This window comes from Rhinatrema bivittatum, chromosome 4 (genome assembly GCF_901001135.1).
Source record: "Rhinatrema bivittatum chromosome 4, aRhiBiv1.1, whole genome shotgun sequence".
Classification (NCBI taxonomy): domain Eukaryota; kingdom Metazoa; phylum Chordata; class Amphibia; order Gymnophiona; family Rhinatrematidae; genus Rhinatrema; species Rhinatrema bivittatum.
The window spans coordinates 415098658-415387015 of NC_042618.1; the positions used below are offsets into that span (position 1 = coordinate 415098658).

The 288358-nt window shown below is 43.2% G+C and overlaps 1 protein-coding gene and 2 non-coding genes across 5 annotated transcripts; 2 read left to right on the top strand and 1 right to left on the bottom strand.

Moving 5' to 3' along the window:
* Window positions 1-41019: 41019 nt before the first annotated feature.
* Window positions 41020-41092, bottom strand: TRNAF-GAA. Its single transcript has one exon. It is a non-coding gene; the product is annotated as a tRNA-Phe (tRNA).
* A 424-nt stretch (window positions 41093-41516) lies between these two features.
* Window positions 41517-41590, top strand: TRNAN-GUU. Its single transcript has one exon. It is a non-coding gene; the product is annotated as a tRNA-Asn (tRNA).
* A 27466-nt stretch (window positions 41591-69056) lies between these two features.
* Window positions 69057-239851, top strand: NCKIPSD (NCK interacting protein with SH3 domain). 3 transcript variants are annotated; one of them, XM_029601283.1, is made up of 13 exons: window positions 69057-69365; window positions 148682-148794; window positions 156163-156358; window positions 158603-158690; window positions 160228-160826; window positions 188742-188912; window positions 191674-191760; window positions 200070-200208; window positions 217651-217731; window positions 224759-224887; window positions 235110-235202; window positions 236119-236291; window positions 236485-239851. In XM_029601283.1, exons 1-13 carry the CDS (start codon window positions 69195-69197, stop codon window positions 236686-236688), a joined length of 2244 nt encoding a protein of 747 aa, XP_029457143.1. In that variant the 5' UTR covers window positions 69057-69194; the 3' UTR covers window positions 236689-239851. The 3 variants fall into 3 exon arrangements, with proteins under 3 accessions (XP_029457143.1, XP_029457144.1, XP_029457145.1); XM_029601284.1 differs by lacking the exon at window positions 224759-224887; XM_029601285.1 differs by lacking the exons at window positions 235110-235202; window positions 236119-236291; window positions 236485-239851 and adding an exon at window positions 234411-234518.
* Window positions 239852-288358: the final 48507 nt, after the last annotated feature.

A 288358-nucleotide genomic window follows, 5' to 3' on the forward strand; every position in this document is an offset into this window, starting at 1 on the left:
GCCAGCAGAGCATCAGAAAGAAAGAAAAAAAAAAAAAAAAGCACCTGCAGAGAGAGTTGAAGCTGCTGTTCTTCCCAGGGCTGTCCCTTTCCCAGAGGATCAGTCCAGGCAGGTAGTCTATCTTGTCGACTTGTCACAGGTAAGATTTGAACTTGTCAGTTCTGTGTTTTAGTGTGGAGCAACATTAAAGCAATGGGGGAAAAAATTGGCCTTATCAGTGGTTCATTTTTTTAAAAATGTATTTTGTTTACTTTCTTTCTTCTTTATTTTTATTTAATGTTAATTACACAATTGGATAAGATGATAATTGATTTCTGTATTTGTTGCTGCTTCAATAAGTTCTTTCAACCATATTAGCAGGATATTTTGTAATCTTTATTAGTTTCATTATTAGATGCTATCTGATGTGTCTGCTGTTTTGAAATATTATATTGGTGTTTTGGGAAATTTGTAAACATTTGTTTGAGGTTTTAATTTTTGGTGAGGGATTCTGCCAGTGTATATTAGTTTCTGTGTCGGGGTCAATAGAATCTGGCTTGTTCTGTTTTCAATAGGAGGTTAGGAGGTGTATTGGTCTTCTAGGGCCTGTTGTAATATTTGCAATGTTGCTGTTTCCTGGGTAGAGTTATTGTTATTTGAGTACTGGAAATTAGTGTTGTTTTGATATTACAGATTTGTTTCTTGGAGTGAACTGTGTTCTTGGCAGACTGTGATAGCTTTTATTGGACTGTGTGAGTATTATCCAAGAATACTGTACGTAAACTAGCGAGACAATGCAGGACCCATCTTTAAATGTGAATGTCTCTGATCTGACATCTGAAGATGGGACCTATATAGTTTTAACATTTTTTGTACAATATTTTTAGGTACATGTGTAGTAATATCTGTTCACAGAATTATTAACAAGTTTTGCCCAGGGTGCCTTTTTACCTAAATCTGGCCCTGTGGAGGAAGCTGTTTGTGTTGTGTACTAAGGGTTTGAGAATCCCCTCTATAAGCTCAGAAAAAGTACATTATGTCTTATTTAGATTCTCCTTTTCTTAGCAAGATGCTGGGTTCATCAGCCTTCTTCCAACAACACCAAGAAAGGAGAATGAGGTTAAAGCTCATGATCATGCAAAGCACAGAAAAGACAAAGGAAAAGGTGAAAGTGAGGGCAAAGTCAGAGAACAACTGGGATTTATGGCTCTGCACCATGAATGAAATTGGGTGAGCTCATTAGTCCTTTATCTGTTTTCTTATTCTATGTTTCTGTGGTACCAATTGCCAATTTCGTGTTTTCTTAAGGAGATTTCTTCGCTCATTTGCTTTTCTCGCTGGGAGCCAGATGTGCTAAAGGGCCTCTCTCATTTTGGGCTAGATAATCAAACCTACTCATCATTTGGCAAACTCTGCAGGTAGTTCTTACGCCCAGGGTTTGTCACAATAATCAAAGCAAAATTATGCAGGTAGTTTTGCTTTGATTATTGCCCTCCTCAAAGGTACCTACATAAAGTTGTACCTGCTTTTTTTGGGCGTACTTTTCTAAGGCAAAACTACATATGTCATTACCTCTCCTGACCTAACCTCACCCCAGGAACACCTACAAAATTATGCAGGTAAAAGTGCACAGGTTATTGATTTGACTTGCATGCACATTTTTACTCACATAGAGAGTGGGCAATAATCAAACAGCCCGTTACTATTATTATTTGTTAAAATATAATATCCCACTTCTAAATCATGTTACCCAAGAGGCTGTACAATAAAATTGCACACCACCCTTTATCTCCCATTACCTCAGGCAGGCACTCACTTAAAGGTGAATTTTAATAGCCCAGCACGTGCATCAATAGGGGAATCGCGAATAAGTCGGGCTGGCACATGCCAAGCGGATTTTAAAAGTCGCCTAGCTATGTGCATAAATACCGCAGCCCGCACATCTCGAAAGTTTTCAAAAAGGGGTGGGATGTGGGCATGGTCTAGGTGGGGCATGGGCATTTTGGGACAGGGACCTGAGATGTGCACATAAATATTTTCGCGACCTGGTGCATGGAGAGGCCCCTTACCGTGTAACTTTTCTTCTGCTATGGATGCCATATAAGTCAAAATGTAAAGAAAACTAGGCAGATCTGTGAGGTTTTAGGGTTGGAGCTAACTGGGGGGAATGAAGGCTATCAAACTGGGGGGGGGGGAAGGGGGGTTTGGAAGACCTCTCTCTTAGCTGGGCGAAGTGGGGATGCATTGGTAAAACTGGAAATGGCGTTGGCGCGTGCCCTTTCTAAAATGCACCAATTTACGTGGTAGAAACGGGTTTTGCGTGCACACGCGCGCTTCCACTTAAAATTTGGAGAGCATATGTGCGCGCAGACAGGCTATTTTATAACATGCGCTCCTGTCCTACTACCCCGCCCAGCCCAGGCCCACATACTCTGCCATGCCTTCCCCTTAGGTTCATTATAAATATATATTCTTTAACCTACAGCATGAGGGGCCAAACAAACACTGCTTCAGAACCATTCACTATGTTCTCTACCATTTTCTCTGCACTGTGACACCAAGGCTGTTTGTGATCCAGTAGTTTATATACAATAATGTAGTACTTTATAAACAAAGGAGTTCATTCAGACTATTTATGTTCACACTTTGCTTTCATGTAGAGCGCTTTCACATTTTGAAAATGGCCTAATTAATCCACAGGATTAGTTGAATTAGCCTTTTAGGGCATGTAACCTTCTCTACCCCCTGCTATGTGGCGGAGACTTGCAGCCAGAAAATATTTGAATCTGCTCCAAAGAGCTTTGCAAGGACTTACATCATGATACACTGTAGTTTGAGAGGTTGGACTAAGAAGAGGTGCAATAAATACAACAATCATGTTAAAAAAGTTTGGAGATCTGCACTGATACATGTAGGCTGTGCAAATTTCTCCAATATTCATAAACAGCACAGCTGTCAAATGCACGAAACACAAGACAGATAGTAAATACTCTTTAAATAAAAGAGTGCAGAACAGCAAATTGTAATCCAGATGTTTTTACTTATTCACTGCACATTTTTTGTTATAGGCTAGTTTCACAGTTCAAATGAGGATACGAAATTGCCATGCATGTGCCTACAAGTATTGCTTAGGCTAGCCAGATGGGCTAGAAAAAGGAAGGGGTGAATGTGCTATCTCCAGTGTTGGAAATGGATGGGGACAGGGCTTAGCATTTGGTCCAGGAAAGGTTGGAGGATGGATCCTGGAATCTGTCATTGTTCCATTGCCTTCCGGCAGTGCTATTCCTTTAGGTTCCAAATGTAATGCCCCCTTGACCGCTTACCTCATGGGGCATTCCTGGGTCCAGGACTGACCTAGTGGGAGCCCCCCTAGAGCAGACTCCATCGGTCCTCGTTTCTTGGCACCTGGTGCCTCCACCCCAGGAAAAAAAATGGGACTGTGAACAAGGCTGGCAAAATGTACAAATATATACAGGTTTATTATTCTATATAAGTATATACATTTCTACATGACTATGTACATCACTATTAGGATGTCAAACAGCACACATCTACTTGTGGTTAATAGTCTCAGGCCACACATATATACACATATATACATATACATTTTCACAAGGTAGCAAGAACATTTAATATTTGGCAACTTACATGGCCACCACAGTATACCATCATAAAGAATAGAAGGGACCTCTTGTGTGCCTGCTTAATCAAGTATTATTATTAACCTCTCCCTTTTCCCCAAGTCTCATCAATGTGAAAAGATGCAACTAGGCTGGTGGGCAGTGTGGGCCTGGGGCTTCATTATATCTAAACCTGCTGCCATCTACTTGGTGCCACATCAGCTCCACTGAAAGGACAATACCAATGCTGAAGGTCCATGCCCTCCTGGGATCTGACTCTGCTTCACAGTCTGTTGCTGGGGTCCACACCCTCCTGGAGGACCTTATACTTCTGGAATGCTGCTGGGGTCCAATTCCTCCTGGAGGACCACTCCACCTCTGGATCTGCCACTGACCTTCAGTTCTTCTCCTTTGGTAGGAAAGTTGTCCCTGGCTTGGGTTTACAGCTCCACTCTTCTCATGGTCAGTCATTTGCTGTTATCCAGCCTGGATGGGTCACCTTCTCTTAGCGAAAAGCTAGACCCAGGCAGGACCATGGAAAGAAAATATGTGCACACCCTTCCGTCCTGCTTGGCCTTTTTTTTGTTGTCTAAGAACTGGGTACCCAAGTGTCTGACTCCCCTTGTTAGGGTGAGAATCTGTTTGCTTTTTAGGACTGTTTTTTCAGTAAATTTCTCTCATAAATCCCTTTCTCATTGAGAACTCTCCAGTGTAGGACTTTTCCAGTCATAGTTCTGTTAATTTGAAGTGATATTTAACTGCACGTTGCCAACAGTAGTCCAGGGGGCTGTAACATGCAAATCCTCTCCCAGAGTCTCTTACTCATCTATTCAATGGTCATTTAAGCACCTTCATAGTAAGGGGTCTGGCAACCTTTTCAGTCTCATTCTGGATTTTCCTGGTCTGGTGGCTCATGTTACATAGCTGCATTATCCTCTTTTTTCTCTGCTGCAGTTCACTTAAATGGTAGCATGCTCTTTAACCTCCATCTCCCTTGGGAAGTGGGTTTCACAAAGCATGGGCATTTTCTGTGAAAATGCATTTATCACACCTGAGGGTGAATTTTAATCCCTGTTCTATCAGGGCACTCTTCCTGTGTGACCTTCTGTAAGCCACTTGGTCTTCCTATATTTCATTTTACCCAATTGTAATAGAATCATCATAATAAGACTGGCAATATTAAGCATAATGTAGTATGTAACCAGCAGCCACAACAGCTTAGGCTCTGACCTTGTAAGACCTCAAAAGTTAGTATGGGGGTGACTCACAAGGACTTGGTAGAAATGTGCTGTCATTTTAAAATGACAATATATTTCTTCTTGTCTTATCTGAAACAACACAAAATAAACCTGATGAAATGTTTTATTTCTATTACATGCAAAAATGGTGTAGTGCATGTTAAAATTACATGAACAAAATGTAATAAATATAAAACAAAATGGAAAATGAAACAAAACAAAAATGTTTTCCATACACCACCCTTAGCATTTGGATGGGGCCCTCCTTGAATGCTGGGGAAGTTATTGATGGCTAAGAAAAGGGCATACTGCTCTCTCGGTCAACACTGTCCTAATGCCTCTGTATGGTGTTAGGGAGACACTAAGGGCCAGAAACACTAAATGGTTTTTCCCAGTCCTGTGCTATCAAGATAATAGCCTGACCAGTTGTCTAAAATGCATATTTATTTATTTGTTAGAAATCCAAAGTCTTATAATTGTGAAATAAAAACTGTGTCATATTTATTGTAATGACAAATGGTAAGGAGCACTGCTGATAAAGTGGCTTCTGTGTTTTTTTTTGGAAAACTCATGAGCTCAAAGAGAAGAAGGAATGTGAATAGCAGGAGCTTTCAGCCGTGGTTGGATACCTTGGGTGTTTGATCAACGTAGGGCAGCGAAAGGATTTCTTTTTATGTATGTATTCCTTGCCAGTCTCTGGCCATCACATAAAGTATGTGATAGCAGTCACTATGGAGGGAGCGGCACGAAGAACAAATAGACCTGTGCGTCACACAAGTCTAACAAATAGATAAAATAGCATTGGTACTCTGTAATCATTGTAATGCATTCCTAGATATTTTTTTTTTCAAGTTTCCTCTCTGAGGTCTGAGTCTGTATCACATAAAATATGCAAATTATAGGAGAAAGGGTGCCAAAAGGGATTAAACAGTCTCCCAATTCTCATTTCCTCAGTTAATATCACTTTTTTTAAATTGCAAAATTCTTTATTTGCCAGATAGTGATACATCACACCACGCCTTCCTGCAAAATTATAACCTCCTCTGTTAAAAAGAATAAAAGAAAATATTGACACTTCCAGCTGAACTGTGACTCATAACCTCACAGTTACTTTACTGTCCCCAAAGCCTATATAATGGGGTTTAACATTTACAGAATATTCTTGCTGTGTTCAAGAATGGTATTGGTTGGATAGCATGAACTGACTTTAGAATAGAAACTTAAAATAAACCTAGGCAAAAGTGAAAAAAGGTTTCAATAATTGATTTTGTTTTCTTAGTATTAAATATATGTTTAATACCTGTTGCACTCCTGTTTTCTAGTACCAGACTTTTTGCCAGTTTTCTCAGTAGGACTACAGGGCCTGTGTTCTGCTCCACAGCTGATGATGATGTCTACTTCTTTTGCTATTCTTCAAAATTAGCACCAATAATGCCTCCATCTGTCTCGTTCCTTCCCTGCAAGGGTACTGAGGGTGCAGCACAAGGACAAAATTTCTTTCTAATACACACAACACTCTGAACAGTCTGCAAAGTTCGACAGATATGATACCTGAAGGTCATCCAAGTACATGCGCAATATAAAAATAAACTAGAATATTCATTCATAGAACACAAACATTAAAAACATATTTAAGAGGTCACGTGATGCGGTGAGGCGGGCGAGACGCTTTTGCCTGCACTCCGTGGGTCCCCTCCCGATTTAAGCCTAACTTAGCCCTAAAAAGCGAAAATCCCGCGGATCTAAAACTTCTCTACGCTGTGCGACTCTTGCGGGCATAGGAGGGAGCAGGACGGAAGGAACTCAGTGCCCCAGAATGACCACGAAAGCGCCCCGAAAGGACAAGCTGAAGGCAGGAGGAGGGGACGACAAAGTGGCGGAGGCACAAAACACCGCGGAGGCGCCGACCCTAGATGAAAGAGGAATAGAAAAACTTACCGCAGCGGTCGTGGCGGCCCTGGACCACAAATTTGAGGGCCTTAATAGTAATCTTGCGGCTTTAAAAGAATCCATGGGAGACATCGGTCGCCGTATCGATATAGCAGAAGGCAGAATTGCCCTCGTGGAAGAAGACAATATGGCGCTCACGTCCAAAATCACCACTCTAGAAGCAGCGTGTAAGGCGACAGAGGAAAAACTAGAAGACCTCGAGAACAGGTCGAGAAGGAACAATTTAAAATTTATGGGCATCCCAGAGTCTGTTCTCGAGGGAGAGCTTAAAAAAACTTTGGAGGAGTGGTTGCCGGCGGTTTTACAGCTCCCGGATTTGATCGGCAGACTAACTATAGAGAGGGCTCACAGGCTGGGACCACGACGAGACACGGAGAAGAGGCCTCGCCTGATCATAGCAAGGTTCCTGGACTGGGGGCAGAGAGCATTGATACTGGCAGCATTTAGAAAGGTTCGAGCGCTGAAATTTCAGGAGCACTCCGTGGTTATCTTCCAGGACTATTCTGCAGCGGTAGCTGCGAAGAGGAAATTATTCTCTAAAACCTGTCAGGAGTTATTTAATCAAAATGTGCGTTTCGCGCTCCAATACCCGGCACTCTTAAAAATTTGGAAGGGAGGCAAGATCCTATCATTCGATTCTCCAAGCAAGGTGGAGGCATGGATGAAGGCAGCAGTGGGCGATAATACTTCAATGGGCACCTAAGAATTAGCCTGGATAGGACACGCAAATTGAGAAGTGAGGAAGTAGATGAGCATGAAGCTCACGGAGCTCCTGCAGATGAGTTTATTGATTGTGTCATTATGTGTTATGGCATTCTTCTTGCCTGAATCTATTATTTTTACCAATTTCCTTTCTGTAATATCAGTATATACCACATTACCACAATAATGTAATGCTCACATTGAGTCAGTTTTTTGTTCCAAGTTGTTACCTAAGTTGATCTTAGTTGTTTCTTAATATAATATATTACACTGTATTATAGTTCTTCTGTTCATTATATTATATTTGATATGTTCCATGTAAACCGCCTACCCGGCGATAGCTATATCTGTTAAATGTGAACCGGAGTGATATGTATTGTATACAGGAACTTCGGTATATAAAAACCAATAAATAAATAAATAAATAAATATATTAAGTAAGACCAGCGGGGCTGGGTGCCTACCCCTTACAGCGGCTGGTACATGTTCACAGGGCAAAATGCCTTGGAAGTTTACTTGGTTCCATTACGTTTAATTTCCAAATGTTTGCATGTGACCTGATTTAGATATAAAGGGGTCTTCAGTCGGAAAGCCGCTAGGCTGCTAAACCTCTTTACTCGGAATGTGAAGGTGTAATGCAGTCCAATTTCATACGATATGTATCAGCGGGGGGTGGACAACAGCCTGAAGCATGGCTTAGATTGCCAAAGAAATACATGGAAGGATAGAAAAAGGGTTTTCCATCGGGAGGGGGGGGGGGACACACGACCGCACGTACTACGGACCTCGACCCCAATATATGGGGAGGAATTGGAGATCAGGGGGTATTGCTCCCAAATTGGGGGAAGGAGGAGGGGTGGTACAGGAGGGGGGGGGGGAGACACTTGGGGGGAGAGGGGGGGAAGGGGGGGGGGAAGTTCGAGACCTGATGGGAACAGAGAAGACAAGGTTAGACCTATACAAAGAATCGCTGGACGGGACCCTGGGGTTCAGGCTGGGAAACTCCGGGGTATTCTCAAGATACTCAGATTTTAACAATGGAGAATAGATATACGGCTTAAATGACATCTCTCAGATGTGGTTCGTGGAATGTGGGAGGGATAGGTTCTCCCATCAAACGACAAAAGATACTTAGCGCTTTACTTAGGAAAAAAATTGGTATTGCTGGCCTGCAAGAAACCCATTTAACGGAAGAGGAGAGTAAAAAACTGAAACGTAGTTGGGTAGGGCAATGTCTATACGCGCCAGCGGTAAATAGGAAAGCAGGGGTGGCGTTGTTAATACACAAAAATATACAGATGGGTATTCTAAACCAAATCGTAGACGATGAAGGAAGGTACATCATAGTGGTTGGGAGCATCAGAGGCCAGGAATACACTTTCTGTAATATCTACGGTCCCAATTCCTACTCAAAATCATTTTTTCAGACATTGATCGCGCAGATTTTGTCAGTAGTCAAAGGCCGATTGATATTATTGGGAGACTTCAATTGTGTCAGTGATGTTGATATGGATACATCGGGCACTAGAGTACGGGGTGATGGAGGCAAGGGTAAAGGCATTGACTATGTCAGCCATGAGCTGAATCTGCTGGATATATGGTGTACTTTACACCCCTCAGAAAGGGACTATACCCATGTCTTTCCTAACTCCAACATTACTTTCCTAACTTTCCTAACTCCAACATTACTTAACCTCCTCCAATCAACATTCTTCGCTAGTAATAGCATTAATAGCCACCTCTTATAATGTTATTATATATATATATATATAATTATCTGATCTTCATTTTCCTTCTTACTCCTAGTTATTGATTCCCTGTTACATGTAACTGCTTTTCTGCACCATTGTTCAAATTGTAAAGTTTATTGCACCCCTGTTTCTTGTGAACCAGCATGATGGGACTACCGTCTTGAATGTTGGTATATAAAAAAACTTAAATAAATAAATAAATAAATAAATGTCTCCAGGGCTCACGCTACACTATCTAGAATCGATTATATCCTGGTAGCTGATGCCCTTTTTCCGCAGATCGTGAATGCCGAGATAGGCCCGATTGAAATTTCCGATCATGCCATCATTTGGGTTACTTTAACAACAGCTCAGGAAGATCCGGGCCCAAAATTTTGGAAATTCCCGGGCCATCTGACAAAGGATAAAAAATTCCAAGATTTCCTGAAAGAAAAATGGAAAGAATATGAACAGCATAATAGCCAACACAAGGTAGATCCGGTTTTGAACTGGGAAGCTGGTAAGGCTGTCATGCGCGGAGAAATCTTGGCCTACACGGTAGCCCAAACTAAACATATGCACAAACAGATCAAGTTATTGGAAGCTAGGCTTCAGAAGGCAAAGGCCCAATTGGCGGCCAATAATAACATCCACACGAGGGGGAATTATCAGGCCATCTTACACACCCTGAATGATTGGCTTCATAAGAAAGCGCAAAAATCCATGTTGTTTGGTGAACATAAGTTTTTTCGGTATGGAAATAAGGCGGGAGCACTTCTTGCTAGGATGACTAGGACTGCTAGAGGGAAAACACATATTGCACACTTAAAGGATATACATGGGAATCCCATTCAGAAAGGAGCTGCTGTTTGTGCAGCTTTTAGAGACTTCTATAACAAATTATATACAGAAGACCGGCAAGGTGGCAGTGAACATGAAGCTGACTTTTTTACAGACTTACCTATCCCTCGAATCTCCCGAGAGCAACTAGAGCAGTTGAATCAACCAATCACGCTACTAGAAATTATCGGGGTCATTAAAACAAGTAAAAGGAATAAGGCTCCGGGCCCGGACGGGTTTGGGGCGGAATATTATAAGAGCCTATTGTATCAAATTGCCCCAGATATACAAAACTTCTTTGGTGCTGCCCAGAAACGGAAAGCCTTCCCGGAAGGGTTCACCAGGGCTTTTATCACAGTTTTGGAGAAACCGGGCAAAAACTTGGCCTTGCCATCATCGTATAGGCCTATATCCCTCTTAAACTTTGAGGCTAAGTTATTTGCCAAAATAATGGCAGATAGAATGAGTCAAGTATTACCATCCGTAATTACCTCCACGCAAGTGGGGTTTGTAAAGGGGAGATCAGTCAGTTCCAATTTAACTAAACTAATCATAGCTATGGAAGAAACGACAGCCAATGCAACGCCGGCCTTGGTTGTCGGATTCGATTCGGAAAAGGCGTTCGATAGGGTATCGTGGGCATATTTATTTTCGGTATTGGAAAGGTATGGATTCGACGGGGAAATTGTACAGAACATAGCAATGCTCTATAATAGTCCCAAATCAGCCATTATAGCAAATGGGCATGTATCAGAGGACTTCCGATTATATCGGGGAACTCGACAGGGCTGCCCACTGTCGCCATTGCTATATATCCTGACTATAGATCCCCTTTTGCGCAAGATTGAATGGGACGAACAGATAAGGGGTTATAGAGGGAAGACCCAAGAATTTAAAGTGTCGGCATTTGCAGACGACGTCCTGGTCTTTCTGACATCTCCGCAGCAATCCCTGGAAAAGGTGCTAGTTCATCAAAAATTATTTGGCATGTTCGCAGGCCTCAAAATTAATGAAGAAAAATCTGAGGCTATGGACCTTGGACCTCATGTGCAAACACAATGGCGGGGAGAGTTCCCGTTACGATGGGTGGGGCAGACTATGAGATACTTAGGCATACAATTGACTAGAAAGGTAGAACAGCTGAAAAGGGCTAACATAGGACACCTACTGAAACAGACGGAACAGAGATTGGGTATATGGCGGACATTGCCATTGTCTATCATGGGGAAAATAAATCTTTTGCGGCTGATGGAATTGCCACGGTGGCTCTATGTATTACAGAATATCCCAATATGGTTAACCAAAAACATATTTAAATATATCAGTTTCACGTTCACAGTAATAAAATAATAGCAAGAACAATTATATGATATGACCAATAGAGGTCACAGTATTGAAATGAAAGACAATTGCTATCCATCTTTTGACCACTAGAGGTCACTGGTGCTTATTATGCCCAGGCTTGAGTTAAACAAAGGGACAGTCAAGATTGTGGGCCTCAGTTAGTGCAGCACATTAGCTTTTGTAATAGTTCTCAATTAAACAAGGAAATGCCTTCAGTAACTACAAATTGATGCTGCAGTTCAAAGATTTTTTTTTTTTTTATTCTAAGCACTGATACCAGGGGGTCAGAAACTCTCCTAGAATTTAAGCACAGGCTCAAGGGAATCAGATTTCTCATATTGTCTGAACTAACTGGTATGGCAGAGATTCCAACTCGCATGCTGCCAGTCTACAGGGCTCAATCACTACTTCTCTTCTTGGGACCTGGTTGGTCCTGAAATGGTTCAATATATTTATTTATTTATTTATTTATTTATTTATTTATTTATTTAGTACTTTTATATACCGACTTTCCAATAACAGAGTTACTGATCAATTCGGTTTACATTCTAAACAGAAACATTGACAAGTTAATGTCTTACAATGAACAGGTATCAGGAACTTGGATACATATATATGGGGTTAATAACATAACGTAAATGCTACGAAGCCAAATGTAGGCTAAAGAAATAGGTGATAGGTATAAGGTTGGGTATTTGATTTTTAGTCTGCCAAGGATTCATAGATGACCTGAGAGTTCTTTGTGGGGTAATAGAGAGTGCTAGAGATGATTTGAATAGTTCTCTAGGGGGTTACCAAAGAAGGGATCCTTGGCAGGGAAAGTTCCGCAGACTGATGATTATGAGAAATATATAAATATATGATAAACTGGCACTGTTTACTTGCCTCTCACTGACAGAGAGGTTTATAAATAGCTCCAAAATAGGATGTGCACATGCACAGGAAGTTGTAATTAAGTTTTTGCAATAATATCCGCAGGTAACCATGGCTGGCAGATATAGCTGAGTTATCTATTTTAGGGGTAGCAGTGAACTTTTATACGCACGAGTGTTACTTGGGAGTCCAGTTTGATTTGGAATTAAGTTTTATTTCTCAAATCAGGTCTGTGCTAACTAGCGGTTACTTTAAATTAAAACAGTTACGCCATTTGAGACCATTGCTAAAGCAATGCCTTCAGAACTATTGTGCAGGCGTTCATGTTACTGTTGATTACTGCAATGCTCTGTATTTGGGCTTGCCAGAAGCTCACATATAAGCATTGCAGTATCTTCAGAATTTGGCTGCCAGACTGATAACAAATATGCACAAATTTGAGCATATTACTCCGATTTTGGTAAACCTACACTGGTTATCAGTTGCTCAGAGGATAAAATTAAAGTTATCCTGCTAATTGTTAAGTCATTCCAGGAAATGCCCCGAATTATTTAACTAATTTATTTAAAAAGTATATTCCTGCTTGACCTCTTCTGTCTTCTTCGCAACATCTTTTGGAGTTGCCTAGTGTGAAGGAAGTTCATTTCCAGGACGTAAGGAATTGTGCTATTTCATTAATTGGTCCTAAGCTGTGTAATATCTCTTCCTGAAGAGATAAAAGCCATTACAGACCTTAAACTAGTTTGAAAAAAATTAAAAGCAATATTATTTCAGAAAGCATTTTAATTTGTTAGATTATTTTATTATTAGCTAATAATATTATTGTTATATGATGTTTTATGTTTTCTATGGGATTGTACTCCACTTAGCATATAATATTATAGGCAGAATATAAATATTGTAATAAATAAATAAACAAATAAATAAATAAAAGCAATATTATTTCAGAAAGCATTTTAATTTGTTAGATTATTTTATTATTAGCTAATAATATTATTGTTATATGATGTTTTATGTTTTCTATGGGATTGTACTCCACTTAGCATATAATATTATAGGCAGAATATAAATATTGTAATAAATAAATAAACAAATAAATAAAGAAGTAAATAATGTATTGGAGGGAAACCTTAGGCCAAGTCTAGTTTTGAAACATCTCTCCTAATGCATTCTGTTACCTATGTAGAGTTAATTTTGAATAGAAGAAGCAGGACCACAGTTATAAGTTCAAAACTATTCATGGCTAAAAGTCTCCCTCCAGAAACTGGCTCTCTTGAGCAACTCTGAAAGAGGATTTGGATTTGTTGTCAGAAATTCTCCTTATTTTAACTGACTGTTCTAGTCACTATTGTGCAGCGCCCCCTACTGTACGTAGAGAGTGGATGAATCTCTGTGAAAGCACTCCCTTGTTTTCTGTGTCAGGTCTGGCCTCTTCTGTACACCTTAACACTAGTGCTGAACTACGAAGACGTGATTAGCCCCATTAACCGGCTTTATTAACACATGCAAGACTTTCCTGTAACAGATAACAAAGCTTTCAATACATGTGTCGCCCCAAAAACAGGAAGAAAAAGGCACAGTCTTTGAAAGAACAAACATTATATTAGTGAAAAAAAATGCACTCAGCAAGAGAGGAGGAGAAGAAAGTTTTTCTTTAGCTGACGTATGAGCATTTAGAAGTGCAGAGGTTAACAGAGGCCCATGTGAAAAAAACATGGCATGTTCAAGCGTGTTTACAATGGGCCCCGCCTTATCCCGCCCACCGTGCCGTTCCTTGCCGTGACATTCCCTGAACCCACACAACTTCTTGTCCTCTGAATTTCTAGGAATTCCGTCTGTTTACTGCTGCTGAACCTTCCTTCACTTGCAGTTTAAAAGCCCCCTTTGTAATTGATTCCAGGGATCTGGGAATAACAGTATCTTGGCAGACAGTGCAAAGCAAGCAGCTCTCACTCCTCTCTTCAGAAAGGGTGAGATATAAAACAGTGTTCAGCACTCAGCTAACTTCTAGTCTATCGTGGTGCTAAGTGTCAACACTCAGAAAATGGCACATACCACTGCAACGTACCACTCTGTAAGCCAAGCCAGCTCCCATAATCAAAAACATTCATTATAAGGGGATCCTGCTCCTTCCCTCCTCTGATGTAGTGTATATCATTCAATGCAGAAAATGTAAAGAAACATGCTACATCGGTGAGACAGGCCAGAATCAATTCACACCAGAACAAGATCAAACACCACAGGGAAGTCAGACCCACAGCTCCGTGGGGAGCACTTTTTGGAATCAGACCACTGCATCAATGGTCTTATATTCAGGATAATCAGAGGAAAATTTAAAACAATCCAGGAAGTTAAAATGATCAGACATTTTGGAACTGATACAAAAGGATTCACTAAAGACCTAGGGTTACTATCGCACTATGAACCTTAAAATTATACTGCCTATCACCTTCTGATCACCCATCAAATTTACCCCTCCCTTCCCCTTCTCCCTATCATTGGAATGCCTTACACGATTCACTTATGGTAGCCTCAATACTCTCTATTTCCTGGTAATATCATCTTTTGCTCACTTGAATTCTGACTTGAAGAACAAAGCATTAGCTCCCGAAAGCTACTCAGGAAATGTATTGTTAGTCCAATATATATATATTTTTTTTTGTCTTTATTTATTGACTTTTATTTCTGTGCAATTGTCGACATTGTTAATGTTCTGAAGATGCATTTCTGCAAAAGGAAATAAAAAATCAAAGTTAAACCACCCACTTACCCTTCACAGAACTGCTGGCTAAATTTTCAGGAAAAAAAACCCCCATAAGGGCCAGGCAATGCAAATTCCAAGAAGCAATACTAGAAAGATTTAATTAATCTTAGAATCCAATGTTTCAGTCCTAACGAGAGACCTGGAGATGGTATCATTTCAGGATGGAAATGCTGGATTATGATTTCTTGACAATTTCTTGTGGTGGTTTATTGTAAATCGGAAGTGCTTGAATTTACGTTCTCTTTTACCACTTGCACACTTTCTTTGTTATTCTTGGTTTGACCTGAACATAAGAACTGCTATACTGGGGTCCATTAAATCAAGCATCCAATCCATCCAGGTCACAAGTACCTGGCAAGATCCCAAACAGTAAATAGATCCCATGCTGCTATCGCACAATGATAGGTAGTAGCTATTCCTTGGTTAATAACAGTTTACGAACTTCTCCTGGAACTTGTCCAAACCTTTTTTAAACCCAGCTACTCTGACTGCTGTAACCACGGCCTCCGGCAATAATTTCAGAGCTTAACTGTAGGTATACCTGTGATTTATTCTTCATTTCCTGATTCATTTTGTTTCACTATATTGTGACAAAAGATCATAAATAAAGAGTTAAAAAACCTGTGGGAATACCTTTGCGTCTGCTCATGGAGATGTGGGAACTGTTCAAATAAAAGTTCACAAATTAGTTTCATGAACCCACAAGAAGTTTGCAGGTTTGTCAAATCAGTTTGCCAAACTCGATGCAAAGGACTCCAAATCAATACCAGAATTAAAGCAGATTTGTCTGATGCGAAGGACCTACAGCAGGCAGAGTCAGATGCAGATTACTGCAATTCTGAAGCCAATCTGTATCGATTCTGATTGACTCTTCCCCAGGTCTGCTGGGGGATTTCAATGACTTTCCCAAGCATTCAAAAATTCCACTGAACTCCAGTTTTCTGCATAATCTGTAATTGTACATTTAAAGCAAAACATTCAAGCCAGGGAATAGCAATTTATATGTGGACATCGTCTGTCAAAAGATTTCCCTCCCTGAATGTGGTTCAGAGGATGTGTGTTGTTCAACAATGCATGTAATTCTAGCCCCATTTAGAGAAGGCATTCCTGTGAGCGTGGTTAGATTGTGGGATGGAAGTAACCCATGGAATTGACGGCAGAGTACACAAATGGTTCTCTTCATTCCTATCCAACAGGACATTCCAAGTCAAATTAGGAAATAATATATCTGACTACGTCCCCTTCAATACTGGTGTCCCCCAGGGATCAGCACTGTCTGCAACTCTATTCAACATATACATGCTCCTACTCTGTAAATTACTGACTAATCTAGGATTAACCTTCTTCTTATACGCTGACGACAGCCAGTTCTACATTCCATTTGATTCATCATTTGAAAACACTGCAGCAACACTCTCAAAACACATGAAGGCAATACAGCAAGAACTCTCTAATCTAAAACTAACCCTAAACACAACCCCCCCCCCCCCCGAAAGTCATCTGGTTAACGAGAAACCCCTCCATAGTTAATCCTCAGTCTACAAACCTTGGTAGTTTTAATATCATGCCATTGGATCAAGTCCGGGACTTAGGAATCCAGATAGACAAAAATGTTACTATGAATAGACACATAAATAAAATAATCACAGCAGGATGTGCAAAACTGCGCATCCTACATAGATTGAAACCATTACTAACTGCCGAACACTCCAGGAGAGAGGGGGTGCCAGCATGGCCATTTGGCTAGGGCCTACAATGTTCAAGGGGGCCTACTTTTCAGGCCGATTCAGTAAAGTCTGCGGGAGAGCGGGCGAATGCCCCTTCTCCCGGCGCGCGCACAGGCCACTCGCCTGGGCACGCAATTCATATTTAAATGAGGCCCGGAGGTAGAAACGGGCAAAAGGAGGCGCTAGGGATACTAGCGCATCCCTAGCGCCTCCTTTTGGCCCGGAGTGGGGGCTGTCAGCGGGTTTGACAGCCAACGCTCAATTTTGCCGGCGTTGGTTCTTGAGCCCGCTGACAGCCATGGGCTCGGAAACTGGATGCCGGCAAAATTGAGTGTCCGGTTATCGACCCAACAGCCGCCGGCCCATTTAAAATTTTTTTTTCTTTTTTTTTTTACTTTTTTTTACCCTTCGGGACCTTTAGGTCAGCGCTAATTTCTGAAAGCAAAATGTGCGGCTTGGCTGCACATTTTGTTCTCTGAATCGCGCGGGAATACCTAATAGGGCCCTCAACATGCATTTGCATGTTGAGGGCGCTATTAGGTTCGGCGGGTTGGACACGCGTTTTCCGCCCCTTACTGAATAAGGGGTAAGGGAAAACGCGCGTCCAATGGCAGCACACTGTACTGTATCGGCCCGTTTGTTGGGCAAAAATTTTTTAAAAAGCTAAATATATCTATTTCTAACATGTATAAATAAAAATTTCAATTGTAATTGAAGAATTTGCTAACAAAAAAGCTCGTAAAGCCTTCTTAAATAAATAAAAATTATTTGGGAAATTTAGAAAACGATTTCTCTTATTAAGTATCACATCAGAACCTTACATAGGGGCCTACTTTTCTTAGCTAGCACGGGCCTAATTCCTGCTCTCTCTGGCCCTGCTGCCGAAGATTTCTGTACAGTCCTACAATCTCAAATTTTCTCAAATATAGATTACTATAACTCCCTACGCAGCGGCAAGACTTGATTGGAACCAGGAAATTTGATCACATCACACCCTCGCTTATAGCACTGCACTGACTGCCAATACAATACTGAATCTATTTCAAAGTTTTAACCTTTAATATAATCTACAACAATAACCCAGGGTTAATTGGCGAGAGGCTTCAAACACATGCACCACAACAAACCCTCAGGTCCCAAAACAAAGGACTGTTAACTGTACCTACATTCCGGAGCACACACCTAAAGCAAATAAACGATCGAAGGTTCTCCATAGCAGGACCTAAACTATGGAACTCACTACCAGAGACAATTCAGCTGATCCCAGAAAAAAAAGACATTCAGATGTGAAGTAAAAACATGGCTGTTTAAAAAGGCTTATAACCTAACTTAAATGCTAACCAACTGAAGAAGCAATAATATCAACAACAAAAACAATACTAAGCAACGAGAAAACTAAGCAGTTTTTGACTACTCATTATGAACATGCAAATTCCTAAACAGATTCCCAACCCTACTAACCCCTGTATCCCGCCTTGGTTGAGCAGTAAAAGAACTGTGTGCTGCAAAGTATATATATCTTACCAAATATGTTTCATGTCAATGTTCATGTGATACTAAATTGTATAGTACCAATGTGTGTGTTATACCAACTTGTGTTACACCAACTTGTGTAATGACCCAAAGATGAATGTTACTTTTGTAAACCGTTGTGATCTTCACTTGGAACGACAGTATATATAAAACAACTAACTAACTAACTAACTAAATACATTTTCATCTGTACCTGGGTTCAGAGCTGGCGCATCCTATTAGGTGAACTAGGCCTGGGCCTAGGGTGCTGACCATTAGGAGGCACGAGCCATGTGAGACCGCGAGCGGTGGCAAAGAGGAGTGGAGATTCGGCGGGCCGTGAGCAGCGCCTAACCTGACTCACGGTCCAGAAAACCACACACTCGGCGGGCGCGATTGCGAATGCAGTAGGAGTCAGGGCTGAGACAGGGGGGGGGGAAGCAGGTGCAAGGCAGAAGGTATGCCTAGGGCACCTAATCCCCTTGTACTGGCCCTGCCCAGGATATTTTCCATGATAAAGCACCTGCACAAAGATCAGATGCAAATGTCCAAGTGAAAGTTCCTGCGTATTTGCCCAGTGAAAATTTTTGCTACATTTGCTATAAAGTTGTATGGTTGTCATCAGGGGCGACTCAAGAAAATCTGCTGCCTGAAGCAAGGGATGAGGTGCTGCTCCACTGCCCCTTTCCCCTAAAAAGGCACAGCACAGGTCAAATCATCAAGAGGGCCAAGAGTGGAGGGTCTCTTTGTAGTTTGGCCCTTTCGATGATTTGAAATGCTGCAGAAGGGGGAAAGCAGGGGTCAGAGTTCCCAGAAAAGTGGCAAATAGAATATCAGTGACAATATCACTAGGAAGCTGGCAACTCTGCCACATTCACAGGAACTCTAAGACCTGCCTCCCACCTTTTCCCCAGCATTTTCTCCTGGAGAAGAGGGATGTGGGTGAATGGTGGTGGTGGGGGGGGGGGGGGGGTCTGTGTATGGCGCACTCTTTCCGGGCCAGTCCAAGGGTATTAGGTGCCCTGCGTTATCCTTACAGTCTTCCATCCACCTCTCCTGGCCCTCACCACATACACACAATTAAAACTTATGCATATATAACAGATTTTACATGAAAAAGCATAGTCTTCTGAGGTAAAAATATCACAACAACATGCATATTATTTTTACATGCAATGCTGTGATGCAGACTGATTGATTCACTGAAGGATCATTACTACTTCTCAAGGAGTAATTGTGCTGAAGTTGGTCAATGGGATCAAGTCTGGAGGGAGCAGAACAGAATTTGTTTGTGATTGCTGCAATAATGGGTTGGTTAGTGCCAGGGATGTGTGAGATGGAGGAGATGGTGAGATGAAAGGGTGAACGAATAGCTTATAGCTTTTCAGTGATGAATTTGGTGAAGTCTTCAGCTGTGTGACCTCTGTGTTGGTAGAAGGAGTTTGGATTTTCGGTTTGAAGAGTTTCCATAGCAGGTCAAAAAGTTTACTTGGATAGTTGATATACAGTTTTAGTGGTTTGGAAATGAACTCTTTGTTTTTGGCTTGTCTGATGGCAGCTTTGTATTTTTAGGAGTGTTCTTTGTAGAGACAAAGGTAGATAGTTTTATGTTACTGCCATGCCCATCTGAGTTGTCAGAATTGTGGTTTTAGGCAGAGAAGACCTTCATGGAATTATGAAGAATTCCTAGGGGTTCTGTTAGGATTGGATTTGAGCAGTGGCGTGTGGTGACATTCAAGGTAGAAGATTCAGTAAATGTACAACACCATCTCCAGCTCATAAGAACATAAGAACATGCCATACTGGGTCAGACCAAGGGTCCATCAAGCTCAGCATCCTGTCTCCAACAGTGGCCAATCCAGGCCATAAGAACCTGGCAAGTTCCCCAAAACTGTCTATTCCATGCTACTGTTGCTAGTAAAAGCAGTGGCTATTTTCTAAGTCAACTTAATTAATAGCAGGTAATGGACTTCTTCTCCAAAAACGTATCCAATCCTTTTTTAAATCCAGCTACACTAACTGCACTAACCACATCTCCTGGCAACAAATTCCAGAGTTTAATTGTGCGCTGAGTGAAAAATAACTTTCTCCGATTCGTTATAAATGTGCCACATGCTAACTTCATGGAGTGCCCCCTAGTCCTTCTATTATCTGAAAGAGTAAATAACCGATTCACATTTACCTACTCTAGACCTCTCATGATTTTAACACTCTATCATATCCCCCCTCAGCCATCTCTTCTCCAAGCTGAACAGTCCTAACCTCTTTAGTCTTTCCTCATAGGGGAGCTGTTCCATCCCCTTTATCATTTTGGTCGCCCTTCTCTGTACCTTCTCTATCGCAACTATATATTTTTTGAGATGCGGCGACCAGAATTGTACACAGTATTCAAGGTGTGGTCTCACCATGGAGCAATACAGAAGCATTATGACATTTTCTGTTTTATTCACCATTCCCTTTCTAATAATTCCTAACATTCTGTTTGCTTTTTTGACTGCCGCAGCACACTGAACAGACGATTTCAATGTGTTATCAACTATGACGCCTTGATCTCTTTCTTGGGTGGTAGCTCCTAATATGGAACTTAACATTGTGTAACTAGCATGGGTTATTTTTCCCTATATGCATCACCTTGCACTTATCCACATTAAATTTCATCTGCCATTTGGATGCCCAATTTTCCAGTTTCACAAGGTCTTCCTGTAATTTATCACAATCCGCTTGTGATTTAACTACTGTGAATAATTTTGTATCATCTGCAAATCTGATTACCTCACTCATCATATTCCTTTCCATATCATTTATAAATATATCGAAAAGTACGGATCCCAATTCAGAACCCTGAGGCACTCCACTGCCCACTCGCTTCCATTGAGAAAGTTGTCCATTTAATCCTACTCTCTGTTTCCATGTAATCCATGAAAGGACATCGCCACCTATCCCATGACTTTTTACTTTTCCTAGAAGCCTCTCATGAGGAACTTTGTCAAACGCCTTCTGAAAATCCAAATCACTACATCTACTAGTTCACCTTTATTGACATGTTTATTAACTCCTTCAAAAATGTGAAGCAGATTTGTGAGGCAAGACTTGCCTTGGGTAAAGCCATGCTGACTTTGTTTCATTAAACTATGTCTTCCTATATGTTCTGTGATTTTGATATTTAGAACACTTTCCACTATTTTTCCTGGCACTGAAGTCAAGCTAACTGGTCTGTAGTTTCCTGGATCGCCCCTGGAGCCCTTTTTAAATATTGGGGTTACATTAGCCACTCTCTAGTCTTCAGGTACAATGGATGTTTTTAATGATAGGTTACAAATTTTTACTAATAGATCTGAAATTTCATTTTTGAGTTCCTTCGGTCCAGGTGATTTACTACTCTTCCGTTTTTCAATCAGGCCTACCACATCTTCTAGGTTCACCGTGATTTGGTTCAGTCCATCTGAATCATTACCCATGAAAACCTTCTCCGGAATGGGAATCTCCCCAACATCCTTTTCAGTAAACACCGAAGCAAAGAAATCGTTTAATCTTTCCACAATGGCCTTGTCTTCTCCAAGTGCCCCTTTAACCCTTCGATCATCTAACTGCCCAACTGACTCCCTCACAGGCTTTTTGCTTCGGATATATTTTAAAAAGTTTTTATTGTGAGTTTTTGCATCTATGGCCAACTTCTTTTCAAATTCTCTCTTAGCCTGTCTTATCAATGTCTTACATTTAACTTGCTTATGCATTATCCTATTTTGTTCTGTTGGATCCTTCCAATTTTTGAAGGAAGATCTTTTGGCTAAAATAGCTTCTTTTACTCACCTTTTAACAATGCCGGTAATCATTTTGCCTTCTGTTCACTTTTCTTAATGTGTGGAATACATCTGAACTGTGCTTCTAGGATGGTATTTTTTAACAATGTCCATGCCTCTTGCACACTTTTTATCTTTGTAGCTGCTCCCCAACCATCTGGCATCATCGCATTCCTTCACTTCCTCCCCCACACACTCTTGGCTGTGGCCAAGTCTAGGGAGAGCCACTGACCCAAAGTAGTACAGCTCCACATGGAATCTTACTTTTCCACATGGAACCAATGCAGCCAGAGCTGGTACAAGAGTATTAGGTTCCCTAATAAACCTTATGACCTTGCACACTCCCCTCTTCCCACCCCCACCCCCAGCCCTGACCTACCCACACAAAATTAAAAATTATGCATTTAGAATAACAGATTTTACATGCTAAAGGACATTTTTCTGAGGAAAAAATATCACAAGGTGTATATAACATTTACATGCATTGCTGTGATGTAGCGCGAGGGGCTGAGCAGGCTGACATATAGCAGAGGGAGGTCTCTTTCCTGTGGTCGTGGTAATGGGAGGGGATGGGAGGGGGTGCCTCAGAAAAGCAGTGGGAGCAGGCCCATTGAGTGAGGAGAAAGCTTTTCGGGAGGCTTCCGCTCAAGAGAAGTGCTGCCACAAGTCACGTGATTGGCTGTCCTAGCCCACTAGGGCATGCCCGAAGCCCCGACAGGCCAATCTGCCACTCAGCGCAGCTTTCAGTGGCATCCAGAGAAGATGGGAAAGTGGGACTGGACTAATGAGCTGAGCCACCACGGGACCAGCAGCACAACATACCAGAGCATTTTTTTCCCCTCAGGAACCGTAGCATAGCAGTCAGCAAAGGAAAAGAGGCATTGGGCCAACTTACCTATAATTGACATGGTCAGCTTAGGATCCCAAAACAGCAGAAAGCCAAAGAGGAGGAAAAGCTGAGAAACTCATGGTCGTGCATACTGCTCAGTCAGCACCAGAGTGCGGGGGCATACAGTGGAGCAGGAGCTGGGTGGAGACCATGTGACCAGCTTGTCCAGCCTCAGGTATGCAGCCTCAGGTTTGCAGGAACGCCTGATAGGCCAATCTGCCTTTGGCCTCCAAGACTGGCCCAGCCGCGATGAAATTCAAAACAAAATAAAATGTCGAGGGCAGAGGATTCCCTGAATCCCTTGAAGGCTCTGACTGCATGCCACTGGATTTGAAAGGGCTGGAGTCTAAGTTGCTGTAGAGAATTCATCATTCCACTGCTGAATTGCAACTTCTGGTGGGACTGAGGTGGTAGTTGTAGATATGTTGTTGAGATTGCTTAAGTTTTCACTTGAAACACAGGATAGGAACCTGGTGGGAGGTTTGGATGTAGGAGCATTGAGGATTTCATTTGGGAATGGCATTGTGGCCTGAACAAATTTATGGTCCAACGAAATAGTGAACACTGATATTGAGCTGGGGTCTATCTTGGTGTTGGCAGATTGGAAAATTAGGTTGAGAGTGTGACCATGCCTGTGTGTAGGGCCTCTGATTAGTTGGGTGAGGCCAAGGTCAACCATGTTGCACTGGAAGCTGATAGCATATCCTTTGACTTTCTGCATAATAGTTGAAATCTCCTAGTACCCAGTGGTTGTGAGCAGTAGTAGCGATGTCACAAAGGAATTCAGACAGTTTAAGGAAGGAGTCGGGGTGGCTATCAGGTGGGCGGTAGATGAGGACAATTTTAGGTCCTTCATTGCCTTGAAGCTTTGTTACTAGGCTGTCAGATTATCCTATCTTTTAGTATCCACTAACTCCAGGGCTACCTTCTGAACAGAAGAAGCTGTTGGCAGCTCTGTACATCCCAGCACACTGTAACAATTGGAAACAAAAACAAGGTACAAGCTGCTCAGGAGAATAGGAAAGCATATGATAATGCTAAAATAATAATAATAATATGTAGGTCAGTACAGTGAATGCATATAATAATACTATTAATGCTGTTTTAATATTAATATTATGCAGGTGAGTATACAAATGCTCTTTGTACCCAAGTTTGTTTATCCTGGTTCAATGTAAGGCATTCTCATGTCATGGTTATTGTTGGAATGTAAACCGAAATGATTGGTAACTTTGTTACTTGAATATCGGTATATAAAAGTGCTAAATAAATAAATAAATAAATAAGAACTGGCTGGCATGAATCAGACTTTTTCCTATGTGAGAAATATTCCACAGTCCTGAGAGCAATAACTGCATCCCCTGTGTGAAACAAGATTGCACCGGGGAGATCCAGTTCCTGAAAACAGCAGTTTCCTCACCAATCTGCCAGAAACAGGAGGAAAAAAAATCCTGCCAGAGGCACAGCAAGGAACACAAGCAAGCAATTCAGAGCACCTGTTAACCTCACTCTGTGAATTGTGCTTTTTTTTTGGCATCAGCTGACTGGAATAGGACCAAAAGGATTATGCAATGGCTGAGTTCAGTTGGAAGGGAACCTATTCGGCCAAAGAGGCCCCAGGTTTACTGCTTCGAAAGAAAAAAAAAAGTGGCAATGGGACACTGAGGTGTGCAGGACTTGCACAGAAGGGTTTTCTAACAAATTAGCAGCCTGAGGAAATACTGGAACAGGAACACATCACAGTGCATGCAACTCACACTCCTTTGCCACTTCCAGGCACACTTCCTCTGTCCAGGCCCCTGGCCTAGCGCCCTCTGTTCAACCCCCCTTGACGTTTCCCTGGGGCAGAAGACCTTTCCTGGAGTTTTTCTGCACTGCCCTGACAGACGCACATATGGGAAGAAAACGGCCACCACTGATTATCACAAATTATCACTTATAACAAACAGGGCTCTGTTCTAACTTCTGTGGTTTGTCTTTCAGAAGTTTCTGCTCAGAGCTCTTGGAACCGGCTTGGTTACAACATGCAAAGTGTATTCGTTCGCAAATCTGACACCAGTTTCTCATTGGATGGCTATGATGTGAATAAAGTTGCAGTTTAAAGGCAGAACTCTTTTTCATCAGCACATTTCAAGGTTATATTTGTTACAGGTCTGCAGGTAGAACTACATATGTCATTCAGACTGTAAGTGTGATGGGGTCTATGCCTGTCACTAAATATAATCCCCAGATTTTTCCAGCTATGGGTAGTGGAATTGAGTTTGCATTTTTGAATCTTCCCCTTGCCAGAACCCCAGCTTTTTGAGGGGATTTGCTTTGCAGAAGAATAAGATCTTTTGGAGCATGCGCAATAGTCAAAGGGTTAGGTGTGGCTGAAGAAGCCAGAAGGAAGGAGCTAGAAGGTCCCTCACAGGATATCAACAGAGAGCTATGAGCTGGGGATGATCCCTTGATCTCAGAGCAGAGAGGAGATAGAGAAGAGCTGGCTTTGAGATTCATCTAGAGTCTCAACTGAGGAGAAGTGTTAGATTTTGAAGATTTTTGAATTCTTGGTGTAGAGACACCTAGGTATCCACCAGATGGCAGCATTACAGGCATGCCATTCAATAATGCTCCTCCTCCAGAGATACAGGAAGGACTTGTTTACCCCTTCAACCCATCAAAAGGAGGTTGCAGTGCGCAGCCGGTGAAACCATTTTTGGTATTTTTTTCTATTTTGTGGGAAGGAAGGTGTTTTTGCTGCCCCATCTTTTTTGCCTAGTGAGAGAGCTATTTTTCAGAGAAGGAGTTTGAAGAAGAAGACCATCAGGAGATCTCCCAACCGAAGTTTCTCCCTGGGACATGGGACCCAGGCAGGTGAAGATTGGGAGTGCCCTTCTGGAGTCAATCAATCAATATCAGTGAATATTTTTTTGAACACTCATCCAGTGAGTCCTGCCTGTTTTGACCAGGTAATTGTCACAAAGAACAAGAGTAATACATGCACACACAAGGTTTCCCTTACCTGAGCCACGAAGGTTATCCTTCTCCCCTCATAGAAAGAATTCCCCCCGGGAGAAAAAGAATTGGGGGAAAAGCAGAAGAGCTAGTCCACAAAAAAACAAAAAAAAGTATTTTATATCCCTTTGGAAGCAGCACTATTCTCCAAAAAACTGGTACATAAAATGGCGCCCAATGAGGGGCTCGAGGGCAGTGGTGGAACTGTGAAAATGCATGTTACGGAAAAGAATTGTGATGTTGTCCAACTATGCTGCATTTTGGGAAAGGTTAAAGAAAACTCCCCCATAGGAATACATGGACTAAATATGGCCACCAGCTCTGGCTGGAGGGAGGCGTAGAGAGTGAAAATCCATGTGCCACTTACCCAGGGTTGGTGCTAGAGGTGGTGCCAGTGACATCAATGCAGGAGAAGTCTGATACCTGGGCTGACGACTGTGGGAGTTGGAGGAGGTGGACTGAAATCTCAAGGAATGACATGGCCTGCCGAAGAAGAAGAAGAAGAAAAAATAAAGTTGCCCTTCTTGGATGCTGATCCTTTTGCCAGCAGGGGACTTCAGGGGTTTCCTAATGAGCATGGAAAGGAGGCACCAAAAAAGAAGAACTGGTGCAGGTCGCTGCCTTAAGGGACTGGACTGCAGTCACCGAACCTGGAAGAACTACACAGAAGGAACGCAGTCAGCCCTTGAGGAGTCCTATCCTGCATCAAGGCAGCTGCAGGAGAGAAGGCCCCCCCCCCCCCCGTGCTGCACAGAATTGTGCTCGGCGTGAACAAGGCCCTCACTGACTGGAGAGAACTGCCTGCCCTCAATATTCCTGGGCTGCTTGTGCCGCTGCCTTCCGTCACCCCTGCCAGCTTGGAACGTGTTCCATTGCGGCGGGACAGAGGAGATCTGCTCACAGAGGAGAGGCAGCAAGAGCAAGTGGAGCCACTGAGCCGCGGATCACGCGGCTGAAGAAAATGACCTCTTCCGAGCTAGTTCCATCGCTGAAGCTGAATCGAGACCTGAAGGAGAGGAGGCTGTTGTGGTGGGGAGAACGCCCTGGTGGCAGAGGAGCGTGATGTCGGCCCTGGCGCTGCACTTACACCAGAGCTGCGTTGGAGCAGTGTCAACATCGACAGCTTTACTGCAGTGAGCCAAACTGAAGTTTCTTCTTGTATGGTTTTTTTTTTCATTGCAGACCCTGGGAGATTCCCATGTCGCTGCATTACGTATGATGAGACTCTGAGTGAAAGTATATTTCGAAAGAAAATATGGAAATACCAAAAAATAAAATAAAATAATGGCAAAGCTACAAAACCATATAAGCAAAGGTGTTCCTGGTTTAATTTTGAAATGCCAGTGTTTAACCATCCACTTTCCTTTAGTTTGGATGCCCTGCCATGGGATCCAGCCATCGCTCTTAGCTTATTTGTTTCCAGGTTCCTGCTGCCACCTGTGTTCTAGTCCTGTGTCCCACCATTACAGTCATTTTTCCTTCCACAGGCCATGTGAAAAGAGTTGGATGCAGAGGTTGTGGAAAAAGAATGTGGTTAAAGCGTTTGGAGCTGTTTCCCAGTACCTCCACAGGTTACAGTCTTTATTAATTAAGTGTACAGGTTTAATCGAAGGTCGTAAACTGTACATGGGAGAATATGTCAGTTGGGCAGAGAAACCCCCAGACTGGCCATGTTATTCCCATGTGCTGGTATAGTATTAAGGCTGTGGGTTCAAGCTAGAGATCCCATTTACAGTTCTGCCCCCCCCCCCCCCCCCGATGCCCAGATGTTTAAGATAATGAATTTTTTGTTTTAGGTATCCAGCCTTCCCCCCAGGAATGCACTGTAGAAGTTTAGAAATGTTCCATATATGATCCCTGCTGCTGGTATGGGTTGTGCCGTGGATGGGCCCGAGCCCTCCTTAATCCTTGGTGCTCCTGTATCCAGTAGTGGAAGAGGCTGTGAGTCCGATGTTTCCCCACCTCCTTTGAGGTGAAAGAGGCCAAGGCTGCCTGTCCATTTGACGTCTTCCCTCTGGAGACCTATAGCACTTTGAAGTTCATGTGGGATGGCTCCTACTATGCTAAAAAAAAAAGAGGAGGGTTGGTTCCTCTCCTAGGAGAACTAATAGGGAGGTTTGTGATTATATGTGCATGAAATATTATTTTGTGTACGTACTGTTAGTGCTTACCCTAGACCTATAGTCTGTGTTGGTCATAGACCCCTACTTGGAGTGAACACCCTTTGGTTAGTCCAGAGGTTGTTACCATCCACAAATGTTCTAGGTGTTTTTGTCTTACAACTGGAAAAAAAAAATATTGTTTGCTGGGAACGTGTCCCGTCCACATCAACACATTTGTTTTTTGCATGGAAGAGAGAGAGTGGAGAGACACCTAGGTCTCCACCAGACGGCCTTCGTCCCCCGCCCTGTTTAGACATCAGCATTACAGGCTATGCCATTCAATAGTGCTCCTCCTCCAGAGGCTTGCAGGAATAGGCAGTCTGTTAGGCACAAGGGGGTGGGGGGTGGGGGGGATTAGATCATGTGATTAGGAGGCAGCGTAGATTTGATTTCAAGAAGGAAGTCGTGTTTCAGTGTGCTCTCCAGAGTTAGGCCCTCAGCTACCGAAAGAAAGGAGAGTCACTGCCCTGCCAGTTCTTGTGATAGGCTGGAGGGAAAGAGAGGGAAACAGAGTGATTTTTGTGATTTTTCCTAAATTGAAAGTGAGGATTATGGCTGGTTTGACCTGCACCTTCTGGGAGGCTGTAACCCCCTCTCCAGAGGTACAGGAAGGACCTGTTTACCCCTTTGACCCAGCAAAAGGAGTTTGCAGTGCCCAGCAGGTGAAACCCCTTTTTGCTATTTTTGCGGGAAGGAAGGTGTTTTTGCTGCCCCCTTCTTCTTTGCCCAGTGAGAGAGCTATTTTTCAAAGAGGAGTTTGGAGAAGAAGACCATCAGGAGATCCCCAACCGGAGTTTCCACGCTGGGACGTGGACACAGGCAGGTGAAGATTGGGAGTGCCCTTCTGGAGTCAGGTACTGTTTGGGAAAAGGGGCATCCACCATGGTTAGGATACCCCAGCCCCCTTGGGACAGACATTCATTCCGCATCATGAGTAGATTACAAGTTCCAAGTTTCAGAAAAACGGGATGCTTCCACAGAGGGATCCATCATTTAAACTTGTACCACACTAAAGACAAGGAATCTGGATGTATTTGGATATTTCATTTGTTCACTTTAGTGATTTTCCTCCAATCAATATCAGTAAATATGTTTTTGAACACCCATCCAGCGAGTACTGCCCATTTTGTCCAGGTACCTGTCCCTAAGAGCAAGAGTAACATACACACACACAAGGTTTCACTTGCCTGGGCCACGAAGGTTATCGTTCACCCCCACAGAAAGAGTGCCTGCACTGCTATTGTTGTAGTCTACAACCAACGTTTGGGTTGTGTAGGGTGTGCAGCAGTGCCAGACGTCCTCAGAGCCTTTGTCTTGTCCGAGTCTTCAGATCCTTCATCTTGCCCTTGTCTTCAGAGCCTTCATCAGATCTCACCTTCCTCTGTCCTGATGCACAAGCCGTTTCCAAGTGGCGAGTCCAAAAGGGTGAGTCAGAGTGGGCGGAGGGCTACCTCAGAGATTAGCATTGCGTTGCTGAATCTCACTCCTGTCTGTGCAGGTTCAACGAGGTCTTCAAGTCATGTGCCAAATTCAAGAGTATTCCAGTCTCAGCTCAGCCCTGCTCAGATGCATTCAGCCGCCAGTGGCGTGAACCGCAGCCAGCCCCAGAGTTGTGCAGATCGCGCCGAGGCATAGAGGCTCACGATCGCATTCTGTGCTCTGTCCACAACAGATTGTGGGTCATGAGCTCAGTGAACGTGTCCTCAAGACAGGCCTTCCATGCTTGACTCTTGTTCCTTTCTGAATTAATTTTTTTTTTTTACAACTCGCAGGAGGCACCTGCATTTGTTCAAATTCCATAGCTGTTTCAAGTACTGCAGCCTTGTTTCCTCCCCTCCGAGCCGAAGAGAACAGGCTGGAGGGAATGGGCTTTGAGGAGGGGGTACTGTTGTGAATGCCACTGCAGGTCAGGCCCACACGTGGTTCACGCACCCCTAATGCCACCACTCCCTGCTCCTGGCGCTATCTTGCAGCACCACGGACATTCAGTGCCGCCTCTCCCTCCTGTGCGGCTTCTCCCTCTGGCTTGCCACCGCTGTCTCCATGCAGCCCTGGAGCATCGCCAACTTCCTGGATGCTGCCGACATACCACTCTTGCATGGTACCTCAGCCAAAGATTTAAAGGGACTATAGCAGGAAAAGCCCCGTGGCTCCTCCTGATGATGTTATCCTTCCAGGCCTACAAAAGGGGCCTTTCTTCAGTCGAGCATTGCCTTTGCAAGGAGTTGCTACACCCCTGGAGTTCCTGGAGTTCCAGTGGTTGGTGTTCCACCTTCAGGGAGCAGAAGGATGGAGGGCTGCCATCTCCAAAAAAAAAAACAGGGGTGGGTAAGAGTATGGGGCAGGGGTGTGGCCTGCTTATTGCAGCGGTTGCTACCCCTAATTGAGCTGGATGTTCACTTGGATGCAGATCCGGCGCTGCTCTCTACATTGGTGGTGGGGTGGAGGGGAATTAGGGCTGGAAGGTACTGGAAGCCAATAGTAACAGGTGGGAGAGAGAAAAAGGAAAAAAAAAAAAAAAAGGATAAAGTGCGTAGCTTGCTGGGCAGACTGGATGGGCCGTTTGGTCTTCTTCTGCCATCATTTCTATGTTTCTATATATGTTTCTGTTCCAGCTCTTCACTCCAGGAATCATTGGAGTTCCTGTTCTTGATCTTCTTTTCTTCAAGAACATAAGAAATTGCCATGCTGGGTCAGACCAAGGGTTCATCAAGCCCAGCATCCTGTTTCCAGGAGAGGCCAAACCAGGCCACAAGAACCTGGCAAGTACCCAAACACCAAGAAAATCCCATGCTACTGATGCAATTAATAGCAGTGGCTATTCCCTAAGTAAACTTGATTAATAGCAATTAATGGACTTCTCCTCCAAGAACTTATCCAAACCTTTTTTGAACCCAGCTATACTAACTGCACTAACCACATCCTCTGGCAACAAATTCCAGAGCTTAATTGTGCGTTGAGTGAAAAAGAATTTTCTCTGATTAGTCTTAAATGTGCTACTTGCTAACTTCATGGAATGTACACGCAATTGCGTATTTTTGTTCCTTGTACACCGACGTGATATCTTTGATGAGCGGCGGTATAGAAAAACCAATAAATAAATAAATAAATAAATGCCCCCTAGTCCTTCTATTATCCGAAAGTGTAAATAACCAATTCACATCTACTCAATCAAGAGGTATTCATGTTCTTTGTTTGAAGCTTCAGCATGTTCCATGTTCCTGGTCTCTCATCGGTTCCTGTCTTCAGCATCTTGTTCCTGAGTCCAAGTCTTCATCATATTCCTGAATCCAAGTTTCACATCTTGTTTCTGGTTCCAAGCCTTTGTCCTGTCCAGAGTATTCAGAGTCTTTGCTGCTGGATCAAGTCTTCGGAAGTCCACCCTTGGTTTTAAAGTCTGAGCCTGAATCTGAGTTCCTAAACTTGAGTCTGAGTTCCTGAGTCCATTCCCTGGTCTATGGAGTCTTGTTCCTGCTTTTGCCTTGAGCCTGAGCCTAGTGCCTGCACTGCTATTGTCGTGGTCTGTAAATAGCCTTCAGGTTGTGTAGGGCATGCAGTGGTGCCAGTCACCCTTAGAGCTTTCGTCTTGTCTGAGTCTTCATTGCCTCCATCTTGTCCTAGTCTTCAGAGCTTTCGTCTTGTCTGAGTCTTCAAAGCCTTTGTCTTGCCCTCGACTTCAGAGCCTTGGTCAGTCCTCATCTTCATCTGTCCTGATGCACAAGCCATTTGCTAGCAGCGAGTCCGAAAGGATTTTCGGAGTGGCCAGAGGACTACCCCAGAGACCAGCATTGCATTGCTGGGTCTCACTCCTGTGCATGCAGGTTCAGCGAGGCCTTCAAGTCGTGTGCCAAGTTCGAGAGTATTTCAGTCTCAGTCCAGCCCGTACATGGATTAATTTGCCCGCCAGCAGCATGGACCATGGTCAGCCCTGTGCTTGTGCAAGTTGTGCAGCAGGCCAGGGGCTCATAAGCACTTTCCATGCTCCATCTGCAACAGGATTGGGTTTTGATATCTTTTTAACCAAGCAACCAGACAAGCGAAGGTGGAGAGAGAATGAGAGACTTTTGCAAAGAGAATCAAGAATCTCAATGTTGGATTATTGGATTACAGTTTAAGGTTTTGGGAAGTCTGGAACCCATTATTTTGGATATTTTTGAAGTGGAGATATTTTTCCAACAGATTGGCTGATGCTGGTGTTACGGAGCGTGGATTCTTTGGCAAAGGGGAAGTTGGTACCACCTGTGGGGAGGAGCCCCACAGGTCTCCACCGTTGGCAGGCGAAGTTAATGGAAAGCCTGAGACCCTGTTGACGCTTCACCACTACCAGCCCACGTTTCCCTCAGGCTGAGCCCTTGGGTACCGGGGCCGGCTGGACCTTCGTGGGGCCCCAAGAGACAGAGTTCAGGTGCAGGTGTAGCTCTTAGCAGGCAAAGATGAGTTGAAGGCAGGAGCTGGCAAAGCAAGACTGATGGCACGGCTGGAGGTCAGGTAAAGCTGAGGTCTTGGCAGGCAGCGAATCTCGGAGGTCAGGTACAAGCAGAGGTCCAGCCAGTCAGAAGCAAGATTACAGGAACGGGACTATCAGGAACGCAAGCAGGAGCCGAGTAGCCAAGGTGAGAGCTTGCAGGAAGGTCTTGCCTTAAATAGTCCCGGGTCAAGAGGGAGAAGCCCTAGCACCTCCCATAGCGATTCCCTTAAATGATGTCAGAGGCCATGCGCACGTGCCTAGGAGCACAGGGCACCCCTGCGGGACCGGATGGGGCACCACCGCGTCTAGGCCAAGAAGGAACAGCAGCATCGGAGGCTTGGCGTAGGCCCTGCATGGAGGGAGCGCGCAGCCAACAGGGAACAGCAGCATCGGAGGCCCTGCATGGAAGAAGCGCATGGCCAGGGAGGAGCAGCTGCGCCAGAGGCCTGGCAGGAGCCTGGAGCGGAGAGCGCATGGCGACCGCGGCATGCGGAAGTCTCGTGACCGAGGCATGGCGACCGCAGTCACAAGACTTCCAGGGCTAGCAAGCGGCGGGCAGCCGCAGCGGTAGGTGGAGGGAGCAGGCTGCGGCCTACTGCGGCCGCATCCCATAATAACTGAAGCCACACTCTAGTTGTCCTGCCCCACTCGTGAGGATATATTGACTGAGAATGAAGCTACAAGAGATAGGAGAAAAGTGAAAGAATCTAGAATGGACAGGGAAGGTACTGATTTTCTCATTTTGATCTGTGGAGGTTTTTTTTTTATTTTATCATTCTTGACTTGGATACTTTTATTTAAGTTACAGTAAAACATTTATGTTGAACACCACTACTGGACTCCTTTTGAATTTTTTCTCCTGCCGCTTCCAGTGAAAAAGTTGAATGGATGGACACTGTGTTGAGTTTACTTTCTACCTGTTTTGTTTCCTTGCTCCTGTTCAGGACCCTGTTGCATCATATTAGGATTTGCTACCTAGAGTGTGAGCTGTGAGTAATCCAGGGAGTGACTGCACCCAGGTCCCTGGGAGATTTTCTTCCTTTCCATCCGGACTTGGATCTGGACCTGTGACACCCATGGTTAAGGATTAAGCACCAGGTAAAGAACCCACTACATAAGCAAAGGAAATGAATGCAGCTGAGACAGTGCTACTTTCTGAATGAATTCATACTGCTAGTTTTAATTCTATCAGCTTTTCTCTCTTGAAAAGTCTTGTTTATCCAGAGCAGGTTCAATTTCAGGCAAGGTTATTTCGGGGGAAGGGGAAATGAACATTTATCCTCGCTTTTGTTAAACATTAAGTTAGGTAAAAGTCAATAAGTCTTGTTTCCGGACGTGACTTTCTAGTTCTAATATACAAAGTCAGATAAAATCCCTGGACAACATTTGTGCTTCCTTTCCTGTCATTCCATATACTTTCAGTCATGTGATTGAATAACCACAGGAACAAGTGTATTTGAATTATGGATGCAGTCCAATTAGGATAATCACATTTGACAGAAGTAATTTATGTCAGTTCTTGTATATATTCCTGTCTATCTCCTCCATTTACTTTACAGTTGCAACCCCAGTTTCAGAGCTTGGTTTTTAAGAGAATTATTATTGATGTAATTGTAGCAATAGAGGTGTCTCTCCCTTTTGCAACTCCTCTTTTATTCCACTTTGCATACTGCTAACTGTAACAGGCCGATACAGTACAGTGCGCTCCGGCGCACTATTAACCCGCATTTGGATGCGCGTTTTTGACGCGCTAGCTTTACCCCTTATTCAGTAAGGGGTAATAGCGCGTCAAAAACGCACGACCAACCCCCCGAAACTAATAGCGCTCGCAAAATGCAAATGCATATTGATGGCCCTATTAGATATTCCCACGCAATTCACTAAGTAAAATGTGCAGCCAAGCCGCACATTTTACTTTCAGAAATTAGCGCCTACCCAAAGGTAGGCGTTAATTTCTGCCGGCACCGGGAAAGTGCACAGAAAAGCAGTAAAAACTGCATTTCTGTACATCCTGCGACTTAATATCATGGTAATATTAAGTCGGAGGTCCCAAAGTAAAAAATAATAAAAAAAAAAAAAAATTTAAATTGACTCGTGGGTTGAAAACCGAATGCTCAATTTTGTCAGCGTCCGGTTTCCGAGCCCATGGCTGTCACCGTGTCAGCGGGTTTGAGAACCGACGCTGGCAGAATTGAGCGTCGGCTGTCAAACTCGCTGACAGCCGCCGCTCCTGTCAAAAAAGAGGGCCCTCATTTTACCGCGGGCCCTCATTTAAATACTGAATCGCGCGCACAAGAGAGTGGCCTGTGCACGCGCCGGGAGAACGGGCGCTCGCCCGCTGTCCCACGACTTTTACTGAATCGGCCTGTTACTGCATGCCATATGGCCCATTGGATTGACGTTCTTTAATATTATAGTTAGCTGTTTATAAATTGTAAATGTGAACAGCATTGTATAAATCTGATGGAAATACACAGGTCTGTTATTAGGATTGAGGTCACTTTGTTGGGAACGCCTTTCTTCTTCCATAATCTTTAATCTGAATTCTCTAAAATCAGCTGCACTTGTACTAATTCAGCTGCTTTATGTGTCTGCTATCATGCGTCCAATATCTGAGTTTGTATTTTTCTAATCTCAGGGGATAAATCATGTAAGTATTTAATTGGCAGAAACAGCAAATTGTTAACGGTGCCTTTCTTTTCATATCTGCTATGATCAGAATACTAAATGTCCATATTGTTTGGCATTGTTGGTGTTTGTGTACAGGAAGATCCTCTAGAGGTTGTTGTTGAAAGCGCACCTTCTTAATTAAAGTGTTTTTTTCCATGATGCTATAATGAAATGTTTGATTTCTGACAAAGAGCACATTATAATCTGTGTTGCACTGCTGGGTTCATGTAAATAAGGCCCCTGATAATTCTCTGTGCAGATAAGAGCAGCCCACTTTCTGTATGACAAAGAGAATTCTGCCCATATTTGGTACAGCAGAGTGGAAATCACATTGACGTCAAAAAAATGTTCCATAAAACACAGCCAAAAGAATGAAGGTCTGCTACGGTCAAGCACTAACAATGGGCAGCTTGGTAAAGCTGACACAGTCGCCAAATAACTTGAATGAATGCAATTGTTATTTCTATCATTATCATTAATTTGTTCCCTACGTGGTACGTAAAAAAAAATATATTCAAGCAAAAAAAGTATATTTAAGCAAAAAAAAAAAAAAATCATGTAATGCTATTGTGTTCAAAACAGTTGCTTCTTTGCCTTTTGGCTAAGATCAAGGGTAAGATCTGAACTAAATGCTGATGGTTGTCTGTTCTTGGCCTTGTAGCTGACATTAAGAATCTGCATAATATTGGGAGGGCTAATTCCCTGCTACCCACCTCATTGGGGAAAGGACCCTGGCCAAACTGGAATAATTAAATCTCTTATATAAAAAAAAACAAAAACGTCAGAACAGTACCCAGGTTTGTAATAAATAGCTATGCAAAATTGCAGGAATAACCTTGAGATCCTCCCTTCTCTTGTTTCAGGTGATAGAGTTATAGCACTGGAAACCTGAGTCCAGCTGACACTTACCCCCTCAGCTTCTGTTTTACAGACTGGTGCAGCATATGTATGTCCTGAAGGTGACCTGGTTCAGGTGTCAACTTAGGACTGCATGTTAGTCTAGAGCACAGGCCTGTGTGTCCAATAAGGAAGAAGAGATTGGTTCCTTCCACCCTATCCTATACAGAAGAAATTAAAAAAAACTAACAATTTGTAGAATCATTTTGTGCAGAGTGATATCCATAAACAAAAGAACTGAGTAGTCAAGAATCCCAATATTGTTTGTAGAACATTTATTTGTGCGGTGAAATGGACTTTCATAACACCCATGAGGAGGAAGTTTTGCCTCTTTTACAGGTTTCAATTAAGGAATACTAGAAACTACTACGTGCAGCATTGGCCCCTGATGCAGAGTGTATCGAAACATAGTACTATGTCGGATTTCCATTGTCTGGTTTTCATCTTTACAGCTGAACACTTCTAAGGGAAGTAACTTTGCATGAATTGATACATATTAAAAATATTTTTATTTGCAACAAAAATGTTTTTTAAAAACATGGATTATTGATGGATGTGTGACTACTAACTTGGACCAATGACTAAATATGACCCGTTGTTAATGGTAAGGAAGTAAAAGGCAAATCTTCCTCCTCATAGGGGTTATAAAGGTACATTTCACTGTACAAATACTTTACAAAAATATTGGTGCATTCATTGTTTGACTCTTATCTTTTGGATGATTTACAGGGTGATGCCCATGCCTGCATGGATCTCAAAGAGTACTGCCTTCCATAACTCTCTAACTATAGCAATGATAAGGATGAGGGTGCACGCTGAAGACCTGGGATCTGTGTGAATCTTACCTTCGCCCATCAGAACACATTCAGACCGATGCAATGAGGTGCATCCAGCCTAGCGCACAGGTTTACTTGTGGTTGAGTGTGGGTTTCATGTGCGCAATAATAGCCCCGGATGTAGTAAGGAGATTAGCGTGTCTACAATGCATGTCCTAACAAATACCTACCAGAAAGTGCCCAACACATTTAAATTCCATGTAAATGAAGACATTAGCTATTACCACCTGATGCAGGAAAGCGTGCTCAAAGGCTGGGGGCCCAACGCATATTTTTTTACGTGGGAAAATTAACTCCAACTCTGGAGGTGGAGTAAAGTTTATTCGCAGTCAAGGTCTCATGAGTAACATAAAAAATTCGGTACTCTCTGTTCTATAAATGTGCCCCTTGTAGGATATGGTTGTTTAAAGAGATTAGCATAAGATTTAGTAATCTGGGGTTAGAACAAATACTAAAATATTATATGTAGGGAGGAGCTAAAGGACATCTTATAGGTGATTCCTTTCCTTTTGGTTATCAACAGGCATTGTAGATTTCCATAACTTCATGTAAACGATGCACTTTTGTTAGGAATGCCCAATTTAGATGTCCATGTTCATGCTGCAATAAACTTGTGAGTACAAGAGACTCTCATTTCTCCAGTAGCGCACCCTTTTTTATGCCGCTCCAATTTTATGCTCATTTGAATACTGCATCAGGCGCACAGAGGATGTGGTTGCGCAGGCATTAGGAAAACAGGCACTTATATTGGGTGCCCGATTTTTGTGTGCGTCTTATTTCATCGGCCTGTTTGCGTGGACTGTGCTTTGCTTTTGTGTATTGGCTTTTGTTATGGCTCTCATTTTGGTATTAACTGTATTCTCCATTTAAGAATAGTGACATGATGATTTGTACTGATTAAAGATGTAATAAAGATTAAATAAAAAAAATCTTTATGGATGACTTGGATACAATCTATTTTTGATCTAGAGTCATACCACTTGCAGTCACAACATTCTTCCTCCAATGGCTTGAAAAGGACTGGTAACTCAATGACCTAACACCAAACTTCCTATAGCATCTCATAAGAATTGCCATACTGGGTCAGACCAAGGGTTCATGAAGCTCAATATCCTGCTTCCAACAGTATTCCAAAAACACAGTATCCCTCTGTAGTTTCATACATTAATTTTCTCCTCCATCCTCTACATGGCCTCATCTCATGCCAACTTCCCTGTTTCTTCTCTCTTTTATATTTTTAATGTATTTTTCTGTTATTAATTCTAGCAATCAAGTTGACTTTCAAAGTATATGCACCTTGAAAGAGTGGGTGAGGGGACGGGGAGAGAGAGAGAGAGAGAGAGAGAAAGAGAGAACCTAGCTATAAGCTCCATCTAACCTTATCCATGGCTCTTTAGAAATCCAAATGTCGCTCCTGCCTTGCCAAGTCCTTATTCAAAATGGCACCGCTTCCATGCAACAAAATGGCCCCGGCCTCAGGGCTGACCTGTGCCATTTTAAATAGGGACTTGGTCAGGTAGAAGCAACAAAGGGTTGCTGTTGCCCAGTTTGGATTTCTAAAGAAATGGTTTTCCAGGAAGAAGGGTGGTGGTGGTGAAATGAAAGATGGAGCAGGCTTTCATTTTTACATTTTTTACAGTGCCTCTTCTTTTTCTCTTGGTTTGTTTTTTTTTCATTCATATAGAACAAAATGAACCAAAAGAAACTAGACATGATACAAAGGCATAAAAACAAAACAAAATGAAAGACAAACTGAAAGGATAAAAATGTAAGCGCTCACCCCTAATATGTAGCCATTTGCTACAGTACTGGAAGCAGCCTTTAAAGAATTAACCTGTCCTACCTCCCACCATGCCCCTCACCCACTCATCCCATTTCCTGCTTTTATTATTATTATTACTTGGATTTATTTTCCGCCTTTCTGAATATGAGATTTGCTCAACGCGGGTTACAGCAAGTTAGAGAACTTGCTTAAAAAGATGTTTGTAGCTTTACATTACAAAGTGTAAACAGTTTTGGGCAGATTGCTTTTGGGGCACAGATTCTGCTCCTCCGAGATTTGCCCAGGCCCCTATCTTCAATTTAATGCCGCTGCCTTTCAGAGTTTAAATCTTATTCCCGCTGCACCCCAAAAACCTACTCAGCTAATTTGTCTGTTTGTCTTCACTAGATTGTAAGCTCCATTGAGAAGGGACTGTATCTGTACAGACTACATGAATCTTGTAGAGCTGGGTAAATGATTAACATTAGTAGTAGTAGTAGTAGTAGTAGTAGTAGTAACAGCTACTTGTCTATCCCACACAGCCAGGAAAGACAACAGAAGGGCTAGAAGATGCAGAAAAAGGGGGGAGGAAGGAAAGAATGAGAGTGGAAGAGAGGTGACAGAGATATAAATAAAAATGATAAGAGAGTGAAGTGGAAGAGGGGAAAAAAAAGGAGGGATAGATACAAATTCCAGAAGGAGCTGTGAGCTTCACACAACTAAATGCTCTACTTAAGGCTGAACAGACAAAGAAAAAGAACATGGAATATTAATGAGCAAATAATCCAAGGCGAAAGACATAAAATGCTGACTAAACTGTATTACCTGAGCTGGTTGCTATGCAACAGTGATTGCTACGCAACGGCCATTATGGAAGGGTTAACCAAACATATTCACAGCAATGGCCTATGGTAACTCTAGGATGATTATATTAAATTTAATTGTAATTAATCCCAGCTGAATTTAACAGATTTAAAGGTTGACATCTGTATTTCAAACTGTCTTATATTACCATGCAACATTTGAAACAAAAGTTATGTTGTTTGGCCTGTACTAAAGGATTTTGTTGTGTTTAGAAAAACTGGCAGGTATTTTTTATTTTTATTAGTTTTTTTTTTTACAATATGGGCAGGACTGCACAGTTAAGTCAGAGCAAGAGGTAAAGGGAACTCCTTCCCTAAAACAGCTTACATCCAGGGCCATTTGATGCAAGCTGGACTTCTGCCTGGAGACCCAAGGTGGGGGTGGGGGGCTGAGGGGACTGCCAGAGGGCAGAGGCAAGAGGGTGAATCACACATAACTGAGGCCCCTTCTGAATTTGTCCCCTCTCCTTCCCTTTCCCAATATGAGCTGGTCAATAGTGGCCTAGCCTGCCTCAGGTGACCTGGGGGTAGGCCATAGCCTGGGGGTGCTGTGATCCCTGCTGATGGTCCTGCTTAAACCCAAATCTGTACAGGGCGTCTCCTAGAATGTACAGACTCTTCAGAGCACAGATTCTTATCCCCACAGCCGTTAGAAAACCAAGGGACATGTATCCATAGGATTTACTTAGGTTCAATTTTTATGCTAAATACCTCGGGAATTCTTTACTCCGCCTTCTCACATTGGGGAATTTCAGCATCTCTTATTGTTTCAGAGTCAGAAAGGATAATGAAAGGACCTGGAGCCAGAACTAATATAAAATACCTAGGGACCTTCATTTTCTGTTTTTATTTTATTTTTCTTGGGAATATTTCAATATTTATTATAACAAACAAAAATGGGAGAAAATCAGTGGAAAAAAAATGAATTGTATTTTTCCCACTGATTTTCTCCCATTTCTGTTTGTTATAATAAATACTGAGAAATTCCTGAGTAAAATACAATAAAAACTTAAAACAAAGGTCCCTAAAAATACCATAAAGCTGTCAGAAATATAAAATTACAACAGAAAAGTAACCAAAATAAGCCAAGGACAAGAAATCAATAAATAGTGGAAACATCAGAAAACTGAGAAATTGTCACTTATCAAGTACCATCTTTGGACAGATTAAATGATAAACAAAGCAACATCAAGATGCTAAAAATTAAAAAACCCTAAAGATTTCAATGTTTCTAATCCAGGTATTACCTTTGGTAAGAGGCTATTGAGAAAATCATAGCTATGCTATTGTTTAAAAGGTTCACTTGATTCCATGCCTTCATTTTTTATTTAACTCCAGTTTACACAAAATAGTGTTTTTAACTCTACAAGTTATATGAAGAAGAATAAAAAGGTTTTGCCGAAACCCGGGATCGAACCAGGGACCTTTAGATCTTCAGTCTAACGCTCTCCCAACTGAGCTATTTCGGCAGCTGTTGTCATGTATGTTCGTTCTTTCTCTTCTTTTGTTTCCGAATCCCCTTCCGTTCCCCCTCATACATTGACGTCAGAAATAGGTATTCAATTTAGGGACGGTCTTATCCAGCTGCTTCCTGCCCATTCTTTCAACACGCGGATTCCCAGGCGCCTTAAGGAAAAGCGAACCGCAAGGTGTCTCCTCTGCCTATTTACTTTAAGGCTTTACCTAATAGGATCCCAGTTACCTCCCTCGGTCCAGTTTTAATAAAACTCTCCGCATCAGGCCATGGTTTGTGGTTGCTACGGGTTTCATGGGGCGCCATTAGTATAATACGGAGCGGCGTCAGAAAACTGAAATGCAAACTTTATAACTAAATTTGTAATGTGACAGCTGGAAATGTGAAAGAGATGTCAAGAGAACAGCTACCACAGCTCAGTCTCTGTGGCGCAATCGGTTAGCGCGTTCGGCTGTTAACCGAAAGGTTGGTGGTTCGAGCCCACCCAGGGACGCGGGATCAATTTTTTCCATAGGCTCAGTTTCAGGATAGCATAAAAATACAGATGTCGAACTTTATTTTTGTTTTTATTATTTTTTGGAGAGGGGTGGGCAGGATGGTAGGAGAAGGAGGAGTCAAAATATAATACCATAACTCTACAAAAGAAGAAAAATGGTAGTTGATTGCTGCCATCCTCTAATGATGTATGGCTACAGAGTTTGAAATCATACCCTAATATCAAAAAGTACATCTCAGAAAGTATCAGGGAACATGCCGTTTAGAAAGCCATCTCCATCACAGGACACCTAGCTTTTCTGTACCCCTCCACACCTCAGTATCATGTGCAGGAAATTCAGTGCCTAGCTAGGCAAATATATATCACACAGATTCATTCTAAATATCCTGAAAATCATTGCTTACATCTAAGAGTGATCCATAGGGAAAGACATTTTTCCTATTGAGATCTGCCAGGTACTTGTGACCTGGACTGGCCACTGTCAGAGACAGGATGCTGAGCTTGATAGACCTTGGCCTGACCATCTTGTGCTCAAGTGAGGCTTTGGGACTATTTTAGGAAGAACTGTTTTAAATTATGGTAATTTTGGAAATTTTTATTCCAAACACAACTGGAAAACTGGAATTAGGGAATGGATTATTCTTTTTCTTCCTGCTAGACAAGTCCTTACTCATAGAACTTTTCCTCCCCTCAGTTGACAGAGGCAGAGACAACACCTCTTTTATGAACTTACTCTTGGCTATAAGGAAGGCATGGCCCTAGGTAATTGCCAGTAGTCTCTGTCTCTTGCAACTGTGAACATGTGAAGACTGGTCATCCAAAGTCCCAGAGACTAGATTCAGCCTGGCCTGATGGAGTCCTTTTTTGCTCCTGGGACAGTGTTTTGGGACTAATTTTCCCAGTGGAAGCTTTGCTCCCAAGTATTCCCTGGTTGAGTCCCCTGGGTGTGTTTCAGTAATCTTGGAGTTTCTGGATTAATTTTCCTAGGTGTACCAAAGAGTAGTTTTGTGTGTACTTGGTTCAGGAGCCTGAGCCCCCCCCCCCCCCTCTCTCTCTCTCTCTCTCTCTCCTCTCGCTGTCTCTCTACTCCACCCTCCACCCCACCCATGGCTACCTTATGTGAACAACAAAATTGAAAAAAAAAAAAAAGCAAGAGATGGAAGAAGAGGCTCACTCATTTTGCAGGCCTGCTGGATCAGCAGGTTCCAGGAAGTGTAGGTACTCTTGCAGGCAGAGAGAGAGAAATCCTGAGCAGGCCTGCAATATTTTTCCTTCCCAGGGGTCAGGGAGGGGCTGACATGTGCACCATAGGTAAAAAAATAATAATAATAAAGGGGAACTGTTACCTTCTCTCAGGCAGATAGGTGCTGGCTGCACTCCATGCACATTCCACAAGAGCACAAACATCGACATGGGCTTCTTCAGCCTCCCTGGAGGAAATCTGTAGGGTGGCCACTTGGTCACTTCTGCATTCCTTTGTGGGCATGTGTCATGCAGGCCAGGGCAGTAATCCTTAAGACAGCCCCAACATCTTCTCTCCCTGGCGAGGAACATCTTAGGACAGTGTTTTCCAACCCTCTTCGGAACACACCTATCCAGTCAGGGATTCAGAATTGCCACAATGAGTATGCATGAGATAGATTTGCATGCTATGTAGACCCAATGTATGCAGCTCTCTCTCATGGATATTCATTATGGATATCCTGAAAAACAGACTGGTTAGATGTGCCTCCAGGAGAGGGTTGGGAAACACTGGCTTAAATAACTCTCATGTGTAAGGTCTGGTCTAGCAGGAAGAATAAGAAGGTGAAATTATTCTTACCTAATAATTTTCTTTCCTTCTAGACCAGTCCAGGACCTGCCCAGGAACACAGCACTAGTAAACAACATCTCCTCAGCACGTTTCCTCTCTTGCTCTCACCTCTTCCTTCACCTAGAGCAGTGATGGCGAACTCCAGTCCTCGAGTGCCACAAACAGGCCAGGTTTTCAGGGTATCCACAATGAATATGCATGAGATAGATTTGCATACAATATGTATGCATATTGAAAACCTGAGTTTTCAATTGAGTGCCTGTTTGTGGCACTCGAGGACTGGAGTTTGCCATCACTGACCTAGAGTATGGTCTTGCAGACCCTGGACTAAATTAAAATATTGTTAGGGAAGTTTTTGTTTTTGTCACAGTGCTCTTGCAGAAGGCTACTGGCAATTGCCCAGGGCCACACCTCCCTTATGGCCCAGAGTGGGTCAGAAAAGAGGTGTGATCTCAGTCTCTATCGATTGAGAAGAGGAGAAATCCCATGTGTAAGGACTGGTCTAGCAAAACTCAAGGAAAGAAAATTATCAGGTAAGAATAATTTCACCTTATTTTTGAAGCAGTCAGATAGATTAGACCTTGACCCACTCTTGATTATAAACACAGCCTCAGCCAGCATACAGGAGAAACAACCTACTGTATGCAGCCAGCGCCTAAGAAAAATCCAGTGGTGCAGTTTACAAAACCATCCACAGGATGTCATTCCTGTTGCATAAAAATGTAAGGGGTGTCCTAAAACAAGCATTAGCCAAAGCCAACTGACTTCTCTAATATGCTACAGTGTCACTGTTAGAAACTGCTCATTATCTGTATCATTTATTTTAGAAATTCTGTATTTAAAAGAGGATGGTTCATTTATATCATATATTCATTCAATGAAGTAAGAAAGGTTTTATGTTTATAAATATGTGAGTGAACTGGTTAGTGGGTAAGAGAAGTGAAGTGGAGGAGGCAGAGACAAAAAAAAAAGGAGGGGGGTGATAAAATTGGAGTTGAGAGAGGGAAGAGAATAGGATAGAGCAGGTTTGAAACCTATACAGGAAGGAAAACTACAGGCAAGAAGGACCTGCCTTGTGAATTTAGTAACAGGACATAGTGTACTCCCATCTGCTCAGCTGGAACTTGAAATTATCTGACTTAATTTTTTTTAATCACTTCTATGGTTTGCCATTGTGCATAATGTTTGCTTATAATCTGACTCGCTTTCCGTATTTTGATCCTGCGTTTCTGAAAACTTAATTTTCCAGGATAATGCATTAGAATCAGTTATTGAGAGCAGTAATCTTTCATTTTAGGTATAACTAGGGATGCCAATTGGCTCCAGATTTTCAGGACAGGTTCACCCAGTCCTGGTTTTACCCCATTGCATGCTGGGACTTATTCTGATTTACCTATTGCATTCCTTAAGAAAATCAAGACTATAAGAACCTGCATGCACGAGAGAAAAACTAGGACTGGATCAACCTGTCCTGAAAATCTGGAGCCACTTGGCAACCCTAGGTATTAACAAATGACTATTTTATTGCTGAAGCTACAATATTGCAACAGGAAGGGAAGATAGGAAGACTAGGTGGGCACATTATATTCTCTTTTTCTGTAATCTGACTCAGTGTTCACACAGACCATTCAATGCTGACACACAAAGCCAATACCAAGTCTTGATTATGTCACTTATAAGCCCTTTCCCCACCTTTTAGTTCAATATTAAGCACAAACAAGCTGTGCTTAGCGTTATCTAGAGATTTAATTACCCAGAATTTTCCAATGTCTAACCTTTTTAAAGATAGGGACAGTGTATAGCCACTTAATATTCATAAAAGGCATCACTCAAGTTGATGTTAACGTATCAGCAAGCTAGTTGGTGTAAACCTCTTTCAAGGTCACCAGTCCTCTTGATCATTCACCTTATACCAAAAGACTTCATAATGTTTATGAATGCTGCTTCTTATGCCAACAAATTTAGTAAATAGCCCCTTAGGTAGTAAGCCATCTTTGGACAGGAAAATACCTATTGTACCTGAATGTAATTCACCTTGAGCTCTTCATGAAAAGGCATCAGATAAATTCAAAATATGAAATTAAAAAAACCCAATTCTACTATGTATCTTTTCCATGGAAGAACAACCCACAACTCTTCAAATCAAAACAGCCCCAACATCAGCTGATATTTCATTGGACACTGCATCATGGGAGCGGTTTTAAGTTCAGCTTATCTGTTCAGTAGTGCTCTCCAGTGGACTCCTTTCAGTTTCACGCCATCTACAAAATGGATCCTCCAGCAGAGCACATTGAAAGGTTCTTTTGCATGTTAAACACTATGAAGTCTTTTAGGTATAAAGGTACAAATAGAAGGTGAATGATTGGGAGGACTGGGTGACCTCAATGGAGGTTTATATTGATTGGCTTGCTGACACATTACACTGGGCAACAAATTTTCACAAAAGTCATGTTACGGAAATGAAATTAGTCAATTCTTATACATTTCCATGTGCTAAACATGAATGTGACTGTGAAAATGCAAAATTGGCTCTAGTTTTTTTGTAATATGCAATAATATAATTACATCTTGAATTGTATGCCAATAGTAGGAGACCTACGGTTAATACCATTTGAAAAATGAAGTCATAGACTACGTCTTAGATTCCTTTGCTTGTCTCTTGTACACCTGTTCGGGAGCATCTCTGCAGAGTGTCCAGCAGTAGTCAGCCAGCATGAATATTTCAAATGCTCACCCTTTCTGACTGGGCTTCATATAGTACACTGCTGACATCAGCTTACTCAGCAGCAGCATGGCAGTAGAACTGCATTGCATCAGAAAATGATGTAATAAACTCTGGATGATGTGTGCATGATGGTATTATGCAATATGATGCAATATTACATCATTCTAGGCTTATTTACAGTCCTACTGGATAAATTTACATGACTAAACATAGAAAGTGAACTATATTAAATATCTTCAAAACGAGAGCCAATAACAACTTTTCATGGTCATATTCATGTTCAGCACATCAAGATACTACAGAGTAGGACCTTTTTAGGTCAGTAACACTTTCATTGTTGCCCAGTGTTATCACTGTCCTTAGTTTTGGTGGTTTTTGTAAGTCATTCAGTCTTTTTGGTTCCTGGGTAATCTTTTCTAAGCCCATTAAGCATGCAATTAAACAGTACTGGCTGTCACCGTCTTCTGACAGTAGGCTCCATTTTAAAGTTTGTTGGGTGACAAGCGCTGGTAAGCTTGTGGGATTGGTGTGGATCAGGAGAAATGGTTAGCAGCAAGCACTGTGCAGGAAAGCATTAAAAAAACCCCCACATTATTAAAATTAAAGAAAATGACTAGCCAAAGGATAAAAATGTTCAAGATAATGCATAGTCTGTATTACAAGCTCATCTTGTGGCCTCTTCCACAAAAATTGCTATTGTAAAGGTTTCAGATGCATTACAAAAGTCCAATGTATGGAAGTATGTGCGCGGGTATTGTTTGAGGGGAGTCACACAGGAGTATTTTACCCAAATTACTTCATTCATTGAAAAGGTGCATTTCTCAATGATTTGTTTATGGGGCATGATTTTCTACCTAATTCTGTGGTATTTTATCCTATTTCATGCTAATCAAAAAAAAAAAAAAAAGTAATGCCTACTATAGTTGTAAGCCATACCAATCTGATTTATCTTAACTCAGAATCCTCCTGCTGTCTTGTTCATTCATTAACCATTGTAATGCTCAATACATTTTTTTTTTTTTAAATCGCAGTGAAATGGATTTAACGAAACCTAGAAACGTTATAGAAGAACATGCGCATTCTGTGTTTCTTTCGAAGGCCTTTCATCCTGTCCTAGCTTTTAATAGGATAAATGAAATGTCATTGTTCCAAAGAACTAATTTGTGACTGTCTCAATGAAAGTGATGTTATTTATGTTTACTGAGCCAAATGATGTGTAGAAGATAATTAGTTTTAAAATGAAGCTGCCGTGTTTATGACCAGGTGGAATGCGAGAATCTTGTCCCCAACAAAACTCTTCTTGAGAACAGGATAGACGTGAAAGTGATATTTTCATTGCTGGTCTTTATGTGTCATTTAAAAAGAATATATATATATATAGCAAGGTGGTTTCATTTTTCCTTCTTTAATGCCCTCCTGAGTTTTTCCAAGTGGCTCGGCCCTTATTTTTTTGTTGGGTTTCTTCTGAAGGTTGCTCCTGGAAACAGTGCACGTCTGGGATTTCTGCTGTGTGCTCTGGCACTGTGATTAGCAGGAAACATATTATCCCTTGAGGAGCAGCAGAAGCTGACTTTAAAAACAATTCTCAGAACAAGGAAACACCACTCCCAGTAAAAAAGCAAAGAAATCATTATGGTCAAAAAGTAAAAAGCATTTTTTTCACAACCTAGGACATCCCGGTTAGTTTTGCTGAGATTGTTTCTATGCTTGATGGCCCCTTTATGAACTTGCCAGGAAAGCAGCCACTTCCCAAGCAGAGACATGATTCCTAGTTTCTGAGTCTCGCTAACAACTCTGTTTGTTACAGAGCTTTGGCTGACATAGGTACATCTAAGAATGTTTTCAGACTTTCCTGCTCTGGCCGTTTCCTATACAAATACAGGCAAGTGGTATGTGTGGTTGATATACATGCCTGGAGCATACTGCATATGTCGTCAGCGGTGGTCCACTCCAGTCTTTAAGAGCCACAAAGTGCTCTGCTTTTCAGGATAACCACATATTTGCATATACTGGCATGCAGATGTATCTCATACATATTCCTTGTGGATGTCCTCCTGACAGCTAAACCTGCTTGTAGCACTTGAGGACAGAGTAGGCTATCCCTGTGCTATATACTAGGAACTGGGAATCAGGAATACTTCTACTCAGAAGCTAACTCTGGTCTTGACTTGCTGTGTAATTAAGGGTAATCAATTTTGCATTATTTGATCACTGTTTACTCAGCTAGAGGATAATAATTTTATATTGTTCTTCCCTACCTCCACCTCAGAGGCTTTGGAAAAGTTGTATTGTGTTTGTTTTGGACAGTTTTGCTGCTGTAATATTCTGTTTGGTCAAAACTGTTGTGGAAATTAAAATGATTATTATTATTATTGCTGCACGTTATTATTTTAATAGTGTTAGCCATTAAGCCTCATCCACTTTGAAAAGGGGTTGTGATGCTGGTTAGAAAATGATCACAAATTGTAAATGGTAAAAAAACAGATCTCTTTATTTACAACATTTCTGTTCTGCCTTTCACAAATATAAAACATATAACATCAACGATCAAGACATATAACATCATAGTTAGGCATCATTACTAAGGATTTTTGTTAATGCAATAAAATGGGATAAACCTTTTGGGGATGATGTACATTTTTGGGTCTCTACAGAGGGGTTTTACACAGCGACCAAGAAAGGACTGAATCAGTTGATCAGTTTGGTATATTTGGTCTTTTCTGCCCTTTAAGCAGGTAATACTTACCAGCGTAAACGTGTGGCACCCTCCTTGTGACAGAGACCTTCTTAACTACCATAAGTAATGGACTTTAGAGAATGCAAGCACCAATGTACTAATCACACTTCTCAGAGGGTCCCTCTTTGCCCATAGACTTTTGCTGATGCTTTATTAAACCGAATCTCTTAGCAGTCTTCTTGGCTTAGCCGTTTATGACTTTAGTTACATGTTTTTCACAATATATCTTCTCTTGCTTAACTGGCCAGTAAAGTCAAACTGTTTAGTAAAATCCTCTTGTGCTGCTGTAGGAAATATTACAATCTACTAGAGGAGCTAGCAGGATATAACAAGTGAAAGCAAGCAAGCACATGCAAAGCTCTCGAAAGATCCTGTCCAACATATAACTTGTTTCTGGAAAGAAAATAAGTGAATAATTAACCAATAAATCAGTTTTATTTTATATTTAGTACAGTTTTTTTTTTTTACAAGACAACCAAGCTAGCCTTTAAAGGTCATCTCATTAATAAAATGAGAGTCAGTGTGAAGGTGGTTAAATGCAAATAAGTTATTTTATTTAGACATTGATTAATCTGCATAACATTACAGTGCGGGGTAGTCATACATTGTTACAAACTCCAAGCATATCTTTCATTAATGAGTGTTCTGTAACATTTTTGTTACAGATGGAGTTCCAATAACCATAGTGGTTTAGGACAAAATGACCAATAAAATGCATGCTGTAGTATGTGAGAGACCATGCAGGTCCCTACTTCAGGTGGCAAGCATTGCCGGTGCCTACTCCATTCTGGATCTGACAATCAAGTAGCCTGGCTTTTGAACTTGTAATGCCATCTTCAGAAACAGTTCAATTGCTTCAGATATGAAGTGCTTAAATGATTACTACTAGAGAGGCTTTCATAGTCCTTTTGTCTGTGTGGCCAGTTATATGATGCTGATCATAAGTTTACAATCTGCACCCACTGGTAAGGCTGATCGGTTTTCATGTGGACGTGTGCCATTCCATTAGTTATTGAAAGGGTAAGACACTTAGGGGTACGTTTGTCTTATCAGTGTTATCCCCTCCCCCTCCGCCTTCCTTGCCCCTCTTCCCTCCACCCCACCCCCTTTTCCCATCCCCCCTGCTCCTCTTACACTTGTATTATAACTCCTGCAATATTGTAAGCTACCTTTCTGTTATCTGTTCATTACTGTTACCAGTTAACATTATTTTCAGATCCTTGTAAAACACTGTTGCTACTTTCATGTTACTTGGAAACCGATATGATTTTACCCTACGAATGTCGGTACAGAAACATCTCTAAATAAATAAAATAAAGATGGGAAAATTGTTAGTATAAAACTACAGCAATTTTTTTTTGCATGAGAGCAAAACGTACAAACGTTCCCCTTCCCTTTAGAATACATGACTGCATGTGTAAACCCAATACAAATAAAATCAGGTTTGACATTTATCTTACACTTTCATTATTGTCAAAAATGTCACATTATGCATAAGGACCAATCATTTTCAATGTTGTTATCAACTTGCCATCTGTCGAGGTAGCTACATGAGTGGGGAAACTAACAGAAACAATGCTGATGGATACAGTAGGTCAATAACTTGAAGCCAGTGGGTTATGGGATTGCAGGCGGCACGGTCTCAGAATGGAAAGCTCTTGCTAAGCAAACGTGATCAAATTTTTTGATGAGGTGACCACATGCAGCAGATTGGGGGAGCAGGGGGTGCGGGAGGAGGTTTTACAGTAGGGCCTTCGACACTATTCCAAAGTAAAGACTGGCGAGCAAGTTAGCCAGGCTGGGAGCGAGAGAAATACTTCTAAACTGGGTGAGGAGCTGGCTATGAAATAGACCTCAGAAAGCAGTGGGTCAATAAGAGTGGTCAATGCCACGGAAGAGATGATGACCAGCATCAGTACAAGGCCCAGCCCTCCTCGATGTCTTTGTAAGTGACAGTGTAAAAAGGTTAGAAAGGAAAGCGTGCCTGCTTGCAGATGATATGAACTATCTGCAACAAAACAGACATGCCAGAGGGATAGGAAAGATAACATCTTGCTTTAAAGAAGTCGAAAAAATGGTCAAGAGTTTGGTGACTGCGCTTTAAACCCAAAATGTAAAATTATTCATCTGAGGGTGCAGAAATCCAATTTGAAAACATAAATTAAGAAACTGAAATACTATGTAAGCCTGCTGTGAAGGAACAAGTGGGTTAAAAGAATTTGAAATACATTTAAATAAATAAATAAAGGTGTGCCTTGTGAATTCTGTGTCTCACTTCAGAATGTGGAAACTGCCCATGCCTCCTGTTTTAATATTTAAGAACCAGCCACTCTGCTCAATTGCTGCCCTTGTACAAGCTGTTGATTCAACATCAACGTGACCTTTGTAAGGATATTGAGAGAATGGAAGTATGTATGGCAAGGGGTGCAAGCCCTAAACAGAGAGCCTAAAGGAACCCTAATTGTATTCTCTGGATCCAGAAGACCATAAGAAGTTCCATGCAGAACTCATGGAGCCTACTTTCAGGGGCACGTGTGCATGTGTATAGTTCTTTATGTATTTAATTATTTCCAAGCTTTTTTATACCGCACATTAAGAAAAAACTGTTCAGAGAAGTTCAAATCATAATAAAATCATCATAATATCATAAAATAATGAAAACAATATGTAACCCCACCCCGGTGGGTGGGGCCATAAAATAATGTGTTTCTCTTTGGGGCTAGAACCTTTCTTCTTTCTCCCAGGGCCGGATCCTTTGTAAATGTGTGTGTTTGAGGGGGGGGGGGGGGGGGGTGATGGATATATCCTTCCAGGGCCCAATGTGACAGCAGTGACCCTTTTACATGTTCCTCTGTTGCTCTTAGTGTTCCCTTGGAGAAGATACTGATCTTTAAGGTGGGTGCAGTGAGTGTAAAGAAATACTCTGGAGTCACTGGTTTAGTGTCCAAAATTAAAGTCTTTACTGATAAACACTGATGATGAATGACACAACTCAAACTGCAGCACCATAGAAGTCTCTTCTTAATAACTTACAGTCTCTTCCCTCTACCTGCACACAGGACCGGTGCAAGGGTATTGGGCGCCCTAGACGACCCTTGCGCTGCCGCCCCCGCCCCCCCCAGTCGCGCCCCCCTACCTGTTTTGGTGCCGACTGTGTGCTTCTCAGGGCCGCGAGCAGCCCTGAGAAGCACACAGTCTCTATTTCTCTTTGCCGTGCGCGGGATAGGCCCCGCTTGCGGCACCACGTGGCTGCTCTTCGGCGCCCCCTATGGCTCGGCGCCCTAGGCGACTGCCGAAGTTCACCTAATGGACGCGCCAGCTCTGCCTGCACAGGATTCAGTTGTAGTGGGACAGGGAAACATCCAATCTCTTGGATTTATGAAAAGTGGAGCTCCCAGGTGGGCAGGGTCTCTTAGGATGGTGAAAACTCCTCCCAAACTGAAATAGCAGGTAAAAGTCTATGGTTTGGAGAGTGAATCTTCTCTTTCTCTCCCCAGGGAGGTGAAACACCAGATGGATGTCACCAGTGATCTTACTTTCCTTTACTCACAGTTAAGCAGATCTTCAGGATCTCTTTGATTCTTACACGGTCTCTTTAGTTCTTCTCCCTGGATCCCTGATGGGAAGGATTTCCTCGAAACAAGCAGTTCTTTTGCTTCAAAACAGGAAGGAAGGGGAGTCAAAACCTCCTCCTGGATCTTCCAACAAACAGTGTCTTTCCCCAAAACTGATATTAATTGTTGCGGAGGTGGACCCTTGGCCCAAGGTGGTGTTGGCGCCACCCGTGGGAGAAACCCTCACGGGTCTCCACCATCGGGAGGTGAAGCCACGTGGGAAGCGGAGGCCGACTGGAACTTCACCAATACCAACCCTCGTTCCCCGCAGGTTGAGCCCTTGGATACCGAGGCCGGCTGGACTTAGGCTGGCCTCCGCATGGTTGATCCTGGAGACGATGACCAGAGGCAGAGTGCAAGGTAGCAGCAGAGACAGAGGTTCCCAGAAGGAAGATATGAGATCTGACGTCGGGATCAGACAAGGGTCAAGGCAGGTGGCTAGTGACAAGGTCAGGTCCAAGCAGAGAGTCGAGGCAGGTGGCTGGAGACAATGTCAGGTCCAAGCAGAGAGTCGAGGCAGGTGGCTGGAGACAAGGTCAGGTCTGAGCAGAGGGTCAAAGCCAAGGAGGGTCAAAGCCAAGGAGGTCTGTCAGAAAGTAAGCAGGAGCTGGAGCTGGAATGGGTACTGGACGAGGAACTGGAACTGAAGCAGGAACTGGAACAGGAAATGGAACTGGAGCAGGTACAGGAACAGGAGTAGCAACGAAGCGCACGGATGGAAAGCATGGAGACCTGTTGCTAAGGCAAGCTCTAAACGTCTGAGCCTGCTTTATATAGGGAAGCTGGTTGACATCATCATCCAGGGCCGCGGGAGGCTTTCCTGCCGCGGCTCCTTTAAACTCCAGAGAGGCACACCCGCGCCTAAGGCTAGGGAAGAGGAAGTGGCGGCATCTCTCCGCGGCACACGTGGGGAGGCCTGGTCAGCCTTGGAGGGGGCCACAGCGGCACAGGAGGGCCCTGGGAACACAGAGGGAACACGGCCCGTATGCGGCTGCCTATCGCTGCGAAAGAGGTCGGGCCAGGTCCGGGGGCCCTTGTAGCAGGTCACCACCTCTAGGGCAGGTCTTCCCTATCCCTGGGTGTCCCAGACACAGGGTTCCCCAATCCCTGTGCCCAAGAAAGCCCAGATGTCTCACAAGGCTCCTACCATGAAAAATCTCAAAAGCTCCAAAACAACCCAGAGGGATATCCCAACAAGCTAGTGAGTAGACTGGAAGGAAAATCTCCCGACTCTGATCAGTATCCTCAGGATGAGTTAGCCTGCTTCCACTAACTGATCCTGAAAAATAACAAAAGGTATATGCTCCTTAGAGATGTGAATCGTGTGATCCAGAGGAAGGGTCCCGGTGTGATCTTTTACTCTCGGGCCTCCGGTACGTTGTAGAAATGGCGCTGGCGCTACCTTTGACCTGTCATATGACAGGGCAAAGGTAGCGCCGGCGCCATTTTGTTTTTTTGTCCCCCGACGTCAGGAGCGTAGGAGATCGCTCCCGGACCCCCGCTGGACCCCCAGGGACTTTTGGCCAGCTTGGGGGGGCCTCCTGACCCCCACAAGACTTGCCAAAAGTCCAGCGGGGGTCCGGGAACGACTTCCTGCACGCGTATGGCCGGCGCCATTTTGTACGGAAAAATGATTCGCGTGCAGGAAGTCGTTCCCGGACCCCCGCTGGACTTTTGGCAAGTCTTGTGGGGGTCAGGAGGCCCCCCCAAGCTGGCCAAAAGTCCCTGGGGGAATTGTTATTGTATCGCAGCTCTAACGATTTTTGACGATTTAAAATATATCGGACGATATTTTAAATCGTCAAAATACGATTCATGTCCCTAATGCTCCTATCCTCCTCCTAACTCTTAGCAAAGGGACTGCCACCCTAGCGCGGGCTATTTAATTTTCAACACTGCTGTATAGGAACATTTGGAGACTTCACGTCCTGTTCTAAAGAGGTGGGGATACCGTTGCAAATTAAGTACACACTTTGTTGACAGTTTATTGGATATTTTAGTATCATTGCTTGTTCTCTTTTTAGAGTTTAACTTCGAAACATTTGACTCCTGAAGAAGCAGCCGTATGGCTGCGAAACACGGCCGCTGTCGAGTCAGCTTCTAAGTCAGCTTTTGACATTTTGGAAATTTGGGCTACATATACCTGTACCGGCAAAAAGAAGGACACTGATGTTTTGAGCCGCTAGAGAATAGTGATTCAAGATCATTACCCTGTTTGAAACAAAAGGGAATTATAAAAGCAGAAAAATAGTAAAAAGAAAAAATATATAAAAAATAAGAGGTTCATGTGCTGTAATTTAATACCGGATGGTATGTGTCTTATATGCAGGCTGCAGATGATCGAAAAGACCGGACGGCTCAGTGAGGTTGTCCTGAGCACGTTGACTTTGGCTTGCTGATGCAGTCCTGTTTCTCAAAAAATATTTTTCTTTGGATGTTTCATGGCAAGATAAGATTTAGTTGAATAACACACTGTTTGGCAAACGGTAGACAATAATATATATGATAGTTGGCGATACCTTTTGTGTTAATATTGAGTTTTTAGATAGGTTCGCAGAAATTGCTCTTTGCGTTTTTGTTTGTGTCAAATAAATTGGTAAACCATATTAAACAAATGAATGAATATTTCAAAACAGCTGATGAATAGAACGTCCAATAAATAAAAACTCATTGAAAAATGTTTAAAATATTTCCCAAACAGCAATAAAATATTTCAAAACAGCAGACACATCAAACAACTAATAACAATTTTTAAAAAATCAACATTCTCCATACCTGTGAATTTTTTATTCTAGTCACCAAAAAATATAAATAAATGTGCAGACAAAAACTGAGCTGGAAACTGCAACAAGCCAGAAACTGTATACAAAAAACAAAAACATTACCATTACTCATAAAACATCAAACAATAAAACTAATAAATATACAATAGTAAAATCTTACTAAAATAATGAACAAATATTTCAAAAAGGATAACAAATAGAAGATCCAATAATTAAAGATTTGTTTTTATTTACTGTTTTGAAATATGTTTTTGGTGTTTGGAAGACATCAAATAACTTCCAATAATTAAAAATAAGGATAAAACAATTTTGTGCTCTCCATACCTGGTAATGTTTGATTTCCAGTCATCCTAAAATTGTTATATATTAGCAAGAGCAGTGAATGCACAAACTTTCTCCTCCCTCCCTCCCAACCACATACTCCCTGACAGAAGCAATGTCCTTCTAACACACACACACACACACACACACACACACGCAGAAGCATGCTTCCTCTCTCTCTCACAGCCTGAGCAGCTAGAAACATACTCCATCTTTCTCTTGCACAGACAGATGATCACATACACACACACACACACACACACACACACAAACACACACACACACACAGAAGCGCTCTCCCTCTCTCACCTACACACACACAGAAGTATCCTCCCCCTCTCACATACACACTACACACACAAGCACCCTCCCCTCTCACATACACTCCACACACACAGAAGCACCCCCCCTGCCTCACATACACATATAGAAGCACCCTCCCGATCTCAAATATATACATACACACACACACACTCCCCGGCCCCCAGCTGAAGCAATTCGTGTCTTCTGCCCCACAGACCTGGTTTCCAGCAGCTCCAGTCTTCAGCTTCACCAGCCGCCCTGTCGACCTGGTCTCCAGCAATGGCCAGCGGCTCAATCTTTGGCCCCACCGGCCTGATCTCTGGTGGCAGCCAGTGGCTCCAGTCTTCTGTGTTGGTTAAGTAAAAGGGGAGTGCAGGCCCCATGCAGCCCCTACACTGAAAATTAAAAGCAAAGAACTGAGTGAGAGAAGAGCTGATACGGGCTGATGTTGGACACAGTAGCTCCGCAGCTACCATCCCACTGGGGCATGCCTGAAGCCCTGACCGGCCAATCTGCCCCTACTTTTACTTTTTCCCTAAATGACAGGTAGTTGATCTCCAATCTAATTTCTGATGGTGCTGAGTTCCACAGCGTTGGGGCAAATGTATATGAGGATGAAAAAAAAGGCCCTGTCATCATCCCCTCAGAAACACACACTGAATATATATAGAGAGACACTAGGAGTTGCACCCATGCTCATTTTGCTCCAGTCCCACTAGTGGGCTCTCTGTTCTGGATTCTATATCTGTACCTAGGTGGAAAATGCAAGGAATGGAGCGACTGACTGATTATGTACTGACAGCCTATTTGGTGACCTAATAAAAGGAAGAGTGGGGAAACGGAGAATTCTTGACTCCATTCTTCTGGGTTTTTTTTTTCCCATGACTTGAGTGAGCATGGTCTTTAAGGCAAAACCCCAAAAAGAGACGTTTAGAATTGCATGGCAAAGTCAAAAGGCATGCTTTATGATTCCATGTGCTGGATGTGTGTGTCACTGAAGCTCCAGGTGTGTGGGTAAAGGAATGGAGTTAGCTGTGTATTTGTGTGGGGCTCAGTGGGAAAAGTGTGGTGTGGGTTCTGGGTCAGTAGGCTGCCAGGGGCTGGAGGAGGGTGTAAGGAGGTGGTATATGTGATGGTATAGGTAGGATGTGTTGCAATCAGAAGTCCATTAATGGCTATTAATCAAGTTTACTTAGGGAATAGCCACTGCTATTAATTGCATCAGTAGCATGGGATCTTCTTAGTGTTTGGGTAATTGCCAGGTTCTTGTGGCCTGGTTTTGGCCTCTGTTGGAAACAGGATGCTGGGCTTGATGGACCCTTGGTCTGACCCAGCATGGCAATTTCTTATGTTCTTATGTCCATGGTGGGCTGGTCCCGTGGACCGCTGCTCTCACCTCCATCCCAGCCTGACGCCGCTAACTGGCATAAGCGGCAGGGACGCCACTGACAGGTCTGGGTGCAGAGTATCCTCCTTTCTATATTTAAGGGGACCGCAGCAGGAAAACCCCATGGCCCCTCTTGATGACATCAGCGATGTTGCTCTATAAAAGGGCAATTTTCCAGCAGCAAGACACCTCGGCAATAGGTCTCCCTAAGTCCAACTATTGTGAGTTGCCTCTCCAGTGTCCTTTATCCTTGTCTTCAGTTCCATTGTTCTTTGTCCTTATCTTTAGTCCTGTGGTCTTAGTCCTTGTATCCAGCTTCCGTTATCCTTCTTTTTTTCAGTGTGCTTTGCTTCCTGTGCTGCTCCTTGCCCTCCTGCACTGCCTATTTGTTCCTACTTCCCTACGGACAGCTACCTGGTACTTGACCTTGGCCTGATTCCTGGACACTTTCAATTATTGCCTGCCACTGACCAATGTCTGATTCCTGGACCTTTCTGACCACTGCCTGTCTCTGACCATAGCCCACCACCGAATATGCCTCGCCTTCTCCTGTCTGACCCCGCTACATCGACAGGTATCTCCACAAGCAGAGGCCCCCACCTAAGACCTGCTGGCCCTGGCACCCAAAGGCTCAACCTGAAGGGAACATGGGCTGGTAAAGGCGAAGCTCCAGTTGGGTCTCTGCCTCGTCTGGATCCACCTGCCGACAGGGCTCCTCCCTGCAGGTAGCGTCAACTCCACTTCAGCCCAAGGGTCCATGCTCGCAACAGGATGTGTAAGTTGGTGAGAGTTGCTAGTTTTGGGGGGGGGGGCACTCTCACACTTGCACTGTCCACTTCATACCCCTCTCCTCTGTGCTCTCCAGTTTCTTCCCCTCTCCTCCCGTGTGTGTGTGTGTGTGTGTGTGTGTGGGGGGGGGGGGGTTGATTGTGTATGTAAGGTGGGGATAGTCTCTGGGGAGGGGATGGGAGAGTCTGGGGTATGTGTGTGGGCACTCTTTCATCCTTATAGTCTTTACGTTGTCCCATTGCCCTTCTCCCTCTCTGCTTCCCTCTTATTTGTATGTGGAGAGCTGCATTGGGAGGAGAGGGTGAAGGGCACACCTTACTCCTTGCACTCTCCTACTTCTCCCCCTCTCCAATGCTCTTCCCTCTCCCTCAACCCAGCTGTGTTCCCTCCCTCTCATTTCCCTCCTCTTACCCCACTCCCCTTCCCTATCATTGACCCTCTCTCCTTTTGCACTTTCCACCTCCTTCCCCTTTTCTCCCCCTTGTAACGGGATGGTGTAACGGTGGTGGTGTATATGGATGTGTTTGTGAGGGTTGGTGATGGTGGAATATGAGGATAGGGAGTGTGTAGTGCTGTGTGCAAGGGCAGCTCCAAAGTGGGGATAGGGGGTGCGGGAGCACCCCTGGCTAAGGAGCTTGCTCTTCTCAGCTGCTACTTAGATAATTAGCCTCAAGGCAGCGTATTAGCAGGTACTCCACCAAAGTATATTGCGCCTGCTGCTCTTAAGCTCCAAGCCAAATGCATTACTCTACACTTGTCTTGGATAAAACCATTTATTTCATTTCTGTTTTTTTATTTTTTTTTTGACCCAGCAGTTTCCTCCTGCTCCTCTTGGGCTTCCAGCTTGATCAGAACCAGGGCTGAGATTTGGCACCATAAGCCGTCATTTCCAACTACTTGCATTTTTTGTCCTCTGTTTTATAATCCTCTCTCTCCCCTCCCCCCAACATACTTAGCCTGACCACTGCAGTGATGGTCTTGGGCTGGGGGCTATGCACCAGGGCTCCTTCTGGAACACTGCAATCATGGGCCCTGAAGCTGGCCACTAGGTGTCACCCTTATGCAATGACCACAGCTGCCTCCATAGCATCCTCAGCCACAACCAACCCGATTAGCAGAAGGTCTGACTCAAGGATAAAACTGGGGAACTTCCTGAGCCGCTGGTCTAACCCCCTGTTTTTTCATTTTGTTAAGATTGTTCACTATGAAGACCTGATCACATAACCGGCAGCAAAACAGAATCTATTTAGGAGTTGTTAAAATCGATCAGGAGCTCTCACCCATCAATAATAAAGCACAAATGCAAAATAAATTAATGTATTGTCAATGTGTTCAGATCTATAGTCTCAAAAGCTTATTCAGATTTTTAAAAAATGGTTAAGGTAATCAGAATAAGTCAAAGCTCATATTACTGTGACAACAATAATCAAAGTTTCTGACACCCATGGGCATTTTCCACCAGCCTAGTACAGGGATTCTGAGTGAGGGCCACAACCAGCTCTGCTTTTCTGGATATCCACAATTAATATTCATCAGATTTCTTTGTATACAGATTATCTACGAACAGGGAGAATTTACATAGCTTGGTTACTCTGAAAACTGAACCCATTTGTAGCCCTCAAGTCCCACAGCTGAGAAACTCTGATCTAGTATATTTGGGAATGCATTATGGATGTTAAACATAAATGCATTCTAGGGTACTTTATTATTTTATTGTATTTAATGGCAAATTAAATTGTTTAACTTAAGAAAAAAGATGCAAGAGTTTTCCTGCAGCACCTGCATTCCTCTTCTAGTATTGCAAACCTGGAATTTTAGTCTGATTTTCAAACATTTCCTCTGGGATAACGCCTGTCACATCTCTTCCTCTGCAGAGTGAAATCCTTCAGGATGCCAGTCTATTTCTCTGTGCTTTCAACTGGCCTTGAATCTGAATGTCTTCATAAGATTTTCCAGTACTACAGGGTTCCCAAACAAGTCCTAGTGACCCCACAGTCAGTCAGGTTTGCAATGAATATGTATAAGATACATTTGCATATGCCATGTGTCCAATTTATGCAGATTTATCTCATGGATATTCATTATGGATATCCTGAAACTGGACAGGCTGGGCGTGGGGGAGGGGTCAGCAGGAGAGCTTTGGGAAGCCCTGCACTAAAGTCTGTTTCCTGAGAACATTTGACATTTTAGGCTTTGACATGAATCTTTAATATCTTTTTGCGTCCAGGAAATGAGTAAAGAAACCCCTCCCCCCCCATAAATCCAAAACTGTTTGTGCTTCTGTAAAATTCCACACTTTGCATCACATGCTGGAGCTTCCTCTTTCTGTTTTCCGTTTTAGTGCTTCTTGCAGTGAGTTAAACATTCAGATAACGTGCAGATACAGAAAAAACGGTGCTCATTGTTTGAGGTGTGTACAGTCTCATAATAGCTATGATTTCAGGACATACATGTCAGGCTGAATTATTCTACCTTAGTTTGGCATCGTTTTGTCATAGCTCCTGTGCAGTAACACTGAATGGGATGTGCTGCCTTACATCTCAATACAAGGTGGTGTGCTCAGATAGACTGCGCCCAAGATCGGGGATGGATTTGGTGCTTTACTATTTTTACTCAGTATTTGCCGTTTATGAACCATTTTTCTTAATAAAGTCTAGCAAAGGTTTAATCTAGTAATTGCCCTTTGGGCCATCCTGACTAGAAAATCAATCATTGTGACAAATCATGTCAGAAATGACCTGCAACTCCAATCCAATCCTTCATGAAAAATACATAAACTGTAATCAGATGTATTCCCAAATGCCAAAAAACAGTTTTGTTAGAAATTATTAGGGAACGAAAACCTTTAATTTTTCCAATAATGAGATTTTTGTTGGGAAACAGCCTCCCTGGCTTCCTTATAGTGAAAGAAGAGAATGAGGCTGGCCCTACAAATGGTGACCTCTGGGGCCTCATTCCTCTCCAGTCTTTGACCATCTTTTCTAGGTCCTCTCTGAACAGTAGTCCACCTTTAAAGGGTAGCTTCCCTAGCCTGGTCTTGGACACAGAGTCTGCCGCCCAGTTTTTCAGCCATAATAGCCATCTTGCCGGGACCTCTGTTGCTGCTAATTTAGCTCTTATGAGGTCATATATCGTATATGCCTCAAAGGATGCTGCCAAATCCACTAGGGTCGCGTCCGCCCTATCCTCCGTGGGTCCTGCATCTTCGGGACCCTGGATCTCTTGCTGAGACCAGATTAGAAGGGCCCTGGCCACAAACAGCTGACTGGAGGGCCGGGGATGAAAGCTCAAAACCTTTCTTGAGTCAGGTTTCCACTTTCCTGTCCTGAGAGTCTTTCAGAGCTGCCCCACCTTCTACTGCTATTGTCGTTTTCTTTGCTATTGCTGAGATCACTGCATCCACACTAGGCAGATCCTGAAGCCTATCCTATTAGGTAATAGGTACAGCCTCTGCATAGTTCTACGGCTTCTAAGCCTAGACTCCGGGATTTCCCACTCCGCTGTCAGCATGTCCTGGATTGCTGAATGGACGGGAAATGCCTTGCATGGCTTCTTTATCCCTGTCAAGATGGGATTTCCCTTCATTCTAACTTTGGGCATTTCTTCCTTCAAACTTAGGACCCGCGAGATCTTTGAAATTAGGGCTCCCAGCTCATCTGACCTAATTAAACACACAACCAAGTCCCTAGTCTCAGGTACCTCAGGTACCTCCTCACCTAAAATCTCTTCTTGGGAAGAACCTCCTCAAACCCCCCCAGGCCTCCACGTCAGGACTCCAAATCTCCCAGCCTGAGAGCGACTTGGGCTTTTCCCTCGGAGAAGCTGCCTTGCCCTGCTTTTCCTTCATCTGGAGATAGGCATGGTGCATAGCCAAAATGAAATCCGAGGAGAACTCAGACTCCTTCCCCCTCCAGGGCCTCTGGTCGCTCATGCTTCTTGGCTGAGGCTGGCCCACTCTCCGATGCTGTGTGTGGAGGAATACCTCAACCGCCCTGAAAATGGCTCCAGAAATGGCGGAAAGGACGTGCTCCCCAGCGTGTGCTGCTCAATTGGCCCAGCCCCACCTCCTTTCTCTACCAGAGCCTGCTTCTCGCCAGCGACACTAGGGACCTGCCGGGCCCCGCACCTGGCGCACTTCCTCCCCTTGTCCATACTTGGGGCAGGCTGTGATGCTTCAGGCCGGGCTGCTTCTCCACCTTTTTTTTTTTTACTCACAGTTTAGGCGATCTTGTGGGGAAACCAGGAGACCAAAACTGGTTGCCCTGTGGAGGGAAGAACAGACCTACGGAGGCTGTGGTCCTGCGAGGTTCCCCACTCTGGCCCTGGCTCCTAGGGAAAGCAACCTTAAGGAAGGCCGTTGCCCTAGAGCCACTCCTCACACTCTGGACTAGTGACAACTGTGTCCGTCTCCTCTGTTGGAGGCAGAGACTACTGACTTCCCCTCTGCTGGGACAGCCTTTATGGTAATGACATCAGAAGAGGAAGCTTTCGTGCTCTGTGCCCATCTGCTGGTGGGAGGGAGAATCCTACAGGTTACTGGTGTGGCAGGATGATGAGGAAGAGGTCCGTTTTTGTACTTGTGTCCCCATGTTCTTTATCATCTGGCTGAACAATGAAATCTTTTTTTCTAAACTGTCCTTCATAAATGTTCCCTGAATCCAGTTTCCCTACAGGATTGACATTTCTTTATACACATTTAAACGTTAGTATGCATTACTTTAATGGGAAGTAAGTGCTTTCACTGTTTCTAGAATTTCAAGGGTATTTGAATGGATATTTGTGCAATGCTTTTAAAACCCATTGAACTAGATGCTTTTATGAAGACAAAGAGCAACAAAGCCGGTCATTTTTCAGAACTAGCACATCTAGATGATAACAAATAAAACTGTAGCAGTTTTCTTGAAAGAATGTGACTGACTGCATACTTCAGAATACATTTGGAATAGGAAATGAGAAACAAGGATTTGCACATGATGACCTGGGGTGTTGAGGAGTCATCCAGTCATTACCCTAACCTGTCCCTTAAAGAAACCATCTACTCTAAGGATTTATAGGCCAATGTACTAAGGTGTGCTAGATTTTGTAAATGGGACTGTACAGGATTAAAGTGCTGTTAGCATGCATTAACTAGTTAATGTGCAATAAGTGCTTTTAGCATGCATAACTTTTTTGTTTTTGAGGAAACAGTGCTTTTATTGAAAGTAATTTATTGTTTGCAAGTTTAAGCATATAAATTCAAGCTAATGAGCTACAGCGATGCAAACTTATGCAAAGTAGCTCAATAGCCATGAATACAGAGATAAACTTTGAATAATAAATGCTTTGCAGAGGCAATTAAAAAAACCCCAACAACTACATCTCAGAGAAGTATAACCTATCATTAAGATCATCCATTGTACTTGAAGACTGGAGGATAGCTAATGTAACCCCAATATTTAAAAAGGGCTCCAGGGGCAATCCAGGAAACTATAGACCAGTTAGCCTGACTTTAGTGCCAGGAAAAATAGTGGAAAGTGTTCTAAATATCAAAATCACAGAACATATAGAAAGACATGGTTTAATGGAACAAAGTCAGCATGGCTTTACCCAAGGCAAGTCTTGCCTCACAAATCTGTTTCACTTTTTTTGAAGGAGTTTAATAAACATGTGGATAAAGGTGAACCGGTAGATGTAGTGAATTTGGATTTTCAGAAGGCATTTGACAAAGTTCCTCATGAGAGGCTTCTAGGAAAAGTAAAAAGTCATGGGATAGGTGGCGATGTCCTTTTGTGGATTGCAAACTGGCTAAAAGACAGGAAACAGAGAGTAGGATTAAATGGACAATTTTCTCAGTGGAAGGGAGTGGACAGTGGAGTGCCTCAGGGATCTGTATTGGGACCCTTACTTTTCAATATATTTATAAATGATCTGGAAAGAAATATGACGAGTGAGGTAATCAAATTTGCAGATGATACAAAATTGTTCAGAGTAGTTAAATCACAAGCAGATTGTGATAAATTGCAGGTAGACCTTCTGAGACTGGAAAATTGGGCATCGAAATGGCAGATGAAATTTAATGTAGATAAGTGCAAGGTGATGCATATAGGGAAAAATAACCCATGCTATAGTTACACAATGTTAGGTTCCATATTAGGTGCTACCACCCAAGAAAGAGATCTAGGTGTCATAGTGGATAACACATTGAAATCATCGGTTCAGTGTGCAGTGGCAGTCAAAAAAGCAAACAGAATGTTGGGAATTATTAGAAAGGGAATGGTGAATAAAACGGCAAATGTCATAATGCCGCTGTATTGCTCCATGGTGAGACCGCACCTTGAATACTCTGTACAATTCTGGTCACAACATTTCAAAAAACATATAGTTGCGATGGAGAAGGTACAGAGAAGGGTGACCAAAATGATAAGGGGAATGGAACAGCTCCCCTATGAGGAAAGACTAAAGAGTTTAGGACTTTTCAGCTTGGAGAAGGGATGGCTGAGGGGGATATGATAGAGGTGTTTAAAATCATGAGAGGTCTAGAATGGGTAGATGTGAATCGGTTATTTACTCTTTCAGATAATAGAAAGACTTGGGGGCACTCCATGAAGTTAGCATGTGGCACATTTAAAACTAATCGGAGAAAGTTATTTTTCACTCAACGCACAATTAAACTCTGGAATTTGTTGCCAGAGGATGTGGTTAGTACAATTAGTATAGCTGTGTTTAAAAAAAGATTGGATAATTTCTTGGAAGAGAAGTCCATTACCTGCTATTAATTAAGTTGACTTAGAAAATAGCCACTGCTATTACTAGCAACGGTAACGTGGGATAGACTTAGTTTTTGGGTACTTGCCAGGTACTTATTGACTGGATTGGCCACTGTTGGAAACAGGATGCTGGGCTTGATTGACCCCTGGTCTGACCCTGTATGGCATGTTCTTATGTTCTTAAGTTTTTGCTAAGAAGTCTGTAGAAAGATTACACACATAATTTGTCTTCTGGGTTTATTTTCACGAAATCTGGCTCATCTTAGTACACTTCTCTCTCACATAGCTGTGGTCAGACTTTCTGGAATCTTGTTGGTGATTTGTTATCCAGGACTGCAGTTTTAGCCTGAATATAATGAAGAATTCTATAAATGTCTGCAGTAGGCAGGCACCACACAGTAACATAATAAATGACAGCAGAAAAAGACTAAGTGGCCCATCCAGTCTGCCCAGTTATTCTGTCCACATTGCTAAGGATATATCCCAGTTACCAGCCACAGAGTCTGACCAACTACAAGATTTCTTCTTATCCAGGACAATCTTTCCTGTCTTCCTCCTGTCATGGCAATAGTCTCCCCATTTTGGGGAGAAAAAAATATATAAGATCCCCACTTAGTTCCTTATGGCACCTACCTTTCCCAGGCCTAAAAATGAAGCTCTGTAATAATCTAAATAGCCAGCAACAGAAGTGTGGCTGATACCAGGGCAGTTGCTGGACAAAATGGTGCACTGGGCAAAGACTGCTTTTGGCTTCACTCTTTCCCTTTTGGGTTTATATGCTTACAGACTCATGGACTGACTCATGGCACACCTCTCCCAGCAACCATCTTTCATGCCCACCCTTTGCCATTACCCAAACATCTGGCCTCTTAGATCCCCTGTGCAGCCTGCCAGATGGAGCTAGCTATGTGAGCACTTGCATTTCCATTAGGTCTTCTAGTTATTACAGAACTTGCAGCCTGCCAGATGAGCCCAGCCGCTGGTTTGATTCTCTCATTACAGGCTGATCTAAATAGTTACCACTACTAGTGAGTTTCCTAGGTCCTTTACATAGTGGACAATACTTTGAAATCTTTGGTGGTGGTCAAAAAGGCACACAAAATATTAGGAATTATTAGGAAAGTAATGGAGAATAAAACACCGAATGGCATAATGCTTCTGTATTGCTCCATGCTGCGGCCACACCTTGAGTACTGTGTGCAGTTCTGGTCAGCACATTGAAAACGATGCAGAGAAGAGCGACCAAATTGATAAGAAAGCTTGAACCGCTCCCCTAAGAGGAAAGGCTAAAGAGATTAGGGCTGTTCAGTATGCAGAGACAGCTGGGGATATGAGAGGTCTATAAAATCATGAATGGAACAGAACAGGTAAATGTGATCGGTTAGTTACTGTTTCAAAAAATACAAAGTTTAAGGGACATTCCATGAAGTAGTAAGCAGCATATTCAAAACAAATCAAAGAAAATTATTTTTCACTCAGTGTACAATTAAGCCCTGGAACTCATTGCCAGAGGATGTGGTTAAAGCAGTTCACGTAGCTGGGTTAAAAAAGGTTTGGATATGATCATGGAGAAGTCCACAAACTGTTATTAACCAAGTAGATTTACGGAATTGTCACTACTTATCATTGCGCAATAGCAGTATAGAATCTATTTACTGTTTGGGATCTTGCCCAGTATTTGTGACCTGGATTGGAAACAGGATATTGGGCTTGATGGACACTCAGTCTGACCCAGTGTGGTCCCTATGCCACAGAGAGGGGTATAGAAGCTGAAACTGTTAGCAGGAGTGGAGGTGAAGGAAAGTTTTCCTTTTGCAGGGAGGACTGTGTGCTAGAAATCTCTAACAAGCCGATACAGTACAGTACGCTCCAGTGGAGTGCCCTGTTAACCCACATTTGGACGCGCGTTTTTGACACACTAGCTTTACCCCTTATTCAGTAAGGGGTAATAGCGTGTCAAAAATGCGTGTTCCACCCCCCCCCCCCCGAAACTAACAATGCCCGCAACATACAAATGCATGTTGGTGGCCCTATTAGTTATTCCCGCGCAATACAGAAAGTAAAATGTGCAGCCAAGCCGCCCATTTTACTTTCAGAAATTAACGCCTGCCCAAAGGCTGGCGTTAATTTCTGCCGGCGCCGGGGAAGTGCACAGAAAAGCAGTGAAAACTGCTTTTCTGTGCACCCTCCGACTTAATATCATGGTGATATTAAGTCGGAGGCCCCAAAAGTAAAAAAAAAGTAAAAATTAAAAAAAAAAAAAAAAAATCGGCCCGCGGCCCAGAAGACGGACGCTCAGTTATGCTGGTGTCCATTTTCCGAACCCGTGGCTGTCAGCGGGTTTGAGAACCGACGCCGGCAAAATTGAGCGTTGGCTGTCAAACCTGCTGACAGCCGCCGCTCCTGTCAAAAAGGAGGTGCTAGAGATGCGCTAGTGTCCCTAGCACCTCCTTTTACTGCAGGCCCTAATTTGCATAGGCCACCCTCCTGAATCGCGTGCCCAGGAGAGTGGCCTGTGCGCGCGCCGGGAGAGCGGGCGCTCGCCAGCTCTCTCGCGTGTTTTTCTGAATCGGCCTGTAAGTAAACATCTACTGGAAGTGCACAGGTTGTGCATGGAAGCAGGAGGTCAATTGGAAGTAAAAGGGGAATCGTCCAGAGCCTGAGTCATCTTCTATGTCAAGGGGTGTTGCTCACCTTTCTGACAGACAAGAGGGGTACATCCCCTCAAGAACCTGATAATGAGGGGAGATAATAAAAAGCCCTGGCTCTCCTGAGTCAGAGGTTGTTTGAGATTCCACTGGAAGAAATTGATTGGAGCTGAAATCCTCGCAAGGAATCCCAGAAGGGAGAAGCCAGGAGTGAGGCTGGGGATTTTCCACTTAAATCTTTAGATGACTAAGAAAAAGGGTAAGAGACTGCTCAGAAGCTGCAGCCTGGTTACACCTGGATTTACTAGGGTAAGGTTTCTGCTGGATTAGGACCCTACAATGAGCCAGAGAGTACCTGCCTTGGGCTTGGGGAATCTTGAAGCCATTGCTGACGGGTTTTGCATGTAGCTGAACAGAAGTTCCAGTGAGTAACTATCTATCTGGTGGAGCATAGTTTTGCAACAGGGGACAAAGGAGAGAGAAGTAACAAAGTTACTGGAGACCTTGTGTTGCTACACCAAGAAACCATCTTCATACTGGGAGTTTGTGAAGAGAGGCCTAAAGCTTTCTTTCAACTGTGATTTCATTTAAGTTCTCCTTCTACCTGCATCTACTTGACTGTCACTATGTTTAACGCTGAAGACTCCTAATTAAACTATCTTTTCTTTGGAGCACAGTTAGAGACTGGAGAGTGTTTCATTTGGATGGTGTGTTCTTGGCCAGGCATTGGCCCTGCAGAAAAACCTGTCCCCAGCTCTCGGCCCTGGAGAACTGTTTCCCCCACCTCAGGGTTAACATCAAGCACCTTGAGACTGAGAAGGTGGCCCCCACAAAAGGGGGGGGGGGGGAGGGGGTATTACACCAATATGGCAATTCTTATGTTCTTATAGCCTGTCAGACAGACTGGCATATGTGAGCACCTGAATTTTTCCACTAGGAATTTTAGTTATTACAGACTTTTCAGTCTGCCAGGCAGACCCAGCTGCTAGTTGATTCTACCATCACAGCCTTCCAGACAATCCAGCCACATGGATATCTGTGATATTGTAGGACTTTCAACATTTCATATTAACCACTTTATTATACAGCACTATTTTTTTTAATCTGGTGAGTAGCATAGCAACATAGGAAATGATTGCACAAGACTAAAATCGTCCAGCCAGTCTGCCCATCAAGCTTTTAGGGTATTAACTACTGCTCTGTGTAGGTGCTTAAACATATGCTGGTAGGTCATGCTTTCTGCTCTCTCATCTTTTAGTTCTTGCAAGCTTATCCCTCCCATGTCCTCTTAAAATCCATTACTGTTTTAGCAGCCAGTACTAGCCCAGAAGAATGTTCCCCACAATTATACAGCAAAGTGCGCAAAAGTACTTTGGTAACGTTTGTATATGTTATTTAAAATAACTGAAACGTCCGCAAAGCACAGAATGAAGCCGGTGAAAGTGCTGGAGACATCCAGGGCATCGCACGTTCCGGATTAACCCATGCTAGGTCTTCCCCACAGCCGCCGCCAGAGGCCGCTCTCCGCTCAGGGTAGCTGCCGGGCTCGGAGCCGCCCTTCTTTTCGACGCACTGGCGTGGTGACGTAGGCCAGACATCATCGGCCGGCGTGGGGGTGCGAGGGATTTCTGCAGTGTTTACTTTGGGGTGGAACGCGAGATACTCCGCATACCCCTCCCGGGTTCCAGAGTGCAACTCGGTTTTTCCGCGTTCTAGGAGGGGTTGCGTCACCCCCATGTACCGCTCGCTGTACATCTTCCGCTCCCCGGAGCCCAACTCCCTGCAGTTCGGCGCCGGGGAGAGCTTCCTGATCCTGGAGCGCAGCAACCAGCATTGGTGGTTGGCGAGCCGCTGTAGCAGCGGGGAAACGGGTTATGTGCCGGCCTCCTATCTCGAGAGGATCCAGGTGAGAGCAGCCTCGCGCCCTCCCCCGGCACTGTATCCGGATGGATACTGCATTATCAATACTTACCGGTTCTAGTCTACTGCTAACGGAGCGTGTAGCTCTGCTGCGGTGCCCGGCGCAGCGGCAGCGAGAGGAAAGCGTACTTCTGCTGTACCAGCACTGCAGCCAGGAGCAATGGTTGAGTATGAAATACTGATCCAAGAGCAGCACGTGGAGTGCTCATGCTGCTGGACTAATACTGCCTGAGGGGCAGCAAGTGCACTTCGACTGTAACTTGGAGACGCAAATGTGTTGAATACTTCGGTACTGTAGAATCCTTAAAAATCATCTTGAGTAACTTGACAGGTGGACTGTATGTAGCGGGCAGGGCTCTAACCTGGTTCTTTGGGTTTGTTGCTGAGGCAGGAGCTGTAAATAGTCTGGTTTAGTCACTTAAATCCTCGAATTCCAGTAGTACTGTAGTCAGCATAAAATAAGCAAAGGCACTGGAAGAAGAAGAGCAACATTATAGATGGACAGCTATGCAGGGAAAATAAACCTGCTCTCTTATAACTTTATGTTGCATTGATACTGGCAGCTCCATTTTAGTAGCAAAAGATTTTTTTTTAACTTTCTGCTAACGTAGACGTAGTTGACCCTGTTCATTTATGCTTCTTGACATTCCAACTCTTCAGGAGTCCTATCTCACTGGTGTCCAATGCCTCTAACAAGTCCTAACAGTCAAAATCCTATTGCAGCCTGGAAGATTCTGCTTTCTTCTGGAGTCTGCTCTATTGTCTGATGTCATATATTGGACTTATGAGGAAGTGTTTCTGTATTCTCCTGGTGTAATTGAATGATTTATGCTGACCTTCACAAGTTAGGAGAGTGGAGCTGAACAATAAATGTTCTCATGGAGCTTTGCATATTTGTAATCTCTTTTGTATGGCTGCAGGCCTGTGCTAGAGTACCTTGTGACATGGGAGCATCCTGGTTCAAGCCCCTATTATTTCTGTTCATAGGATTTACTGATTATGGTTTGTGAGTGTCTTCAAGTGAATTACAGTAACAGTCATCTACTGTGTAGGTGACAGAGGGGACAGATTTGAATTGCCAGTGGACTAATCATAATTACATAGTAAAAGATGGCAGATAAAGATCTAAATGGTCTATCCAGTCTGCTCAGTAAGTTGTTTAGGTAATAACTGCTGCTCCATGTAGGTTGCCCCCTCCTCCTCCCCCCCCCCCTCCCACCTTTTGTTAAAGGTAGTAATTACCACTGTGTGGATTACCTGAATGCAATCTGTTAAGGGTAGTATTTGCCACTCTGTGCAGGTTACCCTCATGCAGAAATATGTGAAGTTAAAACTGGTCACTCCATTTTCATTTTCTAGTCCAGGGGTGAGCAAACTTTTTTGAGCTGCAGCCTCCCTTCTATTCATGCAGTCGATTGGGGCCTCCCAAGATGGGTTACTATATGTGCGCACACACGCATACAGTATTCACCAAGCAGCTACACTACCAACAAGTGACTCAAAGCCCTCATTTTGTTTCTCTTAAAGTTGCTGAAAGGAGTAAGCATTCATATAGCCACAGAGAGCTAGGTACCCTGTGCCCAGACAGACACAGAGAGAAACAAATACCTCACACCCAGCATGTGAAACAGATACCCAGACAGTCTCCCCATATCCAGAAACACACTCCATTGAGAGACAGAAACCCAACACCCAGACAGGCACAGACACACTAATATACCATACCTAGACAAAGAAACAAGAGAGGCATAGACACAACACATCCAGACAGACAAACACAGGCAGAAACACCACACAGAGAGCGAGACATAGGCAGACAGACCAGCTAACACACCAGACAAACAGAGAGAGACAAACTCTACACCTTATCCAGATACGTAGGTCACACACCACAATGGTACGGGCTGGGGGAAAAAAAAGTATAAAGCTTTTTTTATGAGCCGAGAAAAACTCCATCTTATCCTGCCCAACTTTTTTTCTTTGCCTTTTTACTATTTTCACGAATTTTTCCCTGTTTTTTTATTTTTTGTATTTTTCTTAGTTTGCTCAACTTTTTTTTATTTCCTCATCTTTTGATTTGCTCATTTAATATTTGCTTTTAATCTTCCTTCCGCTTCCTCATTCTCTTTGGCCCTCATTGCCCATTCCCTTCCCCCAACCTCACCACTTCTTTTCCTCGCAGCAGGCAACCGCTGTGATCTCTTCCTGGGTAGGGACCTGGCAGCAGTAGGTGCTCCTCCAATCTGAGGCCAGAGGGTGGTAGATCAGCCATAGAAGTAAGCAGCTCCTCTCCTTGGCCCACTGAAAGAAATGCATAGCTAAGCTGTGGCATTCTTACAATAATATCACTCTCTCTCTTGAGCTTGCAAGCTGCCGTGGCACAATGACTTGACAGCATAGCCATTTTTTTCTTCCCTGATTGGAAAGCCATTGTGCCCCACTTCAGGATTGTTCAAGCCTCCCTCCCCACCCCCAGCTTCCTCACTCCTGCTCTAGTCACTAGGGATCCTCTGTGATAAAGGAAACTAATATAGTTCTCCAAAGAGGTGACTATAATAATTGGAGCAGTAGTAACACTACTGCGGGTCAGATGTACTAAATATTTTTGCCATGGATACAAAATGGGAGGAACTATCTAGCACATCTGGCTCTGGGTTAGTGATAGTAAAAATGTGTTGCTTCAAGTGAATAAAAGTACTAATATTTTCTGTTTTGAAAAGGCTGCCAAGAGGCCGCGTGTCTCTCAGAGGAACTAAATAAAACCCTTTGTACCCCATTCTCCAGTGCATCATATGCTGTTCATGTCAATAAGAATGGGCCTCATATACCTCTTTTTAGAGATGCAGAATTACTCTCATGATAACAATATCTGGAATATGATGTATCTCATGATGACAATATCTGGAATAGTACGGCATGTATAGCATGGCATCGGGATAAACTAAGGGCACAAAGCTCAAAATGCTTGTCCACACTTTGCCTCATTTAAATATGCTCTGAAATACCTACATGCCCCTGCTCCATAAGAAACAGTGAAGGAAACTGCAAATTGAATTATGCATAGAGAACTTCAGATTTTCCATGAGAAAATGTAATCCTGTGCTTTAGGACAGTAGAAATCAAGATTCGTCATAGCGTTGAGCAACAAGAGAGACCCATTGCCATGTATCCAAGCAACATTAATTGCTTAAATGCAGTTTTGTCCCTAAAAAATGGAATGCTGACTGTTCTGTGGCAAAGGTCACCTTTCTGTTTCTCAGAAGAACCAGTGCTTGGGTTCCCTGACAGTTCACATAACAGCATTATGTAGAGCGGTTCTTCTCAGTCAGTGTGCCTTGGGAAAATTCTTCTTGTGCCTCGTTGCTTGCAGCCTCAGCCTTATTCTTCTCCCTGTGCTCATGCTGGATTCTATTGGACGGTGTCCCACTCTCTTGCTTGCTGCTTCAGCCCCTCCTTCCTGTCCCCATGGTAACCAACACTGCGGAAGACCAGAGTGGATGGGTGGGAGCAGGGAGACCACACAGCAGCAGTTAATGATAGGGAAGTGCCTCTGCTCCTTGTTCTAGTCCCTCCCGTCCTGTCCATTCCCCAGCTCTGACCTGCTTACTTGAGTAGAGGGCTCTTCTCTGCTGTGCTGTGTTTACTTGGAGCATCACTGCTCCAGGCTTTAGATGTCTTTGCTGCAAGGGCTTGGGACTCAGATGCTAGTAGAGTAGGGAGTCAGGTAGGGTTGCGGCCAGGTGAATGCTTGGGGAAGCAGTGCAAAGGATGGTGAATGTTAAGGGAGGTTAGGAGTGTGTGACTGCTTGGAAGAAGGCACAGCATGCTGACACAGTATTATACATTGCTGCTCCTGCTAGTGGTGAGGGAGAGGGGAGAAGAACAGGATTGAAAGGGCAAGCTGGGCCATAGTAGGGGAGGGGTAAGGTGGGATGGAGGTGAGAGAGAGAGGATCAGGTATCGGGAGGAATTGAGATGGGGGGGGGGGGGGGGGCCAGGAGAAGGGACAGAGACCAGGACTGAGAGAGAGGGAGAAAGGACCCTGGATAAGGGCCAGATTGCTAGAGAGGGAAAGGTTGGAGAGAGAGAGAGAGAGAGAGAGAAAGGTACTGGGAAGATAGAGATGGAGAAACAACTCAGGAATAGGGAGAGAAAAGGGATGAGAGAGAGACAGTACCCTGGGTTTGAAATTGGGGAATTTTGGGAGATAATGGAAGAGAACAGGAATGATGATTGGAGGTGAGAGAGAGAAGGAGAAACAGGAGAGCCTCAAGGGAAGAGAAAGTATTAAAATATCTACTCAAGGAAAGAAACAAGAAGGAAAAGGCACCAAAGAGAGCGAGAAACAAAAAAGAAACAGAGAGAAGACTTGGAGATGAGAAAAAGACACAATCAGCCAGAAAAGCAAGCCAGATACTTTAAAGGATGGAAACTTTTATTGCCCGGTAGAGAATATTAATAACTCACCAGTAGAAAATATACTGGGATACAAATCAAAGTCTCTGGCTTGGACATATTTCCCACATAGAGTTTACATGTTGGGAAGTCTTGAATTTTGTTTTGGCTAATTTTGATTTTCTGGCATGTAATTAATTCTCTGGTATGCAGAACGTATCCACCAGTATGTACTGGGCCCAAACATATTTTGTGTTGTTAAAACTTAAAGAATATGTTTTGAGAGTAGATTGCAACAATTTTCTATGGAGATAGTCCACCAGATTTCTATTTGTACTACAGGGAACAAGTGTCCAAGATTCACCCACCAGAGCTCTGGTAATCTTACCCTATCTCCTTCGTTCCTAATGGAAGGAGAGCAGTGCTTCTTATCTATGTGCACCTCCCATACCGGCCTCAATATGATGTTTGAATGTGGAGCCCTGTAATCTCACGGGATTGGCTGATTCTGCACATTCATATGTCAGATTGAAGGTGGCAGAATGAGACACACATAGGTAAAAAGTGTTATTCTCTTGTTGGGGAGGGAGGAACAAAAATTATGCAAAATTTGGTTTGCTGTGCCACGAGAATTGAGCAAAATTGAAAGTATGCCGTAAAGGTTGAGAAACCCTAATGTAGAGCAACACAAGAAGGATAGTGGCAGTGGGGAACAGAATCATTTGCCCCACACAGGGGCATCCAGACTATTCTGGAGATGGATGCCCTCTGAAACACAGGAGAGGAAAACCTGAGGATTGGCATCCTCTGCCTTCAGCCAAGGAAGGCATTCCCTCATATGAAGGATGTCTAACACTCTTTAGGCTGGAGGGACAGGAGGCCATCAGCATTGCCCTGGCAGTGAAAGTGGTTTTTAGGGGGCCAAAGGCCCATTCTGTAATAACGCTGGGTATAAGTATAATAATAGCACTCTTTAATGCAGTGGTTCTCAACCTTTTTTTGGCCGGGACACACCTGACAGATGGTTCTCACATGCGTGACACACTGAGCATGTGACCGTCACGGGGCTAAATGTAAACATGCACTCTGCATCCACAGGAATCCCCTCAACCCCCCGCAATGAGTGCAGAGCAGATCTAGGGCATTACCCTGTACAACTCGCCATACAAAAAAAGATATTCTGGTTCTGATGACATCTCAGTAAAAGCAAAACAAACTCCCTTTACTACCAGGCACAATAGCCCTTCTTATGAAAAGACAGTAATTTACCACTAATGCATATCCTATTGAGAAAACACAACAAATAAGATTGATACAAAAGCCTACATGCTAGTAAAATATCTCACCTCTGTCACACACCCAGAACTGACCTTCACCAAGTACAGAAAGACCACACATTATAAATATGGAGACAGAAACTGGAATGGAAAACCAAAAAAGCCACTCTGCATGCAGTGCAAACCTAGAGAAATGGAAAGAGAAATATAGCACCTAACATAGTCCCAGGATCTGCAATAATGCACACAAACTAACCCGCACAAAGATACACCTGTATTATGGAACACACTTAACCAGTAACAACCCTATCTAAGGAATACAACTATTAAACCAGGCCCTAAACACTAATACATTTCCTATTGGGAAAACAGAATAAGCCAAGCTGCTATAGCGCCCCACACAGAAATAATTGTAAAGCTTTACTAAAAATGTTACAAAACAGCTGCTGAACAGAATATCCAACAATTAAAAACTCATAAAAATTATTAAAACATGTCCAAATATCAATAAAATATTTCAAAACAGCAGACATCGCATAATACCCAATAATTAAAATGGCAATCAAGAAAAATAAATTTAAAAAGCCACCTTTTCTTACCCTCTCCAGCAACTCTCCTACTCCTTTCCCTTCCAGGCCAATAGCACTCACAGGAAGCAGCAAGGGCTGCTGAAGCTCTGTCCTCACAGTCCTCTTCCTTAGCACCCACAACCAGTCACTCACACACATAACTCCAATTAGACCCCACGAACAGTCTCGGTCTCTCTCACCTCCCTGACCAGTCTCTCTCTCAATCACACTCATGGTCTCTTATATACAAGCTCTCAATCACACACAAATGCTCTCACACCCACACCAGCTCTCACCCAGGCTTCCATTCACACCCACACACACCACCTCTCACCCAAGCACCCATTCACACCCACACACACCAGCTCTCACCCAGGCTCTCATTCACACACAGACACCCCAGCTCTCACCCAGGCACTCATTCACACACAGACACCCCAGCTCTCACCCAGGCACTCATTCACACACAGACACCCCAGCTCTCACCCAGGCACTCATTCACACACAGACACCCCAGCTCTCACCCAGGCACTCATTCACACACAGACACACCAGCTCTCACCCAGGCACCCATTCACACCAGTTCTCACCCAGGCTTCCATTCACACCAGCTCTCAACCAGGCACCCATTCACACACAGACACACCAGCTCTCACCCAGGCACCCATTCACACACGGACACACCAGCTCTCACCCAGGCACCCATTCACACCCACACACACCACCTCTCACCCAGGCACCCATTCACACCCACACACACCACCTCTCACCCAGGCACCCATTCACACCCACACACACCACCTCTCACCCAGGCACCCATTCACACCAGCTTTCAGCCAGGCACTCATTCACACACAGACGCACCGGCTCTCACCCAGGCACTCATTCACACACACAGTCGCACCCGCTCTCACCCAGGCACTCATCCACGCACAGACGCACCCGCTCTGACCCAGGCACTCATTCACACACACAGACGCACCCACTCTCACCCAGGCACTCATCCACGCACAGACGCACCCGCTCTCACCAAAAACTTCTTCTTCCTTCGCTGCAGGGATGGGCTCCAGTTCCGCCGCGGCTTTACTCCGGCGGGCCTTCTTTTTTCGCCACCGCGGGAATGGGCTCCCGTGGTGGCCTCGGTCGGGTTTCCTCTTCGCCGCCACAGGCTGTGGCGGCCTTGCTTTGTCGGGGTCAGGTCTCCTCTTCGCCGCCATGGGAATGGGCTCCCATGGCGGCTTTGCTTCGTCGGGGGTCGGGTTTCCTCTTCATTGCGCGATCTTGCTTCGTCAGAGTTCAAAATTCCTCCCTGCCTGCCTCACCGGCCAATCAAAGGCTTCCTCCCTTCTTCCTACTCCCACTGGTAGGGAGGAGGCTTCCGATTGGCCTGCACAGGGGCAGGCAGAATGAAGGAGGCTTCCCATTGTGTAATGGGGGTAGGAAGAACGAAGGCTTCCAATTGGCCCGCGTGTGCTGGAAAAAGGCAAAAGGAAAGTAGAACGGGGTAGTGGGACACCGGGAGACGCGACACACCTGGCGGTGTTTGGCGACACACCGGTTGAGAAGCGCTGCTTTAATGTATACAAATGTGTACATATGTAAGTATGCCATGACTACAAAATTCGATCTTTGCCTCGGAATTAGCCAGTCCCTGTGGAATCATGGGAGGCGGAGCCGAATTGGGGACTCAGCAACTGGCTGGTGTGTGTAGTTGTAACTTCCTTCCTACCCTTTCTTGCCAGTTCTCTTCTGCACTATTCAGCCAAGCAGTAGTAACGGAGAGCGGTAGTGCCTCTGTTTACATCTATCCTAGGCTGGTGACTATGTTGTCTTGAGTGATTTGTGTCCAGGAGGCAGAGGGGAAGGATGCAACCAGAGGCACTCCTAATGCCCTCCTCATAGTGCATGCTTAATCAGTGCGGGAAGGGGTATTGAGGTGTGGTTGAAAGAAGGGTTGAGGAGGGGCAGGAAAGGTATTGATTGAGGGGGTATATGTGTATGTGAGAGAGGAGTTGGAGGTGAGTGTGTATGTTTATAGACATAGACATAGACATTTGGAAAAGGGAGAGAAATAAGATGGGTGGGGATGCAAGGGGAGCAGGACGATATACTAGGGATGTGAATCGTTTTTTAACGATTAAAATTATCGTCCGATAATTTTAATATCGTCTTAAATCGTTATAGAACACGATACAATAGAAATTCTAATGATTTATCGTTAAAAATCGTTAAATCGTGTTAGTGCGCACTAACTGAAAATGATACAAATTGACACTTTCCAGGTCAGTAAAGGTCAGTTAGGAATGAATATGTGTTCCTATTGGCTGGCTGCCCTCTTATCTATTGATGTTAACCAGGTTCCCACTGAGGTGATAGTTGGGGGGATGGGAAATGAAAACTGTTGGTAGTTGACAAAAAAAGTAATGTGATCAGTCAATATGACTAGAACCTGTGCCCTATTCCTGATACCAGGGGTGTTGTGATCTTCCTGCACTCAGTGCCCTATCCCTGATACCAGTCTGAGACAGCTCCCTCCCTGCATTACTAGTGAGAGGCTGGCTTCACAGACGGGGGGGAGCTGCCTGACCCTCACTCCTGACTTCCCCCATGTCCCAGCTAGTGAATGGTGTGTGGGTGAGGGGGGGAGGATGGTGAAGTCTGAGACAGCTCCCTCCCTGCATTACTAGTGAGAGGCTGGCTTCACAGACAGGGGGGAGCTGCCTGACCCTCACTCCTGACTTCCCCCATGTCCCAGCTAGTGAATGGTGTGTGGGTGAGGTGGGGGGGGGAGGATGGTGAAGTCTGAGACAGCTCCCTCCCTGCATTACTAGTGAGAGGCTGGCTTCACAGACAGGGGGGAGCTGCCTGACCCTCACTCCTGACTTCCCCCATGTCCCAGCTAGTGAATGGTGTGTGGGTGAGGGGGGGGGGGGGGAGGATGGTGAAGGCTGAGAGAGCTCCCTCCCTGCATTACTAGTGAGAGGCTGGCTTCACAGACAGGGGGGAGCTGCCTGACCCTCACTCCTGACTTCCCCCATGTCCCAGCTAGTGAATGGTGTGTGGGTGAGGGGGGGGGGAGGATGGTGAAGTCTGAGACAGCTCCCTCCCTGCATTACTAGTGAGAGGCTGGCTTCACAGACAGGGGGGAGCTGCCTGACCCTCACTCCTCCGGGGTATTGTGATCTTCCTGCACACAGTGCCCTATCCCTGATACCAGGGGTGTTGTGATCTTCCTGCATGCAGTGCCCTATCCATACCAGGAGTGTTGTGATCTTCCTGCACGCAGTGCCCTATCCCTAATACCAGGGGTGTTGTGATCTTCCTGCACACAGTGCCCTATTCCTGATACCGGGAGTGTTGTGATCTTCCTGCATGCAGTGCCCTATCCCTGATACCGGGATGTGTGCAAGAAGATCCCAACACCCCCGGTATCAGGAATAGGGCACTGTGTGCAGGAAGATCACAACACTCCTGGTATTAATAGGGATAGGGCACTGTGTACATGAAGATCACAACACCCCTGGTGCCAGGGATAGGGCACTGTGTGCAGGAAGATCACAACACCCCTGGTGTCAGGGTTAGGGCACTGTGTGCAGGAAGATCACAACACTCCTGGTATTAATAGGGATAGGGCACTGTGTGCAGGAAGATCACAACACCCCTGGTGCCAGGGTTAGGGCACTGTGTGCAGGAAGATCACAACACTCCTGGTATTAATAGGGATAGGGCACTGTGTGCAGGAAGATCACAACACCCCTGGTGCCAGGGTTAGGGCACTGTGTGCAGGAAGATCACAACACTCCTGGTATTAATAGGGATAGGGCACTGTGTGCAGGACGATCACAACACCCCTGGTGCCAGGGTTAGGGCACTGTGTGCAGGAAGATCACAACACTCCTGGTATTAATAGGGATAGGGCACTGTGTGCAGGAAGATCACAACACCCCTGGTGCCAGGGTTAGGGCACTGTGTGCAGGAAGATCACAACACTCCTGGTATTAATAGGGATAGGGCACTGTGTGCAGGAAGATCACAACACTCCTGGTATTAATAGGGATAGGGCACTGTGTGCAGGAAGATCACAACACCCTGGTGCCAGGGTTAGGGCACTGTGTGCAGGAAGATCACAACACTCCTGGTATTAATAGGGATAGGGCAGTGTGTGCAGGAAGATCACAATACCCCTGGTATCAGGGTTAGGGCACAAGTTCTAGTCACATTGACTGATCACATTACTTGTTTTGTCAAGCTACCAACTGTTTCCATTTCCCATCCCCCATATACTGTCAGTGGGAAGCTTGGTAACATGAATAAATAAGAGGGCAGCCAATAGGAATACATATTCATTCCTAAACTGACCTTAACTGACCTGAAAAGTGTCAAATTGTATCATTTTCAGTTAGTGCGCACTAACTCCCAGTTAGTGCGCACTAATCGGAAAAAACGATTTTTAACGATTTTTTAACTAAAAAATCGTGCCTAACACAATTTTCTTGCCCTGCCACACGATTTCTATCGTTAAGACGATATGGAAAACGATTCACATCTCTACGATATACCTCTCCCCCCATCTCGATTCCCCCTCTTCCAAGAGCTCAGAATCCATCTCCTCTCTTTCTGTCTCCCAACCCTGATCTCTTCCCATCTCCAATCCTGAACATAAGGCTTGCCATACTGGGTCAAACCAAGGGTCCATCAAGCCCAATATCCTGTTTCCAACAGTGGCCAATCCAAGTCACAAGTACCTGGCATGTACCCAAACATTAAATAAATCTCAAGCCACTGTTGCTGCTGCCTCCTTATTCCCTCTCCTCCCACCTTCTCTTCTCCTCCTTGTTCTTCCCCCTCACCATTCTCATTCCCTGAGATCCTCTTGTCCTCTTCTCTCCCACCTTCATGGTGCTATCTGAGGTATTTCACCTATGCAACCCCCAAAAGAACAAAAGAAATTACACAGATATATAAAGTTGGAAAACTATTTGTATTAAGTAAAAAAAAAAAAAAAAAGTTATTTAACATGCAAATGTATGCAAATATGCCACAGAATTTTGAAAACTTTCTTACTGAATATTCTAACTATTGCTACAGTATTTACCCCTGAGCTGCCACAGGAAACTCTGTATGTGTGTGCATGTGCATTAGGCCTGGACAAATATAGTCCAGATCTAGTAGCCACCTCCAGAATTTAGGAAGAAGTTGGCTAACCTCTCCCCACCGCACAAACACTTCCTGGATGCACTCTAATCTAATATTATTCCTAAATCCTGCCCCCTTTAGTGCCAACCAGAGCAGTTTACAACATTTGAAAATGTATTTTCATAAATACAGATTACTCATCACCGCTGTATTTCCTCAATACACGCTATCATCTCTGTTCTTATTCTCTCCCTTTCCCCCCTGTTCCCTTATTCATCCACCCACCACTCCTCTGTTATATATCTGCCTCCATCTCCCCTATACCACCTCAATAGCATGGGGAGCTTCCCCCACAGGACCATTTCCTCCTCTGTCCCTCTCGTCTCTGGTTCCAGTTGTGGCAGTATTAGCAGCAGCAATCAGAGAGCAGAGGACTGTGAGCCAGTTTGCTTACGGACACCTAAAATGCATCTGTCTGCATTTCCTAATAACCAGTACAGGGGTGGGGATACTGGGGCCTGTGAGTATGCTGGCTCACAGCCCCCAGTACAGGGGTGGGGATACTGGGGCCTGTGAGTATGCTGGCTCACAGCCCCACACTCTTGACTGGTGCTGCTGCTGACACCACCACCACTGCTTATGTGGGTAGTTTGGGGTGGGGGGGGGGGGGGGAAGCAGTCAGGATGAGCTGGGGTGGAGGGAGGGAGAACCAGACCAAGTGGTCCAATCCATCCCTGTTGAGGACATCTGAGGGGTGGCAAATCCTGGGACCCATGTTGTAATTTTTAGGTGCTGTGGCAGCCTGACACCCAGGATTTGTCCAAATCTGGTTTGTGCATGTGCATATTTCTACAGATTTTATTCTCAATAATCAATAGCGAGGATTTCATAAAACTCGCAGATGTTGCCCAGAGATGTGTTGTGGAAACCCCTCTGCTTGCAAATAAGCAATAATAAAGAAACCTCAACCCTTCATCTAACCCGGCAGCTGTCACTGAATTAGTATTCATCAGTATCCCTTCTCAGGCCTCCTCAGCCACCAGTTTTGATTTTCCGGATAACCAAAATACAGAATTGCTTTAGTTTACTAACCAAATGTATAAATATACAAATATTCATATCAATAATCCTGAATGTTCATTTTGTGTGTAATATATAGATTATATAGATATATAAAATATATATATTCTTTTTTGTGTGCCAGTCCAAGTTCTTGTAAGTTTCTGATTCCAAACCAACATTTCTCAAAGCTTAACTAATAGAAAATCTCTATCTACTATACCCTGGTTTCTCATACATCCTCCCCATAGCACTCTTTTTAGTGTTTCATTTTCATGAAATATCTAGGCCGAAGAAAAGGAAAAAAAGACATTCTTATGAAGACTTTGAGGATTGCCTTATATCATGCATGATGCACTAAAATATTACCACTCCATGTTTAATAAATATCGACTTCTCTTGATGTAGGTATTCACCATGTTTAATATTTATCTTGAGGGATGAAAAATCTTGTTAAACCTTAGCATTTCTCCATGTGCCCTGGCGGATGAAAACCAGGTCACATGCCCAAGCACTTAGTTTATTATTGACTGTTTCTAGGGAAAGTGGTCAATAATGGTCTTTCTGCCATCATGTTTCTATGGGATATTTGCATACAAAAGCAGTGTGTGGAAATGTCTCTCATGTATATTCATTGTGGCTATCCTTAAAACTGCATCTGTTGTGCAGCAATTGAAGACCAGACTTGCCTGCTCCTGACCTAAAATAGAGAAGTTTTAAAATTTTTTTTGTACTGAAGTTACTTAAATAGGCTGTTCTGTTTACAGCAATTAACAATTCAGCTAGCGTGGATGGGAAGACTAGATAAAACCGTAATGGTCTTTCTCCCGTGTGCCGTGGATATCTGAAAACTAGAGCTGTTTGCAGTGTTCAAGACCTGGTGTTGACCATTCTTGATCTTATATCCTTTTGTTAGGATGTATGTTTTACAACAGTGTTTCCTTGGGAGCTTGCATCCAGTCGGGTTTTCAGGATTTCAACAATGGATATGCATGAGTGAGATTTGCATGCACTGTTTCCCTTACATACTGATATGCTTCGTACATATTCCTTGTGGATATCCAGACAGACTGGGGATTCCTGAGGACAGGTTTGAGAACCACTGCTCTACAGCTTGAGAAGATAATGACTCATTGAAGGTTATTAGGTTGTTTTTTAGCCAGATTATGTCCTTCCCATGTCCAATCCCCATGTTGCCTAGCCACTGAGGCTATTTGTTCTTTGATAGTAAAATTATGAAGGCACACAACTATATTGATTGCCAACTTTTGGGCCCAGCGATCTGTGAGCTTGATCAATGGTAATTGCGCGCTCCTTGCTCCTATCTATTCCTGATAGGGAAGCTGAAGCGGTGAATAGATTTTGAAACATTTTCTTGGCCACCGACTTATAGTTTGTGAACTCAGGTGACTCTGGTACATCTCTTATCCGCAGGTTATTCCGACATGACCTGTTTTCTAGGTCTTCTTATTTTTCTGCAAAATGCTCCTGCTCTGCTTGCATGGAGTATTGCTGGTCTGCCACTTTTCCAAGTGTGTCTTCCTGGCCTTCAAGCCTTATGTCCATGTTGTCAACGCGGGACCCTATCGCCGCTACATCTTCCTTGACCTCCGTTATGGAGGCCAGTAAGTCTGATTTGAGCTGTTTCATATCAGTTCTTATATTCATAAACCAAGTTCTTAATTCTTTTTGGGTTGGGATGTCCGAAAATCCTGTTGCCAGCTCGGCCTCAGCCACGTGATTACCCACTTCCATCGTGGCCTGTCCTTTGCTGTTTTCAGCTGGATCTGCGGCCAGTTTAGAGTACGAAAACTGCTTGAGATCAGCAGTTTTTCGTTTAGTGGTCATCAGTGAAGGTTCAAGCAGCGTTCTGAAGCTAATTAGGTTGATTTTAGATGCGGATGCTAAGGATTCACATTACCTAAAAGCGAGGTGGAACGGGAGCTCACAGTTTAGGCTTCCATTCAGCACGGTGACATCACATGCCCCCCTCCCCCCCTTAGTGCAGATTGTGCAACATTTTGGTAGTCTTTCTCTGGACTGCCTGTATCCTGTGTATATTGTTTCGGAGATGTGATCATTAGAAATGGACACACTATACTAGCTGAGGTCTCAGTGACGACTTATACAGAGACATTATCGCATCCCTTTTTCTACTACTTATGCCTGTTCTTAAGCAACCTAGCATCCTCTTGGCTGACAACCACCTTATCACACTTTTTTATTATGTTGAGATCATCAGACACCATCACATCAAGGTCTTGTTGGTGCATATCAGTCTTTCAGCCCCCATCACATACTGTTCTCCCATTGTGTATTGCTTGACCAAATGCATGACTGCACTCTTGCATCGATTCTTAACTGTCGAGCATACAAGCTTTCTTAGATCACTGCTCATTTTCCCCGCTCTACCCCCCCACCTCCGCTCTATCTCCTTCCCCTCTCCCTCCCTCCCAGCCCCCTTCAGCCTCTGCCATCATTTGTACATATGGTAATATATCTACCTAATATTGTTTATAAGTTCATATGTTTATTTAATTTTAATATGGATAACCTAAAAAAAAATCCAAATAGTTAAACAAAAGTTTATTCTGCTCGTTGACCTTCTATAAAACTGTACTTTCATGTGTTATCTAGCTATCCTGCTATCGTCGTTCAGTGTAATTTCCTTTCACAGTTACTTGTAAACGGACATGATGTGTCCTACGAATGCCGGTATATAAAAAGCTTTAAATAAATAAATAAATAAAAATTTTGTCTGCTCCCTTAGAGAGGTTCTAGCACCATGTTTTGAAGAGTAAATTTTTGTAGCTGATAGTTCTTAATGCTTGCTATAGCAACTAGTCAGGAAGCACATTTCACAAAGTTTTTTTTTATATTGAAAATTAAAGTGGATACAGCTTTGGCTGAGGGAAGGGACTTTTTTCATCTTGAAAGCTTTTAACTAAAAACCATCCTTAGTCTAAGGTCTATTTTCTATCTGAGTCTACTAACAAATTTTATGAAATAAGTTTTGCAGTGATTGACTTAGACTTTCTTTTAACCAATGTATTAGCAGGATTCTTTTACTAACTTGCTTTTCAGAATTTTAGACAAAGGAATATGTAGCATTTTATTCTTTAATAACCACTGTGGTTGGTTGCCAGTGTTCCGGTGCTTTACATTTTTTTAAAAAGTACTTATAATAAGCTTTTCAGAAAATTATTACTGGTAATAACTTTAATAGCAATTAACAGTGACAGTTACTGAATAGCAGTGTATATGTGATATTGCAGAGTGCAGAGTAATTGCTTAATAATCAGCATAACCTGAGCTAATAATACGAGTGATGCAGGTAGTAAGAATATCAGCAATCAGTGTAATCATATTAAATGGCACATTAAATTTAATACATATTTATTTTAATTTAAATATCATGCTCATGAAATATTAACACTGTTAATGGGGTTCTTCAGAAACTGCATCAATAAAAGTAAATATAACTGCATAAAGAGAATTAGGAGATTAATACGATCACTAAAGATTGAGAGACATACAATTAACGATGAGATGAATGAGCCCCTATAAACGGCTGACAAGAATTGAGGCTAGGAAGTAAAGGGAAATATCATTTATTGACAGCCTGAAGACAGATGCGGCAAATAACAGATGTAGCAAAACCGAGCCTGCATCAGACTATGAACTTCAGTAGTTCCCTGCTTTGGATGAAATAGAAAGCTGTCAATTCGGGGCAGGTTTCTATTGACGTCACGTGCTGCAAGAGTGACACTTGAGTGGTTTGTGAACGCTGCCAGAGTCTGGAGACTAAATTACAGTTTCGCTGTTCGATCTGGGAGGAATGGAGGGGGAGAGAGCGTGTCATTTATTGTGGGCTGATGTTTCATTTCGAGTTTAATAAAGACAGCGAAAAATATATTCATGACATGCGAGCAGATGGTCTCAGGCTTTGTGTGTGTATGAGGAGCTGGGATAAATATTGAACGGAGAACAATTGTGCTGCTGAGTAGATGGGAAATTACAGGTGCATGATTTGGACACATGGTAGTGTGGGCAAAAAAAAAGAGGGTTTAGTTAGCACACGTTTGGAACTTGGGAGCAGTGATACCAGTCAAAGTGCCAACCTTTTCTGTGAATGCCAGTAATTAAGGTTGACAGAGTCACAATTGGCATTTTAAATTTTGGGCCAATTCAGCTTTTTTTTTTTTTTTTTTGTATGGTGCCAAATAGATAAACTGCTATTCTGAGATGGATGAAAATAGGAAGATCTATCCCCGCAGAAGCTAAATATTTAGAAAAAGGAATATGTTTCATTGAGTTTTGTAGGTGGTCCCAGGTACCTTGAGGATGCTGGAAGCATGAACACAGTATAGTCATTCATTGTCAACACGGAAGATAACAAATCTTTGGTAATGTAATTAACTGCGTGTCTAACCGCCTATGTGTCTGTTTTATAGAGCTTGCCTAATAGCTCTCTGTTAGATTAAAGCTTTGTTTTTGCCTGTCTTGGAAGCAGTGCCTCTGTGCCGAAGACCTGAGTTTGATTCCCACGGCTTTCATTCGGGCTAAAAAGTACCCACCGATCTTAGCCTAAGCGGGCTGTTTAAAAACGACCCCCTCCATAATTAAAAAAAAAAATAAAATAAAAAATCTGAGATGCTGTCACAGCTACGTTGTGATGTCCCGGGCCCCTTATGCCAGCTGTTCTTGTTGCCGGTGGGCATCTGCGATAATCAAGTGGTCAGGTGGTGTCTCCACGTTAGGGCTCCCAGTTTCACAGCCCTGCATGCGCACACAATTACCAGCGATGTCCAGATGGAACCCTGCCGTGCCATTGAATTACTTTGCCATTCAGATTCATGCACGCTGGTGCCTTTGGGGTGGAAGGGTCTGGCTAATAGGTGTGGTGTGGGTGGGGGGGGGGGGGGGGGTGTCTGTCGGATGGCTTCCAAAAGGGAGGGAAGAGGTGGAACCATTTTGTTACCACCTAATTGCAGTATGGTAAAATCAGGCACAGGGAGACTAAAGGACTTGCCAGGGTCCACATGCAGGAGGGAGAGCGGGCTGTGAACTGTTTAAGCCTCAGGTACTTTATTGACTTACAGTCCATGGCTCTGATCACTAGCTATAAAAAGCATAGTTTAACTAGTTCTTAGGTATAAGTTTAAAAGAAATGTTTGGAAAAAAAATCTCCTGTGAGTGTTTAATGAACTCTTATATGTGTCCATGCCATCACTGTTGATTATTTGAGTTGTTTATTTTAACAATTTTCTTCTTTACTTTTGTCCTCATTCCCTCCGGTGATCTCAAATTCCAGTGTGTATAATATCCCTGCAAGGGACTGTGACAACAACCACTTAACTTGATGCTGCCAGAATGGTTTAACCCCAGGAGAGGGATGTTTGACCACACATAATAAGTTTTAACCTTGTAAAATAAATACTGAAAAAGAATATAGAGCATTCAGACTGTATTGTGACCGATACAGTCCTGCGTTTCCTGATATGTGGGAGCAGCTGTTTTGTGAAAGAGGGATGGGTGATGCAGTTGTTTTCTGTTCAGCTGAGTATCCAAAGGCAAACTCTTTTTTTTTTTAAATGATTTTTTTGGGGCCCAGAAATTTGGACACTCTCTTATTTGATGAAACTTTGATGTTTATCAGGCATAAAAAAAAAATTTCCTGTTGCTTGTGTTACCTCCCTAAGGGCCCTATTTACTAAGCCTTTTCCTATAGACATCAGGCCCTAAGTACCGAACAGAAATAGTTGAGGTAACTATATATGGAAGTATCACCAGGGTTTACGTGACCAACAGCTTCTGGTATGAGAACCTAATGAAACCTTCAGAAAAGTTTGAAAGCTTTTTATGATGAACGGGAAGGGGAGAAAGACTGAATCTTCATGCATATCCAGCGTAGCTCTCTGCTTTAATGGCAGGGGAGAAAGTCTGATGCTTCGCTTTCAATGCGTGTCCAGCATAGCTCTCTGCTTCAAACTCAGGGGAGAAAGACTGATACTTCACGCATATCCAGCGTAGCTCTCTGCTTCAACGGCAGGGGAGAAAGTCTGATGCTTCGCTTTCAATGTGTGTCCAGCGTGGCTCTCTGCTTCAGTGGCTGGGGGAGTGGGGGGGGTGTGGATCTATATACAGACAACAACCAACAAGGACTGAATTACATAGTCTGGATAAACAAATAAGCATGGGTGTAGCTTGGTTATTGTGGCGGTTACTACCCCTAACTAATTGGGCTAGATGTTTCGCTTGGATGCAGTTCCGACGCTGCTCTCTGTGTTAATGGTGGGGGTGGAGGGGAAGTGGAACCAAAAGGTTACTAAGAGCCAAGAGTAACAGATAAGTATGAGAGAAAAAAAAGTGCGAGGCTTGCTGGGCAGACTGGATGCCGTTTGGTTGTTTTCTGCTGTTTCTATTTTTCTATGAATAACTGTGTGTGCACATATAAAGTCTGTGTAGATACTGCACTATGGTGAGGCTCAATTCGATCCTGTTCTTGGTTGAAGGTGTTCTGTAGACCTGATATGAAACAGTGGGATTGGATCCATTGTAGGGGTTATTCATGTTAGATTTAAGATAGTGAGTGTGCTCCAGTTATAGATGTCATTGCAGTTATGCTGTGAAGTATCCCAGATTTGTACTTGTATGTTCTTAACTTATTTCACTTTTATGTGAGGACACTTATAATACAAAACAATCTTTATTTTTAGTGTCTGTATTTGACTCCTTTGAAACAGCCAACCAGTAAAACACAGCTTTTGTTCGGAGTCTGATGTAAAACTGTGGTGCATGGTATTAGGCTCACAGATTGGGGTTTTGTACATGATGATGATGATGTGTTCACATGTGTGTGTGATTTATTTTAATGTAATTTAAGAAAATATTTTGTATTTTTGTAAGAGTTTGTGAATTTGAGAGAGGTTTCTCTATTGTGTCTGACTCCCCCCTTTCAAAGAACAAGTGCTTATATGCATTGTGGTTTAGCATCTACAGGCTGCCCAGCATAAGTGAATTGTAAATCAAAATAAAAAAAATGGTGGCCAGATCTCACAGGGTCAGCGTGGACAGTTGACCTTTGTTCATTTTGCTTTTCAGCCCTTTGCTTTGTGAAACATCTGATTATCTCCTTGGTGGCTTGAAGAGTCAAATGCTAATTTCTCTTGTGAATAGAAAACTTAAAACCTCCCCTGTCAGCAGTTAATATCATAAGTGTGTTAAATTAATTTCTTGTATACTTAGTTCATGCCATTTCAATATAATTTAAGTAACAGTATTTTAGTTAATGATCCAATTAGCTAGATTTATTTTTTTTTTCTGCTGAGCAGCACAGTTTTAATGAGTGGCCAGAATTTTTAGTTTGATGCCTTTTGCATCTTCTGACTTACTTTTACTGTACTCTGCACATGCCTTTCCATGGAAGAGGAGGCAAGACCCTTCACTGAATGGGACCCTGATGCTTTCCTCTTGTATTGGTCTAAGTTTTTTTTTTGGTTTTTTTTTTTAATTTTAAAAATGAGCATTTCTGGAGAAGAATCCTTTCTTTGATATTTTAAACTTAATTGAAAGAGAGAATCAATTGGAAAGGAAATGGTTCTATTTAAAATCATCTTTGAAATCCTTTGACTCTCTTTTTTTTTTAGTACAGCTGCATTCACAAGCATCACCATACATTGGTATTGTTTTTGGTTTTAAAAAATGTTTCTTGTTGGCTCAATATATGGTATCGCATCCTACAAAGAATGCAGGATCAGTACTAGATTTCGTACTGCAATAATCACATGATTCTAGTCATATTCACATACACAAATGTATTACAATGTATACTGCACAGCATAAGAGCATAAGGCTTGCCATACTGGATCAGACCAAGGGTCCATCAAGCCCAGTATCCTGTTTCAAATAATGACCAAGCCAGGTCACAAGTACCTGGCAGGATCCCAAGGGGTGGATAGATTCCAAGCTGCTTATCCCAAGAATAAGCAGTGGATTTCTGCAACTCTTCCTTAATAATTAATAGAATTTTTTTCCTTCAACACCTTTTTTAAATGCTACTATACTAATAGCTTTCACCACATCCTCTGGCAACGAATTCCAGAGCTTAATTATACGTTGAGTAAAAAAAAAACACATTTTTCCTCTCGATAAGCAGGCTGAATTAGCCATGTTGTCTGGGACGTCCATTGGCAGCCCGAGGCAGAAACTCTCTCCATAGCTACAGAGCTATGCTGTGTATGGCCGTCCCTGCACAATTACCTGACTCGCTCAGTTTTTGTTCTTCCTGTGCAGCTCACGGATGTGGCTTCTCTCTCTTGCGCCTTTTCATCTTCCTTCTTCTTTTTCTCAATCCTACACGTCAGTGTAACCAAAAGAACTTTAAAGTGCTGCTCATGGCTCCCAAAGCACCAGGTTTTAAATTTTGCCAGTCTGGCAAAGTTATGTCCATCACTGATGGGCATGACGCTACTTGTGCCTGGGGCCGGACCATGACCAGACATCCTGTTGCGACTGCAGCAGGATGCCCTGAAGGGCCAGCGTCGGTGGGCTGAAAAAATTGCCAGGCTGAAGGAGAACGGATCATCAGGTTCATACGCCCCAATGCACCACTCCACGCAGTCATCCCCGGTGCTGAAGCTGAAGAGGCCTATCCTGGCCAAACTAGTGGCGTCGCTGGAGCCAGTTTCCAAAGGCCAGGGCCAGATGAGGACCCCCCCCGCCCCCCCACTTCCAGAAAGCCCAAAGGTAGGTAGGGGTCTGGGGACAAATCCCCCAAAGGAACAGACAGCGTCAAGAAAACTAAGAGCCGTCCCGAAGAAATCAATAGTTTCAAAGAAACTGAAGCATGACGCAGCTCGGCGCATGACAAGCAAAAGTGTTCCACGCACGACGCAACACTATGCATGACGTGACACTGAAGGAAGGTTTATCGACGCATGCGTTGAAAGGGAAAGTAAGAGCCACCTGGCGCAGGATCGCCATTCATCGACCCATTTGAAGCACAAACATAAAGTGAAAGAACAGCCTCAACTGCAGGAACCCCTGGTTAAAAGAAGATCTCACCCGGAGGATCAGATCCAGTCATGTAGCAAGAGGGGACCAGACTCTTCAATTCTTTTGGCGGTGCTACCATCTTTCAAGATCAGATGGTCCACCCATTCTGACAGGAGGGAATTGGCAGTTTGACCCCTGCAGATGAAGTACCATCCCTCCTTCCACTCCCAGATCGGGTGGTGCGACATCACAATCCACGTCCCAAATTTCGAACATTTTTCAAACCTTCTTTGCCACTATACTGTCTGCCCAGCTCAGTAGGCTATCCTCTACTGACTCAGAAGACAACTTGTCACATTTGCTTCCTTCTTCCCTCCTGAGGAAGGCCCAAGTCCAGCAGTTTCAGAACAGGACAGGGACATCCTGGACTCCCCACCAACATCTCCTCGCACATCCATGGGAATCCCATCAAATCCCCAGGAAGGAACCACTGGAACCCTCCTCACCTCCTTAGGACCTAACGTAGGCAAAGTTTATTGAGAAGGTGGGTTTCCTATTGAAAACTGGGACAAAAAAGCTGCCTAATCCATGAGCAGAAGTGCATGGAATTCTCCAGATCTTTGATGGGCTGTCAGAACAGAGTTCCCAACTCATGTGGTCTTGGAGGATCTATTGGGCAAATCCTGGGAATCTCCTTTCTCAGGACCTCCCATTTCGTGGAAGACAGACCTCAAGTTCAGAATGTGCATATCTTCCCACTGCAGGTTAGTACAGCTACCTCACATGTCAGTAGTGGTCAAGTCTGTCATGAAGAAGGCAAAGAAGACATGTCTATACTTATGCCACCAGGGAGAGATAATAAATACCTGGATGATATTGGTAAGAGGGTTTTCCAAGCTGCAATGCTGAACACCAGGATTCAGCAACATTCGTTTTATATCACCAAATACCTGTATGAATGCTTGCAAATTCTGAAACCCAGGGAGAGTTCAAACACCAACAGTCAGTTACAGTTACAGACCTTAGCAGACATGGAGGAAGGCTTATGCCACCACCTTCGTACAGTGCATGAGGGCTTTGATACATCAGCCAAGATGTCTGTAGCTTCTATGGCAGCCCACAGGATTGCTTGGCTTTGGGCGAGTACCATCCGCGAGGACATACATGAAAAGCTGGCTGATCTCCCTTGTGAGGGAGTTAATTTATTTGGAGCCAGATTACAGGAGATAGTGCCATAGCTAAAGGAGCAAAGTGTGGCTCTCTCTTCTTGCGTCCCTGATGGAACAATATTCCTCAAAGTGCTTCTACCCACCTTATAAGAAGTCTTACTACCAGAGACGTCCGTATAAGCCCTTCACTCCTTACAGGGTACTCTTCTCCCCCCCCCCCCCCCCAGACTCAGACAACAGCCGCAACAAACACAGCCCAGGGGATGTGCAAGAACCCAACACCTCCAAAAACAGCAGGGCAATAACCAGAAGCCTCAGCAGAATTTTTGAGGAAAACTCGGCCACAGCCTTTGTCAGCTGTAGGTGGCAGGGTATCCTCCTTTTACAAGACCTAGTCCTCCATCACAACGGACCATTGGGTTCTCAGTGTGGTTCAGAACGGTTACTGACTGAATTTGAGTGACCCCCCACAACTGCCCCATCACACTCTATCTTCTCAAAGCCGAAAGGGAGCATGCGCTTCAACAGGAGGTTCAATCTCATCTCAAGCCACGTGCGATCCAACCTTTACCTTGGCATCAACACAGTCAAGTATTTTATTCCCAATACTTCCTCATCCCAAAGGGGGGGGGGGCCTCCAATTCATCTTGGACAATTGGACCCTCAACAAGTTTATTCGGCAGGAGAAATTCAAAATGACATCTCTCAAAACCAATCTCTCATTCCTACAACCCAACGAATAGATATGTGCTCTTTGGATCTCAAGGATGCATGTGCCCATGTCCCCAAGTATCTGTCTTTGTGGCATTACCTTTGCTTTCACGTGAACAGGGAACACTATCAATACAAAGTGCCTCAGTTTGGCCTATTGTTAGCTCCCTGAGTGTTCAAAAAATGCCTAGCTATGGCTGTGGCCCACCTATGCAGGAAGGGGATCAAGATATTTCCCTACCTGGACGATTGGCTCCTAGTCTCCTCAAACTCCGAAACGCTCCGCTCACACTTAAGGCAGACCATAACCTGCTTAGAGAAATTGGGAAGGCGGCAGGGTATCCTCCACTAGGAGGAAAGCTTTGCAAAGCTTGGTGTTTATCACCACCCCAATAAACTGAATTACTTGAGTTGGGACTTGGTTGGATTTGTCATAGTTGATTATAGTAACATAGTAATGATGGCAGAAAAAGACCAAAATGGTCCATCTAGTCTGCCCAGCAAGCTTCCCAAGGTAGTAACTGCCGCTCAGTGCAGGTTACCCCCATTTTTCTCTTAAGGGTAGTAACTGCCGCTCTGTGCCGGTTAAGCTTTTTAAATTTATTCCCGTCCTTTAGCCTTTTAGGGATCCACAGTGTTTATCCCATGCCCCTTTGAAATCCTAAAACTGTGAAGGATTTCAAAGGGGCATGGGATGAACCTCTTGAATGGCCGTTGAACCAGGTAGTGGCAGACAGGCTATTCCACAAGTGGGGAACCCTCCGCATGGACTTTTTTGCAACAGAAGCCAACACAAAACTGCTGAGTTTTGTTCTCTACCCGAGCACACGCAGGGTTACCCAAGATGTATTCCTGATTCCCTGCACGGAGAGCCTGTTCTACCCATACTCACCAATATCCCTGATAGGGCGATTGATCCAGAAGTGCATCACAGACAAATCAGATCTCATCCTCGTTGCACCAGCTGGTCCAGGCTTCCGTGGTATGCTTACCTAGTACAACTATTGGTTCAAATATCAAAGGAAGAGGACACACTCCTTCATCTGCTACACTCCTCTCTGCAGCTAATGGCTTGGAGGTTGAAAGGAAAGCCTTAAGTCACCTCCTCCTCCCTGCTGACATTAAAGGTATCCTAATACTTGCTGGGAAATGGCACAGGTACTATAATTGGTGTACCACAGTATCAGTAGACCCACTTGTAAGTTCCCCAGAGCAAACACTTCAGTATCTACATATGTTATATTTCTCTGGCCTAGCGGTGTCTTCTATTAGAGTACATCTCAGTGCTATAGCAGCATATCATCACTCCATGCATGGGAAGTCAATCTTGGCGCCCCTATTGGTATCTTGTTTCATGAAAGGTGCTATTAGACTCCATCCCCCAGTTACCAAACTGTGATTCCCTGGGATATCAACGTTTGGTCTTGGAAAAACTCATGCATCCGCCATTCGAACCAATGCACTCTGCCACCATAAAATATCTGACATAGCAACCATGAACAAGAACTTCCATCACTTCAGTGAGGCAGGTGACTGAGCTTCAGGCTTTAGTTCATTACCCTCCTTATTTGCAGTTCTGCCATGACAAGGTCACCTTACGACCCACCTTTCCTTTCTCCCCAAGGCGATCTCAGCCTTTCACTTAAATCAATCACCTTCCCAACTTTCTTCCTGAAACCACATGTGACGGACAGAGAAAGGATCCTTCACACTTTAGACTGCAAGAGAGCCCTGGCTTATTACATACAGAAGACTCAGTCACCACAATGACTTTCTCAGCTCTTCATCTCATTCAACCTGAATGCACCAGGCTTACCAGTCGCTAAAAGGACTTTGGAGAACTGGTTATCCCAATGCATTCATTTCTGCTACTCAACTCGTCAGGGTCAACTTCCTGATGGTATAAAAGTGCATCTGCTCAGAGCCACAGTGACGTTTATTGCTCACCTTTTGAGAGGTACTAATTTTGGACATCTGCAAAGCAGCCATTTGGTCATCTCTCCATGCCTTCACAGCCCATTATTGCCTCCAGCAACAGGCTAGATCAGATGTAGCAATGGGGGAGGCAATATTATACCATGCTACTCACACACACAGAGTTGTCCACCAATTCAGGTGGTTCTCACACACGAAACCTCTTAATTCCTGACACAGAAAGGTGTCACCTTGAAGATTTAAACTAAAAGGTGTGCTTAAGGAACCATTAGTTGGGGACTCCCAGACAGCATGGCTAATTCATCCTATCTGTGGAAAACACCATTTACAGTAAGCAAACTTGCTTTTCTCTTATTAGTTTTAAATGTATTACCCAGTAACTTTATTGTCCCCTGGCTTTTGTACTTTTTTGAAAGAGTAAACAACTGATTTAACATTTACTCATTCCATTCCACTCATTTGTTAGACCTCTATTGTATCTCCCCTCAGCAGTCTCTTCTTCAAGCTGAAGAGTCTTAACTTCTTTAGCCTTTCATCATAGGGGAATTGTTCCATCCCCTTTATCATCTTGGTCACTCTTCTCTGTACCTCTTCTAATTCTGCTATATTATTCTTGAGATGTGGCGACCAGAACTGAACACAATACTCAAGATGAGGTCACACCTTGGAGGAATACAGAAGCATTATGATATTCTCTGTTTTATTCTCCATTCCTTTTCTAATAATCCCTTACTTTCTATTTGCTGCACACTGAGCAGAAGATTTCAACGTATTTTCAACGATGACATCTAGATCTTTTTCCTGAATGGTGACTCCTAATGTGGAGCCTTGCATTTTGTAGCTATAATTTGGGTTACTTTTCCCTGTGCATCACTCTGCATTTATCTACATTAAATTTCATTTGCAATTTGCATGTCAAGTCTCCCAGTTTTGCAAGGTTCTTTTGCAATTTCTCACAATTCTCTTGTGATTTGACAACTTTGAATAATTTTGTGTCATCTGCAAATTTGATCACCTCACTTGATGTTCCCATTTCCAGGTCATTTATAAATATATTAAAAAGTAGTGATCCCAGAACAGATCCCTGGGGTACTCCAGAAAATTTACCCTTTAGTCCTACTGTTTTCTGTCTTTTAACCAGTTGGCAATCCACAATAGGACACTGCCACCTACCCCATGACTTTCTAATTTCCTAAGAAGTCTTTCATGACGGACTTTGTCAAATGCTTTCTGGAAATCCAGATATATTATATCAACTGGTTCACCTTTATCCACATTTTTATTTATGCCCTCAAAAAAAAATGTCGCAAATTTTGTGAGGCAAGGCTTCCCTTAGCTAAATCCATCTTGGCTTTGTCCCATTAAACTATGCTTATCTTCATGTTCAGCAATTTTGTTCTTTGATAGTTTCTACCACTTTGCCTGGCCCAGATGTCAGACTTACTAGTCCATAATTTCCAGGTTCACTCCTTGATATCTTTTAAAAAATTGATGTTACGTTGGCAACCCTCCAGTCTTCAGATACCATAGATGATGATATTGATAAAATACAAATTTCCAATAGCAGGTCTGCAATTTCATTTCTTAGTTCTTTCACCTTGAGTATTTCTCCTTCTCCTTCCAGCTCATTCATAACTAGCTGGAATTCTGGCGCCATGAACTTTCATTCACAGTTGCATGAGGATTTTTCCTCTCTTTATCAGACCTTCCCTTCTTATTGTTCCTGGTCTGGTCATTGCAGCATCAATCCTGACACCATGGCTCTTTCTAAGACCCTGTATCGTGGGTTCTAAATCTTGCTTCCATTATTACCTTTAGCGATGACCTCCCAGCACACATTCTTGGGCTGTGAATGCTGCCTCTGCATCATCCGCAGCCCTGGACAACCCAGGATGTGGAAAACTCCATCCGGGGATCGAACCATGTCTCGTGCGAATGTCTCATGCGAATGTCTGTATTGGAATGATGTCTCGTGTATCGGAATGATGTCTCGATATCATCGGAATGATGTCTCGACATCATTGTCGAGACATCAATGTCGAGACATCAATTGATGTCTCGACATCAATTGATGTCGAGACATCAATGTCTCGGTATCGGAATGATGTCTCGACATCATCGGAATGATGTCGGTATCGGAATGATGTCTCGTGCGAATGTCGGTATAGAAAAATGTTAAATAAATAAATAAAAAATAAATAAACCATGGGGTCTATCCATCTTTTGATGTGTTCTTATGTTAATCCTGAAAAAGGTTTTATAAACCTCAAATATCTGGTACGGCTGTTACATATATGTACATGGGACTGGAAATAAGTTTTTTGAAAACCTAGATACAGGCAAAGGTTTTAAGAACCAGTGCAAAAAAAGTTTTTTGCCTCCATTTTCTATGCATTTTTTTTTTTTGTTGCTTTTTACTTTGAATTTCTTTGCTTTCATCTCTCCTTCCCACCCCACTTTTCTCTCTCTTCCATTCCTTCTCTACTTCAAGCTTCTCTCTCTACTTCCTTCCCTGCAGGTTTTCCTCTGTGACCTTGCAGCAACAGTTTTTCAGTCCAGCTGTCTACTAGCCCTGGCTTCAGCTGTAGTGATGGATCCTCACTGCTTAGACTCTTATCACAACAGTGGCTCCCTGACCCTGGTGGTAGCTTTCTGGTCCTGGCCCATCCCTGACAGTTGCTTCTCAGTGGCTGCTCTCTTGTACTGGACACCAAATTTTGGGCTCCGGAGTGACTGGTCCTCAGGAATTTTCCAGCTCTGTATATATATTTCATTAAATTGAAATCCATCATTGCTTTCAGGTTGATGCTATTGCAAGTCTAAAATGTCCAATACAAATTTAGTATGTTTCAGCAAAATGCATAATCCAGAAGTTATTACTCGTGAGCTGCTGGAATTGGATTTCGGTGGGTGTACGGTTTACATAACCGTGGAAATTGTTCTTTCAAAAGGATGAGTCTTTGTCACTAAACAGCAATGAGCAGATTTGGGTTTTTAGTCTGTGGAAATTGCATCATAATCCTCGAGTCTTGCTTTCATGGTGGTTTGGCGGCTTTATCCTTATAAAGTAGATGTGTGGGATCACCATTGAGATAAATCACTTTCATGCTTTTTGTTTCCACGTTGGAAGTGTTGTCCACTCCAGTGTTTGAGGAACACTGTAATAAACTATGACCTATGTGACTGAAGGACCATTGCCTGTTGGTGGCTCATTCATGGCATGGGTTATCACTATGCTTACCACTCTGTGCTAAGTATTACCTCTTGGGGTGATCAGAAAGGCATGGGAGGGTTGGGAGAATCACCCATTCTTAATCACTGCTTAAAAAGGTTGTACGGTCTCCCATGATTCTTCCCTCTCTCCTATCTCTCAAATCTTTTCTATCCTGTTCTTGAAGGGGAGTTCTTAAATCAGCAGCATTGCCAGTGTATCTAACTCCTGAGAAGTAGTGAATGACTGACTGATGTTTTTGCTTGGTTAATTTGTTTGTTTTTTTTAATCACATATCTTTCATCCTACCATCTGCTTGGAACTCTCATATAGGAGCCGATATCACTAGCTACAGGGCACATCTGTTCTGTTCCAGCAGAATTTATAACATTTAATATTTATGTACATAGGACCTCATTCAGATTGTGCCTGTTCAAGGTAAATAAGAAAATTCACAGTAACTAGTAACACTCAGGTTCTGAGTTGGATTTTTAGTGAATTGCTTCAGATATTGAATTTTTGTTACTGCATATTGGTCAAGACTCTTAGCTAATAATGGAAGAACTCATTTGAATAATGTAGAAAAAATGTTTTGTAATTTTTATCACGTGAAATTGCAAACATTTTATTTCCAGACTTCTGCACTTTTGTGATTTTTGCCTTTTGAGGAATTATTCAGATCTTTTTTTCTTCAAACAATAATCATTCTAATAGTGTTGAGAAATTGATATTTTGCATTGATCACGAAATACAATATGTTTGTTTGTTCCCCAGTTTTTCATCGATAAGCAGGACTGAATTAGACATGGTCTATTGGTGATATCATTAAACGGCAGTGGATGGAACTGTCTCTACAAGCTAGTAGAGCTTTGAGCTCTATTGAGCATGTGTGGTAGTTGCTTCTAGAATCTCCTCAGTCTGTTTTTGTCTGTGCTACCTCACTGATGCCTGAACAATCTCTGTGATTGGCTTCTCATTTACAAACAAAAGGATATTGTTAATCCTTCTCTCATCGCTACCTGTAGCGAGCCCCAAACAGTACTTTGCAGTGCTACAAAAAAAAAAAAAAATGAAGATGTTGAGAAAATTGACCAGCATATTCAAAGCCTGCCCTTGCGGATGCCTCATGTCTAAGAAGGACGGCCATGATCTTTGCTATCAATGCTTAGGTCCCAATCATGATCACCGTGTTTCCGTATGTTGCCTCGTTTCCAGAGGACGAGAGCAATGAAGATGACTTGCTTGTGCCTTTCAAAGGGCAGGTCTTGGTTGCAGAGTTCCTTTCCTCCTCCTCCTAAAGCATCGACTCGGGATCAGGATCCTTGGGTATGGAGACACATAGTGTGTAAATTTGTAAGAAGTAAAGTCTGCAGCAACCTTGGTTGTTGGGATGCCAAAAAAGTAACGGCTAAAGTAAAACATAGAGATCCCTAGAAACATTCAATGCAAGTGGAGTCTGTGCTGTCTTAAAAAAAAAAAAAAAAAGCATTCAATGCATTACCAAGAAAAAAACTGATAAAACATCAGTCACTGAAACACATCGACAAACCTGCTCCAAAAAAACATACACTGCCTGACACATCCAGGAAGTATCAACTAATGGCTAAAAGCATGATGCATTGAAGCACCACTTGATGTGGTCCCATGCACCCGATGACACTTGCATGGACACACCCGGCGCATGGGACCTCTATGATGCTTTGCATATATCACCGACACAATCTGCGTTGAACCCTTTGATGCACAATTCATCAATGCATCTGAAAAATCCTGCACCAGTGCGGACTATGCACCCTTCCTCCATGAACCAGACACATGATTTATCTCCCTATCTTTAGATGACGCACCAGCCATACCAGGCCCATTGGCCCACCCATCATTGAAAGTCATCACAGAATCTTTCATCTCCATGCATGCCCATTTGCTGCTGATGATAATCATGCCTCTCCTGCTTCTGTCTATGCTAGTTCTTTTGCATAAGAACATAAGAAAATGCCATACTGGGTCAGACCAAGGGTCCATCAAGGCCAGCATCCTGTTTCCAACAGTGGCCAATCCAGGCCATAAGAACCTGGCAAGTACCCAAAAACTAAGTCTATTCCATGTTACCATTGCTAATGGCAGTGGCTATTCTCTAAGTGAACTTAATAGCAGGTAATGGACTTCTCCTCCAAGAACTTATCCAATCCTTTTTTAAACACAGCTATACTAACTGCACTAACCACATCGTCTGGCAACAAATTCCAGAGTTTAATTGTGCGCTGAGTAAAAAAGAACTTTCTCCGATTAGTTTTAAATGTGCCCCATGCTAACTTCATGGAGTGCCCCCTAGTCTTTCTACTATCCGAAAGAGTAAATAACAGATTCACATCTACCCGTTCTAGACCTCTCATGATTTTAAACACCTCTATCATATCCCCCCTCAGTCGTCTCTTCTCCAAGCTGAAAAGTCCTAACCTCTTTAGTCTTTCCTCATAGGGGAGTTGTTCCATACCCCTTATTATTTTGGTAGCCATTCTCTGTACCTTCTCCATCGCAATTATATCTTTTTTGAGATGCGGCGACCAGAATTGTACACAGTATTCAAGGTGCGGTCTCACCATGGAGCGATACAGAGGCATTATGACATTTTCCGTTTTATTCACCATTCCCTTTCTAATAATTCCCAACATTCTGTTTGCTTTTTTGACTGCCGCAGCACACTGAACCGACGATTTCAATGTGTTATCCATTATGACACCTAGATCTCTTTCTTGGGTTGTAGTACCTAATATGGAACCCAACATTGTGTAAATATAGCATGGGTTATTTTTCCCTATATGCATCACCTTGCACTTATCTACATTAAATTTCATCTGCCATTTGGATGCCCAATTTTCCAGTCTCACAAGGTCTTCTTGCAATTTATCACAATCTGCTTGTGATTTAACTACTCTGAACAATTTTGTGTCATCTGCAAATTTGATTCTCACTTGTCTTATTTCTTTCCAGATCATTTATAAATATATTGAAAAGTAAGGGTCCCAATACAGATCCCTGAGGCACTCCACTGTCCACTCCCTTCCACTGAGAAAATTGTCCATTTAATCCTACTCTCTGTTTCCTGTCTTTTAGCCAGTTTGCAATCCATGAACGGACATCGCCACCTATCCCATGACTTTTTACTTTTCCTAGAAGCCTCTCATGAGGAACTTTGTCAAACGCCTTCTGAAAATCCAAGTACACTATATCTACTGGTTCACCTTTATCCACATATTTATTAACTACTTCAAAAAAGTGAAGCAGATTTGTGAGGCAAGAATTGCCCTAGGTAAAGCCATGCTGACTTTGTTCCATTAAACCATGTCTTTCTATATGTTCTGTGATTTTGATGTTTAGAACACTTTCCACTATTTTTCCTGGCACTAAAGTCAGGCTAACCGGTCTGTAGTTTCCCTGATCACCCCTTGAGCCCTTTTTTAAATATTGGTCATCTAACGGTCCAACTGACTCCCTCACAGGCTTTCTGCTTCGGATATATTTAAAAAAGTTTTTACTGTGAGTTTTTGCCTCTACAGCCAACTTCTTTTCAAATTCTCTCTTAGCCTGTCTTATCAATGTCTTACATTTAACTTGCCCAATGTTTATGCTTTTATCCTATTTTCTTCTGTTGGATCCTTCTTCCAATTTTGAATGAAGATCTTTTGGCTAAAATAGCTTCTTTCACCTCCCCTTTTAACCATGCCAGTAATTGTTTTGCCTTCTTTCCACCTTTCTTAATGTGTGGAATACATCTGGACTGTGCTTCTAGAATGGTATTTTTTAACAATGACCACGCCTCTTGGACATTTTTTACTTTTGTAGCTGCTCCTTTCAGTTTTTTTCTAACAATTTTTCTTATTTTATCAAAGTTTCCCTTTTGAAAGTTTAGCACGAGAGCCTTGGATTTGCACACTGTTCCTCTTCCAGTCATTAAATCAAATTTGCTCATATTATGATCACTATTGCCAAGCAGCCCCACCACCGTTGCCTCTCTCACCAAGTCCTGTGGTCCACTGAGAATTAGATCTAAAATTGCTCCTTCTCTCGTCTGTTCCTGAACCAATTGCTCCATAAAGCTATCATTTATTCCATCCAGGAATGTTATCTCTCTAGCGTGTCCCGATGATACATTTACCCAGTCAATATTGGGGTAATTGAAGTCTGGTAACATCAAGAGTCAATAATTATCCACTGTGATCCATATTAACAGCAACAAAAGTGGAACAAAATATATTTAGAGATGATGGCTAAAGAAGGCGCCAGCAAGCCTGACGTCGTGTGTATTCTTACAGAGACACCAACCGGTCTTTTCAATCATTCGCCTTCTTTTAAATTTATTTACTTTCAAAATAATTTTTGTTCAAGAATTTTTTCTTTTTCTTAAAATGTCCTCCGTCAGTCATAGACTCTTTAAAACAGAAATGCTTAACTTCAATACGGCCCTTAACGGCCCGTGTTTCACCCGAAAGCTTCCTCAGGGGCGTATGAACACTGTATAGACAAGAGTCTGCATCCTATAATAGTAATAAAGCAACAATTACATCCTTTATCTTCAAGAAGGTTAGAAAAACTTGTACTTATCTGAAAATTAAGCCAGGTACCAATTCATCCGGACCGTATTGAAGTTAAGCATTTCTGTTTTAAAGAGTCTATGACTGACGGAGGACATTTTAAGAAAAAGAAAAAATTCTTGAACAAAAATTATTTTGAAAGTAAATAAATTTAAAAGAAGGCGAATGATTGAAAAGACCGGTTGGTGTCTCTGTAAGAATACACACAACGTCAGGCTTGCTGACGCCTTCTTTAGCCATCATCTCTAAATATATTTTGTTCCACTTTTGTTGCTGGTAATTGAAGTCTCCCATTATTACCGCACTACCAATTTGGTTAGCTTCCCTAATTTGTCTTAGCATTTCACTGTCCGTCTCACCATCTTGACCAGGTGGACGGTAGTATACCCCTATTACTATAGTCTTCCCCGACACACAAGGGATTTCTACCCATAAAGATTCAATTTTGCATTTAGTCTCATGCAGGATGTTTATCCTGTTGGACTCTATGCCATCCCGGACATAAAGCGCCACACCACCTCCTAGGTGCTCCTCTGTCATTGCGATATAATTTGTACCCCGGTATAGCACTGTCCCATTGGTTATCCTCCTTCCACCATGTCTCTGAGATGCCAATTAAGCGGACAGGCTCAGCAGAATATTCAGCCTGCATACATGGTCATTACATCAGGACGTATCCAACTATCTCTTCCAAACATGGGAATGGCCCCGGATCAATCTAGTTGCAACAGAGCACAATAAAAAAATTAAACCAATTCTGCTCCGTCCAACCAACCCCTCTGAGAGGCCCAAGATGCATTTCTGATACCTTGGAACACAGACCTTGTTTTCACTTTTCCTCCAATACTACTTATATCTCGAACAACCCAGAAGCTACCGAGAGAGCATGCCACGATGATTCTCATAGCACCAGTGAGGCCGAGACAACCTTGTTCAACTATCCCTGAAACTGCCAATTTCTATGGGAGATGAACCCTCTCTGCTGTCCTAAGTTCTACCTTCCCTTCACCTGACAGCATTGAGGTTGAATACACAATCTTGAAGCAAAGGTCCCATCCAACAGGCCCTCCTGTCATCTAGAAAACCACCTCTGAGATACAGTTACTCCTTCAAATGGAAATGCTACTTCTCTTGTTGCCATTCTCATCACTTAGACCTGTTCAGTGGTGATTCTAAACTTTTATTTGTCCTATCTGTATACCCTAGCTCAATCTGGTCTTGCCTGGCATCAATCTGAGTACATCTCAGCACTGTCTCTCCTTACCATGCATCGGACAATGACAAATCAATCTCTCTGCATCCTCTCATATCTAGATTCATGAAGGGTTTTTTATTTATTTAAAAATGTTTTTATACCGCCTTTACAAACAAAGTTTAATCAAAACGGTGTACAAAAAGATATAAATCAAAATAAAATAAAAATCTCTTAAAATTACAAAAAGAGCCTAAAAAATAATTAATACAAGAAAATAAAATCCATAATTATTAAAATACATGTTGCAGTATAACATCAACTACAAAGTGCCATATGACTAGTGCATGAAAACAGCATAATAAAAAATGTTGAATTATTGTTTGACAGGTGTAATTTTGAATGCAATTTGAAAGAGATATGTTTTTAAAGATTTTTTGAAATGGCTTAAGTTGGGTATAGATCTTAATGAATCTGGTAATGCATTCCAGAGGGTTGGGCCTGCTACCGAAAAAGCCCTTTTTCTTGTAATATCTAGATGGGCCTGTCGAGGTGATGGTACAGCTAGGAAATTTTTGGTCAAAGATCTTAGGTGTCTAATAGGTTTATAAATTCGAAGAAGAGAACACAATCTGGTGAAGGTAGGGTTATGAATAAGAGTGTATAATAGGAAGGATTTTGTACTGTATTCTATATTTGATAGGTAACCAATGAAATGACTGAAGTACTGGGGTGATGTGATTTCTGATTGAGGAGCCTGATAAAATGCGTGCGGCTGCATTTTGAACTAGTTGAAATGGGTGAAGTGAATTATCTGGAAGACCTATATATAGAGAATTACAGTAGTCAAGCCCGGAAAAAATAAGAGATTGAAGAATAGTACGAAAGTCATGGAAAAATAGTAGAGGTCGAAGACGCTTCAAGAGTTGTAATTTATAAAAGGAGTTTCTTGTTACCAATGAAATATGTTGTTTCAGGGATAAGTCAGTGTTAATAGTTATGCCTAAGTTTTTTGCCGATTTAGAAATAGGAATAGAAGTGCCATTAAACAGAAAATGTGAAGGGGGACCTATAGAAGATTCTGTGATAGAAGTGAGATGAACAATTTCCGTTTTTGCTGGGTTTAATTTCAGCCGGTTATGAGAGAGCCAAGTATTGATCGTTGTTAAATATAGAGATACTAAAGATAAAGTATGTGCCCAAGAGGTGTTATAAGATACCATAAACTGCAGGTCATCAGCATAAATTTTAAACTGTAGGTTTAAAGAAGCAAGTATACGGCAAAGCGGTAGCAAATAGATGTTAAAAAGAATAGGAGATAAAGAAGAACCCTGAGGAACACCTGAAGCAATAGTGTAAGAGTCGGAAGAATGATTCTCTGTTAACTTGTTGAATATGGTCAGAAAGAAATGAAGCAAACCACTGTAGAACAGAACCTGAAATGCCTATGGATTTAAGTATGGAAATAAGTATCAAAGGCCGCGGAAATATCTAAAAAGACAATGATATAGTCTGTGTAAGAATTGAAGGCTTGAAATATAGTATCGAAAGAGGTTAAGAGAGTTTCTGTGGAATGTCCTTTATGGAACCTGTGTTGATTTGTATGTAGGATATCATATTCAGTAAGATAATCAGAGGGTTGAAATAGAACTGCTGATTCAATAAGTTTTTTGCTAGGGATGTTAAAGTAGCAATAGGTCTAAGATTACTGGGATCAGATGGATCCTTTGATTTATTCTTTAAGATGGATAGAATAGAGGTTTTTTAAGGCAGTGTGGAGGAAAATGACCGGTTTCTAAGGATTGATTAACTAGTAAGCTAAGGAAATTGCTGGCATGAAGACCTAAAGCTTTAAAAAAGGCTCCGGAGCATGGATTGTCAGGTGAATTAGAAGGGTTTTGTTTTCTTATAATAGTTTGTATAGCATTTTCAGAAACTGGAGTAAATTCAGACCAGGTGTAATTAGATTTGATATTATTGTAAGAAGGTAAAAGTGGCTTTGCCAGCTTCATATGCATCCTCCCATGAAGAAGCTTCCATTTCATTGGGACAACAATATAGTCCTAACAACTTGCACAACCTCCCTTTGAACCACTGGATTCGGCTCCTATGAAATAACTCTCATGGAAAGTTCTGTTCTTGGTAGCCATTATCTCCACTCGAAAGGTGAGTGAACTGCAAGCCCTAGTTCACTACTTCTCTTACTTGCAATTTTTTCCATGATAAAGTAGTACCTAGAACTTGCACAAAGTTCCTGCTGATGGTTGCATCTGCATTCCATTAAACCACTCCAGCATGCTCCTTACTTTTTATCCAAAGCCTCATGCACATGAGTAAGAAAAGATGCTTCACACATTAACAGTAAGAGCATTGACGTATTACAAATGCTGTACTCATCCTCTCAGGAAAGCGTCCCAGCTCTTCATCTCATAAAATCCCAACGAGCTGGGGGTCTGTGTAGCAAAGGGAGCTATTTTCAACTGGATTACAAGCTGCATTCAGCATTGCTGTTCAGCCACTGGACTGGATCTTTCTAACTAGTCAAGACTCCCAGGTTTGAGTAGCTGTCTTTTCCACTGTACACCTCAGACATTCCAGTTGAGGACATATGTAGATAGGCTGCTACCTGCTCATCGATGTATAGCTTCACCTCAAATTACTCTCTGCAGTACCTAGCCTTGGCAAACAGTGCAATGGAGAAAACAATACTATACCATTTCATTTGCAAACAGTCTGCTATCCATGCTGGAGTATGGGTTGCTTAACATAACTGCTCTGCTGCAACCCTCAGCATGGGACTCTCCAAATGTCTAATTCAGCCCTGCTTATTGACGGGAAAGATCATTTTCTTACTGTAAATGGTGTTTTCTATAGATAGCAGGATGAATTAGACATGAGATGCCTGCCTTCCTCCCTGAACAGCAGACTATCCTACTCTATTAGCATGGCTACAAACCGAGGAGATTCTAGAAGCAATGACTGCGTGGGAACTCCCGCACATGCTCAGTAGAGCTCAAAGCTCTATTAGCTTGGAGAGATGGTTCCAGTGGTGCCTGACATCACCCACAGATCATGTCTTATTCATCCTGCTATCTACAGAAAACACAGTTTATTGTAAGCAAACTTGCTCTTCCCTTCACCGCTGAAGAGCATGTCAGACCTTTCAGCTTACACCCCAGAGGTTGGTTTTACTGTAAAGGCAAATATGCCTTGTAACCCTATGTAATGTTAGACACAATCCAGATGGAATGGCAAATTCAGATTGGCTGAAAAAATGTCAACTTGCACATACTACTTTTAAGAATACTTTTGCATATATTCATCCATAAAACAGCTTTTATGTTATTTTTATCTTTTTATTTTTCTGTGCTTCAGATTGAGAGAGAATGTTTGAAACACATTTAATAACATCTTTTCTTGGATCCTGGTGATGGAGGATTTTAATAATGTTTTATGCCCAACCAAGATTGTGCATAAAGTGAATGTGAGCGTACCTAAAAGAATCACTTCCATAGATAATGGTAATTAAGTATACAGGGCCTGTAAAATGGCAATAAGAGGTCAAGGGGGTTTGCTATCGAAGGAGCTTCTCCCAGTGTGTGAACATAGCAACACTCTCTTCTGAAAATATGGTCCAATCTGTTTATTTTTAATGTAAATGCCTGTGCTCTTATGGTTGTACATGAGAGATTGTTCTCATTAAAATCTTTCCCCATGCTTGTAGTACTTCCTCCTGTCATTTATTTTGCAGCTGTTCAAATTTGGAGTAGGGGATTTGCAGCAGACTTTGCATGTATGTAACCAGCTAGAAAATTCATTTATCCTTCCACATTCTTCATCCATATACCTGTCATTCTTGACTCTTATGATTATACTGTATTCCTCTACACCATAAGAACCTTTTGCATGCATCCTTATGGCTCTGTCATTGGGAAACAGAGTAAGTAGTTCAAGTGCTGTTAAGAATGCGAAAGCCTCTTATGGTTTATTTAGTTATAATTTGAATAGATTATGGTGGATGATTGATTGTTCCATCTGCCTCTGGTGCTCAAAACTTTCCTAATAGCTTTTATAAAGCAACAGTCCTTGAGAGTCACCCCCACTGAACACATTGAGCGTCATTCTAGTCAAAGGTTTTACGTAGCAATTAAAGCTGATATTAATAGAGCTGGACCAGTTATGGATCTCTGATCCAGCCTTCTAGGTTGAAGTGGGTTTATGAAACAGATTCTAATCTGCCAAGCAGGTTGCTTAATTACAGTAATATCTGGGTTATCCAAATGTTCTTCTTTCCAAAAATAAATGCACTCATCTGGAAAAGGTGATATTCAACACACCCAGATTATAATCATTGAACTCCTCTAGTTTGTATAATTATTTAACAAAGTGGGTTTTTTTTCTGCATTTAAAATATCACAGTTCACAGCACGTCCATGCAGTGAAAAAAGGTTGTTCCTTTATACTCATCAAACAAAATAATCTTGTGTACTTCTCCAAGATAACATGCAGTTGCAGTGCAGAGGAATGCCTATGTCCTGGAGGCAACAGTAGCAAAGTTAATTCTTGGAAATGACCTTCCTCCAGACAATCGGGCCGATACAGTAAAAATCGCGGGAGAGCCGGCACTCAGAGGCGAGCGCCTGCTCTCCCGACGCACGCTCAGGCCACTCTCCTGGGCGCGTGATCGAGTATTTAAATGAGGGCCCGCGGTAAAAGGAGGTCTTAGGGTCACTAGCGCATCCCTAGTGCCTCCTTTTTGACAGAAGCGGTGGCTGTCAGCGGGTTTGACAGCCGATGCTCAATTTTACTGGAGTCGGTTCTCGAACCCACTGACAGCCACGGGTTCGGAAAACGGACACCGGCTAAATTGAGTGTACATCTTCCAACCCGTGGGCAGATTTTACTTTTTTTTTTTTTTTTTTAAATTTTGGGGCCTCCAACTTAATATCACTATGATATTAAGTCGGAGTATGTACGGAAAAGCAGTTTTTCTGCTTTTATATACACTTTCCTTGTGCTGGCCGAAATTAACTTCTGCCTTTGGGCAGGCATTACTTTCTGTATCGCGTGGGAATAACTAATAGGCCCATCAACATGCATTTGCATGTTGCGGGTGCTGTTAGTTTCGGGGGGGGGGGGGGGAGGTCTAAGGGGTAAAAATAGCGCGTCAAAAATGCACGGCCAAACCTGGGGCTAAAGGTGCGCTCAGCCGAGCGCACCAGACTGAATTGGCCCGAATCATGGTAAGCAAGATCAAATCTTGACCACAGCACGTGCGTGTGTCGAGCAGGCCCTGCATCAGGAGTACATTTTGAAAACTAATAGGCCCGACTCTTGATGCCGCTCAGCGATTATAACCTGTGCTTGGTGAGTATTGCCTTTATCTTCAGGCAGTGTGTGCCTATAGATTGGTTCTCCAAGTTCTTGTTTTACATTGCTGTCTATGATTGAGGGGGTTTCTTGCTTCTGCAGATCTCATATGCAGAGTCTGGGTTTATTATATCGATAGCCCCCTATACAAACCTCGAAACTGGAGCAGTGGCAAAAAGCTGCTGTTTGAAAGTGAGGATGATTCGGCAGTTAAAATAATTACTTGATCATAAAAATGTAGTTACTCTTTTTTTTTTTTTAATGCACTAATGACTTTGAAATTGGGTTATTGTAATGACCGCTATGTGGGCATTCCACAAAAATCCTTGAGTTGCAATTAGTACAAAATTTTGTAGGCTTCTTAGCGGACATAGTCCTTATGATCATGTTACCCCTTCATTATGTAAGGTATAATAGCTTTCTGCTCACTTTCATCGTCCATTTAAAATGCTTTGCCTAGTATTCAAACTCTTACATAGTATGGGCTCCCTTTATGTAGGGAAGCTATTGAAGAACTGTGCTCCTTCAAGAGTCTTACACTCTGCAAATGATGACATTATCAGGTCCTTTGTTGGAGAATTTTACTTGCTCAGAACGAGAAGGTAAGGTTTTCATAAGCAGTGCCCGTACTTTGGAACTCTCTCCCGAAAGAAATCAGACTACTAGATATTGGATCTTTTGGCAGGCAGTCAAAACTTTTTTTTTAATTTTTTTAATGAGAACATTTGATTGTAGAGGTCTGTTTATGGTTTAATTTACCAGTATGGCTTTGTATTTTAAGTTACTGATTTTGTTTTGTCTTGGATTGGTTATTTTTGTCTTTGTGCAGAGTTTCTATGTGAATTTTTGTTTGTTAGATGATTATTGCTTCTATGTGTATGGAGAATGGGCTGAGTGATTTGCCATAATGTGTTTGTTTTTAATTAGGTGTTTTTATTATGATTTTTTAATGACTTGTATTATGTGGATTTTGTTTTTTGACTGTATTTAATGCTTTGTGTCTATTTAAAAGAATTTGTACTTTCTTTCGCTAATTTAGATAGGGCAAACAATATAAATAAATGAGTGTCATCGTTTTGTGCTTTTTGGAAACAGCAGATCATTTGGGTAATCTTGATATTTTTCCTGGGGGGTTGGTGATACCCTTATGAGTTGACTTTTTGTTTTTTTGCTTAATTAGAATGCTAGTGGGTTTTTTTTTTTTTTTTTTCAAGTGATTTGTACAAAATCTCTTTGTCTAGGGTGCCCTGATTAAGACTACCAAATAAATAAATGCAGATGTAAATAAGTTAGAGCTCGATATTCAAGACTTTGGCACCTAGACTTTTGAAAGAAAAAATGTGCAGCCTCTTATTCCCTGAAAGAAGGTGGTTTTAAATCCCAAGGCTAGCAATGCTGCATTGGTGGCACTGAATGGTAGGCGCTTTGGCTGGTGGGGGAGATGGTATGTTGAATTTAACGCTGCATCAGTGGCACCTGCTCTCTCTCTTCCATCAGTGGCCAGAGGGGGAATTTGTCCTTTAGACATTGCCTCTGTGGTGCCACAAGGTGGATACTTTGGCTGCAGGCAATGGGGATGGGACTTGAAAGGCTGCATGAGTGGCCTGTGCTTCAGCCTGCACTTGAATCCAGTTGTGGTAGGGAACCTTGAAATGTTGCATTAGTGGCCCGTGCTTTGGTCTGTTGTGGATTCCAGCTGTGGTGGGGGACTTTGAAACACTATACCGGCAGCTCTGCAGCTACTCTTTTGATATCCTAAAATTGGGGTGAAAACTGGTTTAAACTGATAATGGGGGACACTAGTTATTTTGCACATATTGGTCACTGCTTTGGATGGTTCCTGGTGCTATAAAAATAAATAAATGAAATGATTGTCTGTATGCTGTCTGTCTGCTGGAAGAATGTTTTCAGTAGGTTTCCAGCCCAGTGTTTCTCAGGATGTGAATCTGAGCCTGAGATTCTGTCGCTGGCCACACAGACTTTCAGCAAAAATCATTTAAACTTGTAAAACTTGATCACTAAGTTTTTTAAAGCATTTTGTCATTTTTTTTTCTGTTAGATATTATGATGCTTTGAGCTCTCAAGCTAAACTAATATGATTACTTATTCCCCTGTAGTAATGTCACTGGCATCTCTCTGTCTTATCACTTGCGGATTCTGTGCACCTCCATTATGTCAAACACCATTCTCAGTTAGTGGGAAGATAAGAGGCAAGATGGACCTTTAGTAAGTGGGTGGAACAGGAAGCTTTTCACATTGAGATCACAGATGTTAGCTGGAAATCAGCTTGCCTGAGCTGAAAGTAAGAAGCTTGAGGTTCACGTTGCATGAGGTGGCAGAATAAAGGACCATTCAGAATTTGGAGGTGCCATCCATCATACAGAATCAAGTGTTTTGCACCATCCACTTTCCAAGTGGGAACCTTAGCAGTGTATTTGTGTGGTTTTATTTTTGTTTGTTTGTTTTTATAATTGTTTATTGAATTTTCAATTTTACAGCATAAAAGAAAAAAGAAGTAACAAAGTATGCAGTCTTGGAAAATTCACATTATAAAATTTAACAAACATTTAGCTACATACTTAGGCCCAGTAATCAGGGGGAGATATTGTACTTTAGAGAGAGAGAGGAGTCAATTCAAATTTACAGGTCTTAATTATTTAAGTTGCTAAAGAAGGACTTTCACTTAAGGTGGCGTTATCAAGTAAAAAAGTCTCATGATGCAGAGGGTCAGTAAAAAAAAACAAAAAAACAAAAACATTTCTTTGCCTGAAAAGTAATAAAACATTTGCAAGGAAACTTCAAGAAGAAAGTACCACCAATAGACACAATCTTGCTTTTCAGGGATAGAAAATATCTCCTACGAGCCTGTGTGGATCTGGAGACATCAGGAAATAAAAACATTTTCAGACCACAAAATAGAACAGGTGTTGCATATAGGGAAAAATAACCCTTGCTGTAGTTACACGATGTTAGGTTCCATATTAGGAGCTACCACCCAGGAAAAAGATCTAGGCATCATAGTGGATAATACATTAAAATAGTCAGCTCAGTGTGCTGCAGCAGTCAAAAAAGCAAATAGAATGTTAAGAATTATTAGGAAGGGAATGGTTAATAGAACGGAAAATGTCATAATGCCTCTGTATCGCTCCATGGTGAGACCGCACCTTGAATACTGTGTACAATTCTGGTCGCCGCATCTCAAAAAAGATATAATTGCGATGGAGAAGGTACAGAGAAGGGCAACCAAAATGATAAAGGGGATGGAACAGCTCCCCTATGAGGAAAGGCTGAAGAGGTTAGGGCTGTTCAGCTTGGAGAAGAGACGGCTGAGGGGGGATATGATAGAGGTCTTTAAGATCATGAGAGGTCTTGAACAAGTAGATGTGAATCTGTTATTTGCACTTTCGAATAATAGAAGGACTAGGGGGCATTCCATGAAGTTAGCAAGTAACACATTTAAGACTAATCGAAGAAAATTCTTTTTCACTCAACGCATAATAAAGCTCTGGAATTTGTTGCCAGAGGATATGATTAGTGCAGTTAGTGTAGCTGGGTTCAAAAAAGGTTTGGATACGTTCTTGGAGAAGTCCATTAATGGCTATTAATCAATTTTACTTAGGGAATAGCCATTGCTATTAATTGCATCAGTAGCATGGGATCTTCTTAGTGTTTGGGTAATTGCCAGGTTCTTGTGGCCTGGTTTTGGCCTCTGTTGGAAACAGGATGCTGGGCTTGATGGACCCTTGGTCTGACCCAGCATGGCAATTTCTTATGTTCTTATGTTAATTTTTCAAATATAATTTCTTTACCCTGATCTAAACAAAAGGATACAAAAAGTCTAGCCCTTTTGTTTTTTATATCAATTGACTCCTCCAAAAAAGTAGATATCCCTGGACTAGATGTTACCTCCTCATGTTCTTTCTGCAAATTCTCACTATCATTAATCTGCCTAGAAAAATACAAAATTTTAGCGAGAGCTGGAATATTATCATTATGATATTTCTTTAAGACATTTCTTAAACATTTCAAAAGCAGATAACTGTGTGTGGTTCAGTTATTGCAGAATGCTGAAAATATGCATATTAAAGATAGCTTAGTACTATGTAGTGAGATTGAAAATATTGAAAACTTAGCAGTGTTTTAACAAATACCATTATTCTCAAGATCTGCGTTTTATACAGGGTTGCTATTCAATAGGTCACTGGGGTCTTTGTTGAACTTTTATTCTTACTGTATAAAGTCTTCAACCTTTGAAAAGTTTTTATTATTAGCATGTGAGAGAGAGGAGGAGCCAGCTAAACTTTTATATTTGCTAAAAAAAAACCAAAACAAAACGGGGGAAAAAAAAAGTGACTAAGTTCAGATCTCAAATGGGAGTGATAAGCATAGAGATTCTGAAAATACTTCATCTTTAAACCTAGGGATTTGCTAGAGCTCTTCAGAATCAAGAACATTAGAACTGGGAATTATTTTATTCATCTTGCACCAAGAAAAAAAAAGTCTCTGAAGCTTAAGTAATTAAGAGGTTTATTGCTGCCCTAGAATAACCTTATTGATTCACAAAACAAATCCTTTGCTTTGAAAGAATTGTTGTTTAGAAATCTTCCTCCTTTGTGTTCTTTAATTGTTGCAGTGAAATGTAACTGTGGTTATGAAGAGTGCTGAGCTAGAGAGTTGAGAGTTTGGCATAGGTCTGCGAGAAATAGGACATTCTCTGAACCCGGAGCGGTTTCTTCTTAAGTGTTCCTTGGTGTAGCTGGGGTTTCTTTGATCAGTGCTCCTGTGATGTATTTTTTCTTACCTCCTGACTGATATGTTTAGTTCCTCGTTGTCCTGTCAGACCAGTTCAGACAAGTGGGATTTGCCCCCTTTACTAGCAGATGGAAGTAGAGACCAACTCCTCGCACTGGCCTATATAATCTGGTATAGCAGTAGAAGTAGTCAGTAGTTCCTTACCTCCAGCAGATGGTAGGAGCTGGTCTGGTCAGCAGCAGAATAGGAAAGAAAGGCTCCTGAGGTAACAGCATGGTGGAAGTTGGTTTCCTCAGTGACATCCAGGACCAAGTTAGGGGATATCTGGATGATCTTCCTTCCCCTAAAGGGAACAGGGTCTCTGTGGAGCCAGGTAACCCCCAGGCAGAGAGAACTGCAGGAAAGAAGGCCTTTGTTGCACTCAAATAAAAAAAAAATGTAAAAAGACAGTGGCAGTATTGGGTTTTTCCTGGCCTGTGGTGGTGACTTGGTCCTTGCAGCTGTTTCTCCCATGAAACCCCTGCCAAGGAGGCAGGTGTGGAAAGGGGCAGGAAGCGTGTCTAACGTGGAGCGTGGAGGCAGCCTAGTCTCAGTTTCCTATTATAGGGCCTGCGGTGGCTCAGAGCCCCATGGGGGAGAGAGCAGAAGAGGGGAGAAGGGGCATGCCGGGAATCAGGTGCAGTGTTCCTAGTTGACACATTGTATGATCTTATCAGAACATTAGCCAAGCAGATGGTTACTACAGTTATGGCCTGACAACAGTTGTGGCTAAGGAATTGATTAGCATATTCAACCTGGCAGGCTCAATTGAGTAAACTTCCTGCTATTTGGGGAAGGACCTGGAAGAGCTGGTAGAAGATTTAGTAACCGTTGGCTGAAGAAGACTAAATGTTCCACCCATTCTGCCCAGGAAGTTGCAAGTGGTGGCAACTGCTGCTCCATGCAGGACCCCCCCAAAGCCTTCTGTCAAGGGCAGCAACTGCCGCTTCATGCAGCCCTTCCCCCCCAAGCCTTCTGTCAAGGGCAGCAACTGCCGCTTCATGCAGCCCTTCCCCCCCCCCCCCAAGCCTTCTGTCAAGGGCAGCAACTGCCACTCTATGCAGGACCCCCCACCCCCCCAAGCCTTATGTTAAGTGTAGTAACTGTTGCTCTGTGCAGATTTGCACGAGCTTTATGCCAAGGGTAGTAATATTTACAATCGAAACCCATTTTTAAAAGGTTCTAAAAAAAAAATAAATTAAAAAATATTTTTCCAAACTGATACATCAAATAACACCCAACAATTAAAAGTAATAGGGATCAGATATTCCCTGCTTGCCATACCTGGGATCTTTTGATTTCCGGTCACTTGAGATTATCATGGGTGTGGGGGGTGGGTGCTGCACAAACTTTATTTATTTTTTTTTTTTCTCTCTCTCAAACACAACTTGCTCCCTCTCATGCATTCACATTCTGGCTTTCTCTCCTGCACACAGGCTGTCATGCATTCACATTCTGGCTCACACCCTCTCCCTCTGACACATACATGCGCACAGGCACAATCTCTCACGTGCACTTTCACGTATACAGGCTCTCACACACACACACACATGTGTATAGAGGTGCTCTCACTCATGCCCGTTAAACATGCACACATGCACAGAGGCGTGCTCACACACATCCGCACTTCCTCTCTCTCTCTCTCTCTTTCTCACACTCATGCGCGTTCTCTCCAACATATCCCTTCACTTACATTATTACAAACATACACACGTGCTTACTTTCTCACACACTCTCAGGGCCCTCCCTTTCTTTGTGTGCTGCTGGCTGGAGTTTGCTGCAGTGGTGTTGGGGCTCTTTGTGCCATGATAAGATGGGATTTGCCACAGCCCTGCTGGGTCTCTCTTCGGGCCACTGGGCCTCTTTGGGCTGCAGCGGGATGGTGCTCCCATGGCCCTGCCAGGCCTCTTTTTGGAATCTGCAGGCATTTCAGTAATGACATGTCTAAGGCAAGGTGAGGCGACTGTTGCAGGAGTGTTTTGGGGATGCACTTTTTGCCACCCACAAAGTTTTGCCTCTTGAAGTGGCCACCTAACCTTACCTAATGATAGAACTGTCCCGATTCCTCAGAAGTGTGACTTTTATTGGTTCAGCCCCAAATTCTTTGCATGGCGAACGCATCAAATTATTAGTGATTTCTGAGTGATTTCTGTGGTCTTTTAATTCTTCTGTTACTGCTATGTATATGACCTGTAACATTACTTTTAACATCTTTGTGTGTATGTCTGATACAAGGATGGCACTGAATTTCAGGGTCTGTATTTTCTGTTCTACAGCATTAAGTGGTGGTCTTAGTTGCATTTTCTGAGACTAAACGAGTATTTCTTCATTGTCACATACTGTGTGTGTGTGTGTGTGTGTGTGTGTGTAAAGAAAGTCATTAAAATAGCATTGGATACAATTCCAGACTGTAATTTTAAATTAAATCTGTCCTCTTTCCATGTTCCAGCAAAATAACCATTCCCTCGCATGCTGGTTATCTACATTCTCCCTAAAATACACAAATCACTTAGTCATTCTGCCTGTGCATCAGTATCAGGGATAGGGTCCCTTCTGGAACCCTTATCCCAGTTTGTTGAGAGATTTATTTTTATTTTTATTTTGAACTTTTATATACTGACATTCATGTGCAAAAATTACATACGGTAAATCGTTTAGTGAAACGTAAATAGCATAAAGAATGCATTACATAGAACAAGGGATACAGTATTTCTGAGACCTTTAGTTCCACAAGCGCAATCCTATGTTTGGGACTCGGGGCATTTCATCCAATTACTGTAATTTATCAATTAATCCTCCCACATACTCACCTGCTATTAGTTACGTTAGACCTCGAGTCCCTGTATTCAAATATCTCTGTCTGAAGCCATCTTTTTTAATTAATACTGTTCTTTCTGAATGTACTGATGTTCCACAATCGTTGATACCATTTTTGGTAGCTTTCACCCGTATTGCTCTTACTAAAAACTTTATTTTCAATTACATAATTTTCCAACAGATCAAAGGCACCGCGGTGGGGGTCCAATATGGCCCCCAATATCGCATGCCTACATGTAACTGACTTTGAGAACAAATTTCTATATCCATCCCCATCAAAGTTTGGTTAAGATTGATTGATTGATTTATTTATTTATTTATTTATTTATTTAGAGTTTTTATATACTGACATTCTTGAAAAAAATATCAAATCATATCTGTTTCCATTGAAACAGAACAATCGCGGTTATGGTGTTACATTAAAACAAATCGTCAAATAACAGGTATAAATAGAACGGCAAATATAAATAACAAATATAAATGACAATATAAAACAAATATAAGTAATAAGTATAATAGAACAGCAAATGGAGCTAGTAGGTCGCAAGTCGACAAATAACGAAGATAAATAGAATCGCAAAATAGTGGTGATAGGCGTTGATGGGCGTTGTATGATATAGGGCGTGAAGAGGGTATCACTATGAACCTGAGAATTAGATAGGGCGTGAGCGGGGGCCCTAAATGATAGCGGGTGGCGGTGAGGAGAGAGGGAAAGGAGGAGCAGGCTGTAGAACAAGGGAGGGAAGAGGAGGAAGAGGGAAGGAGCGGGTGGCATTAAGTCAAGCTAAGGGGAACATGCTGAAGAAGGTAGGGGACAATCATGGGTCTCCCTAATGTTCTGTTATGACCTTTGACCAGTGTCCAAATGTTCTTGAGACTCCGGAAAAGCTTGTCTGAAGAGCCATCTTTTAAGATGTTTCTTGAATGTTTGGTGACATGGTTCTTGTCGAAGCTCCGGAGGCAGCGAATTCCAAATGGGTGGGCCCTGCTGTGGAAATTGCGCATTTTCTCAAAGTGGTTTTGAACGGTGGTGCGTATAGTAATCATTTATAGGCGTTTCTGATTGTTCTGTCGGATGTGTGTGGGCGGAGTGGAGAGCTTAGTTTGAGCTGTGCGATGCTGTGAATGTCCTTGTGAATCATCGTCAGGACTTTGAAGGTGATCCTGGATTTTATGGGAAGCCAATGAAGGCCGTGTAGGATGGGTGTGATGTGAGCTCTTTTATTTGAGTTGGTGAGTATCCTAGCCGCAGCATTTTGGACCATCTGTAGGGGTTTGGTAGTTATTGCAGGGAGGCCTAGGAGAAGAGAATTGCAGTAGTCTAACTTTGTAAGGATGATAGACTGAACTACTAATCGGAAGTCGCTGAAATGCAGGAGAGGTTTCAGATTTTTGAGAACTTGAAGTTTAAAGAAACATTCTTTCGTTATATATCAATGACACTTTTTTTTTTTAGTGTGGGATAGTATTGAGATTCAATTATATTTGTTCTCAGGCTGGTTAAATTCATGTAATCCAAGCCTGCACTTCTCTGCATCCATTGATCCAGCTAAGATTGCTTTTTTGGACATTACAGTACACCTGGTGGATTACAAATTTGTTACTTCAATACACAGGAAACAAACTGATACAAACACATTATCTTATACAAATTATCACCCACGTCATTTGTGCCATAATATTCCGGTTGAACAATTTTTTTCATTTATGCCGCTTAATCACAACGTGAAGAATACATTAGCTAAGCCCAAACCATGACCTTTGTTTGTTTTTTTTTTGGGGGGGGGGGGGGGGGGGTTGGTTTTTTTTTTTTTTTTTTTTTTTGCACCATGGCTATCCCGCTAAAGTAATTAAATGTGCTTAAGTGGGTGCTCTGTTAAACGAGGCCTCCTTTTTTACTTAACCCCCTCCTGTTGATGATGATGCAATAACATGCATCCTTCCTTGCTCATCAGCGAGCTGACATATTTGCTTGGTAATCCGACAGCATTGGTCTTGTTTATAGCCTCATCCAATATTTCAGAAGCACCTCAGTTTCTCATTCAAATGTTCATACAATTTATATGACAAACTAGTCTCTTCAGAATTCAAAAAGAAGGTCTCTGATACTATTCCCATACCTTTTTGGTCATTCCCCATGCGGTTACTGCAAAGCCTATTCATTTTCTTGAACAATCACCTCATTTACATATCCCACTCTTCGCAAACCTTTTTATCTGAGGTTACTTCTCATTGTTCTGCCAAAGGAGTTATTTACGTAATCCAATGCCCATGTACTCTTTTTATATGTAGGGAAAACCACCTGCTGTGTGCATACTCCTATCTACAAACATTTGCTCTTGCCTTTGCTTTAATCGGGAGAATGCACCCCTGGTTAAACCCTGGCAGGAAGCCCAACATGCGATTGAAGATCTCAGGTTCTTTATAATTGAAGTGGGTCATCTTTCCTCCTGTGGTGGTCATTTTTCACGTTTAACACAGCACGAACAAAGGGGGATTCACACTTTGAACACTGCTGGATCTAAGCCTTAGCATTGACAGGTCTGTGTACTTTTTTTTTTTTTTATTCTATACATTACTGTGCACTTCTGCTTCTTTTGATGGCATTTATTTGACAGGACCATATTACGTCATAATACATATGCCATCCCCTGGGTAGTTCTGACTTGACAGAGCTGATGATATGTGATTGCATTTTGGTGCCATTTTTCTCAATGTAAGTCTATTTAAACTTGTCCTTTTGCCCGTTTTCCTTTGATATATCATCTGTTTAAAACCAGCTATGTGCATTTGGTGAGTTTCACTGACTTTTGGGAATTTGTACCTCTGAGAGATGGACACTATTTTAAATGTTTTTCATCTAGGATTTATTCTGATAAATATATTTTCATTTTTAGAATGTAAAGAAATTTAGAAACCTGGGTGAATTTTATCAACTGTCTCATACGTCTCCACCCATTAAAGAATTTTGGAAAAGACTTTTCGGGCATCTCTTCCTTTGTTTTTCCTCATTGCTAAATGTTATCCTCATGTATGGTTTTTCTGCCTTGATGTTGCCCTTTATAAAAATACAATAGGCTAGTTGTTTTGATTTAGATGTGTGGTCCCCTACGACGCAGTTTCCTACGAAACACAGCGGACCATGAAATCTTCATTAAGATTTGAATATCTGATGGTGCATCTGAGTGGTGCTGCAAACATTGATGACTAATAAAGACAAAAAATTGGACGACAAGAGAATTTCTGGCCCTACTCTTACTCTTCCTTACCAGAAAAATGAGGCCCATGGAGTTTTGATATAAAAGGAAGAGGAGGCTCCCTGGATAGCAGGCGCTTACAAGGCAGCTGGTCCTGCTAACATCTTAGCTATTTCTCAGCTTTGGGAGAGGTAACAAAGTGCTTCTTTTCTTATCAAGTCAGTCTTCTGAGTCCTCTCACTTTGCAGGCCTAGGAGTCCTTTTTGCCTCCTGTCCACTTATTTCAGTATCGATTTTCTTGTATGTCTTCTTTTGCTAACATAGCAATGATATTTTGTTTTACAACGTGTGCTGAGTTTTTTTTTTATTACACCGAGAATGAGGATCTAGGCTTTACATTCAGAGGAATAACTTTTTTTTTTTTTTTCATTTTCTTTCCCTTGGGACTGGATATTTTTACAGTGGCAATAAGCTGCATTGAACTGTGAAGGCCAAGGGAATATCTGTTTAAGACATTTGGCAGCACGGGGAAGCATTATTTTTTAAGGAGATGTAAGCGCAGCACTGTTTCATCTTTAGTCTTTCAGCTCTTGATAATATCACTTATGGGAAACAGGACCATAGGAATGACTAATGTACTATATCCCCAGAGCATGCTCTTCCAGTATTTTAGAGGCCGGTTGGAAGTTGTCGTTTTCTGCTGCATTTATTGGAAAACAACAAAACGGACGTAGTGCCAGAAGAGTATGAAGGGAGGGTATCCTTGCCTGCTGATTAAGAGGAACATTTCCTTGAGTGGTTGAGAGAGAAGAAGCTCTTTCCACCCCACTGGCACTTTACTTTGCAATTGTATACGCATTATGTATGCCCATGTGATCGCTTATCTTGGATTCTTGCAGTAGTCCTCTTCTGAAATAGTAATGGAGCTGCTGCTACATACCAAGACATAATTTCAAAGCTATGCTGCCCAAAATGGGTTTACTAACGCAACATGATTAAAAACAGGCCCTCCAAACCAGGCTAAACCACTACTGATGCACTAGACACATGCACACCTATGAGGACAGTGCTGCTCCCAGTCAGAACGCTTTGTCTCTGACTTCTTTGTCCTCAAATACATTTTTCAAAAAATTCAGGAAAGGAAGATGTGGGGTTCTAAGTATCTGTTAAAACTGATAACCCTGAATTTTTTCATTGGGGTGTTTTATTGAAGTTTATCTTAACTAATAAACGCTATCCTACCCCATAGATCTTGTCTATAGAAACTGGGGCCAGGCCAAGGCTTGATTGCTGCTGCTGCGCATGGGCTGTTGACTGAGCCAGGACACTTGTGCTCTCAGGCCCAATGTCCTGTATAGAAGCCAGGAGGAGGGAGGGCAGGGACGCAGCAGGGCCTGGGAGCGGAAGACACATTGGCTCAGTCTGCAGCCAGAATGCCTTCAGAATGTGTTGCTATCGCAGTAATTGGTCCTCTAACTGATCCCGTCTTCTATAAACCAGGCATGGTGGGTTTTGGGGGCTGTGCTGGAGGAGAGAAGAATGTGAGGATTGCAATTGGAGGGGTAGGGGGGAAGATTGTAGGGGCTGTGCTTGGGGGAGAGGGGAAAGAGTGTGGGAAGCATGCAGGGACTGTGGAGTGGCGTGCTTGCCTTTGGGGCTGTGGTGGCTATGTTAGGGTTATGTTGGGAGGGCAGAGAGTGCTGAGTGTTCTGGTACACTGAGACTTCTGTTAATGTGTCTCAAAATATATTATTTTGAAAAACTGAAAAGGCAATGTTAGAGTGACACGAAAACACTGAAAAGCACAGATTTGAAGCATCCTCCTAATTAATGAAAAAAAAACAAAACACTGGCATTTTCACCTAAAATCAGAAGCCCTAATTTTATTCATCTATTATATCAGGAGTCCCTAAACTTTTTAAGGGAAAGGTCATATAAGAAATTTCAGTTTGTCAAGAAGGTCTGGGGAGGGGGTGAAGTTTGGAGTTTTATGACTGCGGTGGAGGGGAGGGTGTGGTCCACTTCAGTGGAGGGAGGAATGTCTAGCCTTATGGGTAATTTAGAATTCTGGGAAAGGGAAGAATCGGGGTTCCTGGGGTGAGGCAAATAAGCCAGTAATATTTCTGTCTTTCTCGGAAGTTGGCAACCCTGACACACCCCTAAGAACTCTGCTCCCTGACTTCCCCCTTGTGTATGCATGTGGCACATTCCCTTTCCCTCACCCCTTTCATTCTCTCCCTTTCCTCTTGCCCTCATCCCCTCTCTTCACTCACTTTCCTTTCATTACTTCTTTCTCATCCCCTCGCTTCACTCGCCCCTTCATTCACTTTTTTCCTTCTCACTCACCTCTTTCCTTTCAGCCTAATCCCCTCACCCTTCGCTCACTCATGCCACTTTTCTCTCAACCTACTCTGCCTTCTTTCCCTCCCTTCCCACCCCATCATTCACTCCATTCCCTCTAATTCCACTCTCCTTTCACCCTACTCTCTTCTCTCATTTCCTCTCTCTTCTCATTTACTCCACTCTCCTCTCGCTCTATTTCCCTCATTCCCTCTCCTTTCTCTTCCCTTATTTATCCTTCTTATTCACTCCCTTTTCTCTGTCACCAGACTCTCCTCTCTCCTCTCTCACCTCTCCCATTTCCTCTTTTCTCTTCCTAACTCACCTACCTAACATTGGTAGGACCTGGCCTCTCCACTAGCAGTGTCCTCTGTTGTGGTGGATCTGGTTATCTCTTGTCCCATTGTCAGGTTCTGATCTCCCCTCCAACAGCATTATCCAGTGTAGTCATCTGGGCGGCTTTTGTCCCATTGGTGGGACCAGGTTTTTCTGCCAGCAGCAGCTTCCAGAGTGGGGTCTGGGAATCTTTTGTCCCACTGACGAGGCCAGGTCTCTCCATCAGTGGCTTAGAAACGATGGCAGAAGAAGACCAATCGGCCCATCCAGTCTGCCCAGCAAGCTTCACACTTCTTTCCTTTCATACTTATCTGTTTCTCTTGGCTCCTTAGCAACCCTTGGTTCTATTACCCTTTCACCCCCACCATTAATGTAGAGAGCAGTGATGGAGCTGCATCCAAGTGAAATATCAAGCTTGATTAGTTAGGGGTAGTAACCGCCGCAACAAGCAAGCTGCACACATACTTATTTATTTACCAAGACTATGTTATTCAGCCCTTATTGGTTGTTTTTCTTCTTTCCTGCCGTTGAAGCAGAGAGTTATGCTGGATATGCGTGAAGTATTAGTTTTACTTTTCCCCTGCCATTGAAGCAGAGAGCTATGCTGGATATGCATTGAAAGTGAAGTATGCATTGAAAGCCACATTAACTATCAACAAATATTGAATAAGCCTAATAATTGGTAATACCTATAGCCTATGAACTCTCCGTTAATTTTACATACTCTTACCCACCCATGTTTTTTTTTTTGTTTGTTTGTTTTTTTTTGTTTTTTTTAATTTGGAGATGGCAGCTCTCCATCCTTCCGCTCCGTGAAGGTGGAACACCAACCACTGGCATCCCGCTCCGTGAATGCCTCTGTGGCTACTGCCACTCCGTGCAGTGTTTTGCTGCCTCCTCTTTATACACGTCCTCTAGACCTGATGGATCCACAATGTTTATCCCACGCCCCTTTGAAGTCCTTCAAAGGGGCGTGGGATAAACATTGTGGATCCATCTTCTAGCATGGGATAAACATTGTGGATCCATCTTCTAGCATGGGGGCGAAGGGTGGGGTTCCGGGCAGTTCTTATCCTGATGGGGCTTGGTCTCCCTGCCAGCGGCGTCTGGGTGGTTTGTGGCCTGTTGGCGTGGCTGGGAACCCCTACCAGCCTTTTGAAATATCCTGTTGCCGCAAGTTTAAAAAAAAAAAAATTTCCTCTGTGGGCCACATCTGGCCGCCTGAAGGAAACGCATGGGGGGGCCAGGTAAATGAACTCTGTGGGCCACAGTTTAGGACCTCTGTATTAGATCATATCAGAGGGTCTCAACCTATCTTCGGACACACTTGGTCAGTCAGATTGTCAGGATATCCACAATGAATATACATGAGATAGATTTGTATGCACTACCTCCATTGTATGCATATCAATCTTAGGAATGTTCATTATGGATATCCTGGAAATCTGACTGGCTAGGTCTGTCCCAAGGACAGGGCTGAGAACCACTGGATTACATTTAAAAAAACAAAACAAAAAAAAAAAGCTGACCATGGCACGTATCAGCTTGTTATCTGCGTAATTTTACTGCTGGCCCTGATGAGCAAGTTTGGAGATTTCAAATTTTAGGATGTCTAGCACAGCTTGAGGGTTCATTCAGTGTCAGGCGGGGTCCTTGCAGAATTAAGAGCCAGAGGGGTCTTGAAGACCTCTATATGAACTGGACAAACTGGTGGACTACTGTGAAACATTTTTTCCCTCATGTAAGCATGTTTTAAAATCTGCCTGCATACAAGCGTAAAAGCTGCTATAGCCCTAGCTGAAATACGTGCGGGAGGGGTACTTTAAATGGTATGTGCGTACTTGCGAGTACATTTTAAAATTGCAGCGCCCCTCCTCTCGCGTGCCAATATGAGTGTTTTATGGGCACATGCGCATTCCTTTTAAAATTACCCTGATATTGAACGATTACCCAGCTAAGATATGTGCTCATTTTTTTACAGCACTTTTAAGGATTAAAGATAACCTTGTTGAATTGGCATCGTGGAACTCCAGGTGTATTCAAATGTTATAGGAATGTTGAATTCCTTTGTGCACAAAACATTATAAAATGGCATTTATGCAGAAGAGATTTTGGTGTGGGTGCTGAAAATTAGAAACCTTGCAGTGCAGTCTTGAATAGGCTTTTTTCATTGATACTTTTGCTGGAAAGATGATTGACTCCCTTTAATTCTTTTTGGTGCAATGCAGGCGACCTTGGATCATGGAGTGTGCTAGACTGGGATTCCTTCAAAATAACATTGCCACCATCAGTGCTCCCTGTAAGCCTCGAGTTCACCAGAAATGTGGTATCACCTAGGTCTAAAACCTTTAAAGAGACTGGCAAAGAAAATGGAGGAAAAAGGAAACTGATCAGAATAAACACCAGTGTAAATTAGCTATTGGTCATTTTAAATTAGAAATCAAAAAGGCAAACATGAGAATATTATTAAACAATTAGGATAGGCAGATAATAGTTCTAAACTGCTTTTAAAATGGTAGCTCAGCTGTCGGGATTAGAAAATGATGTTCCTACTGACTCTGGCCTGGATTTATCAAAATGCACTAAATATCTCATGCAATAGAAAAAGGGGCATGTTTTATGGTAATAGGCAGTTTATCGCATTTGTGCTAATACCTATGCGAAGAGCTAAGTTACCGGAAATTGCGATAACTTTTTCGCACATTGAGATAAGTGCCAGAATTGTGGTATTTCTTACATACAACCACTGGGGACCATGTTTACTATCAGAGCCACTGAGGGGAGAGAGAGAGAGAGAGACTAACTAGCCATAATGCCCTCACCCTAGATAGGTATTTATATCTGTATGGGTGGCCCACCTAGTAACTCAAGGTGAGGTTTAGGTATTAGTGTAGGGGGTTAGAGGCCACTTTGACATTCAAAGTGAGACGTACAAACAGAACAGTGCTCTCTTGTGAAGATCTGATGACCTTCGGAGTAAGGAAACTCACTCAAAGATGAGATTTGTGCAGTGTTCTCTCAACCTAGTTTGATGGACTCTCTACCTGGGTAACATCAAGCTAGGTTGAGAGAACACTGCACAAATCTCATCTTTGAGTGAGTTTCCTTACTCCGAAGGTCATCAGATCTTCACAAGAGAGCACTGTTCTGTTTGTACGTCTCACTTTGAATGTCAAAGTGGCCCTTAACTCCCTACACTAATACCTAAACCTCACCTCGAGTTACTAGGTGGGCCTCCCATGGAGATATAAATACCTATCTAGGGTGAGGGCATTTATGGCTAGTCTCTCTCCCTCTCAAATGGGCCCTGATAGCTAGGCTGGCTCTCCAGGAGCTTCAAAACAACTAAAACTGGCATGGGAAAAAACATCACAACATGCAATAAAGCCTTAACACAAGCTATCGCACAGCTTAACGCTACTGAAAAAGGTGTAGCTAAAATTGGGGTTAAAGCCGTGAATAGGGCTTCACAAAACAGTAAACCCAGCCCACTCCCGCCCCTAACTCCTCCTCCTTTTCAGATTTGCATCACACCATACGTTATGGTGCTAACGCATGCAAAAACGCCTTATAGCATTTTGATAAATGACCCTATCTGTCACTGACATTGGAAGACTTAGCAAATTATTTTAAAGGAAAAGTTGATATTGTTCAGGCTGAGTTTTCTATCTACAGTACAAATACTGGTATTAGCAATAATATCAAGGATAGTGACTGTTCCTCAGGAGTGGAGGAAGCGCTCTTTGAGTTTCCTTCACTGGACATTGATGGAATTGCTAAAATTGCTGAAAATTGGGTATTGACAAAATTCTTTATTTAATGAATGACTCTTCTAAATTGGACCGATTGCCAACTCTGTTAGTAAAAAAAAAAACAACCCCAAAAAAACCTGAACTATTATCTGAGTGGCTGACAATTATAGTTAACTCCAGTTGAAAAGATGGCATGGTTCCAGGATCTCTGTATCTGCCTGATTTTTTAAAGGACTGTCTAGACCCTGTGAATCTTAGGTATTAGCATCCATTGCCATTCATTATGACATTAATTGAGAAAGTAGTGGTTCAAGAAAATTGGGATTCAGAAAAGATCACAGTGTGGAGACCAATGAAGTCGGAATGAATGTGGAGAAAGGGAAGAACGCTGTTGTGGCGTCTATTAACATGAGTTCAGCTTTTGATACAGTAGATCAAGTTACTGTTGCTCCTATTAAGAGCATGGAATTTCTGGAACAGTTTTCAGGTGGTTCTTGCCTCATTGATTCTCTCCCAAGCTGGTTGGGGTGAGGACGTCTCTTGAGTTAAAACAAAGGACTTATGGAGTTCCCCCAAGGATCTGACTTGTCCCTTTCCTGCTTTTTAAAATTTTTATTTTTAGCTCTGTTAGCAACTCTGATTCAGTCATGGTTTTAGTTTTTGTGTCTAAGCTGATGACATTCAAGTTCTTGCATCCTTTTCTGACCTGGCAACTATCTTGAAATGTAATTTATCTTGATGAGTGGATACGTGGCTGTTCAATCAAAAGCTAAAAGTGAATCTCCAAAAGCATGAGGCCATTTGGTTTACCAGACATACAACTAGTGATCAGTTAGCTCCTAGGATGAAAGATGCTGGCATTCTGCTGGTAGGCACTGCTAAAATTCTAGGTATGAATTTAGACTTTTGCCTATGTCTAATCAGATTTCTAATTTAAATAAATCCATTTTCTGTGCTCTGCATATGATTCGCCGAAATCTTTTTGAGAGAAATTGGAACTTACAGCTATTACCTACACCTTGATTATTGTAATGTCTTGTATATGGGAATAACTGAGATCTTATTTAAGAGGATACAGATGCTGCAAAATATTGTATGTAGTTAGAGTAAGTTTTGGTGTGTCTGAATTTGACACTATCACATGTATTTGAGGAACTTCACTGGCTACCATTTTTCGAGATAGGTTTGTCTCACCTATAGATCCTTGTATAGAGAGATACCTGCCTGAGTCCCTTACAAACCAATTAGAACATTAAGAACATAAGAAATTACCATGCTGGGTCAGACCAAGGGTCCATCAAGCCCAACATCCTGTTTCCAAAAGAGGCCAAACCAGGCCACAAGAACCTGGCAATTACCCAAACACTAAAGATCCCATGCTACTGATGCAATTAATAGCAGTGGCTATTCCCTAAGTAAACTTGATTAATAGCAGTTAATGGACTTCTCCTCCAAGAACTTATCCAAACCTTTTTTGAACCCAGCTACACTAACTGCACTAACCACATCCTCTGGCAACAAATTCCAGAGCTTAATTGTGTGTTGAGTGAAAAATAATTTTCTCCGATTAGTCTTAAATGTGCTACTTGCTAACTTCATGGAATGCCCCTAGTTCCTTCTATTATTTAAAAGTGTAAATAATCGATTCACATCTACTTGTTCAAGACCTCTCATGATCTTAAAGACCTTTATCATATCTCTTCTCCAAGCTGAACAGCCCTAACCTCTTCAGTCTTTCCTCATAGGGGAGCTGTTCCATTCCCTTTATCATTTTGGTTGCCCTTCTCTGTACCTTTTCCATCGCAACTATATCTTTTTTGAGATGCAGCGACCAAAACTGTACAAAATATTCAAGGTGCGGTCTCACCATGGAGCGATAGAGGCATTATGACATTTTCCGTTCTATTAACATTCCATTCCTATTAATTCCTAATATTCTGTTTGCTTTTTTGACTGCTGCAGCACACTGAGCTGACTATTTTAAAATATTATCCACTATGATGCCTAGATCATTTTCCAGGGTGGTAGCTCCTAATATGGAACCTAACATCGTGTAACTACAGCAAGGGTTATTTTTCCCTATATGCAACACCTTGCACTTGTCCACATTAAATTTCATCTGCCATTTGGATGCCCAATCTTCCAGTCTTGCAAGGTCCTATTCTCTGTTTCCTATCTTTTAGCCAGTTTGTAATCCACAAAAGGACATCGCCTCCTATCCCAGGACTTTTTAGTTTTCTTAGAAGCCTCTCATGAGGGACTTTGTCAAACGCCTTCTGAAAATCCAAATACACTACATCTACTGGTTCACCTTTATCCACATGTTTATTAACCCCTTCAAAAAAATGAAGCAGATTTGTTAGGCAAGACTTCCCTTGGGTAAATCCATGTTGACTGTGTTCCATTAAACCATGTCTTTCTATATGCTCTATGATTTTGATCTTGAAAATAGTTTCTACTATTTTTCCCGGCAGTGAAGTCAGGCTCACTGGTCTATAGTTACTCGGATCACCCCTGGAGCCCTTTTTAAATATTAGGGTTACATTGGCCACCCTCCAGCCTTCAGGAACAATAGATGATTTTAATGATAGTTTACAGATTTTAACTAATAGATCAGAAATTTCATTTTTTAGTTCCTTCATTACCCTAAGGATGCATACCATCCGGTCCAGGTGATTTGCTACTCTATAGTTTGTCAATCTGGCCTACTACATCTTCCAGGTTCACAGTGTTTTGGTTCAGTTCGTCTGACTCATCACCCCTGAAAACCATCTCCGGAACTGGTATCTCCCCAACATCCTCATTAGTAAACACGGAAGCAAAGAATTCATTTATTCTTTCTGCAATGGCCTTATCTTCCCTAAGGGCCCCTTTAACCTTTCAGTCATCTAATGGTCCAACTGATTTCCTCACAGGTTTCTTGCTTTGGATATATTTTAAAAAGTTTTATTATGAGCTTTTGCCTCTATAGCCAACTTCATTTCAAATTCTCTCTTCGCCTGTCTTATCAATGTTTTACACTTAACTTGGCAATGCTTATGTTTTATCCTATTTTCTTCAGATGGATCCTTCTTCCAATTTTTGAAGGATGTTTTTTTTGCTAAAATAGCCTCTTTCACCTCACCTTTTAGCCATGACGGTAATCGTTTTGCCTTCCTTCCACCTTTTTTTATTGCATAGAATACATATGGACTGCGCCTCTAGGATTGTATTTTTAAACAATGTCCATGCCTGTTCAACACTTTTAACCTTTACAGCTGCACCTTTTTAGTTTTTTTCTAACTATTTTCCTCATTTTATCAGTTTCCCTTTTGAAAGTTTAGTGTTAGAGCTGTAGATTTACTTATTGTCTCCCTTCCAGTTATTATATGATCTTTATCCTGTTGGACTCTATACCCTCCAGGACATAAAGTGCCACACCCCCACCAAGTTGATCCTCCCTATCATTGTGATATAATTTGTTCCCTGATATAGCACTATCCCATTGGTTATCCTCCTTCCACCAAGTCTCGATGATGCCAGTTATGTCAATCTCATCATTTTCTGCTATACACTCTTAACTCTCCCATCTTACTTCTTAGACTTCTGGCATTGGCATACAGACATTTCAAAGTGTGTTTTTTGTTTGTATTAACAACCTGCTTTTCAGTTGTTAGGGATAATTTGGAAATCATTAGCTTTGGTGATTTTTTACATATAGGCAAATGGACTATGTTTGCTTTTATTGGAACCTCTCTGTTGGGATGCCCTAACTCCTGTTTCATTAATATCCTTCAAGAATACATTTCTCAGAACCATGCCTCTGAATGACTTTTGGCTTTCCCCTTGTTCTAGTTTAAAAGTTGCTCCATCTCCTTTTTGAAAGTTAGTGCCAACAGCTTGGTTCCACTCTGGTTAAGGTGGAGCCCATCCTTTTGGAAAAGTCTCCCCCTTCCCCAAATATTTCCCCAGTTCCTTACAAAACTGAATCCCTCTTCCCTGCATCATCGTCTCATCCACGCATTGAAACTCTGGAGCTCTGCCTGCCTCTGGGGACCTGCACGAGGAACAGGAAGCATTTCAGAGAATGCCACCCTGGAGGTTCTGGATTTCAGCTCTTAAGCTATCCTTGCCTAGTGAAGGAAGATTACAAAATATGAGGCTGACTTCCTTTCAGTATCTGGTCCCATTTCTGTGGACTGCTCTCTGCTTAGTAGTTCTCCATTCGAAAACCTATCTCAGACTTAGAAAATTGATGAAGGCCTGGTTATTTTCCCAGGGATTTAATGATTAGGGCATATTAGTATTTTCAGAAATGCGAAGCTGTATTTTGTTTCATTTTTTTCTTCTGTTTAATTTATTTTTACTTTTATTTTATTCTATTTTTTTATATTGTTGCACTGCATTTTATCTATATTTATTTCACCTTGTATTTATTTTTGTTCTTACGGTGTTTTTTTTTATTTTATTGTACTCTGTTTTGATTTCTGCAAAATTGGTTTATTAAATAAAATTCCCATTATCACACAAGGTCATGAAACAAATGTGCACAGGAAAACATAGCACGCACAAGAAGAGGAAAATAGAATGGCATTTATAAGAACACTGCGCACAAATTTATACATTACATTGTACATGAGAACTGTTTTTTGCACACGCAGCCCACAGAAAACTAGAGGAAACATGGGCCACCATCTTCCTTTTTGTTTTCTAATCCTGATATGATTTATTTCCATTTAACTGCTTGAAACCCCCCCCCCCCCCCCCGAAAAACATAATACAGTATATCCTTGCTATGACAATAACATGAAAGCATTCCATGCAATACTGCTCTGTCAGATCTGTTACTGTCATGTGGTATGTCAGTACTTTGAGATTTATCTTTATTGGTGTGATTTCATAAAGAAGTGGATCTTACAAATTCTACTTAATCACAGTAATTTGTTTCTGGTAAGATGTGGATTGCTAATTCTATTGCTAGTGTAATGACCTTGAGACTGGTTCCTTTGTATGCTGTTTGGCGGAATGGCTTTGCTGTAGAAAGAAGGAAGGAGACTGCAGGTTGTGAGCCCCACTTTTTAGTGCAGCAGTAGACTCTGCATGCTGGAGGCTTTAGAAACTCTTTCCACTAGCCCTGAGTGGAAAGTGGCGTATTCAGAGCAAATGGGGTTTCTCTTCTACACAATGGTTGAATTAGCACAGTTCAACTCTTTTGTGAGAAATTTACTATGGGGTCAGTATTCCAAAGGTTTACCCCACTAATTTCCAAAATTAATTGGTAAGTCTCTGACCTTGAAACTTTTCTCCTGCTGACTGGCAAGATTTGTCTATATCAATAGACAAATCTATTGATAGTCTTGAAATGTTAAATTTCTCTAGCATGTGTATACTTGAGTTATTCATTTTAATATTAGAGGATCATTTTCAAATCCATTTCCTAGACTAAAACCGTACTTTACCCTCTGAAATAGGCTATATTATTGCTATGCATGTGTGTGGATGAACCTGTGCATATAGGACCTGTATGCATATATGTTTCTCCTAGGACAAGCAAGATGGTAGTCCTCACACATGGATGAAGTCATCAGATGGAGCCCGGTATGGAAAACTGAGCATGCCCAGCATTCCACTATCCATGTGTCCACGCGGGGTCCCTCTTCAGTCTCTCTTTTTCCACGAAGCTAGTGCCTCATGATTGTGGAGCTTGTGCTTTTTTTGTGGAAAACTTTTGTTTCCGTCCCATATCCCATTGGGTCCCTCTGTGCTTCAGGATACATTTTGAGCGTTGCGGTAAGTGCTTTGTTGTTCACAGTCGATTACCAAAGGTGCCGTTCTCTGGTGGCCGCCGGGTATTGACCGCGTGCTGTGCTCTTTTTCCCATGATATCTGGTTTCCGCCATTGCCCCAGTGCCCCCGGACTGTGTCCATCACAGACTCCCATGAGGTCTGCATTTTGTGCCTGGGGGCTTCAGATGATGTCTGGGGTTGCGATTTTTGCGCCCAAATGACTCCCAAGGGCCGTTGTGTGCACCTGGACAAAATGGACAAATTGTTCGGTCCCAAAATGTCTGAGCCCTCTACTTCAGTGTCAGGGGCATAGATGCCCAAGGGGTGGGAGGTCTTAGCGACCCCAGCTCCTTTGACATCCCCCTCGCTGTTGGGTCCTGGGTAGAACTGGGCGCGGGGGTTTGTCAGTTTCTTCTCGTTCCAGGTCCAGCTCCTCCTCATCTACCTTGGCGCCGGGGAAAGACTGGGCCGAGCATCAAGGAGAAGTCAAGAAAACATCGCCATCGATCACCATCAACACATGGCTCCAAAGTCGGGAAGGCACTGGCACTGACAGAGTTGTTCCGAAACAGCCCCAGGCTGAGGAAGCATCGCCTTCCATCGAACCCAAGGGACCGAGGTGATTTCCCCCCCCCCCCCCCCCCCCCCCCCATCAGTTGCGGTGGTGGGCACTGATCCCACTCAGGCCTCCGGGGGAGATTTGGTTTCTCCGTCTTCTCCTCCTTAAGCTGTCCTATTCTCATCAGCATTCGAGGAGGAGTTGGACCTCCGTGTGCGGCTGGTAGTAGACTTGGTCCCTGCAGAGTATCGAGCCCCCAGTGCCGCCACCGGAGCCTGCTCCATCAGTGCTTGCACCTTTACTGGAGTGGTAGGATTTGCTATTCTGTGTTTTGCTGACGCAGCCTTTCCTGATGCCCCGGGCACCTTCGCTGCCACAAGGGGCCTTGGTGCGACCTTCATCGGAGACTATCCCAGAGATTGATTCCTCCGATGAGGGAGGGCCATCGAGATCGGTGGCACTGCCCTCACACCCAACACCCTGATTGGCGGTTCCCCTTCCAGATTCGTCATACTCTGTGCCTTTAGGACCACTGGCGCCCCCCCCCCCCTGGTGATCCCGGGACCCGCGGCACCGCTGGGGCCAGAGTACCCTTCGGTTCCAGCGGAGCCCATGCCTCTGCCCTTGGTGCTCCTGAGGCCTTTAGGGTCTCGGCACAAGAGCTTGTTGGGGGCTCCACCAAGAGACATATACCCCTGGTGTCCCCAGACACACACAGAGTAAGATACCCCCTATGATCCTTGGGAGGATGAGGCATCCCCGTCCTCTACGGAGACTCAGAGGATTTGCCCTCCAAACTCTCCCCTCCAGAGGAGAGGTGTTAGTCTCCATTGGAAGACTTAACTTTTTCTGGGTTCGTGAGGGCCATGACGGAATCTGTGCCTTTTCAGCTCTTGATTCATCAAGATTCCAGGCATAAGATGCTAGAGGTCCTCCAATTTGTGGATGCCCCAATGGAGGTCTTCACAGTATCAGTATATGACATCTTCAAAGATCTGTTTGTCCGGTTTTGGGAGCATCCCATTTCCATTCCTCCAGTAAACCGAAAAACGGATGTGGTCTACTTGGAGCAACCCACCATGGGATTTGAATACAGGCAGCTTCCGCACCAGTCACTAGTGGTGGAATCCGCCTTAAAGAAGGCAAAATGGTTGTGGACCCATGCTTTGGCTCCTCTAGGTCATGATCACAGGGCCCTGGATGCTTTAGGAAGGAAGGTCTTCCAAAGGTCCATGCTGGTGGTCTGGATCGTGTGTTATCAGCTCTATAGGAGCCAATACTCCAGGAACCTCTGGAAACAAGTTCAGGATTTGGTGGATCGCCTCCCTCAACAATTCCAGGAGGACTTCCTGAAAGTTATCGAACAAGGATTGGAAAGTGACAAGCATGAGGTCAGGTTGGCTTACAATGTATTTGAAATGGTGACAGGGGTAGCGGCAACAGGCATAACAGCTCGATGCATGGCCTGACTTCGGGCTTCCAACCTCTGGCCAGACGTGCAAGAGCGCATTGCAGACCTCCCCTGTAAGGGGGAATATCTCTTTGGAGACGAGATCAAGTTGGTGGTAGCACAGCTTACAGATTACCATGAAATCCTTTAACATCTGTCTGCCACATCCTCGGACCCGAAGTCCGCAGGCAAAAGGCCATCACAACAACGCTCGAGGCACCCCTTTATCACCCAAGGAAGTATATTCCTCCGGCTAGTAGGATGAGGCCTCAACGTACGCAAGCTAGACCACAGATGAGGCAACTGAGCACCCCTCAACCATCACCAGCCCTGCAGTAGATTATTGCTACCGGGTTTTGACTGGCTGCGAGGGAGCTTGAGCCAGCAATCCATATCTGTGACAAACGGCACCCCCACCCCCCCCAATGGGAGGCTGTCTGCAAAACTTTGCAGACCGTTGGCTCTGTCACCTCGGACCAATGGATCATATCCATTGTTTGGGGGTACAGGTTAAACATCCTATGAGTTGTCCCCCCCCCCCCCCCCCCCGGAATCCCCCTCCATGCACCTCTTGGAGATTTTCGACGAACAGCAGGTACTTCCAGTAGAGCGCTCTGCCCAATTAATGGCCTGAGTGGTCGAGCCTGTCCCGCCAGATCAGCGAAACAGCGGGTTTTTACTCGAGGGATTTCCTGATTCCCAAGAAAACAGGGGGCCTTCGTGCTATCTTAGACCTGAGGGCATTGAACAGGTTTCTCGTAAGAGGTTCAAAATAGTTTCATTGGGCGCTCTAAATCTCTTTTCTGAGGAGCAGGGACTGACTTTGTTCTTTCAACCTAAAATACACATACACTCTTATCTCTCGCAGTCATCAAAAGCACCTCCGTTTCATGGTGGGAGAGGAGCACTTTCAATATCGGATGCAACCTGTTGGTCTTGTATCCATGCCATGCGTTTTCATGAAGTGCCTGGCGGTAATGGGAATGTATCTCAGGATGCAATGAGTGCAGGTCTTCCCCCTACCTGGACGATTGGCTCGTCAAGAGTGACACCAGGCCTTATTGTCCCTCCAATCTGCCATCCAAATCCTGGAGTCCTTGAAGTTTCTGATCAACTACCTGAAGTCCCAGCTGGTTCCTTTGCTATGCCTTTTCATTGGGGCCAGGTTTGACACTGCCCAGGGCAAGGCTTATTTGCCCCAGTACCGAGAGCAGGCCGTGGTGTCCCTGTTGCGGGTGATCTCTCGGAGCCACCAAGCCTCTGCGCATAAGTTCCTGCTTCTCTTGGGGCACATTGTGTCGACAGTTCGTGTTACACCATTTGCTCGGCTCCACATGCGTACAACACAGTGGACTTTGTGCTCCCAGTGGTGTCTGGCCATCCAGGACCTTCAGGCATGCGTCCTAGTTACCGCACCACTTCGAGAATCCTTGTCGTGGTGAGAGACACTGTCCAACCTAGAAGTGGGCATTCCTTTCCAGGTTTCTCCCCCTCAGGTCACTGTCACTATGGATGCTTCCCATCTGGGTTGGGGAGCCCATTTCAGAGATCTCAATACCCAGGGTCAATGGTCCACACTGGAGCTGCGTTTCCAGATCAATTTCCAGGAGCTTCGGGCAATTTGATTATGCTTGGGGGGCATTCTGGGAGCACCTGGTCAACAAAGTAGTCCTGGTTCAAACCGATAACCAAGTGGCTGTGTGGTATCTGAACAAATAGGGAGCACAGGCTTGTTCTTCCTCTGCCAGGAGGCGGTGTAGATCTGGTCCTGGGTGCTCTAGCAGGGTATCCTCCTTCGAGCCATATACCTGCCAGTGACTGAGAATGGACAGCGGATGCTCTGAGTCATTTGTTCTGCCCTCACAAATGGTCCCTAAAACAGGAGGTTGCAGATCAGATCTTCTGCCTTAGGGGAACCCCGGACATAGACCTGTTCACATCCCCGTGCAACAAAAAAGTGCTCCATTTCTGCTCCCTGTTCAGGATGGATGGTGGGCTGGCCTCAGATGCTTTCACTCACCATTGGGGCACCGTCCTATATGCGACCCACCACTTCCACCACTTCAGAAGAGTATCGATGGCTCTGATGGCTTGGATATTGACCAGATGACCCTGCAGCACTTGGGCCTCTCAGAAAAGGTGTTTCAGGTTCTAGTAGAATCCAGAAAGCCTCCTACTAGGAAATCTTACAATGTCAAGTGGAAGAGGTTCTTGGGCTGGTGTGAGGACACGGGTTGGATCCGTTCTCCTGCCCCAGCTCGAAACTTTTGGACTAGCTGATACACCTCTCCAAGGCTGGCTTGAAGACCATCTTTGTGAGGGTCCACCTCAGTGCTGTCTGGGCTTATCACTAGAAAGTGAATGGCTTACCCATCTCTAAACTGCCTCTTGTGGGCCGCTTCATGCGGGGACTGCTCCAGCCCAAGCCACCGATCCATCCTCCGGTGGTCTCCTGGAACCTCAATGTGGTTTTAGTCCACCTTATGAAGACCTCATTTGAGCTCTTGCAATCTTGTGACCTAAAATACCTGTTCTGAAAGGTCCTTTTTCTGTTTGCAGTCACCTCAGTATGCAGGGTCAGCGAGCTGCAAGCTTTGGTGTTGTACCACCTTATACAAAGTTCTTTCATAACAAGGTGGTGCTGTGTGCACATCCTAAGTTCCTACCGAAGGTGTTGATGGAGTTCCAGCTCAATCAGTCTATCATCTTGCCCACCTTCTTTTTAAAGCTGCATTCTCACAAGAGTGAGCAGGCCCTGCACACGCTAGATTGTAAAAGGGCCCTGGCCTTCTACCTGGAGCATACAGCGGCCTACAGGCAGTCTACACAGCTCTTTCTATCTTTTGACAGAAACAGGTTGGGTATTGCAGTGTCCAACTGATTAGTGGATTGTATTATCTTTCTGCTACGCACAGGCCGGACTGCAGTCTGAGGGTCACGTCACAGCTCATTCTGTGTGAGCCATGGCAGCTTCAGTGGCCTACTTGCGTGTGGTGCTTGTGGATGAGATCTGCAGGGCTGCGACTTGGAGTTCCCTCCACATCTTCGCCTTTCATTATTGTCTGGACAAAGATGGCCGATGTGACAGCAGTTTTGGTCAGTAGGTCCTCCGTAACCTTTTTCAGCAGTAAAACCAACTCTTCCTGTCTCGGACCCTTTAGTTGGGGTTCAGGCTGTCTCCCTTTGTGGCCAACAGCACTAGGGTTGTTGTGCCCATTGGCACTTGGTTTGGATGCCTGTCGGTCTTGCTTGTTTGGGAGCAGCTTGTAGCTATGTATTCATCCATGGGTAAGGACTACAATCCTGTTTGTCCTAGGGAAAAGCAGAGTTGTTTACATGTAACAGGTGTTCTCCTAGGACTGCAGGATGTTAGTCCTCATGAAACCCACCTGCCTTCCCGCGGAGTTGGTTTTTCTTTGGTTTTGTTCATTTCTTAATTTGCGAAGACCCTGCATGGATGTTTGGATAGTGACATGCTGGGCATGCTCAGTGTGCTGGTCAAAGTTTCTAGAAACTTTGACATACGTTTTCCATACCAGGCTGCATCTGATGTCACCCATGTGTGAGGACTAACGCCCTGCTGTCCTAGGAGAACACCTGTTACAGGTAAGCAACTCTGCTTTACCTGCAAAGAGAAGAGGTATTCTGAGGATGGGGTTAGTGTGGGGTTTGCACTTATGTGCACACTTTCTGCATATATTTTCCCCTGGAAAATACTGAGGTCCATATTCAAGGGGTTTGTTTGGGTAACTCTCTTAAAACAATGCTGGATGCCACAAGAGCGGTACGACTACCGCTGCAGCCAGTCTTGGAAGTTTGGGAATGGGTGGCTGCAAGAAGTGGTCTGCAGCTAGTTTAGGACTGGGGGAGTGGGTGCCTCTGGCGATGGCTGTGAATTTATTTTTATTTTGGGAGGGTGGGGCTGGGGATCAGGTGCTACACTCAGACTGTGCTTTTGTTTAAGTATTTTGGGGCCTGTATTCTGAATATAGACTACTAAGTTTAAAACTATCTGGGTATGTACTGTAGGACAGGTAAATTGACCAGGATGATTTTGCTACTTGCTGACTTACTGAATATGGGCTTGCTTGTGCACAAATTAGCAAGTGTAAATGTGGAATAATTTCCAAAGGGAAAGTACATGCATACTTTGAAAATTGTGAAGTTTGTGGGTAAAAATCCTGACTGTAACATCTGTATGGGCAATTTCAGTTACCCCTTTCTTCGAGAACTCTCCATTCTTATTCCCTTAGCCTTCTCTCCATCATACTTTACAAATGTTTTAAAGAGTGGGTGCTAAGATGCTGGAGTGGATTACAAACTGTTTGACTGACAGGAGAGAGCGTGAAGTGGTAAATGGCACCTACTCTGAAGAGAGAACAGAGTTAAGTGGAGTGCCACAAGGATTGATTTTGGGACTGGTTCTGTTCAATATCCTTGTAAGCAAAATTGCGGCATAGATAGAAGGTAAAGTTTGTCTATTTGCGGATGATACTAAGATCTGCAACAGAGTGGACACATCTGAAGGAGAAAAGAGAATGAAAAGTGATTTAAGAAAGCTTGAACAGTGGTTGAAGATTTGGCAGCTGGGATTCAATGCCAAGAAGTGCAGAGTCATGCATCTGGAGTGTGGTAATTCAAATGAGCTGTATGTGATTGGGGGGGGGGGGGTGTAAAAGACTAATCTGTCAAGAGCAGGAGAGGGGGTGATAGTGTCTGGTGATCTGAAGGCAATGAAGCAATGAGACAAAGTGATAGCTAAAGCCAAAAGGATACTGGGCTGCATAGAGAGAGGAATAACCAGCAAGAAAACGGTGATAATGCTTTTGTACAGGTCCTTGGTGAAGCCTCACCTGGAATACTGTGTTCAGTTCTGGAGACCGTTATCTCAAAAAGGATAGAGACAGGATGAAGGTGGTCCAGAGAAGGACCACCAAATGGTCTGGGGTCTATAGCTGAAGACTTTTGAGGAGAGGCTGAAGGATCTAAATATGTATACTCTGGAAGAGGGGAGGAGCAGAGGAGATATGATACAGATCTTCAGATACCTGAAAGGTTTTAATGATGCACGAACTTCGAACCTTTTCCGTTGGAAAGGAAACTGTAGAAATAGGGGTTATGAAATGAAACTGCAGGGGAGGACAACGCTGAATCAACATCAAGAAATATTTCTTCATGGAGAATGTAGTGGATGCTTAGAATGCCCTTCTAGAAGAGGAGGTGAGCGTGAAAACAGTCAAAGAATTCAAAGGGGCATAGGATAAACACTGCTGATCTTTAAAGACTAGAGGCCGAAATGAAGAAAAGGGTGCATGGTGGTAACCTGCATGAAGAGGCAGTTATAACCATAAGCAGCTTGCTGGGCAGACTGGATGGACCATTTGGTCTTCATCTGCCATCATTTCTGTGTTATGTTACTATGTTAATGGTCTTGACAAAATGTGCTGATTGCCAGGGAACCGTACAGACTAAAGAGGGAAGATGTATACCATTTTTTGATCCATTTTTTCACTGTTGAAAATATTGCAGTACTTCCACTGATAAATCTGGAGCAGTGTTTGCACTGGAGCAAGTGACGGATAAATCTGCCTCTTAGTGTTCCAGAATGTAGAACTTTGTTGGTTAACTTAGTGCTTACTTACCTACCTGTAGTGCCTTGATCAGTGGAGGAACAGGATATACATTTGCAAGAAGTGCTAATAAAGTGAAGCTGGAAATGTATTAAACTACTAAGCACAAATCCTCATGATTCCAAAATATTAATTAATTTTAAAGATTTAAATCTGCTCCTTACTTTTATGATGTCAGTGACGTAATAGACTCTTCCTGACCCAGTTAAGATTCAGCAAGTGTTTGATGTGCATTAGTGCGACTCCAGCAGGTTGGCGTTTCACCAAGAAGCCCAAGCCCCCTGTGTGTGAGTGCAGCAGACCTTTTCAGATGATATTCAGCTTGGTGGCATTTCAAAGAGCAGTCAGAGCGGCTTTCCATCCATCACAAAATTTTACTGTGGGTATGATGGAGGCAGAAAAGGTACCAGAATTCAAGAAAGCAAGCAATAAGCAAAGAGGGTCTCTGGAGGTGAGGGGGAGAACAGGAATTGGGTGAGGTCTGTGCATTTCACTGGTCTAATGATCCTTGTCCGCTGTCTTATTCTATTTGCAGTATTGCAAATGCCCCAGCCTTTGCTCCCTCAAGGGCAGAAGCAAGGGGAGAAATGATCAAACAAAGGGCAGAGAAAGGAAGCATGACTTAATGATATTGCAGGCCAGAGGGTAGCTGGGCTGGTACCAGCAGGTTGCAACACCGCAGAAAATAAATAGGTTGATGCCGGCAGATTCCAGGTAACCGGGTACTCTCCAGCAAGGCCCCTGGGACTTAGGTGGCCAGATGTTTGTAGTTACTGCTTAGTTCTTAGTTCTGCTTATGGTTATAAGTCTACTGCTTAGACTTAGGTGGCCAGATGGTTATAGTTACTGCTTAGTTCGATGTAAACTGAGTTGATTTGATTTGTATCAAGAAAGTCGGTATATAAAAGCCTTTAATAAATAAATAAATAATAAATAAATGTTTGGGCAACAGCCTCACTAGTTTTGGTAGCTATATTTATATTATTACAAAGCTTAATGGTATTATATGGGGGGAATGAGGGAAGGTGTACTGTATATGGGATCTTGTATGTATACTGTATATGGGATCTTGTATGCTCATCTATACAGGAAGATAGAGAACCAGTGAGGAAGAAATTTAAAACTCACATGGAAAAGGAGCAGTATCCTACAAGCAGTCAATTTCTCTGTCTGGCAGCTCTGATGTATACTTGCAGTGCGGACAGGAATAACTGGATAGACTAGATGGGCAGTTGATCTTTATCTGCTGTCATGTACTATGTTAGTGTGACTGGGGCAGCTTCCCTCCCTGCTCTCACATGGTACGCCTGCATTATTTTTAACAAGCCAAGTTAATTTTAAAATGGCACCAAACATGTATCAGGGTCTGTCTGTTTTTATTTATTTTTTTAAGCTACCAGCTGTTGTCTAAAAATATGGTGGCAAAGATTTTCAGTGGAGTAATGAAAGGGAAGATAGGTTTTATTAATATTTCATAAGCAATCCTGTTAGCATGAAATGTCTCATCAATCAAATTTATTATTATTACTGTTTGAGAAAAGCACTAGCATTTATCACTTGTGATTCCTTAGTATAAATATTATGGCCCATTCCAGTGGGAGGGGAATTGCCTTCTTTCTATAGGTGCTCTGGCTATAGTGATTGTTGAAGTTAAAATTGGTATGTTTTGAAGTATCTAACTATTTCTGTGCCTGTGAAGGCTGGGATGTTCTGATGCACAGGATGAAAGAGAGGCCAATGCAATACCAACATGCTAAAAACGTGTGTCCAAACTGGAAGCACTTCTCCTGGGTCTCGATGCCATAGGCAAATGAGCCGCCCCTCCACAGCCACAGGTTAGGAAAATGGATGCTTGTTTAACTGAGTGTCCATTTTCCTAACCTGACTGCTGATAAGACATTTATTTATTCTTTACGTTACTCCTTTCTTTCGGTTCCTCCGACTTAATATTGCCATGATGTTAAGCTGGAGGAACTACAGAAAAGCGGTATTTTCTGCTTTTCTGTTAAGTTTTGAGGAGCTCCAAAATGTAACGCCAGTTCTGGGGCTGGTGTTTAATTTTTGAGGGTAAAAATATGTGCGTCGGGCGCACATTTATTTTTTGCATAGGGGGTAATAGCTAATAGCAGCATCAACATAGCAGTTACATGTGATGAGCGCTATTAGCTATGCACTGGTTTGGACGCGCCATTTGGACACGCTTAATCCCCTTATTGCATAAGGAATTATGGGCACGCGTCCAACCGCGGGTTAACCTGTGCACTAGCCTGAGCGCACACTATTGCATTGGCCTGACTGTGTTCAGATAAGACTGCAGGATGTTGTGCTCTCTCCAGAGTTCAGCTGAGTTTTTCTTGAGAACAAGCTTGTATCAATAAGGACTTCAGGAACATGCCACTAATTTTAGGCAGCTGAACTAGTTTGTCTGTGTAAATGGTGTTTCGAGATCCTCAAATATTTTTTTTTTTGTAATGACATTTGCAGAAGAAATTTTAAAATGGAAGGAGGAGTGCCTTGCCAATGGACGTACTTGCAGGACTACCACAAGCTACAGATTCAGAGGACAGTGTTTTACCCGGGCGACTTAAGTATTTGCCTGCATAAATTCTGCAGTTGAAATTACACCCCACCTTTTGTGGCATGGGTGCTGTTAGCTGTGCCTTAAGGGACAGGACTGGCGGGGGAGAGAGGAGGGCAGGGCTAATGAGCAACATGCGGGGGATTTTGTTTTGACTCCCAGAGCGCACGTCATGTTGACAGTTTTACATCTGCCATAAAGCAAAGTCCTGTACCTATGGCACTGGCCGGTCCCCTGAATATTCTAAGGGAAGCCCCCTCGGGGATTTTATCTTTTGAAAATTTGCTTCCGGGACCTGCACGCAATGTGAATATTAAAAATAAATACAATTCTCCCCCCATCCCCATATGTTTAGGAAGAAGTCCATTTTTTTTTTTTTGGGTCAAACTTGTCATTTCACAGAACAGTGTGTGGGTTTGTTGGAGTTCGCTTTCTTTGCAGCAAAGTCCCACGGTTTAAGGGTATGATCAAAACTTGAAACTAATTCATTGTTTTCATCCTTCCTTGGTCAATTCATCTTCAAGTCCTTCCCATTTTTTCCATACTTGTATTTGATTTGTTGTGATCAATTTTGGTTGCACCATTTCTATACATCTGGTAAGGGGGGAGGGGGGGGGATGATATCATGAATCTGTTACCTTACTACCTACCTATTGAGGGTCCCCATTTAGTGGGCTCTGGCAAAGTTGAGTATTTCTGAGCTTTTTTAGCCATTTTGTTTTTTTGTAAGGAGGCTGCTAAACTTTTTTTCTATGATAAAGAAGTAAAGCAGAGCAAAATCATGATAGCAAGAAAAATGTGAGTCTTTGCAAGGGTTTTCTCCTGTTTTATACCTATAGGCAAACATCTTTGATAAATTAGGTCCAAAATATTTGTATTACTCAGCCTGCAGCTGGAGCTTGTGTTTAAAAAAAAAATTACCATCAAAAAGGTTGAGGTTGCATGTTCCGTGTTTTGCTGCGAAAGGTGCGATGTGGCAATACAAATATGAAATTGATCCTTAGACCTGCTTCAGTGATGCTGAAGTTTTAGCCATTGATTTTTCTGTAATGAGGTTCCAGGATATCCAGGACCCAGGGGGAGTTTTGACACATTCATTGGTTCTGTTCAAGTGCACAAACGATAGCAGAATGGCAATCAGAATTTTCCAACACTAATTTACAGGATCAGCACTAGTTAAATGTGCTGCTTTGCATGACTGTATTCTGAGATGGTTTTGTATTTATTGACTGAGGAGAGGAAAGACATAAGAACATAAGAAATTGCCATGCTGGGTCAGACCAAGAGTCCATCAAGCCCAGCATCCTATTTCCAACAGAGGCCAAACCAGGCCACAAGAACCTGGCAATTATCCAAACCTAAGAAGATCCCATGCTACTGATGCAATTAATAGCAGTGGCTATTCCCTAAGTAAACTTGATTAATAGCTGTTAATGGACTTCTCCTCCAAGAACTTATCCAAACCTTTTTTTAACCCAGCTACACTAACTGCACTAACCACATCCTCTGGCAACAAATTCCAGAGCTTTATTGTGCATTGAGTGAAAAAGAATTTTCTCAGATTAGTCTTAAATGTGCTACTTGCTAACTTCATGGAGTGCCTCCTAGTCCTTCTATTATTTGAAAGTGTAAATAACCGATTCACATCTACTTGTTCAAGGCCTCTCATGATCTTAAAGACCTCTATCATATCCCCCCTCAGCTGTCTCTTCTCCAAGCTGAACAGCCCTAACCTCTTCAGCCTTTCCTCATAGGGGAGCTGTTCCATCCCCTTTATCATTTTGGTTGCCCTTTTCTGTACCTTCTCCATCGCAACTATATCTTTTTTGAGATGCAGTAACCAGAATTGTACACAGAATTCAAGGTGTGGGCTCACCATGGAGCGATTATAGAGGCATTATGACATTTTCCGTTTTATTAATCATTCCCTTCCTAATAATTCCTAACATTGTTTGCTTTTTTGACTGCTGCAGCACACTGAGCCAATGATTTTAAAGTATTATCCACTATGATGCCTAGATCTTTTTCCTGGGTGGTAGCTCCTAATATGGAACCTAACATCGTGTAACTACAGCAAGGGTTTTTTTCCCTATATGCAACACCTTGCACTTGTCCACATTAAATTTCATCTGCCATTTGGATGCCCAATCTTCCAGTCTTGCAAGGTCCTCCTGTAATATATCACAATCTGCTTGTGATTTAACTACTCTGAATAATTTTGTATCATCCGCAAATTTGATAACCTCACTTATCGTATTCCTTTCCAGATTATTTATAAATATATTGAAAAGCACCGGTCCAAGTACAGATCCCTGAGGCATTCCACTGTTTACCCTTTTCCACTGAGAAAATTGATCATTTAGTCCTACTCTCTGTTTCCTGTCTTTTAACCAGTTTGTAATCCACGAAAGGACATCACCTCCTATCCCATGACTTTTTAGTTTTCTTAGAAGCCTCTCATGAGGGACTTTGTCAAACACTTTCTGAAAATCCAAATACACTACATCTACTGGTTCACCTTTATCCACATGTTTATTAACCCCTTCAAAAAAATGAAGCAGATTTGTTAGGCAAGACTTCCCTTGGGTAAATCCATGTTGACTGTGTTCCATTAAATCATGTCTTTCTATACGCTCTACGATTTAGTTTTTTTTTTTTTTTTTTTTGTAATTTAACTTTTTATTTGGAAAGCAGTAGATATACAAGCCATAAAAGTTTCATACAGCTGCGTCCCAAAAGAGACTGTCTCGTAATTCAAACTTTTCTCTGTAAACCCCCCCTAGTCCTTCCCACCCCCTCCCCCCCCATAAAGATTCATGGTATTAATAACAAACACCATAACTGGTACAGTTGCTATAGCAATGTAAGAATAACAAACAAAAATAGTAAAGTCTCAATGACTGGGACCCTCTGTAGAATAAAGAATTGAGAAGAATTCAACTGATGAGTAGACACATTCTTGGTATACATGTGTAGTGGTAAGAGCAGACCCGCGCTCATGATCCCGGGGTTAAGATCCGTGAACCAGAAGCCACTCGTCAAAAGGTTCCCATATTTTCCCATACCTTAATAAAGCATCTCTGCGATATGCAGATATTTTTTCCATAGCTTGATGCTCTACGATTTTGATCTTGAGAATAGTTTCCACTATTTTTCCCGGCACTGAAGTTAGGCTCACTGGTTTATAGTTACCCGGATCGCCCCTGGAGCCTTTTTTAAATATTGGGGTTACATTGGCCACCTTCCAGTCTTCAGGTACAGTGGATGATTTTAATGATAGGTTACAAATTTTAACTAATAGATCAGAAATTTCATTTTTGAGTTCCTTCAGTACCCTAGGATGCATACCATCCGGTCCAGGTGATTTGCTACTCTTTAGTTTGTCAATTTGGCCTACTACATCTTCCAGGTTCACAGTGATTTTGTTCAGTTCGTCTGACTCATCACCCCTGAAAACCATCTCTGGAACTGGTATTTCCCCAACATCCTCATTAGTAAACACGGAAGCAAAGAATTAATTTAGTCTTTCTGCAATAGCCTTATCTTATCTAAGAGCCCCTTTAACCCCTCGGTTATCTAATGATCCAACCGACTTCCTCACAGGTTTCTTGCTTCGTATATATTTAAAGTTTTATTATGAGTTTTTGCCTCTATGGCCAACTTCATTTCAAATTCTCTTCGCCTTTCTTATCAATGTTTTACACTTAACTTGACAGTGCTTATGTTTTATCCTATTTTCTTCAGATGGATCCTTCTTCCAATTTTTGAAGAATTGTTTTTGCTAAAATAGCCTATTTCACCTCCCCTTTTAACCATGACTGTAATCGTTTTGCCTTCCTTCCACCTTTCTTAATGTGTGGAATACATATGGACTGCGCCTCTAGGATTGTATTTTTAAACAGTGTCCATGCCTCTTGAACACTTTTAACCTTTGTGGCTGCACCTTTCAGTTTTTTTCTAACTATTTCCCTCATTTTATCAAAGTTTTCCCTTTTCAAAGTTTAGTGTTGGAGCTGCAGATTTACTTATTTCCAGTTATTAGTTTAAATTTGGTCATGTTACTTCTCCCATCTTACTTCCCATCTTACATCTTGCTGCCATTCTCTCTACAGTTCTAACACTTTTTTGAAATTGCTCAGGATCACAGCTTACTTTGATATTCTTATTGGGACCAAAGTAATGACCTTTTACGCTGTTCGGCTGTTCTGTGCAGTCTATGGAAGAGAGGGGCCATCAACCTTGCTATACTCAAGTTGCAAAGGTTGCTCATTTTCCTGATCTTTTGCCTCTCTTCTGACAGCTTTAATTTGAAGGCCTGGTTCTTTAAAATGTCACTAATATGTGGAAAATATTTGACCGTATTCCTTGGTCTGGTGATATGAGAGGCTATTGAAGTTGGGTGCTACCTACATTTCTTTTTGTTTCTTTGGCTGACAGGTTTCCCCCTGCCTTCTATGGGCTTCTAGCTCAAGCAAAACTAGGGCTTGTATCTAGTGCCATGAGCAATCACTTGCAACTACTTGATAACTTTTCCTGTATTTTCTATCCACTTTCAGTCAGTCACTGCAGCAATAATCTTCTGCTGGGGGCCATGAACCAGCCCTGCAGTCACTGGACTTAAGTCCAGTCTCCTGGTGTTGCTGTTGTGCAATGACTGGGACTCTCTCTCTTCATGTTCTGTAAGTGCTACCTTTGCAGCATCCCTAGCTGATCTGAGGATTGGAAGACCTGAACTGAGTCTTCTGCATGGTGGCATTCATTACTGCCCTATTCCTCCAGCAGCAGGGACAGTGTGAAGGTGCACACTCCTGGTGGTCCACGTGACTGCTGCTCTTCACACTGTCTTCTAGTATAGCCGGGAAACACATGCTTTGTGAAGGAGAAGCAATTACCGTGGGGGTAGGCGGCAAACTCACTTTATTGCTAACTTGCAAATATTTTGAGTCCTGTGGGCCAAGAGGGAGAGAGGAATATTTATTTGGAGGTCTGAGATGAGGGGAATTCCCAAATGGGAGAGGAACACGGTGAAGGAGATGGAGGAGGGTGTTGGAGATGAGCAGAAGGTTGGACTTGGAGATGGAGAGAGAAGAGACATGGATAGGAGAGAAAAAACTGAATAGATGGAGAGGAAAATAACATGAAAGAGCAGAAGATGTTTGGATTGGAAGTTTGAAAGTTGAAAAAGAGACTGGAGGTATTGAAAGGAAAGGCCAAAGAAGTTAGGGCTGTTCAGTTTGGAGGAGAAGACGACTGAGGAGGGATATGATAGAGGTCTAGAAAATCATGAAAGGACTTAGAACAGGTTAATGTAACTAGGTTGCTAGCAAATAACTCATTTAAAACAAATTGAAGAAAATTCTTTTTTACTCAGTGCATAGTTAAGCTCTGTAATTCATTGCCAGAGGATGTGGTTACAGCAGTTAGTGTGGTTACAGCAGTTAGTGTATGAGGAAAGACTAAAGAGGTTAGGACTTTTCAGCTTGGAGAAGAGACGACTGAGGGGGGATATGATAGAGGTGTTTAAAATCATGAGAGGTCTAGAACGGGTAGATGTGAATCGGTTATTTACTCTTTCGGATAGTAGAAAGACTAGGGGACACTCCATGAAGTTAGCATGGGGCACATTTAAAACTAATCGGAGAAAGTTCTTTTTTACTCAACGCACAATTAAACTCTGGAATTTGTTGCCAGAGAATGTGGTTCGTGCAGTTAGTATAGCTGTGTTTAAAAAAGGATTGGATAAGTTCTTGGAGGAGAAGTCCATTACCTGCTATTAAGTTCACTTAGAGAATAGCCACTGCCATTAGCAATGGTTACATGGAATAGACTTAGTTTTTGGGTACTTGCCAGGTTCTTATGGCCTGGATTGGCCACTGTTGGAAACAGGATGCTGGGCTTGATGGACCCTTGGTCTGACCCAGTATGGCATTTTCTTATGTTCTTATGGGTTTAGAAAAGGTATGGATAAGTTCCATAAATCCATAACCTGAAGGAATAGTAGCCTGAGATCTATTTAATGTTTGGGTACTTGCCAGGTTCTTGTGACTTGGATTGGCCACTGTTGAAAACGGGATACTGGGCTTGATGGGCCCTTGGACTGACCCAGGATGGCATGACTTATGTTCTTATGAGGAAGAATGCCCCAACCCTTGCCCACCATTATCTGATTACCTATAGAATGCTGAACTGGGATTCTAATGAGGCACAAAACATTACCAGTTTCATCAGATGGGGTCTGGTTCACAAAAGGTTGAGTAATGCTGAACTAGGCAGTTTGGAACATTATAAATATTATTGCTCCTGCTAATAAATGAATCTTATTAAATGATTCAGATTTTGTACAATGTTTTCTAAAATTTCCCTTCAATTGAGTGCCCATAAGTAATATATTGAGTAACTTCAGAGAACAGCAGAAAGTTACTGGAACTGAGGGAAGGGAAAGAGGTGTATAATGTTGTGTTTATATTCTGTAGGTACAAGAACAAGATGTTGTCCTCCAATCAATTGACAGAGCCATTGAGGCCATTCACAATGCAGCCATGAAAAACGAAGGCAAATACAACCTGGAGCAGAGAGATGTCCTGCAGTAAGTAGAGCAGATAGACATCCAAGTAACACAGGAAGGTATAGAGAAGACAGTGATTGGTTTACCCCAAGTTTCAATCTGAGTGCAAGAGTCATAGAGAGCTGCATTTTGTAATACTGAACCTATAATGTAGTATTTGGGTCATATCTGCTCAAGCACGTGACTAAACTTGGTTTCTAGCATTTAGACCTCAGTAACTAGAACCTGAGGTTCTAGTTTAAGGTTGACGGCCAAAATGCTTCCAAGAAGGCGCTGGGGCAACCTTCATGAAGGAACATGATTAAAACCTGAAATTCAATAAGCATGGGTAGGCTGGATGCTTTGAACAATGGTTTTGCTTGTTGGTTGCTGTTTGCATTATTGGAAAACTTAATAATAAGGGATGTAAACAAGGGCAGATTGTAAGAAAATATCAGCCCAGGGGATTTTTTCAAAATAGGCCCAAGGATTATATGCCCAACTCCCGTGTGCACTGTCTGTGCAGCACATGTTTCAACAGCTCCCAAAAGTGTAGAAAGCTGATCCTTGAGAGTACCATGTGACCTGCAGCCAAAATATCGAAAAACCCAAATTCCACATTTTTCCTAACTAAGAAGATCCCTAGACCATGAATGATCAAGCTGAACTGCAGTCCCCCTTCCATCCAGTCAACTTGCTGGTCCTGAGCCCACCACAAGTCTGATTAACACATTAAGTGACAGCAGAAAAAGACCCAAGTAGTCCATCCAGTCTGCCCAGCAAGTTTTTTATTTCGTTTAGGATAATAACTGCTGCTCTGCTTTTCTTCATTTCCATCCTTTAGCTGCTATGGATCCTCTGTGTTTATCCCGCACCCTTTTGAACTTCATCACCTCTTCCAGGAAGACATTCCATACCTCCACCACCCTTGGAGAAATATTTCCTAACACTGTTCCTATCCCCTCAAAGTTTCATATCGTGACTCTAGTTCTACAGATTTCTTTCCATTGGAAAAGATTTTATTCTTGTGCATCATTAATGCCTTTCAGGAATTTAAAAGTCTGCATCGATTCTCCCCTATCTCTCCAGTCCTCCCGGGAATACATAAGTTTTTTACTCCTTGTTAAATGTAACTTTACCTTATTCATTTCTCTTGTTAATTACTTTTATTTATTGCTTCAGTTATACCCTTGTTTTATGTAAACCGATCCGATATGGTTTTTTACTATGAAGGTCGGTATAAAAAAGTGTTAAATAAATAAATAAAATATCCAGGTCCTTCAGTCTCACTTCATATGAATTTTGATGCAGATCCCTCACTATTTTGGTTGCCTTTCTCTGGGCTGCTTCCATCCTGTCTCTGTCTCTTTTGAGATATGGTCTCTCTCATATATAGATACTGGATTCCTGACCTGTTAAAGTCTTTTGCCAACCAATCAGCTCTTGAAAAGTTGCCAAGTGATGAGGCAATCACACTGCCAACGAGAGGCGCCGACACACATTCTGCTGTTGTGCTGCTGCTCATGTGCTCATTCAGGAGGTAATTTTCAGTGGAGTTAACATGTAAACGTAACATACTATCATCAATTTTAAAAGCCCATTTACACACTACAGTACACTTATGCATCTCAGACCTATTGGCAATTCAATGACATATATTTTAGCAATTTTCAAAAGCCCACTTACATGTGTAAAGCGCATTTACATGTGTAAAACCCAGTTTAAGTGTGTAAATACTTTTGAAAATTAGCCCCCCCCAGTGAGTGCCCCCTGCATCATTATTTAAAGTTCTTGCTGCCAGCCCTTTTCTCAGCATGCTGCAACCCCCTCCCTTTCCCATCCCTTCTCAGCAGCCCCACTCTTCAGGAGACTCATTGGCTCCACAGCTACCTGCCCTTCTCAGAGCTCAGTCTAGCCACCTCAGACAGAAGCCTCACTAACAGTGCACAGGCATTTCCTCCTGGCTCTCCCCCCCCCCCCCCCCCCTTTTCTGGACTGTAGCTTGCCGCCACCTGTTACTCCAGCCCCTTCCCGTTGACTGTGTGCTGCACATTCTTTTATAGTTATGGTTTTTCAGGTTCTGCTCTGCCTACTTACTCCAGGGTAGGGAGGACCAGAAGTCATTCATGCTGCTGGATTTCTCATGGATTATAAAAAAGAAACTTTAGCCATAGCCCAAACTGCACATATCACTGCTGCAGTCAAGACCGGGGACAGCCACTGACACAAAGCTCAAGATGGATTCCTGCTTTCCCATATGGAACCAGTGCATTCAGGGCCAGTCCATGGGTATTTGGAACCTAGGTAAACCTTAGTCTGGCACCCTCTACCCTCCCCACTCACAGTTAAAAAAATTATGCATTTATAATTGAATGTACATGAAAAAGGGCATTCAAAGTAGTCTTCTAAACTAAAGCATTATTTATTTACATGCACTGCTGGGGTGCCAAACATAAAACCCTACAAAAGACATTTGGCACCCATATGGTGTTAGGCTTGAACTTGGCCCTTGGAAAGTTTTGCGTAAACTGAATTACATTATAGTAAACCTCCCATACCAAAATAGAACTACCAGCCAGCACTCAAAGAGTAATAATCCCACCTATGAAAAGGTAACATTATGAATATTACACCAGGCCCTAAAACACAGATATACCTCCTATTAGGAAAACAAAAGAATTTAGGATGCTACTGATCCCCACACTAGCAGAATCCCTCACCTCAGTTATACATGCAGAACACAGAAAGACCCTCACCAAATATAGAATAAAGAAACCATAAAGTATAAATAGAAATATGCAGATAAAACCAAACTGGAAACCGCAACAAGCGAGTGTCTATATGCAGTACAACAATAGAAAAACAGAAACATCATGTTTCATAAAATAAATCATAAAGCATCAATCATAATAGAAGAAAACATGCTAATAAAAAGAATACATATTTCAAAACAGTTAATGAATAAAATATCAAATAATTACAATTGTATATAAAATGTTTAAAAATAATTTCCCAAACATCAATAAAATATTTCAAAACCATTAAAACTAATAAAGATAAAAGGTACCATACTCTTACATAAAAATAAATAAATACAATATGTCAGAACTTTTGATTCCAAAAACCCTGAGATGGTTGTACCTGAGGGATGTGCACTGACTTTCTCCTCTTGCTTTCATACACACCCAACATGTATACACTCTCACACACTTCCATGTTCATTCACACAGAACACTCACACAGTCGCACGCAATCACGGACACACACAAGCTCACTGACACACACAAACGCTGTCTCACTTTTTCAGATACTCACATACACTTTCTCATATGCTGACAAATACTCAATCTCTCACACATTTTTTTTTTTTTAATGTACCGACATTCGATCTGAGATATCACATCGGTTTACATTCAGGTACTGTAGGTATTTCCCTATCTCCAGAGGGCTTACAATCTAAGTTTTGTACCTGAGGCAATGGAGGGTAAAGTGACTTGCCCAAGGTCACAAGGAGCAACAGCGGGACTTGAACCCTGGTCTCCTGGTTCGTAGCCCACTGCTCTAATCACTAGGCTATTCCTCCTCCCTCTTTTGTCACTCGCAGAGTCACACATGAGTACTCACATATAGTTGCACACACTCTGACCGGATCACTCACATACACACATTCTACCCAAAAAATGCAGGAGCAGTAGCAGCAGCCAATTATTTTTTAAAATATTTTTTACTCACATTGGTGGTTAGGGGGATGCAGGCAAAGCCCCGTGCTAACAGGGTCCCGGTGAGCTGGCTGCCTGTGGCTGCGGAAGGAGGCATCCTTTGCCTTAGGAAGGGGAAGGCTGTAAGCCTCGATACCGTTTTGTATTTTTGCCGCAGCCCAAGGACTGGGGGACCCGCAGCAGAGGAGCCTAAGGCATGCAACATGGACCCGGGGGTGAGACAGCAGTGGGAGGCCTACCACCCGCCTCCCGAAGGGGGAGAAAACAGCCGTAAGATGAGGTGGCTTCACTGTTTCCTGCCTCCGAGGTGAACGGGGGGAGGGGCAGGTGGGTCCGAGAAAGCAGCAGGAAAAAGAACGCGAAGGCACCACCACCACACGTCAATGATGGAAAGCCTCAGAAGGGTCTTTCAGCATGAGAGAAGTGCGGCCGAGGCCCGGGGTTGGTCACAGTGGCCCCACAGGCATGGGGCCGCCGCGACCATCACTAAATTTGTGATTTGCCGGACCGGCCCACCGGGCATGCCCGAAGCCCTGATAGGCCAATCCGCCCCTGGATGTAAACGGGGATGTAGGCGATGGATTTAGTGTTGGTCTTATCTTCCTCTATGATTCTTACAGTGTCTGAAATGGTACCAGAGAAAGTGGTAGAGGCCAGTACTTTGATAAATTCTGAGCACACTTGGAATGGATATAGTGGGTGGTGATGAGAAAATTGTTGAGAAGTCAGGGAATGACAAGATGGTGGGGAAAGCTGATATTGGGTTGTTTGAGAATTTATATACTTTCTACCTCTTGTGGGCAGACTGTGTTTATTTATTTAACACTTTTCTATACCGACCTTCATGGTTGACGACCATATCAGATCGGTTTACATCGAATAGGGGAACTGTAACAAAAAATCGTTTGAACAGGAAGAGCAAAGTTACATTCAACAAGGATAGTAAACTTGGAAGCGTGGACCGCTGGAAAATAAGGCCTAGGGAGGCAATAAATAAAGAGTATAAACATTACAATAGATGAATCAGAAGTAGTTAATTAAGTCCTTAAAGGTAATCCATAATCCATAGATAACAGCACATCCAGATGTAGTGCATTTTTTAAAAGGGGTGAAGGCTATCCATCTGCCCTTCAGATCCATTCTGCCTCAGTGTGACCTTAACCTTGTCTTTAGAGCACTAGTTGAGGCATCCTTCAGGCAAGCCTCCATTACGGATTTGACATTAAAAATGTCTTGTCTGGTAGCAATTTGCTCTGTCCCACAAATTGTGGAGTTGCAGGCCCTTTCATTCAGAGAACCATATATGCTGATTTCTGCAGTTCAGTCACCTTTCAGCAGTTCCCTCATTCCTACGGAAGGTAGTGGTAAAGATGAAAGACAGCATCTCCTGGACAGGCATCATGCTATCTTAACATAGTAACATAGTAATGACTGCAGAAAAAGACCAAAATGGTCCATCCAGAGTAACTGCCGCTCTATGCAGGTTACCCCCACGTTTCTGTTAAGGGTAGTAACTGCTGCTCTGAGCAGGTTACCCATGTTTCTGTTAGGGTAGTAACTGCCACACCGTGCCGGTTACCACAAGCTTTTTTTATTCATTCCCATCCTCTAGCCTTTAGGGGATCCACAGTGTTTATCCCATGCCCCTTTGAAATCCTTCACAGTTTTAGTCTTCACCACTTCCTCCGGAAGGGCATTCCAGGTATCCACCACCTCTCAGTGAAGAAATATTTCCTGACATTAGTTCTAAGCCTTCCTCCCTGGAGTTTCAAATTGTGACCCCTAGTTCTACTAAATTGTTTCCAATAGAAAAGGTTTGTTGATGACCATGGATCATTAAAACCTTTTAAGTATCTGAAGGTCTGTATCATATCGCCCCTGCTCCTCCTCTCCTCCAGGGTATACATATTCAGGTTCTTCAAACTCTCCTCATAAGTCATTTGATGGAGACCACCCACCATTTTGTTTGCATTTCTCTGGACTGCCTCCATCCTGCCTGTCTCATTTGAGATATGGTCTCCAGAACTGTTCAAGGGGATTATCACTTCCCTTTTCTTACTAGATATTCCTCTCTCTATGCAGCCTAGCATTCTTCTGACTTTAGCTATCGCAGTGTCACATTGCTTTGTTTACTTCAGGTCGTTAGACACTATCACTCCAAGGTCTCTCTCCTGCTCCGTGCACATAAGCCCTTCATCATCACAGTTTTCAGATTACCATACCCCAGATGCATGACTCTGCACTTATTGACATTGAATCCCAGTTGACATATCTTTGATCACTCTTCCAGCTTCCTTAAATCCCTTATCATTCTCTCATTCCGGCGTGTCCACTCTGCAGATCTTAGTATCATCTGCAAATAGACAAACTTTACCTTCTATCCCTTCTGCAATGTTGCTCATAAAGATGTTGAACAGAACCGGTCCCAACACCAATCCCTGTGGCACTCCACTTAACACCATTCTCTCTTCAGAGTAGGTTCCACTTACCATCACCTGTTGTCTTCTATCTGTCAACCAGTTTGTAATCCACGCTAAGGTGATGAACCCTTTCAGGAAATCTGATGGGCTTTCATGAAAGGGGAAAGCAGCTTTCAAGGCCACATTAGTGAGATGGACTAAAGAATCAATCATCTCAGCCTGTATCTTATGGAAGACAAGTACCTGGGGTGCTCTGTGCTCACTCTACAAGGGTGCAGTTGGCAGCCTGGATTGAAGCATTATTGGTCTTCCCAGGTGAGATATGCAGGACCACTACCTGGTCAACCCTACACTCCTTTTCCAAGCACTACAGGCTGGATGTACAGGAGGAGGAGGATACAATCTTTGGATTGGGGGTCCTTAAAATAGCACTATCTTCCTCCCACCCATCCTAGGGGAAGCTTTTCTATCCCCCAAGTGTAATGAACTGGTCTGGAGGCGGAAAAAGAAAGTAAAATTATTCTTACCTGATAATTTGACTACTCCAGGGCCCACCTGGAAATAAAGGGGCTATAAGCAGAAATGCTTGAGGTAATTTGGTTTGCCCTCTCTTCCTCTCTTCTCTCTTCCTTTTTCACTCTCCCTCCAAAGGGGAGGAACCTCAGGGGACAGCAAAAAAACAAAACATAAAACTAAAGATTTTCTACATGGAGAAAAGAGGTAAGAAGGTATTCTTGTCTGGTTGCTTTGACAGTAGGCTACTAGCAAGGGCCTGTGGCCACTCCCCCTTAATGAAATCAAGGGGACATGTCTTCTGTCTCCGACCGCAGAGGAGCAGGGAAAATCCCAAGTGTAATGGACTGGTCTAGCAGGACTCAAGGAAAGAAAATTAGGAAGTAAGAATAATTTTACCTTAAACATATGCTGAAAATTTCCTCCATGTACAAAGACTTTTCTTCCTTGCTGCTCTCAGAGTACAGCAGAGGAATAATTTCTGAAGGAAAGTGGTTCAAAGTACTTTCTCAATAGAAACCTCCTTCAGTTAACCAGCCAGAAGGAGTAAAAACAAAAGCTGAAAACTTTTAGGTGGCAAGTTCATTTTAGTCAAAATTGGTTTATCTTGGATTTGGTTGACTGCTAAGCAAATAGTTTTAATCTTTCTTGGATTTAGTGCTTGTAGGACTTTGAGTACAGTTAAATTTAAAGTTATAGCACTGTTGTAGAACTCTTATAGAAACATCATTTAATGCATGTGCTGTTTGGTCTGTCAGGAAATTAATCCACCACCGGAAGGAGACATTATCTCGGAAAGGCCATTCTCCAACCAGTCAGAGGATGACTCTGTCTTCCAGTGACCATCATGTAGATACAGCACGGCAACCCAATGGTATGTGCCGAACTGGGTATGAACGACATCATAGCCTACCAAATACAGACTTTCAAGAGGAAGAGGAAAGCTGCTATCAGGTTTGTTCTACCCCTGTGTCTAGTTTTTCATTTACCTGTTGCATAGTTACTTGCTTAATATTACTATGCATGTATGTTTAACCCAGCAGTTAATGTGTGTTTGTGATTTGGTAGATGAGTCACTTTTTCTTCCCATACCTTTTTATGCTCCTCTATCTCCCCAGTACCCTTCTTCCCATGATAGGCACATGGACTTGGAGGTTTCCTACATAGAACAAGAATGGCAGAAGCCTTCCATTCTGATCAGGAGTTTCTTTGGTCCCAGCCTGCACATGCCTTCTCATGGTGATCATTTCTGCCCTGTACGTAGATTTCCCAGGCTTTGTCAAGCAGCAGACCTGTAGTTGAGAAACATGGCCAAGACCAGACACGTTTCTTGTGTATTTTTAATGGAAGATGACAAATTAAGCTCTTTGGTGAAGGTTAAGATAGTTTTGTACAAGCTGTTGAGTTGGGATTTATTCTCTACTTGTGCACGACTGTGAAACTGCAGCAACAGTGAATTATTTTTTCTGTATTCATATAGCACCTTAAACCAGGTGCTTTACAACAAATGGACCACTGCCCCAAGGAGCTTAGTCTTTAATGATTACCTGTGGTAACAGGAGACAATAACATGCCCAAGGTCATGACAGGTTCCAGCAGGATTTGAACTAGACCATTATTCTTAATGACTAGGTCACTCCTCTCTGGAGACAGGCCAGGGGAAGGAAGAAGTAGGTTTTTCACTTTGTGATAGGCATGGAATACATACTTGCTTCCTCCACTGTCCCATCCAGTAACAGCTTTTGTTCATTGATGACTTAAAGCTGAAAACAGATACATGTGGAGCTACAATATGCCTATGAGCAATACAGCGATTCTTGAAGGAAAAACATTCTTCCCGATGAGTCCTTATCGTTCTAATTCTTTGCTTCTGTTCATTTTCTGTGTGTTAGCTGACGGGGAATCATTTATTGTCAGAAGTCTTCACAGTCTGAATGCTTAAACCCCAAGTCTCCCAAATGCAACTTTTAATGAGGTTGCAATTATGGCATGTACAGACAGTTTGATTTTATTACATTTGAGAACAGGAATTCTGATTTCTAACATTATTTTGCATCTTTGAAGGGATGAAATAACTCGCATGTGAAAATTTGCTTCAGACTTATTTTAATTTTCCAACTTGAGGCAATTAGATGGAAATAGTCTCTGCAAAAATAAATGTTACAATGCAGATTTCTTATAAACTGGATAAATCTAGAAGTATTTTATGACTAATATTGCTGTTTTCTTCTATATGTTGACATACTTGTATTACACTAGTAGAAAATCTAAATGCAGAAGCTTGTTGAAAGGAGTTTTTTGCTTTTGGATTATTAGTATTTGAGCTCAAATCAATGCTGCACAGGCTAAAATAATAGCATGAAAATAAGAGTGCAAAGTTTAAAAGAAATGGAAAAAAGAAACAGAGGAGAAAACTAGCAGAATAAGATAATTTTAAGAGTTAATGGCTGGGTGGAATACAGCATTGTTAGGAAGAACTGAGAGGCAAGGGAATTGGGGAGGGAGAGCTGAAGGCTGAGAGCAAAAGTAGAAAGCTGGAGATTCATTGGATCAAAGAGGACTTGGTTATGATAAAAACTTGGCAAGGAAAAGGATTTTTTTTTCTTTTTAAAGAAAATCATACTGAACGAGTTTGTGATAGGATGACCGAAGTGAAGGAACCATGGCCAAGGTAGGGATTAGAAAATAATTGGGCAAGAGAGTGAATGTGATGGTGCTTAGTCATTCCTGCCCCTGGCTCTCCCAGCAGGAGTCACCATATTAATTATTGTTAAAGTGCTGACGGCCTCCAATGTGTGTGCTGGGGGAGCCCTTGAGTTTTCATAGCCATGCCAGTTTGTCATCCAGCAAAGATAGTTGTATCTGTTGTAACAAAATTCCCAAATGACTGCCTAAACACCTCAGAGCTACCAAGAGTTTTAATATCAAAGATCTTGTTAAATGCATGGAAATGAGATAGGAAGAAACAAAATGTAAGTGCTTGAAGGTATATCATGAGTTGCAGTACATTGTGGGTGGATTTTACTGTGAGGCAGAAAGATTTCTCAGAGATTTTACTGTGTATTCTCTAAGGTAATCTGCTCTAAATCTCCATGAGGAATCCCATAGGGCATGATCAAGAAATTTAGTCTCGTACAGCAACATGAATTCTGCATATACTGTGTCAAATCCAAATGCTGTTAAAACATTGCTTTCTAGATTCCTCCACAGCCTAGACGTGCTGCTCCCATTGTACCTCCACCACCAGAGAAGCGAAGGACTGCACAAATGATGGTATCTGCTAGAAGTAAGAGAAAAAGTGGTGTTTACCTAATGAAAAAAAAGTGGTTTGGGGAGGGGTGGTGCGTGAAAAGCTGATCTTATCATGGAAATTAAACTTGAACATTTGATTTAAATTTGTGATGAATCCATCATTCATTGGAAGTGCAGTCGTCTCAGGAGAGGAGCACTATAGCATGTATGTTTGGTAGAAAAGCATGCATGGGGTAAGAGACGTCTGAAATATGATTAAAAATGATTTTTGGACAATGGTCCAAGCGTTTGTACTGCAATTGTAGATTACTGTAATTCTTTACTTGTTGGATTGCCAGTGGCTTCTCTTAGAGCGATTCAAGTTTTGCAGAATTTGGCAACTCACCTGACTCTTGGCAGGCAGTGGTGGGAGCATATATCTCCGTGACTGTGTGAATTACATTGGCTCCCAATAAAATATATCTATTTCAAAATTTTATTTATGGTGGTTTAAGGTTATGAAGTTAGATGGTCCATCCTATTTATCAAATTTGTTAAAGCATTATGTGCCCACCCGCTCTTTGTGTTCGGGTGATAAGAATTTATTGGCAATTCCAATAGTAAAGGCAGCAAGATTGAATGAGACATGAACGAGTACTTTTTTTGTGATGGGGCCAAAGCTTTGGAATTCCTTACCTGACAGTTTACGTGCTGTTAATGAGATTAGCACTTATAGGAAGCAATTAAAGGCCTACGTGTATAAGTAGGCTTTTAATTTATAGATAATTTTACAGTTAGTTGGCAATGCGAAGACATCATTATTGATTTTTTGTTTTATTGTTTGTGTATTTTATGATTGTTTTTTGCTTTTGAATGATGTAATCCGCCTGGCACAAATATTTCGCTATAAGTGTTTTGGTTTTTTTTTTTAAAATAAATAAGATGAAAGTGAGCTTGGATTTGGAATTAGCACACCAGTTCCTAAAAGGCCACAGAATGAGTTTACCCTTTCCTTCACAGGAAAGCATCTTCGGTCTTCTCTTTGCGCATGTTAGATTTGCTGATGGACATAGGGAGGTTCCAGATAATATCTGTGTTAAGAATTTTTGGTATATACAATTAGAAAATAGTATTGGGGATCTTGAAAAGAATCACTTGATTGGGCTTTTAGTGAAAGTTTTTAATATGTGAAGTGTGCAGCCTGAAAAATGTAGGCATAGGCATGAAATGGGAGAAAAAGTTAGACCTAAAGAGAGGGTATATGTATATACATAGTGTGTGTATATCTACAGAAGCGCACGCACAATTTAAAAAAAAAAAAAAAAGCCTTAACTCATCATACTGCAATTTAACTTTTCACAGTCTTCTGAAGGTGATTCCTCTCTTCCTGTGAAGATTATTGCAATGCTATGCTAATGATAGGGAACTTACCGTTCTGCTGTGACATGAGCAGCCATAAAGTGAAGTTAAACAGATTTTCTAGTTTACACAATAAGCTGCTTAGTGGACTCGGCTGAGTCACTTTTTTGCATTTCTGTTTTTCTTGTTGACATTGCTGCCAAAGCATTTTTTTTTTTAAATGTTTTTTTCAGATTGCGTGGAAATCAACCCCAGGCCAGTTTCAAATGTCTCCTCTGTGAGCTCAGTTTCCTTGGATACGTTATACACTGGCTCCACTGATTCCTGTCGCCCAACGGCAGCATCTAGCCCCAGCAACACCCCTCCTCCCGTCCCCAGCAGGAATGTGAACACGACTGTATTGCGAGCCCTGGACGGAAGCATCTCAGCCCATGGGACTTTGACACCTTGTGCAATCAAATCCTCCCAGACAAACAGGGCTGCCCCTGTTTTCCCACAGACTCAAAACTTTAACTATAATGAGAGAAATAACCCACAGACCAAGAGGACAGCTCCAGCGCCCCCTGCTAGCCTGGAAGTCTTTACTACGGTCAGCCGTGATGGGAAAAAGAAGGCAGCTTTGGCATTTTCAGCAGAGGAATCCAGTCGCCCAGCAGTGACTATACCAGGAACCATGGGTGCTGAGCTAATTGAGTTAGTCCGCAAGAACACAAACCTCAGCTACGATCTGTCCCGTGTGGCAATAGGCGTGGTGATCGGTCACATTCAGAACACTGTCCCAGCAATCGCTGCAGTCATGGAACAGATTCTGGTTTCCTTGGTGGAAAACAAGGTAAAGACATTCTTGTTCAAAAAAAAAAAACACAGCTGGGCAGCAGCAGCGCTCAGTGGGAAGCGTTCCCTTCTGCTTCAATGTGATATTGTAGTATTGTTATCGATGGTTATGATGTTACCAGTTAAATTTCAGGTGAACAGAATTAAGCATGTAGTATATCTGCGCCAGGTTATCAGAACTTGTTTCAAAGCATCTGTGTGCTAATACTTTGGCTTTCTCCTAAGGCATTGTTACTCAAGCCAGTCCTGGTCTACCCATAGCCCAGGGCTTCCCAAACCTGTCCGGGGGCCCCCCCCTCGCCAGTCTGATTTTCAGGATATCCACAATGGGCTTTGGGGTCCCCAGGACAGGTTTGGGAAGCCCTGCCCCTCGCCAGTCCGGTTTTCAGGATATGCATGAGATCCATTGTATGCAAACATCTCTCATGCATATTCATGGTTGGTGTCCTGAAAAGCAGACTGGCTAGGGGTGGGGGGGGGGGGTACCTCAGGACCTGCTTGAGAAACAGCATCTTAAGGTATGATTCAGTTCCCTGATAGGATTTATCAGTTTGGAGAGCCATAAACCAGTAAGTTGTATTATAGCAGGGGACAGTCAATAACAAGAATGAAACCCAACAAACTTCTGGGGTTTATTAAAATGCCTTTTACTGCTGTTCAGCACCGCAGTCTGTCAGCTCCTATCGTTGACTGCTGTCCACATTGAAATAAATAGCACATTTCCAGGTTTTGATGTACATTAATACAGCAGCTGTCAGTTCCATCAAAGCTGCTTTTTAATTGAATCATCATGCGAGGGGACTCCTGGGGTAGGCTGCTGTCATTTAAAGAGGGAGATGATTACTTGTTCCTAGATATTAAGAAACACATAAGACACTACTGTTTACATTGTTTTCAAGAAGATGTGATTAAGCTCCAGGGTTTTGTGCTATTTCAGTTATTTTAAGACGTGCACTGAGGAATGGGAAGTGTGTTTTTGGTGGGCAGAAAAGGGAACTAGTGTCATGGTATTACCCTCGTTGTGGAACAGTGAGATGCTGTACTGCTTCGGACCTTTAAGATATCATTCCATAATTTTACAAATGAAACGGCAGTAGTTGGATCTGTCTTAGAAACATGAGAATTGTGGAGAAATTAAGAATAATCTTCCTCCTTGTATTTCAGTACGTTACTTGAAATATGAAAGGTGTTTGTTTTTTTTTACCTAGCCAGTTAGTGAAAACTTCAGAGTCTCACTCGCAAGGAAATACAGTCGCCTTGCAAATAAGCGACTAGTACACAGTAAGGCAGTGAAACGTTTTCCATGTATAACCATATTTTTATTTTAGGGTGAATCTCTGAATGGAGGCAAGGATGAGCACTCCCCTTTTTGTTTTATGGTTGCAAGCTGCAGTAAATACCATAAAATGTACAAACACAGTAAGAATGTACATAAAACTTACTACATACATCTTTTGATATTACCCTTGAAGCAAATTATTAAACCCAGTGACCTCTGCATTTACAGGAATATTTTTCTGTCAAACCTTTAGTGCTTGCTGATTGTTTTTTTGTTGAATTCCATAACTGTAGTTGTAGAGAGAGCAAATGGCACTGCCCTGTTTATAGCCTTTCAGTGCTACAGTCCTGAATTGATTTAGCTGTTTGACCTCAGCAGAGCTGAAAAGTTTTACTGACTAAGGCAACCCTTGAGACCTGCTTCCATAATTCTTTTTCATTTTCTGTTATCATGAGATGCTATCTATGGACAACCCCTAATGGCCTGTGGGATCATCCCAAACTGCCTAGCCAAGCATTTTAGTAAATAACTTCTTTATTTTCCTTTTAACGTCTGTTTCTTCGCAGACTACAGCATAGTTCATAACATAGTTCCCTGCACATGTGGCCAAGGGACACTTCAGATATGTAGAGCAAGCGTTTAAACTCAGGCTGGCATAACCTCTATGCATCAACCAGACAGTCCTTTGCTGTCCCTTGTCATACGGCTGATCCTTAGCAGCAAGCTGTCCAGTCGCCTTACTGAGCTATTCCCCACCTGGAGTGGCAGTTCTCAGCCTACTGTAGTCTCATTTGCCTGGCTTCTGCTGCTCTGGTTGCCCTCTGCCTCCCTGGCATACTAACTCTCCTTGATAGTCTTTTGGCTAAGACTTCCTGGGACTACAAATTCAAGCTACTTCCACCTTGTTCTTCCTCTTGGGACTATAACTCCTACAGTTTCAGATGCACATTGGTTTTCTTAGTGATAAACATGGCTCTTTTTATTTTGGTTGTGTAACATTCTTAACCAAAGAACTATTAGCAGACCTGAATCTCAAGCAGAGATCATAAGTTTGCTTGCAGAAAATGAGTCAGCAAATTTGAAAGACAGTGAAGGCCAGTAATTGTAAAAGCAAAGCAAAATAGATACTCGTACAAAATAGCTTTAAACTATGGCAGTATAGAGGGACATGTGCTGAGAAGCTGAGGAGGAGTCCAACGTTAAGGAGCTAGATGAGAAAAGGAGTAAGAAGTAAGCAGGCTCAAAGAAGGGAAGTGCAAAGTTGGAAAACAGGTATTAGGAAGGAAGGACCCAGAAACAATAGATGATTAGGGTTTGTAGGTATAGTGGGCACAAAAGTAGAAGTAGGGGATTGTGAGAGAATACAAATTGAATTAGAAGCCGGGGAAGGTGCTGTGAAAGAGAAGTAGTATAGCAAAGTTAGGATGAGCAAGAAAGGATCGGAAGAAATTATAGCAGAAGGAGACAGAAATAGGGAAGATCAGTCAGGAGCAAGTTAACAATAATGAAGATTAGGTAGGATAAGAGATTTGAACGAGAATTTTGTAGCATGGAAGGTGGGTAAAGGATGGATACAGGAGTGGTAAGGAGCTGAAAATGACAGGCGTTGTCTTTATGAGAAGTGTGAATTGAAAAAGAGAGAGTGGTCGTCAGAAATGATTCTGAATGCTAGAAGAGCGTGGGGTGGTGGGTGTGTCATAAGCAACAGAAGGGGAAATAAAGATATTTTGTTCCTGTCCAAGTTCAGCTTCCAGTGACAGCGAGGCATGCAATCGGAAATAGTGGTGAGATGGGCAGAAATTTTAGAGCGGTTGGTTGAGGTGAGGAAGGGGAGAAGAGAGAGTGCTTGGTGGAAAAGCTAAAGGGCAGAATCATGGAGCCCAGGGAATGGAGGTAGAAGGCGGAAGAAAACTGGGCCAGTACACAGAAGGTTGCATGACCCTGACGGAGACAGGCTGGGAAGGGAGGAGCTCATGTGATGTGCAGGTGTTTGCAGGGCTGGATTACTCTTGGATTGCTTTGCTGTCTTGATATTAGGTCGAGAGGTTGGTGTGAGAGTGTTTCTCTTGGTCCTTGGTCCTTTCATGCATGGGAAAAGACAAAAGTGGGAGTTTGACCCGAGTTTTTAGATCAAAGAACTGAAGTGGACACTACTGCTGCCGACCATCCTTACCGTATTTTCTGAACATTGCCTCATCGATTTAAAGATGTATGTGTTCTGTAAGTCAATGCAAAATGAAATGTAATGCTAGATCCTGAGCTAAACATGGGTGGATCAATTTTCAGAAGGTTTAGCTCCTAATTTAGGAAGACAGGGACCTAATTTGATCCCTTTAAAAACTGACTATGGCTGAGCACCTACATTGAAGCTCATAATTTCAATAGGCACCTAAATTTAGGTGCCTAAAAAGTGGTTGATTACAGGGGTAGAGAGAAAGTTAATTGCTTGGCACTGATTTTCAGCACTAGGTACCTAGACAAATTGCAGGCCTACATTTAACATAGTAAATGACGGCAGATAAAGATCAAACTGATCCACCCAGGATGCCCAGCAAGTTGTTTAAAGGTTGTAACTGCTGCTCTGTGCAGGTTACTTCTATGCAGAATTGTTAAATCCAAACGTTACCACAGTTTACCAGGTTTTTTTTTTTCATGTCCATCCTTTAGCCAAGGGGTGCTAACCTGCATCTCGCGAGCCACATGTGACTTGTTTTCAACCGAAACTGTGGCTCCTGGCTCCAGGGTGAGGTCCTCCTCCATTCTGACTGATCTATGTGCAGGAGTCTTGTCTGCCTCCTGAGGCGATCCTCTCCCTTCACTGCATCCAGCTTGCAAACTTAAAACAACTTCCGTCGCTGAGCTAACTGCTGTGAGGGGGGAAGGATTGCCGTGTGCACGGACAGCGTCCCTCTGCTCACAAGCCAGTTGTGGTAACTGGCCCGATCAGAGCAGCACCCAAGAGAAATATGTATAATCAGAGCAACATCCGAGAGAGACCTGCCCTTACCTACCTTCCCTGCCTGCAAAGAAATCCCAGTCAGTGTGCCAAGTACCGAGGAGCATTGTGTGGACGGGTTTCCTATCTTCATGCTCTCCCCCCCTCCCCCCCATCAAGTCCCCTTACCAAAGCATTTCAGAGCTTCAGCCAAACCTGAAGTGCTGGCCCAAACTCCCCCATCCCAGAGCAGCATAATAAGTCGGGGAAACACTTAGGCTGCCACCTCCCCTCACGTGGGCTTTGTCGATATGAGAGACAGCAAGCAGACCTCCAGCAGCTGCCTCACCCACTGCTCAGCATCTGCCACTGCTGTGTCCTCTGTCTCTTGGGCCCCCCCTCACGTTTGGCCACAGCAAAAAAAGCACATGTGAGTGCACGGGACTCCATGAGTATGTGTGACAGTGTTTGAGTCTATGGGCGTGTCGGTGTGTGTCCATGGACATGTGTGTGACAGTATGAGAGTCCATGAGCAACTGTATGTGTGTGCAAGAGTCTTTGAGCATGTGTATGTGTGCAAGAAATTCTATGAGTATGCGCATGCAAATGAAACGGCAAACGTGGTCAGAGAGAGCATATATTTCAGTGAGCATATGGGTGAGTCAGAGAATGAATATGTAAGCGATTCAATGAGCATTTGTATGTGTGAGTGAACATGCGAGAATGAACTGGTGTGTATATATGAGAGAAGAGAGAGATTGTGCATGTGCCCCTCCCTCCACCAATACATGACAATCTCAGCCAGTGATTCTTGGCATAACTAGAAATCAAAATTTCCCCAGTGTGGAAAGCAGGGGTATTTTAATCCTTATTATTTTTACTTACTGGGTGTTTGATATGTCTGCTGTTTTGAAATATTTTATTAAAGTTTGGGAAATTTAAAAAAAATTATGTACTTTTCATTATTGGATGATCTATTCATTTTTTTAAAATATGTATTCATTTGTATAGTTTTATGATTATGAATGTCTTATATTGCATGATTTTGTTTTATGAGGAATGGTCATGTTTCTGTTTATCATTGCTGTGTTGCATAACAGAGTCTGGCTCATGGCAGTTTTTGTCTACATGTTTCTATATATACCTGTGGTCTCTATATTCTGAATTTGGTGGGGGGTCCTGTCTGTGTTCTGCTAATGCAGGGTTGGCCATCCAGTGTTTCATGGGTTACATGCACAGGCTGTGGCACCAGTGAATCTCTTAGAGAGTGTTATTGCTCAGAAGAAGTGGGACTGGAAAAGAGAGGGGGCTGCTGCAGACTGTGGAAGGGCTAGCAGCAAGAAAGAACTTTATATAATATGGCAGTACTGGGGCAGCAGGTACTCCCTGAGTGAATACATGAGCAGCAGCAGCACAACAACAGAAGTGTCTGCGTTCATCTTTATTTGAGAAAGTATGCCTTTGTTTCTCAGAGAGAGTGTGAGTGTGGGTCTTCATGTGTGGGGAGAGAGAGAGTGAGTGTGTGTTTTGTGTCTGGGAGGAGAGAGTGAGTATAAGTATGTCTTTTATTTGGTCTGGGTAGCAAGAGTGTGTGTGGTTTTGTCTGGGGAGGAGAGAGAGAATGTCTTTTTTTTTTTGTCTTGGGGAAAGAGAAATGTGAGTGTCTCTGTGTCTGGGAGACTGAGTGTGTCTTTGTGGAGAGAGAATATATGTGGTTTTGTGTCTCAGAGGAGAAGAATGTGTGTGTGTGTGTGTCTGGGAGAAGACTATGCGTGTGTGTGTGGGGGGGGGGAGAGCGTGCGCATGTGTGTGTGGGGGGGGGGGGGAAGAGGGTGTGTGTGAGAGAGAGTTGCCTTTTTTTCTTTTCTTTTGGGTAGGAGAGCAGGGATTCCATCCTCCCTCTCATGATAGGCATGGCAACTTTCTGCCTCTGTGACTTCTGGTTTTGTGCCTCTTGATGTGTGAAAGGTTGGCCACCCCTGCACTAGGTATCCTTCTGCATCTATCCCAGGCTCTTTTGAATTCTGTCACCATGTCTTCCATGAGGGCATTCACCTGCTTCATGAAGAAGTATTTCCTGTCTATGTTCCTGAGGTCTACCCCCTTAGTTTTATATTCTGACTCCTAGTTCTATAGATTCTTTTCCATCAGAAAAAAGTTTGATTATTGTACATCATTAATACCTTTCAGGTATTTGAATCTGTTTTTTAGGTCCCTAAATTTGAATTAATTTTCAACTGAAAATTTAGGTCCTAAATTCAGCTGAAGATCTCCTCCAGAAATTTAGGAGCCTAAAATTTTAAGCACCTAATTTAGGTACTGAGCATTTTTGGAAAACTAGCCCCATGACTCTAAGAATTGTAAGACATTTTTGCCCGGTTGTACAGAATACATAAGAATATAAAGTATGCCATATTGGGTCAGACCAAGGGTCCATTAAGCCCAGTATCCTGTTTCCAATTCTGGCCAATCCAAGTCACAAGTACCTGGCAAGTACCCAATCATTAAATAGATCCCATGCTACTAATGCTGGCAACAAGAAGTGACTATTTCCTGTTGATTAATAGTATATAGACCTCTCCTCCAGAAACTTATCTAAACTTTTTTTTTTAAACCCAGCTACAATAACTGCCTTAATCATATCCTCTGGCAATGAATTTTAGAGCTTAATTGTGCATTGAGTAAAAAAAAAAAAAAAAAAGAATTTTCTCTGATTTAATGCACTACTTGATAAATTCATGGAGTGTCCCCTAGTCTTTGCATTATCTGAAAGTGTAAATAACCGTTTCACATTTACCTGTTCAAGTCCTTTCATGATTGGTAGACCCCTCTCATATCATCCCCTCAGCCATCTCTTCTCCAAGCTGGAGCCCTAACCTTTTTAGTCTTTCCTCATGGGGGAGCAGTTCCATGCAATTTATCATTTTGGTTGCCCTTCTCTGTACTTTCTCCAGTGCAACTATATCTTTTTTTGAGATGCAGTGACCAGAATTGTACACAGTATTCAAGGTGCGATCTGCACTGCGCTTCTAAGATGGGTTTTTTTAATAATGTAATGTCCACCCCTTTTGTAAACTCTTAACCTTTGTAGCTACACCTTTCAGTATTTTTCTTATTTTATCAAAGTTTCCTTTTTGAAGTTTAGTGCTAAAGCAGAGTATTTACTTATTGTCCCCCTTTAGTCATTAATTCAAATTTGATCATGTTATGATCACTACTGCCAAGTGGCCCCACTACCATTTAAATCTTTCACCAAATCCTGCATACCACTAAGAATTAGATCTAAAATTGGTTCCTGAACCAATTGCTCCATAAAGCAGTCATTTATTCCAATCAGGAATTTTATGTCTCTAGCATGTCCCGATGGTACATTTACCCAGTCAATATTGGGATAAATAAAATCTCCCAATATTACTGACCTACCAATTTGGTTAGCTTCCCTAATTTCTTTTTGCATTTCATTGTCCATTTCATCATTTTGGCCAGGTGGATGGTAGTATATGCCTTTCACTATACTCTTCCCCAACATACAAGGAATTTCTGTCCATAAAGATTCGATTGTGCATTTAGTCGAATGCAGGATCTTTATCCTGTTGGACTCTATGCCACCCCGGACATAAAGCGTCACCCCGCCACCAAGATGCTTCTCTCTGTCATTGTGATATAATTTTTACCCTGGTATATCACTATCCCATTGGTTATCCTCCTTCCACCACGTCTCTGAGATGCCAATTTTGCCTTATCTCATCGTTTACTGCTATAAACTCTTAACTCTCCCATCTTACTTCTTAGACTTTTGGCATTGGCATACAGACATTTCAAAGTCTGTTTTGTGTTTGTATTGACAACCTGCTTTTCATTAGACAGGGAAAATTTGGAATTTTTTTTAGCACAGATGATTCTTTACTTATAGGCACCATGACTATTTGTACTTTTATTGGAACCTCTCTGGGATGCCTAACTCTCCTGATTGATTAATAGCCTTCAAAGTTACCTCCCTCTGAACCATGCACTCCTGAGCAACTGTCAGCTTTCCCCTTGTTCTAGTTTAAAAGCTGCTCTATCTCCTTTTTAAAGGTTAGTGGCAGTAACCTGGTTCCTCCTGGTTAAGTTGGAGCCTGTCCCTTTGGAAAAGACTCCGTCTTCCCCAAAAGATTCCCTAGTTCCTTACAAAACTGAATCCCTCTTCCTTGACTGTCTCATCCATGCTCAGCTTACCACTTTTTCCGTGAAATGAGTGTCAGAGAGACATATTTAGTTTTCTCTTAGCCTGAAAATGCAGGTATTGATTTTATTTTATTCTGTACAATTTAAAAAAAAAGACAAAACTGAACCATAAAAGTGCCACATGTAGCTTCTGAGCTTCAGGCTAAGTACCAGTAACACATTATACAGCAGGATCTTAATTTATCTGACTGCTGCTTGTAAATCACTCAGTTGGTAGTCGCAAGCATGGAGGGAAATACAATCCAACAGTCACTTTCTAAGCTCAGTAAATTCAATTTTACTGTTCTTTTCTTTTAAATACTATACAGCTTTGTAGAGAAGTGCTCTGGGCCAGCCCAGTTGCAACTGCTGTGCCTCTGCCATGTGTAAGGTCCCCGGTTTGATCCCGGATTGGGTCTACTACTGCCCGGCTCAGCTGGCATTGGGATTGCTGTGGAAATTGCATTCACAGCTCCCAGGAGAAGAGAGGAGGACTCGTGATCATTGCTTAAAGAGACACCTGATGGCTAGATTCTGTGTCCATGACTGCAGAGTTCTGGAAAGATGCCTGTGCATGGTCCCCAGTCCAGAACTGACCTTGTAGTGATCCGAATAGATATGTGGGGGAAAGAGAGGGGATATAAAATAGGGAACATTCTCTGGGTGCTTGGGAATGAAGGCTCAAGGCAATCAGGTTCCAGGTGAGCTTGAAAGTACAGAGAGCAAGAGGAGTGTGCGCCCACCTTTTTAAAAAAAAAAAAAAAAAAAAAAAAAAGTAATCTTTGTACTTGTGGCAGAATTTACTCTCTTTTCTGTTTTATGACTGGAACCTTGCAACCTTCTTCTCACATTCTGCTGAGAGCCGGACTGCCAGGAGAGGCAGCTGAATACCCGATGGGAGAACCAAGTACGGTGGGATTAACGTTGTAGCACAGAATTTTCCATAAAAGAAATAAGTAGTTTTATTCTAGATTGTTATGTAGTTGACTTATATTTGCTATGGGGTTGACCATAAAACAGCATAAGAAACGAGTTACAAAATAGCCTGATGCCGTCTGGAGACTAAGACTGTTCTTTTTTCAAAACAGAGACATTTAGACACCACTGTTACCCCTTCCCCATAGTTTCTCTGTGATTTTTCTCCTTGTAGGTGATAGAGATTTATGAACTGCGAGCTGGATGTGATTTATTAAGGTACTTGTATAGCTGGAGGCCTGTTTACCACAGGCCGCGAGTGATGCTCCTTCTCTATTAATTTAAAAAAAATCTATGTTCCAAACTGGGTATTGCAGTCTTGGAGCATTAATTTCCTACTAGTGTCTTAGGCAGTGGGGTCTGCCATTTCTGCTTTATGGATGGCACTTAGCTTGAATAAAACATCACCACTTCTTTTTGGGTGAAGTTTGGGGATCTATGATTTCAGAGCTATATAATGTATTGGAGACATTTCATAGGGGTAGTAATTAAACTCTGTTTCTAAGCAAATAGTGTGCTTTCTGATTAATCGGTGTGTGCTCTTGTCATTGTCGGTCAGTAGAGTAGGTCCTCAGGCGCTTGGTCATAGAGCAGCATGTTTGAGAAAGTCATGCAGTGCAAGACTGGACCACTTGTGCTTCTTTCTAGCTCTTTCCAACATGCCAGAAAAGCGCTCATGGTGGCGTTCAAGCCATTTGTCAAAAGGGGACGATAACGTTCATGAAAAGCGGACTGATGAGAAGTTTGCCCAATAGGAAATCACCAGAGCTTGATTAGTGGTGGTTGGAAAACATACTGGGTCCTGATATTCAAAGCCCGTTCGGCACTATTTAGCTGCATAAGTTGTGGGCGGATGGGGGTGGAGCGAGTTAGCCATACAACTTATGCAGCTAACTACCGATATTCGGACTTAGCCACATAAGTTATACGGCTGAGCTTGATGTGTCACAGAGCAGGACTGAATTTAACCGGTTAGTCTTATCTGGCTAAGCGCTCGGTTATACATGTGCTGCTGAATGTACATTATAACTTAGCCATATAAATTCTAACTGCCTTAAGTTACTTAACTAGCCAGTTTTGAATACTGGCCCTACTGAGCTTTACCAAAAGCAAATTACTGATTCCTTCCTTTCTGCCTGACAAGTGCTACGGTGAAATCCGGGCATATGGATACCATTCACTACCTTGTTTGTTTAAAAACAAGCGAAATCTGAGACATTTAAATTAATATAGGGCTTGCATTCTGCATTTCCAAGGTAGTCTACTCATTCAAGGCGGATTACAAATAAAAGCATTGTACTAGATAAGACCCAATACCTAACCTTATCCCTGACAAATTAAATTAAACAGCTCAGGTTTGTTGTATTGGTCTACGACTCAAATATTTGATGAGAGATCTAGAAGGCCAAGTGTGGGGAGAGACGATGGGGAGGGAAGGTAACAGTATTTAAAAAAAACAGGTAACTTTTTTTTTTCCTCCTTCTTTCCTGGTAACATCCCCCGCATATTCGCACAATAAAAACTGATTGGGACTTCCTCTCTCTTGCCTGCCAAAGATGGTTTTGTACGCTGAGTGGATTAGCCTGGTGAATTATCTCTAGTAGAAACGTGCATAATTATAATTTGTCCAATGTGGGAGAGAACTTTTGCTCACAAATGAGCGTGTATGTTCAAAAGGCTTCTCTGGAGGATTATGCTCAATAAATTAAATTAAGTATCTCTCCTTGCACGGTGATAATCTGGACTGGGGGTCTCCCGGGAGGCATTGCTAAGGACCAGCTCTTTTCTAGCATTAGCTGCTGATTAGTGTGGCGTTCTTCTCGTTTGCTCTAACATAAATGCAGGACTCTGCAGAGCTCGGCGCTTCGTTCGCTTGTAAGGGATTTGGGGGCGCGCGTCAGTCGCTGCAGATGTTGGGCATTATCCGGGAGAACAGCTGCTGAGAGGGTATTTGCAGCCGCATGGCAGGGATAACCCTGACATAGTAAGATAGCAGATGACTGCAGATAAGGACAAATTGGCCCGACTAGTCTGCCCAGTTTTTTTTTTCTGTGTGATTCTCTCTTCAATCCATTATGTTCCAGTATTCTATTTAGAGGATAGCTTCTTAAAAAAGGACATAATGGGTTAACTGACATATAAGCTCCCTCCATTCCTGTGTCTTTTAACCAATTTCTCAATCCTGTTCCTGCTGCAGCCCTCTGTCTCTGTCCCAGGAATCTTTAAAATCCATTAATGGTGCTGGCCTCCTATGCCGTTCATGGCATTGTCGTAGTCTTTTTTTTTTGGTTCTTACAAGTCTCATACCGAGAGAACCTGTAGCACTAAGAGAGGAAAATAGAAGGAAGAAAGAAGAGCAGAAGGAGGAAGCAGGATGAACAGCTTTCTAGAAACTGAGCCAGATTTCGCCATCAGGTTCAGCAGTATGTGTTGGCATGCAGGGGGGCACTGCAGGGAAAGATCCATGCGTATACATTGACGACTGATTTGGTTAAAGAAAACCCACCAACTTGGAGTCTCACCTAAGTGCAAAGAGACTTTCATAGGACAGAGCTTTAAACTCACATAATAAAGTGAAAGCAGCTCTTAATCATAGGTCTCAGTATTTCTAATATCCACTAATGTGCTCTTTTTTTTTAAAATGTTTCTTCATAGTTCAGCCACTGCACGATTCCATCTACATATAGATACATTTCTCTTATGAAATCAACAGGATAATGCAGCGAGTGCGATTCCCTTACCGTGTTTTTTATAAGGTTCTAGGGACACCTCAGTCACACTTGAGCTACATTTGTAGGGGAATCTGTTTAGTTTAGAGCCAGTTAGCATTCCCTGTTATTTACAGTGCAGGCCACACCTCTGCCCTAGTTGTTTCAGATAAAATTATAGGGTATTTTGAATAACTCTTCCCTTTTTGTCCTGCAGACTAGTCCACACCTGCGGGATTCCCCTGTGTACCTGCAGGTGGAGGTAGAGAACTCTTAAATTTTTTTTTTTTTACGTTATTGCCGCTATATATTCTGGGATAGCCGGGTTCTCTGGCTAGGTGGTAGTAGCCTAGGATAGTCGAGCACTAAAAATAAATAAATAAAAAATAGAGAGAGGGAGAAGTAGGGACAGAACTGCAGGATAGAGACTCTGAGAAGGCCCCCACTCCTCTCAGATTCATAACCTGGGTAAGTCCCTGGAGGGAAGGAGGGAAGAGAATCCATGGTCTGTATAGGGCATTTCCGGGAGGGGAAGTTGCACTCTCATAGGGAGCGGATGGCGTTTTTCGTTGTCCGAGTACAGCTTGACTTTTCTCCCCTTCCGATGGCTCGGGGCATAGCCGAGAGAGGCTGGAAATGCACCCAGTGTGGTGCAATGAGACAGAGCTCCATTGTGGGCTCTTTCTGCCCCCGCTGCGGTGGATTTCAGTCTCTGGGAAGTAAGCAGCAAAAGGGAGGAGAGGAGGGGAGGGGCAAGTCGCAGACCGATGCATCGCCGACCCCGGCTCAGAGGGAACCACGGGAGCAAGCAGACGGGGCAGAGGGCCCAACATGGGGGGATACGAAAGGCGTTCAGACCCAAGTTCAGGGGAGATTCCGGTAATGAGGAAGAAATGAGGTGCAAAGCAGGAATCTGAATTTTCCTCCCAATTTATAATGTTGATGCACCAGGCCTATGAAAAAAAATGAAGGCCAAAGGGAAGACTCTAGAGGGAACCTCTGGGTTCACTTCCCCTAAAGAATTGCAGCATTCTTCAGGTTCAAAGAAACCAAGGCCAGAGGAAGCCCCCCTGCCCTGAGGGCTCTGAAAGTGATTCAGGAGATTTTGACCTCCCGTCTGATTCTCCTATGGAGGGGGAGGGGAGAGATATAGCAGTAAGGCTATTCAGGAATGAGGAGTTTAGCCTCTTGATAGTCAAAGTAATGCAGGCATTAAACTTACAGGAGACAGGCAAAGCCAAGAAGGAAGAAAAGGAATTGCAAGGGGATCCAATCCTCGGAGGTATCAGGAAAATGGCAAAAAGTTTCCCCTCTACCTGGCCATAAAATAAGATTTAGGGAGAATGGGTGGCACCAGACTCTGCTTTGAAATCTAAATTCCTAATGACCACACTATACCCCCTACAGCAGAGGGAGGTGAAAATTTGGTTTAAGGTTCCAAAGGTAGATGTCTCAGTAGCTGCAGTGTCAAAAAAAAAAAAAGTCAGCTAACCCAGTGGAAGCGGGTGCAGCTTTGAGAGATGCTCAAGATGAGAAGGTAGCAGCCCTCCTGAGGAAAACATTTGAAACAGCAAGTCTGCCCTTACAGGCAGCAGTGTGTGGGGAGCTACGTAGCTAGAGCACTAGTCAAATGGCCGCAACAGCTCCAGGATGAATTACTAGGCATGGATGAAAGCCCAGGAGAGGACATGGCCAGAATAGAGTCTGGGTCAGCTTTTCTGGCATATACATTTTATGACTTAAGTAGATCCTCTGCCAAACAAATGGCGTCAGTGGTAGTGGCAAGGAGATTCCTGTGGCTCAGGGATTGGGCGGCAGATGCGCCCTCAAAGTCCAGGCTGAGGGTCCTGCCCTTTAAAGCTGTTTGGAGAGGGTCTAGACACTTTAATGAAGGGCCTTGTGGACACACAGCCTCAGAGACTTATAGAGGATAGGGCCAGGGGACCATCGATGTTTAGGCTGAAGACCAAGGAGTTTAGATGGTCCTGCCAGGTCACGGGGCCAGCCAGTCAAGGATTTAAAACTCAACAGAGGCAGCTGTTTCAAGGTTGGGTCAGAGAGAAAACCCCCAGAGCTCCAGGGGGATTTAAGGGGGTGAAGTGTTGGTCAAAGGACCCACTCTGGGTTTCCTCCAGTGGGAGGTCACCTAACACTGTTTTTCAAGGAGTGGGTCTGAATTACCAGGGACAGGTGATCCGTCTGGGGTAAACCCTGGAGTTACCTGTCCCCCAGTATCAGAATTTTTTCTAATGTCTCCTTGCAGGTCAAAAGACAAAAGCAAGGCAATCAGAGAAACCTTACGCAAGCAAATATCACTAAAGGCAATAGGGTTGGTTCCAGGCCCAGAAAGGGGGACAGGTTGCTACTCCCTACATTTAGTAGTTCCCAAAAAAAAGTAGGGACATTCCATCCAGTATTAGATTTGAAGAGGGTGAACAAGGTCCTCAAAGTGGTACCAAGGGCATTAGCCAAAGCACCCTTTGACCCACTCAGAGGAGCAACATTAAAAGACCTGACACTGAAGGCAGTTTTTCTAGTGGCTATATGTTCACATCCACAGGGACAGAATAGTCATTCGTCTCGTCCTTACCTAAGGAGTATCAGAGTTTTACTCAAACCAAGAGATTGTATTACCAGCTCTGTCAGAGGCGACAGGGGGAAAGGCAGGGGGAAAACCTCACTTGCTAGATGTCCGAAGGGTGCTGCTCCATTATGTAAGGGTCACTAATAAATTCAGGAAGATGGACAGGATATTTGTCCTGCTGGAGGGCCAGAGAAAGGGCCCGGCAGCATCTAAACCCTCAACTGCATGCTGGATTAAGGAAGCGATAGCAGCAGCATTTAGTGGGCAAGGAAAGCAGGCCCCAGGGGCTTTGTGCGTGCATTCAGTGCGGGCACAAACAGCCTCATGGGCAGAGAGCAGGCAGCAATGCTTCAGAGTATTTGCAGAGCAGCAACATGGTTCACCTGGGGGACATTCACAAAGCATTATAGGCTGGACCTGCAGGTAGAGCGGGAACTGAGTTTTAGTAAATAGGTATTGGGAGGCACAGGGAGTCAGATCCCGCCTAAACTTGGTACTGCTCGGGCACATCCTGCAGGTGTGGACTAGTCTGTAGGATGAAAAGGGAAGGTGAAATTTGTACTTACCAGATAATTTCCTTTCCTTTAGTCCTAGCAGACTACTCCAAGTCCCCCCTCTGCCTCCAAGGGAAAAAAAGGGGGGTTGGTACTAACAAAAGGGCAGATCATCAGCCTGATGGGCTAGGGCAAGAGTCTTCTGGAGAATCACCCGGCTATCCCAAAATATATAGCGGCAATAGTGTAAATAAATATAAAAGAGTTCTCTGCCTCCATCTACCAGTACACAGGGGAAATCCGCAGGTGTGGACTATTCTGCTAGGACTAAAGAAAAGGAAATTATCTGGTAAGTACAAATTTCACTGTAATGCTGCCCGAGGCGGCTCAAGGCAATTTGCTTCCTGAGGCAAGGGATGAGATGTTGCGCTTCCCCCTCCTTCAAATCATCAAGAGGTGCAAGGAGGGTCTCTGGCCCTTTTGGTGATTTCAAATGTTATGGAAGGGGGAAAGCAGGGGTCAGAGTTCCCAGAGGAGTGGCAGATAGTGTCAGTGTTAATGTGTCTAGGAAGCTGGCAACCTTGCCACACTCCCAGGGACCTCAAGACCTGCCTCCCACCTTTTCCCCCAACATTTTCCCCTGGAGAAGTGGGAGATGGGTGAATGGTGGGGGGCACACCATTTCTGGGCCAGTGCAAGGGCATTAGGCACCCTAGATGAGCTTTGCAGCTTTGCAGCTTGCGCCCATGCCCCCCTGCCCTCCTCATACACAATTAAAAATTCTGCATTTATAATAATCAATTTTACATGAAAAAGGACATCGAGAGTACAGTCTTCTGAGGTAAAAAAAAAAAAAACCAAACCCAAAAAGATGAGGCGGCCACCTAAAGTGGCCGCCTCATCCTTCCTCATTATAGAACCACCCCTGAATGCTGCAAATGCATGGACACACCTTTATGTATCATTTTCAAGGGGGGAACTAGCTGGATTCCCCCCTCGGAAAATTGCCTGTAAGTTGTGCGTGTTAAAAGCTCTTGTACCTGCTGCTTGTGCAGGTGAATGATTGGGGATAAATAGTGCACATAAATTTGAAAATCCAAATGTATGCCTCCCATCCCACCCTGGGAATCCCTCTTTTAACCTGCATAAGAGAATGCACTGCAAAAGCCATCATTGATGTAAGCCATTCTGTTGGGACGGTTTTCCCCTAGGGCAATCTACCCAGGTAAATTAGCCCCTAAGAGGGGAAACTTTATAACAGTCGGCATAGTGGTGAGGTCTGTGCGAAAATAGTGAGTATTTTCAGAGTGAGCTTACATGCAAAAGTTCACTTTTCAAATCCTCTGGCAATTGGCCGAGTACACACACACACAAATTACGTCGTACAAAATTATGCCTACGGTGTAACTTGCTCACAGACTTGTTAAAACCCAAAAGCACGAGAGTGAGTCACAACACTGCCCCTGCGCCCTCACTTCACCTCAGCACACACAAAGGTAAATGTGAAACCAGGCTATGTGTGTACTTTTTATGTGCACTAGTTCCGGATCAATGTTAGAATAGTCGTTTTTATGCACGTAAACACCTTTAAACATCCCCCCTCAATTTCTAGCTGCCCTCTTGTGAAATGACATTGCCTGGCATTCTCTTTTCAAGTGCTAAGAGAGGATATGCTCACTGGAAGGATAGACACTTCTTGAACAAGTATCAGATTCCCTGATGACTGTATAAGTCTTTCCTTCTGAGATCGGAGAAATCCCAACTGGCACAAGAATACGCAGGAAAGCAGGAATGACGCCTGCTTGTGGCCACATTTTTTATGTTTCTGCAAGTAGGGGTTATCCGTTACTACAACGAGGGAGGAGAATGGTGGGACTTTTTTCAGTACAGTCTTTTGTAATTTAAAAAAAAAAAAAAAAAAAGATTAAAACAATTAGACATTTAAATGATTTCAGAACTGTTCTTCAGGCTTTACATTTTTTCAAAAATTGATTATTGTAATAGTGTACTTTTAGGCCTTCTAGCTTCTACGATCAGACCCCTTCAACTACAGAGCGCAACTGCCAGAGTCCTGATCAATACTCGGGAAAAACGATCATATAACACCTATTCTGAAGGATCTGTACTGGCTCCCAATATCACATAGGATTCTCTTCAAAAGTCTTAACATTAATCCATAAAACACTATATAATGAAAATGTGGAATGGCTCCCTCCATTTTCAGACTCCCCAAAGAATTATGCGCTCAGCCAGCAGTGGTACCTTACCAATTCCGTCCCCAAAACTAGCACACCTCTCCTCTGTGAGATAACGAGCCCTATCACTAGCAGGCCCTCACATATGGAACTCTCTACCTCAAGAATTAAGACTAGAGCCTAACACTCATATTTTTAAGAAAAATGTAAAGACCTGGCTGTTCCAGCAAGCCTATACATAATTGCTACCAGCACTCTGCTCAATTTTTTGTATAAAAATTTTAAGCTGTAAAGCAGAGCCTATTTTTATAGAGACTACAGTTTTATCTGTCTTCTTTTAGTCTCACTTTTAGAACTTTTATTGTATATTTTAATTGATTGTTTTGATACCTTTGTAACTTTGTTATAACTGTTTTTATATATCATACTGTAAACCAATGTGATGTTTCGAACGAGTGTCGGTATATAAAAGCAAACAAATAAATAAGAACGGGCTGCCCTCATTGGAAAGTGAAATTCTACAATAAGTGATAAACATTTTTCATTAAAGACTGGAAGAGCTTGCCATGCCTACAGCCCTTCTGTTGTTATTTACCTTGTTGCACTGCTTGTTTCATCTTCTCCGGGCTCAAGGTGTATAAATAAAGAAAAAGCCAATTTTGAGAATTGGTTAGATTGTCACCTTTGTTCTCCACCGCTGACCTCCAGTGTTGTCTTGATTAAGAAGCCATTGTAATGCTCAGAAGACCTGGGAAAGCCTTGTGGCCAGCTCTCTGCTCTGAGACACTAGAGCATCTTTCTTTTTGATGCTGGTGGATACAAATGTGAAGCATAGTGCTGTGCATTTTCCATTTACTCAGCGTGACAAAGATGGTGTAATTAGCAGCTGCAAATTACCAAAATTTGTAGCTGTGCTACAATTATCTAGTTAAAAGGTCTTAATTATTGCACACCTCAGTTCTTACTAAAGCAACAGATGACAGAGTGCATCTGTAATTACAGTATGAGCATTTTGACTGGAAGATCGGGTTGCATATGTATTTTGTATTTGGTGTGATACTGTACTTTAATTTGAAAGGTTTCTGTCAAAACTGTAAACCAGGCCCCTTTTACTCAAGTATATTTGGTTCACACATGTGAAGAGGTGCTTAGAGGATCTTAGACACTTATATAGCGAATCTAAACTGGTGAAACCAAATATACAAAGTAATGGACTAATTCATCTTCTCAGATGGTTGAGATAGAACTAATTATATTGTGATAATCTCAGCCATTTTAGAGGATGTTATAGCCATATGTTAGGCTGCTTGGAAACAAGGTTAAGCACAGAATAAGTATAAAATTCTTGACTTATTATAATCTTTTTACTTGGTTCTATGTTAGTTGCATATTGTGACTTTGCCCAATTCTGCTTTTCCAGTAATCTGGTTGGGTGATTTTCCCACCAAATAAATTCCTATTCCATGACCCTGATGCATCCACATTCTGTAAAAGGCTTGAATTGGGCCCAGCAAGTTTTCTAGCAGAACCCAAATACTATTGTAACCCTTTCTCAGCCATAAAAGAAGTCCTCATAAGTGGCTAGCTGCTCTGCCTTTTCCCCAGCTCTTCTGTCCCCAAGGGGTGGGTCCTTTCTGTGGGGGTAAAGGCTAACCTTTTTGGCCCTGGCATTAGTGCGCTCCCATGTGTGTGTGTTACCTTAACTCTTCGGTGCAGGTACCCGAACAGACCAAATGTGACTCACAGGCTGGGTGTTCAAATATTTTACTGGGAATTGTAATAATGCAATCAAGGTGCGTTTAGAAAAATTAGTCTATGTGCATCCAGGTTTGGTAGAAACTTTAGAGTACAAGATATTTACAGTTCTCACAGGACATGCAGGATGGTAGTCCTCACTTATGGGTGACATCACAGGTTGGAGCCCAATCACGGAACGCTTTTGTCAAAGTTTCTAGAACTTTGACTGGCGCCTACTGGGCATGCCAAGCATGGCACTAAACCTGCAGCCAGCAGGGGTCCCCCTTCAGTCTTCTTTTTACCGCGCAGCAGTAGCCTCGCGGTTAAGGAGCTCCACAGAGATTCCTGACAGGAATTTTCCTCACGGAATTACTAAAAACTTTCATACCCCACAGGATCCCTCCTTTGAATTTTTGACTCCATGGTACTCCGGTAAGTTTTTACCCATTTTCGGTCGATTCCCGTCGAACTAAGCCCTCGCGGCCTACTGGCCATGGTGTCGGGGTTCCGTCGGTGCCCAGACTGTACTCGCACCATGTCCATAACAGACCCACATAAAGTCTGTATAATGTGTCTCGGGTGCGAGCATGATGTCCTGACTTGCACCAAATGTGCCTTAATGACACCAAAGGGTCACAAGGCCAGAATGGAGAAAATGGTACTTCTCTTCCGTTCTCAAATTCCGACGCCGTCTATTGCATCGACGTCTGAACTGGCACCGTCCGCTTCGTGCCAGTATCAGCCACCGGCTGGTGACCTTCCGGCGTCTATGACTTCTCGGCCTTCGACTACCTCTACTCCCCCTCAGGACCAAGGGGATTGTAGAGAAAAACATCGGTATCGATGAAGGAAAATCATCGACCTCGCCATCGTCCGAGCCGCCATTGAAGAAACCCTGTCCAGAAAAGGCACAGACCCTTTCTGCGATGGGTTACCGAGGCAACCCTCATCCGGACGGGTATCGGGAGCTGCAACTCCGCCTTTAACGGTGTTCCCTCCGGCTATGCCTCTGCTGCCTCCTTCCCTTCCGGAGCGGGGGCTGCTTGCTCCAGGCCTCCATGAAGAACTGGACCGGATGTTTCAGGAAGCCATCGATAAGGCGATGCACAGACTCCAAGGTCCCCTGGCGCTGAAATTGGTGCCGGTCGCGGAACCGACCAGCGATCCCATTCCAGCAGCATTGGCACCGCTACTCTCGAAGATGGAAGCGCTCATAGCTGCTTTTCCACCAATGGATCCTGGGTCACCGATGGCTCAGGTGCCTTCCCCGCTTACCCTGTCATCGGGAGGGGAAACACCGTTCCTCATTCCTCCATCGGGAGTCCTTCTGATGCCTCAACCATCGATACCGATGCGCCCATCGGTGCTACCGATCCATCCATCGATGCCCTCGATACCTTCATCGGTGCCTCCAGTACTTCCCCCTTGATGCCTTCAGATCCTAGACCAGGACCTTCAGGAATACCATCGTCCCATCCTTCTCAGGTTCCTACAGGGACAGGTGCTGATCCCTGTGACACCTGGACTGACTATTCATCTCAAGACACCAATGATTTACCATCGCCACCTTCTCCTACTGAAAGTAGGAAGCGTTCTCCTCCAGCGGACCGCCTCCTACCAGCTGTATATGACACAGTACAACAGGGTCTTATTCAAGCAGATACAGGACTTTGCAGACTCCCTGCCGCAGCAATTCCAGGAACAGCTTCAAACCCTGATACATGAGGGTTTCGAGGCAGGGAAGCATGAAATAAGATCCTCTTATGATATTTTTGACACCGCTTCCAGGGTATCTGCAGCTGCTATTTCAGCAAGAAGATGGGCCTGGCTTAAGTCTTCGGACTTGCACCCTGAAGTACAAGACAGATTATCTGATCTGTCCTGCATAGGAGACTATCTGTTTGGCAAACGGATTCAGCAGACTGTGGCGGAACTCAAGGACCATCATGAGACCCTTTGCCAGCTCTCTCTGATGCCCTCTGAGTATTCCTTCAAACTGCCTTTCAGGAAGGATACTAAAAAGTCATTCTTCCGTCCAAAGAAGTCCTATCCACCATAGTCTAGAACTAGTTCCATGAGACTTTTCCAAAAGGCCCAGTCTCGTCAAACGTGGAAACAAAAGCCGCAGGCAGCTCCTCAGCCGGGCCCTGCTTCCGGCTTTTGACTCCTGCATAGAGAGCAGCAGCCAGTTTCCACTACCTCAGATACCAGTGGGAGGTCGATTGTGCCATTTCAACAAGTGGCACACGATCACCTCAGACCAGTGGGCCTTGCCATAATCTCGCAAGATTATCACCTGAACTTTCTCTCCATCCCACTGGACTCCCCACCTCTACTGACATGGAGAACATCTGACCACTCACTTCTCCTGGAGCAGAAGGTCTCCCTCCTCCTTCAGTCCAGAGCAATAGAGCCAGTGCCCCACTCCTAACAAGGCCTAGGATTCTATTCCCGGTACTTTCTAATCCCCAAAAAATCAGGTGGTGTTCATCCAATTCTGGACCTACGCACCCTCAACCAGTACCTCCACCGAGAAAAGTTCAAGATGGTGACCTTGGGTTCCCTCCTTCCTCTTCTGCAAAAAGGAGACTGGCTCTGCTCTCTCGATCTCCAAGACGCGTACACACACATTGTGATAACTCCATCTCATCGCAGGTTCCTGATATTTCTGGTAGGCCCCAAGCACTATCAGTACCGAGTGCTACCATTCAGCCTGGCATCTGCATGACAAGTCTTCGCTTGGTGCCTCGTTGTAGTAACAGCCTTCCTCAGGACTCAAGGTATTCACGTCTACCCCTATCTAGACGATTGGTTGATCAGGGCTCCCACTGAGCAAGCTGCTCTGTTGTCCCTACGTCTTACTTTACACACTCTGATTGTGCTAGGATTTCTCGTCAACTACGCAAAATCTTGCTTAGTCAGATCTCAAACTTTATCATTCATAGGGGCAGACTTGGACACCTTGCAGGCAAAGGCATTTCTGCCTCGACAGTGAGCTCTTGCTCTCATCTCTCTTGCACAACAGCTACAGTCTCAGCACCGCACGACTGCACGCCACTTCCTCATCCTGCTAGGACACATGGCGTCCTCAGTATAGATTACCCCAATGGCCCGCTTGGCCATGAGAGTCATGCAGTGGACTCTGTCACAATGGACTCAGTCCGTCCAATCTCTTATCGACCACTGTCCACATCACTGACTCACTTCGGTCTCTAGCCTGGTGACAAAATCAGATCAATCTCCTCCAAGGCCTGCCCTTCCAGGCTTCAGACCCTCAAATAATTCTCACCACAGATTCTTCCAACCTCGGCTGGGGAGCCCATGTCGCCGATTTGCGGACACAAGGAACTTGGTCTCCAGAGGAAGCCAAACACCAAATCAATTTCCTGGAGCTGCGAGCAATCAGATATGCTCTCAGGGTATTTCAGGATCGCCTTTCCAACCAGGTCATCCTCATTCAGATGGACAACCAGATGGCTATGTGGTACATCAACAAACAGGGAGGGACGGGCTCCTACCTACTGTGTCAGGAGGCTGTGCAGCTATGGGCGGAGGCCCTCTCCCATTTAATGTACCTCAGTGCCACCTGCTTGCTGGGAGTGGACAATGTGTTGGCGGTCAAGCTGAGTCGCGGCTTTCAACCGCACAAGTGGTCCCTCAACCCCCACTATAGCGGACTCAATATTCCAACGTTGGGGTTACCCCCACATAGACCTCTTTGCGTCACCTCAGAACCGCAAAGTAGAGAACCTTTGCTCTCTCACTCGCAGCCAACACTCTCAGGCAAGAGATGCGTTCTCCCTCTCATGGGCAACCTGTCTCCTATATGCATTCCCTCCACTTCCACTTCTCTCGAAGACTCTTGTGAAGTTACGTCAGGACAAGGGACCCATGATCCTGATAGCACCTCACTGGCCTCGCCAAGTGTGGTTTCCTATACTTCAGGACCTCTCCATTTGCAGGCACATTCCTTTGGGAAAGGACCCGCTTCTGATCACTCAGAATGATGGGTGCCTACGCCATCCCAATCTTCAGGCCTTGTCTCTGATGGCCTGGATGTTGAAAGGTTAATTCTTCAGCCACTTAACCTTTCGGAGCCAGTTTCCCGTGTCCTGATTGCTTCACGGAAGCCTTCCATGAGAAAATCTTATCTTTACAAATGGAACCGGTTTAAATCATGGCGTCCTTCTCAATCCCCTGATCCCTTTACCTGTTCCACCATGAAGTTTCTAGACTACCTCTGGCACTTGTTAGAATCAGGTCTAAAAACCTCCTCCATCAGAATGCATGTCAGTGCGATAGCCGCCTTCCATAGAGGTGTCAGGGATGTTCCTATTTTAGTACAACCCCTTGTAACACGTTTTCTGAAGGGCTTGCTTCACCTCAAGCCTCCTCTGCGCCCTCCGGCCCCTTCTTGGGACCTCAATCTGGTTTTGGGTCGGCTCATGAAATCACCATTCGAGCCTCTCCAATCCTGTGATCTTCGCTATCTCACATGGAAAGTGATATTTCTTTTGGCAATAACATCTGCTCGCAGAGTTAGTGAGTTACAAGCCCTAGTTACCTATCCGCCTTACACTAAATTTCTGCAGGACCGGGCAGTATTCTGCACTCACCCTAAGTTCTTACCTAAGGTAGTATCGGACTTTCACATTAATCAATCCATTATACTGCCTTCCTTCTTTCCCAGGCCCCACTCCAATCCAGGTGAACAAGCTCTGCATACCCTTGACTGTAAAAGGGCTCTAGCGTTCTATCTAGACCGTACAGCTACCCACAGGAAAAGCACTCAATTGTTTGTCTCTTTCCATTCCATCAAATTGGGGCAGCCTGTGGGTAAGCAGACTCTCTCCTCCTGGTTAACGGACTGCATATCTTTTTGCTATCTGCAAGCAGGCATTCCACTTCAAGATCATGTTAAAGCACACTCTGCGAGGGCCATGGCGACTTCAGTAGCACACCTATGCTCGGTGCCGCTTCCTGACATTTGCAGGGCTGCTACCTGGAGTTCTCGCCATACCTTTACAGCCCATTATTGCTTAGACAAAGCCGGAAGGCAAGATTCCATCTTTGGCCAATCTGTCTTGCGCAACCTTTTTGCAACTTGATGTACTAACACCCTTCCACCTGCCCATTAAGGTTCAGGATGCCCTCTACCAAATTTCACCCCAGTCCTAGTGCCTCTTGCACATCTGGGTACATTTGGTGCATTTCTCGGACATCCTCAGCTTGGTACTCATCCATATGTGAGGACTATCATCCTGCTTGTCCTGTGAGAAAGCAAATGTTGCTTACCTGTAACAGGTGTTCTCACAGGACAGCAGGATGTTAGTCCTCATGAAACCCGCCCGCCGCACCACGGTTTTGGGTTCGTAACATTTTCTTATTTCATTTTTTGGCACTTCCTGTAGCTTTAAACAAGACTGAAGGGGGCTGCAGGTTTAGTGCCATGCTGGGCATGCCCAGTAGGTGCCAGTCAAAGTTCTAGAAACTTTGACAAAAGTGTTCCATGATTGGGCTCCATCCTGTGATGTCACTCATATGTGAGGACTAACATCCTGCTGTCCTGTGAGAACATCTGCTACAGGTAAGCAACATTTGCTTTCTCCTGTGTAAGTGTTCCTCATCGGGGGTGTTGGGATATTGACTCCCTCCATTTTGGAAGAGTGAGAACCCCAACGAGGCTGGGGCGTTCTAGCTGTGTGTAGGGTCCCTGATACCCATAGTACCTGAACTCCAGCCTGTCTGTGGTCCTCCATCCCAGGGTGGGGACTCCGATTGGGGGTCTCCAGATGTCCTTTTTTTCCTTCTTCCCGATTTGCTTCTCATAGAACCTTTCTGGGGGAAAGATCTACTCTGGAAGCATATCTTGGCTGCCAGTCCTGGGCAAGGAAGGGGGGCAGAGAAAACACTTCCTTCCCAATAGATGGTGTAAGTTTAATCAACCAAAACCAGGTTTCACTGGTCAAATTATTTCTCATTTATATTATAACCGCTTATGCAGAAACACACTTTTATTGTTTGTAGGACCCACAACTCAATGAGTTTGTCTATCAAACTCATAATACAGGTTAATGGTCCATTTGCTTTATTTGAGTTTGAATGATAGACAAACCCATTGAGTTGTGGGTCCTACAAACAATATACGTGTGTTTCTGCATAAGTGGTTATAATATAAATGAAAAATAATTTGACCAGTGAAACCTGCTTTTGTTTGAGTGTGTCACACTTGTGAGGGTTTCTGGAATACGTTGGGTATCTGGGCATTTGTTGTGATTGATATCGTAAGTTTAATCTAACCAAGACTCTTGTGGTGGTCTCTGCAATCCCCTCTTAGCCAGTTGAGAAAGGGAAGCAGATCTCTACTGCATTCCTGAGAGGGGATTTCTGCCTCCCAGAAAATGTAGGTCTGAACCGTCCCCAAAAAAATGTTATTAGATAAAACCATTCTCTGATCCTCCTTCCCTCCAGCCTTTAGTAGAAAGCACTGGCAGGGCTGTGACTCTCCTTTGCTGTGCTAGGTTGGGGCCTAACGCTGAAAGCACGCTGAAATCAAAAGACGCTGCCCCCTCTAACTTGGGCTAACCCCCCTTTGAGGATTAGAAGGTCATCTTTCACAGGCTACCTCTGGGGGAGATCCTGTGCAGGAATGCTGTCTCCACCTAAGGCAGGGGTCGGGAACCTTTTTGGCTAAGAGAGCCATGAACGCCATATATTTTAAAATGCAATTCCGTGAGAGCCATACTAACTACAACCCCCTACTCTCCTCACGCCCCCAAGACCTGCCAAATTAATTTACTACAACTCCCCATCCTCCTAACCCCCCCTCCCCAAGACCTGCCAAAAGTCCTGGTGATCCAGCGGATGTCCAGGGCTCGCAAACAAATCTTTAATAAAAAAGTAAAAATCTAACAAAAACCCCCACCCTCCTGACACTCCCCAAGACCTCCAAAATTAATTTACTACAACCCCCCATCCTCCTGACGCCCCCCAAGACCTCCAAAATTAATTTACTACAACCCCCCCCCCCCCAAGACCTGCCAAAAGTCCCTGGTGGTCCAGCAGGGGTCCGGGAGCGATCTCCTGGACTTGGGCTGTCGGCTGCCAGTAGTCAAAATGGCGCCGACGGCCCTTTGCCCTCACTATGTCACTGTGGTCGACCAATGGCTGTGGTAGCCCCTGTGACATAGTAAGGGCAAGGGCCGTCAACGCCATTTTGATTACTGGCAGCCGACGGCCCTTTGCCCTTACTATGTTATGTCACAGGGGCTACCGCCACCATTGGTCGACCCCAGTGACATAGTGAGGGCAAAGGGCCATCGGTGCCATTTTGACTACTGGCAGCCGACAGCCCAAGTCCAGGAGATCGCTCCTGGACCTCTCCTGGACCCCCGCTGGACCACCAGGGACGTTTGGCAGGTCTTGGGGGGGTGGGGGGGGTCAGGAGGGTGGGGGTTGTAGTAAATTAATTTTTATTAAAGATTTGTCTGCGAGCCAGATGCAGCCAATCAAGAGCCATATCTGGCTCCTGAGCCATAGGTTCCTGACCCCTGACCTAAGGGCTAGATGTTGGGGCCAATTAGTGAAGACCAAGGGGTGTCTACACTATGCAGCTGGGATATATCCTTGGCCTAAAGCACAGGGTTTACTCTGTTGTTACTGGCCTCCTTAACCTTCATAAGCACAAACATTAGCCATCTTCCTCTCCCTCTTATAAATTCTTTTCCATCAAAGAAAGATCATTGCAGCTTTGAAGCCTGCAGCCAGAATTTTCAGACTGAATGCATTTCAATGAATTGTAGGAGCTCAGAACCTGCAGATTCCAAATGATTCAAAATTCTGTAGGGACTTTTGCAAAATCTTGCAAAAATAAAAAAATATATATATATATAAAAAGAAATTGCCATTGGTTCATGTGCACAGTTTTGAAATGGATGACTTGTTTGCCTCAAAGGAAACAAATTGTGCAAGAGAAAATTGTACCAGAAAAATATGTGCAAAAAGATTTTGCACATATTTTGCATAGGGCTTAATCTTTGTCTGATGCATAATTCCTAAATAATAAATCTGTTATTCTACAAACACTTGCTACATATCAAGGTGCATAGAAAGAATGTTTTAAAAAAGTACTCATTACTTTCCTGTCATGATTTCATGTGCTACGAACATCCATCAATGCCTCTGTTCACAGTATACTTTCTGCAGTCAACTGGATTGTAGATTTCCCATTGTTCGATGCAGCCAGCTATTTTTGGAGCACACAGATAAAACTAAGCACTCTAGGGTTGGCCTACTGGTGTAGTAGCATGTCTGTGCTCTGCCTTGTGAAGGGATCTTGGTTGGATTCTCGGCTCAGATCAAGTGCACCCCTGCCAACCAGGGCTAGGCAGCTCCCAGAGTGGAGAAGGCCCCTGCCATTTGCAGTGGCGACCCTAACTGGTTGGATTTAGGGTTCTGGGAGGAGTCCTGGTTTATGTTCCCCGGCCAAGGGCTGTTCCTATGATAACTGGACCTCAAGTAAGATAGGAGGAGATATAAAATATGGGAGAATAAAATCCCTGGGTAGTTGTGACTTAACTCATGATAGCAGGTCTCGGCCCTGGTTCCAACTGAGCTGGGAGTGCTTGTTTTTTTTTTTTGTACCCCATCCATTTCATTGTGGAGTGATTGTAAATATTTCCTCTTAGGGACAGTGATTTTCAGTTTCTGCCCGTATGAAAGAGAGAGAGAGAAAGATGAGTAGTTTTTTTTTTTGTTTTGTTTTTTTTTTTTTGCCCTAAAGCTTTTTATTCTGTAACAGGATTTGACTTCAGGCCTGCCGTCTGGTCAGATATGTCACGATGAGCTGCGCCTGGAAGTGATCTTTGCAGATTTGACAAGGCACAAAGATGATGCCCAGCAGCGCAGCTGGGCACTATACGAAGACGAGAATGTGATTTCCTGCTATCTGGAGGAGCTGCTTCTCATTCTGGTAGGCTTGCTTCAATTCTTTTCTTACTTGTGTGTTTTCATTTCATGCATTTTTCTTTTCCTGCTTCTACCAGGTTTGGTTCTGCAGTGCAAAGTCTGCTTGATGCAGCCTTCCTTCCACGTAGGTGAGGTAAAAGCGGGTCATTAGTACAGTGTATAAAATCATGTGGCTGTAAGACTGCAGAAGTGTTGTAAATTAGAAGCTGTCTGGGAGGCCACTTAGTTCATGATCATGGATGTGAAACCTGGATGTTCAAGGGACACCGCCCTGGGACCTTGCAGAATAAATCTTCAGTTTTTCTTAATAATGCTTAGGCTTGAATGAAGTACCAAAGCTTTCTTCCTCCCCACAAATTTTGAAAAAAACATTGTAAGTGATTTGAAAAACATTGTTGACTGCCTCAGCCTTTCATGTGCCCTCGGGCTCATGCACACAGCAAGACCACCAGGTGATCACCGCTGATCACTCACTGATCTCCTAGGGAGTTGGCTTGGAGATATTCTGGCCTCTCTAGTAGGTAGATTTGCAAGTGCAGCATTTGGGATGCAGTCAGAAACCAGACAATGTTATAGAGCATTTCTCCCTTTTTAAAGTATTTTTGGCAAGCATAGTTCTAGAAGACATATTTCAGCATAATGTATCACAGCAATAAATCATCACACAAGCCAATATCCTACCGTTACCAGCACTTCCATGAAAAGTCAAGAGATGGAAACGAGCCAGGTATTTTTTTTTTATGTTGCATAAAATCTGATTACTCTGAGATCTCTTCCTTGTTTTCCTATCTCGGGGGGATAATTCATAGATCTATCTTGATGTAGGGAGCCTGTTTGCAAGTGATGAAAAGAGGTCACAAAAGCCAAAGTTTCATTTATCACCATTAATCATGACATGAATATTACATTGAAAACTCAGACTTCTTGATAAGCAAAACCAAATTCTTGAACTGAGCCAACTGTTCTAGCAAAACCATATCATGATTTATGTTTTCATTATACCTTTCCAGTTTCTTTCCTTCATTTGTGACTTCCAGTCTTTTCTCAGCTTTGTGCCACAACCTTGGTCATTATACAAACCAAGTATGGTTTTAGTCTTCCTGATTCCATAGAATGGTATGAAGCTCCTTTAGAGAGTAATTTCTGGTGCTTCTCTTCGGGTCACCAATAGATGTTAGTTTACTTTTTAAATTTGTTACCCCCACAATCCGCCATAAATAAACTGCACAGACGTACAGCAACACCACCAGGTGCTATTAATTAAGTTGACTTAGAAAATAGCCACTGCTATTTCTAGCAACGGTAACATGGAATAGACTTCGTTTTTGGGTACTTGGCAGGTTCTTGTGGCCTGGTTTGGCCTCTGTTGGAAACAGGATGCTGGACTTGATGGACCCTTGGTCTGACCTAGTATGGCATGTTCTTATGTTCTTAAAGACTTTTGCCACAGACAGATTCCTTGTAGTTTCGTCCCATCCTTATGCTATTCCAATTAGCTGTACAATTGCACTGTCCTCCTTTTCTTTTTATTTCCTGCTTCTGGCTTTAGACCCCCCAAAGGCCTGGGTAAACATTGCTTTCACCCTTTTTTGAATGTTTTAACGTGTGTTGTCATGAGTGGTGCTGGTACTTCCTCTGCAGCATGCCTAGGTCTAGGTCCAGTTGGCCAGAGAAGGAGAATGGGTGGTTGAGAATCAAAGCTAAGTCTCCTGCTTGGCAGCACAGGCCATTAATCACAGAAGTACTGAAACGGCACAGCTTTTTTTTTTTTTTAATCGTTTTCTGTAGCTGTATATTTTGACTAGGGCCTGAGAAAGTGCCTATTCCGGTTCTTTGGTGAACAGAACATGCCTCTCTATTGTTGGCTTTCCATTTTCTAATTCAGGCTCTTGGTAATTGCTGTGTACTTCTGGTACTTCAGTTATAGGGTTATGAGATCAAAGGTTTTAGCAGTGACACATGGGAAAGTTCCATGAACTTGGAAAACTTCATTCACAAGAGAGAACATTATAAATTATTTAAAAAAAAATAGATTGTAAGCTGTGCCAGTAAAAAGTACTCCTGGACTTGTCTAGTAGCACAGTTACTAGGAATTGAAAACCTTCCTTGAGTCTGGCCGGGGCTCTGTCAGTGCTGCTCTGTACCACATGGAAGGTCCCTGCCTCGATCATGAGTTGGATCTTCCACACCCTGAGTCAGCCAGGGCTGGAGATGCTGTGGCGGCAGTGTTTATAGCCGTTAGTGGGGAGGATGTCGTGTTCTTTGTAAAGAGTGACACCTGGTGGTTGGATTTAGAGCCCGCGATTCTGGGTTCCAGAAGAAGCCTTGGTGCATGGCTCCCTGCCTCAGGACCATTCTTGCATTGAGCAGACTAGGAAGAGTGGGAGGATGAGTTTGTTTTAAAACAGGGGAAAAAAATCCCCCAGTAGTGAATGAAAGCTTAAGGTGCCAGATCCCAGCACTGGTTCTAGTTGAGCTGGAATTGAAAGCAGAAAGGAAGACCTGCTTGGCAAACCCGCTCCCCACCCAAGAAAACTTTCCTTGGTTATTTTGGTGTAGCCCCAAACTTAGGCCTAAAGTTTGCACATGGTACGAAGCACTGAGAGCAATTGAAATAAATGAGAAGATGGGATAAACATTCATCCTGTTAGAGTAGCGCGTACACCATAGCGCTTCATGGACTTGCTTGCTGATTGCCTTTGGCGAGTGGACAGATCCTTCTCAGTGATGTTATACAATCTGCCATCTTGTGCTTTTTATTTCAGACAGATGCAGATCCAGAAGTTTGCAAGAAAATGTGTAAGAAGAACGAGTTTGAATCGGTCCATTCTCTTGTGGCGTATTATCAGATGGTGCGAGGTTGTATGTTCTTTGTCAGGGTTCGGGCTTTTGTACAATATGTGAATTTGTGGACTTGGAAGAAAATGGAGGCTGCATGTGGCAAAAATGGCTCCTTTCTCTAGTCACAATCTTTCATATTAGGTTGCATCAAGAACTTAGAATAGTATATGGGTACGTCAGACAGTCTGAGTATGCAATCTGCAAGAGCCGTATGTAGTCAAAATGATCTTAAAGCAGCAGTTCAGCATAGCTGACTCACTGGTGATTAAATGGTCTCCCGTGCTCTGACTCACTATAGCACCTTATGAAGGAGCCTAAACAAATGGTAGCAGCAGGGACAGACCAGCGTTACAGGCACATGTTTAGTTTGAATAGAAAGGCAGTGTATTAATAAAATAATCAAAGCACTTTTCAATAAATGCTCTGCTACATGCTACTCTGTAATTCCAAAGGAAAAAATCATTTTTTTGAAACAGTTTTTTTTTTCCTATATAAAACAGTGCAGTGTACTCATGAGTCATTAGTGTTGACGTGCTCTCACCTTGAAATTTCGCCTTGTAATGATGCCTCTTCCATGCAGTGTTTAAATGTGACACAGTAACGCATTCTTTTTCTTCCTGCTAAATCAGTCCTTATGTATGGGATTTCTTTCTTTTCAGCTGATGGAGACAGAGGACACACCTTTTTTATGACTTCACTCTGGGCTATAAGAGAGATGTGGTCTGAATTAGTTGCCAGTAGTCTCTGTCTTCGGCAACTACGGACACATGAGGACTGGTTGAGCCCCTTTGCTCCTGAGGTAACAGTCTCTTGAGACTGATTTCCCTACTGGTAGTATAGCTCTCAGGATTTCCTGGTTGTTTCTCCTGACTGAGATCCTAGAAGGTTTTATGGGTCTGTTTACGCCTTAGGGAAGGGATTCCCTAGTCCTGTAGGGCACTTGAGGGGGAGGCCTTTTTTTTTTTTTTTTGAGTAAGGGGTCTTAAAGCCTCTCTATCCCTATTTCTCTTTATGCCTCCCTTCTATTAGTGCTTCTCCTTCAAAGTCTCTATTTTTCTGCTTGTTTCTTTTAATAGTTTAAAAAAAACAACAATGCCGACAGCAGGAGAAAAAGAGAGTGGGTACTCACAGCGTTCCCCACAGAGTAAGTACTGCCTGAGCTATTCACAGATTCCTGGGCTGTTTGAATGGCATTTTAGTGCCATGCAATCCCACCTCTACCCTTCCCCACCAATAGCAGCTGCAGTAGCGCAAGAATAGCAGCACTGCGGCAGTAGAACCCCTAACACTGTCTCAGGAAAGTGGCCTATTAAAGTAATTTGTGGGCACTCCCACTTGATACTACATAAATGAGTAGGAGGTGTAAGAACTGCTGGGCCAAGCAGGTCCCTAACAGCATGGGTTCTTTTTCCCTGTTTGTGATGGTAGACCAAACCCAAGCTCCCAAGAGGAGTTAAAATTCCACCACCTTCAACTAGGGAGAAGCAATCAAGCCTCAACTCTAGGACTGAGCTGGCCCAGCCTATCCTAGGGGAAGAAAGTTCCCTATCACCAGGAGAGGGGGCTGTGGCCTTGCTCTCAGTTCTCCCCTTAGAAGCAGCAGCAGCAGGAGGCAGTTCAGCTTTTAAGCCTCCCATTAGGAGTCACCTCGTCCCTTAGGTTTCACAGTCAGGGTTGGCAGCGAATCTTTTCCCGGAGTTCATGATACTACTCCACCAGGTATTCTGTGCCATGCAGAAGCCAGGAAGATGGCTGTTGTCTGATTCTTCTGGAAGTAACCATCTTCAAAAGAGGGTGAGGGTTTAAACGAGTAAGGGAGGGTCTCGAAACCCACCCTCTCTCGCTCACTAACTCGAAGGTCAGGGAAGGAGTCTGAGCATGATATCCCTGAAGGAAAATTCTCCTTGGATGAAGAAGCATCAACTATAGTTCGGCCAATCTGGAAAGAGGAGTTTTCAGCCCTCATGTCTAGAGTGTTATCTGTCCTGAGAATAGTAGACCGCATCGTGCAAGGGATAAGAGCACCTCCAAAGGAATTCCTATTACATATCACCTTAGGGTGCATCATATTGACAAAATGGGAAAGCTCACAAGGGGGGCTTAAAGAGGAAGGACTATGAGTAAGTTGCCCCCTACCTCCAGAGGAAAGAAGCAATATCTTCAGAATATCCCAAGTGGGTGCCCTGGTAGAAACAGTGACATGCAAAACAATTCCTGTAGAGGGAAGAATGGCCTGCAAGGATCCTCAGGCCAGTGAGATAGTCCACCTTGAAGCAGACCTTTTCTACAAATTCCATGACTCTGCAGGTCTCCATTTGTGGAGGGCACACAGCCTGAGCTGCATTTCAGTGGATCCAGCAGCAACCAGAGAGCATGGAAACACTCACTTAGCGTCAGCCATAGCATTTCTAGCAGATTCGGTGTGTGACTTGATTAAAATGTTTTCAAGGACACTGTCCTCTAGAGTAGGAGCCAGGAGGTTCCTATGGCTATGCTTTTGGATGGTGGATCCAGCATCTAAATCACGCCATTGCAAATTGCTCTTTAAAGGTAATCTCCTCTTGGAGAGGAAGTGGGAAAATTTGAGAGAGATCTTGGCGATCCAAAACCCCAAAGACTTTCTGAAGATAGACCTCATCTGGGGACACAAGGGCTCAGACTCTAGTGCCCCTGGGATTGGCATTGATACAAGCCAGTGAATTGTTCCCCTTTAGGCAAGGTGCAGAGCAAGAATCGGCCCTTTTGGGAGGCTGGGAGAGTGAAGACAGAATCTCCCTGCAGCATCAAGTGGTGCTTGCTCAACCCAATGAGGGACAGCATGTCCTTTGGACAATAATACCAGCAGGTGGTCACCTGCTGCAGTGCTATACAGCGTAGACACAGATTACAACAGACCAGTGAGTCCTAGAAACCTTTTGAAAGAGATATGCCCAGAGTATATGAAGCTGGTCCCAAAGGCCTTTATGATTCCCCCATGCACTTTGTGTTTCAAAAGAGAAGCAATAAATGGAACGTTGTTAAAACTGCAGTACCTTCAGGCAATAGTGCCAGTGTTACCACAGGAAAGGATAAGGCACCGAGAAAGGACAGGTCTTTCCATCCAGTATTGGATCCAAAAAGGGATCAACAAATGCCTTCATGTTCCTCACTTCTGAATGGAGAAACTACGATCTGTTATGATTTCAGTAAGAGAAGGAGAGTACTTGGCCTCCTTGGATCTAGCAGAAGCATATTTTCATATTACCATTCAGGTTTCCCTCTGAAGGCATACTAAGGTTCTATGTGTTGGGAAAATATTTTTGGTTGTAGGGTGTTGCCTTTGTGACAAGCGATAACCTCCAGGAGCCTTACCAAGGTCTTGGTGGTATTGGCAACAGCACTGTGCAAACAAGGTATAATGGTGCACCTTTATTTGGACAATTGGCTCATAGGAGCCAAATTTCCCTGCGTATGCTGCTGAGCCTCAGAAGCCGTGGTCCACCTCTTGTAGAAGTGAGGCTGAGTAATATATCATGCAAAATGCAACCTATGCAAGGCCCTGGAATTTTTAGGGGCCTTGTTCAAGATAGGAAAAGGGCTAAGTACTCTTTCACCCAACAGAGTCTCGGCATTGATCATGCAGGTGCTAGCCTTCCGTGCTGAGAAATCACCCAGAGTTGGGAAATACCTGTAACTGTAGGGGCTCATGGCGGTGTTGCTGAATCTGGCCCCTTGGTCCAGAGTGTACATGCACCCATTGCAGCAATCTCTACTGTCTTGCTGGTCTCCCACCTCCCGGGATTACCAACTTTGGCTCCAGGTACCCTAGCAAGAAGGAGCCTGGAATACCGGCTACGGCCCTCCAGCCTTAGAAAGGGATATCCATAGAATCTCCCAGCTCGACCATAGGTTTTGTTTTTCCTTTTTTAAATTTATATTCCACTTTTTGCGACTGGTCAACTACTTGAAAGTGGATTACCTTCACATACCAAGGTATTTCTCTATCCACAGAGGGTTTATAATCTTACTACAGATGCCAGCCTATGGAAAACTGAGAGCATATTGCCAGGGCCAGCTATCCCAGGGCATATGTAAACAGGCAAGGAGGCACCCATGGCCTCACATTTGCATAGGAAATGGCCCAGTTATTTGAATTGGTGGAGGAGAACCACCTCCTCCTCTCAGGATCCTACAGAAATGAGAGAGAAAATTTTGGGCTGGTTTCTCAGTAGGCACAGACTGGACCCAGGAGAATAGGAGTTGAACCTAGAAGCCTTCCAGAAAATAATGGATCGGTAGGGTTGCTGAGGCACAGACCTAATGGTGACTCAGGCAAACACCAAGACCCACATATTCTTCAGCTGACTGGAGGCAGACTCTAGCAGATTAGAGGCACTCCATTGTTCATGGCCAAGACTCCGCATGCTATACATTTCCCACTGAGGTCTCTTATTTTAGGCAGGGTAGTAGGTAGGATAGAGCACCATTCTTTTATGTTCATCCTGGTAGCTCTGGAGACCTTGGTACGCAGATCTAATAAGGGTATCAAGTGGAACCCCGCTATACTTGCACCTGCTATGAAAGGGCATTCCCAATGGAAAGCCTGACTCTATTCTCCCTTACGGTCTGGTCTTTGAAAGGGCATGCCTGCACGGGAGACAATACTCCTTGGCGCAGTAATCTCCACCATGCTGAAAGCACACAAGACTTCTACTTCCTTAGCATACATCAGGATCTGGTGAGTGTTTGAAGGGTTCTGCTAGGAAGGCAGACATTTAGCAAATATTGGATTTTCTGCAGACAGCCCTGGACAAATGGTTAGCCTTCAACTCCCTGAAGGTGGGTAGCAGCTATATCATGCCTTAAGTGCTGAATTAAAGGCAGTGCTTCTGGATATAATATTTCTAAAAATGGATGAAATGTATTCATCCACTCTTTAAACCAATAATCCTGCAATTGGACCTTATTGAAGTCATAAGGGCCTTAGTTAAATCTCCCTTTCAGCCAGTAAAGTGATGCATATAGGGAAAAATAACCCTTGCTGTAGTTACACAATGTTAGGTTCTATCTTAGGAGTTACCACCCAGAAAAGAGATCTAGGTGTCGGTGGATAATTCATTGAAATAGTCTGCCCAGTGTGCTGTGGTGATCAAAAAAGCAAACAATATTAGAAATTAAGAAGGGCATGGAAAATAAAACAGAAAATGGCATAATGCCTCTGTATCACTCGATGGTGAGACCGCACCTTGAATATTGTGTGCAGTTCTGGTCACCGCATCTCAAAAAGGATATTGCTGCACTGGAGAAAGTGAAGGGTGACCAAAATGATAAGGGGCATGGAACGGCTGGCCTATGAGGAAAGGCTAAAGAAGTTAGGGCTGTTCAGTTTGGAGAAGAGACGACTGAGGGGGTGGAGGGGGGGGGGGGAATATGATAGTCTACAAAACCATGAAAGGACTTGAAATAAGTTAATGTAAACTGGTTATTTACTCTCAGATAATAGAAGGACCAGGGGGCACTCCATGAAGTTAGCGAGTAGCTCATTTAAAACAAAGCAAAGAGAATTCTTTTTCGGTCAGCACATAGTTAAGCTCTGAAATTCATTGCCAAAGGCTGTGGTTACAGCAGTTCGTGTAACTGAGTTTAAAAAAGGTTTGAATAAGTTCCTAGAGGATAAATCCATAAACTGCTATGACTGTAATTAATAAGCAATAGTAGCTTGAGATCTATCTAATGTTTGGGTACTTGTGACTTGGATTGGCCACCTTTGGAAACAGGATGCTGGACTTGATGGACCCTTGGTCTGACCCAGTATGGCATATCTTATATTCTTCATCCACAAGGATCTGTCTCTGAAGATCACCTTTATAATAGCTATCTGCTCTGCTAGACAAATCTTTGTACTACCGCACTTTTATGTAGGAACCCTTATTTGGTGTTTTTATTGGATTCTGTCGTCTTTCATCTAGGGTCATCTTAGAAAGCAAGGTAGTATCCACTTTTCAAGTGAACCAGTTTGTTTAATTTCCAGTTTAGTAGCAATGAGCGACAGGGGAAAGATAAGAGCCTGCATCTACAGATGGTTGTCACATACATCTGAGATACCTAAAGGAGATGAACACCTTTAGGAAAACAGACAAGCTGTTTGTATTGTTGGAGACTCCTGAAAAGGGGAGGCAGCCTCCAAAGCCACCTTAGCTAGAGGGATCAAGGAAGCAATAAGCTCGACTTATTTGTAGTCAGGCAAGCAGGTGCCAGTGGCGTTCCTGACCCATAAAAAAGGGCACAAGCATCATCTTGGGCGAAGACATTTTCAGCCTCCCTGCAAGAAATCTGTAAGATGGCCACTTGATCATCCTTGCATCCCTTTGCAAAGTAGGATAGACTGGACACGCAGGCCAAGGCAGACTCTGCTATTGGTGTGGGAATCCTTGAGTCAGCCCTATCTTCCCCCCTTCCCGGTAAGGAGCAGCTTAGGTAACTCCCATATGTAAGAACTGATCTAACAGGAAGGAAAATAATGTGAAATTTATTTTTATCTGATGATGATCTTTCCTTGAAACCTGCTAGATCAGTCCAGAACTCACCTAGGAAAACAGGTCAGTGGGGAACAATATCAATATCTAAGACATGTCCTAATTATTCCTCCTTCAGTCTTTTATGACTCAGAATGGTTCTGTGGACCCTATTATTTGTTATAATATTGATTGGAATGTTGTATTATTAGGGATTTTTGTCTGGTGACAGTGCTTTGGCAGAAGGCTGTTAATTGCCTTGGACCATGCCTCCCTTATAGCCCAGAGTAATGTCATAAAACCAGTGTGTCCTCTGTCCCTGTCAGCTGTGGAGGAAGAAATCCCATATGTAAGGACTGGTCTAGCAGGAATCAAGGAAAGAAAATTATCAGGTAAGAATATATTTTACATTTGTCGCTGTGAATGAATGTCATGGTCTTCACAGAGGTGTCTGTAGAGCACCCATGGTGTTCTTTTATCCTTGCACAACTTTATCAGTTTACCCTTTATTCCAAGTCCATGTGCCTGATGAACATTTAATTTGAAATATAGCCTGCTCAGTGAGATGCCAATTGCCAGATTTTACAAAGATCATGTGTTCTGTGTGTCTTATGTGCAGTGTTTATTACCTTTGTAGCAGAATTTAAGAATAGGTTATGATTTGTGTTTTAGTGATGCTAGGGACAAGAAGTATAAATTCTACTTTCACCTAAAGAACAAGGCTTTTCAGGAATATGACAGGCTTCAAATTCTCTACTTTGTAGAACAAAGCTGTTATCATGAAATAGCTTTAATTAGAAAATTAGGCTCTGTGTAAAAAAAAAAAGCTGTATTGTTTAAGAAGCGAATCAGTGTTGAAAAGGAAAAATGGGGACTTTGCCATTTAGTGCCTAAAACAAATGGCCTGCCCTTTTTCTAAGAATGTATGATCATAAATCTCCTGTAAGTTGACTTTTTGCTATTTTAGATTTAATTATATAGTACCTTTTTCTTTATAACTGTACCAGTTTACAGCATATTAGAAACTTTGCCCATCAAGACAAAATACCAGTAACTCTACTGGTCATTGTAATATTGTTTGCATATATATTAACCATCTTATTAAATACTTTTATGTAATCACAAATATCAGGTACTATCTCTTCACAAATGAAAATGTTGCACTGCATTTCAGCAGTGTGTTCTTAAGGGTGGATAATAACTATAATAGGAATGCTATATATATGCCTAAGGCACAAATGTATCTAATGGATTAGCCTCCAGGAAAAATATCTGTTCTAAATTAAGCTATAGTATGAATCTAGAAACCAAATGACCTTGACATGCCGTTACAAATTTATCACAACACATGTCAACTCTGGTATCATAAGTGGCAAAATAATTTGTGTCCTTACCAAATTGGTACAAGGGAAATTGTTTTTTTAGGCAAATACTGGTGTTAAAGCAGAGAAACATGTTTCACAGTAAGCAAAACTGTGGAATATTTGGAAAGGATTGCTCTGATGTGCAAAATTGACTGCACATTATTGGTGTCAACTCGTGGCCTGGGGTAACCCCTGTACCTGAGGTATAAGATTTAAAATGCTCAGAACTGCTGTATGTGTTCTTGGGCATCAGTCATACTCCAGGTGACCAGCAGTTTTTTTTTTTGTTTGTTTTTTTTACTTTGCAGAGCTGGTCACATGCATTGCCTGTTATTACTCTCAGGCTGTAAGGGCTCAACATAAAAAAAGCACCTTAGCGTTTCACATTTGTGAGTTTTGTTGTTGGCTGAACGTTTCATCTCTAGCAGACGTCCCTAATCTGATGGGTTTGCTTGTTGGTAGGAGCACAGGGTGCCCTTACGCCTGCTTCTGCTCAAGTGCTTTGGCGCAATGTGCAATCTGGATGCTGCCATCATCTCCGCATTGGTTAACTCTGTCCTTCCCATGGAGCTGGCACGAGACATGCAGACGCACACACAAGGTGAGATATGCATTGATGCACTATTAATGGTTCAGAATTACTGATCATGAGAGCAACTGAATCCCTTGTTCAGATTTGTTCCTTATGTTTTGATTTAATATCTAAAAAAGATCAACATTGCAGTGTCAGAGATTGTATATATTTTTTAATGCTTCTGGGTAATACCGCATTGCTCTTGAACAGAGGGGGACAGTCATGTCACATTTGTGGTGCTTTTGTAATATGGATGAACATGTACCGGAAGACTAAGTTGAATTCACCACACTCATGACACTAGGGACTTGAGCTGGATTTTAACCCAGGTATCTGCATGCAAAATACAAACCATGTCATCACTCAGCTCCCTGCCATTTTGATTTTCTGAATATGTGACTTGGTGCAGTTTCCTCTGATAGCAGCAGTGTGTGCTCCTGTGCGAAAGATCTAATGTCATTCAGGGAGTTGGGCTTTGCTTGAAATTCATTTATGCTAGTGGTCTGGGGAAATTACACTGGAAAAGTTATATTTTCCAGTTGGCCTCCCATGGTGCCTCTTATTCCTTTCCATTTGTGTTTTCTGCATAATAGCCCTAATGGTTTGGCATGTGCCGAAAGGAAAAGAGAATCTTAGTGTAATAATATTTCTTAGATCCCTAGCATGTAAGATGCAGGCGCTGTGCATGCTTTTTGTGTAGGCAGCAGACGTCTGTATAAACCATTAAAATAAAATCAACTGCTATGCAGTTTAGTACTGTATATACGTGCAGCACCATTGAGAAATACATGAATCTTGCTTAGACATCTTACCTCTAAGAAAAAGTCAAAAGGAAAACTGCCTAGTTTGGGCCACCAGTGATGCAGAGCTATGTGGGAGCAGCTCACGAATGGAAAATTAGAGGGGGCACATGGAAGGGAAGTAGTGACATGGCCTGTAGATTTCAATACTGCACCTTATTGGTCTCAAAAGCTCATGCACTACAGTATCTTATGTTGGTTCCAGTGGAGAGTAGCTGGACCTATCGTTGTGTATACTTAATATGGCGGCTCCTAAGGTAACTTGTTGCAGGGCTTGGCTATCCTTGCACTGAGATTCAAGTTTAAGGTCTGAGCCCTGAACTTAGGCTGGTCCTTCTTTGTCTAATATGGAGCTGGTGGGGGGAGGGGGGGTTAATGCCCTGCCACTTGGGATATGATGATGATATGCCGATTGCCAGTGCAGCAAGATGAAACCTCTTAAAAGTTAAAACAAAAGATGGGAAAGTTTGCAGAGCTTTATTTTAGTAATAAACCAATAATAGATGCCTGGTGACTGCCAAGTTATGTTTTATGTTACCGATGCCGCAGTAAGAGAAATCCATGATATGTCGTATTATTACTTTTTTTTTCTCAGAATGACTTAGATTTGGATGAAGGTCCAGGAAATGGATGCCCTGGTTTGACCAGAGACATACCTCCAGGGTATAAATAAACATTTTTAAGTAGAAAGGAGTCTCTGGAATAACATGAGGGAATATTTCTTCACAGAAAGAGTGGTAGATGCAAGGAGCAGCCTCCCAGGAGAGGAGGTAATGGAGGGGAAAAGCACTGGAATTGGAGAAGGTATGGAACGAATAAAGCACAGCGGGACCCCTTGGTTAGGGGAAGGCAAAGACAAAATTAATTATGAAGCAGGATTTTGCAGTACTGAAGCAGTTTTAGTTTGTTTTTGTATTTATATTTTATTAAACATTTTTATAGAAACAAAATATGACCAAAGCCAGCAAACAGACAATCATGATGCAGAGTAAGAATAAAGAAAGAAAAGAAACACAATTCAAAAATAAAGAAAAAAAAGTAGTAATTACCTAAAACAGTAAGAACCCAAAAAAGTTAATCCCCAAAACAGCAATCACAAAAACAAACCAATCTCCACCTTCTCCATTCAAAACCCAAGACCACAAAAAAGACTGACACAAAAATCTGCCCCAAATGCAGCAAAAAAGAAAAAAAAAACAAAAAAACAAACAAGACAAATACAAAATAACTCTGAATACCAGGAAAACAGTTAACCCCTGAAGTGGATCCGGTCCCCCTAAAGCAACCAAATCCAAAAAGGATTTCCAAATTTTGGAGACGATAGACGGGGTAAGAATTTCTGCCTGATGCGTCAGCAGTGCCATAAATTTTGGAACCACAGGGAAATAAAAAGTTTGGAAGGGGAATTCTAATGCAAAGCAAGGAGGCAGTGTGCCGCCACTAACATAGGGCGCTTGGCAGCGTCCTGGAAGCACAGCCGCAGAATCCAGGGGGAGTTGTACCTTGGTAATCTTAAAAATACAAGACATCATTTCTGACCAAAATATTGTAATAGGGCATACCCACCATACGTGGAAGAAGGAATCCTTACCCCCACACTTTCTCCAGCAAAGAGGACCATTTTTAAACCCATTTTATGCAGTTTCACGAGGGTATAATGCCAATGAAAAGCAATTTTATACCAGGCTCTTGAATAAAGGCGCTAATAGAGTTCCTTTTATGTAACCAAAGAAATGTATATTTTGTTTGTGGCTTACATTTTAAAGGACATTAGACAAGAAATACAAAAGACTTTGCATCAAAACATTCGTAACATATTAGGTGAATAGATACATCTTTCACAAAATAATGTGAACATATTTAAGGAAATGTGCAACAATTACAAGATCTAAAAATCACCAGTTTCTCTCCCAGTACCCACTTGTTTCTTTCTGCGTTCATGATTATAAAATCCCACCCCTTTGAATTGGGAGCTATATACCCAATCCCACTTAGAGCAGGAAGGAAAAAACGGCAAACTAGACAGGCCTTGTAACCTTTAAAATGTGTTGTCACATTCTGTGTTTCTGTAACTCAGAATCCTTGAGAATTTCAATTCTGTACCACTTTTTAAATATTATGTGGTGCACGGTTTCTGAAAACAATACAGCCCTTTGCTTGACCCAAGGACCTGTGGAACATGCCCGAAGCTTTGGAGGCAGGAGTGAAATCTCTCTGTATAACAGAAGTGCTTGGGCAACGCACTGAAATCCTCAACTCAGTGTGCAACGATGGTAGGGGGGAAAAAAAAAGGCAAATATAATGTTCAGCATGATCTGAAAAGGAATGGAGAATAAAACTAAAATAAATATATTGCCTCTATCGAGCCATGGTGTGACCGCACCTTGACTATTGTGCATGGTTCTGGTTGCCCCATCTCAAAATAAAAACAGAGGAGGTGTAGGTGGGAAGATGCAGAGGTGGGCGACAAAAAAATGTTCATACAATCGTGAGTAGGGTGGAACAGGTAAATAACTGTCCTTTATTTGCTCTTTCAAATATTTCCTTGCCCTACTCTTCCAGCTCACAGAGTGTTATATAGCGTCAGGTCTTCCTAATACAGAAAAAATGGTTACAATAGGCAATTAATACTAAAAACAAGGGGACACTCCAGCAGATTTAAAATTCATTGTAGAAAGTACTTCTTCACTCAGTACACAATGAAGCTGTGAAATCTGTTGCCAGAGGGATGATGTGGTCAGGACCACTAGCATAGCAGGGTTTAAGAGAGGTTAAGACAAGTTCTGGAGGAAAAGTCCATAAACGGTTATTAGCCAGGCAGACTACTGCTATCCCCGGGAGTGGGTATCAGATCCACTTTTTGGTACTTGTGACCCTTTGCTAGCCACTGTTAGAGATGGGCCTTTGGGCTTGATGGACTTAGAATGGTCCATCTTATGTTCCTATATAAACAGAAACGGAGGAGGAAAAAAAACCTGTTAAACAGAAACCTTGTGCACACCGTAAAAGGTCTTCGAGCCCTAGACCGATGGCCTCATTCAGTTGTCAGTCCTGAGAAATTGTGCATCTTTCATAACGTATTACCCTTTTCTTGCTTGTATTGGTTTATGCTTATTAATAATCCTCTGCTTACCCAGAGGTAATCACTGTTCTGCTCTGCCAGACAAGTAAACCTTTTCTTGGCGTAAAAAATGCTAAGATAATAGTATTAAAAAGCCAAACACAAATTTGTAGAGCAGGAATTAGTCCCTCCTGTGATGAAATGCAGCGCATTTGCTTGCTGTATAGGAAAGATGGGTGCCGGAAGCTAAATGAGCTCTCCTCATCCTAGTACCAATCATAATTGGAATGCAAGATGCAGTAATAGGTGAGGGAAAATTAAGGGCAGAACTCCTGCTTCGTATGTGCAGCCGGGGGTCAAGAGGGAGCCCGTGTGTATAATGTACGCTTGTTTTGATTTGCAACGTGGCAGCAAGTTCAGAGCTCTGACCATAAGAAGATGAGGTGACTTGAGTAGGGTGCGGATGGATGCAATTTATTTACCTTCATGCATATGCTGTTTGTAAAAAAAAAAAAACAAAAACAAATAAAAAAAACCCAAAAAAAACCCCAGCTGCTTCAGCAGAGAATCTCCATCTCTGCCTGTTCATGTGCGGGGATGCAAGAAGGGGTACTTCCATGGGTGGGGGGAGCAGCATATTACCCTTTTGAGTCCATTTGTGAGCATGCAAGCCCAAAAGGAGGGATGCTGAAGCAGCCCTTGCCCGGGGCACTGTTTTTTGTCCAGCAACTGGCCTGCTTGCAGGGATGGTTTTAGCCAGGTTTCGCTTCCTGCTGTTCTCGCTCATGGGTGCATAGGTCTGTGCTGGACAGAAAAGATCTTGGCAGAATCTAAACAATTTTTGCTCTTCATTGGACTGCCAGGTTTACAAGGGAGAAGCTTAACTCTTCTTTCTTGAAGGTCACAGACTATCTCCCAGTTTAGCACAAAGTGGAGACTGCAGGGGAAAAAGCAGAACTGAAAATCTTAAGAGGAGATCGAGGTGGGTTAGATAGTAAGAAATAATGTCATTAGGAAGGGAGCCCTGGTGTGTTTGTAAGAAGAAAAGCAATCCAAAGCTCAGGAGCTAGATTTCATGATCATTTCATGCCTTTCTCTGCAATGTCTATTTTATTAAAACAACAAATAAAGTGACAGAATTCATTTCCCATGTCATAAAAAAAAAACTCCAAACTCACCACTGAAAATTTTGATTCATAGCAGTCAGAGGTGTGAGAAATGCTTGGTGACTTGGTTAGGATTTGCTAGTCTTATTTGTAAATAGCAAGTCTTAGATTAGATGTGTTTTCCTTACTTTATTTTGCATAATTATTTCTACTTAAGCTGTTGACACTTTCTCTGCTCAACCTGACTCAATTATTTTTCTCATGGACCTTGCATGTGTTTTCTTTATTAAAAAATCTTTTTTTATTATTTTTTTTAAATTATTGTGTCTGACTTTTGGCTTTGCTAAATGAATAATTATTTAAATAGTAATAGAACATGCCTGATGCTCTGCTTGGGCAGGTTTGCAGCAGTCGCCTTTATAGCCACAGCAGCACAGCCCTGATAACTGACAGGCCTTTTGATACAATACTTTTATTATAATTAACAGCCCTCGAGCACTGAATCCCAATAACAGCACTCCTATTTCTGTGAGCCCTTCGGCAATAATCCAGAATTCAAGATGGTGGTCAAGGTCACTGCCAGGGTGAAAATATGAGCACTTTCATAAAATGCTTCAGACTGCAGAATAAATGACACACAAACTCAGTGTTGTAGGATTATGGCACAGTTCACAGCTCCTTAAAGAGAGAGATTAGCTACTGAAATATTGTGCATTGAGCAATCATAATGCTTTGGGTTTCTAAAAACCTTTTGCTTTGATTAATTGATTTCAGTTGTTTTCTCTGAATTTTCAAATCTCTGTAAAATATATTGATCCTTTGCGGCTTGTGTGTGTAATGCCTCTTGCATTGTCCTGTTGAGGTGCGGTCCATATTTAAGTGGAAGATGGCTGCCCTCTATTTCTTTCCCTGCTGATGCACTAATGACCGCCTCCTCCCTGCAGCGTGATCCTTTGTTCTCTCCCTCTCTGTCCTTGCTGCCTTATAAGATGGTTGGAAAAACTTATTATGGATAATGTAGACCATGAAAAAGGGGGAAAGGACTGGCCTAGTGGTTAGAACGGTGGACTGTAAACCAGGGTTCAAATTTTGCATCTCGTACTGACATTTCTTGTGAGCTTGGGCAAGTCACTTTTATCTCCAATTACTTCAGGAGACCACTCAGATTGTAAACCACTTGGGACAGGGAGTTACTGGACCTGAGAAAATGTAAAATGCCTCGTGCTAAAATTGGAAAGATGGTCTAGATTGAAATATAAAATGTAATATACACTGGCAGAGGCACATGGTTTGTTATCAGTTGCTGTTTTTATATTCAGCATGGCTTCTTTTGCCATGCTTCGTTTTATAGGTATATAGTACACCACTGTATTTGTAGCATACATTGTGATTGCAAGCCACTGAATGGTTGAAGGTAATGTGCTTCTTGTGTCTCTGCCCATTCAAGGTGTGGGGTTTTAAAATCCCCACCCTTGCAGCTGGTGCTATAATGCACTGTGTGGTAAAGCATTCAGGATGTCTGCGTGAGGTTACTCTGACCTCCAGCTAATATTTGCGAGGTTTTCAGGTGAAAATTCCACTTTTACACATGTGGTTGCTGTACAAAAAAGACAGGAAGCTCAGGCTATGTTTTATTTGTAGCTTTTGCCATCTAATTACTTTGGGATAGATGTTCTGTGCTGCGTGGACCCTTTTCTCTGTGCAAAGTGTGGAAAACATTGAAACTTGAATTTAATGAGTTTTGTTGTCTCCTCAGTTCTAATATGGATGCTGGGTTATGAAACAAGTTTTTGTAAAATTATCATGATTAGCTTTTCTGCAGCTCCACAGACTAATATTAGGATGGGTTCCTCTTTCATTTCCCATGTGATGTTTAGGTAAGTTAGATTCAAAGGAGAACTGTAATTTTTTTTAATTGAAATTACAGAAGAAGATGTGGCAGGCACTACAGAGATCTTGCCAATGGGATTTTCGTGGGTTGCTGAGCAGCTTCCTGCAGGGGCAGAGAAAGGCTGGACCCTCTGGAAGTCCCTAAAGCACATCTGTATTTAAGGCATTAGGTCAAGAGCCAATTTGACAAAGTGGAGCTACTCTAGCAGACTTGAGATTTGGGATTGTAGTTAGAGGCAGATCATGCAACACACCTTTTACTCTGCTCATTCCTTGAGGATAGCCCTCCTGTACGCTGCAGGAACTTGTTGAGGCCGACTCATGAGCACTGAAATGTACTCGGATGACTTTAATGACTGGACTTTAATGATGCTTGTGAAACTTGTATTTTAAAATACAGCTGTAGCACCAAACCCAGAGTCTCACGCTTGTCCTGAAAAGATATGTAATAGTATTAATGCCAGACAGTGAAGTCCTAAAACACAGTGCAGAACATTCAGGAGCTATGTGCTACTTTTATTCTGTTAATAATAAACTATAACAATGTTACTGAGGCAGAGGTTCCAAAATGACCCCAAGTAATAGCAAGATTGTGGGTCTTTCTAGCAAGTAAAATCACTCCATTGAGGTTTTATCTTTCTGTTCCCCCTTGAAGGCTGAAACATGTCAACTCTCCATCTGGAGCAGAAAGATTTAAGAACATGATCAACAAACTATTCATATTGGCTGTCCTCATCGGCCTTGATTTTTAATCATAGTGTTTCATCTCTTACCTCTCTAGTAAATGGGAGCAATTTGGTGAGTCTCCTTGTAAAATCTGTGAACCTCTGAATTGAGGGTAATGTAGTACATTTTATGATCTAGAAATGTTTCTGCTAGGGGACCTGTGGGATGAAGCTTCTAGGGCAGTCTCTTGACTTTTCCTGGTTGCAGTGAACTCCAAGTTTGTACAAGTTCAGTTATTAATCAGAGCTGAAAAATGTTCTTTCTTTCCCAGTATCTTGCACATTATTGTGTAGATTGGAATGTCTGTCATGTATCTTCCACCAGCGACAATGTGTAAAAAATTAATGGCACCAGCAAACAATAGACAATTTTTCTCTCAGCCTGAAGATTACCTGAGTCGGTTGATGAGAAACTATTTCAATTTGCTCAGTGTGGTTTTAAAAGTTATCTGAAAACTATGTGCACATATATTGGACACATGGTATCAAACACGGGTTCAGTTAGCACAAGTTTGAAACTTGTAAGCAGTAGTATCAATTGTCAAGGCTTCACCCCTATCTGATATGATAAAGTATTCCACTAGTTGTATGCATGCTGTATGTTACTGCTATGCAAATCACCCCATGTCTTGTTTAGAGTGGAGCAATTCATAAATTAAATGATAAAATAAAAACATATGTGTTCTACATGTTACATAAGCACTTAGTAGGATTGAAAAGTATCTTTTTTTTTTCAACTTAAATTTTAATAAAATTTTCCAACAAGTCAATAAAGTTGCCCTACAGCAATAATAGGCAACAATGTAGCATCAACAATACGGAGTACCCCTTCCCATTTCTTTTAGGTTCCACCCTCCCTCACCCCCTGCTCCAGCCCAACCCCAACTTCTGCAGAAATAGATGAGATATTGCCTTCTAGCAAACAAATATTACTTTATATACTGTAGTATTTATTCAAGAATTGCACAACAGTGTCCCATAGCTGCTTCATTTTTTTCGGATTTTCTCGTAACCTTTTCCGTCAAAACCTCCATTTCCTCATTGCCCCAGTTATCACATACATTCCTGAAGTCTTACACTTCCAGTTTCCCAAAATAACTTTTCTCCCCACCAAACATACATTTTTTTTTTTTTAATAAGGCTTTTAGTATTTCCACCCTGGACCATATCAGGAATAAAAATAAAAAGGTCAACAGGAATTCATTCCTTTGTAAATACTTTCTATTGACTTCTGCACTTCACCTGAAAACTCTAACGTATACAAAGTGTGTAAGATTACCATCCTCCCTGCATTCCTGCCAGTAATGCACTGAATGACCTGCATTTCTAGTGAGAGTCAAATAAGCCCTTGAAGGATCTGATACTGCTGTTCAACAATATTTGCTGACATAGAACATTTTCAGCTCCACCTAAAATTTCCTCCCAGTCCTTCTCATCCTCCCAATGCTTTCCCACCTCCCTTTCCCAAACTTTTATAATGGGGAGACAGAGTACCTCCCGATCTCCTAAAAGCTTTGTACATATGACTTACAATTGTTACTACTGCTTGCAAGTTCAGATCTTCCCCAAATACTGTTACCTCCAGCAAAGTAAATGGCTTCAAAATTCTCCCTTTATTATCCTTCGCCAGAGCAAATGCTCTCAACTGAAAAAATCCAAACAGGTAGTCTGGGAGACCACATTTTTCTTTAAACTCTTCTCAAGATCAAAAAATTCCATTCCTAAAAAGTGGGGTAGAGTCTGAAGAAAAGATCCCCATGTGTCAAACTTCAGTTTCTCAGGCCACAAAGCTGATAACTTTGTACATGTCAAGGAGTATACCCCGTTACTCTCTTGTCGCTCCAACTTTTACAATAGTGCCACTATTTCTCTGAAGCCACCATCACCTCAAAATGATTTCCTTTTGTCTGTCTTAACCCAAGCCAATTCTAATTGATTTCCTACTCTAATTCCCCCTTCAAACCACCCAATGCTGATGGGTTAAAGAACAGTACCCTTGTGCCAAATAACTAAAAAGCACTGCCAAATACAATAAGCCTGAAAATTCGGTAATTCTAACCCCCCCCCCCCCCCCCCTCCGAGGCCTAATCCTTTGAAATATTGTAAATCCAATGCGTGCTCTATTATGTTTCCATAGAAAACCCCAAACAATTTTATTCAGATTTAAAAGACAAGGGAGGCAAGGATATAGATAACATGGAGAACAGGTAAGGGAGATAAGGAATCCAATTCATTCTCACTGCTTTGGCTCTACCCAACCAAGAAATATATAGGCCTTTCCATCTCCTCGCATCTTTTTAAAACTTGGGCAAAATAGCCCCATAATTTAAACGATACAGATCTCCCATCTTAGGGGAGAGAAAATCCCCTTAATATCTAATCCAATACTGGGACAATCAATCCTATTTCTCAGATATTTGCTGCTTGCCTCATTTAAACCTAACACATCAGATTTACCTAAATTGACTTTATAACCTGACAAATTCCCAAAATCCTGAAGCTTCTGTAAAATTACTGGTAGGGACTTTTCCCTTTCTGAAATATACAACAAAGCATCAACATATAAAGCAATTTTTTGCTCCCACCCTCTTAGGTTGTTACCTCTAATCTGCAAATCCCCTCTGTGAATGGCTAATAGCTCAAATCCAATGCAAATAGCAGAGGAGAAAGACACCCTGGCACGTTCCCCTCTGCAATACAAAAGATCCTGATTCTACCCAATTGATTCTAACCACCGTCCTCTTGACATTTATATATTGCCTTAATCCATTCTCTCATATGTACTTCTAAACTCACCTTTTCCAACACAGCATGCAAGAAATTCCATTCCACTCTAAGAACGCCTTCTCTAAATCCAACGAGGTTAGGACTGCATCTGTTAATCTACCTTCCATCTCATGGATCACCTCCATATAATGATACATATCTCTAGAATGTCATCCAGAAATAAATCTAACCTGATCTGTATGTATCAGTTTGAGCAATATACCATCCAACCTTCTTGCCAGCACCTTTGCCAGAATCTTGAAATCAGTGTTTAACCAAAAATTGTCAATAAAAGGTATACTCATCTCTAGCCTTCCCTTTTTTCTAAATAATAGTAATAGGAATTTTGTACATAGTATCTGGTAGAATGTGACCAACACTCCTTGAAAAACCTTGACTAAAACTGGAGTCAACTGCTCAGCAAACACCTTATAGAAATCTATAATGAACCTATCCAAACCACAGGTCTTTCCAGGTTTCAAGTTCTTAATTACTTAGATAACGTCCAACTCACAGCAGTATCTAACCAGTCGTGATGTCTTTCCTTTAGTTTTGGGAGTTGTGCCATCTCCAGAAATTTGGCTATTTACTCCTCAACCACCTATGAACGGTTCCCCTATGAGGAAAGGCTAAAAAGGTTAGGGTTGTTCAGCTTGGAGAAGAGCTGGCTGAGGGGATATGATAGAGGTCTACAAAATCATGAAAGGACTTGAACACGTAAATATAAATTGGTTATTTACTCTCTCAGATAATAGAAGGACTAGGGGGCACTCCATGAATTTAGCAGTTAGCTCATTTAAGACTAATCGGAGAAAATTTTCACTCAGCGCATAGTTAAACTCTGGAATTCATTGCCAGAGGATGTGGTTTCGGCAGTTAGTGCAGCTGGATTTAAAAGAGGTTTGGATAAGTTCCTAGAGGATAAGTCCATAAACTACTATTAATCAATAAGGAATAGTAGCTTGGAATCTATTTAATGTTTGGGTGCTTGCCAGGTTCTTATGGCCTGGATTGGCCACTGTTGGTAACGGGATACTGGGCTTGATGGACCCTTGGTCTTCCCCAGTATAGCATATCTTACGTTCTTTTGTACCCTATGTTGTATAAAGACAAATATAATACCTCCCTAAAACATTCAGCTATTTCTTTAGGGGTGGAAGCACTTTCAATGTCCAACTTAAATTCTTTAATACTTCTCCTCAACTATCATGCCAAAATGCCTTCTAGTCTACTCCCTTTCTCAAAGAACACTTTTCTACCAAATTTCATGAGTTTATTTGGTCTTTCCTGCAACAATACATTCAATTGGCTCCTAGCCCTATACAATTTTTTGAAGCAGTCATCCTTCTCTCTTAAGTATCCTGTAATTTTTTTTATTTCATTTGCTAGCTCTCTAATTCTGGCTTCCTCTGTCCATTTTTATATGAGGCAACGGAAATAATATGATCTCCCCCCCTTAATGTAGCCTTTCCTACCTCCCATAACATGCTAATGTTTACATCCTTACTGTCATAAATTCCAAATACTCCTTCCATTTCTAAATAACCCTTGCTGCACCACCGGATCCTTCAAAAGTGACTCAGCCAAACCCATTTATGAATCCTATGGGATTCAGACCCCCACGTCAGTGTGAAGAACACTGAAGCATGATCTAAGATGTATATTGAGTCTTTCACACTTAGAAACCCTCCAAAGATTTCCTTCCCCAATCTACCACATATCCATCCTTGAATAGGATTTATGGGAAGGAGAAAAAAAAAGGTAAATTATTTACCAAATGAATTAAGCTCCAACATCCTCCCTCTCTCATACTCGGTTAACCCCTTTTTTCCTCACATGTTGAGGATCAGAGCTCACCTATTTCTGCCAATATCCAAAACAATATTGAAATCCCACTCCCCTCCCTCGACTTGTAACAACCTTCCCCCCTCAACATAAGTCATTCTGAAATTTGAGCCATACAAATTTAACAACTTAACCTCTCCCCCCATTCAAGAGGCCCAGAAAAAAAAAATCTCCCCTCTGCATCTGTCTACTTATAATACACAAATTGGACATTTTTCCCCCAAACGTAATGGCAGTGTCTCTGAATTTGCCCCTCTTCTCTGAGGAAAAAGAACTTTCTTCAACACACGTGGGCTTTTAATTTATCATAGTATATGGATGATAAATGGGTCTCTTGTAGAAAGTAAACATCCGGCTTCATTTTTTTTTTTTGTAAAAATTGTAGAACCTTTTTTAACTTTGGTGATTTAACCCCTTAACATTCCACAAACAAAGCTGTACAATTAACCCAAAATGCAATATATCTTAGCCCCCAATTATCAAAAAACAGCCCCCTTCCCTCCCCACTAACTAATCCATTAAATCGCTATGCCTTAGGTCTCCCCCACAAAATGTTCCACCCCTTAAATCCCCTCCTATACCCCCTCCTCTTCTTTCAGTCAAAAATCTAATATCCCTCTGCCCCCCCCCCCCTCCCAAACCTCAGTACAGTAATCCATCTCAGGAGGTTGGCAGACTCTTGCCCCCGGGGATCCTTCCCCTCCTAACAACATAGGAGATAAATCAAGAAACCCAAATCCCTCTGTAATTAAAATGAAAACAGATGAGAAAAAATTAATTTCTTCCTCTTCCCCTCCCCCTCCCCCATCCACCACGACAGATAAGGAAATAAGGACGAAAATGGAGAAGACAGAAAAAAAATTGGGGGAAAAAAGTGAGCCCTATGCTGCCTCCAGCAGCATAGGGCTCACTTTTTTGAGTGGACTCCAGCAGAGTCCACTCAAAACTGACTGATGTGAAGAAACTGCAGCACCATCTCTGAGCAGGATGTATGCACTACTGTCTGTCATCTGATCCCAGCCTATGGCCACTGTTGCGTCGCCTCGATCAAGGACTCCAGATGTTGTCGGTTCTGCCTCCCTTCAGTGCTGCCCCTGCATCTGACCCAGCACCACCATAAAGGAGTGTCCATTCCTTCAAATCATTCAAAGCTGAATGTCTCCTTCCAATCTCCCCTCCACCCACTCCACTGTTGCACCGTCTCTTCCGCCTGTTGGGGCCAGTGGTGCTCTTATCAGAATCCAGCAAAGAGGCTTGTCCCCGCTGCTTTTTTTTTTTTTTTTGAGCTGCCATCTAGTAGACTTAATTTTTAAAAACAAACATATTTTTTTCTGGTGTGTCAAAACTTTTCCAGACTGCATTGGAAAAGATAATTATTCTAGCTGGATATAGTAAACAAAATTTCAGTCCTCTCCATAAGCCGATCACTTCTTTTGAGTCTCATAGCTGTAATCCGGGAAAAATGTTGTGTGATGTCCTTTGCACTCCAGTGCTTCTGTCTTCCTTGCCTTCCTTAACGCCTGCTCCTTTGCTCTGAATCTATGAAATTTAACCAAAAAAGGATGAAATATATTACTGTTGTTTCTCTTTTGGCCCAGTGTACAGTGTCCCCTGTCAGTTGTTTGCGGCGGGACAGCTTCTCCTGGGGTGAAGATCTGTGCTAACAAAAAAAAAAAAAAGCATTACTATCTCTCCCCTTCATTTTCTCCAGGATCCCCCCACCCGCACATTGGACCGACGAGATCTGTTCTCTAAATCTGTCATTTTATCCTGCAGCATTGCAACAGGTTTTCTAAGCATCCCGATTACGTTTGCTGCGATGAATTCCCAGTCCTCCAGGTCAGGCACGCACCACCCCAGTTCTTCAACTCTGAGGGACATACCTTCTGTTTTCATATTTAGCTTTTTGACTGCTGTCTTACCTTCTTCTAGGTCTTTAGTAAACGCAGCTTATAGGTCTTTCAGTTGCGATAATTTCAGCGCCACATTATCTCATCCCTCCATCTCAATAGGCCACTCTCCAATCTTTCCTTCGCACCAAAGCAGCTAAGTCTCTCTCTCACCAGCCTCCTGGGAATAGGCAGTGATTTGTCGCTCCACAGTACTGCAGGTTCTTCTGGTGGTCATGACCTAACTCATATATACAGGGCTTGCAAAGCATAATATCATTCTTTTACACTAAAGAGGAAATCCGTGGAGATGGGCAAAACTCTGTGCGTCTGTCACCATCCACGTTCAGCATTGCATCCCCTCCCCCCGCCCCCAAAAAGTATTCTCTTTAATGTCAGTGATACACATTTTGTAAAGGAGATATCATCATTTCTCTCTGTTATTAGCAAATGCCAATATTATTATCTTTTACTTTGGACGGGCTTCCTGAGATAAGTTGGTCTCATAATGTTCAGTGCATCACGTAATGTTATGTTAAATGCATGAAAGTAAATTTTTTTTTTTTTTTTTTAGCATTTTACCCCATCACAAGGATGTTAACATGCAAAACACATTTACCACAGTACCCATTATTTTAAGTGGGCATATTCACTAATAACCCACATTGAGGCATAATGCATCTTTGTGAAGGGGGTGCCAGAGAGCAGTGGCAGTAATTGACTTGATTTGTATTGGTGAAAACGGACACTAAGGCTTGGCTTTTACCTAGTAATGCATTGATGATATAGTAATGGTTGACCAGGGTCTGCGTACTTGCCGAGACAAAATAGTAGACGGGTATATTGAAACATAGAAACATAGAAATGACGGCAGAAGAAGACCAAATGGCCCATCAAGTCTGCCCAGCAAGCTACGCACTTTATCCATTTTTTTCCCCTTTTTCTCTCTCCCACCTGTTACTATTGGCTTCCAGTATCCTCCAGCCCTAATTCCCCTCCACCCAATTTAGAGAGCAGCTTTGAATCTGCATCCAAGTGACATCCAGCTCAATTGGGGGTAGCACGTGAGCCAAACTCTTCCGCATAGAAAGCTTTTTCTAAAGGAAAAGCTCACTCTATCTTTTCTGCCTGGTCATAAAGCTTAGAGAGAGCTTTGCTTATTTTCGGATACCTGGGAAGGAGGAGGAAAAGGTTTTGAGGTCAGAATCAGTCACCAAATAGGTTTCATCTGTGAATCCAGTTTACCCTGGCTCCAGAGAGAAGGAATGATATAGTTCATAGTAATTGTGGGCTCTCTTACCAGTCTGATGGGGACTGATGGAGTTAATCACGTGCCTGAATGAGGTCATCGGAAACATCACTGATGAGATTGGGAAAAAAAAAGAGGCTCATCAAGTCTCACCTTTTGCTTACCTGATGCCATCTCTGTGGTAATCCAAATACAAAAACCCTCTGCATCTGTAACCAGTGATGTAGCCCGGTGGAAAGAGAAAAATGCTTCCCGATTCCAACTCTTTCCCCAAAGTCATTGCATCCATCATTCTTTTTTCCTCCCAAACACTTGTGCACTTATAATTTGACATTTTTTGTTGCAGTCATGCAGGGTAATAAAATCCTCCTCAAGTCATGGTTTGTTCCAGAGGAAACCAGCACCAGCGTGTGAACAGTGTTTCAGCATACAATAAACACTTGTGTCCCTTTTAATTTGGTTTAGGGGCAGATTTACTAATCTGCAATGAAATTCCATCCATTAGCGCACGTTAACACACATTATTGAGCAGATTTTAATACGGCTTTCATTAATCTCAACGGTCATCAGCATGCATCGACACGCTTTAGTATGTAGGCTCCTTAATAGCCCGTGTTTTTACTTCAAGGTCTTCTTTCCTGTTTGTTTTTCTTGTCTGAAATTCTATATTTTTAAAGTAGACTTTTCAGCTTAGCTAACTGAAAACTCAGCTGAAATTGCCTCTCTTGCCCTTGAATAAGGTGCCACAATATATCATGTTAAATGATGGGACGTGTGTAAGTCTGAGAGTAAAAGCTATTCTTAATCCATTAAATTGTCATAAAGTATAAAGAAAACCATCCATGAAGCGATGTTAACCTTTTGAAGTTGAAGCAAAGTTGTTGTGTTTTTTTTGTTTTTTTTTTTTCACTTTGTCAGGTAGATAAATGTTTTCTCTTGGATCAGTAATTACATGACCAACTAAGGATACCATAAGTCGTTTCTGAGAGGAGAATTTAAATATTTCTCCATTTTGTTTGTGTCAAAATTTTGTCAAGGAGCAAGAATTAAGGAACAGAAAACTCTTGTAACTGCTGTTGAGCCTGATTTGAAAGCCAGGAATATGGATGCAAATAATTTTATTTTTGCTTCCTAAGCAATATGTACCATTAGCAACACACAAGGCAGATTTTGAGCGGAGGTATTCAGATGCATCATTAGAACACACTCCTGTCACTTTGGTCCCTGTGACCTTGCATCCTCTCTGGCCCAGTGAGATAGAACGCTTTTACAGGAAATGAGAATTTTCTAATATAATAACATAGTAATGACAGTAGAAAAGAACTAAATGGTCCATCCAGTCTGCCCAGCAAGATTCTTATGGTAGTGTCTGCTGCGCGATGCAGGTTTCATCCCCAAGCCTTATGATCACCCATAAAAAAAAAAAAAGTACTGCTATCAACTTTTTTTCTGGATGATGAGCCTTCATGAAAATGTAGACAGTGCTGACGTGTTTTGCTTATGGACTTGGCCTTAGAAGCAGTCCTGTGCTTTTTCACTTATGCCTGCGTTTCAGTAACCCAGACTGTAAAACTTGGGGCCCATATTGGTTGTCATCTGAATCCAATTCCTCTTCCACTCATCCCCCTCCACCGCCGTGAAGCGGAGAGTAGTGTTGTAGTTGTATCAAAAGCATCAAGGCTTATTGGTTAAGGGTAGTAATCTTTTGCCTTCTGTTAAGAGTAGTAATTGCTGCTTTTTCCAAAATTGTTGCATGTAACATCTCTTTTTCCCTGTACTCATGAGGGTATATGATTTTTCTGAATCTTTAAGGTCTTACTGAAAGGATAATTTGGGTGCTGTATTTCATTTGGGCCAACACTATAACTCTAAAAGACTTGTCCATTGCAACGCCACCAGTCTGGAGTAGGCAGATTCATGCTTTTTATATCATATTGTAAGAAATGTGTTTCCATAAAAATAGAACAGACACCGTCTTCATTTTAAGTATAGCCAAATGTTCTAAGTGCCCTATGTTCTCCCTTTTTTAAGCAAAGGGCAAAATGTTTAGTAAGAAATGAAGAGTTTAAGTTGAATTTATGGCTCTGTTAGTATTCACTTTGTTCAGTCCTCATGATGGTAAGCGATTTATCTTACAGAGCATCAGAAGATGTGTTACTCTGCGTTGGTGCTGGCCATGGTATTCTCAATGGGAGAGCCACTTCCCTATCACCATTATGGTAAGGACCGAATTCTCTTTGTTCATTTTTTTTTTCTTTTGTAGTAGCTTCTGATTTTCAGGTTTAATACTTGGCTAAGGAAATCTGCTTGTAATAGATTGAGCCTACTTTTTATATCACAACGGCTGTAAAAGATTGTGTGGGTGGATGCTTGACCAGGTTTGCTAATCTAAAGGATGAGCACTTGGTCTTTCAAGGGCACTTAAATTTAATACAGAGGTCTGAGGGAAACAGGATCTGCCAGTAAACGCAGAAAATGGTTCTACTTCTCATAAACGTTCATCTCTGTAGATGAGTGAGAACCACAGAAAGCTTCTCTTTCTGCAGTCTGCGTTTGGCAAGTGTCTGTGATCGTTTTTTGATTGCTTTTCTCTGAAATCAAGTTGTGATTTATGGATAAGGTTCATTTTAAACTGTAAACAAGAAAACCCTCTGGGAAGGATAGTAAGTGTTTTCTCCACCTTTAATGCATTTTCATTTCTTCTGTTTTTTGGGGGTTTTTTATGCTTACTGCCAGAAAATAAAGTTTTATATAGGTTTCAACAGTTATTTCACGTAGATTTTCTTTGGTTACGTATTATGTACAAAAGAATGTTTCTCCAAGGCAAACAGGATGGCAGTCCTCACACATGGGTGACATCATCCAATGGAGTCCGGCACGGAAAGCATGTCAATTTCTAGACCTTTGAGCCTCTCTGAGCATGCTCACACATGCAATACCCCACACGTCCACGTGGGGTCCCCTCAATCTCTTCTTTTCCGTGGAGCTTCATGTCTCGCGGTTAGTGAATCTTTCTATTTTTTTTGCGGCTTCTCACATGGTAGGCCAGCCTCAGATGCCTTTGCCTGCCATTGGGGTGCAGGTCTCCTGTATGCGTATCCTTCAACTCCAGTGGTGGCAAAGCCTTTGAAGCTTTGCGAAGGCAAAGGGACCATGATTCTTAAAGCCCTTCGTTGGCCTTGACAGGTTTGGTTTCCACTCCTGTTAAGCACCAAGCCATTTTTTAATGACACTTATCCAGGGATACAAGAACCCTTTGATTTTGTAGAAAGTATACTTTTTATTGAGCAATATAAGTATTCTTGGGAGATGCTGGATGCCATTTCTCTAACAAACTGACCATCAGCATCTCGTTGTATACATGAACGGATCCTTCTTTTATAGGTAAAATACAATACAGTACTAGGTTAGACATTAGGGAGAAGGAATAGCCTAGTGGTTAGAGCAGTGGGCTACAAACCAGGAGACCAGGGTTTGAGTCCTGCTGTCACTCCTTTTGACCTTTACCCTCCATTGCCTCAGGTACAAACTTAGATTATAAGCCCTCTGGGGATAGGAAAATACCTCCAGTACCTGAATGTAAACCGATGTGATATGTCAAATCGAATGTCGGTATATAAAAATAAATAAAATTCTGAAAGTGCGTGACCACCCAGAGAATCATTTAGACAGTCCTTTATTCTGTTATAATCTTGTTGGTCAGGGCAACTATCACATCGTAGGCTGTGCTTACAGATGCCCCTGTTAATGGTGCCCCTATAGTGACAGTCTAGCCTGAAGTTCCAACCGTTGCTTTCTGCTTTTGTGACCCTATAATTAGGCATCACAAAGTGTCACCAGCTTCATCTGCTGTCCAGATGTCCTTGGAATTCCTCCAGGTCAGGCTCAGTAAGGCATTTAAAGTTCACACAGCCAGGAAGGCTATGTTAGTCTCAAGCTCAGGCACACATATCACTCCTCTGGGAGATGTCTGTCCGGAAACCAGTCAGTATGGGGACTTCCCCAGATCTCATCACCCATGATCGAAGGAGTTTGCACCATCCCAACCTTCAGGCCCTGTTGCTCGCAGCCTGGCTGTGAGAGGCTGATCCTGCAACCGCTCTATCTCTCAGAAGGTGTCTTGTGTCCTTGTAACTTCTAGAGAGCCTTCCACTAGAAAGTCCTATGGACTGAAGTGGAGGAGGTTTTCCATGTGGTATGAACAAAAGGCCCTAGATCCTTTCTCCTGCTCACCACAAAAACTGCTAGACTACTTTTATACCTTTTGGAAGCTGGTCTAAAGACCAACTCTGTTAGAGTTCATTTGAGTGCAATTGGTGCATATTGTCATGATGTAGAGAGTAAGTCAATCTCTGTACAGCCTATGGTTGTACGTTTTACACAAGGTTTGCTTCCATTGAAGCCTCCCCTAAGGCCTCCCGCTGTGTCTTAGGACCTCAGCATGGTGATAGCTCAGCTGATGAAAGTGCCTTTTGAGCTATTGTACTCTTGTGACCTGAAGTACCTGACCTGGAAAGCCATATTTTTAGTGGCAGTCACTTCATGCAGGGTCAGTGAGCTCCAGGTCTTAATGACTTATCCACCTTATACTAAGTTTTTCCATGATAAGTTGGTCTTGTGTACACACCCTAAGTTCATGCATAAGGGTAGTGTCTGACTTCCATTTTTTCCTAGACCCCATTCACACCAAGGCAAACAAGCTTTGCACAGTTTGGACTGCAAGAGAGCTTTGGCCTTCTATCTGGAGCAGATAGAAGCCCATAGACAATCAACCCAGCTTTTTGTTTTTTGATCAGAGCAAGTTGAGGATCGCCATTGCCAAGCAGACGCTTTCCAATTGGCTAGCAACTGCATCTCCTTCTGTTATGACCAAGTGGGATTGCATCTTGGGGACCATGTTAAGGCTTATTCTGTTTGAGCCATGGCAGCATCGGTGGCTCACTTGCGAGCAGTGCCTGTGGAGATCTGCAGAGCTGCGATTATGGAGTTCCGTCTACTCATTCACATCCATCCACTCATTCAGCAGGTGTGGCCAATCTGTCCTTCGGAAACTGTTTGAGGTGTAGAACCCAACTCTTTTCCTCTTAGGGCTTGTTCTTTCTCTTCAGGCTTCTCCCTTCTTATTACCAACAAAACTTATTGTGGTGGTGTGCCTGTTGGCACCTATTTTGTTGGTCCCCTTTTTTGTTTGGGGGGCCACCTGTAGCTAAGGATTCACCCTTGTGTGAGGACTTCCATCCTACTTTTCCTCTGAGAAATCAAAGTTGCTTTTCTGTAACAGGAGTTGTCCGAAGACAGCAGGATGTCAGTCTTCACGAAACCTGCCCGCCTCCCCATGAAGTCAGGTTTCCACTTCCTGGCTAGAAGTAGTAATATATTATTATTTTTATTGAATTCTATGTTATAAGCCTGAGGGGACCACCACATGAACACATAGTATATTGCATGCATGAGCATGCTCAGTGAGGCTCAGTCAAAGTTCTAGAAACTGACATAAGTTTTCGTGCCGGGCTCCTTCAGACGATGTCACCCATGTGTGAGGACTGCCATCCTGCTGTCCTCTGAGAACACCTGTTACAGGTAAGCAACACTGCTGAATCAAATTCATCACCTGTATGCAGAGAAATAGGTTATCATTTGGGTGTCCTGAGTAGCACACAACAAAGATATCCCTATCAGTGTAATAAAAAAAAAAGAAAGAAATACACAGCATAGTGTCACACAATGTGAACTCAAAATGATAACCTGTAGTATCTGAACGTTATAACGGATACCTTTTCCCAAATATTTGTGGCCTGTTTTTTTTCCCCCAATTCCAAGGCATTTTGGTTCAGAGACCTTTCGTCATTAATCTTTTTAGAGGATATAGATGGCAGATCATAGAATTGATCAGAAAGGGCGTAAATAGAGCAAACATTGTGGGGATTTGGGTGGATTGGATTTTTTTTTGTTGTTTCCATGGACAGTAGTGAAGCTGTGATGGACACAGAAGCTCAGGAGTGATGAGGCAGGAAGGGAGAAACATTTCTAGTACCAAGGAAAAGTATACATGTGCAGTGCTTTTTTTCTAGAAAGAAAAGTGTATGTAGTCAGAAGCAGGGCCATTCTTGGGGTGAAGAGGCAGGGCAACAGAGGCAGGGTGAAGAGGCAGGGCAACAGGCTTAGTTTGCTGCCCCTCTCCCCAAGGTAGCCATGTTCCCTGCAGCTGGCTGCAAGGCTCAATCCATCCTCCCTTCCACAGGTAGCAGGCATAGGAGAGCAGCGCTTTTAACTGCTGGTGCCTCCTCTGCCACTCTCATAGCATGGAAAAAGCATCACTGGGGGAAAGAAGTTGGTGCTTTTCTCCATTTTTTTGAATCAGAAAACCTTGTTAAGACACAATTTGTACATGTGCTGCCAAAATTCATAAAGTGGTTAAAAGGAGAAAAAGGTAGACAAAATACATGGCAGTGCTTATAACAGTCACTAAAATTAAGAACATATCCAGTATGGCAGTTCTTGAGACTAAGGGTCTATCAAGCCCAGTATCCTGTTTCCAGCAGTGCTCAATCTGGGTCACAAGCACCTGGAAGGATCCCAGATAGTAGATAGATTCCATGCTGCTTATCCCAAGTCTACCTGGCTAATAACAGTTTATGGACTTTTCCTCAAAGAACTTGTACAAATTTTTTTTTTAAACCCAGCTACACTTAACCGCTTTTACCATATCCTTACAGCATTGAGATCCAGATCTTAATTGTGCATTGATAGAAAAAAAAATTTCCAATTTGTTTTAAATGTGCTATTAACTAACTTTATGGAGTATCCGAGAATCTGTGAATTTTTTGAAAGAGTAAACAACTGATTTGCATTTACTCTTTCTACTCCACTCCTGATTTTATAGATCTGTCACATCCCCTGTCATCCATTCATCTCTTCTCCAAGCTGAACAGTTCTAATCTCTTTAGCCTTTTCTCATAGGGAAGCCATTTTAATTGCTCCTTTTCTATATCTTTTCCAGTTCAGCAATATCTTTTTTTTTTTTTTTTTTTGAGATGTGGTGACCAGTACTCCAGGTGCAGTCTCACCATAGAGAAATAGAGGCATTATGACATCTGTTTTATTCTCCATTTTTTTCCTAATAATTCCTAACACAGGCCGATACAGTAAAGTGCGGCCGCGGTTACCCTGTTTCTAACCCGCTTTGTACCCACAATTTGGCCGTGTAAGTCTAACCCGCGATTCACTATGCGTTTTTACCAATCCTTACCGCTTCTTTAAATCGACACGTATCCCTTTCCGCCCGCGGCATGTATATATGTAAATGATCAGATTAGCTATTCCCTCCCATACAGTAACGTGCGCCCCGATTATCGCCTTTTTAACCAACTGTTTTGCCGTGCCTTTAACCCGCTAATTTACTGCCTACCCTGACCCTGGCGTTAGAGGGATGTGACAGCAATAGACAGGCTCCGGTCAAATAAGTGGGTGGGTTGGAGCAAGCGAGTAACATGGTGTGGCCTGGTTCTCCTACGCTCGGGCCTGGTTCTCCTACGCTCGGGCATCGGGGATTGCCAGTCCTCTCTCCCCCCTCCCGAAGCAAGGCACAGGGCGAAAATAGACTCGACATGTTATTAAAGCAAATAGAAATTGTAACAAAAATTAAACTTACTGCATGCTTCCAGCAGCCCCAGTCCTCTCTCCCCTCCTCCCAAGGCGCCCACTGTGGCTCCCCTGCCTCCCGGGGGCAGCTGGCGGCGAACGCGGCTTCCAGCAGCCCCGCCGGCAAAGGTGCATGAACGCACGTCCAATTTGGGCGCTCAAGCAGCGAAGGTGCATGAGCGCACGCCGTGACCTCGGACGTCCATCCGGGCACTCAGGTCACGGCGTGCGCTCATGCGCCTTCGCTGCCTTGAGCGCCCAAATTGGATGTGCGTTCATGCACTTTCGCCGGCGGGGCTGCTGGAAGACGCTTTCGCCGCCGGCTGCCCCCGGGAGGCAGGGGAGCCACAGTGGGCGCCTCGGGAGGAGGGGAGAGAGGACTGGGGCTGCTGGAAGCATGCAGTAAGTTTAATTTTTGTTACAATTTCTATTTGCTTTAATAACATGTCGAGTCTATTTTCGCCCTGTGCCTTGCTTCGGGAGGGGGGGGGGGGGGGGAGAGGACTGGCAATCTCCGATGCCCGAGCGTAGGAGAACCATCCACTTCCTGGTACCTGTCATTTCAAATGTCATTTGAAATGACAGGTACCAGCACACCCAGGATACTGTATAGGTGCTGTATAGCGCTCTATACAGTAAAATGGATTGAGCTTCATGGACGCTTCATGGCCGTGCTTTGGACGCGGCTTGCATTTGCGTCTAATTTAAATACTGTATTGAGCGGTATGTGATCCGAACTGTGTGTGCGGCAAACGAGGGTGCGCCCAGCACTGCCGCACTCTTTCTAACGCGTCCTTACTGTATCGGCCTGATTGCTTTTTTTTTCTGTACAGGGTACAGAATGGTTAGTAGTATGGATAATTGCCAGGTTCTGGTGGTGGTCTGGCATACAAGTGCCAGTTCACTGCAGAAAACAGACTGGAGCAGAGTACAACTCTTCTGTTCCCCAATCCAGTCCGTCCCACACCTGTCATTTCCCAGAGGCTGAAGCAGAGGGGGGAAAAAAAGTGCCTCTACAGTCAGAAAAAAATCCCATTGTGCTAGAAATGTCTGTCTGCCTGCTGATCTTTGGTTGAGAATGTGTATGCAGAAGGGGTGATGGGAAAGCTGTTAATCGACCTTCCCAAAACCCCTATGCTCACTATTCACCCTCTTCTCCCAGAACTTTTGTGAAATATTTTAAGGCAGTTTGCAAAATGGAATATATTTAATGTAGTAACTTCCACTACTGGCATATCCTCAAAGTCACAGTAGGTAAAGTGATCAAAATAATACCATGCAGGTCAGGGTTTATTAAAGAAAAAAAAATGTTCTTTCTTCCTGGTGATAACCTACATCTCATTAATCATTTGGAGTGACACAAAATCATCCTTTTAAATTGTGATTGGCTAAAAGATATCTGAATTAGGTATTCTAAAATCAATTAAACATCTGCACTGAATCCACTTCTCCACACACACTGCTGTTTGGTTTTCCCCTCAGGCACTGTCACTTCCTATAATATTCCACCATGCTGTCCAAATAGCAAGGAGAATAACGCTTGGACTTGCAGCTTGCTCTGTGGTCATGCTATTGTCTTACCCTCCCCCTCTCTTCTGTTCCCAGAGCACCTGAACTCCCAGTTTGTCCAGTTCTTGCTGGATGTGGTTGAAGATGGGCTGCCGTCAGACAGCGCAGAGCAGCTTCCGGACCTCTTTGTCAATGTGCTTCTGGCTTTCAATCTCCACATGCCAGGTAGGGCCTGAGGTCTTCTTAATATGGCATTCTCTGCCTTGAAATTTTGGAACAGGCCCAGACTTCGAGACGAAGACATACCAAGCTTGCTTAGGCAACTTGTTGCATTGCTTTGCTCAAAGATCTTAATGTAAAACTGGTGTCTGTCCTGTCTTGCCTTATTCCTCCCTTGCAATAGCTGGCTCACAAGGGGAATGATTTGAGCAGTCTCGTGATGGTGTTTTCAGTACGGACTGATACACGACTGTCACTGTTAGATATGGCATTCCCACCGGGAAACATATTTTAAAGTATTATTTAACAATAATACTGGCAGTTATTTATTCCACAATCCTAACGTAACCCCCTTTTTTTTTTTTTTTTTTAACCAATTGCTATTAAGTGACAAATTGTAAATAAATAAAATAGTGATTTAGTTGATCACTTCTGGAGTGGTTGAGGCCACAATGGGTCAATAGTGGCTGATTACCTTTCCACTGTACTTAATCCTGTAAATTTTTCCCAGGAAATATGGTATTTTATCACTGTGCTAATACACACACAGTCCTTGAGAGAGGCATATGTCCATACAGAGCATAGAAGCCAGGCAATAGCACCACTAATCGGCAAATTCGGGTTCAGCAGCCAAGCCTAGTAGCATTAAGAACATGACCAGGAGAGATCCCTGTGTCCATTAAAGCCAAGCTTGTATTACAGCCTGGACGGTACTCGCCTTCTTTTTGCTGTATTCTGACCTTTAACATGTGTCTCTACACTTACCTCCTTTTGGCCCTGATGTAATAAGATGTGAGTAAAAAAAAAAAAAAAAAAAATTACGCTGAACTTGACATGGTAACATAGTAAATGACAGCAGAGAGCGACCACAGTGGTTCATCCGGGCTGCCCAGCAAGGTGTTCAGGGTTGTAACTGTCGTGCCTTGCAAGTTCCTCCATACCTTCTGTTTAGGTTTGCAGGTTATCCCCAGGCCTTCTATTTAGGTTTGTAACTGCCACTCTATGCAGGTTACCGTCATGCAGAAATGTTACTCCAGAAGTTACCCTGTTAATTAATTTCCATTCTGTAGCCATTTGGGGATCCTCTGTATTTATCCCATGCCCTTCTGAATTCCATTAGCGTTCTTGACTTCACCGCCTCTTCCAGGAGGTTATCCCATGCATCCATTATGCTTTCCATGGAGAAGTATTTCCTGATGTTTACAAGTCTACCCCCCCCCCCCCTCCCAGGGAGCTTCATATCATGGCTCCTACTTCTACAACTTCCTTTCCATTGGAAAAGATTTGATTCTTGTCCATTATTGATACATTTCAGGCCTGAGCCAGTGTTTGAATATCATGAGATGAGCAGTTGCTTGGGGGGGGGGGGGGGGGTTTGCAATGGACACTGCCAACATCGCTCATCCCACCAGGGCTGCAGAGACTCTCTCCCCACATGGCTGTGGCAGTATAAGAGAATCCCCAGCATGGCTGCAGTGGATCACATTCTGTCACAGCCAAAGAAAGTCTCAGCATGGGCCACGTGGCCACAGCAAATCCCCTTCCACTCTTCCCCTCCCCAGATGTCCCCTCTACCTAAAAGACTACTCTCTGGTAGTCTAAGGCCGACCTGGAGCACCACTGGCTTTGGGCTGGTCGGCGCTATTTTCCCTAGGAGCAAAAGCTGGCCAACCGGCTCTGAGCTAGAAGGTTCTCTGAGCTAGAAGGTTCTCTGAGCTGCCACAAGAGTACCAGGGAGTCATCTTTTAGGTAAGGGCCCTGTGCAATTTCTGTTGCACAGGAGAGCCAGCAAAGGGGAAGCAGGAACAGCTGCCGATAAGCACTGCTCTCCAACACACCTTGCTGGCAGAAGGACATTCTGCAGACCAGGAGGGAAACAGGAAATGAGACTGCAGCTGGGGCACACCGGTTGGGAAATGCTGCTGTACAGTATATACATATTTAAGTCCTCAAGTCTCATCTCATATGTCTTTCATGCAGGCCCAGTGCCGTTTTGGTTGCCTTTTTTGGACTCTTCCTATTTTTATTTTTATTTTTTTGAGATATAGTCTCTAGAACCGAACATAGTACTCCAGGTGAGGCCTCACCAGTGATATATTCAGGGGCATAATCATGTCCCTTTTCCTGCTGTTATGCCTGTCTATGCAGCCCAGCATCCCTCTGGTCCAAGTTACTATCTTGTTGCATTGCTTCTTTACCTTAAGAGTATCAGACACTGTCAGCCTTAGGCCTCGCTCCCAATTTGTGCACATTAGTGGCTTGCCCCACCCCCTGCTGCTTCAAGTATAGTTCCATTGGATAACTACATCCCAAGTACATGACTTTGCACTTCTTGACGTTGAATATTCGTTGTCAAACCATCGGTCACCCCTCAAGCTTTTGTAGATGACTTCATGTTCTCTCTGTTCCTTCATGTGTGTCCACTCTGCAGATCTTGGTGTCCACCACAAAAACTTTTCCTTCTAATCCCTCTGCAATATCACTCACAAAGAGATTGAACAGAATTGGGCCCAGAACTGATCCTTTTCATCTTTCTCTCTTAGTGCATGTTTAATTCACCACTACCCGCTGTCATCTATCTGTGATGTGCAGTGAATTAGAAATTGATTAGTAATCAATTTCTAATTCACTGCACCACCTTGGCACATGCACCCACTAAGATCTGTAACAAAGCGGATGTATCTGAAGGAGCAGAGATTATTTATTTACAAACTTTTTATATTCTGCTCTCACCAACATATTTGAGGCGGATTACATCAATCAAACAACCATAATTCAAGACATTTGGATTAAAACATACTTGTATGCATCAACAAAACAAAAAACACAAGTTAAAACATTAATAATCTAAAATAATCAATTACTAAAAGCTTCTCTGAACAAATACATTTTTAGCACTTTTCTAAAACACTTATTATCACTCAGCAAGTGCATTTCCAAAGGAATACTATTCCCTAATGTAGTTGCTAATCAAGAAAAAGCTCGTCTGGAGGTTTGTTGCAAGCGTACCTCTTTAATACTTGGAATGAGGAGTGGTCGAATGTTTGGCAGTGAGGATTCAATACATAAACTTCAGCTCAAATGCTTTACTCACATGCTAAAAAAGTTAACTTAGTAAGCTAATGGTATGCTCATGTATCACAAGTTTAAAAAAAAAAGAAAAGAGCCTAACCTGAAAATATGCATTAAGACATAATTTATGGTCTTGCACATTGTTGTGTATAGAACATGGTTTGTGTGCATAAATGGTGGGAGCAGAAAAGTGCTTATAAAAGTTGTGTGCACAAAACTTTTGTTCTCCCAACTCATGTTCGTGTGCACAAATTTTAGGTACATAACTTTTATGTGCGTAAATCATGTTTACTGCACACAACAATGTCCGTAAAACAAGTTTGTGTGCATAAATTGTTTTATGAGTACAAATCACAATTTACAATGTTACTAGCTGTTACTATTTTATGAATATTGTATTTCTGATCCTGTTTTATCTTGTGTAAACCGATGTGAAGGCTTGTCCGATGTATCGGTATATAAAACTTAATAAACCATTAAACAATTTGGGTACAGAAAACCGTGGTTTGTGTATAAATGCCGAGTACAGGGCCATGACCTCCGGGTTCATTCCCATAAATTAACATTAGCCCAGAAATTTACTCCTTCTCTGACCAGGAGTTAATATTCTAGCATTAGGAAAACCTGAGTTAAGCCTATGCTAATGTATTGATTAATATGGGATTTGCATGAAGGAGCACTAATTTGCACACAGATTTTGTGCGCTAAACTCCTTGTTATGTTGGGAGTAAAGTTTAGGGACACAGCGTATGCTGACATTTGCACATAGCAAATCCAAGAGGCAGTACTCCAGGCACTTCAGGGATTCCAGTCTCCACTGGCACCGGCTCCTATGCCGACACTCGACCTGATGTCTACCATGCTGGCTCCACTTCTCGAGCGCCTGGATACCTTAATTAGTGCATTGCCATCGGTGCCTGTTCCTTCCATGCCATTGGCACTTCCAAGACCACAGACACCGATACCCATTCCGTTGTCCTCGGATGAGGAACAAAATTTGCCAGTGCCAGGACCACCGGGTCTGTTGCCACCCTGACATCCATCAAAAGCACCAATTCCATCGATGCCATCACCGTCCTCTGTGCCTGCATCGGTGCCTCCATCCTTTCCATCGGTGCCACCTCTAGATCTGACTGGATTTGGACCCTTACCTCCAGCTAAAGGCCCGCATGATGCTGAAGATGCACCATATGATCCCTGGGGTGATGATTCTTCTGACACTCAGGACTCGGATGAACTCCTGTCAGAGCCTTCACCCCCAGAAGAACGCCGCCGGTCTCCTCCTGAAGACCTCGCATTTGTCAACTTCATTAAAGAGATGTCTGAAACCATCCCTTTTAAGCTACAGACGGAGGAGGATGCCAGGCATAAGATGCTTGCGATATTACAATTCGTTGATGCCACTACGGAAGTAATGGCAGTTCCAGTACATGAAGTGCTCCTTGATTTGTTACAACGCAACTGGGAGCACCCTGGCACAGTTCCACCAGTGAACAGAAAAACTGATGCCACCTATCTGTTACTGTTTTTTAAACTGTTACATGTAAAGCCTGTTGCTAATTTATTGTTTCTCTGTAAACCGAGGTGATGTATGTCTATACGTACCGCGGTATAAAAGAATCTATAAATAAATAAATAAATAAATAAATATCTGGTCCAGTCATCTCCGGGGTTTCAAAAAAGCCAACTGCCCCATTAATCTGTGGTCGTTGAGTCTGCCCAGAAGAAAGCCAAGAGATCCCAGCCTCATTCTTCTGCGCCTCCAGGTAAAGAACAGAAATCCTTGGACGCCTTCGGGCGGAGAGTCTTCCACGGTTCTATGCTGATGGCACGTATAGCAGCTTATCAGCTATACATGACTCAGTACTCAAGGAATCTTTGGAAGAAGGTCCAAGAATTTGCTGAATCATTACCAGATGAATATCAAGAAGGAATTAACACAATCCTTCAGAAAGGACTCGATGCAGGAAAGCATGAAGTGAGGGCAGCATATGACATCTTTGAAACTGCCTCAAGAGTATCGGCAGCAGGAATAAGTGCCAGATGCTGGGCATGGCTCAAGTCTTCTGACCTGCGACAGGAAGTCCAAGAAAAGTTAGTAGACCTTACATATACAGGGGACAACTTATTTGGCGACAAAATTCAGGAAACAATAGCTCTACTGAAAGATCATCATGACACCTTGCATCAGCTGTCCACTCTTCCCTCAGACTTCCCATCTACCACCAAGAGGTCTTTGCGACTGGATCCTAGGAGGTTATCCTAAAAGCCATGTAGGTATTACCTACCGTACTCAACAACCTAGACCTTCCCAAAGAGGCTAGCCTAGACAACCCAGGGCCCCAAAAGCCCAACCAGCCCCACAGACTGGTCCAGCATCAGGGTTTTGACGCCTTACTAGAGGGCAGAAATCAACCCCTGCCTACCATACTGATTCCAGTAGGAGGCCGCTTGTGCCACTTTGCCAACATATGGCACACAATTACAATAGACCAATGGGTCCTCTCTGTGGTCACCCACAGTTACCATTTGAACTTCCTCACGCTACCACCGAACCTTTCACTATGTCCAGCGTGGGGTCTAACCAAACACACTTCACTTCTCGAGACTGAACTCTCGACCCTCCTGCAGTCCAGTGCCATCGAACCAGTACCTCAGCTGCAGTGGGGTCAAGGATTCTACTCTTGGTACTTTCTAATTCCAAAAAAATCAGGCGGCATTTGTCCTATTTTGGACCTATGTGCCTAAACAAACATCTCCACAGAGAAAAGTTCAGAATGGTAACCTTGGGCACCATGCTCCCTCTACTGCAGCGGGGAGATTGGCTCTGCTCTCTAGATCTTCAGGAGGCTTATGCCCACATTTGCCATATATCCTCCTCAACAAAAATACCTCAGGTTTGTAGTAGGCCACAATAATTTCTAATACCGAGTGCTGCCATTTGGCCTAGCATCAGCACCCCATGTATCACAAAAATGCCTGGCAGTAGTCACAGCTCACTTGCAACAAAACAACATCCACATCTATCCGTATCTAGACAATTGGATCCTCAGAGGTCCATCCAAAGAGGAAGTGCTCCACTCCCTCCATTTCACCATCAGCCTACTACAATCCTTGGGGTTTTTAATAAACTATCCCAAGTCACATCTGACTCCATCACATACCCTCTCGTTTATCGGAGCAGATCTAAACACTGCCCAAGCCAAAGCGTTTCTCCCAAAGGACCGGGCACGCACGTTATCAACCTTGGCTAAAGCAGTGCAGACTCGCCAAACCACTATAGCCCGTCATCTACTAACATTGTTAGGTTACATGGCGTCCATGGTTCATGTAACCCCAATGGCTCGACTAGCCATGAGAGTAACACAATGGACTTTAAAGTCCCAGTGGTCCCAGTCAAATCAAGATGTCCCACATTGTCCACATCATCAACCAGCTTCGTCTCTCACTAGCTTGGTGGATACAGGAGTCCAGTCTTCAGATAGGACTACCCTTCCAACCTCTACAACCTCAAATTACTCTGACAACAGATGCATCCAACCTGGGTTGGGGGGCCCATGTCAACAACCTCCAAACCCAGGGATCGTGGACCATAGCAGAAGCAAAGCACCAGATAAATTTTCTGGAGCTCCGGGCAATCCGATATGCCCTTCTTCGCTTTTCGGGATTGCCTCTCCAACAAGGTAATCCTAATTCAAACGGACAACCAGGTAGCAATGTGGTACCTCAACAAGCAAGGGGGCACAGGCTCTTACCTGCTATGCCAGGAGGCTGTGCAGATCTGGGCCTGAGCTCTCTCCCATTCCATGCTACTGAGTGACCTACCTGGCAGGCATGGATAATGTGATGGTGGACAACCTCAGCTGGACCTTTCATCCCCATGAATGGTCCCCAGATCCCACTTAGCGAACAAAACTTTTCACCAATGGAGCCGCCCACATACAGACCTCTTTGCGTCAATTCACAACCGCAAAGTCGACAACTGCTCTATACATGTAGCCATGACACACCGCCACAAGATACCTTCACCCACTCGTGGGCAAGGAGTCTTCTATATGCCTACCCTCCACTTCCACTCATCAGCAAGACTCTCGTGAAGTTACTGCAGGACAGGGGCACAATGATCCTCATAGCCCGACACTGTCTGCATCAGGCTTGATTCCCTATCCTACGCGACCTCTCAGTCCAGCAACCAATTCGCCTGGGCACAGATCCAACTCTGATAACGCAGAACGGACTGTTGCGTTATCCGAACCTTCACTCCCTGTCTCTGACAGCTTGGATGTTGAAAGGTTAATACTACAATCCCTTAATCTCTCTGACAGTGTGTCCCAGGTCCTCGTAGCTTCACGAAAGCCTTCTACTAGAAGATCTTATCGTTCCAAATGGAAAAGATTCTCCTCATGTTGCACCACAAAAGACATAGATCCCTTTTCCTGCCCCACAACAAGGTTCCTGGACTATCTGTGGTACCTTTCCACGTCTGGTCTGCAGACTTCTTCCATTCGAGTCCATGTCAGCACCTTAGCTGCTTACCACAAAGGTGTAGGAGATGCCCCGATCTTGGTGCAACCCCTGGTAGGGCGCTTTGAGGCTTGCTCCAGCTAAAGCCTCCACTGCGTCTTCCGTTCCCAGCATGGGACCTCAATGTTGTGCTAGCACAGCTCATGTGACCTCCGTTCGAGCCCCTACACTCCTGCGAGCTTCGACATCTCACTTGGAAAGTGTTCTTTCTAGTTGCTATAACATCAGCTCGCAGAGTCAGTGAGCTACAGGCACTGGTAACATACCCACTGTATACCAAATTTATTCATGATCATGTGGTACTCCGCACTCACCCTAAATTCTTGCCAAAGGTAATCTCTGATTTCCATTTAAATCAGTCTATAATACTTCCTACCTTTTTTCCAAGGCCTCACTCACAACCAGGTGAGCGGGCGCTGCATTCCTTGGACTGTAAACGTGCGCTTGCCTTTTATCTGGACTGCATTGCAGCCCATAGGAAGTCCACCCAACTGTTTGTCTCCTTTGATAAAACCAAATTGGGAGTTCTGGTGGGCAAGCAGACCCTGTCCACCTGGCTGATGGACTGCATTTCCTTCTGCTACCGACAAGCCAGCCTTCCGCTACAGGGACCCGTAAAAGCGCATTCAGTAAGAGCCATGGCAACGTCAGTAGCGCACCTCCGTTCTGTACCTCTGGATAACATCTGCAAAGCTGCCATGGAGCTCTTTCCATACATTTGCAGCTCATTATTGTCTTGACAACGCTGGCTGGCAAGATTCAATCTTTGGCCAGTTTGTCCTCGTAATTTATTTCCAGTTTAAATAACCCAACTTCCTACCTATGACCCGCTAGAAACTCAGGCTGCCCTCATACCCAAAACCACTCCTGTTGTGCCTGTTGCACATCGTTGGGTGTTTTTGGTTCATTCTATTTGGGCATCCTGTAGCTCGCTATTCACCCACATGTGAGGACTACCATCCTGCTTGTCCTGGGAGAAAGCAGAGTTGCTTACCTGTAACAGGTGTTCTCCCAGGACAGCAGGATGTTAGTCCTCACGAAACCTGCCCGCCACCCCGTGGAGTTGGGTTTGCTCACGTTTTATTATTTTATTTTTCGCTTGTGCATTTGCTACAAACGAGACTGAAAGGGGACCCCGGCTAGATGCAGGGTTAGTGGCATGCTGGGCATGCTCAGTGTGCCAGTCAAAGTTCTAGAAACTTTGACAAAAGTGTTCCATGATTGGACTCCATCCTGATGATGTCACCCACATGTGAGGACTAACATCCTGTTGTCCTGGGAGAACACCTGTTACATGTAAGCAACTCTGCTTTCTTATTGCTGGAAATGTAACTCCTGGTCAGAGCTGGACTAAACTTACTTGGGCTTATGTTAGTCTTTGGGCATGAACCTAGACTTTGTGGTGTGGGGGTTCTGTTCTTTGAATTTCTGCTGTTAAAGCACAGTTTGTGCAGAAAGCATATTTTATGTGCAGAGAAGATGCTGTATGCATAAATTTGTGTTTTGTGCAAATAAATGTTTTATGTGCACAAGATGCTATTTGTGCGCACACAATGTTTTCTTTGTTGAAAGCGTGTTTTATGCACCTAAATTTTATTTTGTGCACACTAAGCATGTCTTCTGTGCAGATGTTTGGGTTTGTGAACCTTTTTTTTTTTTAAATTCCCAATGCATTAGCATGCCATTAGCTTACTATATTGGGAGTTTGATTATTTTTTAGTACATGCGTTAAGAAACACTGTGCTGAAATTTCAGTGCACAGTTTTTAATGCACAGCTTAATACGCTGGTCTCCTAAGAAGCTGAAATCTCCATCCCTTGCCACCATTAAACCAGGCTTCTGTGGAACATCCTTCTCCGCTTTGATTTTATCATGGAAAAGTGGTATATATTAAAAACAGTAAACGTTCACCTTCTGCCTCTTAACTTTTCAGGCTGGGCAGAGGGGACTCCTCAGATAGCACTGAAAAAGGAACCTGGCATACATCTCCGTCACGGATTTACTCTTTAAGCAAAATGATGGGCAGAGTGGAAAAAAAAAATTCAGATTTGCCAACCTAATGACACCATTGCCAGATATCGATTTTGCTTTAAAGTTAAGCTATGTTATAATCCTGTTTTTTCAGTTTACCTATTTTGCATTGATGGTGTGTGATACTGGGGTGCATTTTAGAGCAGTCTCATAGCAGCCCAGAGTGTCTGTTGGTCATTATTCACGATTACCAGCTTTAGCTGCCATGTGACCGCACGGAGAAAAATGAGTACTATCACATGTGACCATGCTGTGTGTCTATCGCAGGAGAGCCAAAATATAATACATCTTGCCTGGGTGTACTAACCAGACACCATCATTAACATTAAGAACAGTTAATTTTAGCTTTATTTCTTGTTATCTGGCATTAGTGGAGCACAGAACACATGCACCTATCTCTGTTTTGCCAGGATGTGTTTTCTTGGCACAGGCAAGCACACTGTTACTGCATTTGGTGTGTACGATTGGCCTTATTCCAGTGCGGACACATTCACAGGCACCCTGTGCTTTGGTATCTTATGTAACCTGTTTGCTTACTTAATGAGAATTATAGCAATAAAAGTACCAGTCAGCCCAAGATACATTTATCTCTGTCTTTTAGTGCCTGAAAACAGTGTGGTCATGACAGCACTAAGCAAGCGTTCCAATGTCAAGATCTTTACAGAGAAGTTAGTACTGCTGTTGAACAGGGGGGGTAAGTAGCATTTCTGCTTGCTCCAGACATGGGGCAGGATGGTGTTCTGACAGCACAGAGTTAGCAGTGCGCTGTTCCTGTTAGAAGGTGGAAACAGGAGGGAGAGAAGTATGGTGACCGTGACTCTACCTCAGCCCCTCGAGGTTTAGACTCTGTAGTTAAGTGCTTATCATAGATCCATGCTTTTAGGTCAGGTAGGGCAGATTAAATGAATTGAGGAGTCGCAAAAGAACTGCTGCACTCCATTACTGAGGTAACAGAGGATAGTCTAGGGTAAGATCTGAAGTACAGAGGTTTTTCTGTGCAGTGTTGAAATAGGGATTCTGATGATCTGGGATAATGTCTGGGAAAGGTGTAGGGGAGGTACTGGAGCAGTATGTGGCATTACAGATCAATGCAGTGACTTAACTGCTTGTGAGCTCAATTCAAGAATAATAAGAGAGACTATTTAATGAAATTGTGGCATAGTGGGAATCCATTTTTTGGAAAATTGGCTAACTTGATTGCTATTTTTTTTTTTTTTTTTAACAGAGGAAACTTTTGTGTATTGTTTTTTTTGTTATAGTGCAGCATCCTCGTATTTGTACTGATTCTGTGGTGAAGGACCGAGAGAAAAAGATATTGGTCTTTGAGAGCAGATTGGTCCAGACATGAAGGGATGTTTATGGTGCGGGGAGCTCATTTGCCTCCCCTTTCCACAGACCCACCAGCTAACATTTTGGGGGTGTTGCTTAACCTTGGAAAAAGGGGTAATTGGATCCCCTGGAGCTGTGCTCCCAATAACTCAGATAATCCACATGTGGGTGTATAAAACCTTTGGGACCCTTATGCCCATTTGTTTTTCTTTTTGCTAAAGGTTAAGAGTTTTTTTGCTCCCTTTTTATTTTATGTCTCTCCATTTGCTGTCCTTGCCCAGATGATCCAGTGTCTATCTTCGGACATCAGCCTCAGCCACCTCATTCTGTCCTCAAGTTCCTTCAAGATGTCTTTTCTGGCAAGAAGACTGCCAGTATCTTCTACCACACCGACATGATGGTGATGATCGATATAACTGTGCGACAGATTGCTGATCTGTCCCCTGGAGACAAGGTGCTAACCCCATAGTTGAGTTCAGAATGGTTCTCTTAGCTTATTTGTAAGAGCAGCATGCCATAACCCATTACTGTGATGGTTTAATTTAGCAGCAAGCCATTAATTTAAAATGTAAGATAACCTATTGCAATTTTATTTTGTTCCCTCCTCTCCCACCACCCACCCCACTCCCACCATCCCTTTCCAACAGCTGCGAATGGAGTACCTGTCTCTGATGCACTCAATTATCCGCTCGACGGACTACCTCCAGCATCAGCACCGCCACATGGATCTACAGGGGACCCTGCAGCGCATCCTAGCTGAAGAGGAGGGGGGGCCGCAGTGCCAGATGGACAAGATGATCATCCAGGAAATCTTCAAGGAGTTCCCAGAAATATCTTCTGGAACTGGCTAATGAACAAATGAAGAAGGCTGAGCAACCAGAGGCTGGGGAAATCACCCACTTGAGAGGCTGTAACGAAGACACCTCACGTGCCCACAGTTTGCTCTATCGTCGTAAACATTTCCTTTCTCAGTGCTGTTTAACCAATGTCATTTATTCCAGTGGTACCTGAGGTCAGCCCAATGCCTGCTTAAGATTCACTGACAGTGGTGCAGAATCATGGTAATACTTACTAACTTTGCTAAACTGCGTTTAGGAGACAGAAAAAGAAAGATTTGTTCCTTAGAGTTGATGGTGAATAGATAAAACTAGGATTCTGGTAACATGAGTCAGAATCCTCTGAGGCAGGATATTCAACAACATTGGAGACGACCAGACAGCAGAGAGACAGAAGCAGAGAATGTGAAGACTAACTCATTTTTTCTATTTCAGTACTTTTTATTAAACTATATATGTGTTTTTAAGGTCCTGAAACAAAGGTTTGGGTCTTTTGTGCACTCAAGCAGCTGTTCTTGTGTAGTTTCTGCATTGCAGGTCCCTGGTAGCATACAATATTTGGAAACTTCTCTAGCTGGTATTTCTTATCTAAAAAATGTGCTGCAGTATTGATGTTTTCTATAATGCTAGTTTAAAAAAAAAGTGTCATATGAAATGTGTATGAAAGATGTTACAGCCCTCCGTGCTTTTGTTCCCTTTTTGATTTCAAAGACTTCATTAAGAGGTGGGTTGTTTTTTTTTTTTATTATTATTACACCTCCAGGCTGCTTACAAAATATTACTTGAGGCTGGTGGTATCCTACACCTGGATTTCGTGGTTGGGAAGAATCTGGATTTGTTAAAAGAAGCTGATGGCTTCAGTATACTCCAGCCAATAAGCTTCATCTCATATCTGTGAATTTAAGACCTCAATATATAATCAAAGTGCAAAAGCTAGTTCGGCTAACCAGAGGCTGAGACAGTTTTCCTGTCTGTTTTATTCCCAAACTCTCTAATGACTGAGACAAGTTATTCCTTTTTTTTTTTTTTTTTTCTGCATCGTCTTAGGATGGATTCTGCTAAGTTGCATCTGTCTTTGTGCCGTAGTGTTTTCAGCGGTGCTGATAAATATGTTTATGAACATGCATGAATGTGGCGAAGCCTTTATTTATATACATGCTGACAATGGTGCAGAAAGAATTATACCTATGTATACCCAGGGAATGCAGAACTTAATCAGGTTAATGTATTTCATGAGTGAGGGATTGTCGGTTGGGACTGGTAAAATAAAGCAGAGCTGTGGTCACTCATAGAAAGCAAAATAAACACTAGATAAAGAGGCTCCTGTCTTTACTTTAAGATTTTCTCTGATTTTGTGATGACTTTTCTAGTTGAACTAGAGAGACTGAATTTGGACTAAATGTTTGAGGTAGAAAGGATACTCCAACATGGTCCAATAGCCTCTGTACTTGCATGCACTATGGGGCCACCCTTGGACTGCTGCCACCTTTGTGCTCTTTTCCTTCTCCCATTTTAAAATAACGTGTTCTTTCTAGGACAGACAGAGCCATTTGAAAGCTATCTGGATCAAAATGGAAGTCCATAAACAGAGCTTTGCCTTGTCTTGCCAAAGAATAAATAGTATCCAGTATCACAACATGACTTGCATTGCAAGACAGACCTTGTGCTTAAAAAGAAAACATTATGTAGCTATTTCAAGGCTTCTTACAATTATTATTATTATTTTTTTGTATTTAAGTGTTTGCTGCCAACTGCAGAGCACTCTGTTGTGACCTAGAAGAGCGATGTAGCTTTGCAGAATAAGAGAAGGAGAAGCACTGGAGTTTTGCCTCACTCCCAACTCCTCTTCCCATTAGCTGCCTAGTTCTCCATCCCTTCTGTAAACCCAGCAGATGGGGGATCCCTCTGTGTAATTGAGTGGCACACCCACCAGGTCACAATGGACTGTCACACCGAACTGCAGTGTGAGGGCTTGGAACTGGAGGACAAAAGGCTAGATCAAGATGCAGAAAGTTTCTCAGCAGCGGTTTGTTTACATCCTGCAAGTGAAAGCTTAAGAAATGAGACATTGAATTCCAGAGCACTGCAGAGTTGCCCCATAATGCAATATTTGTTGACCTTGTTTAACGCATTATACTCATGTTGGCAGAAAAGAGATTTGGAAGAATTTAATTAAAGAAAAAAAAATGGAAGCCTAAACTTATCAACTTGTCTCCTTTTCTTTACTGGGAAAGGGGAGACATTGGGTTTATTCCTTGCATGACTGCATATTTTCTGTTCTCGGTATATATTGTTTCTAGGCCCTGGAAGATTACCCTCCAAATCTTAAACCCATTATAAAATACTTTGAGCAGTTTGCCTAAACATTAAAACTTTCTCAAGGGAGATGTCTCCACAAGTGAAAATATTGTCTTAGTTAGGGAAAGGGGGGGGGGGGGGGTATAAAGATTAACAAGTGCTTCCCCTCCCCCTCTCTGTATCCTTGCATGAGTTTCTTGGGTTATTGAATGGTACCTAAAATTGAATCCTGAAGTGCATTATCAGGAGTTTAGCTTTAGGATGTATTATCAGACTGTTTAAAAAAAAAATGAACCATTAGAGTTGGAACAGTCCATTTGCATGATTCACCCTTTGCTTTAGTGTTAGGAGTATTCAAGAGATGTAAATATCCTGTTGGCTGAGCCCCATTGCGTGCTAGAACAGAGCGCTGGTTTGCAACTTTGGTCATCTGTGCTAGCCAAACCTGTGTACACTAGAACTGTCGCTCCATTAAACAACATTCCACTCTGTTTTATTTCGGTTGAGTCAAAACTGCATGTCTGGATTTAATGGATTTATTGCTGCATTTCTTACAGTCTGTTTGATTTTGCAGTCCCAGTGCAGAGAAAGTGACAGGAGTTAAACTAAAGTGTGGAAATGCTTGGAAAACTGTTTGCAAAATCCAATACCACAGCAGGCTGGAGGTTTGGTCCTGGTGGCAGGTACACAATGTGCAAACCCTTCCAAGTTCAAGGAGAAAACTAAAGAGGGGGTCACAAGTCTGAAGTAAATGTTTCTAAAGTTGTGCACCTGTAAACATCGATTTTATCTATGAAAATGTGAATGGTGAAAGGGCTTTGTATTCAACACTAATATCAATGTAACATGAAAATAATAATAAAAAGTCTTTAAAGGTTCAGCATATGTAGAAAGCTTTCATGAGATATTCCCGTACTTGATTCGTACGCTTGTAGTATACAGAAAGGATGGGTATCACCAGCCTGCAGGATATTATTAGTGAAGAAGTGATATTGACAATAGTTACATAGAGAGGATGGAATATTCCCAACAAGACTCTCGGACACTACAAAAGCACACACTCTTAGAAATGTGAATGAAGGGTTTTTTTTATTTGTGATTGAAGAAGGCAACTTTCTCTTCCGCAAATCAGATTTTATAGTGGCAAAGCCTCATTTTAACATATTAATGATTTTACAAGCGCACCATTGATAAAGCACAATAAACAGGTTTAAACTAAAGCTCAGGTAGCAGGCTAGGGTTATTTGTGTACACTAGGATCAGGACTTCAGCTGAGTAAAGCAATAAAGCAGGCAAGTGTTTTGTTGTAACCCAGGTACATAACCCTTCAGGACAGGGCTGCCCAAATGTTTAGCCAGTGTTGACCTAGTTTTAGCCCTTGAAAATTCACATGACCCAAAGGATGTCCAAAACAAATGATCAGAGGTGCAGTCCCCCTCCAACAATTATTTATAGACTCTTATATACCGTCATTTAGAACATTCCGTTACAATGGTTTACAATTAATAAAAATGGAAATGGTAAAACTGTAAAACAATACTTTTTATTACAATTTGGTATTACTTTATATTAATACCAAATTGTTATTACTTTTTATTATTTTACAGTTTTACCATTTCCATTTTTATTTTTCTTAATTGTAAACCGTTGTGATGGAATATTTTAAATGATGGTATATGTGCCTTATTGTAAACAGTTATGATGGTAAATAACTTAATGATGGTATAGAAAAACTTTTTTATAAAAAATAAATAAGAGTTGATAAATAAATAAAATTACTCCACCCTTAACCTCATTACACTCCAACTGCTCCTCTCACTCAACCTCTATCCCCTCTAAAGCAGTGGTCCCCAACCTTTTTTGCACCAGTGACCGGCTTCAAGCAAGACCATTTTTCCATGGCCTGGCAGGGCAGGGCTTGGATTTTAGTGCATACTTATTTAATTATGACATTTATAATGTGAATGTGACTCAACTCACCATAGGTTCAGAATGAGTGGGAGCACTGGGCTTGTTTCCCTGGATCACTGGGAGCACTGGGCTTGTTTTCCTGCAACAAGACTGTCCCATCTAGGGGTGATGGGAGACAATGACACCCGAAGTGTGTTCCTTATGTCCAGTCTAGTCCGTAATCTCGTGTCTGAGCGAGAGTTGGTCCTTTCTTTCATGCATATATGTGAGGTGGAGGGAGTTCTCGCCCACCCATGAAAGGCATGGTGGCTCTCTGACTTTGTTAATTCTGGTTTTGTGGCTCTAAACGTGTGAAAGGTTGGCTACCCCTGTCCTAGCCATTCAGCTCCCATCTTGACACATCCATGCTGGAAAGTATAAAAAACGCGAACCCGATTTCCAGAAAGCCTTTACAGACGGGAGAACACTGCTACCACCACTACTCCGTAACCCGTGCTCACGCTGCTCCAGCAGCGATGGGGGATCGGGAGAAAGGAGTGGGCGAGGCTGAATCCGCCCTCGGGCTTCGCCTATCTCCCTCTTCCTCCCCACCCCCTCATTCGAGCTGACCTCAGTCTGCCCCGGAAGTCGTCAAGGGCTCGCGCGGCTGGTGGCTCTGCCTTTACTTTGCCTGCTGGGCCAGCTCGGGCCACACAACGATGGCAGAGTAGAAAGAGGTGGTGGATGTGCTGGTGCAGCGCATGGTGAGGGACATTAACAGCGCCTTCCAGAGGAACCCCAACATGTAAGCACCGGACGGGGGAGGTTGTAACTTCACTGCAGGGCCCCGCAGCCTCAGATGGAGCTCCCGGGAAGCCCCTCTCTTGGGGGGGGGGGGGGGGGGCAGTGGGCTGCGCTGCGCTGGGGGGGGGAGGGCAGAGAAGGGGAGTTAATTTTGTATATTTAATTAAAAAGAAAGAGGAGCGGAATCAGAGAATAGAAAAAGAAAGGTGTAACAATGATGGAAACTTGTAGGTAAACTGATGCGTAAATGTAAAAGATGGACAGTGGGCGTGATTTTGCTGTGAACAGGGATTGGGGGCGGGGGAGCCTTTAGACCAGGAGCCACGACACTGTGGCCAAATCGCTGCCCCGCCCCACATAATGTGCTGTGCCGGGAGCCGCGTCTACTGAGGCCAGCCTGCCGCAGAGCATAGCACACTGTCGGTGTTTAGTGCTGGTCTGCGGCGGTGCCGCGGACTGGCAAAAAACCCCCAACGGCCCGGTCCTGGTCCGCGGACCGGTGGTTGGGGACCCCCGCTCTAAAGGACCTCCTCTTCTCCTCCAGTGGAACTCCTTTTACATCTTTCCCATGCCATTCCCCTCCCCCTGATCCTTTCACCCCCAACCCCTTCTTATGATTCCCAATTGATCTTCTATCTCCTCCCTCTCACCTCATTCATCATTCCCTCCTTGCTCTCATTCTCATCATCTATAACCTCCTCTCACATCCCCCAGCCGATCCCCCGCACACCAGCTTCTCTCTTAAATCCATCAAGTCAATTTTCTTTAATTTTCCCTTTCACCTTCCACAGCCAATCCCTTTCCAACTGATTCAACCTTCAAACAAATCCCTTCTCGAAACATTCCCCTGGGCCAGTGACAGCATTTTCCTTTGGGAACCGGCCCAAGGATGGATGCCAACTGGTGAGAAGAGAGCGCAGGCTGATAAGAGGGACAACATTTTTCTCTTGGGCAGATTCAGTGATGGGTGAGGATACAGACGTCAAGGCAATCTTCAGCAGCCTGTGCACACTCATTCCTGCCCCCCCCCCCCCCGTAAATTGTGTGCAAGCAGCAGCAATAGTAATGAAAATCAGCATGGGGCCTGTGAGCCAGTGCGAGTTTACAGGCCCTTCAGCCTCAATCCCTCCTCATGCAGGGCTTCCTTTTACCACAGGAACTCATGCAAAGGCAGGCTGGTTCCAGTACTAATGCTGCTACTTTTTGCACCTGAAAAGTTCTGCAATTTGAGGTACTCGTGACCCCGGTTGAAAGTTTTGTGACTCCATTTCGGATCCTGACCCACAGTTTGGTAAATCCTGCTTTAGGAAGTGAGAGGGTTAACTAAGTTATAACTGAAAAGCAAAGACCACTAGCCAGAACAAAATACTGAAAGGCAAGAAACCTTTAGTATGTATAAACCATTTTAGCTGACTCCAAACTTTCCCTTGTTATGAGAACGTCTTTATTTTAGAATTTTCTAAGTTTTAGATTGTTCTAGTCAGTAGTTCTAACATGGATATAACCCTGAAGAAGAATGGTATAGGAGTAGCTCAGTGAGGGAGAGAAAACTGCTGCTGCTGTTCGGGTTTGCGGGCAGCTTGGCTAATGGCCTAGTGAGCTAAACAGTGAAAAGTAAACCGTTGCAAGATGGAGATATGGAAATTCAGTTAGAAGAGGAGGAAATCTGGGATGAGAAGAAACAAATCAGTACTATAAACTGTGCCTAAAACAGTCTACAAAGTAATCCTTAGTGAGAAGATTTGCCTGTATCTTATATTTGGTGCATGCTTGCTGGCTCCTGCTCGCCCTATACATTGTAAAATAAAATCTAATGTATTCTAAGCAGAGCATAAATGTATTTATCTCCTGGAGGGGGGAGGGAGTGTTCGAAAGGGTTTGTTCATACAGGGAACTGAGTCACTGTTGCATTATACACAATGCAAAGAAAAGCTCTAGTAATCTTCAAGAGGTGGTCCAGAATATGAGCTGGAGAAGCTACTGAGAATGAATACAGGGAAAATAACTCCTAAGAGGACTGGCAGGTTGCACTGTGAAGCCTGAGAATGAGTAACTGAATAAGTTCAGTCATCTGAACTGTGCACCAGTAATGCAACTGATGTATTCCTGCTGTAGTAACATGGTAATTCACTTTTTTTTTTTTTTTTAATAAAGGACTGGTGCTTCTGTAAACTATAGACCAATAAGCCTGACATCCATGATAGGCAAAATAGTAGAAGCCATTCTTAAAAGTAAAATTTCTGGCCATATATATAGACTTAGCCTAATGGGAAGAGCCATCATGTTTTTAGTGAAGAGAAGTTTTGCCTTACCAAAGCTATACCTTCAAACAAGGTGAACTAACGGATAGTGCATCTGATTTTTAGAAGGCATTTGACAAAATATCTCATGAGAAACTTTTGATGAAATTAAAAAGGCAGGATTCAATGCCAAAACAAGCAGAGTCCTGCATCGGGGATGCGGTAATCCAAAAGAGCTGTATGTGATTGGGGGGGAGAGAGGCTGAGGTGCACAGACCAAGAGCGGGATTTGGGGTGATGGTGTCTGGCAATCTGAATATGGCAAAGCAATGAGACAAGGTGATAGCTAAAGCCAGAAGAATGCTGGGCTGCTTCTGGAGCCCTTATCTCAAAACTCTTGCCTGGGCCTCTCTGAGTCTCCCCAGGTCTTCGAGCCTTCACACCACATTTGGCTCCACTGGGACTGTGCATTGCTACCTGCCCTACTGGCTCTGGCCGGCTCCCTGCTCACCGACAGCCTCTGGCCCTAATCCCCTATGACATCACCTATGTGAGGGGGGAGGTGAAGAGCCGACGAGCAATGCCGGAGGCGCTGCGTGACAAAGGAGCTCTTTGTTCGCTCCTTCATGCACAGTGGGGTAGATTTTATAAATTTGGGCGAGCGTGTACTTTTGTTCGCGCACCAGGTGAAATCGGAGCGGCCTCAGAGGGAACTTTCTTTCCACCCCCACCCCCCACACCTTCCCCTCCCTTCCCCTACCTAACCCACCCCCCCTACCGTTGTTGGCAGATTTACGCCTGCCGAAAGCAGGTGTAAATCTGTGCGCGCCAGCGGGCTGCTGGCGCACCATCACCCGACCCGGGGGCTAGTCTGGAGGCCTTGACCATGCCCCCGGGCCGGTGCCTTGCCCCCTGGTCCTGCCCCGGACACGCCCCCTCCCCGCCCCTTTTACGAAGCCCCGGGACTTACGCGCGTCCCGGGGCTGTGCTCGCGCCGGCGGCCTATGCAAAATAGGCGCGTAAATCCGGCCGGATTTACGCACGCAGGGCTTTTAAAATCCGGCCCAGTGAGTGCAGTAGAGAACTCTGTATCCATAACTGAATCTTTCATTAACCTCCCTATCCCTACTATTGTTGGTAGGGGTAGATATGGTGAACTTTCTGTTCCTAACGCTAGTTACTTCTGTGCTTGTTGCTTCACTCTTGTTCACATTCCTGCCACTAAGCTGTCTCCTGATACTGCTTTTTCTGATGTTACTATTGATCTAATTATTAGAAGTAAAACTCATTTGCTTTAGGAATTCATGATTGAAGAGAAACTTGACATTTATTGTTTCACAGAGACATGGCTCCTAGATTCTGACCATCTTGTTTTAAATCAACTTTGTCCTCCCAACTATACTTTTATTTTGTTGCCACAGGAGATGGTTTACTCTTAATCTACAAAAACTTTTTTTTTCCAGCTAAATCAGAATTTGTTTACCGAAATGCTTCCCTAGAAATGCTGATTTTTTTTCTTTAAAACTGTTTTCCATATACTTAGTCTATGCCCCACCCAAACTTTTATCTTCCACTCTCTCTCCCTTTTTCGAACAACTTCCCTCAAAGTTTGATCTAAACAAGATGGTTATTTTAGGCAATTTTAATCTACATGTAGATGCCTCTCCTTTATCTTCTCAATGCTCCATGTTTCTAAACATTCTATCCTCACTTGGCTGGTCTCAAATTATTACTGCTCCCACTCACAAACGCGGCCACAGTCTAGACCTAGTTTTCATCAATAATTCTATTATATCCATAACTTCTCAGGGATTAAGCATATCACCTGTGCCTTGATCAGACCATTTTTACATAAAATTTTGTCTCCCTATTGTTTAGGACCATAAGCCCTCCCCACAAGCCTTTATCTGGTCTTCGCCAAGGATTTATCGATAACTCTCTACTCCATAATTCTCTTGCTCCTCGTTTATCAAACTTGACTTGTGATAACTTCTCTGATACTCTAGAGAAATGGATCTCTATTTTTAATTATGTTCTTGATAATATAGCTCCACTGAAATACATCAACCTCCATAAGAAAACTTCCTCCCCTTGGCTTAAATCTCTTACTGTTAAAACTGCTCGACAAGCAGAACGAAGCTGGAAGAAATCCCCTACTTCTGAGTGTGTTCAACATTTTTGGAGTTTGCTCCTTGAATTTCAAAATCTTATTAATCTAACCATGAAAAACCACTTTTCCAAGAAAATTTGCAAAGTTGGGTACAACCCAAAGATTTTATTTAATATAGCAAAGAGACTAACTCAGACTTCATCCACAAGACCTCTCTGAATGCTCCTAGTTCTGAATCTCTCTGTTTTCTTTAAAATGAAAATAGAAAACATCTGTCTGTCTTTTTCTTCTGTTCCTGATTGGTTCTCTAATCCAATTTGTCATATCAATTCACCCTGGGAAAATTTTGATTCTTTTTCCTTCACAGACGTTTAAAAATTAATTGTCAAATCGAATGATACTTTTTGCTCTCTATCTCTCTGCTCTTCTTCACTTTTTAAATCTTCTAGAAACATGCTTGCACCTATTTCTTCCAAGCTGATTAATCTCTCCCTAAATGAAGGTCTTATTCCACCGTGTTTGAAGAAAGCAGTGGTGCGCCCACTCCTGAAAAAAAGTTCTCTTGATCCCACAGACCTAAGCAACTACAGCCTATTTCCTCCTTACCTTATTTCTCTAAGGTTCTTGAATCAGTGGTCTTCTCAATTGAATGACCATCTGGAAAAATATGAACTTTTAAACCCTCATCAATATGGTTTGTGATGCTCCTTAGGCACAGAAATTCTCCTTCTCTCCCTTACTGACTTTCTCAGAAGAGGTATTGACTCAGGGCAACAATCTTTCTAATTTCTCTTGACATCCCTGCAGCTTTCGACATCATTGACCACAACATCCTTCTCTTTCATCTACAAGAATGTGGTATATCTGGCACTGTTTAAACTGGTTTAATTCTTACCTCTCTGAACGTACCCAGTATGTCAAATTTAAAAATTCCATTTCTTCATTCTCCTTGGTTACAACTGGAGTGCTCCAAGGCTCTGCGCTTTCAGCAACGCTTTTTAATATCTATCTGGTCCCTATCTGCACAATTTTTATCGACCTTAACCGATTGTTACAAATTATATGCTGATGATATTCAGATTATTATTCGTGTTTGCCCAACATGGCAAGAGACTTTGGGACTATTGAATATTTGCATCTCTACCATTCAAAAGTGGTTATACCACAACAAACTTGTTTTAAACATTGCAAAAACGAAACTCCTTAGTATTCACAGTCCTTTCCCTCCCTTTACCGATAGAACTATTACCCTGAACAACTCCTCCTTCTCAACCGACACCCATATCAAAAGTCTTGGTGTCCTCCTTGATGGCACTCTATCTTTTTGTCCACAAATCAAACACATTATTTTGCAAGGATTCTTCAGGCTTTGTGTTCATGCTGGTCTCAAAAAGCTTCTCTTTCCTGACTATTTTCAAACAGTTTTATCTGCTTCCATCTTTCCTATTATTGAAACAGTCTTCTTTTAGGTATTCTGGCACTTCATTACGCCCAATACAATTATTGCTAACCACTGCTGCACGACTGCTTTCAGATGTAAAGAGACATGATCATATTACACCAACTTTAATTGAGCTGCACTGTCTACCTATACAAGAATGAGTTAAATATAAAGTAGGTATGCTAATCTTCAAGTTATAAAACTATCAATTATGTCATTGGCCTAATTCAATCTTGAAGTTTTACTAACCAACTAGAATTCTGCCCTCTTCCCAACAAGGGATTCTTGAGATCCCGTTGCCAAATGTTGTGCAATTACATATAACCCATGAATGCATGTTTTCTGTTGCTGGGCATTAGAGATTATGATACAGTAAAGAGCTTCAGGAAGCAAATTAAGACTTATTGATTTAAAATAGCAAATTTTTAGAGGTACAGAGCAATTTCTTTCCTTGAATTTCATTTTATCCATTTTTTTATATTTCGTTTTGTTTTTATTGTAATGCTCAATTTTTATTTGATTTTTATTTGATTTATTGTTTTATTCTGTTACTTTTATGGTCTTGGTTATTTTTTATAAATTGCCTATTTGTGTTTTTATTATGTATGTACCCTTTGTTCATTGCCCAGGCCTGATGTGTTAGGCGATTCATAAATTTTAATCAATGTAAATGGGATAGAGACAGGATGGAGGCAGTCAAGAGAAGGGCTACCAAAATGGTGTGAGGTCAGTATCAGAAAACCTATGAAGAGAGTGTGAAGGATATGAATATGTATATCCTGGAAGAGAGGCGGTGTAGAGACAATATGATACAGACTTTCAGATACCGGGAAGGTTTTAATGATGTACAAACAAACTTTTTCCATTGGAAAGAAATCAGTAGAACTAGGAGGTCACAAAACTCCAGGGAGGACATCTCAGCATCAATGTCAGAAAATATTTCTTCATGAAGAGGGTGGTGGATGTCTGGAATGTCCTTCTGAAGGAGGTGGTGAAAACCAAAACAGTAAAAGAATTCAAAGGGGCATGGGATAAATACTGTGGATCTGTAAAGGATGAAAATGAAGAAAAAAAGTGCATGGAGTAATTTGCTGGTGGGTGGTTACTACCCTTAACCAATAAGCCTTGATACTGTTGATGCAACTCCAACATGGCTCTCTTCTTCAACAGTAGGGGCAAAAGAGGAATTGGATTCGTAGAATAACCAACATGGGCCTCGACACTGCTCTCTGCTTCAACGGCAAGGTGTGACAGGGAATTAGATTCAAACAGCAACCAGCAAGGGCCCTGACTTTTACAGTCTGGGAAATTGATAAGCATGGGGGTAACCTACATGGTGCAGCAGAATTTACCATAAGCTTGCTGGGCAGACTGGATGGACTATTTGGTCCTTTTCTGCTGTCATTTCTATGATTGGTTCTATGTATATGTGGCTTGATAACTGACTAAATGGCAGGAAATAGTTTTCCCAATAAAGAAAAGTCATTAGTGAAGTGTCCTAGGAATCTGTACTAAGACCAGTGTTTAACATTCATAAATTATCTGGAAAAGTGACCAATGAGTTAGGTGATCAAATTTGCAGATGATGCAAAATTATTCAGAATTAAGACATGAGCTGTTTATGAGGAATTGCAGGAGCACATTGGGAAACTAGGCATCTAAATGGCAGATGAAATTTAATATGGACAAGTACAAAGTGGTGCACTTTGGGGGTAAAATTCCTAACTCGATGTTGAGTCACAACCCAAGAAAAGGATCTTGGTATTATGAACTATATCTTGAAATCCTTAGCTCAGTGTGCAGTAGTAGTCAAAAAAGCAACTAGAATGTTAGGAATGATTCAGCAAGCAATGGAGAATGAAACGAAAATATCATGCCTCTGTATTAGTCCATGCTGCACTGCACCTTGAGTATTAGCTGCAGCTCGAGTCCATCCATCTCAAAAAAAGATAGAGCAGAACTAGAAAAGAGAGTAGGACAACAAAAATGATGAAGGGGATGAAATAGCTTCCTTATTAAGGAAGTCTAAAGTGGTTATGGCTTTTCAGTTTTGAGAAGAAACTGAGAGAGGGTATATAGAGCTTTATAAATCATGAGTGGATGGCACAGGTAAATAAGGAATGGTTATTTATCCTTTCAAATAGTACTAAGACTAGGGGACACTCCAGGAAACAGCATATTGAAGTTGAAAGTATTTTTTTCATGCAATGCAGAATTCCTTATCGTCTCACCAGACCAGTCCAGCATGCCTGGGTTTAGCCCCCCCCCCCCCCCCCCCCCGGCCAGCAGATGGAAGCAGAAGAATGTGATTCACTAATGTAAAGCTCTATATAGCACAGAGAAACCTGCAACACTTTTATTATTTCTCTTTATACAGCAGGTGCTGAATCCTGCAGTGTGGTTTCATAGGAGACAAATTTCTCACAGGGGTTTGACTTTTTTGTATACTGATTGGTGGAGTAGAGACAAGCAGAAGGGGTGATGGCCCTTTTCTTAGCTTAGTCCCAGAATTTCATTGTCCAAGGTTGAGGTGACTGCTGCAGAGTCTCCTGCATGAGTATTAGCATCAGGGGATGGAGCTGCAGCACCCAGTGTCATCAGTACCCAACCCAGAAATTAGTGACTAGGGGAGGTGAGCCAGCTGGGAAAATGGTGGCAACTATTTTGAAATCTCAGGCAGGTAATATGGCTGTTAGGGAGAAATTAAGGAATTCTCCAATTCTGTCCCCAGTAGAGAGAGAAGAATTTGAGCCTCAGGAAAGCTTAAAAAAATTCTGAGTTGCTAAAAGGTTCTACATCCTCCTTTTTTCTTAGGCAGGGCAAACCTCTGGGTAGATCATTCAAACCTGAGCTTAGCGGAAAAAGATACTTTAAGAGACAATGTGGCAAAAAGATGAAGATTAGAGCAGGAAGACAAATTGGATAAAGCTTCTGTATTTTCAGAATTGGAATCCGTGGGAGATCTTGTGGAGGGACATAGGGATCGAGAAGGAGGAAAATTCCTCTGTCAGAGGGAGAAGATCCTTGAATTGTCAGGTTATGCAAGAAAGATAAACGTCCCATGTTTCTTTGATACCTAGCCCTTTGTGGAACTGGGTATCAAAGAAGCTCCCATGAACTTGGAGGTGGAAGAAGAGGATCCTATTTTGGAGGGTCTTCTTTATAGACCAGTTATGAATTCTCTTTTACGCAGAACAGCAAAGGCTCTGGTATACGTGGAATGGGACTCACCAGAGGCTGGCTTGCATGTGGGCAGAATTATGTCTAAATTATATCCATTGCGAGTTAAAAATTTAGAATTATTGAAGTACCCAAAAGTTGGTTTCTTGGTACCAATCACGAAGAAGACAACCACTCCAGTGGAAGGTAATGCAGCCTTGAAGGATGCATTGGACAGAAGGATAGAGATGATTCTGAAGCAGTGTTTTGAAGTGACCACTCTTGCCTTTCAAGCTGTAATTTGTAGTGGTTTCATGTAAGAACATAAAAGGTTGCCATATGGGGGTCAGACCAAGGGTCCATCAAGCCCAGCATCCCATGCTAGTAATAGCAGTGGCTATTCCCTTAATCTATTTGATTAATAGTAGTTTATGGACTTCTCCTCCAGGAATGTATCCAAGGTTTTTTGTTTTTTTTTAAACGCAGCTACACTAACTTCCCTAACCACATCCGCCAGTAACGAATTCAAGAGCTTAATTTATGCTTTGAGTGAGAGAGAATTTTCTCTGATTTGTTTTAAATGTGCTACTTGCTAATTTCATGGAGTTCCGCCTAGTGCTTCTATTATCTAAAAGAGTAAATAACCGATTCACATTTACCCATTCTAGTCCTCTCATAATTTTATAGACCTCTGTTATATTCCCCCCTCAGTCATCTCTTCTCTGAGATGAACAGCCCTAATCTCTTTAGCCTTTCTTAATAGGGGAGCCATTCCATCCCCTTTCTCATCTTGGTTTCCCTTCTCTGTACCTTCTCCATCGCAACTATATCTTTTTTGAGATGTGAGGACCAGAATTGCACATAGTACTCAAGGTGTGGTCTCACGAAGGAGCGATACAGAGGCATTATGACATTCTCCATTTTATTCACCATTCTCTTGCTAATGATTCTTAACATTGTTTGCTTTTTTTGACCACCGCAGCCCTCTGAGCTGATAATTTTAATTACTGGGTGGTGACTCCTAATATGGAACCTAATATCATGTAATTACAGCATGGGTTATTTTTCCCTATAATGCATCACCTTGTACTTGTCCACATTAAATTTCATCTGCAATTTGGATGCCCAATCTTCCAGTCTCCCAAGGTTCTCCTGTAATTTATCACAATCCACATGTGATTTAACTACTCTGATTAATTTTGTGTCATCTGCAAATTTGATCACTTCACTCATCAGATCCCTTTCCAGATCATTTATAATATATATAATAACCCTAAGACGTATAAAACAATTCCTAAACTCATATGACTTCAGAACTGTACTGCAACTACTAATTTTCTCAACCATAGACTACTGCAATTCCCTACTGATTGGTCTTCCATACAACAACATCAAACCTCTTCAGATTCTACAGAACTCAGCAGCCAGAAATCTAACGGGGGGGAAAGAACGATCACTTTACCCCCGTACTGATTTCACTACACTGGCTTCCAATAAAATCCCGAATTGAACACAAGACCATGACCATCATACATAAATTAGTATACACCAATCATCAAAGACAAACAGGTTTAAAAATTACCCCGCAAAATGCCCATAGGAACCTGCGGTCAAACAACACATGTCGTCTAACAATTCCTCCCATAAGAGATGCTCACCTATCAACGACAAGAGATAGAGCATTCTCCATTGCCTGCCCAAAAATATGGAACTCCCTACCAAATGATTTAAGAACACAAACCAACATCAAAACATTCAAGAAAGATCTAAAACATTGCTTTTCTACAAAGTCTACATTGACAATCAGATAAATAACGAACTAACAACAATCAGTACCATCAACCAAACCCACGCAAGAATGAAACAGCAACCAGCATCAACCATTGTCATACTACAATGAACTTATAAGAAACACTACAAAGAGACTGCCTCTAAGATTAATAAATCTCACTAGCGTTACTATCCTCCTTCTCTTAAATTTCAATTCTTCCCTTGTTTTCCCCCCTCCCTCTCCCCCCTCCCGTAATCCCTCCCATTGTTTTTTCAATGATCAGTAAATGTTTAACTATCTGTATTCTGTTTGAATCTTGTAAACCGTTGTGATGGCTGCACTGAATGACAGTATATAAAACTCAACAAATAAATAAATATTGAAAAGCACTGGTCTAAATACAGATCCCTGAGGGTACTCCGTTTGCCTTTTCCACTGAGAAAACTGACCATTTAATCCTGGTCTTGTTCCTGTCTTTTAACCAGTTTGCAGTCCATGAAAGGACCTTGCCTCCTATCCCATGACTTTTTAATTTTCATAGAAACTTCTCATGAGATCTTTGTCAAACGTCTTCTGAAAATCCAAATACACATCTTCCGGTTCATTAATCCATGTTTATTAACCCCTTCAAGAATATGTAGCAGGGTTGTGAGGCAAGACTTCCCTTGGGTTAAACCATACTTGCTGTGTTCTAGCCAGCATGGCTCATGCTTCCTTGTGCTAGTTACAGCAGATTCCAGTAGGAGAGACTGTGGGAAGTGGAAAGGCTGGAATCAAGGGTGGTCTTTGATGCTGATGCACTATATGATCTTATTCATACCTTGCCTAGAGGTATGGAATCAATGGCTCTTGACGCTGTTATCATTACATAACTGATCAGTGGACACTTCTTAAAAAATGATGCAGAGTAAATTGCCCTTCAAGGAGAAATTGCAAATTGGAGATGATTTGGAAAAGTAGGTTAAGCATTATGGGGACAAAAAATCCTTAAAGATGCCAGAGCATAGATTTAAAGGATCTCAAATTGGGTTTCAGTAGACACATGTTTAAGGCATAGCAAAATGAGCTGCTCTTATAAAGAGCATGATAATACCAAGCCACAGTTCTTTCATTCCAGCAAAAGAACTTCTGGGGACTTGTGTGCTTCAGGAATGGGAGATTCTAAGAGGTCCCAATGAGATGCAGGGGGCTCACTCCCCTTCTCCAACAGGGTCTTGTGTAGCCACATTTTATGGGGAGTGGGTCTGTATTGTCAATTCAGTGGGGTCCTGTCTGTAATAAGAGACAGTTACATGTTAAGAGTTTGTGCACCCTTTAAAGAATGCCTATGTGATATCTCCCTGTGCCTCCTAGGAAAGGATTCTAGCTATCAAAGTGACATTAAGGGGCATCTGCTTCAGTTAGAAGTAATGGTCCCGGTTCCATTGGAAGAAAGGGGTCAAGGAAGGTATTCCATTTATTTTGTGGTTCCAAAGAAGGAATGGGCATTCAGACCCATTCTGGATCTCAAGTGGATCAACCAAGCATTAAAGGGTATTGCATTTTTAAATTTAAACTCTTTGCTCCATAATGATGGCGGTGAGAAAAGGGGAATCTCTGGCATTGTTGGATCTTTCTGAAGCTTATTTACATATTCTGATTTGTCTTTCCCATCAGAAGAACTTCAGGTTTGGGATACCTGGGGACCATTATAAATTCCGTGCACTGGCCTTTGGCCTGGGAATGGCATCACAAACCTTTTCTAAGATAATGATAGTACTCACCCAGTTATCCCCTCCCCTGTTCATTGTATTTTCCTTTCCTTCTCAGTTTTTTGTAAACCGACATGATGTGTCCTACGAATGCCGGTATAAAAAAGTTTTTAAATAAATAAATAAAATAGAGGCATTGGGCAAGGCAGGAGTGATGGTTTATCAGTATTTGGACAACTGGTTGATAAGAGTAAAGTCAAAAGAAGAAGCCACAAGATCAATAGCCAGTGATCAGCTGTTACAGGATCTGAGATAATGAATAAACATTTCAAAAAGTAGGTTGCAACTATCTTAGGTCATAAAGTGCTTAGGAGTGTGCTTTGATACAGAAAGGCAGTGGTAATAATGGACAGAATCACCAGGCTGTCAGCTCAAATTTGAAACCTACTGAAGTTCTCCCATGGATTGGGATTATCTCCAGGTTCTGGGGTTTAGTTATGTGGCCAAGGTATCACATGTGGCCATTGCAGAGGTCTCTCCTCATGGAATGCTCAGTCTCAGAATTTTGAGATGAAGTTGAAGTTAATTCTGGAAGCAAGGAGCAGTCTCCAGTGATGACTTTTGCCTTGGAATCTGGGCAAAGAAGTGTCCTTGGATTGGATAGTGGTAGCAGCAGATGCCAGTCTTGAGTGGTTGGGTTGTGCTCTGTCAAGGCAGGTCAAATTAAGGTCTCTGGAACCAAACAGAGACATCATGATCCATCAGTTATTTGGAAACGAGTCCCAAAGAGGGCCTTGCAGATTTTTTTTTCCCTGATTCAAGGCAAGTTAGTGCACATGTTATCTGACTGCAACAGCAGTGGCATGTGTGAATCATCAAGGAGGCACAAGAAGTTGGCCAGTAGTTCTAAAAGCAATGTCTATTCAGCTGGGAAGAGAGGCTTCTTCAGGTGCTCTTGGCCACACACATCGCAGAGGTAGAAAACATTCAAGCAGATTACCCGAGTCATCATACCCTAGATTCAGGAGAATGAGAACTAGCAGATGCAACCTTCAACTTAATAGTTCTGTGTTGGGGAAAACCAGATTGGGACCTCATGCCAACAGAAAAGAATCTAAGGCAACCAATTTCTTCAGTTGAAGGGAATCTGCTTCAGCTGGAGTGGATTTGTTATCGCATCTGTGATCATGTCAAGGTGGTCTTTGTCTTTTTCCCATGGTTCGGGATAGCTAGGTCATTCAGAAAATAGTGTGCCATCAGGGGCAAGTAGTTTTGGTAGCTCCAGATTTGGCTCGGGCATCTGTTGCTTGCCAATCTCATCAGGCTCAAATTGTAAGGCTCTCAGATTGGATCATATAGATCTTTTACATCAAGGTCCAGTGGTGTAGGAGGATCCAGTGGGCCTAATTTGCATAACCTTGCTTAGTGAATCGCGCACCCAGGACAGCGGGTGCTCACCGGCTCTCCCGCGTGGTTACTGTATCGGCCCGTAAGCTGTTCGTTTTCAGCTGATTGGCTGTTAACATGCTAAACAATCTAAGTTACTCCAAATTACAATCTGGCTCAGCAGGAGACAGGTGCTGAAGGCGCTGGAGACGGCCACAGAATCTCATTAATGTTCTCAGGACTTGTTTCCAGATTCTTTTAATATATTCCACATGATGCATTACTATCAGTAGCATAAGGGAGGTTTCCTGGCAAACAAACCAACAGTCATTGAGTTTATCAAGGAGAGATTAATTTCTTGCTTGCTAACCTTAAAAAAAAATAAATAAAAAATTGCGAACTGACTACAAACCTTGGCTCTGGAGTTGTTGCACTCATTTGTTTCAAGCCCAAAGTCTGGTATAGTCTGATGTGAGTTTGACTTCCATTCATAGGCTAGTCATGTTCAGCAACTCTGGATTTGGAGTACTAATAAACTATATACTTATTTTCAATTTGATTTCCAAAGCCAATCTATTCTTGCTGAAATCTAGGGCTTACCCTCATTAGCTTTGTGCTAACCAGTGGTGATTTTCTGCCAGGTCACCTTTTCAAGATTGCAGCTGGACACCACCTGTGGCCCTGATCTGGTTCTTGGTTAGAAAATTACCACTGGTGCTAATTGTGGACTCAGTGGCGATGGACACTGGTCATGAGTCTTGAAGGTGGGCCAGAGTAGCATTATGCTTTCTGTATTGTAGTATTGTCTCCTCTGTACCCAGTGGAACCAAATTCTACTACTTCTAGAAGAGCAGTTATATTGTCAATTTTTATTATGCTAAAGAAATGGATTGGAAAAGCAAACTGTATGCATAATGTATAGAGATGGGGTGCACTTCTGATTCTGTACACGGAGATGGATAACAGAATGCACTTGTGTTTTCTATTATACATAATAATGCTTCCTTATTAGTTCTTCATATGAGGCTGTTTATTATTTCATTGGAGCTGAGCAGCTGGCAGCAACAGCCATGGGTAAAGGAAAAAAAAATCTATCTAGTATCCAAGACTTGCTTCTTTCTGATTGTGCGGAATAATTCAATTACAACCAATTTCATTGCACTAATGCCCTGCTGATGGCTGAGTCCTCCCTGGTGCTATCAGATAATTGGAGCAAAAAAACTTGCAAACCTTCCGAATATATATATATATATATATATATATATTTTTATTTTTATTTTTTTTTTTTTGGAAGAATCGTTCTTCTACAAATTGAGTTTCTTGGCTCTGATTTTTGGGGTAAACGAATCACCTACTGTAAGTGTGTCATTTTCTTTTGCTCAGACTAGTTTAGATTTGTATTTGCAGCTGCATTTTGGCAAATGCAAAAGCAGTTTCTGTGGTATTTTTCTCATTCGTGGTGGCCATTCAATTTCTGTTATGCATTTCCTTTTACTACTACTCATAGCTCAACAGCATATCGTGACAAAACTTGCCCGATTTTTTTCTTCTATGCTTATATCTAAAATAGGCCAAAGACATGCAGCAGCCTGCATCTGAGAGCCAGAACAACCAGTTACTGCTCGCTTGGAGACCATTTTCTTTTGACCCTGCCACTCAAAGGATACAAATGATATTAATTCTGGAAGCCATCTTTACAGGAGCTTTGAAGCCTTGCACAATACGGAAAGTCCTACAGTTGCAAAATGTGGCCTAGATTTATCATTTTGCTATAAATTTCACATGAATAGAGCCCGTGATAAAAAAAAAAAAAAAGGGACTTTCCTAGCGTGTAGCAGATGGACTCAGGACCAATGGGTATAGTGTACTCCTGTTAGCAGTTGAAGATGGATCAGATTTCAATCTGACGTCAGCCCCTAGTACATATACCCCTGCAGGAAGTGCAGCTCTTCAGTATTTTCCGTCTCCATAGCAGTTAGGGACTATCTGTCTGCTCTCACAGCGTTAGAACCAAATTCAAAAGAAGAAACCTACCTGAAGACGAGCCCCGCTCTCCTGCGGTGATACCCTCAGGTCCCTCCCCCGGTTGAGATTCCCGAGGTGATTTCCGTGGTCCCTTGAGGTAAGCCTCGGTCCGGCGGCTGAATCGCGGCGAGGACCTAGCCCCTGATCCTCGGGTGCGGCTGAGAGGCAGCAGGTGCACCCTCGAGCGTGGCAGTGAAGGTATTGCCCTCTCTCCCCGCAGCCAGAGACTGCCCGGGATGAAACCGGGAAGCGCCGAAGACAAGGTAAGGTAGAAATCTTCTGCTTGAATCCGGTCTCCGAGGATCGAGGAGGAGCACAGGTCATCGGCCGGGACCAGTGCCACCGGGTTGATCCGCCCTAGCAGGGCCAGGCCCCGGCTATTTCCAAGGGTCTACCCACGTGGAGACCCTCCGAGGGGGTCGCCATATTGCCCGCGTGCTCGCCGTCACCATCTTGACCCTATTCGCCACACCGTTCACCTTTCGAGAGCGCACAATCGAGCTAGGCGCACAAAGCACTTGTGTGCATAAACTTACATGCACATAAAACCTTGCATGTATAAGTTGTGTGCACAGAGCTGGGCGCATATCTACGGCTGAACGCACAGCTGCGCGCACAACTACACGCTCATCTTAAGCGCACCGGAGCACATAAGAGTGCCGACAGCCATGGCACCTCCAGAAACAGGGATAAAGGCTCAAGGCCTCTGCCCAGCATGCCACATCAGAGCCGCACAAAGCGAGGAAGCCGATGCCCTGTGCACACAGTGCGAAGAGGCCCTGGGAGACCCAGTCCAGGGCCAGTCCCACCCAGGGTCGAGTTCTAGCTCCTCTGGGGGTATGCCGAACCTAGCCAGGGGGACCTCCCCACAGATGGGGACCCTCAAGGAACCAGCGCCCCTCAGCTTTGACCCAGCGTCGATGTCATGGGTGGAGTTGTTTAAGGGGATTCATGCCTTGTTCAAATGCAAACTGAACCTCAGGCTGACCAGCCACATGCTCCACAGGAGGACCCTCATGCCCCAGGCCCTTCAAGACCTAGGCACAGGCTTCCACTACCCAGATGCCCCACCTATGGGGACTCGGATATCTCTGAGGAGGAAGCCAAACCCTTACAGGAGGGGGAGCTCCCTCCGGGGACAGAGCCTCACCGAACCATGAGACGCTTCTTCACAAAGGACGAGCTCCCGGACCTGGTCAACCAATGCCTGACTGAGCTTGCTATCCCGGGCCCAGGTACTTCGGGGGAACCTAAACCGAACCCCCTGCTGGAGGGTCTTCGACAGACTTCTCACCATTTCCCTCTGTTACAAGCAGCACAGCAGCTGATTGACCTGGAATGGAATGCTCCGGAGTCCACATTCAAGGGGGGATGAGCTTTGGCAGCCCTGTACCCCATGGACCCGGCAACCAAAGATCTTCTTGCATGCCCAAGAGTTGATGCCATGGTCTGCGCGGTCTCCAAGCGCACTACCATCCCAGTGGAGGGAGGAGCTGCGTTCAAGGATGCACATGACCGGCGGCTGGAGTTCATCCTCAAACAGTCATTTGACGTAGCCGCTATGTCTCTACAAGTTGCAGCCTGATGCACCGTGGTGACATGTGCCTGCTTATCACAAACCAGGAACAACACCCCGGGAGAAGACATGGAACCAGCAGTATCATTCCTTGCGGACGCTGCCTCTGACCTAGTGTGCACCGTGGCCAGAGAAGTGTCCTCTGCGGTGGCGGCCAGGAGGCAACTCTGGCTCCGAAGCTGGTCGGCCGACGCATCTTCCAAAACGTGCCTCACGAGGATGCCCTTCAAAGAATCCTTCCTGTTCGGCAGCGAACTAGAGAAACTGGCTGACAAATGGGGTGAGTCCCCATTGCCATGCCTACCGGAGGATAAGACGAAGAGAAACCACGACCCTTCCCCAGGTCCTCCAGGGGCAGAAGTTCACAGTGCTTCAATCCTTACAGGAGCAACTATCAAGCCCCCCCACCCTAAGGGCAGGAACCAGTCCTTTCGGACCAAGCACAACAAGAGGGGAACCAGCTCGGGTACAGGCCCCAGCCGCACCCCACAATGAGATTCAGCTGAACCATCCAAGGGAAGAAGCCATAGGGGCACACTAGCCCTATTCTACCGCAGATGGGTCGAGATAACTTCGGACAAGTGGGTCCTAGCCATCATTCGGGAGGGGTACTACCTGGAGTTTCTACGAATCCCTCCGGATAAGTTCGTGGAGTCCCCCTGCCACGACCTCTCCAAGAGGGCGGCAGTGGAAACTACACTGTCCAGGCTTCTGGCCCTCGAGGCCATAACCCCAGTGCCTCCACAAGAAATAAAAACTGGGCATTATTCCATTTATTTTATTGTCCCCAAGAAAGAGGCAACATTCAGGCCCATCCTGGACCTCAAATCGGTCAATTGCCACCTGAGGATTCCCCGCTTCCGCATGGAAACCCTACACTCCATAATAAGGGTGATACAACTGGGAGAGTTTCTCACATCCCTGGATCTTTCGGAGGCCTACCTACACATCCCAATTCATCAGGAACACCAGCGTTACCTATGCTTCAAAGTCCTGAACCGTCACTACCAGTTCTGGGCACTACCCTTCGGGTTAGCCACAGCACCCCGAACGTTCACCAAGGTAATACTAGTGGTGGCGGCAACACTGAGGAAGGAAGGAATCCTCGTTCACCCTTACCTGGACAACTGGCTGATCAGGGCAAAGTCACCGGAGGAAAGCCGCCAAGCAACCAGCAGAGTCATAACTCTACTGGAGAGCCTAGGATGGGTGGTCAACACAAACAAAAGTTGTTTGCAGCTCACACAGTCGCTATAATACCTAGGAGTCTGATTCGACACCAAAGAAGACAAGGTCAGCCTGACCCCCACAAGGAGATCAAAATTGTGGAACCGGCTGCAAACCTTGCTAAACGATCCTCGTCCCACAGCATGGGATTACCTGCAAGTCCTCGGGCTGATGGCATCCACCCTGGAAGTTGTGCCATGGGCGCGAGCCCACATGAGGCCCCTACAGCACTCCCTCCTATCACGGTGGAGCCCACGGTCCCAGAACTACACCGTACGTCTATTTCGGACCCAACTACGGTGGTGGCTGCAGGCCAGCCACATGAGCCGGGGATCAAGACTATCCTCCCCAACCTGGACCCTACTCACCACAGATGCCAGTCTATGAGGATGGGGAGCACACTGCGAGGAGTTAACCGCCCAAGGGCAGTGGAACACAGAAGAGGCGGGATGGAACATCAACCGCCTAGAAGCGCGGGCAGTCAGACTAGCCTGTCTGCGATTCGCTCACAGACTCCGAAACAAAGCGGTCAGAGTAATGTCGGACAGCGCCACAACAGTGGCCTACATCAACCGGCAGGGGGGAACCAGGAGCCAACAGGTGTCCCTAGAAATAGACCCCCTGATGGCGTGGGCGGAAGCAAACCTCCAAGAGATCTCTGCCGTCCACATCGCCGGGAAAGATAACATCCCGGCAGACTTCCTCAGCAGGGAAAGTCTAGACCCAGGAGAATGGAGGTTGTTGTCCGCAGCCTTCCAATTGATAGTGAAGCGGTGGGGGACACCGGACATGGACCTTCTGGCAAACAGATCTAATGCCCAAGTATCCAGATACTTCAGCCGCAGGCGGGAACCGCAGTCCCAAGGGATCGATGCCCTGATACAGACCTGGCCACAGGGGATTCTACTATATGCCTTCACGCCATGGCCCCTATTGGGCGCGATCATTCACAAGATACAACTACACAAGGGACTTGTTCTTCTGGTGGCTCTGGATTGGCCAAGAAGACCTTGGTATGCGGTCATGAGAAGGCTGCTGGCGGGGAACTCTCTACCCTTACCCCCATACAGGGACCTGCTACAACAAGGTCCGATCCTCCACGAGGACCCAGCTCAATTCTCTCTTAAGGTCTGGCCATTGAGAGGGTCCACCTGAGAAAGAGCGGATACTCGGGGGCGGTAATCGACACTCTCCTCCGAGTACGCAAGTTCTCCACATCATTAACGTACATAAGGATCTGGAGAGTATTTGAAGCCTGGTGCGAAGACCACAACATCAAGCCTTGCTCAATTAAAGTTCCCGTGATCCTGGAATTCTTACAGAATGGACTATAGAAGGGTCTGTCCCTCAGCTCCATCAAGGTACAAGTGGCCGCATTGTCATGCTATGGCTCTAAGAGCGAGGACGACAGCATAGCTTCTCACCCGGACGTGTCACGCTTCCTGAAAGGAGTCAAACACATTCACCCACCACTAAAGTGGCCGGTACCTCTGTGGAATCTCAATCTCGTTTTGGACTTCCTAGCAGGAACCGCCTTCAGACCCCTCAGAGGCCTGTCCCTCTGCCTGTTAACCTTAAAGACAGTGTTCTTGCTGGCAGTGTGTTCAGCCCACCGCATCTCGGAACTACAAGCACTGTCCTGCCATGAGCCGTTCCTCAGGCTCACCCCAGGGTCCATCCAACTATGCACGGTTCCCTCCTTCCTCCCCAAAGTGGTCTCACACTTCCACCTCAACCAGACCATCTCGCTACCAACAACAGATGGCTTGAAGAATTCGGAAGAAGCCTGTAGTCTACGTCACCTCAATATCGGCAGACTCCTATCCAGATACCTGGAAATGTCGGAACCCGTACGAAGAACGGACCACCTTTTCGTCCTTCACAGCGGAACGAAAACAAGGGGAAGTGGCCTCATGGGCAACCATCGCCCGCTGGATCAAGGAAGTTATCAAGGCGGCCTACGTAGAAGCAGGGAAACCTCCACCTCTACAGGTCAAGGCCCATTCAACCAGAGCCCAGGCAGCGTCCTGGGCAGAAACAAAAATGAATGTCGCCTGCCGAGATCTGCAGGGCGGCTACATGGTCCTCCATCCATACATTCTCCAGATTCTACCGTCTGGACGTTCAGGCTCGGGAGGACACAGCATTTGCAAGGGCAATTCTAAGTGGGTCACGGGCAGCCTCCCACCCGGTTCGGGAGTAGCTTTTATACATCTCATTGGTCCTGAGTCCATCTGCTACATGCTAGGAAATGGAGAAATTACTTACCTGATAATTTCGTTTTCCTTAGTGTAGACAGATGGACTCAGCATCCCACCCTTGGCTGCCGTTACGCATGGTCTTCAAATAATTCAAGGGTAAGCTATGTTTTCATTTACCTAGGGCATTCACCCTCCTGGGTGTCGACGCTTTCCGGTTGAGTACACTGGCAGTCTCCAGCTATAGTCAATCAACCAGTTCAAGTTAATCAAGTTAATCAAGTTTGAACGTTTAACCAAGTTATGAAGTTATTCAAGTTAACCAAATTATTAAGTTAATCAATCAGTCAGTCACACATATATCCACAATGCTTTTCGAGGAGAATACTGAAGAGCTGCACTTCCTGCAGGGGTATATGTACTAGGGGCTGACGTCAAATTGAAATCTGATCCGTCGCCAACTGCTATCAGGAGAACACAATACCCACTGGTCCTGAGTCCATCTGTCTACACTAAGGAAAACGAAATTATCAGGTAAGCAATTTCTCCAATGGTTAGAGTAATTTTTGAGTTAAGACAATGCATGCTATTATACTGCTTTGCATAGGCATTTTACTGCAATGTGCATTAAATGTATTGCACCTGCAATATTTTCACTTTGCAGCTTGCGAAGTGCACAGACAGGCATTTTTGTGTTTTGGGCTACTCCTGGCCAGAGAGAGAGAAAGAGAGACTCTTTATAAGGCTCTCATATAAGTCAATTATTTATACCACTGTAGGAAGGTCAACTAGTAACTTGAGGTGAGGTTTTGGTGGTGGCCTAGGGTTTTGGGGCCACTTTTACATGCACAGTCAAACGTACAAACAGAACAGCACACATCAGGGAAGATTTGATGTCATTTGGAATGAGGAAAGGTACACAAAGATGAGATTTCTACACTGTACTCTTGCCCTAGCTTGATGGACTCGCTACCTAGGTGCTATCAAGCTAGGGTAAGAGAACACTGTGGAATGAGGAAAGGTACACAAAGTTGAAATTTCTAAATGACATCAAATCTTCACTGATGTGTACTGTGCTGTTCTTACATCTGACTGTGCATGTAAAACTCACCCCAAAACCCTAGGCCACCACCAAAACCTCACCTCGCGTTAATAGTTGATCCTCCTACAGTGGTATAATATATGACTAATATGTGTGCTACTGCCCTCTCTCTCCTTTTCCCTTTCTTTCTTTCTCTTGCTCTCTCTCCTCCACTCCACTCTCCCCTCTCCAAAATGGGATTTGGTAAATATTGCAAAACCCATTTCAGGCATATTGCACAGCTCAATGCCAGAAAAAAATGGTGTAGTTATTTCCAGCGATAACGTGTGTTATGCTATCGCACACATGGTTAACATCCCTCATTTTCAGAAACCCCGCCCAAACTCCTCCCCTTTGACTACATTTTCAAAATTTGCATACGCATCATGCGAAGCAAAAAATAACACGATTTGAAAAATGATCCAGCAAATTTGCAGCATTTGTCTATTTGCAATTTTGATTATTTCCCACTACTTATCCAACAGGTCCCTAAGCAGGTTACAAAGCACTAATAAACTTTCTCCCATCCTTATGATGAAGATACAGAATTAGAGAATTTAGATGGGATTGCTAATATTTTTATTTTTAAAATTATGATTTGTGAAATTATTGCAGCAAGTATATTTTGTTTCCTCCTCTGTTTTACATAGTTGACAATATTTATATAAGTAAAATTATTTCATTTTAGAGAATTTAAAAAGAAGGTAAATTATCAGTTAAAACTCAGAATCTTATTAAGATTACCCTTTTTGGTTTTCATTTTTTAAATTTATAGTAATAACATCCATTACCTGAGTTCTTCTTGAAACATTTCCAGACCTCAAAAGTCATCTTTCATGATCCTCAATTTAAAATTGCCTCCCTCCCCTCTCTATTCCCATTTACCTTAAATTCTTCTCAGTCATGGATTTGTCTTAATTCAAAGCCACTTATTAGTTTTTCATTGTGGGGTGGATTTTAAAAGCCCTGCTCGCGTAAATCCGCCCGGATTTACGCGAGCAGGGCCTTGCGCGCCGGCGCGCCTATTTTCCATAGGCCTGCCGGCGCGCGCAGAGCCCCGGGACTCACGTAAGTCCCGGGGTTTTTTGTCGGGGGCGTGTCGGGGGCAGGGCCGATCGCGGCATTTTGGGGGTGGGACGCGGCGTTTCGGGGGCAGGCCCGGGGGCGTGGTTTCGGCCCGGGGCGGTCCGGGGGCGTGGCCGCGCCCTCCGGAACCGCCCCCGGGTCGTGTCTCGGCATGCCAGCGGCCCGCTGGCGCGCGTGGATTTACTTCTCCCTCCGGGAGGCGTAAGTCCGTGGGCAAAGGTAGGGGGGGGGTTTAGATAGGGCCGGGGGGGTGGGTTAGGTAGAGGAAGGGAGGGGAAGGTGAGGGGAGGGCGAAAGAGAGTTCCCTCCGAGGCCGCTCCGATTTCGGAGCGGCCTCGGAGGGAACGGAGGCAGGCTGCGCGGCTCGGCGCGCGCCGGCTGCCCAAAATCAGCAGCCTTGCGTGCGCCGATCCTGGATTTTAGAAGATACGCGCGGCTACGCGCGTATCTACTAAAATCCACCGTACTTTTGTTTGCGACTGGTGCGCCAACAAAAGTACGCGAACGCGCATTTTTTAAAAATCTACCCCTGTGTATCTTGTTCGTCTTTCTTGACTAGATTGTAAGCACTAAGGAGTAGGATTTATCCATTATGCGACCCTGTATACATGTGATATGCACTATACCAGGGGTGGCCAACTCTGGTCCTTAAGAGCCATGAACCCATGGCATAGCCACGGGTGGGCCTAGCTAAGTGTGACACCATCAGAGGCCTGATGGAGTAATGCTGTTGAGGGAACGGGGGAAGGCAGTGCAGCTCGGAGCGGGCTCGGCGCATGCAAGGTGCACAATTGTGCACCCCCTTGTGCGCGCCGACCCTGGATTTTATAAAATGGTTGCGCACCGGGTAGCACACGCAGATGTATGCCCGCGCGCAACCTTTTAAAATCTGCCCGTAAATGTTTAAAAAAACAATTATAAGACTGAAAGAGGCAACAAAGCTAGGAAATGTGCAAAATGCCACTATTTAAATTTTTATAAATATTAGTTTCTTCCTGCTCTTTTTGATTTCCAGCTCAATTGGAACCAGTATCTATTGGGATATAGTGTGATATCATGAACCTTCATATGCGACTACCTATATAGTTTTTCCCTATTTTTATATACCCTCTCCCAACCCAACTCAGCCTTTGCAATCACAGTCCTTGGCTAGGAACCACAAACTGTGGCTCCTACTGAAGTCCTGCTAATGTGAACCCTTAGTCTGCTCAACAGGTATTGCCCCTGAGCAAGATGCCCTCCTTCCACCATGGCATCTGATTTCTGTTTCTGCGGGATTCTCTGCGCCAGCTGGCTCAGTGCAGAGTTCTGTCCTAAGAATTAAAACCCAGGTTTTTCATGTGGTAGTATGAAGCCACTGGATTGGCCCACTATTAATATTTTAAAGTTGAACCTGAGTAAATTTTCAAAGGAGTTAAACGTGTAAAAATAGCATATACTTGCATAAGTAGCTTATACTCACGCACATGCTATTTTATAAACATCACAAATACATATTTTTTATTTCACGTGCACTTTTACCTGCACAATAGTGCAGTCTAGGGGCATTCTAGGGAAGGGCCAAGAGGAATGTACATAATGTCACAATGGGAGTTCCCCAAGGGTCAGTTTTGTCCCCCACCCTTTTTAATATTTATTTTATCTTTATATACTCTCTTACATTCATTTGTTTTTCTATTTAAATGCTACATTGATGACTTTCAATTGTATTTTTCTGTAACCAGAGATGTTTTAGTTTTTCTTCCTCAGATTTCACGTTGCCTAATGGCCTAATGTGTTCAAATACTTTCTTCTGAGTTTCACTAAGGCCTTATGGATCTTGAGGACACTAAGACCAGCCTTGTTGACATGCATATTAGTTAGTGGAAATACTATTCCATTTGTTGAGTAAGTAAAAAATCTTAATTATTTTTTATAGCAAATTGGAGCTTACTGTCCAATTACAATCTGTGCTTTCAATGGGCTACTTTAAATTAAAGTTACTTTGCCACATAAGACCTTTCCTACATATTTCAAATTTTAGAACAAGTCCAAGCTTTCATCTTAATGACTGTCAACTATTGTAATTCATTGTATGTTGGATTGCCAAAAAATTGTATACAGATTTTGCAGTTACTGTAAAACTCGGTGGTTCGTCTTGTTACTAAAACCCCAAGGCAAGAGCACATCACCCCCAATTCAGGCGACTTCATTGATAACCAGTTCTTCAACTTATAAAATTTATGATATTAGTGTTTGTCTCTGCATCGTGATATCCCTATGTACTTATCCAGTATGTTTAGTTTGTATAGTCTTTCTCGCACCTTATGTTCCTCAAGGCAGCATTTATTGGAAATGCTGACAGTAAGGGATGCTTGACTTCAAGAAACTAGAAATCAAGTATTGTCTGTTTTAGGACCTAAACTATGGAATGCCTACCTGTGGAAGTGCATTCATTCCAGGATTTGAAAGTTTTAGAAAGCACCTTAAAGCTTTTCTATTTTTAGAGGTTTTTGATTGAATGTGTATTGTTATATGATTGTTTATGATTTTGTTTTTGATTTGTTTTATTTTTATGCTGTTATCATTTAGAATAATTTTATTCTAAGTGGAATATAAATATTTTAAAGAAATAAAATATAAGTTGCTGTTTTATAAGAGGTTTACATGAATACATTAGGCAACATATTCGTGCAATTTTACACCTAAAGATCTAGCACAATTGATATTGGACTCATCTGTTGTCTGCTATTGTTGGGAGGTCTGGATGAACTGGGAGGAGTTAAGAGTGAAATACTAGGAGGGTCTCTGAACTGGAGATGGATTGGGTGAAGTTATGGAGGTAAGTACATGTGCATATTTTAAAATATATCAACTTCTGCATATAAATCAGGATTTTACACGAGCAAGGTTATTTTTTTTTGCATGTAAAATAAAGAAAGGTACGTCTGTTTACTGTAAAATAGAAAAAACACATGCTTTAATGAATTGTTGATATTTGCGTGTAATGAAACATATGTGTGTATGTTTGAGTGCACATATGCATATTTTATAATCTACATAGACCAAATGCAGGGTATAAAATACTATCGTAGAGTTCCACGTGCATATTGGGCTGCACCAAATTCTTTGAAAGTTTCTCCTCTAAGCTTTGACCCCTTTGCTAATTTAACAATTTTAAGAGTTTATCATAACCAAAATGGATAAAAGAAATGTTTGTGCCAATCCATCATCTTCCTTATCTAGCTGCAAACTGCACATCTTTTCAAAAGTGCAGAGATTGTAAAGCTAGGGCCGCAGCACTGTCCATATCAGGGTTAAATCAAATTAGCTCCAACACAACGTTGTTAAAAATTCCACATTTTCAAATATGCTTATTTAAAATGGATCTTTCTTAAATTTATTATGCATTGGAAAATCTTAAACATACAAAAAAAAATCAGTTTACATGGAAGTTGGTTTGCTCCATGGTGCAGTTTTTCCAAAGGCCTAAAATTTTCCTTCCCAAAAAACTGCTCTGCGTTGATATCTGTAGACCAAAGTGCAGCTTTCAAGGCAAAAACAAATGAGAATGTAGTGGGCATAGTATCTGAGAACATGCAAATGAGTACATAAAATAAGTTTTAACTGGCCGAGTTGGTCATACAGTAAAAACAGTTTTAGGACCAGTTCTGTGGCTCAGTGGCAGTACTGCGTGCAGAGGGTCCCTGGTTTGATTATCACGCCCTGAGTTAGCTGGGGCTGGGGATGCTATGGAGGGAATGTTCAAAGCCCCTGGGGAGAGGGAGACGTCATTGTTATTGTTAAGGGGAACATCTGGTTGGTGAATTTAGAGCTCATGATACAAGGTTCCAGAAAGAGCCTTGGTGCTTGGCTCCTGACCTCAGCACTGCTGTTCCAATTAACCAGGGTGTTGGTTTTTTTAAAATAGGGGGAAACTCCCCTCATAGTTGTTACTGAATGGTGTTAGATTTCAGCTGATTGAGTTGGGAGAGAAAGGAGGAACTATTGAGCAACCCCTCCCTTCAAAAAAAAAAGAACATAAGAATTGCCATATTGGGTCAGACTAAAGGTCCATCATTCCCAGTATCCTATCTCCAGTAGAGGCCAATCCAGGTCACAATGATTTGGCAAGATCCCACATAGTAAATAGATCCCACATTGTTGATGCTCAGCAATAAGTAGTAGCTTTCCCCAGGATCACCTGTGTCGTCATCATTTTGGTTCTTACAAATCCCAGACTTAATTCACTACTCAGAACCCCTTCCCTGTGTCTTAACACCAAGCTTTGTAATAATTCAAACAGCTGCTAAAACTAGTAAAGATGTGCAGAGACACTTTTTTCATTTTGTTTCATTATTTTTTTTTTTTGTTGCTTTTAGTTTATTCAATATGAAAAAAGAAATATGTTGGTCCCTGTCGAAGGGAAAAAAAACAGCAACCAAAAAACCCCTTCCAGACCCTCCCTTTCAATCCCCATCCTCCCAAATCCTTTAACTATAATTTTATTTTTCGGTATCCCCCAGTCGTTCCTGTCCAGCCGGAGGTACGCTTACAAATGGTGCCGGCAGACCGAGGCTTGCACCATTGTGCATTTCCTGCATTCAAAATGGCACTGGCCAGGCAACAAGGGGGAAAGAGCGGGTGGTGGGATTGGAAGGGAATCCCATGAATGTTTGTTTATTTTTTTTTTTTAAATTGTTGATAGGGCAATTTTTAAAATAAAATGGAAGGAAGCTAACAATAAACTTAGTCATGCAGTTGTTCAAAATCTCTAGCTACCTCATGCTTATTGATGACAGTGCTATGAACACAGCCGCTCCATGCAAATTATCCCAGCCTTCTTAGAACCCTAAATGCAGCCATACCACCAAGGTGAGGGTTGTAATTATGGCCACTCGGTGCAGGTTACCCTTTTATATATTTTTTAAAATTAATTGATACCAATGTCGACCACATTTTAGCTTGCCCAAGTGATGCCATGTACAAAAAATGTTTCCAATTAGCGGTAATTGGCATTAAGACATACACTGACTTGCGTCTGCTGGGAGTGACAGTGTAAATGTTATGGGATAATTGGCCAGTCACTGAAATCTAAGGGAAAGAACAAAAAGATCTGTGCACATCACCAGTGAGGTCTCCTGAGAATATTGTGAACTACTGCACACAGCGCCAAGTAAACAGGACCCAGAGTCTCGAGTAAAGGTCAATCCCTAACCAAAGGCCCCAATGACAATAATGCTTAAACAAAGAAAAGTTTAATTAACTACGGCTTGAGTGTGATCCCAGATATATTAGGAACCACCAAAAGATTTTGTGGTTTTATTTTAACACTTTTAAATCACCATTTGCTTAGCAGATAATACCTAAAACTTTTAATATTTAAAGGGAAAGTACTATCTATATACAGATTTTACAAAGTGCTTCTAATCTTAGTAGAAATTGCAAATAGTATTTTTTCTCTGCTTGAAAAAAACCCCCAAAAAACAAGAAAAGCAAAAAACCTGAATATCTACCTCTCTGTTTACCATTTTTTTAAAAGCTGCTTTTTATCCAAGTCCTGGGAGCAGAATGCTGCAGTCATTTTGTTTTTTTTTCTATATGCTGATGCCAGGATGTGTAACCCAAGATTAGAACATAGAAACACGATAGCAGAAAAAGACCATATGGCCCATCTGGTCAGCCAAGCCATACCAACTATTCAGGTTTACACGCCCTAACACTATCTCAGAGATCCTTCGTGTTTATGCCATGCTTTCTTGAATTCAGATACTGTTCTTGTCTCCAACAGCCTCCACTATACTCTCTGGAAAGAAATATTTTCTTAGATCACTCCTGAGTCTACCTACTTTCACACTTATCACTCCTCATTCTAGAGCCTCTTTTCCATGAAAACCTTAGAGACATGTAAATACCACCTTCATATCTTCCCTACCATGCCTTTCCTCTAGGATATACGTGTTTAGATGCTTGCTTTTGAATGAAGATCACTGACCATTTTAGTAGCCACTCTCTGGATCGACTCCAACTGGTTTATATCCTTTTGATGATGTGATGTCTAGAACTCTATACAGCATTGCAAATAAGGTCTCACCAGGAACTTATATGGGGCAATATCACCTCTTTTTTTTTCTGCTGACCATGCCTCTCTGTATGTATTGAAGCATCTTTCTGGCTTTTGCCGTTGCCTTATCCATCTGTTTGGTCACTTTAAGATCATAAAATACAATCACTCCCAGACCTCACTCTTTTTGTGTGCTTAGAAGAATTTCACGCCCTATACTATACCTCTCTCTCTCTTTGTTTTTTGTAGCCCAAATGCATGACTCTGCATTTTTTAGCATTAAATCTTAGCTACCAGACCCTAGACTATCCCTTGAGCTTCACTAGATCCCTCTTCATGTTTCCCACATCTTCTGGCTAACTACCCTATTGCAGATTTTGTTTATCCTTGGCAAAATGACATAACTTTCCCCAAGAATCCTTCTCCAATGTCATTCTTGAAAATTGTTAAAAAGAACCAGTCCAAAGACTGATCCCTTCAGCCCACTGCCAGTAACGCCACTCTCTTCAGAGTGAACTCCATTTACCACTACCCTTTGTCTTCTCCCATTCAACCAGTTTCTAACCTAGCCAGACACTTTAAGGACCATACCAAGAGCACTCTATAAGTCGATTATGCCGAATTGTGTCAAAGACCTTACTGAGATCCAAGTACACTAATTTGGTGCTCTCCCCTGATCAAACACTGATCACCCAATTAAATAAATTGATCAGATTTGTCTGACAAATTCAACTTCTGGTAAATCCATGCTGCCTCGGATCTTGCAGCCCATTGAATTCCAGAACTGCACTATTCTCTGTTTTAGCAGCGATTCTATTAATTTGCTCACCACAAAGGTCAGACTAACTCAGCCTCCTCCTTACTTCCACTTTTGTGAATAGGAACCACAATTGTCTCTCTTCATTTCTGTGATGGCAGTCCTTTATTTTCCTGGAGCCTGAGAAGATTGCTGGTCCTAGTATAGCCCCTGTATATAGCATTCTTTTATTATAGTGTCTGGATCTTGCTGTCGGGTTTGGTCGGACTGGCTCTTGAGGGGAAACCCCACCACATGGGAGACTGATGAAATGATAGACCTTTTACTGATCCCTCAAAGAAACAGCAAATACACAGTTCAAAACTGCTTCAACAAGGAAGGCTCGTCCATCAGCATAACATCTTTACATGGTCGGTCAGTCTCTGTCAGCTCCCACACAAAACGGGTGAAAGGAAAGTTGCCGTCAGCCAACAAACTTTGGCAGTCTCGCATTACTGCTGTTTCTACTGCCCCATGCCTTCTCTCCACTAAAGTAGCAAGGCAGCCTTGGGTTCTTCTGCTATCCATGGACAGCTGTGGTGACATCGCTGTCTCCCTGTGTGCGCTCACAGTTGCCACAGCAGCCCTGCCTCCCGCTGCTCCTGTACAGTGCATCTACACATTGACTCAAAGTCCCTGCGTGCCAGGAGAAAGGCAGACAACAGCAGGACTAATGTCCATCCTGCTGCAGAGGAAATACAGGGTGGTGGTGGAGTCTCGGGGAGTATTTTTATTACCTCCTGCGATTTGCCATGGTAGAGAGTCACTTGCCCTACCTGCCCAATAGGTAAAGCACTCAATTCCTATTGAAGTCATTTTTCTGTCCTTCCCCTATTTCATCTTCAGTTGCCATTCCTTGGGACCTCCCTCCAGTACCTCATGAAGCTTAAGTTTCATTTTGAAACAAAAGAAAAAAATGAGATGAAACACTTGGGCTTCATTTTGGTTAAAAACAAACACAGAAAACCTCCCTGAAACTCCCTCCTTACCCAGCCCCTCCCCTACCTATCCTTGGACCATATTTAGCCCTTCCACAAGAGTGTCTGAGGTAGAAAGAAGCAGAAGTGGTCTCCAGTCACTCCTGCCCTGAAGGCTCTGGTTAAAAAATGGCACCAGTTGTTGCATGGCCATATGCTGTATTGACTGCACAACAAAATGATGCTAAGCCTCAGGACTGGCAGGGACCATTTTTTAACCAGGGCTGCTGGGGCAGGATCAACTGGGGATCACGTATGCCCCATTTTGATATTGGCGACCCCTGTGGAAAGGGTAAGTGTGGTCCAGGAGAAGGGCAGACCATTTCTTTTATTGGGGAGGGTTTAAATGTAATGTTTATTTTGGTTCAGCAAACAAAATAAAGTAAATATAATATAAACCAAATTGCACATTAAGCAGTCACCCTGCCCAGAAATAAGAAAAAAAATTGTTTCCCTCTGCATCTGCTGCCATGCTTCTCTTCCTCCAACCCCTACTGCTTCCACTCATCTCTTGCCTCCAGCTGCTGCTGCCTGGGCTCCCTCATCTCCTTTCACTGCCACCACTCTGAGACAGATGTAGCACTCGCAGCCTTTCTTAACTGCTGTTACTAGATTTAGATTTATTTTTTTTTACATATTCTGCTTTCTGGCATCTCAAAGCGGATTACATTCAGGTACTGCAGGTATTTCCCTATCCCCAGAAGGGTAGATTTTCAAAGGGTTACGTGCATAACCCCCGAAAATCTACTCCAAACCCCCCCTGCACGCGCCGATCCTATCTTGCATAGGCTGCCGGCATGCGCAAAGCCCCGGGACGCCCGTAAGTCCCGGGGCTTTCCTGGGGGGGCGCGTCATCGGGGCGTATCAGGGGTGTGGCTGAGGCCTCCGAAACAGCTCCTGGGCTGGGGAATCGCGCAGCTGGTGCGCGCGAGTTATGCCTGCCTCGGGCAGGCGTAACGTTTCCAACAAAAGTAGGGGGGGGGGGGGTTTAGATAGGGCTGGGGGGGGTGGGTTAGGGAGGGGAAGGTGGGGGGAGGCGGAGGGAACGGAGGCAGGCTGCACGGCTCGGCGCACGCAGGCTGCTGATTTTGCGCAGCCTTGCATGCGCCAATCCCGTATTTTAACAGACTTGCACAGCTACGCGCGTATCTATTAAAATCCCGCGTACTCTTGTTTGCGCCTGGTGCTCGAACAAAAGTACGCGTTTGCGTAAGTTTGTAAAATCTACCCCAGAGAGTTTACAATCTACAGGGTCATTCATCAAAATGCGTTATGGCATTATTGCGGGCGTTAGGACCCTAACACCCATGAGAACGCCATAACACATGCATTATTTTTTGCATTGCGAGATGTGTATGCAAATTTTGAAAATTTAGTCAAAGGGGAGGAGTTTGGGCGGGGTTTATGAAAATGAGGGGTGTTTAACGTTGTGTGCGGTAGCATAATGCATGTTATCGCACATTTTAACGCCAGAAATAACTACACTTTTTTTCCTGACATTAAGCTGTGCGATATGCCTGAAATGGGATTCGTGATAAATATTGCCAATCCCTTTTTGGGCAGGGGAGGGAGTGGAATGGAGTAGAGAGAGAGAGTGCGCGCCTCTGGGGTGGAACACATTTGTCATCTATTTATACCTCTGTAGAAGGGTACACTAGTAACTCAAGGTGAGGTGTTGGTGGTGTTCTAGGGTTGGGGGGGCAGTTTTACATGCACAGTTAGATGTACGAACAGCACAGTACACAGCAGTGAAGATTTGATGTGATTTGGAATGAGGAAAGGTACACAAAGATGAGATTTCTGCATTGTACTCTTGCCCTAGCTTGATAGCACCAGAGTGCACTCTTTTTTCCAGCAAGGTGCTTCACTGATAGGAAGCAGTGCACTTTGGCTCTGATTATTTTTATTATAATTTGTATAGCACATACCAGATGTATGCAGTGTTGTACAAAAACATATACTGGACATTCCCTTCTTAGAGCTTACAATCTATTGGAGACAGGCTGATAAATCATACAGGCAAAATACAAATTAGAGGCTATGAGTTAAAGCAGAGAAATCATGACTGGGCAGAACCAGACCATGTGGGTTATAGGTGGGATTATTTGAGGAAGGAACAACTTAAGTGAAGTTGCAAGCAGTAAATCATTTTAAGAGTCTATATAAGAACTAGGAATGTGCATTTGTGTTTTTTTCTGACAGGCAAAAGGTGATGAATGACTCAATTTTTGATTTGTGGCATCTGAACTGAACTGCACCAACCCAAACTGAACCAAAACATTGAGTCATCTGAAAAATTCAAAACGTATTTATTTATTTATTTATTTATTTACTTATATATATATATTTATTTATTTATTTATTTATTTATTTATTTAAGTGTTTTATATACTGACATTCATCAGGGATATCACATTGGTTTACAATAAATAAATAAATATTAGAACATCTAAGGTCTTTGTCACATCCACGAACTGTGTGTGGCCTGAGGCTGCCATCTTTTAAAGAAAGCTCCCTCAGCCCTCTGTGCTAAAAATCCCTCCGGGTCTAATAGGACTTGCTCTCTGAAGCCCCCTTCTGCACTCAATCTGATAAAAAAAAAAAAAAAAAAAAGTTAAATCCCCTGTGTACAAGCCTTACCCCTTGAAAAAAAAAATGCCTTCCATCGCTTGGGACCCCCCCCCCCCCCCCCCCAAAGCTTACTGGTCATCCTAATCAGAGCTGTTTTATCCCTAGGGCAAATGGGGCACTTGCCCAGGGCCCAAAGCCCTAGAGGAGTCCAGCTTGATCCCCAAAGAACATTAAAAAATAAAAATACAACGGTAAAAAAAAAAAAAAAAGAGAAGGTAAAATAAGTTAGCTAACTAACATGCCAAATTATCTTCTTTAGGTCTTAACAAAGATTGGCTGAGTCCATACTTTGTAAATTGCACAACAATTTTATATGGTGAGGCGTGAGGTGGGCTCCATCCTAGTGAGATTTGCCGAAAGCCTCAGAGAAGCTTAAAACGGCCCTTATCCTGGTGATCTAGTGGAGACAGCAACAACCCCAATTGGCTCTGCCCTGTTGGCTCTGTTTTTTTTTTTTTATGGTGTCAAGTGATCCCAGGTGATAGGTGATCCTTTGCCCCTCTCAGTGGCATAATTTAGAAAAATAGAGTCAGCAGGACAGGAGGCTGTAAAGGATGCTCCAACCTCTATTAGACCACCAGGATTCACATAAACTGAGGAGAGAAAGGTGGTGGAGAGGTTGTAAACTGAGGACAAGACTAAAAGATTTATTTTATTTATTTTATTATTAATTAAAAAAAATGTATAGTCACTTATCAAAGCATGTTCTAAGTGGATTACAATAGTGAACATTAAACATTTGAGTTTTAATCGAACATGACAATACAAGAGAATAAAATAAAAATCAAAAGCTCATAAAATAAAATTTTTAAAAATTGCTTTATCTGGACTCTATAGACTAAAAACTAAAAGTTGACTTCAACAACTTATAAATCCAAAAATATTTTTGCTGAAAATAAATAGTATTGAGTTTTTTTCCAAAACAAATTTGTTATTGTCTATTTTGTGGAGTTCTACAGGGAGAGCATTCCACACTGTGGCTCCAACCACTGAAAAGGCACATTTGTGTGTGTCCTGAACGTGGGTGTCTTTAATGGAAGGAAGCTGTTTTTCTGTGGAGCATACCACATGTGTCCATTGCCTGACGTATCATTTTAATGTGTCATCCCACCCCTCATTTCATGTAAAAAATATTTTAAAAAAATGTCAATAAAGCAAACTCAGTCGATATTCAAAGTCAAAACAAATATATTCTCAAACTATGTACAAAAAATATTTACAAAAACACGTCTCTGTATTATTTACAACAGTTGGTAAACATACCCAAGCATTTTCCTTTTTTACATTTATATATATTTTTTACATTTATATTTATATATGGGATGGGAATGGGAAAGGGAAGGGAAGGGACCATGGCATGGGGGAAGAGGAGGCTCATCATCCTTGATGTTGCTCCGACGGTGGCCCTCCCGCAGGAGCCTGCGCCATGGTGCAGGTCATGCAGGATGGTCACCGCCTGCACGGTCAGTCCCACCAGATCATCCAGGCTGTTGGACACCCGGCGTCATGGCAGCTCCCAGGATACTTCGCTACAACATTTAGAATCCGAAGGTGTGCATCACAAATGACTTGCACATTCATGGAATGGAAGTGCTTTCGGTTCCGGAACGCACTGTCTTCCTCCTACTTGGGTTAAGCGCAATATGAGTGCAGTCGATAGCACCCAACATGTTCGGCATCCCCGCAATACTCATGAACCCACTGCAGATCTATTGCAGCTCTGCTGGATCTGTAGGATAGACGATGTACTTCCTCATCCGCTTCATCATGGCCTTCAACACCTGTGACAGATGCCGTGAAATGGAGGCCTATGTCATACCTGCAATGACACTCATGGGGTTTTGAAAACTTCTGCCACCCAAAACATTTAAGGCACCGAGAAGTTTAGTCAACCCTGGCACAGCATGGTGGCGATTGGCTAGGGGTCTAGGTTGCAGCGCAGATCTTCATAGAGGAACAAAATTGCCTGTGAGCTCAGCCGGTAGGTTCGGACAACATCTCGCTCACACATGCCAAACAGAGTTGTCCGTGTGTGAATGAAATGTCCGGGTCTGCCGATGGCCTGGCCTGCCGATGGCACGGTGCTCTGCCTGCATGGAATACAACAGAGGCAAACACAAGAAATTCTAATTAATTGATGAACACATATAAATCGTTTAACAGCACATACATGGATATACCACACTGTGGATTCTCTGGTGTACATAGTTTGACTAGCAGCACATATAAATTATTTCACAGTACATACATGGACCTGCAACACTATTCTCATGAGGTATGCGTTCTTATTTAAGCGTCTACAACAATCCGCAGCCTCAGGGATGCCTAATTCTAGACATTGATTTACTAGCAGCAGGGCTAATAGAAAAAGTTTCCCAGTACATACATGCATAGGCCACACTGTGGATTCTCTGGTGTACAAGTTTGACTAGCAGTGCATAAAAATGATTTAACAGTACATACATAAATAATTATTATTACATGGATCTGCAACACTGTGTATGCTCAAGTTAGTATTCTTTAATGAGCTATGCGTTCTTATTTCAGTGTCTACTACAATCAGCAGCCTAATTCTAGACGCATGAGGAAGGCGTCCGTGAAGGCGTCCATAGGGGCGTCCATGTCTCTGCTGGACCTTCCCCCCCCCCCCCCCCCCCCGGAGCCTCAGGACGCCTAGCAGACGCTGGATGAAGGCCTGGTGCGGCCCCCATCTCTCCGGCGTCCGTCTGTAGAGGCGTCCATGTCTGGAGCCTCAGAGATGCCCAGAAATGGATGGTACAGAGCACATACCTCCTCCGGTCTTGCTGCTGGGTTCTCTGGTTGGATGCATTCCCCTTGCTGCTGGGCTCCCCCGTTGGCCTCTTCAATCGGCCGGGCATTTCGAGCATTTCTCATTCTGCTTCGCAACCGAATGAAAAATATCGCCAGAGCCAGTATATACATGTTGTCCATGGCGCTGTCCGGAACGAAGCTGACTGTCTGAACACCACACTAACGCCAGGGTCAGAGTAGGCAGTAAATATTCAGGTTAAAGACGCGGTAAATAAGCTAGTTAAAAAGGCGATAAATTGGGCGCACGTTACTGTATCGGATGGAATAGCTAATCCGATCATAAACATATCAAATACATGCGGCGGGCGGAAAGGGATACGCGTCTTTTTTGGCAAGCGATAGGGACGCGTAAAAGCCGATACTGAATCGCAGGTCCACCTTGCACGCTCAAAACGTGCGTCCAAAGCAGGTTAAAAAATGGGCAACCGCGGCCGCACTTTACTGTATCGGCCTGTTAGTGATTAAGGGGCGGATTTTCAGAGCCCTGCTCGCGTAAATCCGCCCAAAACCGGGCGGATTTACGCGAGCAGGGCCCTGCGCGCCGGGAAGCCTATTTTACATAGGCCTCCCGGCGCGCGCAGAGCCCCGGGACTCGCGTACGTCCCGGGGTTCTCGGAGGGGGGCGTGTCGGGGGCGGGGCCGGAGCGCGCGGCGTTGCGGGGGCGTGTCGGCAGCGTTTTGGGGGCGGGTACGGGGCGTGGCTACGGCCCGGGGGCGTGGCCGCGCCCTCCGTACCCGCCCCCAGGTCGCGGCCCGGCGCGCAGCAGGCCCGCTGGCGCGCGGGGATTTACGTCTCCCTCCGGGAGGCGTAAATCCCCCGACAAAGGTAGGGGGGGGTGTAGACAGGGCCGGGTGGGTGGGTTAGGGTAGGGGAAGGGAGGGTAAGGTGAGGGGAGGGCAAAGGAAAGTTCCCTCCGAGGCCGCTCCGATTTCGGAGCGGCCTTGGAGGGAACGGGGGGAGGCAGCGCGGCTCGGCGCGCGCAGGCTATACAAAATCGATAGCCTTGCGCGCGCCGATCCAGGATTTTAGTGGATACGCGCGGCTCCGCGCGTATCTACTAAAATCCAGCGTACTTTTGCTTGAGTCTGATGCGCAAGCAAAAGTAGGCTGATCGCGCTTCTTTTAAAATCTACCCCTAAGGGTAGTAGAGTGGCTGGGATGTAAGCTAGGCCCAGTTAAGAAAACAGAAGTGTTGCAATTACTAGGAATTGAGAAAATAGCCAGTGCGTTGCGGTCTTCCTCTTCCTCTTGTTTTTTTTTTTTGTTATGGCAGTACCACCAGGCAGTCAGTGGATCTTAACTGCTGGTCCCTGACATGACTTAAAAAAAGTAAGAGGAGGCGATGGACGACCTCAAGCCTGCTGGCCCTGTTTTGGATTTCTAGTTGCTTTTCTTTCCATGGCTGATGGAAAATCTGAAATAGAACTTCATTATATTCTCCTAATCCAGATCTCTGCAACTCTTTTAGAGAGAAATGCAAGAGCGTCGCTTCACCCTTACCCTAGCGATGAAAGTCCTGCCACATGGGCAGATCAGAATTTTGACTGGATTCAGAAACTCAGCTGCTTTCAAATATGCTTTGGCATCTGTCAGATGGTTGAGGAAGAACTCATTCATCACAACAGCAGTTGACTGTTTAGTTATGTTTCTCATTTGGTGCACTGTCCAGGCCAAGTATAGAAAAAAACCCCAAACCCCCAAAACCCATGAAGGAACAGCACAAGTGACATGATTGTCACCAGTGCTGTCAATGAAATATTTCAAAGGCAATAGTATTCTTGTACTACTAGAGAGAGATTTGGTCTTATAATTGACTGGCAAATAACCCTTCCATTTAGTTATTTCCATATAAAGCTGTACTCAGTAGGCTTTGTTACATGAGATAAAGTTTCAGATTATTTAGCCTCTGATGCAATGAGCACTTTCTCCAGAGATAAAAATACCTTAGAATAGTGGCTCTTAATTTCATTCTTTTAGTGCAATGTTTCCGTTTCCTCTCCTTGCTGTTTTGCCTTGGCTAACTTTTCAGGTTTTGATTGATAAAATTGAAACTTAATAAAAAATTCTTGATTGTTTTTGCAGTAATAAATGGAGCTGTTAGTGTCCCAATCAGAAAAGGAATTGTTCAGGGTCAAGGTCAGAGTGTAGTGATATCAGTCTTCAAGGGCTGCAACCCAGTCGGCTTTTCAGGATTTCCACAATGAATATTCATGAGATCTATTTGCATGCACTGCCTCCACTGAATGCAAATAGATTTCATGTATATACATTGTGGAAATTCTGAAAATTTGACTCAGTTATGGCCCTAGAAGACTTACGTCAATTGACCAAAAATAGGGGAAAATCCTATGGTTTTGAACAAGAGATGCTGTCCTGTTGTTAGTCACAGGATGGTTAAAATAATAATAACCAATGAGAAATCTTGTGCACTAAACTGGCTTTCACAGATGGAGAGGTTGCACAAATTATGAACATAGCTGAATAATTCTGGCTACTGACTTGCTCATTCCTGGTTGATCTGGTATGAATATAGGCTTTGTTTTTGTTTTATTTATATTTTAATCATTTTTAAACAAACTTTACATTTGCAGAAAATAAAGGAATATTCTGTGTACAAAGCAAAGATACATCAATACAAATTATCATCATATAACAAGTTACATGTACAACAGAAACCTTAGTCCCCCATCATGGGAGGAATTTAATAAAGAAAATGGTCAGGAATTATTTGTAATTTAACAAATAGTTAAGAGTACTTTACTTTTACTATGCAGTTCTCTACCTCAAATTTGACTCTTTATCCATCACAAAGGTCTCAAGATGGATAGGTTCTTGAAATACAAACTTATTTTTTTGATATACCACTGAACATTTACAAAGGAATCTCAAAAAGAAACTTGCCCCAAGGGAGATTACTCTTGGTTTCAATGTAAGAAATTGTTTCCTTCTCAACTGAGTACTGCGAGAGACATCAGGGAAGATTTGAATCTTTTGGCCGCAAAATGAAAAATCTGTGTTTTTAAAGTATTTCTGCAGTGTTAGAGTTTTATCTTTTTCACTGCAGAACGAGACCAAGAGAGTCGCTCTTTCTGGGATATCATCTATTGAGGCCTCAAGAAAAGAAGTCAAATTCGGAGATTCCCTTTGTACTATGTCCATTTCTTCCAATTCTTCTTGAGACCTAATATTTGTTTTAGAATGTAATATATTTTTGAAATACTCTTTTCCTCTATTGAAGAGATGGAAAGTATTTCAGATAGGTATTTTTTGAATAATTCAATAGCAGACAAAAGTCTGGAAAGGAAAATTCAGTAGTCTAAGATTTTTCATTCTATTCATATTATCTAAATTTTCCAATTGTCTATGCATCATTACTGTTTTTTTTATAAAAGAAGTTTGATGTATGTAAAGATGACAATTGGGCAGTTACCATTTTAGAAGATTCATCTAGTTGATTTAACCGTATTTCATGTTTTTCCATTTCATTCTTAATTTCTGATGTAACATTATTAAACTGAGAAGTAGAATTTGTCAAGCATTTTTGCATATTCAACAAAACTTTCCAAACATCCCCCAAAGTTACATTTTGTGGATCAATTGTTTCAGATATCAGATTTACATCTTGAGAGGGGGCTGGTATAGTCTGACAAGCAGATTCCATCTGAACCCCATCTCTAACTGAATTTTCAGACAATGTAGTTACAGGAATCATTTCCATCACATTTATTACTGTAGTTTGGGGGGTTGTTTCTAATTCTCCCAATTGTACTTGAGGTAGCTGCACTAAACCTGGACTTTCTGGGGATCCTGAGGCAAATTAAATATCAGGAATAGAATTCCTGACAGATTGGCTTACCCTGCGTGCCACATGGAAGTCCATAGGTCCTCTAACCGATGGTGTACCTGGCAACAAAGTCAAAGGCTTGGATTTTCTTTTTCTACCCATAAATGGGTATCTAAAAGAAAACAGAAAATTGTAAGGAGGGGCACGCCCCTTTGGCGTGCCCCTCCTTACAATTGCGGAGGGCTGCGGCTTCGGCTGCGCGCCGCAGCCCTCCGCAATTTATCGGGCGGTCCGGCCCCAGTCGATGACATCACTGGGGTCACGCTACCAGCGGTGATGGTCCAAACGATCTCCCGGGCTCTGGAAAGGAGCCCCGTCTTAGTCCCATGGCTTTTCCTCTCTCCTGAGAAGCAACTCACACTCGATTCCTCTGGATTTCCTGCGGCAGCCCTCCGAAATTTATCGGGCGGTCCAGCCCCAGTCGATGACATCACTGGGGTCACGCTACCAGCGTTGATGGTGCAAACGAACTCCCGGGCACCCCCATCTCAGTCCCGTGGCTTTTTCTCTCTCCTGAGAGGCGACTCACGCTCGACTCCTCCGGATTTCCTGCGGCAGCCCTCCGAAATTTATCGGGCGGTCCGGCCCCAGTCGATGATGTCACTGGGGTCACGCTACCAGCAGTGATGGTCCAAACGAGCTCCTGGGCTCTGGAAAGGAGCCCCGTCTCCGTCCCATGGCTTTTCCTCTCTCCTGAGAGGCGACTCACACTCGACTCCTCCCATAGGCTTTGTTTTTTAGTGTGATTGCAGTACTCTGGGGAACTAGATGGTTAATTGCAGGGCCGGTGCATCCCAAGAGGCGAACTATTAGGGGAAGGCAAAGAGCAGCCATGTGGAGCTGCGAGCGGAGGCCATCCCATTCACGGCTGAGAATAGTAGAGACTCGGTGGGCTGTGACCAGCACATTTGTTTGCCTATGTGTGTGTGAGTGAGAGGGATTGTGTGTGTGAGAGAACTATGGTGGTAGTGAGAGAGAGAGAGGGAGGAAGCTTGTGTAAAGGTGCATGTGTGAATGAGACAAGGAATCTAAGTGGGTGAAATAGAGGGGGCCTGCCTGAGTGAATGCGGGGTGGAGGATCACAAGCCAGAAAGTTCACCTAAGGTGCCTAATGCCCTTGCACCAGCCCTGGTTAATTGGCATGACTTTGGTATACAGTAGGGATGTGAATCGGGCTTCAGATGATTGAAAATATCGTACAATATTTTCAAAATAGTCAGAAATCGGGGGCTCCCCCAAAATGATAGGAAAACCCCACGAAATTGTTTGTGGGGGTTCCCGCCCTCCCCCCTTTTGGGGGAGGGCGGGAAAAAGGCACACAAATAACCCCATAACCCACCCCGACCCTTTAAAACTAATCCCTTAGCTTCCCCCACCCTCCCGCCCCCCCCCCCCCCAAATTTTTTACAGGTACCTGGTGGTCCAGTGGGGGTCCCGGGAGCCATTTTTATTAGTGGCAGCCGAGAGCGGGAGATCGCTCCCGGGACCCCCACTGGACCACCAGGTACCTGTAAAAAGTTTTGGGGGGGGGGGGGTAGGGAGGGGGGGGGAAGCTAAGGGATTAGTTTTAAAGGGTCGGGGTAGGTTTTTTGTTTATCGGCTCGGGCGCAGCTGATAAACAAAACCGCGATCGGGCCGGATGAAAAAAAAAACCACGATGTGAATCAGAACCGAAATCAGAACCGGTTCCGATTCACATCTCTAGTATACAGAACCTTCCTTTCAGAGCAAGGATAGGTAACACTTGTCCTAGAATACCACAATTTCCCTCATACTTCCCATTGTCTTTCCAGCTCTATACTCAGTTTATTGTTTATATCCCACCGTACCTGGGAAACTGTAAATTGCTGCTGTAAATTACCATTGTACCTGTAAATAGTTACCCCATTTCTGTATTAGTTGCAAGTTCTTGTATACATAGTTATTGTTCCCTGTAAAGGCATTGCCGGAAAGTTGAGTTACTTGTAAACTGATACGATGTGCAAATGGTTGTCGGTATATAAAAAGTTCTAAATAAATAAATGTCTGTTTCTCAGGCTATTCATAATGAATATGCATGAGGTATATTTCCATGCATTGCCTCCATTGTATATAAATATATCTCATGCATATATTCATTGTTTAATATACTGAAAACTAGACTTGTGTGTGACACTTCAGGACTAGTGTTACCTACTCCCATTCTAGAGCACCATTGGCTTAGAGTAGCGGTGACCCAAAATGCAATGGCCATCTAAAAATCATTTGGGGGCCTAGATGAAATGAGTTGATAGTCTCAGTTTAACTCCCAGGAGGCAGATATCCCTAAGAAAATCCATCATTACACTTTGGAACTAATTTACACTGCCTGTTTTCAGCAGTAACAATGGAGTGACCAGAATGGAGAATTAATTACTCTTTCACCCCTAGAGGGCTGAGGCCTAGTGCCAGTGCAGTGTTGGAGGAGGCTTGCATTGCAGTTCCTACTGCTGTACCCATTCTAAGCACAAATCAAGTTCATTGGTTTCATGTGTTGTCCTGCCTGTTGTTGTTTCGTGTGTTTTAGTGGATCCTTGGGTGCTGTGGAGATGACCATGCCCACAGGGAGGAGCCCCATGAGGAGCCACAGCACTGGGCTAGACTCTATGCACAAAAACACCGGTTTAGAACTCTTTGGGGTAGATTTTATAATTTAGCGTGAACGTGTACTTTTGTTTGAGCACCAAAACAAGAGTACGCGGGATTTCAATAGATACGCGTGTATCCATTAAAATCCGGGATTGGCGCGCGCAAGGCTGCCAATTTTGGGCAGCCTGCGCGCGCTGAGCCGCTCAGCCTGCCTCCATTCCCTCCGAGGCCGCTCCGAACTCCAAGGCCGCTCCGAAATCGGAGCGGCCTTGGAGGGAACTTTCTTTCGCCCTCCCCTCACCTTCCCCTACCTAACCCACCCCCCCGGCCCTATCTAACCCCCCCCCCCACCTTTATCGCCGGATTTATGCCTGCCGGAGGCAAATGTAAATCTGCGCGCGCCAGCGGGCTGCTGGCACGCCATCACCCGACCCGGGGGCTGTTCCGGAGGGCGCGGCCATGCCCCCGGGCCGAAACCACGCCTGCGGCGCCGCCCCCAAAATGTCGCGTCACGACCACCACGCTCCCCGGCACACCTCTCCATGCAAGCCCCGGGACTTACTCGCATCCCGGGGTTTGCGCGCGCCGCCGAGCCTATGCAAAATAGGCTCGGCGTGTGCAGGGGGGGGGTTTGGGGTAGGTTTTCGGGGGGTACACGCGTATCCCTTTGAAAATCTACCCCTTTATTTGTACAGCTTGAAGTAGCCACCAGGTGGCAGTTGTGAGTTGTAGTCTCAGGGAACTCGGCAGAAGGAGTCCTCTCCTAGATGACATCAGGAGGTTCTGCAGCAAGGAGTTACTGTGGATGAGACAGATTTATTTATTTATTTGTTTAAAATCTTTTATATACCGGTATTAGTAGGGACATCACACCAATTTACATTTGAACTGCAGAATAGAAAATACATTATAACAGGGAGTGGAAACTGGGAAAGGGATAACGGTAGTGCAGTATGGAAAAAAGGTTAACACAGCAACAATGGATGAACATAGAGATCCGTAACAGCAGGATAGTGGTATAAATACATGGATGCGCATGGGAAGACAGATGAGATATTAGAGTACTCACTCGATGTTAGCTGTTATGGATGCGATTCCACCAGATAGTCGTAGATGGTACAGACAGTGAGGTAGGGAGAGCAGGCCCTCGAGGAGCGAGTGCCCGATCCCTGAATGGCACCTGAAAATAGAACAGAGGGCCCCCTAGGAGCGGGTACCCAAGTTAGTAGTCAAACCCCGAAGGGCAGAAGGAGAGCTTCCTGCAGGCAGCAGGAAAGCGGCAGAGTAGCACAGACAGGAACAGTCAGACTATTCGAGCCTTTGCCAACTCATTGAGATAGCAATCTTGAGAAGTAGATATACCCGGATGGGCGCGATGTCAGATGAGGGATCGCCCTCAAGGTTCACGCCACTGGGCATACTTAGACATGGGTTGCGCGCGCACCCTAGCAGGTACCTGGGAGGAGCAATGGCGTACGGCTGCACCATAGCCGATCCGGGGACGCCAGAGAAGTTGGCTTGACCATGCTGTGGTAGCCATCTTGCCCAGGTAAGCGAGAGGAGCCAAGATAGGGGTGCAACAAGCATGGCGAAGCCGTCGAAGACTGACAGATTTAACACTGCCTACACCAATAGTAGCTTAATGCTTAGAGGAGTGGGCTAGAAACCATGGAAGCCAGGGTTCAAATCTCACTGCCACTCCTTGTGGCCTTGGGCAAGTCCCTTTACCTTCAGTTGTCTCAGGTGCAAACTTATAGGGTCCTTCATCAAAATGCATTATGCATTATGCATTATGACGTTAATGCTTGCCATAATGCATGCGATAGTAATGTTATTGCATTGTGCGAATGCCAAGTTTTTCATAGGGGAGGGATTGGGGAGGGGTTTGGGTGGGATTAATTAAAAGGAAGGGCATTTTCACACTGTGATCTCATGCTTTTAATGCCGGAAATAACTACACTTTTTTTTTCTTGGTGTTAAGCTGTGTGAAATGCCCAAAATGGCCATAGAGCAATTCACGATAAAGATTTCAAATTGCATTTTGGCCATTTCTGGGCTTAGGAGAGGGAAAGTGGCATGGAGTGGAGTGAGAGAGAGAGAGCCTCTGGGGAGGCCTTCAACGTATTTAACTATTTATAGCACTATAGGAGGGCCAGCTAATAACCTGAGGTGAGGTGTTTGGTGGTTTAGGAGCCAGTTTGACATTCAAAGTGAGACGTACGAACAGTGCAGTACACCTCAGTGAAGATAGTTGTTGTTGAAGTGACTTCATGTTTAACCTGATATTGTTGTTAGACTTTACTATTATTTTATCTGGTATTACATGTTCCATGCTCCTTGTACTCGCCCCAAGGCGACAGTTCAGTTTTCATGTAAACCGGTGCGATATGTATCCTATACAGGAACATCGGTATATAAAAGTTAAAAATAAATAAATAAATAAGATTTGACGTCATTTGGAGTGAGGAAAGTCTCACAAAGATGAGATTTCTACAATGTTCTCTTGCCCTAGCTTGATAGTACCCTGTTATAGAGTCCTTCAAGCTAGGGCCCTAAAACCCTAAATCATCACCAAACTTCCCCTTGAGTTATTAGCTGGCCATCCTATAGTGATATGAATAGGTGGCTACTATGAAGGCCTTATAAAAGAGTCAGTGTCTCTCTCTCACACATCATGGCCTGCAAAAGGTTTAATACACCCCACAATGCCCTAACAAGGTGTGGTAATTCTAAAATTATCATTAACACGCCCCTTTTTCTTAAGGTGGGTCTTATCCATGCAAAATTATAGCATTTTGATGAATCTAGGGGTTAGAATGTGAACCCTTTGGGAATGGGGAAATAGCTCCAGTACCTGAATGTAATCTGTAGTGTCTAAAAAGCAGAAAATAAATTTATTTATTTATAGGCTTTTTTTTGCCAACATTCGTAAAGTACATCATGCCGGCTTACATTGAACTGAAAAGGAGGAAAGTACAATGAACAGAGTAACATTGGTAAAATGTAAATAAAATATTAATGCAAAAATAAAAAACAGAAGAAAATATATTTAGACCCAAGCTTTTCAGCTTGATCACTCAGTGTACATCTGTCAAATCCAGATGCAATAGTATCCCAAATAATCTGTCATTATCTTAGTATTGTACAGAACAATTTTCTTTTTAATATTCCTCTCAATGCTTTTTTTTTTCTTTTTGTATTGAAATCAGATAATCAGTCTGCCTGCCAACCAAAAGCCCTTTGTCAGAAATGTAATAAAAATCGGATATATTGGAAAGGCTGAATTCAGTCTCTCATGAGGCCACGGTGATCATGATTTAGGTTGGCTTGCAGACAAAACAGTGAAACAACCGTTGGCACAATGATTTGTTTCACTTGTTTAATTTCTCTACCTCATTTACAAAGTCATTTGGTATTATAGTGAAAGATGGAATTGAGTAGCAGAGATGTACTAGACCAGTGTGACTTTGGTGCTCCACAGTCAATTGTCTTTTCTATTGAAATATCTTTTCTCCTAAAATTAATTTTACTGCCTCAGCCAATAACACCATCTCAGTAGTTCTCACATTGAGTCAAGATAATTACTTCTTCCTTTTCCTTACATAATACCTTTTCTGGTGATATCTCTTTAAGGAGGAGATTACTTTCAACTTAACAGTAAGTTCTTTCTTGTACAAAAGCAGAGGCAGAGATTGTCACCTGTAAGAGTAGCAATTCTCTGTTGACAGTCATCAAGTAGGTGACAGAAACTACCCAAATATCTTATTGTACAATGTGATTGTTGTTTTTTTTTAAGCAGTAGAGGGGAACTCTAAAAGAAGTGTTTTGTAACCCAGCTCTAGGACCAAGCTTAATTAGACTGGTTTTCAGGCTAGCCACAATGAATGTGCATGAGTCCCCAATGCATTCTGGGATAAGTAGTATGGACTCTAACTAGTGTTTAGGATCCTGCCAGGTACTTGTGACCTGGA

What these genes read in the sequence shown, in the direction of transcription:
- NCKIPSD (XM_029601283.1), top strand. Translation starts at nt 69,195, where the DNA reads ATGTACCGCTCGCTGTACATCTTCCGCTCCCCGGAGCCCAACTCCCTG. An exon ending in TTTCAATCTCCACATGCCAG is followed by an intron (nt 224,888 to 235,109) that starts GTAGGGCCTGAG and finishes TCTGTCTTTTAG; the next exon opens with TGCCTGAAAACAGTGTGGTC. An exon ending in ATCTGTCCCCTGGAGACAAG is followed by an intron (nt 236,292 to 236,484) that starts GTGCTAACCCCA and finishes CCTTTCCAACAG; the next exon opens with CTGCGAATGGAGTACCTGTC.